Here is a 288,358-nt window from a genome sequence, read left to right as displayed (position 1 = left end):
GCATTCTGAGAGAAATGAAAGAAGCCGGGGTCATTAGAGACAGCTGTAGCCCCTGGGCAGCCCCCTTGGTTCTGGTAAAAAAGAAAGACGGTACTATGAGAATGTGCGTGGACTATAGAAAAGTCAATCGTATCACCCATAAAGACGCATACCCGCTGCCTAGAATAGAGGAGTCTTTGGCAGCACTAAAATCAGCTAATTTCTTCTCTACTTTGGACCTTACTAGCGGGTACTGGCAGGTTCCTGTGGCAGAGGCTGATAAGGAGAAGACTGTCTTCACTACCCCATTGGGATTAAGTGAATTCAACTGTGTGCCATTCGGGCTCTGCAACGCACCCGGGACCTTCCAGAGGCTAATGGAATGCTGTTTAGGGCACTCAAACTTTGAGACGGTCCTACTTTACCTGGACGACGTGATTGTCTATTCGAAGACTTACGAGGACCATCTAAAGCACCTGGCCGAGGTGTTCGAGGCCCTGGCAGGCATTGGCATGAAAGTGAAACCCTCCAAGTGCCATCTGTTAAAGCCGTACCTGGGACACGTGAGTACAGAAGGAGTAGCCCCCGACCCTGACAAAATCACGGCAATAAAGAACTGGCCAAGCCCCTCTAACATAAAAGAAGTGAGGCAGTTCCTCGGGTTGGTAGGCTACTACTGAAGGTTCATCCCCGGGTTCACCAAGATGGCAGCCCCTATGCAGACCTCCTTATAGGACAATCTAAGACCAGAAGCCAAAAGCCACCCTTCAAGTGGGACAAGCCGGAAGAGAAGTCCTTCTGCCAGCTGAAGATGGCCCTCATGGGGAATGAGATCCTGGCCTACCCCGATTATGGCCAGCCTTTTATCCTCCACACAGACGCCAGTAATGTGGGGCTGGGAGCCGTACTGTCACAGAACCAACAGGGCAGAGAAAGAGTGATCGCGAACTCCAGCCGGAAGCTGAGGCCCACCGAGAGAAACCCGGAGAATTACAGCTCCTTTAAGCTGGAGTTCTTGGCAGTGGTGTGGGCCGTAACGGAACGTTTCAAGCATTACCTGGCCTCTGCGAAGTTCACTGTGTACACGGACAACAATCCGTTGACGCATCTGGACAATGCGAGACTTGGTGCCCTAGAGCAGCGGTGGATGGCCCGGCTAGCAAACTATGACTTCACCATCAAGTACCGGGCAGGCCGAGCTAATGCCAATGCAGATGCCCTATCAAGAATACCCCACTTTCCCGATAAGGGAGAAGATCCAGACGAGCTGGAGGAAATAGAGCTCCCTGCATTCCACCGGTATGGGGCCACTCAGTTCTCCCACCGTGTAAGAGACAAAGACTTGACCACCGTCATGTTCAATCCCTTACCTCACCACGGCTGGGCTGAAATGCAAGATAGTGACCCTGCAATTCGCCTGGTGAAGGACCTGTTGACCCAGGCAGACGCTAGCCCTGGCCCGGACGCTCCAGAGGAAGCCAAGCAGTTATGGAAGGAGAAAAGCAAGCTATTCCTCTACGAAGGTAAGCTGTGCAGAAGGCTTGTCAACCACCGGACACACGAGCTGACCTGGCAGGTAGTGGTCCCAAGACAAGATGCAGTAATGGTCCTGGAGGACCCATGACAGAGTGGGACACTTCGGGTGGAAGAAACTGGAGTTCCTACTGAGAGAGCGGTTCTTCTGGGTCGGTATGAGAGGGGCCATAGAGAAGTGGTGCAGGGACTGCGGCCCATGTAACCTCAGAAGGAAGGACCATACCAGCCAGAAGACACCCTTGAGGCCCATCGTCACCAGGCAGCCTCTTGAGCTGGTAGCTCTAGATCATGTGAAATTGGCTCCAAGCCTGTCGGGCTACGTCTATGCCCTGACAATAGTGGACCACTATTCCCGGTTCCTGGTGGTGGTTCCCGTTGAAGACTTGACAGCCCAAACAGTGGCCAGAGCCTTCCAACAACATTTCTGCCGTCCACACGTGTATCCGGAACAGGTCTTGACAGATCAAGGTCCAGTGTTTGAGGCTGAAGTCTTCCAAGAGTTCTGCAACCTCTACGGCTGTAAGAAGATTCGGACAACGCCTTACCACCCACAAACCAACGGGCTGTGTGAGAAAATGAATAATATCGTCATTGAGCTCCTCAAAACGTTGCCCCTGGAAGAACGCAGCCTGTGGCCGGAAAAGCTGCCAGACCTGATAGACTTATACAACCATATCCCGGTGAATGCTACAAATTGCACCCCGGCTTACCTGATGTGAGCAAGACAAGGTAAGCTGCCGGTAGACCTGGATATGGGAGTCCTGACACCCGAAGACACCTCCTCAGACGCGGACTGGGATACAGAACGGCGGCTACAGTACAAGAAGGTACAGGAGAGTGTGGAGAGGAGTCTGGCTCAAGCGAGAGAAAAGCAAGAGAGGCTCTTCAACCAACACACCCCTGCTTGTCCCCTGGAACCTGGTGAGCAGGTCCTGAAGCGGAAGAGAAGGCTTCACAAGCTAGATGACCAGTGGGAGAGCGACCCGTACACAGTACTGCAGTCCGACCACAACAGCCCGAAGGTATGTGTAATTACCAAGGATGGAGGAGAAACCACTAGCACAGTCTCCAGAGACCACGTAAAAAGGTGCCTCGAGCAACTACAGAGTGCAGGAGAAGATCAAGATGAGCTTGAACCCGCAGAGGACAAGGAAGAAATGATCAGCACAGTTCTTGGACAGTTCCCCCGGTCCTGGACTCGGATAAATGATGCAATAGTGGTACCCGTCCTACACTTCCTTCAACCAACCCAGCAGGAGTGACGCACCCCCTGGGCTATGTTGTGTAGCGTTGCGCATGCAGGGAATACCCGGAGCCGGATCTGATAGGGGTAGTAGTCCTCGTGGCGGTGACCCGGTCCGTGCCCAGGGTGTCAAACCAAGTGGCAGAACTTAGAGTAAGATGTTGTAGAGTTCGACTACGCCACCCGTTGAATGCGGTTATGAAACCGCCGCTGCAGGACAGACCGCTGAGGCCGGTGGTACGGTTGTGCAGCGTGGATGGTATAACCCCCAACGGGAGGGGTATGGCCTCAGGGCAGCGGACGTGGATGATGGGGATAGCAGAATTGCACGCAGGTACCAGGAACCACTCAGAGACGGTGCGGTGTAGTTTAGGGTCTTTACTGGTGGCAAAGGTAGACCCTCCCGGGAGTACTGGCTAGCGATCGGGGCCTGGTCAGTCCATGAGCAGATAGGATCTCCCCTGGCCAGGCGGAGTTGTAGGCCTCCCCAACTAATTGTACTCTTCCTGGCTACCTTGCTAGAAGCGGGTAGAAGTAGCCCACGTCCCTGAGTGTACCGTGTGGTGCTCACCCGTATGGCCGGTGACTCGGGGCCTTCTGGTAGCCTCCGCTCCACGCCGGCGGTGCTGGTCCCTTGCTTGTGACCGTGCCTTCGGGTTTCTTGGCCAGAGGACCTGGAATCCCCTGCCGGTCGGTTTCTGCTGCTGGGTATGGATCAGTCCCCACAGCCTCGGACTCTGTGTCCGGTGAGAACTCTTCAGTCAGGATGAGCTCTACAGCTTCCAATCCCTGACCCCTTCTATCACTGCTCCCACAGAGCTCCTGTTCTTACTTTCCCTGTATCTGCTCCACTCCAGACCAGACTGTGTCTCTGTCTGGGACTCCTCTTCTTCTCACTAACCCTGCCTCAGCCCCCAGTTTTTATAGGGGAAGTTCTTCCCCTCCCAGGACTGGGCAGGAGGTGTGGCATGCTTAGGGCACCTGACCAGGAGACCTCCCACCTGCTCTCAGACGTAATATTGCTATTACTGTGGTAATCAGACCCCTGGGGTTCCACATTCCCCCCTAGTAAAATTTAGTACTCCGGGACTAAACATATTTTTGAAAACATAACAGGGTATAAACAGGAACAATACAATAAGGAAAAACACGTTAGGGTGGTCACGGCGTGTCCGCAACCGGGTGCAGTTTTTGAAGCAATAAGGGTGTCCATTTCACCAAAGAACAGGGAGCCGTAACCAGGTAGGGGTCTGTCCTGCCCCGAGTCTTTAACAGTCTTTAGTCCGTTCCTGGGTTATGCTCCAAACATATATACAACAGAGTTCCGGTTACTCCACAAAAGACACCTATAAAATAACTGGAAAACATAATTATTTACAAGCAACAGTAAACAGGTAAATACCAATAAACCAGTCTGAACACTTTAGATCCTCCAACGTACTGGCAACTGGCCTCTAGTGGCCCTAGTAGACCTACGGAGCTTACTGACCGGTCCTGAGCTACAGGGTGTAGGAGCTGTCAAAGGTAAGCTGGGCAGCTGTCTACGGGTTCTTTGGCTCACTAGGGGCACGGCAGGCTCACTATAAGCAGAGGGTCGATTCTCCTGGTCTGCTTGTGTGGGGTCTTCTGCCTCCTGGACCGACTGCTCTTCCAGCTCTACCTGTTTTTCCGTAGGCACTTGGGATGCTGGCTGGAGGAAGGTGAGGACGGGTACCACAACAGCGCCATTTACTTGTGTCCAAGACCGAGGGAAGTCTCCGAGTACAGTACTGACCATTTCTTCCCTTTCCTCTGCGGGTCGAGGGTTTTCTTGATCTTCTTCAGGCTTTCGTAGCTGCTCGGGACACTTCTTCAGGTGATCTCGGGAGACAATGGCTGTGGTTTCTCCTCCATCCTTACTGATTGTGCAGATTTTTGGGTTTTCATGGCTTGATGGCAGTACGGTGTACGGGTCCTTCTCCCACTGGTCGTCCAACTTGTGGAGCCGTCTTTTCCTCTTCAAGACCTGCTCTCCAGGTACCAGGGGAACAGCGGGAGCATGCTGGTTGTAAGTCTTCTCCTGTCTTTCTCTTGCTTGACAGAGACTTCGCTCAACGCTCTCCTGTACTTTCCGGTACTGCTGCTGCCTCTCTGTGTCCCAGTCTGCTTCTGGTGAAGTGTCCTCGGGTGTCAGGACTCCCATATCCAGATCAATAGGCAGCTTATCAGGTCTCGCTCTCATTAGGTAAGCCGGGGTACAGTTGGTAGAACCTACAGGGATGTGGTTGTATAGGTCCACCAGATCAGGCAGCTTCTCAGGCCACAGACTGCGTTCTTCCAGAGGCAACGTTTTCAGAAGGTCCATCACCACCTGGTTCATCTTCTCGCAGAGTCCATTGGTTTGCGGATGATAGGGTGTTGTTCTTATCTTCCGGCAGCCATATAGAGTGCAGAACTCCTGGAAGACTTCCGCTTCAAAGGCAGGTCCCTGGTCCGTCAACACCTGCGCTGGGTATCCGTGTGGACGGCAGAAGTGCTGCTGAAAGGCTCTAGCTGCTGTTTGAGCCGTTAAGTCCTTGACGGGGACTACAACCAAGAACCGGAGTAGTGATCCACGATGGTTAACGCATAGACGTAGCCACTTCTGCTGGGGGTCAGTTTTACATGATCCAAGGCTACCAGTTCCAACGGCTGCCTGGTGACGATGGACTGCAGGGGAGTCTTCTGACTGGCACGGTCCTTCCTTCTTAGGTTGCATGGGTCACAGTCTCTGCACCACCTCTCGATGGTTCCTCTCATGCCTACCCAGTGGAACCGCCCGCGCAGCAGGAACTCCAGCTTCTTCCATCCGAAGTGCCCAGCCCCGTCGTGGTATGCCTCCAGTACCATAGCCGCGTCTCTTCTTGGCACCACTACTTGCCAGATCAGTTCATGCGTCCGGTAGTTAACCATTCTTCGGCACAACTTCCCCTTGTAAAGGAACAGTGGACTCTTCTCAGCCCACAGTTGCTTGGTTTCCTCCGGAGCGTCTGGGTCAAGGCGAGCATCTGGCTGAGTCAGCATCTCCTTCACCAGTCGGACGGCGGGGTCACTGTCTTGCGTTTCCGCCCAGTTGTAATGAGGTAAGGGGTTGAACGTAGTGGATTGCTTACCCCTTACACGGTGGGAATACTGGGTAGTCCCATGACGGTGGAACGCGGGGAGTTCAACTTCTTCCAGTTCCTCTGGATCTTCCCCTACGTTCGGTAGGTTCGGCATTCTGGACAAGGCATCCGCGTTGGTATTGGAGCGTCCTGCCCGGTATTTGATTGTGAACTCATAGTTGGACAGGCGGGCCATCCATCTCTGCTCCAGGGCACCGAGTCTTGCAGTGTCCAGATGTGTCAACGGGTTGTTATCCGTGTACACGGTGAACCGGGAAGAGGCGAGGTAGTGCCTAAAGCGTTCGGTGACTGCCCACACCACTGCCAGGAACTCTAGCTTGAATGAGCTGTAATTCTCGGGGTTTCTTTCGGTGGGTCGCAGTTTTCGGCTGGCGTAAGCACTTACCCGTTCTCTCCCCTGCTGGATCTGGGACAGTACGGCTCCTAGCCCGATGTTACTTGCGTCGGTGTAGAGGATAAAGGGCTGGCTGTAATCAGGGTACGCCAGGATTTCATCCCCCGTGAGGGCCATCTTCAGCTGGCGGAAGGACTCTTCCTCCAGCTTCTCCCATCTGAAGGGCGGCTTCTGGTTCTTGGCCTTCCTGGACTGGCCTATCAGGAGGTCCTGCATAGGAGCTGCCTTTTTGGTGAAACCGGGAATGAACCTTCGGTAGTAGCCTACCAACCCGAGGAACTGCCGCACTTCCTTTACGCTGGAGGGTCTTGGCCATTCCTTAATCGCGGTGATCTTATCAGGGTCGGGAGCCACTCCGTCAGCACTCACCACGTGTCCCAGGTACTGCACTTTTGGTTTTAGCAGGTGACACTTAGACGGTTTCACCTTCAGACCGTAGTTTGCCAGGGCTTCAAACACTTCCAACAGGTGTTTCAGGTGGTCCTCGTAGGTTTTGGAATAAACTATAACATCGTCCAGGTACAGCAGGACCGTCTCAAAGTTCCGGTGTCCCAGACAGCATTCCATCAATCGTTGGAAGGTTCCTGGTGCGTTGCAGAGTCCGAACGGCATGCAGGTAAACTCGCTAAGTCCCATCGGGGTGGTGAATGCGGTCTTCTCCCGGTCCGCCTCTGCTACAGGAACCTGCCAGTACCCGCTAGTGAGATCCAAAGTGGAGAAGAAGTTAGCAGATTTTAAAGCAGCCAAAGACTCCTCTATCCTTGGTAAGGGGTACGCATCTTTGTGTGTGATACGGTTGATTTTCCGGTAGTCTACACACATTCTCATGGTGTTGTCTTTTTTTTTAACCAAGACTAGTGGAGCTGCCCAGGGGCTACAGCTATCCCTGATTACCCCAGCCTCCTTCATGTCTCTAAGCATCCCCTTGGCGTGTTGGTAGTGTGCAGGGGGTACGGGTCGGTATCTCTCCTTTATGGGAGGATGGTCTCCCGTGGGGATGTGGTGTTCTACCCCCTTTACTCGCCCGAAGTCTAACGGGTGTTTACTAAACACTCTCTCGTACTCTTGAACCACCCGATAGACTCCCTGTTTCTGGTGTGAGGGAGTGGAGTCAGTACCCAAATGTAGTTGCTGACACCAGTCTTCCATTTGTTGCTTAGAGCCGTTACCTTCCTCTGGTTGAGATGGAGGCAAGGGTTCCACGGCCTGTACAGAATTCTGGTTTATGGTGAACAATTTGGCTAGCGTGGCATACCGGGGCAGGTGTACTTCTCTCTCCCCGATATTTATCATGCGAACGGGCACCCTCCCATGGCGTACATCGACCACCCCCCGTGCTGTCAAAATGGTGGGCCTACTGTCTGAGTAGACTGGTTCCACCATTGCCTGGTAATCTCTACCTCTCAGACCAATAGCTGCCCGGCACCAAATCATCATTTCACTTTTCGGGGGCATGGCAATAGGGAAAGGGTCACACATTCTCACGCTACCAATCTCACCACCGGAGAGTTCCACCTGTTGCCGTCGCATCAGTGCCCGGATCTCTTTTTGGAGCACTCGCTGCTGGCCGGAACTGGCGTTCTTGGCAACCTGCTGTAAAATGAGAATCACCTCTGCAAGACAATTTTCAATCACATTAGTTCCTAGAGTTATCTTTGGGTGACTCTCGCGCTTGTCAATGTCCACAATGATCAGTCCCTGTGCTGCCAGTTCGACTTTACCGATTTTAATGGTCATCTCTTTAAATCCGATCTGTGGCACGGGCTGACCATTGCTGGCGATGATACTCAAGTCGTCGTCAGGGTAGCGGGTTATATCCGAGTCATTCCAGTACTGCTTGAAGAGCACGTACGGGATGGTGGTGACCTGTGACCCGGTGTCCAGTAGGGCACTCATAGGAATGCCATCCAGTACCACAGGCAAGACTGGACGTCCTCCCACGTATTTGTCACGCCAGTTCGATGGGCCTGGTGATCTTATTCCTAGGGGTTGGCCCTCTACCCCAGGTTGTGCCAGTTTAAAGGACAGTACCTTGCCATATGTCCGGGTTGATTGCAGCGGCGGCAGATGGGTTGTCCGTCCTCGTTGTATCGGTCGCTGGGTCTTCCTCTGGCCGGTGGGGTCCTCCTTGGTCGTCGCCACGGGATATCCTCCGGTCCGGATGCCAGCTGAATCTTCCCTGGAGTAGAAACCTGTAAAGACTGCACAGTTCGGGTTAGCGCAGCAACGCTTTTAGTTAGCTCTTGGACCTGATGGTGCAGGTCTGTATCTGGGTCATTGTTTAAAGACTGCGCATCAGCTCCCACAGGCCCTGCCGACAAGGGCACCGTCTCCTGGTGGTAAGTGGTAGTAGGGCATCTGTGGGTCACAGCGCCACCTGGTGCCGGTTCTCGGAGCACCCGGATGGCTCTGTCCTTGAACTGTGCAAAGTCCAGATGAGGGTCCTGTAAGGCCATTGCCCGCAACTGGGTTCGGTGGGCATTGCAATGTAGACCCTCTATAAATTGTTCAGTCAACAGCTTGTCTTCGTTTCCTACGCCGTCAGGGTCGGCCTGCTTAATGGCTCTCAGGGCCTCTTGTAGGTTTAGTGCATAGTCCCTTATATTCTCATGTGCTCGCTGCTTGCACCCGTAGAATCTAAGCTTGATCTCGGCTGAGGTACGGGTATCAAAGGTGTCCTTCAGCCGGGCTAGTATCTCTGCGACAGTCCTCCTCCTCCCAAGTGGCCAGGACTTTACCTCCCTTTGGGCTGCCCCTGTTAATTGAGCCACCAGGATGCTCACTTTTTGCTCTTCTGTGAGGGGGTACACCTGGAAGAGGCTATCCAGCTTTTCTCTGAAGTCAGTTAGGGTATGTGACTCCCCTGAGTACTGGGGTAGCCAGGCTGCCCCCGGGATATAGGGCATGGTGAAAGGCATGACCGCAGCAGCGGTGGCGCTGGCGGTGGCTGTGGCAGTGAAGCTGTCCTCCGTATCCGACATCCTCCTCCCCCCTAGTGGACCGTGGCCTACCTTGCGATGATCCTCTTCCGTAGGCCGCGGCTCCGCAGTGGATTGTCAGGGTCGAGGACCTTCCGTCGCGCTCCTGTGACGTCGGCGTCTGCTGGGCTCCTTCCAGGACCTTACGCAACGTCCGGACGTGAGGCGGAGCTTCAGTTCTCGCGCGCTTTCGGAGTCCACGCCCCTCTTCTTCCCGCGCGGCGTCCTCAAGATGGCGTCCAATGGCGGGAAAACTCCACGGATGGCGGGAAGAAGGCAGAAGATGGCGTCGGTTGGCGGGAAAACTCCACGGATGGCGGGAAGAAGGCAGAAGATGGCGTCGGATGGCGGGAATCTTCACCACAGGTAAGTTTAACAGTCTTTTTCAGGCACGCAGTACCCGGTGGTTGCGGGCACGAGATCCTGCCGACTACGCCAAAAGTTGACGCACCCCCTGGGCTATGTTGTGTAGCGTTGCGCATGCAGGGAATACCCGGAGCCGGATCTGATAGGGGTAGTAGTCCTCATGGCGGTGACCCGGTCCGTGCCCAGGGTGTCAAACCAAGTGGCAGAACTTAGAGTAAGATGTTGTAGAGTTCGACTACGCCACCCGTTTAATGCGGTTATGAAACCGCCGCTGCAGGACAGACCGCTGAGGCCGGTGGTACGGTTGTGCAGCGTGGATGGTATAACCCCCAACGGGAGGGGTATGGCCTCAGGGCAGCGGAAGTGGATGATGGGGATAGCAGAATTGTACGCAGGTACCAGGAACCACTCAGAGACGGTGCGGTGTAGTTTAGGGTCTTTACTGGTGGCAAAGGTAGACCCTCCCGGGAGTACTGGCTAGCGATCGGGGCCTGGTCAGTCCGTGAGCAGATAGGATCTCCCCTGGCCAGGCGGAGTTGTAGGCCTCCCCAACTAATTGTACTCTTCCTGGCTACCTTGCTAGAAGCGGGTAGAAGTAGCCCACGTCCCTGAGTGTACCGTGTGGTGCTCACCCGTATGGCCGGTGACTCGGGGCCTTCTGGTAGCCTCCGCTCCACGCCGGCGGTGCTGGTCCCTTGCTTGTGACCGTGCCTTCGGGTTTCTTGGCCAGAGGACCTGGAATCCCCTGCCGGTCGGTTTCTGCTGCTGGGTATGGATCAGTCCCCACAGCCTCGGACTCTGTGTCCGGTGAGAACTCTTCAGTCAGGATGAGCTCTACAGCTTCCAATCCCTGACCCCTTCTATCACTGCTCCCACAGAGCTCCTGTTCTTACTTTCCCTGTATCTGCTCCACTCCAGACCAGACTGTGTCTCTGTCTGGGACTCCTCTTCTTCTCACTAACCCTGCCTCAGCCCCCAGTTTTTATAGGGGAAGTTCTTCCCCTCCCAGGACTAGGCAGGAGGTGTGGCATGCTTAGGGCACCTGACCAGGAGACCTCCCACCTGCTCTCAGACGTAATATTGCTATTACTGTGGTAACCAGACCCCTGGGGTTCCACAGGAGCCTACAGGAGAGCAGGAAGAACAAGAGGAACAAGCAGCCGCGGAGGCAGAAGAACCCACGCCAGCAGCCCAGGAGAGTCAACCCTCTGCTGACAGTGAGCCTGCCATGCCTGCGGTAAACCAAAGGACCCGCAGACAGCTGCCTGCACTGCCTGTAAACCCAGCTAGTAGCTGTACCTTAAATGCTAGTGGGGAAAGCCAGGTTAGACCACCACCAGACAGTGGGTTACGCAGGTCAACCCGGAGCACTAGGGGGCAAATACCAGCTCGCTGGAAGATCTAAATGCTGCATATTGCAAATGTTTTATGTTTGTTACCTGGTTACTAATACTGTTTTTCCAGTTTTCCTAGTTCAATGGACTGACAGGTCATGGACACTGAATGGCCGGAAGTGTCTTGTAGATAGTTGCACTTGGTGCCCTCTTGTGAAGCTGGCCACGGAAGAAAAACCTGTCTGGCGTGGCCTCCTTGTGGTCCAAAGTAGTTAGCTTTTACCTTGCCGCCACGCCCAAGGCCAGGAACTTGGGGTTTATAGGGACAGGTCCCCACACCGTGGAAAACTTCACCTTGTTGGGTGATATGGACACCCGGTCACGGAAGCGCCGTGGCCTTAAGGACAAAATGTATCTGTATATATGTTATGTTATAATTTGTACCCTGTGTTTGTGTTTCCTGTTTAGTCCTAAATTTTACTAGGGGGGAATGTGTCACCCCAGGCCTGGATGCCACAAATATTAAAGGCTGTGTCTGAGAGCAGGAGGGAGGTTCCCTGGTTAGGGACAATTAGCATGCAGCACCTCCTGTCCCAGGCCAGTAGGGGGAGCTGGCTGCCCCTATAAAAGCTGGAACTGGGGCAGGGTTAGAGAGACCAGAACCCACTTCTGAAGTGACCAGAAGGGTTCTCAGAGAAGAGGGACAGGTCAGCAGCAGCTGAGGAGTCCGTGAGGCAGAGGAGAAACTGCAAGCCCGGGACAGAGGCGACGAGAGCCGGTCCTGGAAGAGAACCAATCTACCGGACATTGGGGTCCGAGGCTGTCAGGGTTGTAAGCTCAGCAGCAGGAACCAACTCGCGAGGGATTTCAGGTCCCTTGGCCTAAGAAGCCTGAAGGCTCCGCCACACAGAGGGACCAGTACAGCGAGGAGCAAGCAAAAGGTACCCAAGGCCCGAGTCGCAAGCCATACAGGCAAGAAGTACACGGCCAGCTCAGGGACGTGGGCTATTACACCACGAAGAGGGGGATAGTCAGAAAGAGCATAGAGAGAACGGTAGGCCTACACACTCACCCTGACCAGTGGGGCTCGCCCGAATGCTCTCAGACACCCAGGCCCATTCCTAACCGGTACCACTGTTGGGTCATTAATAACATCTGCAATAAAGACCCTGGACTGTTTGAAGCGGACTCTGAACTCTTACTATTGCGGCCTGCACTATCACCCCCAACATCCACCTACACTGCCCTGAGGCTACACTCTTCCCGTGGGGAGTTATCCTACCCCTGTGCTGCACACCAACACCAGCCTCAGCGGTCTGCCTTGCAGCGGCAGTTATCCATGACCGCAATCCATGGGTGGCGTAGTCGGACATTCACAAAACACAGATAAATAGACTGCCACCAATTGGTCTGACCACCCTGAGCCACGGGATCGGGTTACCACTACTACCCCCAGCATCGTACAGAAGCCCGGTTCCGGGTACCCCACGGCCCAGGGTGCGAGTCATTTCCGTCCAGGATTTGGCCCAACACCTGCAGGGATTGTTTCTGGAGGTGGCCGAGCTTCAGCAACACGTGAGTAGCTGTCCTGGAGCGCATTTTGTCGAATCCAAGGTAGGACTGCCTGATGTTTTTTATGGTAAACAGCAAGATTTTTTTTCCTTTAAAAATGCTTGTTTGTTATATTTTCGTTTGAGACCAAGGTCCTCTGGGAATGAATCACAGCGCATTGGTTTTATTATGTCACTTTTGCACAATGAACTACAGGGGTGGGACTTTTCTCTCCAGCCTAATGATCCGTGTTTAAGGTCTGTTGAAGATTTTTTTTTCTGCTATGGGGCTATTATATGACAATCCTGATCGAGTCTCATCTGCTGAATCAGAACTTAGACGTTTGAATCAGGGGTCAGATGATGCTGAAAATTATTGCACACACTTCAGGAGATGGGCTTCAGAAGTTAAGTGGAATGATTCGGTGCTGAGATGTTTATTTCTTGCTGGTATGAGTGAAAGGGTTAAGGATTTGCTAATTGCATTCCCTGCACCTGAGACTCTGCAGGAAGCTATGCAGTTAGCTGTTCGTATAGACAGGAGACTGAGGTGCAGGCTCAATGAGGTAAAGACTGCTGTAATGTCAGGTCCCAGTCCCCAGAAAATCTGCTCTGACGGCGGGGAACCAATGGAGGTTGGGGGGATGTCACTCCGCTCTCATGAAAAAGACCGGAGATTCGCAGAGGGATTGTGTCATTATTGTGGTAAAGCTGACCATTTGATTAAGTATTGTGAGCGTCGTTTAAGTAAAGAAAAACAAAAGGTCAGTTACGCCCATATAGCTTGTTTACGATCTGTAGGAGTATTTCTTTCTGGGAGTACTACTCTGCAGGGAGATTTGATTGAATTTCAGGTATTTGTGGATTGTGGTTCAACACTTAATGTGATTGATAAAGGGTTTTTGGAAAACCTTAAATTGAAATCCAAACCTTTTTCATCACCTATTTCTGTGGTTGCAATTGATAACACTCCTTTGAAATGTATTACTCACAAGACTGCTGCATTTCCTCTCACTATCAATGGAGTTCACCAAGAAATTTTGGACTTGGTTGTTTTGGATAATTTGCCCTCTCCAGTTGTTCTAGGATTGCCTTGGTTAAGACTGCACAATCCTTTATTGGACAGGTCTACTAATGTGATTAAGTCTTGGAGTCTGAAGTGCTATGATAAATGTTGTAATGGCCGCATTGCGGCTGTGGAAAAAGGAGAATTACCGGTACCTATTCAAGATTTTTGGAGGTTTTTTTCGGAGGAGTCGCAAGTTTTACCTCCTCATAGGGATTATGATTGCGCCATTGAGTTTGTTCTGGGTGCTACTCTTCCCAAAAGTCGCTTGTTTAATCTGACTATCCCTGAAAGAAAGGCCTTGGAGGAATACATACAGACTAGCCTGGCTGCTGGTCACATTAGACCTTCTAAGTCGCCTGTGGCAGTTGGATTCTTCTTTGTTGAAAAAAAGGACGGCGGTTTACGTCCATGTCTGGATTTTCGTGAAATTAATAAAATTACCGTACGCAATTCCTACCTATTACCGTTAATTCCTGACTTGTTTAACCAGTTAGTGGGATCCAAGTGGTTCTCCAAAATTGATCTCCGAGGGGCATACAATTTGTTACGTGTGAAGGAGGGTGATGAATGGAAAACTGCTTTTAACACTCCGGTAGGTCATTTTGAGAACCTGGTGATGCCTTTTGGTCTTACCAATGCACCTGCATTTTTTCAGAACCTTATTAATGACATTATGAGACCTTTGATTGGTAAGAATGTGGTTGTGTATTTGGATGACATTTTGATTTATTCACCAGATCTAGAGTCCCATTGGCAGAGTGTACGTGAAGTTTTGCAGTTATTGAGTGATAATTCACTCTTTGCTAAGCTGGAGAAATGTGAGTTCGCTGTGCAGAAAATTAGTTTTTTGGGCTACATTGTCTCTAGCGAGGGCTTTGAGATGGACCCTGTGAAGGTTCAGGCTGTGCAGGAATGGCCTAAGCCTATTGGTTTGAAATCTATACAGAGATTTTTGGGTTTTGCCAATTATTACAGGAAATTCATTAAGAATTTTTCTGTAATTGTTAAACCTCTAACCGATCTCAGCAGGAAAGGTGCGAATACAGCCCAATGGACTACTGAGGCCATTGAAGCGTTTGAGTATCTCAAAGAGAGGTTCAGTTCTGCCCCAATCCTTTTGCAACCTGATGAGACCAAGACTTTTTTGGTCGAGGTCGATGCTTCATCGGTGGGGGTCGGAGCAGTTTTGTCTCAGGAGAACAAGGGTGGAGTACATCCTTGTGCCTTCTTTTCGAAAAAAATTTCGGAAACCGAACTGAATTATGATGTTGGAAATCGGGAGTTGCTGGCTATTAAACTTGCATTTGAACATTGGCGTCATTTTTTGGAAGGCGCAAGATTTCCTATTCAGGTTTTCACAGATCATAAGAATTTGATCTATCTAGATGCTGCCAAGCGCTTGAATGCCCGTCAAGCTAGGTGGGCACTTTTTTTTTCTCGGTTCCATTTTTCTGGTACCTATATCCCCGGTACTAAGAATGTTAAAGCTTCGCAGCTTCTCTCCTACGGTCGGTGCCGAGGAGGAGGAGAGCATTTTACAGAAAGGAGTTGTGGCGGCGGCATTGGACTCCGTTTTGGAGAATGGGATTCTGAAAGCTCAAGATGATGCTCCATCTAACACTCCCCATGGGAGGTTGTTCGTGCCTAGAGCCTTTAGGAGAGATTTGTTTGTGGAGTGTCATGAGTCTCGGTTGGCAGGTCATCCAGGAATTTCGGAAACTAAGAGACTTATCAGTCGCAGTTTTTGCTGGCCTGGATGGCAAAAGGAAATCATCAAGTGGGTGCGTCAATGTACGGTGTGTGCTAGGTCAAAGGCTTCACATACTCCTGCTGCGGGGTTGCTTTGGCCTCTGGAGGTTCCTAGTGCGCCTTGGATGCATCTCACAATGGATTTTATTACTGATCTTCCTGTGTCCGACGGTTTTACTGTCATCTGGGTGGTCTTGGACTGTTTTAGTAAGATGTGTCATTTGGTTCCATTCATTAAATTGCCCTGCGCCAAGACACTCGCTAAGGCGTTTGTTAAGGAGATTGTCAAGCTCCATGGCATTCCCACGGATATTGTTTCTGATAGAGGACCTCAGTTTGTGGCTCGCTTTTGGGGTGCTTTTTGTGACAGGTTGGGAGTCCATTTGTCATTTTCGTCTGGTTATCATCCTGAGTCGAATGGACAGACTGAAAGAAAGAACCAGGATGTTGAACAGTTTTTGCGTTGTTTTGTGGCGGACAATCAAGAGGTGTGGTCTGAGTTTCTGCCTCTCGCAGAATTTGCTCTTAACAATCATACATCTGTGGCACCCCAGGGGTCTGGTTTCCACAGTAATAGCAGTATTACGTCTGTGAGCAGGTGGTTGGTCTCCTGGGCAGGAATCCTAAGCATGCCACACCTCCTGCCCAGTCCTGGGAGGGGAAGAACTTCCCCTACATAAACTGGGGCTGAGGCAGGGTTAGGGAGAGGAGTTCCAGACAGAGACGGAGTCTGGTCTGGACACGCAGAAACAGGGACAGATAGACATCAGGAGCTCTGTAGGAGCCAAGTAGAAGCGCCAGGGGCTGGAGCTGTGCAGAGCTCGCCCTGGGAGAAGGTACTAAAACCGGACACAGGAGTCCGAGGCTGTGGGGACTAAGATATACCCAGCAGCAGAATCCATCCGGCAGGGGATTCCAGGTCCTCTGGCCATAAAAGCCCGGAGGCTCAGTCACAACGAAGGGACCAGCACCGCCATCCCGGAGCGGAGGCTAATAGGAGGCCCCAGGTCACCAGCCATACGGGTGAGCACCACACGGTATACCCAGGGACGTGGGCTACTTGTAACCGCCGAAAGCAGGGTAGCCAGGAAGGGTACAGACTAACGGGAAGGCCTACAACTCCACCTGGCCAGGGGAACTCCAGCTTACTCGCAGACTAACCAGGCCCCAACTACTAGCCAGTACTCCCGGGGGAATTTGCCTTGTACCATCAGTAAAGGCCCTGAACTGTACCCTCGCGTCTCCGTGCTTCCTTGTCGCACCGTTAGTGCTGGGACATCCACACCATCACACCCAACATCACCCACATCCGCTGCCCTGAGGCCATACCTCTCCCGTTGGGGGTTATATCAACATTGCTGCACACCTATACCACCGGCCTCAGCGGTCTGCCCTGCAGCGGCGGTTTCATAACCGCATTCAACGGGTGGCGTAGTCGGACACTAATACCATCATACCAATAACTGCCACTTAGTTTGACCACCCTGGGCGCGGACCGGGTCACCGCCACACGAAGACTACTACCCCCATCGGATCCGGCTCCGGGTATCCCCCGCGCGCACGCGCGCCGCACTACAGCACTGGCCCAGGGGGTGAGTCACATCCTCCTCTGCTGGGTGTTTTCCTTTTTTTTGTTGTACTGGGAGACATCCGTCTCTTGGTTCATTCTCCAAATTGGGGTCGGCGGTGCCGGAGGAGGAGAATTTTTCCGGTGATTTGGAGAGAGTTTGGACTAATGTACATTGTAACCTTCAAGAGGCTAACAAGAAGTGCAAGAAGTATTTTGACAGGAAACGTAAAGAGGTTTTGTTTACTGTGGGTGACATGGTTTGGTTGTCCTCGAAGAACCTGCGGTTGGGAATTCCCTCTAAAAAACTGGGTCCTAAGTTTGTGGGTCCATTTAAAGTGCTTCAGGTTGTTAACCCATCTGCTGTTAGGTTGGATGTCCCTACTTCCTGTAAGATTAATCCTGTGTTTCATGTTTCCTTGTTGAAAAAGGCTGACGTATCTGATAGGGACGCCACTGTCCTGTGGTGGAAGACGGCGAATATGAAATTTCTCGTATCTTGAATTCTAGATGGCATAGAGGGAGATTACAGTATCTTGTCTCCTGGAAGGGTTTCGGTCCCGTAGACAACTCCTGGGTAAGGACGGATGATGTCTCTGCTGCTAGGCTTGTTAAAGCTTTCCACAGGAGGTTTCCGGATAGGCCTTGGCCTGGAGGATCCGGAGGATCCTCATAAAAGAGGGGGTACTGTTAGAACCCTTCTGTTAGTTTTTTCTATCTTGTGGTTTGCGGTCATGTGACCATCTACCTTTATATTCCAGCTCCGCCCTTCTGGCTGTGTTGGACTTCAGTGTTCTACTGTCTCTCTAGCCTGGTGCTTCTGTGCCTTTCTCTGTCAAGTTCGCTCGGTCCTCTTGGACCTCTAGTACTTTTTGTCAGTTGGTCTTTTTGTGTTCTGCAACAACTTCTGTTTGGGAGGTGTCCATTTTTTGTCCCAGTCCTTGGTTCTTTTGGGGACCCCTCCCTTAATTCTATAGGTCTTCTTTCAGACTAGCCGAGGACTAAGGCGGGTCTGTTCACTAGGAACAGGCAGCCCGCTACATTGTAGGGATTCAGCTTAGTCTTACTGTAGGGACAGCTTTCCCCTATCTTTCCTTAGTACTTGTTGCAGATCATAACAATAACTTGTTTATTAGGCAATCTTTATGTTAACGTTTCGGTCCTCATTTGGACCTTCATCAGAACTGATTGCCAAAGGATGTCAGAGTGATAGATTGCTTGTGGTAGCACTAGGTACTGCGATGCATGTCGCCCTGGTATGACCAAATGAGGACCCTTGACTGGAGGGCCTCATTCAAATATTAAGAAAGTGTAGTTGTGGTACTTCTACACTCATAAAGGCTCTGCACACAGTGCAAAGCCAGAAAAAAATTATAAGGAGGGTCATCCCTAGACCCTTGAAGGCAACAACTGGAGAGACAGATTAAAAACACTTTATGTGCTGCTGTCATTTGGTGGAGTGGAAAAGACGGGGCTAATCCAGGCTTTATTCATTTTTTATCAGAATGAGCCTGTCAGTATTTTCTGTTGACAGCCGAAAGCGCCTGTCTGTTATGACCCCCCCCCCTCCCCGACGGCATTAAAACCCGCTCATACAAGATGGTAGCGGCAGGGCAGCACAACACCTCCAAGGCATAGTGGAGGTGTTCAGCTTTTAGACCCAATCGTTGAAGGTCACAGAGGAATTAGGGAGTACCCTGGTTTGGACGGCCAGGTATTGGGGCTCTACCCCAAGAAATTAGAACTAACCACAACTTACACAGTTTTAGGCGCTCCCTAAAAACACACCTTTTTAGGGCGGCATATCATGTTCCCTAATCGAAGTCCTCTTTATATTTTTATAGCACATTCACTATTTCTCCAAACATAAGTATCCACCAAACTCCACCGCACCCAAAAGCACTACAAATACTGGTGACTGATCATGTAGCCTTTATCGATCCCTCATCACCTCAAGATGGCTGGAGAATCATTGTAAATAAGCCCCTGTACTTTGTGTCACCCCCACCTCATTGTAGTTTGTAAGCTCTTATGTGTCACCCTGACCTGGATGCCACAAGTGTAATTAAAACTGTGTCTGAGAGCAAGGGGGAGGTTCTCTAGTCAGGCGAACATTAGCATGCAATGCCTCCTGTCTCAGGCCAGTAGGGGGAGCTGGCTGCCCCTATAAAAGCTGGTACTGAGGGCAGGGTTAGAGAGAACTGGAAAGCCTGTCTCAGCACTGAGACGTGTCCCAGAGTGGAGCAGGGACAGAAAGTTGATTGCACCTAAGAGGAAGTGTGGCAGGAGGAGAGCCACAAGCCAGAGACAAGAGGCGAAGAGAGCCTGTCTTGGCAGAGAAAAGACTTAACTTTACCAGACTTTGGTGTCTGAGGCTGGAAGGATTCCACATCCCCCAGCAGAGAACCAGTCCGCAAGGGACTGTACATTCCTTGGCCTAAGAAGCCTGGAGGCCCTGCCACAACCGAAGGGACCAGTAAAGCCGTACAAGGCTGGGAGCAGAAAGGAACCCACGTCGCAGGCCATACAGGCGAGAATACACGGAAAGCTCGGAAACGTGGGCTGTTACCCTATCAGGAGGAGATAGCCAGAAGGAGCACAGAAAGCACGGTAGGCCTACACCCTCACCCTGACCAGGGCCAATTTCCCCGTTGCTCTCAGACATCCAGGTCTCCTCCTAGCCGGGACTGTTTGTGGGTCAGTTTTCCTGTTTAGTAAAGACCCTGGACTGCAACTTGTTGTCTGTGTGCTCCTTGCTCCTCCAGCACTATCAGCACCGGGACTCTCACTACCATCACTCCCAACATCCACTACACTGCCCTGGGGCCGCACTCTTCCCGTGGGGAGTCACACCATCCCAGCTGCACACCTCATCAGCCCCAGCGGTCTGCCTTGCAGCGGCGGTACCTAATGACCACAAATCCACGGGTGGCGTAGTCGGACATTATCAGCAGAACATAACGGACTACCACTGGCCTGACCACCCTGAGCCACGGAACCGGGTTGCCACTACTACTCCCATCATTTCCCTAATTGCCCAGATCCGAGTGCCCCACGGCCCAGGGGGCGAGTCAGCTTTGGCGTAGTCGGCAGGATTTCGTGCCCGCAACCACCAGGTACTGCGTGCCTGAAAAAGACTTTTGTAACTTACCTGTGGCGAAGTTTCCCGCCGTCCGGAGTCGTTTCCCGCCATCCGGAGCCGATTCCCGCCATCAGACGCCATCTTGGACCGTTTCCCGCCGTCTTCTGCTGTCTTCCCGCCATCCGCAGCTGCTTCCCGCCATCGGACGCCATCTTTAGGACGCCGCGCGGGAAGAAGAGGGGCGTGGACGTCAAAACCGCGCGAGATCCGAAGCTCCGCCCCACGCTCCGACGCTGCGCAAGGTCCTGGAAGGGAGAGAGAGCGACGCTGACGTCATCAGGACGCGACGCCAGGTCCTCGTCCAGAGCAGCAGCAGCGGAGCCGCGGCCTACAGAAGAGGATCGTCGGAAGGTAGGCCACGCTTAACTAGGGGGGAGGAAGATGTCGGACACAGAGGCGCCCACTACCACCAACGCAGCTGCAGCAGCGGTGATGCCCTTTTCCCTGCCCTACATCCCTGGAGCGGCCTGGCTGCCCAAATACTCAGGGGAGCCCCATGCCCTAACTGACTTTAAAGAAAGGCTGTACAGTTTGTTCCAGGTTTACCCCCTGACAGAGGAGCAGAAGGTCAGCATATTGACAGGGCAGTTAACTGGCGCAGCCCAAAGGGAGGTAAAGTCATGGCCCACTGAGGAGAAAAGGACTGTGAAGGGTATTCTGGCCCGGCTGCGGGGTACCTTTGATACACGTACCTCCGCTGAGATTAAAATGAGGTTCTATGGATGTAGGCAGCGGGCACAGGACAGCATCAGAGACTATGCCCTAAATCTGCAGGAAGCCTTGGGGGCTATTCAACAAACTGACCCTGGCAGTGTGCAGGAAACGGATAAACTGCTAACAGAACAATTCATAGAGGGTCTGCTGTCTAGCGCCCACAGGGCCCAACTGCGCCTCATGTTCTTTCAGAACCCCGACCTGACCTTTGCCCAATTTAAGGACAGGGCCATAAGGGTGCTCCGTGAATCTGCAACCAGTGGCGCTATAAACCCCCGGCGCCCTGCTATTACCTACCACCAGGAGGCGGCGCCCTCCTCTATGGACTCCATGGAGGCTGATGCACAGGCCCTGAACCAAGCCCCGTCGAAAGGCCTGCACCACCAAGTCCAGGAGCTGACCAGGAGCGTCGTGGCGTTGACCAGGACCGTCCAGGCGTTGCAAGTGGACCCGTCAAGACCCATCGAGCTGGCTTCAAATCCGGAGGATGTCCCGTGGCGTCGACAGAGGAGGATCCCGTCGTTCCGAGGGAGGCCCACAGACCGCTACGCAGAGGATGGACAGCCCATTTGCCGTCGTTGCAACCAGCCCGGACACATTTCCAGGTACTGTAATTTAAACGGGTCCAACCTGGGGCAGAGGGCCGACCCCCAGGCATAAGATCACCAGGCCCTTATAATTGGCGTGATAAGTACGTTGGGGGGCGTCCGGTTTTACCCGTGGTGCTGGACGGTATCCCCATGAGCGCCTTGCTGGATACTGGGTCGCAAGTAACCACAATCCCTTATGTACTTTTTAAGCAGTATTGGACTGATGCTGATATCACACGGTATCCAGACAGTAACTTGAGCATCATCGCCAGTAATGGCTTACCCGTGCCGCAGATGGGGTTCAAGGAGATGACCATTAAAATTGGTAAAGTTGAACTGCCGGCACAGGGAGTGATTATTGTGGACATTGACCGTCATGAAAGTCACCCTAAAATAACTGTGGGTACTAACATAATTGAAAATTGTCTTTCAGAGGTAATTGTAATTCTACAACAGATGGCGGTGAATGCTAGTTCCAGCCAACAGAGGGTCCTCAACAAGGAGATAAAAGCCCTGATGAGACGGCAGCAGGTAGAACTGTCTGGTGGTGAGATCGGTAGCGTAAGACTCAGTGATCCATTCCCCATTTCCATGCCTCCCAAAAGTGAAATGATGATCTGGTGTCGGACTGCAATCGGGTTGAGAGGTAGAGACTACCAAGCCATGGTAGAACCCGTGTACTCAGACAGCAGGCCCACCATTTTGACAGCCCGGGGGGTGGTTGATGTCCGTCATGGGAGGGTGCCCGTCCGCATCCTCAACATTGGGGAGAGGGAGGTACACTTACCCAGGTACGCTACACTCGCCAAACTGTTTGTTGTCGAACACCAAGCTATCAGGGCCGTGGAACCCTTGCCTCCATCTCTTCAGGCGGAGGGTAATGGCTCCCAGAAACAAAAAGAGGACTGGTGCCAGAAACTCCACGTGGGTGCTGACTCCACTCCCCTGCACCAAAAACAAGGAGTCTACCGGGTGGTACAGGAGTACGAGAGAGTCTTTAGTAAGCACCCGCTAGACTTCGGCAGAGTAAAAGGGATAGAACACCACATCCCCACAGGGAGACACCCACCGATAAAGGAAAGACACAGACCTGTACCCCCTGTACATTATCAGAACGCAAAGGGCATGCTAAGAGAGATGAAAGAAGCTGGGGTCATTAGAGACAGCTGTAGCCCCTGGGCAGCCCCCTTGGTTCTGGTCAAAAAGAAAGACTGCACCATGAGAATGTGCGTGGACTATAGACAAATCAACCGTATCACCCACAAAGACGCATATCCGCTGCCTAGAATAGAAGAGTCTTTAGCCGCACTAAAATCTGCTAACTTCTTTTCTACTTTGGACCTTACTAGCGGGTACTGGCAGGTTCCTGTGGCAGAAGCTGACAAGGAGAAGACCGCCTTCACCACCCCGATGGGACTGAGCGAATTCAACTGCATGCCTTTCGGGCTCTGCAACGCACCAGGGACCTTCCAGCGGCTGATGGAATGCTGTCTAGGGCACCGAAACTTCGAGACGGCCCTCCTCTACCTGGACGACGTGATCGTCTATTCGAAGACCTACGAGGACCATCTCAAGCACCTGGCTGAGGTGTTCGAAGCCCTGGCAGGCTATGGCCTGAAGGTGAAACCATCGAAGTGTCACCTGCTGAAACCAAAGGTCCAGTACCTAGGGCACGTGGTAAGCGCGGAAGGAGTGGCTCCCGACCCTGACAAGGTCACGGCAATCAAGAGCTGGCCAAGCCCCTCGAACATCAAAGAGGTGAGACAGTTTCTCGGGTTGGTAGGCTACTACCGAAGGTTCATCCCCGGGTTCACTAAGATGGCAGCTCCTATGCAGGACCTCCTGATCGGACAGTCTAAGTCCCGAAGTCAAAAGCCACCCTTCAAGTGGGATAAACCGGAAGAGGAGTCCTTCCGCCAGCTAAAGATGGCCCTCACGGGGGGATGAGATCCTGGCCTACCCTGATTACGGCCAGCCTTTCATTCTCCACACAGATGGCAGTAATGTGGGACTGGGAGCCGTACTGTCCCAAAACCAACAGGGCAGAGAACGGGTGATCGCATACGCCAGTCGGAAGCTGAGGCCCACCGAGAGGAACCCGGAGAATTACAGCTCCTTCAAGCTAGAATTCTTGGCGGTGGTGTGGGCCGTGACGGAACGCTTCAAGCATTACCTGGCTTCCGCGAAGTTCACCGTGTACACGGACAACAACCCGTTGACACACCTGGACAATGCAAGACTGGGTGCCCTGGAACAGCGGTGGATGGCCCGTCTCTCCGACTATGACTTCGTGATCAAGTACCGGGCAGGCAAAACCAACGCCAACGCGGACGCCCTATCAAGGATGCCTCACTTACCTGAAGGTGACGAAGACCCAGAAGAGCTGGAGGAGGTAGAACTCCCCGCGTTTCACCGGTATGGAGCCGCTCAACACTCTCACCGCGTGAAGGAGGAGGATCTAACAACTGTGATGATGAATCCCCTACCTCACCACAGCTGGGCCGAGACCCAAGATAGTGACCCTGCAGTCCGCCTGGTGAAAGCTCTGCTGACCCGGGAAGACGCCCGCTTAGATCCAGATGCCCCAGAGGAAGCCAAGCAGCTATGGAAGGAGAAGAGCAAGCTGTTCCTCTACGAAGGCAAGTTGTGCAGAAGGATTGTCAACCACCGGACGCACGAGCTGACCTGGCAAGTCGTGGTCCCAAGGAGGGATGCAGCTATGGTCCTGGGGGCTTACCATGACAGAGCGGGACACTTCGGTTGGAAGAAACTGGAGTTCCTACTAAGAGGAAGATTCTTTTGGGTCGGCATGAGAGGAGCTGTAGAAAAATGGTGCAGAGACTGTGGCCCTTGTCACCTGAGGAGGAAGGACCGCACCAGCCAGAAGACACCCTTGAGGCCCATCGTCACCACGCAGCCTCTTGAGCTGGTAGCTCTGGACCACGTCAAATTGGCTCCAAGCCGGTCTGGATACATCTATGCCCTGACAATCGTGGACCACTATTCCCGTTTTCTAGTGGTGGTCCCGGTAAAGGACTTGACAGCCCAAACAGCAGCCAGAGCCTTCCAACAATACTTCTGCCGTCCTCACGGGTATCCGGAACAGGTCCTGACAGACCAGGGTCCAGCGTTCGAAGCTGAAATCTTCCAGGAGTTCTGCAACCTCTATGGCTGTAAGAAGATTCGGACAACGCCTTACCACCCCCAAACCAACGGGATGTGTGAGAAGATGAACAATATAGTCATTGATCTCCTGAAGACGTTGCCCCTGGAGGAACGCAGCCTGTGGCCAGAAAAATTGCCGGACCTGATAGACATGTACAACAATATCCCGGTGAACGCTACAAACTGCACCCCGGCTTACCTGATGCGAGCTAGGCCAGGTAAGCTGCCCGTAGACCTGGAGATGGGAGTCCTAATACCTGAGGACACCTCCCCGGATGCGGACTGGGATACGGAAAGGCAACTGCAGTACAAGAAGGTACAGGAGAGTGTGGAGAAGAGCCTGGCCCAGGTGAGAGAGAAGCAAGAAAGACTCTTCAATCAACACGCCCCTGCTGGTCCCCTAGAACCTGGTGAGCAAGTCCTAAAGCGAAAAAGAAGGCTACATAAGTTGGACGACCAGTGGGAAAGGGAACCCTACACCGTACTGCAGTCTGACCACGACAACCCAAAGGTGTGCGTAATCACCAAGGACGGAGGAGAAACCACTAGTGTCGTCTCCAGAGACCACCTCAAAAGGTGCCCCGAGCAACTCCGTAGTGCAGAAGAGGATCAGAGTGACCTTGAACCCGCAGAGGACAAGGAAGAAATGATCAGCACCGTTCTCGGAGAGTTCCCTCAGTCCTGGACTCGCATAAATGATGCCATAGTGGTACCCGTCCTGCATTTCCTGCAACCGGCACAGCAGCAACCAACACCAGAGCCGGAAGGTGAAGAGGAGCAAGCAGTTCCAGAGGCAGAAGAGCCTGTACCAGCAGCCCAAGAGAGTCAACCCTCTGCTGACAGTGAGCCTGCCATGCCTGCGGTAAGCCAAAGAACCCGCAGACAGCTGCCTGCCCTACCTGTACACCCAGCTGGTAGCTGTACCCCTAACGCTAGTGGGGAAAGCCAGGTTAAGTCCACCACCAGACAGTGGGTTACGTAGGTCAACCAGGAGCACAAAGGGACAGATACCCGCTCGCTGGAGAATATAGAGTGTACTAAAATTGTAAATAACCCTGTTGCAAAATGTTGAATTGTTTGCCAGAGTTACCTGCATGTTTATTAATAGTGTGTTTCAGTTTCTTGCAGCTACCGTAAGGACTCACAGGTTATGGACTTTTTATAACCAGGACCTTGTATGGACTGCATTCTGAGCCTAGCCCAGGAATGAACTAAGACTGTAAAGGACTTGGGGTAGGACAGACCCCCACCTGGTTAAGGCTCTCCGTTGTGCTGGTGATATGGACACCCGGTCACAGACCACACTGTGACCTAAAGAACTCAATTTGTGCGTCGTCTGTCTATTAATGTTTTATTGTTATGCATATTGTCTTTGTTTATTGTTTAGTCCCGGAGTACTAAATTTCACTAGGGGGGAATGTGTCACCCTGGCCTGGATGCCACAAGTGTAATTAAAGCTGTGTCTGAGAGCAAGGGGGAGGTTCTCTAGTCAGGGGAACATTAGCATGCAATGCCTCCTGTCTCAGGCCAGTAGGGGGAGCTGGCTGCCCCTATAAAAGCTGGTACTGAGGGCAGGGTTAGAGAGAACTGGAAAGCCTGTCTCAGCACTGAGACGTGTCCCAGAGTGGAGCAGGGACAGAAAGTTGATTGCACCTAAGAGGAAGTGTGGCAGGAGGAGAGCCACAAGCCAGAGACATGAGGCGAAGAGAGCCTGTCTTGGCAGAGAAAAGACTTAACTTTACCAGACTTTGGTGTCTGAGGCTGGAAGGATTCCACATCCCCCAGCAGAGAACCAGTCCGCAAGGGACTGTACATTCCTTGGCCTAAGAAGCCTGGAGGCCCTGCCACAACCGAAGGGACCAGTAAAGCCGTACAAGGCTGGGAGCAGAAAGGAACCCACGTCGCAGGCCATACAGGCGAGAATACACGGAAAGCTCGGAAACGTGGGCTGTTACCCTATCAGGAGGAGATAGCCAGAAGGAGCACAGAAAGCACGGTAGGCCTACACCCTCACCCTGACCAGGGCCAATTTCCCCGTTGCTCTCAGACATCCAGGTCTCCTCCTAGCCGGGACTGTTTGTGGGTCAGTTTTCCTGTTTAGTAAAGACCCTGGACTGCAACTTGTTGTCTGTGTGCTCCTTGCTTCTCCAGCACTATCAGCACCGGGACTCTCACTACCATCACTCCCAACATCCACTACACTGCCCTGGGGCCGCACTCTTCCCGTGGGGAGTCACACCATCCCAGCTGCACACCTCATCAGCCCCAGCGGTCTGCCTTGCAGCGGCGGTACCTAATGACCACAAATCCACGGGTGGCGTAGTCGGACATTATCAGCAGAACATAGCAGACTACCATTGGCCTGACCACCCTGAGCCACGGACCAGGCAGCCACTACTACCCCCATCGTTCCCCTAATTGCCCGGATCCGAGTGCCCCACGGCCCAGGGGGCGAGTCACTTACAAGCAGGGTCATCATTATTTTTGCTTTAATTATTGTATTATCTTTGGCTATGTTACTTATGACTGTTGTATATGAACCTCTGAATCGTAAAGCGCTGCGGAATATGTTGGCGCTATATAAATAAAGATTATTATTATATTGCTTGACCATCTTTAAAAACTTTTCCTTCCATGTCAAAAATACCCGGTCATCAGGGCCTGGAAGCTGGGAGGGTGTCATGAGATTGGCCCAGGCCTTTGACAGTGTAACCCTGCCTCTGCTGTACCTGGTGTGCATCTCCTTTGACGCTCCTCCTTGGTTGGGCAAGGCAGCTTGCCCTCTGCCCCTAGCGTTGTCTGATGGGAATTTTTTCAAAATAATTTCCACCATTTTAGTAGACCTCTCCGCCTTAGGAAGGAGAGATGCAAAGTTCTCCTTGTAGTATGGGTTTAGCAGCGGTGAACAACTAGTACTCTTTTTTGGCCGAGATGAATATAATATGAGGGTCACAGGAAAAGCAGCTGTACATAAAGTCTGCCATATGTGCCAAGCTCCATACAGTCAACACTTCCCTGTCTCCACCATGATGACGTCTCTCCATCTCCTCCTCCTCCCTCCCTTCCTCCTCAGCCCATCCACGTTGGAGAGATGGGACAAAGCTTGTGTGGGTACTAGCCTCTGTTTCTCCTCCTCAGCCTCCACCTACTCATTATTACCCAATCCACGCTGAGCAGAGGAGAGGAGTCTGGGCTGGATAGTATCTCCCTGTCTTATGTCGTCCTCTATCTCTACTTGGTCCGCATGCAAAGATTCATATTTAATTGTGAGCAGCGACTGTTTAAGTAGGCACAGAAGCGAGATAGTGGTGCTGATTATGGCATCATCGCCGTTGACCATCTTTGTGGAGTCCTGAAAGTCTTGGAGAACAGCACAAATGTCAGCCATCTATGTCCACTCTTCAGTTGTTATGTGCGTAGGCTGACCAGAATACATACGGGTGTGTTGGAGCTGGTATTCAACAACTGACCTCTGCTGCTCACAAAGCCTTGCCAGCATGTGCAGTGTGGAGTTCCAGCACTAGGTCACGTCACGCACCAGTTGGTGAGCTGGCACTTGCATGCACTGCTGCAGCATTGCCAAAGCAGCGGCAGCTGTAGCTGACTTGTGGAAATGGGCGCTGACGCGGGGTACCTTGACAAGAGGCTCTGGCAAATCTGGGTAGGTTTTCAAAAAGCTTCACAGCCGCCACCAGGTTACGGCCATTATCACACACGACCATCCCTGGTTGTAGGTTCAGCACCGAAAGCCCCAGATCTGTCTGGTCTATTATTCCTTTCAATAACTCTGCCGGAGTGTGCAGTTTGTCTCTTAGACAAATTAGCTTCAGCAGAGCCTATTGCCACTTCGCTGTGGCAGTGCTGTAAAGCTTCCGGCTGATGTGGACGATGTGATCTGAGATGACAAATTAGAGATGGAGGATAAGAAGGAGCAGGAGGGGGTGCAGAAACTGGTGTAGGAAACCCTGATAGAAGTAGGGCCAGCAATCCTTGGTGTCAGGAGCACATATGCCATGCAAGGGTGGGACTCGGCCTCAGCCTCCACAATGTTCACCCAGTGTGCCATCAGGGAAATGTTTTCGTTAAGTGGACAATCCCAGTAAGTACGTTGGTAAGGCCACAGGTGATGTTCCTGGACATGTGCTGGTACAAGGCGGGGCGCCACACCGGGAGAAATATTGACAACTGCAGCCATGAGTTCACGCAAATTCTCAGTGTCCACAAGTCTAAGCAGCAACATTTCCATGGCTAGCAGCCTGGAAATGCGCCCATTTAGCGTTTGGGCCTGTAGGTGTGTGGCCAGGAACTTTCTTTTTCATTCCAAGTCCTGGGGTAGGGACAGCTGAATGCTGTGCTGGGACAAAGATTTTGAAGTGCCTGATGATGGTGTCTCAGAACGTGCAAGGACAAGTGCAGGATGGGAGGCATCTGCGCCAGTGTCATGGACAGGGAATTGGCAAGCATCTAGCCAGGGGAAGAGGCAGTGATGTCACCCACTGCCACGAATTGTGGACCCAGGCGTTCAGCCCACCGAGTCGGGTGCTTAGATGACATGTGCCTGATCATGTTGGTGGTGGTTAAGGTCTTAGTGGTCAGGCCCATGCTGATCTTGGCATGGCACAGGTTGCAAATTATCATTTTTTTTTCTCAGAACTCTCTTTAAAAAAATCCCAGACTGGGGGACACCTAACTCTTTGACGGAGAAATTCACAAGTGTTGGTGCTCTGCGGAACAATTGCCGTCTTCTCCCTCTGATCACCCCACTGCCTCTTCCTGCATGTTTTGTGCTGCTGATCCCTCCCCCTCAGTGCTGCTGGCCTCGCTCTGCTTGCCAGCTTCGCAGGTTTGGTCAGTGACTTTGTCATCCATCACCTCGTCTTCCACCGCCAGAGCCTAGTCCTCCTGACTAGGTGACTTAGAAACAACTTGACTTATCGGCAACTGTGTCTCATAATCATCTACTGTACCTCCTGAGACAAAATTTGCAGTTCCCCACCATCGTCTTCTTGTGTCCGTGGCTGCTCTAAGTTTTGTGCATCACTAAACAGCATTTCCTCCTGTCCCTCTTGGAACATGCAGGGTGAGAGGCCTCAATCAAGAAATGATGATGTAAAGAGCTCCTCAGAGTGTCCTAGTGTGGGATCACTGGTCTCCTGGGACTCAACATAGTGGGAGGAAGGAGGATTAGGGTAAGGATTAAGTGATCCAGACTTTTGGCTGGTGAGACTGGAACATGTGGAAGACTGGGTGGTGCTGGCAAGCATGCTGGAAGCATTATCTGCTATCCAGCCGACCACTTGTTTGCACTGTTATGGCTTCAGAAAGGGTGTCCCGTGCCTCCCTGCAAAGTGGGACAGGAAGCTATGTGTTGTGGATGGGCATGTTGCTTCTGATTCAGCAACAGGCACAGTCGCACCTGCCCCACGTCCTCGCCCTCTGCGTGCACCATCATCAGCACTTCCACTTCCCCGTCCCTTACCGCAAGCCTTATGCATTTTCTAATTGCTAGGTCTCTGTAAACCAAGTTTTCTTGATTAATTTAAACAACATTTTTTTTAATAAAACAAAAAATTGTGGTCACCTGTAGCAGGTCAAGAATTTTGTTTTATTTCAAACCACCGTAATTTCATACAAAGCAGGTGAAACGGTATGGATGACAATAGTCAATTTTTGGAACAAAAATGTGGTCACCTGTAGCAGGCTAAGCATTTTTTTTAAGTTTCAAGCCACCGTAATTTCACACAAAGTAGGTTAAGCTGTATGGATGACAATAGTAAATTTTTGGAACAAAAAAAAAAGAAGGGTGGTCACCTGCAGCAGCTATATATTTAGCAACAGACTGCAAAGCCCTAAGCCCTGCCTACAGGCTGTATTCAGCCACTCTCTTTGCTCCAGCAGTTAAATGCAGAATGTATCGCATAGAAACTGAAAAAGAACCAGATTAGCCCTTAGGAGGACTTTTAGTATGATGGTTCAGCATCAGCACCAGTATCACCACTAAAGCACTCTGGAGCACTCTGATTCATGAAACTGTGCACACACAGGACTGGACAACTGCTCTCTCCCTCCAATCACTGTCCCTGAGCTGTGCAATGGCGTCAGTGTGCCGAGCGTGGCGGCTCCGGCCCATTTATAACCTTTGATGAGGTAATGCGGCCAGCCAATCACAGTAATGCCACTACCAAGATGGCTACAGCATTACAGTGACTGACAGGCATTCCTCACATGTTTATTGGCTGTGTAACAGGAGCCAAACATGCAGGGCGGGGATTCAAAGTTGAAATCCGAGCACCAGCCAATGTTCGGCACGTGCCGAGCACCCAGATATTTGAGTGATATCAGAGTATTACCGAGCACGTTCGCTCATCACTACCACTTATTGATTCCGCATCCTCACTCCATTTATGTTTCACTCACATCATAGCATTTCACACATTCACTCAGTACATAGAGGTTGTATAGATATATAAAAATGTCATTTTCCACAGTTATGTGCTATCCTACTTCTATTTCAGTTTGCCTATTCCAATTCTGACCTCTCCCGAGTGGTGGCATGCTCCCTGGCTTCAGATATGGTGGATCCATGCCTCCTCTAATGCCCTTGGACGGATCAGGTATTCGTGGTTGTCACATGACCGCAGGTCTGAAGCCACCTTGTCACATAATGTTAAGCTCAGCCCACCCGACGCATGCGCCGTTGAATATCCATTTTTTTGGGGGTGAAACGAGCGTTGGGGGAAAGGGACGCAGCCCAAATACTCGTGCCAGATTTCAATGGCAACAACTGTTAGCAGGTACAAAACCTTTGTGGAATATTAATGGGATATTTTATAGTTTACATCAATGTTTTTTCCAGCACTATGATACTTTAGTTTTAACTTGCACTATATTTAAGAGTCAATGATGGACCCCTATAGATTTAATAGTAAAATAATGGAAATAAATTACAGCCAAAACACAGGCAGTAGCACAATGACACTTTATTAGAAATACATGTTGTGAGGAGCTGGCCTTGTTCAAAAGACTATTAGACCAATGCATGTAGAGCGGAATCCATGGCTCTAAGGGATGCAGACCTTTTCCAGCACGGAGCAATGGTTATGTCGATCTTATTGTTGTGTTATATGGGAGATTTGCTTGCTTGTCAATTTGGGGTGCACTGGTCTCTCCTGGACAGTGTTCAGCTTTGGGATTCACTGTTTCCATTCAGTGACAGTAAGCAAAGGAAGAGGTGCAGGCTGGATCTTATACATATGTAATTCCAGACATGAGATTGGTAATCAGGTAAAGGAATCATTCCATTACTCTTTTTAGTGTCTCAGAGACCTCAATTAAGCCATTGTTCATATGAGACTGTATGATGACTCTTGTTGTATGTTAATTTGAAATGCCTGCTGATTACGTATTGCATCAGCCCACTGAAGATTACTAACCTACACAATTTAGGACAAATATGCAGGTTATTTGAACAATCGAACAATGAAGGATCACCTCCCCCCCACCTTCCCCCAGTTCTGTGGAGGAATGTTCTGAATGGGAGCTGTAGGTGTAAAGTCTCTGGCTCCCTCTAGAGAGGCACTCTCGAGAGGAATAGCCCAAGGAACTATGGCTCCATCATGTGGAATACAGGTCTGCTCCTCTGCTCATCACTGAAACCACAAAGACGTTTGGAGAACCCTGGTTGGGACTGGACTATCTTAAGGACTGTTGTTGCCCGCTAGAGCTTGATACACATGCTACGGTCGTGATATCCATTGTCTGGATGTGAGGAACTATCTTAAGGACTGTTGTTGCTGGCTGGAGTGGGATTCACGTGCTACGTGATATCTGTCGTATGGAGGAACGTAGACTGTGACTGCAGACTATACCGGCGGGAGATGCGAATAGCTGTGGGCCAACCAAAAGTTGGGAGACAGTGGGTATCACCTGGTACGGGACAGTGGAACTATCGATCCCGGGTTGGGATCTTGTGGACTGAGGACATTGTATTGTGACCATCTACCCGGTATTGCTGTAAGACCATGGACGTAAGGAATAAAAAACAGTTACATTGTTAACCTGCCTAGGTGATTATTACAACCCACAACCTCAGATTTTAACACATGTATTGTCCCTTATGTGAATATGATTATTGACTTGGTCAGATTGAAGCACTTAGTCACTTTATTGAGTGCATACTTTCAGTTTATGACTATCATAGCAATCTCTACTTATGTTTTGGAAATAATTGCGTAATTCTATATTGATTTTTTGAGTACACCTGTGTAGATTGCAGTAATAAGTCACATCATCTAATATATACCCACTTTTTGACCATTTTGTAATTTTGGCAAACCTTATAGAAGGGGTTCGTAAAACTACTAAATTCAAGGTAAAAAATAATGGAGATTAGATGTGACATATTTATGATATGATACACAGCCACTACACATGTGGAGAATGCCCGTGTATCTAACAAACAGGCAATCCCTGCATGTGTCTAACAGCCGCGACACATGCAGCTGCGGGGACTCGAATATACTTTTCGAGCACGCTGAAGATAAGTACCCGAGCGTCCTCGGATAACCCCTTATCCGAGCACGTTCAAGCATCACTATTAAATTTCTTTCCCCGTTCCATGTATTGATCATCAGTTAAAGGAAAATTTTATTTAGCACTTTATATATTCTATTTTTGTGTTGTGGTTATGACGCATCCCCTGGGCCGTGAGGTACTTGGTGCCGGGCCAGTCATTGCTAGGGGAGATGTCACAGTGGCGGTGGTCCGGTCCGTGACCCAGGGCGATCAATCAAAAGGGGAATATTTACAGGGGAATTACAATTCTTATATACAGTTCGTGAAGTCACCTGTGGTATGCGGCTAAAGGGAGCCGTCGCTGCGGTGCAGAACCTCTGGAGCTGGTGTGAATGCAGCAGAGTTGATTTAGCTCTCCACAGGTAGAGCTTAGCTCCAGGGCAGTGTAGATGTTAAAGATGTTGCTGTGTAGTGCAGGGGGTGATGGCGCAGCAGTAACTTCACAGAGACAGTGGGGTGCAGTCCTCAGAGTTTACTCACAGTTCTCTCTTTGCTCCTGGTTACAACTGCAGATTATAACTTCCCACGTCGTGCTGCATTCACCGGGCAGGGGTTCAGCAAACTCCCAGGTGTTTCAAGAGTGCCTAACAGGACCCCATTCTATATGACCTTCTCAGCCGTCTTTCTGCGCAGGCCCTCACCCTTCTTGCCTTGCGCCTCGCCAAACAATGTCCCAAGCCGGTATCCTCAGATCTTTCTGGGCAACCTGGAGTTCCCTGGATCCTATGTGGTTACCCTTTTGACGACTTGAGTGTGGAGGTGGCAACTGCACCCTAAAAGTACAGAAGCCTCCGATTTCCAGTTGAACTTTGTAATTTTCACTGATTAGGGGCAGGTCCCTTCTGTGGCTTGATCCCTCCACCGCCTGGCAGATTTGGGCGTACGGGTGGCCTCCAGCACTGCCCATACCCCTGGGATCCCTTTCACGTTCCTGGAGCCTTTCTCCTGCTCCTCTTTCCTTCCTCCTCTCCTTCTCAGTCTTGGGCCTCTCTGCTAGGCCCACCTCCCGAGCAGAGCTCCTGCAGAGCTCCTGCTCCCACTACTTCTCATCTCAGACTGCCTTGTCTTTCTAAGATGCTTCCCTCTTTGATATCACTTCTAACAAGTCCTCCCCTGATCTACATCCTCCACCCATACCCACTACATGGTTCCCCCTACTTTGGTCCCCCCCCACACTCCAACCAGGGTCAGGGCTCAGCAGGAAGCACGGCACATCTTGCCCTTCCACCTGGTCTGGAGTAGTGTAATGTTGGATGCAGGTGTTAGGGTCCCGGGCAGCACTCTATCCTTACCTGAGAGTGAGATGCCACACCTCTGGGTGAGATGCAGTACCTCTGTGGCGACTGAACCCGCAGGGGCGCCACAGTTATGTGGAGGTATTTTTAATATATTTAATGAAAAGCATTTGTAGGGGAATTTATGGAAATAGTTTTGATTTTTTTCTCATAATAGATTACAATTGTAAAATGTTTGATGCTTTGAGTCGAGCCCGTCCGAGCGTCCGATCTGCTTGATTCGATTACCGGACACTCAAGTATTTTAGTGCTCGCTCATCACCAGTAATAAATATATAATTGTTGTGACAGGCCTCTGGGATCTCACCCAATCACAAGAACAGTGCTCCTGTGTAAATCGAGCATTAGTGAGCATGTGTGATCACTGCTCCATTCACTGTCCACAGGAGTGTGGTTGCACATGCTCATTACTGCTCCATTCACACATGTAACTTTACTCTTCCCCTGATGTACTCAGGATAATTGGATTCCAGCATCCTGATCCCAAGCAATTATACATTTGTCATCATCCTATGTGTGACATGCAGAAGTAGTTCTGTTGCATCAAAAGCATCAAGCAACTAGAGGGGTTAACACAGTCACAAGGGACAGGGAGTGTTTTAGCAGAGCCCCAGGGGGATTGTGGGGAACTTGTTTATTAGTCTGGCTGAAGCCGAAGAGAAAGGTGGTGTGTTATCTGGATCTGACAGAAGGCAACTGAACAGGATTCAGATCAGGAGAGAAAATAAACACAGGTCAGATAAATTCCCTGAACTAACAGTGCAGAGTATTATGGGGCAGGAAGATAAGGACTGGAAGGAATTGTGTCACAGGGATCATTTCCCTCATAAAATCCTCCCAGCTCCATCTCCATGCAGGATAAAGAATGCTGTGTACTATTGTGTCCTTGTGAAGGAAGAGCCTGTGGTTGTGTATGCATAGAAGTGTTCTGCTAAGAGATCTAATCTGTGCTGAATTATGCTACTGAAGAGACTGACGTTCCTGTGCCTGCTTTATTAAACTGTACTGTAATGAAGATTGCTGCTGTAATATCCCTGAATTGCACTGGCCATTCTTCAGATTAAATTCCACTGCTTGACTGTTGAAAAAGACTCTTGTCAGATATGTCTGGTCAGCAATTGAATCTATCGTGTGCCTGAGAGTTACTGCAGCCTTTGGTCGCCCTGAGTAACGGTTCCCCCAGGATTCCAAAGAATTCATGAAATCCGTCTTGCCCTATCTGAACCTAGCGGTGTGCGTGTAACATTGGTGGCCCATACGGGGAGTCCTGAGCGGGAATTAGCGTGTAGAGGGAGAAGAGGAAAAGTGTCTGGAAAAACACAGCAGCACAGCACCTCAACTCAACTCTGCTACACCAGTTAAAGGGAACCAGCCCTAAAGAAAACTCACTAGCAGCAATGGATGTGGAAATACAAATGGACAGAATTAGTGAGCTGCTTCTTCAGTTAACCTGTGAAGATTTGAGAACAGTAGCAGAACATATAAAGATGTCAGAGGAACATGTGACATGCAGAAGTAGTGCTGTTGCTACAAAAGCATTCAGCAAACTGTTACAAATAACACAAGCACAGGGGACAGGCAGTGTTGTGCTTCAGAAGCATCCAGCAACTAGAAGGGTTAACACTGTCACATGATACAGGGAGTGTTTTAGCAGAGCCCCAGGGGGATTGTGGGGAACTTGTTTATTAGTCTGGCTGAAGCCAAAGATAAAGGTGGTGTGTTATCTGGATCTGACAGAAGGCAAATGAACAGGATTCAGATCAGGAGAAAAACTAAACACAGGTCAGATAAACTCCCTGAACGAACAGTGCAGAGTGTTATCGGGCAGGAAGATATGGACTGGAAGGAATTGTGTCACAGGGATCATTTCCCTCGTCAAACCCCCCCCCCCCCCTCTATCTCCATGCAGGATAAAGAATGCTGTGTACTATTGAGTCCTTGTGAAGAAAAAGCCTGTGGTTGTGTATGCATAGAAGTGTACTGCTAAGAGATCTAATCTGTGCTGAATTATGCTACTGAAGAGACTGACGTTACTGTGCCTCCTTTATTAAACTGTACTGTAATGAAGATTGCTGCTGTAATATCCCTGAATTGCACTGGCCGTGCTTCAGATTCAATTCCACTGTTAAATTGTTGAAAAAGACTCTTGTCAGATGTGTCTGGTCAGCAATTGAATCTATCCTGTGCCTTCCTGTGCCTGAGAGAAGCTGCAGCCTATGGTCGCCCTGAGTAACGGTTCCCCCAGGATTCCAAAGAATTCATGAAACCTGTCTCACCCTATCTGAACCTAGCGGCGTGCGTGTAACATATGGATAGGTCATGAATGTTGTTTATAGGACATCTAGCATCAGACAGATGATATCTGTGTCAGATATATCTGATGTATGGGTATAAATGTAGTTATTTTTATATAATGTCATGACACCTTGACATAATCACTGACCACATATCTAGATAAACCAGATCTGACTTTATTAAATATATTGGCATATATACACAGGTAGACAAATAAAAATTTTCATCTTATGCTGAAAATAGGTAATCGCTTAATCCCCTATTCCTTTCCTGTTAACTTTTTTCAGATGTTTCACGGATCATAGAAGGGCTAGTAATTTGTTTGAGATCGCAAGGAAATCTGCAAAGAGAGAAAAACATTATAGTTGCAAAAGAAGGAGAAAAAAATATTTAATAGACTGTACTACTGCCGATTTATGTGCTAAGTACCTTCATCTATCTATCTATTATCTATCTATCTATCTATCATCTATCTATCTATTATCTATCTATCTATCTATCTATCATCTATCTATTATCTATCTATCTATCTGTCTATCATCTATCTATCTATCTATTATCTATCTATCTATCATCTATCTATTATCTATCTATCTATCTATCATCCATCTATCTATCTATCTATCTATTATCTATCTATCTATTATCTATCTATCTATTATCTATCTATCTATCTATTATCTATCTATTATCTATCATTACTGGACAATCTCTTTAATAAGTTATTTCTAACCTAGGGACCTACACTAAAGAGAGAATGCCTGCAATAAAATGAGACCCCAAAATTAAAAATGGTGTAACTAAAGTTTTTTTATGGGTCTCGGCTCTGAGTCTTCAGGCTCCTGAGAGCTCCTGTTCCCATAGTCAGTGTGATCTCCTGACTTCTCAGGGTTGAGAAGAGGTGCAGCTCGGACCTGTGGGTATTTTAGAGTTTCTGATTTCTTAGAACTTACTTGTTGCCATCAGTCTCTCTTGAGCATCATTTAAGAAATAAAGCTGGAAGCAGAGCCAGGACTATGAGAGCGCTCAACGGACCACAGCCTGGAAGGAAATAAAACCATTACTCCTTACAATCTAAGTTACACCCCGGATTCAGTTCCTTGGCAGTGATGTGCTCATTTTCTGTACATGGTAGGCTTGTACTCCATTTTGTGTTTTGGATGCTGCCCACCCATTTTTTTTTAGCATATCTGTGTCTGGTATTACAGCTCACTGAGGTCCAGTCCTATACAAGTGAACAGGACTGAGCTGTAAGACCAGGCACAGCCAATAGCAAATGTATGGAGCCGTGCTTGGTGAGCAATAAGAGGATCTGAAGGCCTCTAGATTTCAGATTCAGATTACTCTAAGAATAAACCATCCATACTGTGACCCAGGAAAACCCCTTTAGGGGTTGTTTGGAAATTCGATATTGATGGCCTATCCTTAGGATCATTGGGAGTACAACACCTGGCACCCCTAAGTGGTCAATAGTTACGATGTCCCGTCATGGCCATAAAAACACAGCTCCGTACACCGTGTAGTAGCTGATCTGCAGTACCAATGAATGGCTACTACACAGTGCTGTTCCAGCTCCATACTCGTGTTCTTCAGGCCATCATGGGACTTTGTGACCACCAATCGCTGAGGGTGCCAGGTGTTGTACCCCCTTATCCCCAGAATAAGCCATCAATATCAAAATTCTTGACAGCCCGTTTAGGTACTAGAGGTAATATAATCATCCATTCTTCTTCCTTTATTACATACTGTATACAGTCATATTTTGTATGATTATTTGCATATATTTTTTTTACAAAGTACTCACGCAGGGTGGATTGTCCATTTCCTTGTCCATTTCCTTGTCCATTTTCGTCTGGTTTTGTGTCAGTAACAGGTGTCTGATATAAAGCGTTAAATCGAAATAATGTTGAAGAGGCTTTTCCTGAGCTGAGTGAGCCCCCCATTGAGCTGGTGGCACTATTATACCCAATATTAAGAATGACTCTGAATTGGTCGCTGTTACCACTTCCGCTGGTAATTTTCTGGGGGTTGACACTGACTTTTGCGTCAACATTGATGTCAAATTGATATGATTCACTAATGGACAACAAGGAATAGGTAAAAGCAGGAACATTACTTCCAACTGGGGTGAAAGACAAAGACAGATCGGCTTTTGGCTCTTTGATTGCGTTGCTGCAGCTTGGATCGGTGGAACTGATGCACTTGGTTTGGTTCTTCCCTACAACAATGGTGCACCTTATAGTGCTTGAGAGAGATGTACCGGCTGACACAATCTCTGTGTCTCCAATGTGGGTTGACGGGACAGAAATCAAAATTTCTAGATTGCTTTGGACCTGTTCGGCTCCAACTGCAATAGAAATAGAAATAATTTGAACTGAGGAGCAATAACTCCATAAAGCCGATTTCACGTGAAGAACCTCAATCACATGACATTAGGGCTATATCAATAATGGTCCTCCATGTGGAAGTAAGTAGAAACAGGTTAATGCTGGGATGGAATTTTCTCCGAATCTGGCAGCTGTGGTTCTCCTGCCAGTAATCATCAAGGTGCTATAACCCAAGACCCTTGGTGTACAATTACTTCAAAGTGTAAGAAAGGTTGTACATATCATTAAAGGGGTTATCTTTCATGATAAAAAAGATACCTCCATGATCAACTGATCTCCAGGGGGGTAGTTGTTGGACTTTATCTACCTCATTGAAAGCTTTTTGTCTCATCATCCATGTCATTGTTCTCTTACCTAGTGCACAGAGAGTGAGGAAAATCAGGGTTTTCTTTGCATATTCCATTTTTAGCCTTGGTCAGAGTTGATCCGGTGATCTGGTCCAAAATTTCTCAGAGGAGGATCTACTGAAATAAAAGAAGCCAACAGACTATTTACATTTGTTATTTAGTAAGGAAAATTTGGCTCATTTATTAAAACGATGTCCTATACAAACTATTCTGGCATTTCCTTTTTTATTTTCCAAGGGGGTTTCCAAAATAAGAAAAACATCTCTGTTAATTTTAGAATTGGCACCTCGGCTGTCCATAGGATGAGTGTGTAATTGCAGTTCAATAAAAAGGTCTTGGCATTTGTCAGACTGAGGCCTCCTTCACACATCCTTGTGATTCCTGTACAGGAAAAACCAGTACTGGTGAGATCTGTGGTCCGTGTCCATGTGCCATTCGTATGTACGTATGTGACATCCGTGTGACATTCATGTATCCGTGTTACACATCCGTGTGCCATCCGTGTGTCTGTGAGACACGTACCGGCGCCTGGGAAAAGCAGTACAGCTCACACTGATTTCAGGCAGGGGTTGCTGAAGGCAACTATCATCATTGTTGCCTGCTCGCGCTGAGATCAGGGCGAGCAGGAGACAATGATGGGAGTTGTATTCAGCACCCGCTGAGTACATCCTGTGTAAAATGAAGAATTTAATTAAAAAAATGGTGTGGGCTCCCGCGTCATTTTCATAACCAGCAGAGGGAAAAGCGACTGCTGAGGGCTTATATTAATAGCCAGGGAAAGGGGCCATTAGCCAAAGATGTTCCCTGGATATTAATAACAACTCACAGCTGTTTTATTAGCGTTTACTAGCTAGATTACAGGGGGACCCTCCAAAAAAATTGACTTAGGGTCCCCCTATAAATTCTATCCAGCAAAGGCTAAACAGACAGCTGTGGGCTGATATTAATAGCCAGGGAACGGGCGATGGATACTGGGGACATTGGCTTTATTGGATTAGGCATTAAGGTGAGTTTAAGGCTGTGTGCCCACGATGCGTTTTTTAAGCGTTTCCACAGCGGCAAAAACACTGCAGAAACGCTTAAAAATGCATGGTAGAAGGCCTGCCATGTTCCCCAATGATAATCCGCATGTGTTGTGCACATGCTGCAGAAATTTCCGCTGCGGATTATCATTGCGGAAAAAACCACAGCATTACCAATTATTTTGCGTAAGTGCTGCGTCTTCGCCACCATTGACTTGCATTAGAACGCATGCATTCCGCTTCACTAGATAAGGACATGCGGAATACACGCGTTCTAATGTGCGGATGGTACCCAGGTCTAGAGGAGAGGAGACTCTCCTCCAGACCTGGGTACCATAGAAACTGTGAAAAAAAGAATAAAATAAAAAATAAAGATTATATATTTACCTTCTGATGGCCCCCGGTGTACTCCTCTCATGCCGGCAGATCGCGATGGACTGAAGAACCTGCGCTGACATCATAGTCATGTGACGGGTCACGCAACGCTGATGTCGGCAGGTCCTTCAGTGTACAGCTGCCGGCATCCAGGACGAAGCGAAGCAAAACTCCGGGGGCCATCAGAGGGTAACTATATATTTATTTTTTTATTTTTAACCATTCTTTACGGTCACACTATATAAATCCATGCCGATGCATGGATTTATATAGTGTGACCAAGATGACAAGCACTTTCCAAGTGATGCTAAAATCGCTTGTCAACTCGCATGCGGAAATGCAAGTGAAGAACGCTTCACTTCCGCATGTCCCTGGCAGGAAAACGCATGTACAATGCGCATGCGTTTTTTTCTGCCAGGGAGATGCAGAAATGCTCAGGAAAAAATCCTGAGCATTTCTGCATCGTGGGTACATAGCCTAAGTTTGCTTTTTTATTTTTGTTCTTTTACAGGGGACATTGGCTTCAATGGATTAGGCATTAAGGTGAGTATAACTGTGTTTTTTATTTTAAAATAAATCTGTAAAACAAGGTATGGACTTTTATTTCAAATAAAGGATTGTATTCAGGCTGTGTATTTTTTTCCAAACTTGCTATGGGGTTAGTAATGGGGCATCTTATAGACACCTCTTCATTACTAACCCCTGGACTTCATGTGAGCTGCCAATACAAGGCTGACATGTACCCAAACCCTATAATCCCACTTGACACCGCATCAAGGAAAGTGGGAAGTGCCGAGGCTAAGCACCAGAATTGGCACTTATTGATGTGGCATTTCTGAGGCTGCTGAAAGCTGATGTTATTAGTCTCGGAAGGGGCTAGTATCCATGGCCCCTTCCCTGACTGTTAATATCAGCCCACAGCTATCTGTTTAGCCTTTGCTGGTTAGAATTTATAGGGGAACCCGACATCAAGTTTTTTGGGGGGTCCCCCTGTAAACTAGCCAGTAAATGCTAATCAAACAGCTGTGAGCTATTATTAATAGCCAGGGAACATTTCTGACTAATGGCCCTTTCCCTGGCTAGTAATATTAGACTCCAGCAGGCGGATTTCCCTCTAATGGTTATCAATAATCAGTGGGAGCCCACTTCAGTTTTTTATTTAACTCTTCATTTTACACAGGATGTGCTCAGCGGGTGCTGAATACAACTTCCATCATTGTCTCCTGCTTGCGCTGATCTCAGCGCGAGCAGTCGAAAATGATGAGAGCTGCCTTCAGCAGCCAGTGCCTGGGATCAAAGCAAACTGTACCGCTTTTTCCCAGGCGCCGATACATGTCACGCTGATGACACATGGATGACATCTGTGTGTCATCAGTGTGCAGCATGAATTTCATCCGTGCTGTGCATAAAAAATGGACATATCTGTTGTTTTTTTCACACGGACACACGATCTATGTGAAAAACCTGAAATATGCGCACATCCATTCTGCAGAAAATGTAATTAGCATGTACTGGAAGGGTCTAAAGTGACTTAATAAGTGGGGTTAGCTGAGTGCAGAGTGTGGTTGAGCATACGGCTATAGTTGTGCGCTATTACCAAGACAAGACAGGGTTCCCCAGAGTGGCGAGGACCAAAAGAGCCAAAAAAAAGAAATGTTTCAAGTAGTGCAGAGAGGGAAAATGTTAGCTTTATGGAGGTGAGAGCTTTTCTTAGTTTGTTATAAAAAGTTAGGGTGTATGCTTTCAGCCTCCCACCCGTACTTATGCTTAGTACACTTGTTTATGCTGAATACAATTTTCCTTGTATGAGAGTACATGTGAGGTTAGGAAAAGTTGCTTAGTCATGTCAAACCCTAGCAACCTGGAGAGTTAGGGCAGCACGGTGGCTCAGTGGTTAGCTGCATTGTTGGGTTCCTGGGTTCAAATCCCACCAAGGACAACATCAGCAAGGAGTTTGTATGTTCTCCCCGTGTTTGCGTGGGTTTCCTCCGGGTTCTCCGGTTTCCTCCCACACTCCAAAGACATACTGATAGGGAATGTAGATTGTGAGCCCCAATGGGGACAGTGCTCATAATGTCTGTAAATTGTCTGAATTGTAAAGTGCTGTGGAATATGTTGGCGCTATATAAATAAAAAGATTATTATTAAGTGTGTGTTATCTGGTTTGAGACAGGGCATTCAGATTTTGGGGGATGATTTTCAGACTCTCAAAGTCAGTTGCAGGGGACACAGAACAGATACAAGCTACCCTATATGATGTATAAATGGGTAAAGGACACTTTTAAATATGGTGTGTTACAGAGGAGATATTACCTCTGCAATCAACTCTAGGTGGAGTCATGTGGAACAGTGAGAAGAAACTGAACACTGCAGGAACAGTGACAGGCGAGTGTCTGCCACCTGAAATAACGGAAAAGTAAAAGTCTAGGCGAGGAGAGTTGTGACCCAAAAGTGACTATGAAGAGTAAATCACCACAGGGGTCATGGCTTGAGGTGCAAGTATGGTGTGTCTGTGAAAGGGACAAGGAAGGAAGCCATCAAGAGAGTGGGACTTACTGTGAAGATTGTCCTGTATTCTAGTGAGGCTAGAAAAAGGAAGCTTCAGAGACTGTGGGCAAAAATAATCATGATATTAATAATTTTTATTTCTATAGCGCCAACATATTCTACAGCACTTTACATTACAGAGGCGACTTGTACAGACAATAAAGACAAAACAGAGTAAACAAATAATTTAACAGATACCAAGAGCAGTGAGGGCCCTGCTCGCAAGTTTACAATCTATGAGGAAATAGGGGACACAAAAAGGTAAATGGTAAAAAGTGTTTGTATTGTATGGTCCAGCCATCAATATAGTAAATAGGGTATTCTAATAATGCTACATGAGCCGGTCACCAGCCAGTATCTGTATAAGTACACACACAAAGTGGTACTAAGGGCAAGTGTGGCACCCCAGGGGTCTGGTTTCCACAGTAATAGCAGTATTACGTCTGTGAGCAGGTGGGAGGTCTCCTGGGCAGGAATCCTAAGCATGCCACACCTCCTGCCCAGTCCTGGGAGGGGAAGAACTTCCCCTATATAAACTGGGGCTGAGGCAGGGTTAGAGAGAGGAGTTCCAGACAGAGACGGAGTCTGGTCTGGACACGCAGAAACAGGGACAGATAGACATCAGGAGCTCTGTAGGAGCCAAGGAGAAGCGCCAGGGGCTGGAGCTGTGCAGAGCTCGCCCTGGGAGAAGGTACAAAAACCGGACACAGGAGTCCGAGGCTGTGGGGACTAAGATATACCCAGCAGCAGAATCCATCCGGCAGGGGATTCCAGGTCCTCTGGCCATAAAAGCCCGGAGGCTCAGTCACAACGAAGGGACCAGCACCGCCATCCCGGAGCGGAGGCTAACAGGAGGCCCCAGGTCACCAGCCATACGGGTGAGCACCACACGGTATACCCAGGGACGTAGGCTACTTGTAACCGCCGAAAGCAGGGTAGCCAGGAAGGGTACAGACTAACGGGAAGGCCTACAACTCCACCTGGCCAGGGGAACTCCGGCTTACTCGCAGACTAACCAGGCCCCAACTACTAGCCAGTACTCCCGGGGGAATTTGCCTTGTACCATCAGTAAAGACCCTGAACTGTACCCTCGCGTCTCCGTGCTTCCTTGTCGCACCATTAGTGCTGGGACATCCACACCATCACTCCCAACATCAACCTCATCCTCTGCCCTGAGGCCATACCCCTCCCGTTGGGGGTTATACCATCCACGCTGCACATCCGTACCACCGGCCTCAGCGGACTGCCCTGCAGCGGCGGCTTCATAGCCGCATTCAACGGGTGGCGTAGTCGGACACTAATACCATCATACCAATAACTGCCACTTAGTTTGACCACCCTGGGCACGGACCGGGTCACCGCCACACGAAGACTACTACCCCCATCGGATCCGGCTCCGGGTATTCCCCGCGCGCCGCACTACAACACTGGCCCAGGAGGCGCGTCAACTTTGGCGTAGTCGGCAGGATTACGTGCCCGCAACCACCGGGTACTGCGTGCCTGAAAAAAGAGACTTTTATACTTACCTGTGGTGAAGTTTTCCGCCGTCTGGAGTCGTTTCCCGCCATCTGGAGCCGATTCCCGCCATCCGTGGAGTTTTCCCGCCATTGGACGCCATCTTGAGGGCGCCGCGTGGGAAGAAGAGGGGCGTGGACTCCGAAAGCCCGCGAGAACTGAAGCCCCGCCTCACGTCCGGACGTTGCGTAAGGTCCTGGAAGGAGCCCAGCAGACGCCGACGTCACAGGAGCGCGACGGAAGGTCCTCAAACCTGACGATCCACTGCGGAGCTGCGGCCTACGGAAGAGGATCATCGCAAGGTAGGCCACGGTCCACTAGGGGGGAGGAGAATGTCGGATACGGAGGAGAGCTTCACCGCCACAGCCGCCGCCAGCGCCACCGCTGCTGCGGTCATGCCTTTCACCATGCCCTATATCCCGGGCGCAGCCTGGCTACCCCAGTACTCAGGGGAGTCACATACCCTAAATGACTTCAGAGAAAGGCTGGATAGCCTCTTGCAGGTGTATCCCCTCACGGAGGCGCAAAAAGTGAGCATCCTGGTGGCCCAATTAATCGGGGCAGCCCAAAGGGAGGTAAAGTCCTGGCCACCTGGGAGGAAGAGGACTGTCAGAGACATACTAACCCGGCTGAAAGACACATTTGACACCCGCACCTCAGCCGAAATAAAACTAAGATTTTATGGGTGCAAACAACGGGCACATGAGAGTATAAGAGACTATGCTCTAAACCTACAAGAGGTCCTGAGAGCCATTAAGCAGGCAGACCCTGACAGCGTGGGAAATGAAGATAAGCTGTTGACTGAACAATTCATTGAGGGTCTACTGTGCAATGCCCACCGAACCCAGTTGGGGGCAATGGCCTTACAGGACCCTGACCTGGACTTTGCACAGTTCAAGGACAGAGCCATCCGGGTGCTCCGAGAACCAGCACCAGGTGGCGCTGTGACCCACAGGCGCCCTGCTATCACTTATCACCAGGAGACGGCGCCCTTGTCTGCAGGGCCTGTGGGAGCTGATGTGCAGGCTTTAAACAGTGACCCGGCTACAGACCTGCACCATCAGGTCCAAGAGCTAACTAAAAGCGTTGCCGCGCTAACCAGAACTGTGCAGTCTTTACAGGTTTCTACTGCAGGGAAGATCGAGCTGGCATCCGGACCGGAGGACATCCCGTGGCGCCGACCAAGGAGGACCCCACCGGCCAGAGGAAGACCCAGCGATCGATACAACGAGGACGGACGACCTATTTGCCGCCGCTGCAATCAACCCGGACATGTGGCAAGGTACTGTCATTTAAACGGGCACAACCTGGGGGTAGAGGGCCAACCCCCAGGCATAAGACCATCAGGCCCATCAAACTGGCGTGATAAATACGTAGGGGGACGTCCAATCTTGCCTGTGGTACTGGATGGCATTCCTATGAGTGCCCTACTAGACACTGGGTCACAGGTCACCACCATCCCGTACGTGCTCTTCAAGCAGTACTGGAATGACTCGGATATAACCCGCTACCCAGACGACGACTTGAGTATCATCGCCAGCAATGGTCAGCCCGTGCCGCAGGTGGGATTCAAGGAGGTGACCATTAAAATTGGTAAAGTCGAACTAGCGGCACAAGGACTGATTATAGTGGACATCGACCGTCATGAGAGTCACCCTAGAATCACCCTGGGAACCAATGTAATTGAAAATTGTCTTGCAGAGGTTATTCTCATTTTACAGCAGGTGGCCAAGAACGCCAGTTCCGGCCAGCAGCGTGTGCTCCAAAAAGAGATCCGGGCACTGATGAAGCGGCAACAGGTGGAACTATCTGGTGGTGAGATAGGTAGCGTGAGAATGTGTGACCCGTTCCCTATTGCCATGCCCCCAAAAAGTGAGATGATGATTTGGTGCCGGGCAGCTATTGGTCTAAGAGGTAGAGACTACCAAGCAATGGTAGAACCCGTCTACTCAGATAGTAGGCCCACCATTTTGACAGCACGGGGGGTGGTCGATGTATGCCATGGGAGGGTGCCTGTTCGCATCATAAATATCGGTGAGAGAGAAGTACACCTGCCCCGGTATGCCACGCTAGCTAAATTGTTCACCATAAACCAGAATTCTGTACAGGCCGTGGAACCCTTGCCTCCATCTCAACCAGAGGAAGGTAACGGCTCTAAGAAACCAATGGAGGACTGGTGTCAGCAACTACATCTGGGTACTGACTCCACTCCCTCACACCAGAAACAAGGAGTCTATCGGGTGGTTCAAGAGTACGAGAGAGTGTTTAGTAAACACCCGTTAGACTTCGGGCGAGTAAAGGGGGTAGAACACCACATCCCCACGGGAGACCATCCTCCCATAAAGGAGAGATACCGACCCGTACCCCCTGCACACTACCAACACGCCAAGGGGATGCTTAGAGACATGAAGGAGGCTGGGGTAATCAGGGACAGCTGTAGCCCCTGGGCAGCTCCACTAGTCTTAGTGAAAAAGAAGGACAACACTATGAGAATGTGTGTAGACTACAGGAAGGTCAACCGTATCACACACAAAGATGCGTACCCGTTACCAAGGATAGAAGAGTCCTTAGCTGCATTAAAATCTGCTAACTTCTTCTCTACTTTGGATCTCACTAGCGGGTACTGGCAGGTTCCTGTAGCAGAGGCAGACCGGGAGAAGACCGCATTCACCACCCCGATGGGTCTCAGCGAATTTAACTGTATGCCGTTCGGGCTCTGCAACGCACCAGGAACCTTCCAACGGTTGATGGAATGCTGTCTGGGACACCGGAACTTCGAGACGGTCCTGTTATACCTGGACGATGTCATCGTCTATTCCAAGACCTACGAGGACCACCTGAAGCACCTGGCAGAAGTGTTCGAAGCTCTGGCAAACTACGGCCTAAAGGTGAAGCCCTCCAAGTGTCACCTCCTGAAACCAAAGGTGCAATACCTGGGACACGTGGTGAGTGCTGACGGAGTGGCTCCTGACCCTGATAAGATCACCGTGATTAAGGACTGGCCAAGACCCTCCAGCATAAAGGAAGTGCGGCAGTTCCTCGGGTTGGTAGGCTACTACCGAAGATTCATTCCCGGTTTCACCAAAATGGCAGCCCCTATGCAGGACATCCTGATAGGTCAATCTCGGAAAGCCAAAAACCAGAAGCCGCCCTTTAGGTGGGAAAAGCTGGAAGAGGAGTCCTTCTGCCAGCTGAAGATGGCCCTCACGGGGGATGAAATCCTGGCATATCCAGACTACAGCCAGCCCTTTATCCTCCACACGGACGCAAGCAACATCGGGCTAGGAGCCGTGCTGTCCCAGATCCAGCAAGGAAAAGAACGGGTAATCGCTTACGCTAGCCGAAAGCTACGACCCACCGAGAGGAACCCTGAGAATTATAGCTCATTCAAGCTGGAGTTCCTGGCAGTAGTGTGGGCAGTGACCGAACGTTTCAAGCATTACCTTGCCTCCTCCAAATTCATCGTGTACACGGATAACAACCCGTTGACACACCTGGACACTGCAAGGCTCGGTGCTCTGGAACAGAGATGGATGGCTCGCCTGTCCAACTTTGAATTCACCATGAAATACCGGGCAGGACGCTCCAATGCCAACGCGGATGCCCTGTCTAGAATGCCGAACTTACCGGATGTAGGGGAAGATCCAGAAGATCTGGAAGAAGTTGAGCTCCCTGCGTTCCACCGTCATGGGATTACCCTGTATTCCCACCGTGTGAAGGACAGGCGCTCCGTGATGTTCAATCCCTTGCCCCACTACAACTGGGCGGAGACGCAAGACAGTGATCCCGCAGTCCGTCTGGTGAAGGAAATGCTGACCCAAGCCGATGCCAGTCTGGACCCAGAGGAGACTAAGCAACTGTGGAAGGAGAAAAGTAGGCTGTTCCTCTACAGGGAGAAGTTGTGCCGGAGAATGGTTAACTCTCGAACACATGAGTTGACCTGGCAGGTAGTGGTCCCCAGACGAGACGCGGCTATGATTCTGGAGGCGTACCACAACGGAGCAGGACATTTCGGGTGGAAGAAGCTGGAGTTCTTGTTGCGTGAACGGTTCTACTGGGTAGGCATGAGAGGAGCCATCGAGAGGTGGTGCAGAGACTGTGGACCGTGCCACCTAAGAAGGAAGGACCGTGCCAGCCAGAAGACTCCCTTGCAGCCCATCATCACCCGACAGCCACTGGAACTGGTATGATAAAAAAGATACCTCCATGATCAACTGATCTCCAGGGGGGTAGTTGTTGGACTTTATCTACCTCATTGAAAGCTTTTTGTCTCATCATCCATGTCATTGTTCTCTTACCTAGTGCACAGAGAGTGAGGAAAATCAGGGTTTTCTTTGCATATTCCATTTTTAGCCTTGGTCAGAGTTGATCCGGTGATCTGGTCCAAAATTTCTCAGAGGAGGATCTACTGAAATAAAAGAAGCCAACAGACTATTTACATTTGTTATTTAGTAAGGAAAATTTGGCTCATTTATTAAAACGATGTCCTATACAAACTATTCTGGCATTTCCTTTTTTATTTTCCAAGGGGGTTTCCAAAATAAGAAAAACATCTCTGTTAATTTTAGAATTGGCACCTCGGCTGTCCATAGGATGAGTGTGTAATTGCAGTTCAATAAAAAGGTCTTGGCATTTGTCAGACTGAGGCCTCCTTCACACATCCTTGTGATTCCTGTACAGGAAAAACCAGTACTGGTGAGATCTGTGGTCCGTGTCCATGTGCCATTCGTATGTACGTATGTGACATCCGTGTGACATTCATGTATCCGTGTTACACATCCGTGTGCCATCCGTGTGTCTGTGAGACACGTACCGGCGCCTGGGAAAAGCAGTACAGCTCACACTGATTTCAGGCAGGGGTTGCTGAAGGCAACTATCATCATTGTTGCCTGCTCGCGCTGAGATCAGGGCGAGCAGGAGACAATGATGGGAGTTGTATTCAGCACCCGCTGAGTACATCCTGTGTAAAATGAAGAATTTAATTAAAAAAATGGTGTGGGCTCCCGCGTCATTTTCATAACCAGCAGAGGGAAAAGCGACTGCTGAGGGCTTATATTAATAGCCAGGGAAAGGGGCCATTAGCCAAAGATGTTCCCTGGATATTAATAACAACTCACAGCTGTTTTATTAGCGTTTACTAGCTAGATTACAGGGGGACCCTCCAAAAAAATTGACTTAGGGTCCCCCTATAAATTCTATCCAGCAAAGGCTAAACAGACAGCTGTGGGCTGATATTAATAGCCAGGGAACGGGCGATGGATACTGGGGACATTGGCTTTATTGGATTAGGCATTAAGGTGAGTTTAAGGCTGTGTGCCCACGATGCGTTTTTTAAGCGTTTCCACAGCGGCAAAAACACTGCAGAAACGCTTAAAAATGCATGGTAGAAGGCCTGCCATGTTCCCCAATGATAATCCGCATGTGTTGTGCACATGCTGCAGAAATTTCCGCTGCGGATTATCATTGCGGAAAAAACCACAGCATTACCAATTATTTTGCGTAAGTGCTGCGTCTTCGCCACCATTGACTTGCATTAGAACGCATGCATTCCGCTTCACTAGATAAGGACATGCGGAATACACGCGTTCTAATGTGCGGATGGTACCCAGGTCTAGAGGAGAGGAGACTCTCCTCCAGACCTGGGTACCATAGAAACTGTGAAAAAAAGAATAAAATAAAAAATAAAGATTATATATTTACCTTCTGATGGCCCCCGGTGTACTCCTCTCATGCCGGCAGATCGCGATGGACTGAAGAACCTGCGCTGACATCATAGTCATGTGACGGGTCACGCAACGCTGATGTCGGCAGGTCCTTCAGTGTACAGCTGCCGGCATCCAGGACGAAGCGAAGCAAAACTCCGGGGGCCATCAGAGGGTAACTATATATTTATTTTTTTATTTTTAACCATTCTTTACGGTCACACTATATAAATCCATGCCGATGCATGGATTTATATAGTGTGACCAAGATGACAAGCACTTTCCAAGTGATGCTAAAATCGCTTGTCAACTCGCATGCGGAAATGCAAGTGAAGAACGCTTCACTTCCGCATGTCCCTGGCAGGAAAACGCATGTACAATGCGCATGCGTTTTTTTCTGCCAGGGAGATGCAGAAATGCTCAGGAAAAAATCCTGAGCATTTCTGCATCGTGGGTACATAGCCTAAGTTTGCTTTTTTATTTTTGTTCTTTTACAGGGGACATTGGCTTCAATGGATTAGGCATTAAGGTGAGTATAACTGTGTTTTTTATTTTAAAATAAATCTGTAAAACAAGGTATGGACTTTTATTTCAAATAAAGGATTGTATTCAGGCTGTGTATTTTTTTCCAAACTTGCTATGGGGTTAGTAATGGGGCATCTTATAGACACCTCTTCATTACTAACCCCTGGACTTCATGTGAGCTGCCAATACAAGGCTGACATGTACCCAAACCCTATAATCCCACTTGACACCGCATCAAGGAAAGTGGGAAGTGCCGAGGCTAAGCACCAGAATTGGCACTTATTGATGTGGCATTTCTGAGGCTGCTGAAAGCTGATGTTATTAGTCTCGGAAGGGGCTAGTATCCATGGCCCCTTCCCTGACTGTTAATATCAGCCCACAGCTATCTGTTTAGCCTTTGCTGGTTAGAATTTATAGGGGAACCCGACATCAAGTTTTTTGGGGGGTCCCCCTGTAAACTAGCCAGTAAATGCTAATCAAACAGCTGTGAGCTATTATTAATAGCCAGGGAACATTTCTGACTAATGGCCCTTTCCCTGGCTAGTAATATTAGACTCCAGCAGGCGGATTTCCCTCTAATGGTTATCAATAATCAGTGGGAGCCCACTTCAGTTTTTTATTTAACTCTTCATTTTACACAGGATGTGCTCAGCGGGTGCTGAATACAACTTCCATCATTGTCTCCTGCTTGCGCTGATCTCAGCGCGAGCAGTCGAAAATGATGAGAGCTGCCTTCAGCAGCCAGTGCCTGGGATCAAAGCAAACTGTACCGCTTTTTCCCAGGCGCCGATACATGTCACGCTGATGACACATGGATGACATCTGTGTGTCATCAGTGTGCAGCACGAATTTCATCCGTGCTGTGCATAAAAAATGGACATATCTGTTGTTTTTTTCACACGGACACACGATCTATGTGAAAAACCTGAAATATGCGCACATCCATTCTGCAGAAAATGTAATTAGCATGTACTGGAAGGGTCTAAAGTGACTTAATAAGTGGGGTTAGCTGAGTGCAGAGTGTGGTTGAGCATACGGCTATAGTTGTGCGCTATTACCAAGACAAGACAGGGTTCCCCAGAGTGGCGAGGACCAAAAGAGCCAAAAAAAAGAAATGTTTCAAGTAGTGCAGAGAGGGAAAATGTTAGCTTTATGGAGGTGAGAGCTTTTCTTAGTTTGTTATAAAAAGTTAGGGTGTATGCTTTCAGCCTCCCACCCGTACTTATGCTTAGTACACTTGTTTATGCTGAATACAATTTTCCTTGTATGAGAGTACATGTGAGGTTAGGAAAAGTTGCTTAGTCATGTCAAACCCTAGCAACCTGGAGAGTTAGGGCAGCACGGTGGCTCAGTGGTTAGCTGCATTGTTGGGTTCCTGGGTTCAAATCCCACCAAGGACAACATCAGCAAGGAGTTTGTATGTTCTCCCCGTGTTTGCGTGGGTTTCCTCCGGGTTCTCCGGTTTCCTCCCACACTCCAAAGACATACTGATAGGGAATGTAGATTGTGAGCCCCAATGGGGACAGTGCTCATAATGTCTGTAAATTGTCTGAATTGTAAAGTGCTGTGGAATATGTTGGCGCTATATAAATAAAAAGATTATTATTAAGTGTGTGTTATCTGGTTTGAGACAGGGCATTCAGATTTTGGGGGATGATTTTCAGACTCTCAAAGTCAGTTGCAGGGGACACAGAACAGATACAAGCTACCCTATATGATGTATAAATGGGTAAAGGACACTTTTAAATATGGTGTGTTACAGAGGAGATATTACCTCTGCAATCAACTCTAGGTGGAGTCATGTGGAACAGTGAGAAGAAACTGAACACTGCAGGAACAGTGACAGGCGAGTGTCTGCCACCTGAAATAACGGAAAAGTAAAAGTCTAGGCGAGGAGAGTTGTGACCCAAAAGTGACTATGAAGAGTAAATCACCACAGGGGTCATGGCTTGAGGTGCAAGTATGGTGTGTCTGTGAAAGGGACAAGGAAGGAAGCCATCAAGAGAGTGGGACTTACTGTGAAGATTGTCCTGTATTCTAGTGAGGCTAGAAAAAGGAAGCTTCAGAGACTGTGGGCAAAAATAATCATGATATTAATAATTTTTATTTCTATAGCGCCAACATATTCTACAGCACTTTACATTACAGAGGCGACTTGTACAGACAATAAAGACAAAACAGAGTAAACAAATAATTTAACAGATACCAAGAGCAGTGAGGGCCCTGCTCGCAAGTTTACAATCTATGAGGAAATAGGGGACACAAAAAGGTAAATGGTAAAAAGTGTTTGTATTGTATGGTCCAGCCATCAATATAGTAAATAGGGTATTCTAATAATGCTACATGAGCCGGTCACCAGCCAGTATCTGTATAAGTACACACACAAAGTGGTACTAAGGGCAAGTGTGGCACCCCAGGGGTCTGGTTTCCACAGTAATAGCAGTATTACGTCTGTGAGCAGGTGGGAGGTCTCCTGGGCAGGAATCCTAAGCATGCCACACCTCCTGCCCAGTCCTGGGAGGGGAAGAACTTCCCCTATATAAACTGGGGCTGAGGCAGGGTTAGAGAGAGGAGTTCCAGACAGAGACGGAGTCTGGTCTGGACACGCAGAAACAGGGACAGATAGACATCAGGAGCTCTGTAGGAGCCAAGGAGAAGCGCCAGGGGCTGGAGCTGTGCAGAGCTCGCCCTGGGAGAAGGTACAAAAACCGGACACAGGAGTCCGAGGCTGTGGGGACTAAGATATACCCAGCAGCAGAATCCATCCGGCAGGGGATTCCAGGTCCTCTGGCCATAAAAGCCCGGAGGCTCAGTCACAACGAAGGGACCAGCACCGCCATCCCGGAGCGGAGGCTAACAGGAGGCCCCAGGTCACCAGCCATACGGGTGAGCACCACACGGTATACCCAGGGACGTAGGCTACTTGTAACCGCCGAAAGCAGGGTAGCCAGGAAGGGTACAGACTAACGGGAAGGCCTACAACTCCACCTGGCCAGGGGAACTCCGGCTTACTCGCAGACTAACCAGGCCCCAACTACTAGCCAGTACTCCCGGGGGAATTTGCCTTGTACCATCAGTAAAGACCCTGAACTGTACCCTCGCGTCTCCGTGCTTCCTTGTCGCACCATTAGTGCTGGGACATCCACACCATCACTCCCAACATCAACCTCATCCTCTGCCCTGAGGCCATACCCCTCCCGTTGGGGGTTATACCATCCACGCTGCACATCCGTACCACCGGCCTCAGCGGACTGCCCTGCAGCGGCGGCTTCATAGCCGCATTCAACGGGTGGCGTAGTCGGACACTAATACCATCATACCAATAACTGCCACTTAGTTTGACCACCCTGGGCACGGACCGGGTCACCGCCACACGAAGACTACTACCCCCATCGGATCCGGCTCCGGGTATTCCCCGCGCGCCGCACTACAACACTGGCCCAGGAGGCGCGTCAACTTTGGCGTAGTCGGCAGGATTACGTGCCCGCAACCACCGGGTACTGCGTGCCTGAAAAAAGAGACTTTTATACTTACCTGTGGTGAAGTTTTCCGCCGTCTGGAGTCGTTTCCCGCCATCTGGAGCCGATTCCCGCCATCCGTGGAGTTTTCCCGCCATTGGACGCCATCTTGAGGGCGCCGCGTGGGAAGAAGAGGGGCGTGGACTCCGAAAGCCCGCGAGAACTGAAGCCCCGCCTCACGTCCGGACGTTGCGTAAGGTCCTGGAAGGAGCCCAGCAGACGCCGACGTCACAGGAGCGCGACGGAAGGTCCTCAAACCTGACGATCCACTGCGGAGCTGCGGCCTACGGAAGAGGATCATCGCAAGGTAGGCCACGGTCCACTAGGGGGGAGGAGAATGTCGGATACGGAGGAGAGCTTCACCGCCACAGCCGCCGCCAGCGCCACCGCTGCTGCGGTCATGCCTTTCACCATGCCCTATATCCCGGGCGCAGCCTGGCTACCCCAGTACTCAGGGGAGTCACATACCCTAAATGACTTCAGAGAAAGGCTGGATAGCCTCTTGCAGGTGTATCCCCTCACGGAGGCGCAAAAAGTGAGCATCCTGGTGGCCCAATTAATCGGGGCAGCCCAAAGGGAGGTAAAGTCCTGGCCACCTGGGAGGAAGAGGACTGTCAGAGACATACTAACCCGGCTGAAAGACACATTTGACACCCGCACCTCAGCCGAAATAAAACTAAGATTTTATGGGTGCAAACAACGGGCACATGAGAGTATAAGAGACTATGCTCTAAACCTACAAGAGGTCCTGAGAGCCATTAAGCAGGCAGACCCTGACAGCGTGGGAAATGAAGATAAGCTGTTGACTGAACAATTCATTGAGGGTCTACTGTGCAATGCCCACCGAACCCAGTTGGGGGCAATGGCCTTACAGGACCCTGACCTGGACTTTGCACAGTTCAAGGACAGAGCCATCCGGGTGCTCCGAGAACCAGCACCAGGTGGCGCTGTGACCCACAGGCGCCCTGCTATCACTTATCACCAGGAGACGGCGCCCTTGTCTGCAGGGCCTGTGGGAGCTGATGTGCAGGCTTTAAACAGTGACCCGGCTACAGACCTGCACCATCAGGTCCAAGAGCTAACTAAAAGCGTTGCCGCGCTAACCAGAACTGTGCAGTCTTTACAGGTTTCTACTGCAGGGAAGATCGAGCTGGCATCCGGACCGGAGGACATCCCGTGGCGCCGACCAAGGAGGACCCCACCGGCCAGAGGAAGACCCAGCGATCGATACAACGAGGACGGACGACCTATTTGCCGCCGCTGCAATCAACCCGGACATGTGGCAAGGTACTGTCATTTAAACGGGCACAACCTGGGGGTAGAGGGCCAACCCCCAGGCATAAGACCATCAGGCCCATCAAACTGGCGTGATAAATACGTAGGGGGACGTCCAATCTTGCCTGTGGTACTGGATGGCATTCCTATGAGTGCCCTACTAGACACTGGGTCACAGGTCACCACCATCCCGTACGTGCTCTTCAAGCAGTACTGGAATGACTCGGATATAACCCGCTACCCAGACGACGACTTGAGTATCATCGCCAGCAATGGTCAGCCCGTGCCGCAGGTGGGATTCAAGGAGGTGACCATTAAAATTGGTAAAGTCGAACTAGCGGCACAAGGACTGATTATAGTGGACATCGACCGTCATGAGAGTCACCCTAGAATCACCCTGGGAACCAATGTAATTGAAAATTGTCTTGCAGAGGTTATTCTCATTTTACAGCAGGTGGCCAAGAACGCCAGTTCCGGCCAGCAGCGTGTGCTCCAAAAAGAGATCCGGGCACTGATGAAGCGGCAACAGGTGGAACTATCTGGTGGTGAGATAGGTAGCGTGAGAATGTGTGACCCGTTCCCTATTGCCATGCCCCCAAAAAGTGAGATGATGATTTGGTGCCGGGCAGCTATTGGTCTAAGAGGTAGAGACTACCAAGCAATGGTAGAACCCGTCTACTCAGATAGTAGGCCCACCATTTTGACAGCACGGGGGGTGGTCGATGTATGCCATGGGAGGGTGCCTGTTCGCATCATAAATATCGGTGAGAGAGAAGTACACCTGCCCCGGTATGCCACGCTAGCTAAATTGTTCACCATAAACCAGAATTCTGTACAGGCCGTGGAACCCTTGCCTCCATCTCAACCAGAGGAAGGTAACGGCTCTAAGAAACCAATGGAGGACTGGTGTCAGCAACTACATCTGGGTACTGACTCCACTCCCTCACACCAGAAACAAGGAGTCTATCGGGTGGTTCATGAGTACGAGAGAGTGTTTAGTAAACACCCGTTAGACTTCGGGCGAGTAAAGGGGGTAGAACACCACATCCCCACGGGAGACCATCCTCCCATAAAGGAGAGATACCGACCCGTACCCCCTGCACACTACCAACACGCCAAGGGGATGCTTAGAGACATGAAGGAGGCTGGGGTAATCAGGGACAGCTGTAGCCCCTGGGCAGCTCCACTAGTCTTAGTGAAAAAGAAGGACAACACTATGAGAATGTGTGTAGACTACAGGAAGGTCAACCGTATCACACACAAAGATGCGTACCCGTTACCAAGGATAGAAGAGTCCTTAGCTGCATTAAAATCTGCTAACTTCTTCTCTACTTTGGATCTCACTAGCGGGTACTGGCAGGTTCCTGTAGCAGAGGCAGACCGGGAGAAGACCGCATTCACCACCCCGATGGGTCTCAGCGAATTTAACTGTATGCCGTTCGGGCTCTGCAACGCACCAGGAACCTTCCAACGGTTGATGGAATGCTGTCTGGGACACCGGAACTTCGAGACGGTCCTGTTATACCTGGACGATGTCATCGTCTATTCCAAGACCTACGAGGACCACCTGAAGCACCTGGCAGAAGTGTTCGAAGCTCTGGCAAACTACGGCCTAAAGGTGAAGCCCTCCAAGTGTCACCTCCTGAAACCAAAGGTGCAATACCTGGGACACGTGGTGAGTGCTGACGGAGTGGCTCCTGACCCTGATAAGATCACCGTGATTAAGGACTGGCCAAGACCCTCCAGCATAAAGGAAGTGCGGCAGTTCCTCGGGTTGGTAGGCTACTACCGAAGATTCATTCCCGGTTTCACCAAAATGGCAGCCCCTATGCAGGACATCCTGATAGGTCAATCTCGGAAAGCCAAAAACCAGAAGCCGCCCTTTAGGTGGGAAAAGCTGGAAGAGGAGTCCTTCTGCCAGCTGAAGATGGCCCTCACGGGGGATGAAATCCTGGCATATCCAGACTACAGCCAGCCCTTTATCCTCCACACGGACGCAAGCAACATCGGGCTAGGAGCCGTGCTGTCCCAGATCCAGCAAGGAAAAGAACGGGTAATCGCTTACGCTAGCCGAAAGCTACGACCCACCGAGAGGAACCCTGAGAATTATAGCTCATTCAAGCTGGAGTTCCTGGCAGTAGTGTGGGCAGTGACCGAACGTTTCAAGCATTACCTTGCCTCCTCCAAATTCATCGTGTACACGGATAACAACCCGTTGACACACCTGGACACTGCAAGGCTCGGTGCTCTGGAACAGAGATGGATGGCTCGCCTGTCCAACTTTGAATTCACCATGAAATACCGGGCAGGACGCTCCAATGCCAACGCGGATGCCCTGTCTAGAATGCCGAACTTACCGGATGTAGGGGAAGATCCAGAAGATCTGGAAGAAGTTGAGCTCCCTGCGTTCCACCGTCATGGGATTACCCTGTATTCCCACCGTGTGAAGGACAGGCGCTCCGTGATGTTCAATCCCTTGCCCCACTACAACTGGGCGGAGACGCAAGACAGTGATCCCGCAGTCCGTCTGGTGAAGGAAATGCTGACCCAAGCCGATGCCAGTCTGGACCCAGAGGAGACTAAGCAACTGTGGAAGGAGAAAAGTAGGCTGTTCCTCTACAGGGAGAAGTTGTGCCGGAGAATGGTTAACTCTCGAACACATGAGTTGACCTGGCAGGTAGTGGTCCCCAGACGAGACGCGGCTATGATTCTGGAGGCGTACCACAACGGAGCAGGACATTTCGGGTGGAAGAAGCTGGAGTTCTTGTTGCGTGAACGGTTCTACTGGGTAGGCATGAGAGGAGCCATCGAGAGGTGGTGCAGAGACTGTGGACCGTGCCACCTAAGAAGGAAGGACCGTGCCAGCCAGAAGACTCCCTTGCAGCCCATCATCACCCGACAGCCACTGGAACTGGTAGCCCTGGACCATGTGAAACTGGCTCCAAGCAGATCTGGGTATGTCTACGCCCTCACAATCGTAGATCATTACTCCCGGTTCCTGGTGGTGGTCCCGGTCAAGGACTTAACGGCTCAAACAGCAGCTAGAGCCTTCCAGCAGCACTTCTGCCGTCCACACGGGTACCCGGACCAAGTGCTGACAGACCAAGGGCCAGCCTTCGAAGCGGAAGTCTTCCAGGAGTTCTGCAACCTGTATGGCTGCACGAAGATAAGAACAACGCCCTATCACCCACAAACTAATGGACTCTGCGAGAAGATGAACCAGGTGGTGATAGACCTCCTGAAAACATTGCCCCTGGAAGAACGCAGTATGTGGCCTGAGAAGCTGCCTGATCTGGTGGACCTATACAACCACATCCCTGTAGGTTCTACCAACTGTACCCCGGCCTACCTAATGAGAGCGAGACCTGGTAAGCTGCCTATCGACCTGGATATGGGAGTCCTGACGCCCGAGGACACCTCGCCAGAGGCAGACTGGGATACAGGGCGGCAGCAGCAGTATCGGAAAGTGCAGGAGAGCGTGGAGCGAAGTCTGTCTCAAGCTAGAGAAAGGCAAGAGAGGGCTTATAATCAGTATGCTCCCGCTGTTCCCCTGGTACCTGGAGAGCAGGTCTTGAAGAGGAAAAGACGGCTCCACAAGTTGGACGACCAGTGGGAGAAGGACCCGTACACCGTACTGCCATCAAGCCATGAGAGCCCAAAGATTTGCGTGATCAGTAAGGATGGAGGAGAAACCACAGCCGTTGTCTCCAGAGACCACCTGAAGAAATGTCCCGAGCAGCTGCAAAGCCCTGAAGAAGAAGATCAAGAAAACCCTCGACCCGCAGAGGAAAGGGAAGAAATGATCAGGACTGTACTCGGAGACTTCCCCCGGTCTTGGACACAAGTAAACGGTGCTGTCGTGGTACCCGTCCTCACCTTTCTCCAGCCAGCCCCGCAAGTGCCTACAGAAGAACCAGTAGAGCTGGAAGAGCAGCCGGCCCAAGAGGCAGAAGAGTCCATACCAGCAGTACAGGAGGATCAACCCTCTGCTAGTAGTGAGCCTGCCGTGCCCCTAGTGAGCCAAAGAGTGCGCAGAAAGCTGCCCAGCCTGCCCATAACACCTCCTACACCCTGTAGTGCAGGACCAGTTAGTGAGCTCCGTAGGTCCACTAGGGTTACCAGAGGCCAGATGCCCGTACGTTGGAGAATCTAAGTTGGCTAGTTGCTTTAACTATTTTATGTTTACCTGTTTTGTTGTAGCCGTTGCTAATTATGTTTTTCAGTTACAGATTTCTTTATATGGACTGACAGGTTATGGACAGTGAGTAACCGGAACTCTGTTGTAAATATGTTTGGAGCGTGACCCAGGAATGGACTAAAGACTGTTAAAAACTCGGGGCAGGACAGACCCCTACCTGGTTACGGCTCCCTGTTCTTTGGTGAAATGGACACCCTTATTGCTTCCCGGTTACGGACACGCCGTGACCATCTCATGTATTTAATTGTTATTGTTTATACCCTGTTATGTTTAGTCCGGGAGTACTAAATTTCACTAGGGGGGAATGTGGCACCCCAGGGGTCTGGTTTCCACAGTAATAGCAGTATTACGTCTGTGAGCAGGTGGGAGGTCTCCTGGGCAGGAATCCTAAGCATGCCACACCTCCTGCCCAGTCCTGGGAGGGGAAGAACTTCCCCTATATAAACTGGGGCTGAGGCAGGGTTAGAGAGAGGAGTTCCAGACAGAGACGGAGTCTGGTCTGGACACGCAGAAACAGGGACAGATAGACATCAGGAGCTCTGTAGGAGCCAAGGAGAAGCGCCAGGGGCTGGAGCTGTGCAGAGCTCGCCCTGGGAGAAGGTACAAAAACCGGACACAGGAGTCCGAGGCTGTGGGGACTAAGATATACCCAGCAGCAGAATCCATCCGGCAGGGGATTCCAGGTCCTCTGGCCATAAAAGCCCGGAGGCTCAGTCACAACGAAGGGACCAGCACCGCCATCCCTGAGCGGAGGCTAACAGGAGGCCCCAGGTCACCAGCCATACGGGTGAGCACCACACGGTATACCCAGGGACGTGGGCTACTTGTAACCGCCGAAAGCAGGGTAGCCAGGAAGGGTACAGACTAACGGGAAGGCCTACAACTCCACCTGGCCAGGGGAACTCCGGCTTACTCGCAGACTAACCAGGCCCCAACTACTAGCCAGTACTCCCGGGGGAATTTGCCTTGTACCATCAGTAAAGACCCTGAACTGTACCCTCACGTCTCCGTGCTTCCTTGTCGCACCATTAGTGCTGGGACATCCACACCATCACTCCCAACATCAACCTCATCCTCTGCCCTGAGGCCATACCCCTCCCGTTGGGGGTTATACCATCCACGCTGCACATCCGTACCACCGGCCTCAGCGGACTGCCCTGCAGCGGCGGCTTCATAGCCGCATTCAACGGGTGGCGTAGTCGGACACTAATACCATCATACCAATAACTGCCACTTAGTTTGACCACCCTGGGCACGGACCGGGTCACCGCCACACGAAGACTACTACCCCCATCGGATCCGGCTCCGGGTATTCCCCGCGCGCACGCGCGCCGCACTACAGCACTGGCCCAGGGGGCGCGTCACAAGGATGGTTTATAAACAGATGAGAGGAGGAACCAGATATGTGAGAAAATTTTGGAAGGGCAAAACCGGAATTGTTACATAAATGAGGTAAGGCAATAGGCCAGTCTAAAGACGTGCATTTTTAGGGCACGCTTATGACTCGCCCCCTGGGCCGTGGGGTACCCGCAACCGGGCCTTCTTGTGTACGGTGCTGATGAGGGTAGTAGTGGCAACCCGATCCCGTGGCTCAGGGCGGTCAGACCAAATGCTGTGGCAGTCTATTTATAGATTTGTGAATGTCCGACTACGCCACCCGTGGATTGCGGTCAGGGATGACCGCCGCTGCAGGGCAGACCGCTGAGGCTGGTGTTGGGGTGCAGCACATGGATAGGATAACTCCCCACGGGAGGAATGTAGCCTCAGGGCAGTGTAGGAGGATGCTGGGGGTGATGGTGCAGGCGCAGCATAAATCACACTGAGTCCAATGATGCAGTCCAGGGTCTTTTACTCACAGTTGTTATCCAAGTCATTTCTGTCAGCAAGGACTGCCCGAGCCGTGCTGCGTCCACCAGGTGAGGAGCTCGGTCAACCCCCAGACAATTCAGGAGTATGGCACAGGACCCCCTTCTGTCCTTTCTCTGGCCTCTCCTGCCCCACCAGTGACCAAACTTCTGTCCAGCTACCGCGGATCTTTGCGGGCAAACGTTGGTCCCCGTTTCCCGCTATCCTATATGGTGCCTTCCTAGCAGGTTTGGGGGGGGGGTCGCACCAATAGATGATCACGACCTCCGGTTCTTGGCTGAGGGATAATTTACCTCCACCAACTTGGGAATCCGGTACCCTTCCACGGCCTGACCCTTCACCCGATATAACGCGAGTTGCAATGGTTGCTGTCCGTTCTGCTCTTTCTTAGGGTCCCTTCTGCCTTCTTGTTTCTGGAGCCTTTCTACTCCTCTGTCTCTCCTCTTTCCTTCCTTCTCCTTCTCCTCTTCTCCTCTCTGGCCCCGGCCTTCTCTCTAGGCCTGCCTTCTGAGCAGAGCTCCTACAGAGTCTCTGCCCCCTGTCACCTCTCTACTGTACTGAACCGACTGAACGAACTGAACTCTCACTAAAGATGGCTCCCACCTTTTATCTACCTCTGTGTTGAGCTCAGGTGACCTGCACCCAATGAGCTCCAGAAACCGTCCACTTCTGCTCCTACATCACTGGGTTCTCTCCCCCCTCCCCACTCCAGCCAGGGACATGGTCAGTTGTGCCTGCAATTATATGGGAGCACCGTCGAGCTGTCCCCCGGAAATGGGGAGTGTGTAAGTGTATGTATGCAGCTAACTGAGCCCTGGTCCATACTCCATCCTTATCTGGGAGTGAAATATCACACCTCTGGTTGAGGTGCAATACCCCTGCAGCAACCGAACCCTCGGGGCGCTACACTTAAAACTGTGGATACTGGAAATTAATTGAATTTTCCAGGGAAATGCATTCCAAAGAAGTGGCACAGATCGCGAGAAGTCTTGGAGATGGGAGTGGGAGGTTCAGATTATTGAGGATGTCAGTGTTAGGTCATTAGCGGAACGGAGGGCACGGTAGGCTGATGGACTGAGATGAGGAAGGACATGGAGGGTAGTGCAGAACTCTGGAACACTTTGTGGGTGAGAGTGATAAGTTTATATTGGACCCTGTAGAAGATGGGTAACTAGTGCAATGACTGGCACAGGGTAGAGGCATCAGTTTAGCGGCTGGAAAGAAACATGATCCTGGCTCCTGCATTCAGGACGAAGTAGGCAAGGTGAGTTTATAGCAGAGAGTTGCAGGACAAAGACTGCATATAAGTGTTTGCAGAAATGTTGTAACTGTTGTCTCGTGTGCTTCCTTGCCACCTTGTGCACAGCCAGCATGATTAGTGGTTACCATTTCATATATCTGTGGATGCTTTGCAGTTGTTTTAGGACAGGTTGATAATCAGAAAAAAGCGTTCCTAGAACATTTGTTACTGAATATACAGTGGTGGCCAAAAGTATTGGCACCCCTGCAATTCTGTCAGATAATACTCAGTTTCTTCCTTCCTTGTTTTTTCATTGAAGACAAATTAAATGAAGATAATAATACCAAAGAATTTGTGATTGCAATCATTTTCAGGAAGAAACTGAGTATTATCTGACAGAATTGCATTGGTGCCAATACTTTTGGCCACCACTGTATGATGTTTTATTCACACAGAATGATCCATTAATCATGGCATCTATCAAGTAGCTCATACTCACTCCATGTGGCCTCTGCAAGTGACCCTGAGTGGCAAGAAAATCAACTCCTAGATAATTTAAGCCTCAGCTTTCTCTCTGCCCAGTCTCGTTCCAGGCAACCATACTTAACCCTAACTCTCTGAATTAACAGTTGCTCTGTCGTGTTAAAAGTGTGGTTAGCTTGTCTAAACTGGCCACTAAACAATCTCTGATCGACTTTCATGTAACTGATCATTTCTCAGCCACAGTTTTAAGTACCATTTAGACTGGCTGATAATCAGAAACAAGAGTCCCTAGACATGTGCTGCTGAGAATATAAAGTGCTATGAGCACAGAACAATCTATTAAACTTTTGTGGCCTATATCAGGTAGCATAGCTCCTACTCACTTCATGTGGTCTCTGCAAGTGACCCTGAGTGATAAGAAAGCCAGCTCCAAAATAATTCAAGCCTCAGCATTTTCTCTGCCCAGTCTCATTCCAGGCAACTGTAGGGGGTCAGCCCCTGCCTAAAACAATGCTCCTCTCTGATATGTGTGCACTTGGACTAGTCCCTTCCCATCTGCACCTTTCTGTGTGTTGGTTTGAGCAAGAAGCAGGAAGTGTCTGATCCGAAAGTGGGGACAGTGAGAGACTTGTGCCTGTGTCAGGAAGACTGAACAATAACTATGTCTGAACACTGAGAGACTATTAAACAAATTAGGGGCTTTAAGAGAGAAGATAGTGCCTGGTTACCGTAGGATGAGCTAGCAAGACTGTGTCAGAAGGAGCCGGTCGCATAGCACAGCCGAGGTGGTTTTCCACAAGCACCTCTAACCTGGAGTGAGAGAGCAACCAGTGATCCCTCAGTATTGAAAGTGAGACAAGACTTGACCGGACCCGGAAGAAGACAGAACCGTTAACCTGAAGGAAGAGCGCAACATAGCAAACTTGGCTCCACTACATCGGGACTGAACAGAAGCTAGCAGACTTTCTCCTCAGTGCTGCAGAACTGTGTGATACCGGTGTTCAACTGTGTTAGGGTATAGAGTAGGTTTCTCTAGTTAGGGCTCTGTAGCAACGCGGCCCGATTATCCGAAGCCAAGTAGGAATTTAGAAGAGAGTAGTCTGTAGAAATAGTTTATATTTTGTATTGAACTTTGTATTGTCATAGCTGGAGCACAGCTTGTGTGACACGCTCCAGTTATCTCTCTTTGTATCTAAGATTGCTGTTATAATTACAAGAACCGTCTTATTTTCCGGCATAAAATCCTCTGTGTTTTAATAAAGCTGGTGTTTTGTTTTTGCCTCCTCGTCTACTGTACCATATTTGAGTCCTGCCCGGTGGTGTCATTCAGGCACCACTTCACAACAATACTTAACCATAACTGTGACGACACAGCTTCTAATCTTAATCAGCCAGTTGTCTAGATTTGTTAAGACAAGAGAAATACCCTATTGTGTTTGTGTTGACTTGTGAATGTATGTGTATTTCTGTGGCTGGTCAAGAAGGACAGACCAGTATTTGTATAACCCTAATTGTTGTCTCCTCTTGGGTCTGTGAACAATGATGTTTGTTAATATGCTAATTACATATTATACTAAAGCCAGCTGAATGTTGATTTAATGAGCCCACTGCTATACCAACAATGAAAATTGATAAGCTCAAGCAATGAGACCTGAGTGAGCCCTGCACCTTTACCTCTGACCTGTGACTGATGACCTTAGCCACATATGTAAATATAAAAAAGGGTTTTTCTATCCTGCTGCAAAAAGATTTGAAGCAGAGAATTGAAAGAGACTTTACAAGGAGAATCAAAGATCAGACTCTCCTCAGACCATCAGCTTGGTAGCATAAATTTATCCAAACAGACAAAGATTTGGATTCTACATGATTCTGGCCTAAGGGTACAAGGCCCTGACTGGAAAGATACGGATCTGCTCCATTGACCATCAGAGAGCCCATGGATACATTTGGGAAGACCAGGTTGGGATGATAAAGTCAACTGGCCCCATGAAAATGTTGTTTGGGGTTGCCAGGTGGGACCCTCCGGTCGCCTGGAACCCATGGAGACATTCGGAGAAGCCAGATTGGGACCAGCCAGTCATCTGGCCCCATGGAAACTCTCGGAAAGGCCAAGGTGGGATCCTCGGGTCTCCTGGCCTTGTACCTTGATGGACTGCTAGCTTCCTAAGCTTGCCGCTACCTTCTCTCTGTGGGGGCCTGCCAGAAGCAGAGGGCCACGGTTGAAGTAGTTGGCCCTGGAAGTCCCAATGTTGCAGTTGTTCTATCCCAGGTGAGCGGAGGAGGAAGGGTGAGACTGTGTAATTTTGTACCATCTTGGGTATTTGCTGGGACTATTCTATGTGTTTATTGTCTGTTTGGTGGTTCAAAAAAGTATTGCCTCACTGTTTTACCCTCAACCTGTGTTGTCTGAGTAATGTCATGCCCACGGAAGACCCCGGGTCTTCACACTAACTCTCTGAATTAACAGTTTCTCTGTCATCATAGAAGTGCGGTTAGTTTGTCTAAACAACCGCTGATCGACTTGCATGTGACCGATCATTTTATGGTCGCGGTCGACCCCTCTAAATGGGCCATTAGGGACCATGTCTGCTGTTCTGTGTGATTGTATAAGAGACGGAGCCCATTTTATGTGAGAACCTGCTGAGTCTTGTACCTCTCTGCACAAAGTTTCAACCGCCGCACATCGCGCCAGACAGCCGGGTCGCCCCAGGACCCTGCGCGTTATGGAGGGGATTCCTTGAATATCTGCAGCATTTCTAGGAAACATTTGGAGTAAGGTTTAGTGCAGTGACAGTGATTGTTCGGTTGCTTTCTTCCTCTCTGTGGTTAGTAGAGCGACACTGTCAGATAATACAGATCTCACCGGCCTGGAAATCACCCAACCAAGTATTAACCACATGCCTGCTGGAACCAGCAACAATGATGGACCTGAAAATGATGGGGAAGTGGTGCTGTGTAGAGTCACATGTAAGACTTAGACACATGAGAGGTTTGGCTACCCAGCTCAGCAGACTGTATCACAAAGGATAGGATTAGATCAGGGGTGGATTAAGAGTAGCAAGGGCCCCGGGCAGTTAAGAAGGCGCGCCCCCCCCCCACACACACACACACCTGATTCCCCTGTGATAGATCATGTAACATAGTTTGTAAAGCCGAATAAAGACTTGCGTCCATCAAGTTCGACCTGTTAGTTCTGTAAGTTGATCCAGAGGAGGGCAAAAACCCCAAATGATTTGGCCAATCTTCACCTGAGGAAAAATTCCCTCCCGACTCTGAAACCAGCAGTCAGAATAAATCCCTGTATCAACCTACTATTTTATTTTATTTTTAAGTATATGCTGAAATCTGCCTGGTATCTAGAAAAGCATCCAGTCCCCGCTTGAACTGGTGTAGTGAATCCGACATTACCGTCTCCTCACTCAGTGAATTCCATATTCTCACTGCTCTTACCGTAAAGAACCCCTTCCTATGCTGGTGCTGAAACCTTTTCTCTTCCAGTCTTAGTGAGTGCCCTCTTGTTACCGTAATATCCCTCCTTTTGAACAAATCCCGGGCAAGATCTCTATACTGTCCCCTAACATATTTGTACACATTTATTATGTCCCCCCTCAACCTTCTCTTTTCCAGGCTGAATAGTCCTAGTTTTGCCAACCTCTCTGGGTATTGCAGTCCCTCCATTCCCTTTATTAATTTTGTTGCCCTCCTTTGTACCTTTTCAAGCTCATTTATATCCTTTCTATATAGTGGGGCCCATAACTGAGCACAGTATTCCAAGTGTGGTCTGACCAGTGCTTTGTACAGTGGAAGAACAATGTTCTCATCCTTTGCAGCTATACCTCTTCTGATACATCCCATTACCCTGTTTGCCCTTACAGCAGCGGCCTGACTTTGGGCACTCCAATTTAGTTTGCTATCAATCAAGATGCCCAAGTCCTTCTCCATCTCTGAATTCCCCAATGATTTCCCATTCAGTGAGTACTGGTGACTTCCATTTTTCCTTCCCATATGTATGACCTTACATTTCTCCTCGTTAAACCTCATTTGCCATTTAATGCTCCACCTACCCAGCTTATCCAAATCCCTCTGTAGGTCTTCACTATCCTCTTTTGTATTAATTGTTTTACATAACTTTGTGTCATCTGCAAATATTGATATTTTACTATTTATCCCGTTGACTATGTCGTTAATAAAGATATTAAATAACATTGGGCCTAGTACAGACCCCTGTGGTACCCCACTAGTGACGCTTACCCAATCTGAGAATATTCCATTTATAACCACCCTCTGCCTTCTATCCTTTAGCCAGTTAGCTACCCACTTGCAGACATTTAGATAGTTCACGTGAAATTAATTTGGCACAATATTAATTATAATATTTTTTTTAGGCTGTGTGCCCACGATGCGTTTTTTAAGCGTTTCTGCAGCGGCAATTCCGCTGCAGAAACGCTTAAAAAACGCTTGGTAGAAGGTCTGCCATGTTCCCCAATGATAATCCGCATGTGCTGTGTACATGCTGCGGAAATTTCTGCTGCGGATTATCATTGGTGAAAAATCCGCAGCATTACCAATTATTTTGCGGAAGCGCGGCGTTTTCGCCGCCATTGACTTGCATTAGAACGCAAGGAATCCGCATCACTGCATCTGTAGATGCAGAATCCATGCGTTTCAATGTGCGGATGGTACCCGGGTGTGGAGAAGAGGAGACTGTCCTCCGGACCCGGGTACCATAGAACCTGTAAAAAAAGAATAAAATAAAAAATAAATATCATACTTACCTTCTGATGGCCCCCGGTGTCTTTATCCGATGCGTCCTGGCTTGCCGGCTGCTCGCGATGGTCTGAAAAGGACCTGCCGTGACGTCACTTAGTCATGTGACGGGTCACGCGACCGCTGATGTCAGCAGGCCATCAGAAGGTAAGTATATATTTTTATTTTTTACCATTCTTTTACGGTCACACTATATAAATCCATGCTGGTTGCATGGATTTATATAGTGTAACCAAGTTGTCAAGCACTTTTCAAGTGATGCTAAAATCGCTTGGAAAGCGCTTGTCAACCAGCATGCGGAAATGCAAGTGAAGAACGCTTCACATCCGAATGTCCCTGGCAGGAAAACGCATGTACAATCCGCATGTAAAATCCGCATGTACAATCCGCATGCGTTTTTTCTGCCAGGGAGATGCAGAAACGCTAAAAAAAAATTCGAAACATTTCTGTATCGTGGGCACATAGCCTTAAATTAATTGTATGACTCAATATTGAGCACACGTAGCCATCTATACACAGCGGGAGGCTGCACGGTGCCATCTATACACAGCGGGAGGCCGCACGTAGCCATCTATACACAGCGGGAGGCCGCACGTAGCCATCTATACACAGCGGGAGGCCGCACGGCGCCATCTATACACAGCAAGAGGCCGCACGGCGCCATGTATACACAGCGGGAGGCCGCATGGTGCCCCCCCAGAGACAGCAGGAGGCCGCACGGCGCCATCTATACACAGCAGGAGGCCGCACGTAGCCATCTATACACAGCAGGAGGCCGCACGGCGCCATCTATACACAGCGGGAGGCTGCACGGCGCCATCTATACACAGCGGGAGGCCGCACGGAGCCCCCCCCAGAGACAGCAGGAGGCCGCACGTAGCCATCTATACACAGCAGGAGGCCGCACGGCGCCATCTATACACAGCAGGAGGCCGCACATAGCCATCTTTACACAGCAGGAGGACGCACATAGCCATCTATACACAGCGGGAGGCCGCACGGCGCCATCTATACACAGCGGGAGGCCGCACGGAGCCCCCCCACAGACAGCAGGAGGCCGCATGGCGCCATCTATACTCAGCAGGAGGCCGCACGTAGGCATCTATACACAGCAGGAGGCCGCACGGCGCCATCTATACACAGCAGGAGGTCGCACGGCGCCATCTATACACAGCAGGGGGCCGCACGGCACCATCTATACACAGCAGGGGGCCGCAAGGCGCCATCTTTACACAGCAGGAGGACGCACGGCGCCATCTATACACAGCGGGAGGCCGCACGGCGCCATCTATACACAGCGGGAGGCCGCACGGAGCCCCCCCACAGACAGCAGGAGGCCGCACGGCGCCATCTATACTCAGCAGGAGGCGGCACGTAGGCATCTATACACAGCAGGAGGCTGTACGGCGCCATCTATACACAGCAGGAGGTCACACGGCGCCATCTATACACAGCAGGGGGCCGCACGGCACCATCTATACACAGCAGGGGGCCGCAAGGCGCCATCTATACACAGCAGGAGGCCGCACGGCGCCATCTATACACAGCGGGACGCCGCACGGCCCCCTCCCAGAGACAGCAGGAGGCCGCACGGCGCCATCTATACACAGCAGGAGGCCACAGGTAGCCATCTATACACAGCAGGAAGCCGCACGGCGCCATCTATACACAGCAGGAGGCCGCACGGCGCCCCCCCACCAGAGACAGCAGGAGGCCGCACTGCGCCATCTATACTCAGCAGGAGGCCGCAGGTAGCCATCTATACACAGCAGGAGGCCCTCACGGTGCCATCTATACACAGCAGGAGGCCGCACGGCGCCCCCCCACCAGAGACAGCAGGAGGCCGCACGGCGCCATCTATACTCAGCAGGAGGCCGCACAGCACCAGCTATACTCAGCAGGAGGCCGCACGTAGCCATCTATACACAGCAGGGGGCCGCAGGGCGCAATCTATACACAGCGGGGGGCCGCACAGCGCCATCTATACACAGCAGGGGGCCGAACGGCGCCATCTATACACAGCAGGGGGCCGCACGGCGCCATCTATACACAGCGGGGGGCCGCACTGGCGCCATCTATAAACAGCGGGGGGCCGCACGGCGCCATCTATACATAGTGGGAGGCCGCACGGCGCCCCCCCCAGAGACAGCAGGAGGCCGCACGGTGCAATCTATACTCAGCAGGAGGCCGCACGGCGCCATCTATACTCAGCAGGAGGCCGCACGGTGCCATCTATAACAGCGGGGGGCCGCACGGCGCCATCTATACACAGCGGGGGGCCGCACGGCACCATCTATACACAGCGGAGGGCCGCATGGTGCCATCTATACACAACGGGGGGCCGCACGGCGCCATCTATACACAGCGGGGGGCCGCACTGGCGCCATCTATAAACAGCGGGGGGGCGCACGGCGCCATCTATACATAGTGGGAGGCCGCACGGCGCCCCCCCCCAGAGACAGCAGGAGGCTGCACGGCGCCAACTATACTCAGCAGGAGGCCGCACGCAGTCACGCACACACAAACATATACAGATATATACATACACGCATAAACACATTTGAAACACAAAAATACATATAAACAGACATCACACAATGATATCTGCCTACACACACACACACACACATACATAACACACAGACTCACCATCCCCCGGCTCCATTCTTCCTGCCTGCTCTGACTTCTCCGGTGCAGCACTGCAGGCCGGGCGCGCACTGCGTGACGTCACAGCTAGGAGACACGGCCGCGTACAGGGCCGTGTCTCCTAGCAGTGACGCGGCCGGGCCAGCACAGGGAAGTTAACTGCTGCAGTGCTGGCCCGGCCGATGAAGAAGTAGCGGCGGCCGCTGCTGGGGGAGAGGTCCGGGGCCCCCCTTCCCGCCACTGATACCAGTATGTGCCGCGGCGGCCCGCACATATAATGAGGGCAATCCGGCATTAGACACCCCGCCCGGAGCCGCGGGCCCCCTGCAGGCTCGGGGCCCCGGGCGGTAGCCCGGATTGCCCTCATTATAATCCGCCTATGGATTAGATACACCACTAAGCAGACTGTCACATATGAATGATTACATACACAGAAAATAAGATATGAAAGGCTTAGGTACCCAGCTCAGCAGATGGTGTCAGATGTATTAGGATTAGATACATGGCTCAGCAGATAGTATTAGGGATTAGATACATTGCTCAGCAGATAGCATCACACATGACAGGTTTAGATACACAGCTCATCAAACAGTATCTTGTATGATAGAATTAGAAACACTGCATGTTAGACAGTATCACACATGATAGGCTTAGGTACAGAACTCAGCAGGCTGCAAGACATATGATAAGATTAGATACACAGCTCAGCAAACAGTATCACATATGATAAGATATAATAATTCCCCTGCGGACAGTATCACATATTATAGTTTGCTTAGCCATGTATCTAATCCTTTCATATGTGCTACTATCTGCTGAGCTGTGTACCTAAGCCCATCGTGTGTGATACTATCTAACGTACAATGTATCTAATGATATCATATGTGATACTGCCTGCTAAATTGTGTATCTAATCCTTTTATCTATGATACAGGCTGCTGAGCTTCTGTATCTAACTCTATCATATGTGAAACAGGCTGCTGAGCTGCTGTATCTAATCCAATAGTACTGTATGTGATACTGTCTGTCGAACTGTGCCTATCATGTGTTATACTGTTGCCTACACAGTGTATCTAATCCTATCATCTGTAATATAGGCTTCTGAGCTGCTGTATCTAATCCTATTTTATGCAGCCTTATATGATAGGATTAGATACAGCACTTAGCAGACAGTATAATATATGATAGGCTTAGATACGCAGCTCTATAGACTGAATGACAATTTACAGGATTAGATACACCACTAAGCAGACAGTATCAGACATTATATGATTAGATACATCAGCTGAACAGACAGTATCACATATGATGAGAATAGATACACAGCCCAGAAGAGAGTATCACACCTGTTAGGCTTAGATACACTAGATTAGCACATTATTCTACACCATATTATATAATATTTGCATCTGGAAAAGTTACTAGAATAATCCGACACAGAAAAGAGAATATACTGTATATATAGAGGCTTGACTCCTGAGAGATGAGATACATAGAAATGACTGATATATCTAATCGTATCATGTATTAAAATATTGTCATGTTATTTTAGGAATAGCTATTTTAGCGATTGTCTTTTACGATGTCCCTTTAATGTTGTTGCCCTGGTTCTCCCTACTATAGTCTGTGGGAATTATGGAAACATCAATCAGTCCTGTATAATATCAGCGATGGATATACATGAGCCTCTGTCTTAGGAACGTCCTTTTAAAAGGGGTTAAATGTCTAAATTAAAGTTATTAAATTTTGGATTAATCCTGAGAAATAGCGACAAAGGCAAGAAACAGAGAAAAGTATCACAAGTACTAGACTGTAATAATGATGACTAGTGACTGTTACATGATGTATTACCTGGATGTCCGGATGTGACAGTGACTTCTTGGTTTACGGTCCTTCCTTATAAACCTGGTGCTCAGAGTCCTTCCTCCTTACTGTGGATACGTCTCTAGTGTCTGCCCCTCCCCACACTGATTATTGATCAAGATAGGATGTTGAGAGATGGTCATATCAGAAACACAAGAAGCTTGAGAAAATATGTTAGAAATGATCACAAGATGGATATTTCCTCATTTCCTCAGTTATCAGTGTTCTGAATCAGGACAGATACACACATTGGGGCAAACCTGTCAAGAGGCGAGCGCTCCCCAACCCCACCCAATAATTTATCTCCAGCTTTTGAACATAAAAACAGATTACAACCCTCCTTCCCCCCTGATCTTAGTTATGGGCAATATTAAAAATGGTATATTTTTATAATCTAAACCTTGAATATAAATGGGAAATGCACAAAAAAATGGTGAACAGCTCTTTCCCGTAACATTCACACAGAAGGGACGCTGCACTCACTCTGTTTTGAGACTAAAAGGTTCAATCCTCTGGAGCGATTGGGCTTCGTTACTATTTTTTATCCCTTTAGAGTAGATTGGTTCATGCCTTATGTTTTTTTTTTTTTTACTTTCCTCTGGACTAATAGGAAACAATAGTGTTCTAAAATGTATATATACCTCCTCAGGTTACACTTAATGGACATGTCTTTTTTTGTCAACCATGCTATGTAACTGTGCACCAAGGCAATGTTTTATTAGGCTCTAAATCTTGGCTCGGAGGAAGATCTGCCTGGCCTCCGGGAGTGGATAAATGAGACTCAAGTATAGTGTTTTCCTGACGAGAGTCAAAAAGGAACCGCAATGGGGGTGGCAATCAGTCCTTCCTACCACCTAGACTTGATTTATAAATACAATTTGCTCGAAGGCAACTGAAACAAAAATTATCACACTGCATTGAATTATTGTAATAATTGTTATACTGTATCAACATACATATACAACTTCACTTTTATTAATTATCTGCACCTGAATAAAAACAAGCAAAGGATCAGTGCTCCCCACTGACAAACAATACTTTTCTTCTTTAAGGCCAGTTAGACATGGAAGAGGCAGAAAATAACGGAGATTTCATAATAGGTAGATGATCACTTATGACAAGTTTAGCTACACATCCCAGCAGCTAGTATCACACATGAAAGGATAGGATACACGGCTCAGCATACAACAGGATCACATATGAATGGATTGGATACACGGCTCAGCATACAACAGGATCACATATGAATGGATTGGATACACGGCTCAGCATACAACAGGATCACATATGAATGGATTGGATACATGGCTCAGCATACAATAGGATCACATATGAATGGATTGGATACATGGCTCAGCATACAACAGGATCACATATGAATGGATTGGATACACGGCTCAGCATACAACAGGATCACATACGAATGGATAGGATACACGGCTCAGCATACAACAGGATCACATATGAATGGATTGGATACACGGCTCAGCATACAACAGGATCACATATGAATGGATTGGATACATGGCTCAGCAGACCATATCACATATGAATGGATTGGATACACGGCTCAGCATACAACAGGATCACATATGAATGGATTGGATACACGGCTCAGCATACAACAGGATCACATATGAATGGATTGGATACACGGCTCAGCAGACCATATCACATATGAAAGGATTAGTTACACATCTCTGCAACTAGTATGACATATGACAGGATTAGATACATGACTCAGCATACGGTATCACATATGAATAGATTAGATACACATCTCCGCAGCCATTGTATTACATATGATAGGATCAAAAATGCATCTCGGCAGCTAGTTTCACATATGAAAGGATTAGCTACACATATGAACAGTCAGTATCACATGACAGGATCAGATACACATTGCAGCAGCCAGTATTACATATGATAGAATTCCATACGTATCTCAGCAGCCAATATCACATATGATAGGATTAGATACACAACTCAGCAACCAGTATCGTACATGATGAAGCAAACAACATTAGAAATCACAGGATTAGATACAGAAGTTCAATAGAAAGCGTCGCATATGATAGGATTACTGTAGATACACCATCTAATTAGACGAAATCATGCATAGTAGACTTAGATACTCAGCTCAGCAGACAATATCACATATTATAAGATTAGATACATTAGCTCAAAAGTCCAAATGTCTATTTTTTTGTGGAACATAAGGAGCTGTTAGTGCTGGGAAGACAACAAGAGTTACTTAATAATGAGGGATGTTAGGTAATTGTTTCATGCGATTTCCTTGTTGCACAACTTTTATGTAATTCCAATAATCCAAACTGATAAACGACATGTAACGTGCATTGGCGGTATATAGGCTATACAGCAATTATAGAAGAACAATATCACTGACAAACTGTCTGAACTCACTTTTGTAGGCGGTAATCAGTAATAAAAGGAAGCCTTTATTTGCATGTAGGTACAGTATAATTAGGATAATTTGTGTTTTTGTTGCCTTCCGGCAAATTGTATTTATAATTTAAAGGGGTTGTCCATCAGATTGATGACAACTTTTGATCATTGGGGACCCGATCGCTGGGACCTGCACCGATTGGCAGAACGGAGCACTTTTACCCCTTTTAGAATAGAGTAGTGCTCATGATAAACCACCGCTCCCTATGGGGCTGCTAGATGCTACACTCGGCTTTTTCCAGCAGCCCCATAGAGAATGACTTTATAAGTGGTCGAAGGTCTGACCTGCCATTTTGTAATGGGATGAAAATTCCTGTTTTACATATTAATGTGGAACCCAGAGGTCGGACAACCACAGATCAGAAGTTAGCACCTGAGATCGTATGGAAAAGGGGTGTTCAAGGAAGGGCGGTCTTCTTGAAGAAGATGGCCACTAGGCTTGAAGTGGTTTTCCATTCTAGTAAGTTATCACCCATCCTGAGGATAAGAGATAACTTGACGATCCCCTTCAATCACGCAGACCCCAACCAATTCAGAGAGTGGGGATCTGAAATGCCCCTATAGAACATGCGCCATCGCTCCTGTATCCCACTATCTCTAACAGCTTCATAGACGTGTCACCACTACTTCACTTTCATGGAACATTTCGGAGCCAGGTTCTTGAGATCAGTAGGGGGTCCTGGTGGTTAGACCCCTATTGACCTTTCCTGTGAATAAGTAATTGCTTGCTAATATGGTAATAACCCTTTGGTGGTGGATCTGAGCATCAATAGATTTGCACAACTGAAAAAAAAAAGAAATTGGCCAAGACGGTGTCAGATTCTTGTAAAGGATGTAGAAAGTTACAAACTCAGAGGAAATGACAGGATTTCACTGACTCGATTTCAACATTATGCAAATTTGGGACCCTTCTCCTACCCCACAGCAGAGTGCAGTCTCCTAGCCCCACAGCAGAGTACAGTCTCCTAGCCCCACAGCAGAGTACAGTCTCCTAGCCCCACAGCAGAGTACAGTCTCCTAGCCCCACAGCAGAGTACAGTCTCCTAGCCCCACAGCAGAGTACAGTCTCTTAGCCCCACAGCACAGTACAGTCTCCTAGCCCACAGCACAGTACAGTCTCCTAGCCCCACAACAGAGTACAGTCTCCTAGCCCCAGAGCAGAGTACAGTCTCCTAGCCCCACAGCAGAGTACAGTCTCCTAGCCCCACAGCAGGGTACAGTCTCCTAGCCCCAGAGCAGAGTACAGTCTCCTAGCCCCACAGCAGAGTACAGTCTCCTAGCCCCACAGCAGAGTACAGTCTCCTAGCCCCAGAGCAGAGTACAGTCTCCTAGCCCCACAGCAGAGTACAGTCTCCTAGCCCCACAGCAGAGTACAGTCTACTAGCACCACAGCAGAGTACAGTCTCCTAGCCCCACAGCAGAGTACAGTCTTCTAGCCCCACAGCAGAGTACAGTCTCCTAGCCCCACAGCAGAGTACAGTCTTCTAGCCCAAGAGCAGAGTACAGTCTCCTAGCCCCACAGCAGAGTACAGTCTCCTAGTCCCACAGCAGAGTACAGTCTCCTAGCCCCACAACAGCGTACAGTCTCCTAGTCCCACAGCAGAGTACAGTCTCCTAGCCCCACAGCAGAGTACAGTCTCCTAGCCCCACAGCGGAGCACAGTCTCCTAGCCCACAGCAGAGTACAGTCTCCTAGCCCCACAGCAGAGTAGAGTCTCATCGCCCCAGAGCAGAGTAGAGTCTCATCGCCCCACAGCAGAGTAGAGTCTCCTAGCCCCACAGCAGAGTACAGTCTCCTAGCCCCACAGCAGAGTACAGTCTCCTAGCCCCACAGCAGAGTACAGTCTCCTAGCCCCAGAGCAGAGTACAGTCTCCTAGCCCCACAGCAGAGTACAGTCTCCTAGCCTCACAGCAGAGTAGTCTCCTAGCCCCACAGCAGAGTACAGTCTCCTAGCCTCACAGCAGAGCACAGTCTCCTAGCCCCACAGCAGAGTACAATCTCCTAGCCCCACAGAAGAGTACAGTCTCCTAGCCCAACAGCAGAGTACAGTCTCCTATCCCCACAGCAGAGTACAGTCTCCTATCCCACAGCAGAGTACAGTCTCCTAGCCCCACAGCAGAGCACCGTCTCCTAGCCCCACAGCAGAGTACCGTCTCCTAGCCCACAGCAGAGTACAGTTTCCTAGCCCCACAGCAGAGTACAGTCTCCTAGCCCCACAGCAGAGTACAGTCTCCTAGCCCACAGCACAGTACAGTCTCCTAGCCCCACAGCAGAGTACAGTCTCCTAGCCCCACAGCAGAGTACAGTCTCCTAGCCCCACAGCAGAGTAAAGTCTCCTAGCCCCACAGCAGAGCACCGTCTCCTAGCCCCATACAGAGTACAGTCTCCTAGCCCCACAGCAGAGCACCGTCTCCTAGCCCCACAGCAGAGTACAGTCTCCTAGCCCCACAGCAGAGTAAAGTCTCCTAGCCCCACAGCAGAGCACCGTCTCCTAGCCCCACAGCAGAGTACAGTCTCCTAGCCCCACAGCAGAGTACAGTCTTCTAGCCCCACAGCAGAGCACCATCTCCTAGCCCCACAGCAGAGTACAGTCTCCTAGCCCCACAGAAGAACACTGTCTCCTAGTCCCACAGCAGAGTACAGTCTCCTAGCCCCACAGCAGAGTACAGTCTCCTAGTCCCACAGCAGAGTACAGTCTCCTAGCCCCACAACAGCGCACAGTCTCCTAGACCCACAGCAGAGTACAGTCTCCTAGCCCCACAGCAGAGTACAGTCTCCTAGCCCCACAGCAGAGTACAGCCTCCTAGCCCCACAGCAGAGCACAGTCTCCTAGCCCCACAGCAGAGTACAGTCTCCTAGCCCCACAGCAGAGCACAGTCTCCTAGCCCCACAGCAGAGTACAGTCTCCTAGCCCCACAGCAGAGTACAGTCTCCAAGCCCCACAGCAGAGCACAGTCTCCAAGCCCCACAGCAGAGTACAGTCTCCTAGCCCCACAGCAGAGTACAATCTCCTAGCCCCACAGCAGAGTACAGTCTCCTAGCCTCACAGCAGAGTACAGTCTCCTAGCCCCACAGCAGAGTACAGTCTCCTAGCCCCACAGCAGAGTACAGTCTCCTAGCCCCACAGCAGAGCACCGTCTCCTAGCCCCACAGCAGAGTACAGTCCCCTAGCCCCACAGCAGAGCACCGTCTCCTAGCCCCACAGCAGAGAACAGTCTCTTGACCCACAGTAGAGCACAGTCTCCTAGCCCCACAGCAGAGTACAGTCTCCTAGCCCCACAGCAGAGTACAGTCTCCTAGCCCCACAGCAGAGTACAGTCTCCTAGCCCCACAGCAGAGTAGAATCTCCTAGCCCCACAGCAGAGTAGAGTCTCCTAGCCCCACAGCAGAGTAGAGTCTCCTAGCCCCACAGCAGGTACAGTCTCCTAGCCCCACAGCAGAGTACAGTCTCCTAGCCCCACAGCAGAGTACAGTCTCCTAGCCCCACAGCAGAGTACAGTCTCCTAGCCTCACAACAGAGTACAGTCTCCTAGCCCCACAGCAGAGTACAGTCTCCTAGCCTCACAGCAGAGTACAGTCTCCTAGCCTCACAGCAGAGTACAGTCTCCTAGCCCCACAGCAGAGTACAGTCTCCTAGCCGCACAGCAGAGTACAGTCTCCTAGCCGCACAGCAGAGTACAGTCTCCTAGCCCCACAGCAGAGCACCGTCTCCTAGCCCCACAGCAGAGTACCGTCTCCTAGCCCACAGCAGAGTACAGTCTCCTAGCCCCACAGCAGAGTACAGTCTCCTAGCCCCACAGCAGAGCACCGTCTCCTAGCCCCACAGCAGAGTACAGTCTCCTAGCCCCACAGCAGAGTAAAGTCTCCTAGCCCCACAGCAGAGCACCGTCTCCTAGCCCACAGCAGAGTACAGTCTCCTAGCCCCACAGCAGAGTACAGTCTCCTAGCCCCACAGCAGAGTACAGTCTCCGAGCCTCACAGCAGAGTACAGTCTCCTAGCCCCACAGCAGAGCACCGTCTCCTAGCCCACATCAGAGTACAGTCTCCTAGCCCCACAGCAGAGTACAGTCTCCTAGCCCCACAGCAGAGGACAGTCTCCTAGCCCCACAGCAGAGTACAGTCTCCTAGCCCCACAGCAGAGCACCGTCTCCTAGCCCCACAGCAGAGTACAGTCCCCTAGCCCCACAGCAGAGCACCGTCTCCTAGCCCCACAGCAGAGTACAGTCTCTTGACCCACAGTAGAGCACCATCTCCTAGCCCCACAGCAGAGTACAGTCTCCTAGCCCCACAGCAGAGTACAGTCTCCTAGCCCCACAGCAGAGTACAGTCTCCTAGCACCACAGCAGAGTAGAGTCTCCTAGCCCCACAGCAGAGTAGAGTCTCCTAGCCCCACAGCAGAGTAGAGTATCCTAGCCCCACAGCAGAGTAGAGTCTCCTAGCCCCACAGCAGAGTACAGTCTCCTAGCCCCACAGCAGAGAACAGTCTCCTAGCCCCACAGCAGAGTACAGTCTCCTAGCCCCAGAGCAGAGTACAGTCTCCTAGCCCCACAGCAGAGTACAGTCTCCTAGCCCCACAGCAGAGTACAGTCTCCTAGCCGCACAGCAGAGTACAGTCTCCTAGCCGCACAGCAGAGTACAGTCTCCTAGCCGCACAGCAGAGTACAGTCTCCTAGCCCCACAGCAGAGCACAGTCTCCTAGCCCCACAGCAGAGCACCGTCTCCTAGTCCCACAGCAGAGTACAGTCTCCTCTATCCCCAGAGCAGAGTAGAGTCTCCTAGCCCCAGAGCAGAGTACAGTCTCCTAGCCCCAGAGCAGAGTACAGTCTCCTAGCCCCAGAGAAGAGTACCGTCTCCTAGTCCCAGAACAGAGTACAGTCTCCTAGCCCCAGAGCAGAGTACAGTCTCCTAGCCCCACAGCAGAGTGCAGTCTCCTAGCCCCACAACAGAGTGCAGTCTCCTAGCCCCACAGCAGAGTGCAGACTCCTAGCCCCACAGCAGAGTACAGTCTCCTAGCCCCAGAGCAGAGTACAGTCTCCTAGCCCCAGAGTAGAGTATAGTCTCCTACCCCCAGAGCAGCGTACAGTCTCCTAGCCCCAGAGCAGAGTACAGTCTCCTAGCCCCAGAGCAGAGTACAGTCTCCTAGCCCCACAGCAGAGTACAGTCTACTAGCCCCACATCAGAGTACAGTCTCCTAGCCCCACAGCAGAGCATCATTTCCTAGCCTCACAGCAGAGTACAGACTCCTAGCCCCTCAGGAGAGCATTGTTTCCTTGCCTCACTGCAGAGTACAGTCTCCTAGCCCACAGCACAGTACAGTCTCCTAGCCCTACAGCAGAGTACAGTCTCCTAGTCCCACAGCAGAGCATTGTTTCCTTGCCTCACAGCAGAGTACAGTCTCCTAGCCCACAGCACAGTACAGTCTCCTAGCCCCACAGCAGAGTACAGTCTCCTAGCCCCACAGCAGAGTACAGTCTCCTAGCCCCACAGCAGAGTACAGTCTCCTAGCCCCACAGCAGAGGACAGTCTCCTAGCCCCACAGCAGAGTACAGTCTCCTAGCCCCACAGCAGAGCACCGTCTCCTAGCCCCACAGCAGAGTACAGTCCCCTAGCCCCACAGCAGAGCACCGTCTCCTAGCCCCACAGCAGAGTACAGTCTCTTGACCCACAGTAGAGCACCATCTCCTAGCCCCACAGCAGAGTACAGTCTCCTAGCCCCACAGCAGAGTACAGTCTCCTAGCCCCACAGCAGAGTACAGTCTCCTAGCCCCACAGCAGAGTAGAGTCTCCTAGCCCCACAGCAGAGTAGAGTCTCCTAGCCCCACAGCAGAGTAGAGTATCCTAGCCCCACAGCAGAGTAGAGTCTCCTAGCCCCACAGCAGAGTACAGTCTCCTAGCCCCACAGCAGAGAACAGTCTCCTAGCCCCACAGCAGAGTACAGTCTCCTAGCCCCAGAGCAGAGTACAGTCTCCTAGCCCCACAGCAGAGTACAGTCTCCTAGCCCCACAGCAGAGTACAGTCTCCTAGCCGCACAGCAGAGTACAGTCTCCTAGCCGCACAGCAGAGTACAGTCTCCTAGCCGCACAGCAGAGTACAGTCTCCTAGCCCCACAGCAGAGCACAGTCTCCTAGCCCCACAGCAGAGCACCGTCTCCTAGTCCCACAGCAGAGTACAGTCTCCTCTATCCCCAGAGCAGAGTAGAGTCTCCTAGCCCCAGAGCAGAGTACAGTCTCCTAGCCCCAGAGCAGAGTACAGTCTCCTAGCCCCAGAGCAGAGTACCGTCTCCTAGTCCCAGAACAGAGTACAGTCTCCTAGCCCCAGAGCAGAGTACAGTCTCCTAGCCCCACAGCAGAGTGCAGTCTCCTAGCCCCACAGCAGAGTGCAGACTCCTAGCCCCACAGCAGAGTACAGTCTCCTAGCCCCAGAGCAGAGTACAGTCTCCTAGCCCCAGAGCAGAGTACAGTCTCCTAGCCCCACAGCAGAGTGCAGTCTCCTAGCCCCACAGCAGAGTGCAGACTCCTAGCCCCACAGCAGAGTACAGTCTCCTAGCCCCAGAGCAGAGTACAGTCTCCTAGCCCCAGAGCAGAGTATAGTCTCCTACCCCCAGAGCAGCGTACAGTCTCCTAGCCCCAGAGGAGAGTACAGTCTCCTAGCCCCAGAGCAGAGTACAGTCTCCTAGCCCCACAGCAGAGTACAGTCTACTAGCCCCACATCAGAGTACAGTCTCCTAGCCCCACAGCAGAGCATCATTTCCTAGCCTCACAGCAGAGTACAGACTCCTAGCCCCTCAGGAGAGCATTGTTTCCTTGCCTCACTGCAGAGTACAGTCTCCTAGCCCACAGCACAGTACAGTCTCCTAGCCCTACAGCAGAGTACAGTCTCCTAGTCCCACAGCAGAGCATTGTTTCCTTGCCTCACAGCAGAGTACAGTCTCCTAGCCCACAGCACAGTACAGTCTCCTAGCCCCACAGCAGAGTACAGTCTCCTAGCCCCACAGCAGAGTACAGTCTCCTAGCCCCACAGCAGAGTACAGTCTCCTAGCCCCACTGCAGAGTACAGTCTCCTAGCCCACAGCACAGTACAGTCTCCTAGCCCCACAGCAGAGTACAGTCTCCTAGCCCCACAGCAGAACATTGTTTCCTTGCCTCACAGCAGAGTACAGTCTCCTAGCCCCACAGCAGAGTACAGTCTCCTAGCCCCACAACAGAGCACCGTCTCCTAGCCCCAGAGCAGAGTACAGTCTCCTAGCCCCAGAGCAGAGTACCGTCTCCTAGCCCCACAGCAGAGTACAGTCTCCTAGCCCCAAAGCAGAGTACAGTCTCCTAGCCCCACATCAGAGTACAGTCTCCTAGCCCCACATCAGAGTACAGTCTGCTAGCCCCACAGCAGAGTACAGTCTCCTAGCCCCACAGCAGAGCATCGTTTCCTAGCCTCACAGCAGAGTACAGACTCCTAGCCCCTCAGCAGAGCATTGTTTCCTTGCCTCACAGCAGAGTACAGTCTCCTAGCCCCACAGCAGAGTACAGTCTCCTAGCCCCACAGCAGAGTACAGTCTCCTAGCCCCACTGCAGACTACAGTCTCCTAGCCCACAGCACAGTACAGTCTCCTAGCCCCACACAGCAGAGTACAGTCTCCTAGCCCCACAGCAGAACATTGTTTCCTTGCCTCACAGCAGAGTACAGTCTCCTAGCCCCACAGCAGAGTACAGTCTCCTAGCCCCACAGCAGAGTACAGTCTCCTAGCCCCACAGCAGAATACAGTCTCCTAGCCCCACAGCAGAGTACAGTCTCCTAGCCCCACTGCAGAGTACAGTCTCCTAGCCCACAGCACAGTGCAGTCTCCTAGCCCCACAGCAGAGCACCGTCTCCTAGCCCCACAGCAGAGTACAGTCTCCTAGCCCCAGAGCAGAGTACAGTCTCCTAGGCCCAGAGCAGAGTACAATCTCCTAGCCCCAGAGCAGAGTACAGTCTCCTAGCCCCAGAGCAGAGTACAGTCTCCTAGCCCCAGAGCAGAGTACAGTCTCCTAGCCCCACAGCAGAGTACAGTCTCCTAGCCCCACAGCAGAGTGCAGTCTCCTAGCCCCACAGCAGAGTGCAGACTACTAGCCCCACAGCAGAGTGCAGTCTCCTAGCCCCAGAGCAGAGTACAGTCTCCTAGCCCCAGAGCAGAGTACAGTCTCCTACCCAAAGAGCAGAGTACAGTCTCCTAGCCCCAGAGCAGAGTACAGTCTCCTAGCCCCAGAGCAGAGTACCGTCTCCTAGCCCCAGAGCAGAGTACAGTCTACTAGCCCCACAGCAGAGTACAGTCTCCTAGCCCCACAGCAGAGTACAGTCTCCTAGCCCCACATCAGAGTACAGTCTCCTAGCCCCACATCAGAGTACAGTCTCCTAGCCCCACAGCAGAGTACAGTCTCCTAGCCCCACAGCAGAGCATCGTTTCCTAGCCTCACTGCAGAGAACAGACTCCTAGCCCCTCAGCAGAGCATTGTTTCCTTGCCTCACAGCAGAGTACAGTCTCCTAGCCCCACAGCAGAGTACAGTCTCTTAGACCCACAGTAGAGCATTGTGTCCTTGCCTCACAGCAGAGTACAGTCTCCTAGACCACAGCACAGTACAGTCTCCTAGCCCCACAGCAGAGCACAGTCTCCTAGCCCCACAGCAGAGCATTGTTTACTTGCCCCACAGCAGAGTACAGTCTCCTAGCCCCACAGCAGAGTACAGTCTCCTAGCCCCACAGCAGAGTACAGTCTCCTAGCCCCACAGCAGAGTACAGTCTCCTAGCCCCACTGCAGAGTACAGTCTCCTAGCCCCACAGCAGAGTACAGTCTCCTAGCCCCACAGCAGAGCATTGTTTCCTTGCCTCACAGCAGAGTACGGTCTCCTAGCCCCACAGCAGAGTACAGTCTCCTAGCCCCACAGCAGAGTACAGTCTCCTAGCCCCACAGCAGAGTACAGTCTCCTAGCCCCACAGCAGAGTACAGTCTCCTAGCCCCACAGCAGCGTACAGTCTCCTAGCCCCACAGCACAGTGCAGTCTCCTAGAGTCACAGCAGAGTACAGTCTCCTAGCCCCACAGCACAGTGCAGTCTCCTAGCCCCACAGCAGAGTACAGTCTCCTAGCCCCACAGCAGAGTACAGTCTCCTAGCCCCACAGCAGAGCATCGTTTCCTAGCCTCACAGCAGAGTACAGTCTCCTAGCCCCAGAGCAGAGTACAGTCTCCTAGCCCCACAGCAGAGTACAGTCTCCTAGCCCCACTGCAGAGTACAGTCTCCTAGCCCCACAGCAGAGTACAGTCTCCTAGCCCCACAGCAGAGTATTGTTTCCTTGCCTCACAGCAGAGTACAGTCTCCGAGCCCCACAGCAGAGTACAGTCTCCTAGCCCCACAGCAGAGTTCAGTCTCCTAGCCCCACAGCAGAGTGCAGACTCCTAGCCCCACAGCAGAGTACAGTCTCCTAGCCCCAGAGCAGAGTACAGTCTCCTAGCCCCAGAGCAGAGTACAGTCTCCTAGCCCCAGAGCAGAGTACAGTCTCCTAGCCCCACAGCAGAGTACAGTCTCCTAGCCCCAGAGCAGAGTACAGTCTCCTAGCCCCACAGCAGAGTACAGTCTCCTACCCCACAGCAGAGTACAGTCTCCTAGCCCCTCAGCAGAGCATTGTTTCCTTGCCTCACAGCAGAGTACAGTCTCCTAGCCCCACAGCAGAGTACAGTCTCCTAGCCCCACAGCAGAGTACAGTCTCCTAGCCCCACTGCAGAGCACAGTCTCCTAGCCCACGGCACAGTGCAGTCTCCTAGCCCCACAGCAGAGTACAGTCTCCTAGCCCCACAGCAGAGCATTGTTTCCTTGCCTCACAGCAGAGTACAGTCTCCTAGCCCCACAGCAGAGTACAGTCTCCTAGCCCCACAGCAGAGTACAGTCTCCTAGCCTCACAGCAGAGTACAGTCTCCTAGTCCCACTGCTGAGCACAGTCTCCTAGCCCACAGCACAGTGCAGTCTCCTAGCCCCACAGCAGAGTACAGTCTCCTTGCCCCACAGCAGAGCATTGTTTCTTTGCTTCACAGCAGAGTACAGTCTCCTAGCCCCACAGCAGAGTACAGTCTCCTAGCCCCACAGCACAGTTCAGTCTCCTAGCCTCACAGCAGAGTACAGTCTCCTAGCCCCACAGCACAGTGCAGTCTCCTAGCCCCACAGCAGAGTACAGTCTCCTAGCCCCACAGCAGAGTACAGTCTCCTAGCCCCACAGCAGAGCATCGTTTCCTAGCCTCACAGCAGAGTACAGTCTCCTAGCCCCAGAGCAGAGTACAGTCTCCTAGCCCCACAGCAGAGTACAGTCTCCTAGCCCCACTGCAGAGTACAGTCTCCTAGCCCCACAGCAGAGTACAGTCTCCTAGGCCCACAGCTGAGTATTGTTTCCTTGCCTCACAGCAGAGTACAGTCTCCTAGCCCCACAGCAGAGTACAGTCTCCTAGCCCCACAGCAGAGTGCAGTCTCCTAGCCCCACAGCAGAGTGCAGTCTCCTAGCCCCACAGCAGAGTGCAGACTCCTAGCCCCACAGCAGAGTACAGTCTCCTAGCCCCAGAGCAGAGTACAGTCTCCTAGCCCCAGGGCAGAGTACAGTCTCCTAGCCCCAGAGCAGAGTACAGTCTCCTAGCCCCACAACAGAGTACAGTCTCCTAGCCCCAGAGCAGAGTACAGTCTCCTAGCCCCAGAGCAGAGTACAGTCTCCTAGCCCCACAGCACAGTGCAGTCTCCTAGAGTCACAGCAGAGTACAGTCTCCTAGCCCCACAGCACAGTGCAGTCTCCTAGCCCCACAGCAGAGTACAGTCTCCTAGCCCCACAGCAGAGTACAGTCTCCTAGCCCCACAGCAGAGCATCGTTTCCTAGCCTCACAGCAGAGTACAGTCTCCTAGCCCCAGAGCAGAGTACAGTCTCCTAGCCCCACAGCAGAGTACAGTCTCCTAGCCCCACTGCAGAGTACAGTCTCCTAGCCCCACAGCAGAGTACAGTCTCCTAGCCCCACAGCAGAGTATTGTTTCCTTGCCTCACAGCAGAGTACAGTCTCCGAGCCCCACAGCAGAGTACAGTCTCCTAGCCCCACAGCAGAGTTCAGTCTCCTAGCCCCACAGCAGAGTGCAGACTCCTAGCCCCACAGCAGAGTACAGTCTCCTAGCCCCAGAGCAGAGTACAGTCTCCTAGCCCCAGAGCAGAGTACAGTCTCCTAGCCCCAGAGCAGAGTACAGTCTCCTAGCCCCACAGCAGAGTACAGTCTCCTAGCCCCAGAGCAGAGTACAGTCTCCTAGCCCCAGAGCAGAGTACAGTCTCCTACCCCACAGCAGAGTACAGTCTCCTAGCCCCTCAGCAGAGCATTGTTTCCTTGCCTCACAGCAGAGTACAGTCTCCTAGCCCCACAGCAGAGTACAGTCTCCTAGCCCCACAGCAGAGTACAGTCTCCTAGCCCCACTGCAGAGCACAGTCTCCTAGCCCACGGCACAGTGCAGTCTCCTAGCCCCACAGCAGAGTACAGTCTCCTAGCCCCACAGCAGAGCATTGTTTCCTTGCCTCACAGCAGAGTACAGTCTCCTAGCCCCACAGCAGAGTACAGTCTCCTAGCCCCACAGCAGAGTACAGTCTCCTAGCCTCACAGCAGGGTACAGTCTCCTAGTCCCACTGCTGAGCACAGTCTCCTAGCCCCACAGCAGAGTACAGTCTCCTTGCCCCACAGCAGAGCATTGTTTCTTTGCTTCACAGCAGAGTACAGTCTCCTAGCCCCACAGCAGAGTACAGTCTCCTAGCCCCACAGCACAGTTCAGTCTCCTAGCCTCACAGCAGAGTACAGTCTCCTAGCCCCACAGCACAGTGCAGTCTCCTAGCCCCACAGCAGAGTACAGTCTCCTAGCCCCACAGCAGAGTACAGTCTCCTAGCCCCACAGCAGAGCATCGTTTCCTAGCCTCACAGCAGAGTACAGTCTCCTAGCCCCAGAGCAGAGTACAGTCTCCTAGCCCCACAGCAGAGTACAGTCTCCTAGCCCCACTGCAGAGTACAGTCTCCTAGCCCCACAGCAGAGTACAGTCTCCTAGGCCCACAGCTGAGTATTGTTTCCTTGCCTCACAGCAGAGTACAGTCTCCTAGCCCCACAGCAGAGTACAGTCTCCTAGCCCCACAGCAGAGTGCAGTCTCCTAGCCCCACAGCAGAGTGCAGTCTCCTAGCCCCACAGCAGAGTGCAGACTCCTAGCCCCACAGCAGAGTACAGTCTCCTAGCCCCAGAGCAGAGTACAGTCTCCTAGCCCCAGAGCAGAGTACAGTCTCCTAGCCCCACAACAGAGTACAGTCTCCTAGCCCCAGAGCAGAGTACAGTCTCCTAGCCCCAGAGCAGAGTACAGTCTCCTAGCCCCACAGCAGAGTACAGTCTCCTAGCCCCACAGCAGAGCATTGTTTCCTTTCCTCACAGCAGAGTACAGTCTCCTAGCCCCACAGCAGAGTACAGTCTCCTAGCCCCACAGCAGAGTACAGTCTCCTAGCCCCACTGCAGAGCACAGTCTCCTAGCCCACGGCACAGTGCAGTCTCCTAGCCCCACAGCAGAGTACAGTCTCCTAGCCCCACAGCAGAGCATTGTTTCCTTGCCTCACAGAAGAGTACAGTCTCCTAGCCCCACAGCACAGTGCAGTCTCCTAGCCTCACAGCAGAGTACAGTCTCCTAGCCCCAGAGCAGAGTACAGTCTCCTAGCCCCACAGCAGAGTACAGTCTCCTAGCCCCACTGCAGAGTACAGTCTCCTAGCCCCACAGCAGAGTACAGTCTCCTAGGCCCACAGCTGAGTATTGTTTCCTTGCCTCACAGCAGAGTACAGTCTCCTAGCCCCACAGCAGAGTACAGTCTCCTAGCCCCACAGCAGAGTGCAGTCTCCTAGCCCCACAGCAGAGTGCAGTCTCCTAGCCCCACAGCAGAGTGCAGACTCCTAGCCCCACAGCAGAGTACAGTCTCCTAGCCCCAGAGCAGAGTACAGTCTCCTAGCCCCAGAGCAGAGTACAGTCTCCTAGCCCCACAACAGAGTACAGTCTCCTAGCCCCAGAGCAGAGTACAGTCTCCTAGCCCCAGAGCAGAGTACAGTCTCCTAGCCCCACAGCAGAGTACAGTCTCCTAGCCCCACAGCAGAGCATTGTTTCCTTGCCTCACAGCAGAGTACAGTCTCCTAGCCCCACAGCAGAGTACAGTCTCCTAGCCCCACAGCAGAGTACAGTCTCCTAGCCCCACTGCAGAGCACAGTCTCCTAGCCCACGGCACAGTGCAGTCTCCTAGCCCCACAGCAGAGTACAGTCTCCTAGCCCCACAGCAGAGCATTGTTTCCTTGCCTCACAGAAGAGTACAGTCTCCTAGCCCCACAGCACAGTGCAGTCTCCTAGCCTCACAGCAGAGTACAGTCTCCTAGCCCCACAGCAGAGTACAGTCTCCTAGCCCCACAGCAGAGTACAGTCTCCTAGCCCCACAGCAGAGCATCGTTTCCTAGCCTCACAGCAGAGTACAATCTCCTAGCCCCAGAGCAGAGTACAGTCTCCTAGCCCCACAGCAGAGTACAGTCTCCTATCCCCACTGCAGAGTACAGTCTGCTAGCCCCACAGCAGAGTACAGTCTCCTAGCCCCACAGCAGAGCATTGTTTCCTTGCCTCACAGCAGAGTACAGTCTCCTAGCCCCACAGCACAGTACAGTCTCCTAGCCCCACAGCAGAGTGCAGTCTCCTAGCCCCACAGCAGAGTGCAGTCTCCTAGCCCCACAGCAGAGTGCAGACTCCTAGTCCCACAGCAGGGTACAGTCTCCTAGCCCCAGAGCAGAGTACAGTCTCCTAGCCCCAGAGCAGAGTACAGTCTCCTAGCCCCAGAGCAGAGTACAGTCTCCTAGCCCCACAGCAGAGTACAGTCTCCTAGCCCCAGAGCAGAGTACAGTCTCCTAGCCCCAGAGCAGAGTACAGTCTCCTAGCCCCACAGCAGAGTACAGTCTCCTAGCCCCAGAGCAGAGTACAGTCTCCTAGCCCCAGAGCAGAGTAGTCTCCTAGCCCCACAGCAGAGTGCAGTATACTAGCCCCACAGCAGAGTGCAGTCTCCTAGCCCCACAGCAGAGTGCAGACTCCTAGCCCCACAGCAGAGTACAGTTTCCTAGCCCCACAGCAGAGTAAAGTCTCCTAGCCCCACAGCAGAGCACCGTCTCCTAGCCCCATACAGAGTACAGTCTCCTAGCCCCACAGCAGAGCACCGTCTCCTAGCCCCACAGCAGAGTACATTCTCCTAGCCCCACAGCAGAGTAAAGTCTCCTAGCCCCACAGCAGAGCACCGTCTCCTAGCCCCACAGCAGAGAACAGTCTCCTAGCCCCACAGCAGAGTACAGTCTTCTAGCCCCACAGCAGAGCACCATCTCCTAGCCCCACAGCAGAGTACAGTCTCCTAGCCCCACAGAAGAACACTGTCTCCTAGTCCCACAGCAGAGTACAGTCTCCTAGCCCCACAGCAGAGTACAGTCTCCTAGTCCCACAGCAGAGTACAGTCTCCTAGCCCCACAACAGCGCACAGTCTCCTAGACCCACAGCAGAGTACAGTCTCCTAGCCCCACAGCAGAGTACAGTCTCCTAGCCCCACAGCAGAGTACAGCCTCCTAGCCCCACAGCAGAGCACAGTCTCCTAGCCCCACAGCAGAGTACATTCTCCTAGCCCCACAGCAGAGCACAGTCTCCTAGCCCCACAGCAGAGTACAATCTCCTAGCCCCACAGCAGAGTACAGTCTCCAAGCCCCACAGCAGAGCACAGTCTCCTAGCCCCACAGCAGAGTACAGTCTCCTAGCCCCACAGCAGAGTACAATCTCCTAGCCCCACAGCAGAGTACAGTCTCCTAGCCCCACAGCAGAGTACAGTCTCCTAGCCCCACAGCAGAGTACAGTCTCCTAGCCCCACAGCAGAGTACAGTCTCCTAGCCCCACAGCAGAGCACCGTCTCCTAGCCCCACAGCAGAGTACCGTCTCCTAGCCCACAGCAGAGTACAGTCTCCTAGCCCCACAGCAGAGTACAGTCTCCTAGCCCCACAGCAGAGCACCGTCTCCTAGCCCCACAGCAGAGTACAGTCTCCTAGCCCCACAGCAGAGTAAAGTCTCCTAGCCCCACAGCGGAGCACCGTCTCCTAGCCCACAGCTGAGTACAGTCTCCTAGCCCCACAGCAGAGTACAGTCTCCTAGCCCCACAGCAGAGCACCGTCTCCTAGCCCACAGCAGAGTACAGTCTCCTAGCCCTACAGCAGAGTACAGTCTCCTAGCCCCACAGCAGAGTACAGTCTCCTAGCCCCACAGCAGAGTACAGTCTCCTAGCCCCACAGCAGAGCACCGTCTCCTAGCCCCACTGCAGAGTACAGTCCCCTAGCCCCACAGCAGAGCACCGTCTCCTAGCCCCACAGCAGAGAACAGTCTCTTGACCCACAGTAGAGCACAGTCTCCTAGCCCCACAGCAGAGTACAGTCTCCTAGCCCCACAGCAGAGTACAGTCTCCTAGCCCCACAGCAGAGTACAGTCTCCTAGCCCCACAGCAGAGTAGAATCTCCTAGCCCCACAGCAGAGTAGAGTCTCCTAGCCCCACAGCAGAGTAGAGTCTCCTAGCCCCACAGCAGGTACAGTCTCCTAGCCCCACAGCAGAGTACAGTCTCCTAGCCACACAGCAGAGTACAGTCTCCTAGCCCCACAGCAGAATACAGTCTCCTAGCCTCACAACAGAGTACAGTCTCCTAGCCCCACAGCAGAGTACAGTCTCCTAGCCCCACATCAGAGTACAGTCTCCTAGCCGCACAGCAGAGTACAGTCTCCTAGCCGCACAGCAGAGTACAGTCTCCTAGCCGCACAGCAGAGTACAGTCTCCTAGCCCCACAGCAGAGCACCGTCTCCTAGCCCCACAGCAGAGTACCGTCTCCTAGCCCACAGCAGAGTACAGTCTCCTAGCCCCACAGCAGAGTACAGTCTCCTAGCCCCACAGCAGAGCACCGTCTCCTAGCCCCACAGCAGAGTACAGTCTCCTAGCCCCACAGCAGAGTAAAGTCTCCTAGCCCCACAGCAGAGCACCGTCTCCTAGCCCACAGCAGAGTACAGTCTCCTAGCCCCACAGCAGAGTACAGTCTCCTAGCCCCACAGCAGAGTACAGTCTCCTAGCCTCACAACAGAGTACAGTCTCCTAGCCCCACAGCAGAGCACCGTCTCCTAGCCCACAGCAGAGTACAGTCTCCTAGCCCCACAGCAGAGTACAGTCTCCTAGCCCCACAGCAGAGGACAGTCTCCTAGCCCCACAGCAGAGTACAGTCTCCTAGCCCCACAGCAGAGCACCGTCTCCTAGCCCCACAGCAGAGTACAGTCCCCTAGCCCCACAGCAGAGCACCGTCTCCTAGCCCCACAGCAGAGTACAGTCTCTTGACCCACAGTAGAGCACCATCTCCTAGCCCCACAGCAGAGTACAGTCTCCTAGCCCCACAGCAGAGTACAGTCTCCTAGCCCCACAGCAGAGTACAGTCTCCTAGCCCCACAGCAGAGTAGAGTCTCCTAGCCCCACAGCAGAGTAGAGTCTCCTAGCCCCACAGCAGAGTAGAGTATCCTAGCCCCACAGCAGAGTAGAGTCTCCTAGCCCCACAGCAGAGTGCAGTCTCCTAGCCCCACAGCAGAGAACAGTCTCCTAGCCCCACAGCAGAGTACAGTCTCCTAGCCCCACAGCAGAGTACAGTCTCCTAGCCCCAGAGCAGAGTACAGTCTCCTAGCCCCACAGCAGAGTACAGTCTCCTAGCCCCACAGCAGAGTACAGTCTCCTAGCCGCACAGCAGAGTACAGTCTCCTAGCCGCACAGCAGAGTACAGTCTCCTAGCCGCACAGCAGAGTACAGTCTCCTAGCCCCACAGCAGAGCACAGTCTCCTAGCCCCACAGCAGAGCACCGTCTCCTAGTCCCACAGCAGAGTACAGTCTCCTCTATCCCCAGAGCAGAGTACAGTCTCCTAGCCCCAGAGCAGAGTATAGTCTCCTAGCCCCAGAGCAGAGTACAGTCTCCTAGCCCCAGAGCAGAGTACCGTCTCCTAGTCCCAGAACAGAGTACAGTCTCCTAGCCCCAGAGCAGAGTACAGTCTCCAAGCCCCAGAGCAGAGTACAGTCTCCTAGCCCCACAGCAGAGTGCAGTCTCCTAGCCCCACAACAGAGTGCAGTCTCCTAGCCCCACAGCAGAGTGCAGACTCCTAGCCCCACAGCAGAGTACAGTCTCCTAGCCCCAGAGCAGAGTACAGTCTCCTAGCCCCTGAGCAGAGTACAGTCTCCTACCCCCAGAGCAGCGTACAGTCTCCTAGCCCCAGAGCAGAGTACAGTCTCCTAGCCCCAGAGCAGAGTACAGTCTCCTAGCCCCACAGCAGAGTACAGTCTCCTAGCCCCACAGCAGAGTACAGTCTACTAGCCCCACATCAGAGTACAGTCTCCTAGCCCCACAGCAGAGCATCATTTCCTAGCCTCACAGCAGAGTACAGACTCCTAGCCCCTCAGCAGAGCATTGTTTCCTTGCCTCACTGCAGAGTACAGTCTCCTAGCCCACAGCACAGTACAGTCTCCTAGCCCTACAGCAGAGTACAGTCTCCTAGTCCCACAGCAGAGCATTGTTTCCTTGCCTCACAGCAGAGTACAGTCTCCTAGCCCACAGCACAGTACAGTCTCCTAGCCCCACAGCAGAGTACAGTCTCCTAGCCCCACAGCAGAGTACAGTCTCCTAGCCCCACAGCAGAGTACAGTCTCCTAGCCCCACTGCAGAGTACAGTCTCCTAGCCCACAGCACAGTACAGTCTCCTAGCCCCACAGCAGAGTACAGTCTCCTAGCCCCACAGCAGAACATTGTTTCCTTGCCTCACAGCAGAGTACAGTCTCCTAGCCCCACAGCAGAGTACAGTCTCCTAGCCCCACAACACACTGCAGTCTCCTAGCCCCACAGCAGAGCACCGTCTCCTAGCCCCAGAGCAGAGTACAGTCTCCTAGCCCCAGAGCAGAGTACAGTCTCCTAGCCCCAGAGCAGAGTACCGTCTCCTAGCCCCAGAGCAGAGTACAGTCTCCTAGCCCCACAGCAGAGTACAGTCTCCTAGCCCCAAAGCAGAGTACAGTCTCCTAGCCCCACAGCAGAGTACAGTCTCCTAGCCCCACATCAGAGTACAGTCTCCTAGCCCCACAGCAGAGTACAGTCTCCTAGCCCCACAGCAGAGCATCGTTTCCTAGCCTCACAGCAGAGTACAGACTCCTAGCCCCTCAGCAGAGCATTGTTTCCTTGCCTCACAGCAGAGTACAGTCTCCTAGCCCCACAGCAGAGTACAGTCTCCTAGCCCCAGAGCAGAGTACAGTCTCCTAGCCCCACAGCAGAGTACAGTCTCCTAGCCCCACAGCAGAGTACAGTCTCCTAGCCCCACTGCAGAGTACAGTCTCCTAGCCCACAGCACAGTACAGTCTCCTAGCCCCACACAGCAGAGTACAGTCTCCAAGCCCCACAGCAGAACATTGTTTCCTTGCCTCACAGCAGAGTACAGTCTCCTAGCCCCACAGCAGAGTACAGTCTCCTAGACCCACAGCAGAGTACAGTCTCCTAGCCCCACAGCAGAATACAGTCTCCTAGCCCCACAGCAGAGTACAGTCTCCTAGCCCCACTGCAGAGTACAGTCTCCTAGCCCACAGCATAGTGCAGTCTCCTAGCCCCACAGCAGAGCACCGTCTCCTAGCCCCACAGCAGAGTACAGTCTCCTAGCCCCAGAGCAGAGTACAGTCTCCTAGGCCCAGAGCAGAGTACAATCTCCTAGCCCCAGAGCAGAGTACAGTCTCCTAGCCCCAGAGCAGAGTACAGTCTCCTAGCCCCAGAGCAGAGTACAGTCTCCTAGCCCCACAGCAGAGTACAGTCTCCTAGCCCCACAGCAGAGTGCAGTCTCCTAGCCCCACAGCAGAATGCAGACTCCTAGCCCCACAGCAGAGTACAGTCTCCTAGCCCCAGAGCAGAGTACAGTCTCCTAGCCCCAGAGCAGAGTACAGTCTCCTACCCAAAGAGCAGAGTACAGTCTCCTAGCCCCAGAGCAGAGTACAGTCTCCTAGCCCCAGAGCAGAGTACCGTCTCCTAGCCCCAGAGCAGAGTACAGTCTCCTAGCCCCACAGCAGAGTACAGTCTCCTAGCCCCACAGCAGAGTACAGTCTCCTAGCCCCACATCAGAGTACAGTCTCCTAGCCCCACATCAGAGTACAGTCTCCTAGCCCCACAGCAGAGTACAGTCTCCTAGCCCCACAGCAGAGCATCGTTTCCTAGCCTCACAGCAGAGAACAGACTCCTAGCCCCTCAGCAGAGCATTGTTTCCTTGCCTCACAGCAGAGTACAGTCTCCTAGCCCCACAGCAGAGTACAGTCTCTTAGTCCCACAGTAGAGCATTGTGTCCTTGCCTCACAGCAGAGTACAGTCTCCTAGCCCACAGCACAGTACAGTCTCCTAGCCCCACAGCAGAGCACAGTCTCCTAGCCCCACAGCAGAGCATTGTTTACTTGCCCCACAGCAGAGTACAGTCTCCTAGCCCCACAGCAGAGTACAGTCTCCTAGCCCCACAGCAGAGTACAGTCTCCTAGCCCCACTGCAGAGTACAGTCTCCTAGCCCCACAGCAGAGTACAGTCTCCTAGCCCCACAGCAGAGCATTGTTTCCTTGCCTCACAGCAGAGTACGGTCTCCTAGCCCCACAGCAGAGTACAGTCTCCTAGCCCCACAGCAGAGTACAGTCTCCTAGCCCCACAGCAGAGTACAGTCTCCTAGCCCCACAGCAGAGTACAGTCTCCTAGCCCACAGCACAGTACAGTCTCCTAGCCCCACAGCAGAGCACAGTCTCCTAGCCCCACAGCAGAGCATTGTTTACTTGCCCCACAGCAGAGTACAGTCTCCTAGCCCCACAGCAGAGTACAGTCTCCTAGCCCCACAGCAGAGTACAGTCTCCTAGCCCCACTGCAGAGTACAGTCTCCTAGCCCCACAGCAGAGTACAGTCTCCTAGCCCCACAGCAGAGCATTGTTTCCTTGCCTCACAGCAGAGTACAGTCTCCTAGCCCCACAGCACAGTACAGTCTCCTAGCCCCACAGCAGAGTGCAGTCTCCTAGCCCCACAGCAGAGTGCAGTTGTAGCACCCTGAGGATTCGGCTGCTACAGGGGTATTGCACCTCAACCCAGAGGTGTGATATTCCACTCCCGGGTAAGGATGGAGTGTGGATCTGAGCTCGGTAGGCTGCATGCACTACACACATCCCATTTCCGAGGAGCAGACCGACGGTACTCCCACTTAGAAATGTGCAGGTACGACCGAGTCTGTTCCTGGCTGGAGTGGGAGGGGGGTGGTACATCCCAAGTAGTGTAGGGGCAGATAGGGGGAGCAGCCTGGGTAAAGTTAGGAGCTCATTGGGTGCTGGTCACCTGAGCTCACACATAGAGGGTGTATATAAGGTGGGCACCATCAAAGAACAGGGTCAGTCAGTCTTTGCAGAGGAGTCAGTCTGCCACAATCGGTCAGTCTGTCAGAGTCAGGAAGAGGAGCAGAGAAGCCCCAGAGAGAGAGAGAGGAGAAAGCAAGAAAGACCCAGAGGGGGAAACAGAAAAGGAACTCTGAGAACCCAAAGTCCATCAGCGGGTGAAGAGTTGGCAAAAGGGTACCGGATCCCAAGCTGGTGGGGGCCAAAGCACACCCTAGCCAGAGACCGGAGGCCGTGGGCAGCGTCTGCCACGGCCACCCACCACATCCACCCCGAAGGCATACCACGTGGAGGGTCAGGGAACCCAAGGCCAAGGGTGTCCCAACAGAAGGCCCGAGGGAGCTGGACCTGGGTGGATCACTAGTGGGGACGGCCAGAGGAAAGGACAGAAGGAGAGCTCAGGGTCACGCTCCGGACTTGTTTGGGGGTTGGCTGGATCCAGGACCTGGTGGACGCAGCACGGCTCGGGTGGTCACTTGAAGCTGGAGTGACCGGAACATCAGCAGTGAGTAAATACCCTAAACTGCACAACCCGACTCTGTCTTCCTTTCACATCTATGCTGCACCACCACAACCCCCATCCTCTGCACCTGACCCCCTGAGGCTATACCCCACCCGTTGGGGGTTATACCACCAAAAGCTGCACCTACACCATCAGCCTCAGCGGACCCTGCTGCAGCGGCGGCCATAGTGACCGCAATACAACGGGTGGCGTAGTCGACAATAAAGAACTTAATAACATCTGTAGGACTGCCACATACAACTGAGTTTGACACCCTGGGCACGGACCGGGTCACAGCCACTCGGAAGACTACAACTCCCATCTGATCCGGCTCCGGATATTCCCCCTAAAGAATATGGCCCAGGGGGTGCGTCAACTTTGGCGTAGTCGGCAGGATTACGTGCCCGCAACAACCGGGTACTGCGTGCCTGAAGAAAAGAACGAGTTTACCTCAAAAAGAAGTCTCCTGCCGGTTCCGGAGGGTCCCCGCCATCGGACTCCTTCACAGGTCGATTCCCGCCGGTTGTCCGCCATTAACAGCTTTTTCCCGCCATCTGCAGAGTTTCCCGCCACTGGGAGACGATTCCCGCCATTTCCAAAGGTTTCCCGCCTTGGAAGAGCGGACGCCATTATGGGCGTGCCAGTGGATGGCAAGAGGCCACCTCCCATCGTGGGCCAGGACCGAAAATGGCGCCAAAAGTGGAAACCGCCCCCACCAACAGAGACTGTGATGCTAGAGGTGTCTGTCAGCGTGAAAGAACAGCCCCTGGAGCTGACAATCACCAAGTGGCCCCGGGACCGCCCTCGAAGGGGGAGGAGACGAAAGGAGAGAACAAAGATGGGTGTCGCTTGGAGCAGTCTGGAGCGAGCGCACCCGGAGGCAAGAAGCCTGGAGAAGAGTATCGGAGGAGCTTACCCGGAGATGGCGAGAAAGCAGAGCAGCACCGGCCCGCTGGCCAGGAGCCTGCTGGAGACAACAGAAGAGGGAGAGCAGAGCAGCACCGGCCCGTTGGTCAGGAGCCTGCTGGAGACAACTGAAGGAGAGCAGAGCAGCACCGACCCGTTGGTCAGGAGCCTGCTGGAAGCAACGACCCCACTAGGCCTAGTGGAGTTCCTAGCACAGCTCCCCCGAGACCGGGAGTGTGCACAGACCGCTCTGGAGGGCCTCGCAAGGAGGATGGCCCGGGTGCAGCGAGAGACGTTGGCGGAGTGGAGCCGTGAGATGGCCCAGCAGACCGAGACCTGTCAGCGGAGCACGCCACCCAAGATGAGGAGACAGACCGCCTCTGAGGATGGCGCGGGAGGACTGAAGGCCGGAGACGGCGCCGAGAAGGGAGCCGAACGAGTGGAGGCAGGTAAAGGGGACGTCTATACCCCAAACCGGGAAACCGCGTACCTGCCCCAGCTCCCCGTCGCAGAGCCCGAAGTCTATCCTGCCGTGCCCGTCGCTGCAACGTCACCGCCGCAGACTAGGCCTCAAACGGGAGCCGCGACCCCTGTGACGTCACACGCCTCGACCCTGAGCGTGACCAAGCAGGAAGTACCACCAGCCTGGTCGCAAGGCCTAGTACCCCCGGGCGCCGCAATACCAACAGCGCCCCCTACCTCCGCGGAGCCCCCTGTCTGGTCGCAGGGCCAAGTAGCCCAGGGCGCCGCCGTCCTTACGGTGCCCTTCACTTTCCAGGTGCCCCAGGCCTGGCCGCAAGGCCTGGGCAACCCGGGCGCCACCACCACCGTGCCCATAAAACCAAGAGTGCCGCATCTGGGAGAAGATCTGTTTGCCCAGCATACGTGCCCGAACGGGTCTGAAGCCAAAGGTAACCATAAAGAAAGAGCAGGAGGACGCCGTCGTTAAGTACAGCAGAGTAGAAGCTGTATATAGTTGCCCGTCGGGGCACCGTGAACTGAAACTGTTACTGTTGCTAATGTAGTCCCCGTTGGGACCAGCATGTGTGAACTGTTACCCGTAATTCCCTAAATCCCACTGACCGAGGACTGAGAGCGGTCATTCCTCCCCAATACCTGGCCGAGGACTGAGAGCGGCCACTACCCCTGTATATAGTTGCGCGTCCTAAAGCGCCCCCTACCGGTTTTATAGGAAAACCATTTGTCTAGAGAGACTGTCGCACTTTACCCGGTCACAAGTTGCACAGTGACCGGAGGAGGAGCCAGAGGCGACGAGAAAGTTTTATATGAAAAGTTTTATTAATATATATATATATGATGTTTTATATGTTTATGCAAAAATTTGTATGTTTTTGGTGTTTTGTTCTTACAGCCCGAGGACGTGCTGTGATTTACCAGGGGGGAATGTAGCACCCTGAGGATTCGGCTGCTACAGGGGTATTGCACCTCAACCCAGAGGTGTGATATTCCACTCCCGGGTAAGGATGGAGTGTGGATCTGAGCTCGGTAGGCTGCATGCACTACACACATCCCATTTCCGAGGAGCAGACCGACGGTACTCCCACTTAGAAATGTGCAGGTACGACCGAGTCTGTTCCTGGCTGGAGTGGGAGGGGGGTGGTACATCCCAAGTAGTGTAGGGGCAGATAGGGGGAGCAGCCTGGGTAAAGTTAGGAGCTCATTGGGTGCTGGTCGCCTGAGCTCACACATAGAGGGTGTATATAAGGTGGGCACCATCAAAGAACAGGGTCAGTCAGTCTTTGCAGAGGAGTCAGTCTGCCACAATCGGTCAGTCTGTCAGAGTCAGGAAGAGGAGCAGAGAAGCCCCAGAGAGAGAGAGAGGAGAAAGCAAGAAAGACCCAGAGGGGGAAACAGAAAAGGAACTCTGAGAACCCAAAGTCCATCAGCGGGTGAAGAGTTGGCAAAAGGGTACCGGATCCCAAGCTGGTGGGGGCCAAAGCACACCCTAGCCAGAGACCGGAGGCCGTGGGCAGCGTCTGCCACGGCCACCCACCACATCCACCCCGAAGGCATACCACGTGGAGGGTCAGGGAACCCAAGGCCAAGGGTGTCCCAACAGAAGGCCCGAGGGAGCTGGACCTGGGTGGATCACTAGTGGGGACGGCCAGAGGAAAGGACAGAAGGAGAGCTCAGGGTCACGCTCCGGACTTGTTTGGGGGTTGGCTGGATCCAGGACCTGGTGGACGCAGCACGGCTCGGGTGGTCACTTGAAGCTGGAGTGACCGGAACATCAGCAGTGAGTAAATACCCTAAACTGCACAACCCGACTCTGTCTTCCTTTCACATCTATGCTGCACCACCACAACCCCCATCCTCTGCACCTGACCCCCTGAGGCTATACCCCACCCGTTGGGGGTTATACCACCAAAAGCTGCACCTACACCATCAGCCTCAGCGGACCCTGCTGCAGCGGCGGCCATAGTGACCGCAATACAACGGGTGGCGTAGTCGACAATAAAGAACTTAATAACATCTGTAGGACTGCCACATACAACTGAGTTTGACACCCTGGGCACGGACCGGGTCACAGCCACTCGGAAGACTACAACTCCCATCTGATCCGGCTCCGGATATTCCCCCTAAAGAATATGGCCCAGGGGGTGCGTCACAGTCTCCTAGCCCCACAGCAGAGTGCAGACTCCTAGTCCCACAGCAGGGTACAGTCTCCTAGCCCCAGAGCAGAGTACAGTCTCCTAGCCCCAGAGCAGAGTACAGTCTCCTAGCCCCAGAGCAGAGTACAGTCTCCTAGCCCCACAGCAGAGTACAGTCTCCTAGCCCCAGAGCAGAGTACAGTCTCCTAGCCCCAGAGCAGAGTACAGTCTCCTAGCCCCACAGCAGAGTACAGTCTCCTAGCCCCAGAGCAGAGTACAGTCTCCTAGCCCCAGAGCAGAGTACAGTCTCCTAGCCCCAGAGCAGAGTAGTCTCCTAGCCCCACAGCAGAGTGCAGTATACTAGCCCCACAGCAGAGTGCAGTCTCCTAGCCCCACAGCAGAGTGCAGACTCCTAGCCCCACAGCAGAGTACAGTTTCCTAGCCCCAGAGCAGAGTACAGTCTCCTAGCCCCAGAGCAGAGTACAGTCTCCTAGCCCCAGAGCAGAGTACAGTCTCCTAGCCCCACAGCAGAGTACAGTCTCCTAGCCCCAGAGCAGAGTACATTCTCCTAGCCCCACAACAGAGTACAGTCTCCTAGCCCGACAGCAGAGTACAGTCTCCTAGCCCCACAGCAGAGTACAGTCTCCTAGCCCCACAGTAGAGTACAGTCTCCTAGCCCCACAGCAGAGTACAGTCTCCTAGCCCCACAGCAGAGTACAGTCTCCTAGCCCCACAGCAGAGTACAGTCTCCTAGCCCCACAGCAGAGTACAGTCTCCTAGCCCCACAGCAGAGCATCGTTTCCTAGCCTCACAGCAGAGTACAGACTCCTAGACCCTCAGCAGAGTACAGTCTCCTAGTCCCACAGCAGAGCATTGTTTCCTTGCCTCACAGCAGAGTACAGTCTCCTAGCCCACAGCACAGTACAGTCTCCTAGCCCCACAGCAGAGTACAGTCTCCTAGCCCCACATCAGAGTACAGTCTCCTAGCCCCACAGCAGAGTACAGTCTCCTAGCCCCACAGCAGAGCATTGTTTCCTTGCCCCACAGCAGAGTACAGTCTCCTAGCCCCACAGCAGAGTACCGTCTCCTAGCCCCACAGCAGAGTACAGTCTCCTAGCCCCACAGCAGAGTACAGTCTCCTAGCCCCACTGCAGAGTACAGTCTCCTAGCCCACAGCACAGTGCAGTCTCCTAGCCCCACAGCAGAGTACAGTCTCCTAGCCCCACAGCAGAGCATTGTTTCCTTGCCTCACAGAAGAGTACAGTCTCCTAGCCTCACAGCAGAGTACAATCTTCTAGCCCCACAGCAGAGCATCGTTTCCTAGCGTCACAGCAGAGTACAGTCTCCTAGCCCATAGCAGAGTACAATCTCCTAGCCCCACAGCAGAGTACAGTCTCCTAGCCCCACAGAATAGTGCAGTCTCCTAGCCACACAGCAGAGTACAATCTCCTAGCCGCACAGCAGAGTACAGTCTCATAGCCCCAGAGCAGAGTACAGTCTCCTAGCCGCACAGCAGAGTACAGTCTCCTAGCCCCACAGCAGAATACAGTCTCCTAGCCCCACAGCAGAGTACAGTCTCCTAGCCCCAGAGCAGAGTAGAGTCTTCTAGCCCCACAGCAGAGTACAGTCTCCTAGCCCCACAGCAGAGTACAGTCTCCTAGCCCCACAGCAGGGTACAGTCTTCTAGCCCCACAGCAGAGTACAGTCTCCTAGCCCCACAGCAGAGTACAGTCTCCTAGCCCCACAGCAGAGTACAGTCTCCTACCCCCACAGCAGAGTACAGTCTCCTAGCCCCACAGCAGAGTACAGTCTCCTAGCCCCACAGTAGAGTACAGTCTCCCAGCCCCACAGCAGTGTACAGTCCCCTAGCCCCACAACAGAGAACAGTCTCCTAGCCCCACAGCTGAGTACAGTCTCTTAGCCCCACAGCAGAGTACAGTCTCCTAGCCCCACAGCAGAGTACAGTCTCCTAGCCCCACAGCAGAGTACAGTCTCCTAGCCCCACAGCAGAGTACAGTCTCCTAGCCCCACAGCAGAGTACAGTCTCCTAGCCCCACAGCAGAGTACAGTCTCCTAGCCCCACAGCAGAGTACAGTGTCCTAGTCCCACAGCAGAGTACAGTCTCCTAGCCCCACAGCAGAGTACAGTCTCCTAGCCCCACAGCAGAGTACAGTCTCCTAGCCCCATAGCAGAGTACAGTCTCCTACCCCACAGCAGGGTACAGTCTCCTAGCCCCACAGCAGAATACAGTCTCCTAGCCCCACAGCAGAGTACAGTCTCCTAGCCCCACAGCAGAGTAGAGTCTCCTAGCCTCACAGCAGAATACAGTCTCCTAGCCCCACAGCAGAGTACAGTCTCCTAGCCCCACAGCAGAGTACAGTCTCCTAGCCCCACAGCAGAGCATCGTTTCCTAGCCTCACAGCAGAGTACAGACTCCTAGCCCCTCAGCAGAGCATTGTTTCCTTGCCTCACAGCAGAGTACAGTCTCCTAGCCCCACAGCAGAATACAGTCTCCTAGCCCCACAGCAGAGTACAGTCTCCTAGACCCACTGCAGAGTACTGTCTCCTAGCCCACAGCACAGTACAGTCTCCTAGCCCCACAGCAGAACATTGTTTCCTTGCCTCACAGCAGAGTACAGTCTCCTAGCCCCACAGCAGAGTACAGTCTCCTAGCCCCACAGCAGAGTACAGTCTCCTAGCCCCACAGCAGAATACAGTCTCCTAGCCCCACAGCAGAGTTCAGTCTCCTAGCCCCACAGCAGAGTGCAGACTCCTAGCCCCACAGCAGAGTACAGTCTCCTAGCCCCAGAGCAGAGTACAGTCTCCTAGCCCCAGAGCAGAGTACAGTCTCCTACCCCCAGAGCAGAGTACAGTCTCCTAGCCCCAGAGCAGAGTACAGTCTCCTAGCCCCAGAGCAGAGTACCGTCTCCTAGCCCCAGAGCAGAGTACAGTCTCCTAGCCCCACAGCAGAGTACAGTCTCCTAGCCCCACAGCAGAGTACAGTCTCCTAGCCCCACAGCAGAGTACAGTCTCCTAGCCCCACATCAGAGTACAGTCTCCTAGCCCCACATCAGAGTACAGTCTCCTAGCCCCACAGCAGAGTACAGTCTCCTAGCCCCACAGCAGAGCATCGTTTCCTAGCCTCACAGCAGAGTACAGACTCCTAGCCCCTCAGCAGAGCATTGTTTCCTTGCCTCACAGCAGAGTACAGTCTCCTAGCCCCACAGCAGAGTACAGTCTCCTAGTCCCACAGCAGAGCATTGTTTCCTTGCCCCACAGCAGAGTACAGTCTCCTAGCCCCACAGCAGAGTACAGTCTCCTAGTCCCACTGCAGAGCACAGTCTCCTAGCCCACAGCACAGTGCAGTCTCCTAGCCCCACAGCAGAGTACAGTCTCCTAGCCCCACAGCAGAGCATTGTTTCTTTGCTTCACAGCAGAGTACAGTCACCTAGCCCCACAGCAGAGTACAGTCTCCTAGCCCCACAGCACAGTGCAGTCTCCTAGCCTCACAGCAGAGTACAGTCTCCTAGCCCCACAGCACAGTGCAGTCTCCTAGCCCCACAGCAGAGTACAGTCTCCTAGCCCCACAGCAGAGTACAGTCTCCTAGCCCCACAGCAGAGCATCGTTTCCTAGCCTCACAGCAGAGTACAGTCTCCTAGCCCCAGAGCAGAGTACAGTTTCCTAGCCCCACAGCAGAGTACAGTCTCCTAGCCCCACTGCAGAGTACAGTCTCCTAGCCCCAGAGCAGAGTACAGTCTCCTAGCCCCACAGCTGAGTATTGTTTCCTTGCCTCACAGCAGAGTACAGTCTCCTAGCCCCACAACAGAGTACAGTCTCCTAGCCCCACAGCAGAGTGCAGTCTCCTAGCCCCACAGCAGAGTGCAGTCTCCTAGCCCCACAGCAGAGTGCAGACTCCTAGCCCCACAGCAGAGTACAGTCTCCTAGCCCCAGAGCAGAGTACAGTCTCCTAGCCCCAGGGCAGAGTACAGTCTCCTAGCCCCAGAGCAGAGTACAGTCTCCTAGCCCCACAACAGAGTACAGTCTCCTAGCCCCAGAGCAGAGTACAGTCTCCTAGCCCCAGAGCAGAGTACGGTCTCCTAGCCCCACAGCAGAGTACAGTCTCCTAGCCCCACAGCAGAGTACAGTCTCCTAGCCCCACAGCAGAGCATTGTTTCCTTGCCTCACAGCAGAGTACAGTCTCCTAGCCCCACAGCAGAGTACAGTCTCCTAGCCCCACAGCACAGTGCAGTCTCCTAGCCTCACAGCAGAGTACAGTCTCCTAGCCCCACAGCAGAGTACAGTCTCCTAGCCCCACAGCAGAGTACAGTCTCCTAGCCCCACAGCAGAGCATCGTTTCCTAGCCTCACAGCAGAGTACAATCTCCTAGCCCCAGAGCAGAGTACAGTCTCCTAGCCCCACAGCAGAGTACAGTCTCCTATCCCCACTGCAGAGTACAGTCTGCTAGCCCCACAGCAGAGTACAGTCTCCTAGCCCCACAGCAGAGCATTGTTTCCTTGCCTCACAGCAGAGTACAGTCTCCTAGCCCCACAGCACAGTACAGTATCCTAGCCCCACAGCAGAGTGCAGTCTCCTAGCCCCACAGCAGAGTGCAGTCTCCTAGCCCCACAGCAGAATGCAGACTCCTAGTCCCACAGCAGGGTACAGTCTCCTAGCCCCAGAGCAGAGTACAGTCTCCTAGCCCCAGAGCAGAGTACAGTCTCCTAGCCCCAGAGCAGAGTACAGTCTCCTAGCCCCACAGCAGAGTACAGTCTCCTAGCCCCAGAGCAGAGTACAGTCTCCTAGCCCCAGAGCAGAGTACAGTCTCCTAGCCCCACAGCAGAGTACAGTCTCCTAGCCCCACAGCAGAGTACAGTCTCCTAGCCCCAGAGCAGAGTACAGTCTCCTAGCCCCAGAGCAGAGTAGTCTCCTAGCCCCACAGAAGAGTGCAGTATACTAGCCCCACAGCAGAGTGCAGTCTCCTAGCCCCACAGCAGAGTGCAGACTCCTAGCCCCACAGCAGAGTACAGTTTCCTAGCCCCAGAGCAGAGTACAGTCTCCTAGCCCCAGAGCAGAGTACAGTCTCCTAGCCCCAGAGCAGAGTACAGTCTCCTAGCCCCAGAGCAGAGTACAGTCTCCTAGCCCCAGAGCAGAGTACATTCTCCTAGCCCCACAGCAGAGTACAGTCTCCTAGCCTGACAGCAGAGTACAGTCTCCTAGCCCCACAGCAGAGTACAGTCTCCTAGCCCCACAGCAGAGTACAGTCTCCTAGCCCCACAGTAGAGTACAGTCTCCTAGCCCCACAGCAGAGTACAGTCTCCTAGCCCCACAGCAGAGTACAGTCTCCTAGCCCCACAGCAGAGTACAGTCTCCTAGCCCCACAGCAGAGTACAGTCTCCTAGCCCCACAGCAGAGCATCGTTTCCTAGCCTCACAGCAGAGTACAGACTCCTAGCCCCTCAGCAGAGTACAGTCTCCTAGCCCCACAGCAGAGCATCGTTTACTAGCCTCACAGCAGAGTACAGTCTCCTAGCCCACAGCACAGTACAGTCTCCTAGCCACACAGCAGAGTACAGTCTCCTAGCCCCACAGCAGAGTACAGTCTCCTAGCCCCACATCAGAGTACAGTCTCCTAGCCCCACAGCAGAGTACCGTCTCCTAGCCCCACAGCAGAGTACAGTCTCCTAGCCCCACAGCAGAGTACAGTCTCCTAGCCCCACTGCAGAGTACAGTCTCCTAGCCCACAGCACAGTGCAGTCTCCTAGCCCCACAGCAGAGTACAGTCTCCTAGCCCCACAGCAGAGCATTGTTTCCTTGCCTCACAGAAGAGTACAGTCTCCTAGCCTCACAGCAGAGTACAATCTTCTAGCCCCACAGCAGAGCATCGTTTCCTAGCGTCACAGCAGAGTAGTCTCCTAGCCCATAGCAGAGTACAATCTCCTAGCCCCACAGCAGAGTACAGTCTCCTAGCCCCACAGAAGAGTGCAGTCTCCTAGCCACACAGCAGAGTACAATCTCCTAGCCGCACAGCAGAGTACAGTCTCATAGCCCCAGAGCAGAGTACAGTCTCCTAGCCGCACAGCAGAGTACAGTCTCCTAGCCCCACAGCAGAGTACAGTCTCCTAGCCCCACTGCAGAGCACAGTCTCCTAGCCCACGGCACAGTGCAGTCTCCTATCCCCACAGCAGAGTACAGTCTCCTAGCCCCACAGCAGAGCATTGTTTCCTTGCCTCACAGCAGAGTACAGTCTCCTAGCCCCACAGCAGAGTACAGTCTCCTAGCCCCACAGCACAGTGCAGTCTCCTAGCCTCACAGCAGAGTACAGTCTCCTAGCCCCACAGCAGAGTACAGTCTCCTAGCCCCACAGCAGAGTACAGTCTCCTAGCCCCACAGCAGTGCATCGTTTCCTAGCCTCACAGCAGAGTACAATCTCCTAGCCCCAGAGCAGAGTACAGTCTCCTAGCCCCACAGCAGAGTACAGTCTCCTATCCCCACTGCAGAGTACAGTCTGCTAGCCCCACAGCAGAGTACAGTCTCCTAGCCCCACAGCAGAGCATTGTTTCCTTGCCTCACAGCAAAGTACAGTCTCCTAGCCCCACAGCACAGTACAGTCTCCTAGCCCCACAGCAGAGTGCAGTCTCCTAGCCCCACAGCAGAGTGCAGTCTCCTAGCCCCACAGCAGAGTGCAGACTCCTAGTCCCACAGCAGGGTACAGTCTCCTAGCCCCAGAGCAGAGTACAGTCTCCTAGCCCCAGAGCAGAGTACAGTCTCCTAGCCCCAGAGCAGAGTACAGTCTCCTAGCCCCAGAGCAGAGTACAGTCTCCTAGCCCCACAGCAGAGTACAGTCTCCTAGCCCCAGAGCAGAGTACAGTCTCCTAGCCCCAGAGCAGAGTACAGTCTCCTAGCCCCAGAGCAGAGTAGTCTCCTAGCCCCACAGCAGAGTGCAGTATACTAGCCCCACAGCAGAGTGCAGTCTCCTAGCCCCACAGCAGAGTGCAGACTCCTAGCCCCACAGCAGAGTACAGTTTCCTAGCCCCAGAGCAGAGTACAGTCTCCTAGCCCCAGAGCAGAGTACAGTCTCCTAGCCCCAGAGCAGAGTACAGTCTCCTAGCCCCAGAGCAGAGTACAGTCTCCTAGCCCCAGAGCAGAGTACATTCTCCTAGCCCCACAGCAGAGTACAGTCTCCTAGCCCGACAGCAGAGTACAGTCTCCTAGCCCCACAGCAGAGTACAGTCTCCTAGCCCCACAGTAGAGTACAGTCTCCTAGCCCCACAGCAGAGTACAGTCTCCTAGCCCCACAGCAGAGTACAGTCTCCTAGCCCCACAGCAGAGTACAGTCTCCTAGCCCCACAGCAGAGTACAGTCTCCTAGCCCCACAGCAGAGCATCGTTTCCTAGCCTCACAGCAGAGTACAGACTCCTAGCCCCTCAGCAGAGTACAGTCTCCTAGTCCCACAGCAGAGCATTGTTTCCTTGCCTCACAGCAGAGTACAGTCTCCTAGCCCACAGCACAGTACAGTCTCCTAGCCCCACAGCAGAGTGCAGTCTCCTAGCCCCACATCAGAGTACAGTCTCCTAGCCCCACAGCAGAGTACAGTCTCCGAGCCCCACAGCAGAGCATTGTTTCCTTGCCCCACAGCAGAGTACAGTCTCCTAGCCCCACAGCAGAGTACCGTCTCCTAGCCCCACTGCAGAGTACAGTCTCCTAGCCCCACAGCAGAGTACAGTCTCCTAGCCCCACTGCAGAGTACAGTCTCCTAGCCCCACAGCAGAGCATTGTTTCCTTGCCTCACAGAAGAGTACAGTCTCCTAGCCTCACAGCAGAGTACAATCTTCTAGCCCCACAGCAGAGCATCGTTTCCTAGCGTCACAGCAGAGTACAGTCTCCTAGCCCATAGCAGAGTACAATCTCATAGCCCCACAGCAGAGTACAGTCTCCTAGCCCCACAGAAGAGTGCAGTCTCCTAGCCACACAGCAGAGTGCAATCTCCTAGCCGCACAGCAGAGTACAGTCTCATAGCCCCAGAGCAGAGTACAGTCTCCTAGCCGCACAGCAGAGTACAGTCTCCTAGCCCCACAGCAGAATACAGTCTCCTAGCCCCACAGCAGAGTACAGTCTCCTAGCCCCAGAGCAGAGTAGAGTCTTCTAGCCCCACAGCAGAGTACAGTCTCCTAGCCCCACAGCAGAGTACAGTCTCCTAGCCCCACAGCAGGGTACAGTCTTCTAGCCCCACAGCAGAGTACAGTCTCCTAGTCCCACAGCAGAGTACAGTCTCCTACCCCCACAGCAGAGTACAGTCTCCTAGCCCCACAGCAGAGTACAGTCTCCTAGCCCCAGAGCAGAGTACATTCTCCTAGCCTCACAGCAGAATGCAGTCTCCTAGCCCCACAGCAGTGTACAGTCCCCTAGCCCCACAGCAGAGAACAGTCTCCTAGCCCCACAGCTGAGTACAGTCTCTTAGCCCCACAGCAGAGTACAGTCTCCTAGCCCCACAGCAGAGTACAGTCTCCTAGCCCCACAGCAGAGTACAGTCTCCTAGCCCCACAGCAGAGTACAGTCTCCTAGCCCCACAGCAGAGTACAGTCTCCTAGCCCCACAGCAGAGTACAGTCTCCTAGCCCCACAGCAGAGTACAGTCTCCTAGTCCCACAGCAGAGTACAGTCTCCTAGCCCCACAGCAGAGTACAGTCTCCTAGCCCCACAGCAGAGTACAGTCTCCTAGCCCCACAGCAGAGTACAGTCTCCTACCCCACAGCAGGGTACAGTCTCCTAGCCCCACAGCAGAATACAGTCTCCTAGCCCCACAGCAGAGTACAGTCTCCTAGCCCCACAGCAGAGTAGAGTCTCCTAGCCTCACAGCAGAATACAGTCTCCTAGCCCCACAGCAGAGTACAGTCTCCTAGCCCCATAGCAGAGTACAGTCTCCTAGCCCCACAGCAGAGCATCGTTTCCTAGCCTCACAGCAGAGTACAGACTCCTAGCCCTTCAGCAGAGTACAGTCTCCTAGCCCCACAGCAGAGTACAGTCTCCTAGCCCCACTGCAGAGTACTGTCTCCTAGCCCACAGCACAGTACAGTCTCCTAGCCCCACAGCAGAACATTGTTTCCTTGCCTCACAGCAGAGTACAGTCTCCTAGCCCCACAGCAGAGTACAGTCTCCTAGCCCCACAGCAGAGTACAGTCTCCTAGCCCCACAGCAGAATACAGTCTCCTAGCCCCACAGCAGAGTTCAGTCTCCTAGCCCCACAGCAGAGTGCAGACTCCTAGCCCCACAGCAGAGTACAGTCTCCTAGCCCCAGAGCAGAGTACAGTCTCCTAGCCCCAGAGCAGAGTACAGTCTCCTACCCCCAGAGCAGAGTACAGTCTCCTAGCCCCAGAGCAGAGTACAGTCTCCTAGCCCCAGAGCAGAGTACCGTCTCCTAGCCCCTCAGCAGAGTACAGTCTCCTAGCCCCACATCAGAGTACAGTCTCCTAGCCCCACATCAGAGTACAGTCTCCTAGCCCCACAGCAGAGTACAGTCTCCTAGCCCCACAGCAGAGCATCGTTTCCTAGCCTCACAGCAGAGTACAGACTCCTAGCCCCTCAGCAGAGCATTGTTTCCTTGCCTCACCGCAGAGTACAGTCTCCTAGCCCCACAGCAGAGTACAGTCTCCTAGTCCCACAGCAGAGCATTGTTTCCTTGCCCCACAGCAGAGTACAGTCTCCTAGCCCCACAGCAGAGTACAGTCTCCTAGTCCCACTGCAGAGCACAGTCTCCTAGCCCACAGCACAGTGCAGTCTCCTAGCCCCACAGCAGAGTACAGTCTCCTAGCCCCACAGCAGAGAATTGTTTCTTTGCTTCACAGCAGAGTACAGTCTCCTAGCCCCACAGCAGAGTACAGTCTCCTAGCCCCACAGCACAGTGTAGTCTCCTAGCCTCACAGCAGAGTACAGTCTCCTAGCCCCACAGCAGAGTACAGTCTCCTAGCCCCAGAGCAGAGTACATTCTCCTAGCCTCACAGCAGAATGCAGTCTCCTAGCCCCACAGCAGTGTACAGTCCCCTAGCCCCACAGCAGAGAACAGTCTCCTAGCCCCACAGCTGAGTACAGTCTCTTAGCCCCACAGCAGAGTACAGTCTCCTAGCCCCACAGCAGAGTACAGTCTCCTAGCCCCACAGCAGAGTACAGTCTCCTAGCCCCACAGCAGAGTACAGTCTCCTAGCCCCACAGCAGAGTACAGTCTCCTAGCCCCACAGCAGAGTACAGTCTCCTAGCCCCACAGCAGAGTACAGTCTCCTAGTCCCACAGCAGAGTACAGTCTCCTAGCCCCACAGCAGAGTACAGTCTCCTAGCCCCACAGCAGAGTACAGTCTCCTAGCCCCACAGCAGAGTACAGTCTCCTACCCCACAGCAGGGTACAGTCTCCTAGCCCCACAGCAGAATACAGTCTCCTAGCCCCACAGCAGAGTACAGTCTCCTAGCCCCACAGCAGAGTAGAGTCTCCTAGCCTCACAGCAGAATACAGTCTCCTAGCCCCACAGCAGAGTACAGTCTCCTAGCCCCATAGCAGAGTACAGTCTCCTAGCCCCACAGCAGAGCATCGTTTCCTAGCCTCACAGCAGAGTACAGACTCCTAGCCCTTCAGCAGAGTACAGTCTCCTAGCCCCACAGCAGAGTACAGTCTCCTAGCCCCACTGCAGAGTACTGTCTCCTAGCCCACAGCACAGTACAGTCTCCTAGCCCCACAGCAGAACATTGTTTCCTTGCCTCACAGCAGAGTACAGTCTCCTAGCCCCACAGCAGAGTACAGTCTCCTAGCTCCACAGCAGAGTACAGTCTCCTAGCCCCACAGCAGAATACAGTCTCCTAGCCCCACAGCAGAGTTCAGTCTCCTAGCCCCACAGCAGAGTGCAGACTCCTAGCCCCACAGCAGAGTACAGTCTCCGAGCCCCACAGCAGAGCATTGTTTCCTTGCCCCACAGCAGAGTACAGTCTCCTAGCCCCACAGCAGAGTACCGTCTCCTAGCCCCACTGCAGAGTACAGTCTCCTAGCCCCACAGCAGAGTACAGTCTCCTAGCCCCACTGCAGAGTACAGTCTCCTAGCCCCACAGCAGAGCATTGTTTCCTTGCCTCACAGAAGAGTACAGTCTCCTAGCCTCACAGCAGAGTACAATCTTCTAGCCCCACAGCAGAGCATCGTTTCCTAGCGTCACAGCAGAGTACAGTCTCCTAGCCCATAGCAGAGTACAATCTCATAGCCCCACAGCAGAGTACAGTCTCCTAGCCCCACAGAAGAGTGCAGTCTCCTAGCCACACAGCAGAGTGCAATCTCCTAGCCGCACAGCAGAGTACAGTCTCATAGCCCCAGAGCAGAGTACAGTCTCCTAGCCGCACAGCAGAGTACAGTCTCCTAGCCCCACAGCAGAATACAGTCTCCTAGCCCCACAGCAGAGTACAGTCTCCTAGCCCCAGAGCAGAGTAGAGTCTTCTAGCCCCACAGCAGAGTACAGTCTCCTAGCCCCACAGCAGAGTACAGTCTCCTAGCCCCACAGCAGGGTACAGTCTTCTAGCCCCACAGCAGAGTACAGTCTCCTAGTCCCACAGCAGAGTACAGTCTCCTACCCCCACAGCAGAGTACAGTCTCCTAGCCCCACAGCAGAGTACAGTCTCCTAGCCCCAGAGCAGAGTACATTCTCCTAGCCTCACAGCAGAATGCAGTCTCCTAGCCCCACAGCAGTGTACAGTCCCCTAGCCCCACAGCAGAGAACAGTCTCCTAGCCCCACAGCTGAGTACAGTCTCTTAGCCCCACAGCAGAGTACAGTCTCCTAGCCCCACAGCAGAGTACAGTCTCCTAGCCCCACAGCAGAGTACAGTCTCCTAGCCCCACAGCAGAGTACAGTCTCCTAGCCCCACAGCAGAGTACAGTCTCCTAGCCCCACAGCAGAGTACAGTCTCCTAGTCCCACAGCAGAGTACAGTCTCCTAGCCCCACAGCAGAGTACAGTCTCCTAGCCCCACAGCAGAGTACAGTCTCCTAGCCCCACAGCAGAGTACAGTCTCCTACCCCACAGCAGGGTACAGTCTCCTAGCCCCACAGCAGAATACAGTCTCCTAGCCCCACAGCAGAGTACAGTCTCCTAGCCCCACAGCAGAGTAGAGTCTCCTAGCCTCACAGCAGAATACAGTCTCCTAGCCCCACAGCAGAGTACAGTCTCCTAGCCCCATAGCAGAGTACAGTCTCCTAGCCCCACAGCAGAGCATCGTTTCCTAGCCTCACAGCAGAGTACAGACTCCTAGCCCTTCAGCAGAGTACAGTCTCCTAGCCCCACAGCAGAGTACAGTCTCCTAGCCCCACTGCAGAGTACTGTCTCCTAGCCCACAGCACAGTACAGTCTCCTAGCCCCACAGCAGAACATTGTTTCCTTGCCTCACAGCAGAGTACAGTCTCCTAGCCCCACAGCAGAGTACAGTCTCCTAGCCCCACAGCAGAGTACAGTCTCCTAGCCCCACAGCAGAATACAGTCTCCTAGCCCCACAGCAGAGTTCAGTCTCCTAGCCCCACAGCAGAGTGCAGACTCCTAGCCCCACAGCAGAGTACAGTCTCCTAGCCCCAGAGCAGAGTACAGTCTCCTAGCCCCAGAGCAGAGTACAGTCTCCTACCCCCAGAGCAGAGTACAGTCTCCTAGCCCCAGAGCAGAGTACAGTCTCCTAGCCCCAGAGCAGAGTACCGTCTCCTAGCCCCTCAGCAGAGTACAGTCTCCTAGCCCCACATCAGAGTACAGTCTCCTAGCCCCACATCAGAGTACAGTCTCCTAGCCCCACAGCAGAGTACAGTCTCCTAGCCCCACAGCAGAGCATCGTTTCCTAGCCTCACAGCAGAGTACAGACTCCTAGCCCCTCAGCAGAGCATTGTTTCCTTGCCTCACCGCAGAGTACAGTCTCCTAGCCCCACAGCAGAGTACAGTCTCCTAGTCCCACAGCAGAGCATTGTTTCCTTGCCCCACAGCAGAGTACAGTCTCCTAGCCCCACAGCAGAGTACAGTCTCCTAGTCCCACTGCAGAGCACAGTCTCCTAGCCCACAGCACAGTGCAGTCTCCTAGCCCCACAGCAGAGTACAGTCTCCTAGCCCCACAGCAGAGAATTGTTTCTTTGCTTCACAGCAGAGTACAGTCTCCTAGCCCCACAGCAGAGTACAGTCTCCTAGCCCCACAGCACAGTGTAGTCTCCTAGCCTCACAGCAGAGTACAGTCTCCTAGCCCCACAGCAGAGTACAGTCTCCTAGCCCCACAGCAGAGTACAGTCTCCTAGCCCCACAGCAGAATACAGTCTCCTAGCCCCACAGCAGAGTTCAGTCTCCTAGCCCCACAGCAGAGTGCAGACTCCTAGCCCCACAGCAGAGTACAGTCTCCTAGCCCCAGAGCAGAGTACAGTCTCCTAGCCCCAGAGCAGAGTACAGTCTCCTACCCCCAGAGCAGAGTACAGTCTCCTAGCCCCAGAGCAGAGTACAGTCTCCTAGCCCCAGAGCAGAGTACCGTCTCCTAGCCCCTCAGCAGAGTACAGTCTCCTAGCCCCACATCAGAGTACAGTCTCCTAGCCCCACATCAGAGTACAGTCTCCTAGCCCCACAGCAGAGTACAGTCTCCTAGCCCCACAGCAGAGCATCGTTTCCTAGCCTCACAGCAGAGTACAGACTCCTAGCCCCTCAGCAGAGCATTGTTTCCTTGCCTCACCGCAGAGTACAGTCTCCTAGCCCCACAGCAGAGTACAGTCTCCTAGTCCCACAGCAGAGCATTGTTTCCTTGCCCCACAGCAGAGTACAGTCTCCTAGCCCCACAGCAGAGTACAGTCTCCTAGTCCCACTGCAGAGCACAGTCTCCTAGCCCACAGCACAGTGCAGTCTCCTAGCCCCACAGCAGAGTACAGTCTCCTAGCCCCACAGCAGAGAATTGTTTCTTTGCTTCACAGCAGAGTACAGTCTCCTAGCCCCACAGCAGAGTACAGTCTCCTAGCCCCACAGCACAGTGTAGTCTCCTAGCCTCACAGCAGAGTACAGTCTCCTAGCCCCACAGCAGAGTACAGTCTCCTAGCCCCAGAGCAGAGTACATTCTCCTAGCCTCACAGCAGAATGCAGTCTCCTAGCCCCACAGCAGTGTACAGTCCCCTAGCCAGCCCCACAGTAGAGAACAGTCTCCTAGCCCCACAGCTGAGTACAGTCTCTTAGCCCCACAGCAGAGTACAGTCTCCTAGCCCCACAGCAGAGTACAGTCTCCTAGCCCCACAGCAGAGTACAGTCTCCTAGCCCCACAGCAGAGTACAGTCTCCTAGCCCCACAGCAGAGTACAGTCTCCTAGCCCCACAGCAGAGTACAGTCTCCTAGCCCCACAGCAGAGTACAGTCTCCTAGTCCCACAGCAGAGTACAGTCTCCTAGCCCCACAGCAGAGTACAGTCTCCTAGCCCCACAGCAGAGTACAGTCTCCTAGCCCCACAGCAGAGTACAGTCTCCTACCCCACAGCAGGGTACAGTCTCCTAGCCCCACAGCAGAATACAGTCTCCTAGCCCCACAGCAGAGTACAGTCTCCTAGCCTCACAGCAGAGTAGAGTCTCCTAGCCTCACAGCAGAATACAGTCTCCTAGCCCCACAGCAGAGTACAGTCTCCTAGCCCCATAGCAGAGTACAGTCTCCTAGCCCCACAGCAGAGCATCGTTTCCTAGCCTCACAGCAGAGTACAGACTCCTAGCCCTTCAGCAGAGTACAGTCTCCTAGCCCCACAGCAGAGTACAGTCTCCTAGCCCCACTGCAGAGTACTGTCTCCTAGCCCACAGCACAGTACAGTCTCCTAGCCCCACAGCAGAACATTGTTTCCTTGCCTCACAGCAGAGTACAGTCTCCTAGCCCCACAGCAGAGTACAGTCTCCTAGCTCCACAGCAGAGTACAGTCTCCTAGCCCCACAGCAGAATACAGTCTCCTAGCCCCACAGCAGAGTTCAGTCTCCTAGCCCCACAGCAGAGTGCAGACTCCTAGCCCCACAGCAGAGTACAGTCTCCTAGCCCCAGAGCAGAGTACAGTCTCCTAGCCCCAGAGCAGAGTACAGTCTCCTACCCCCAGAGCAGAGTACAGTCTCCTAGCCCCAGAGCAGAGTACAGTCTCCTAGCCCCAGAGCAGAGTACCGTCTCCTAGCCCCTCAGCAGAGTACAGTCTCCTAGCCCCACATCAGAGTACAGTCTCCTAGCCCCACATCAGAGTACAGTCTCCTAGCCCCACAGCAGAGTACAGTCTCCTAGCCCCACAGCAGAGCATCGTTTCCTAGCCTCACAGCAGAGTACAGACTCCTAGCCCCTCAGCAGAGCATTGTTTCCTTGCCTCACAGCAGAGTACAGTCTCCTAGCCCCACAGCAGAGTACAGTCTCCTAGTCCCACAGCAGAGCATTGTTTCCTTGCCCCACAGCAGAGTACAGTCTCCTAGCCCCACAGCAGAGTACAGTCTCCTAGTCCCACTGCAGAGCACAGTCTCCTAGCCCACAGCACAGTGCAGTCTCCTAGCCCCACAGCAGAGTACAGTCTCCTAGCCCCACAGCAGAGAATTGTTTCTTTGCTTCACAGCAGAGTACAGTCTCCTAGCCCCACAGCAGAGTACAGTCTCCTAGCCCCACAGCACAGTGTAGTCTCCTAGCCTCACAGCAGAGTACAGTCTCCTAGCCCCACAGCACAGTGCAGTCTCCTAGCCCCACAGCAGAGTACAGTCTCCTAGCCCCACAGCAGAGTACAGTCTCCTAGGCCCACAGCAGAGCATCGTTTCCTAGCCTCACAGCAGAGTACAGTCTCCTAGCCCCAGAGCAGAGTACAGTCTCCTAGCCCCACAGCAAAGTACAGTCTCCTAGCCCCACTGTAGAGTACAGTCTCCTAGCCCCACAGCAGAGTACAGTCTCCTAGCCCCACAGCTGAGTATTGTTTCCTTGCCTCACAGCAGAGTACAGTCTCCTAGCCCCACAGCAGAGTACAGTCTCCTAGCCCCACAGCAGAGTGCAGTCTCCTAGCCCCACAGCAGAGTGCAGTCTCCTAGCCCCACAGCAGAGTGCAGACTCCTAGCCCCACAGCAGAGTACAGTCTCCTAGCCCCAGAGCAGAGTACAGTCTCCTAGCCCCAGGGCAGAGTACAGTCTCCTAGCCCCAGAGCAGAGTACAGTCTCCTAGCCCCACAACAGAGTACAGTCTCCTAGCCCCAGAGCAGAGTACAGTCTCCTAGCCCCAGAGCAGAGTACAGTCTCCTAGCCCCACAGCAGAGTACAGTCTCCTAGCCCCACAGCAGAGCATTGTTTCCTTGCCTCACAGCAGAGTACAGTCTCCTAGCCCCACAGCAGAGTACAGTCTCCTAGCCCCACGGCAGAGTACAGTCTCCTAGCCCCACTGCAGAGCACAGTCTCCTAGCCCCACAGCAGAGCATTGTTTCCTTGCCTCACAGCAGAGTACAGTCTCCTAGCCCCACAGCAGAGTACAGTCTCCTAGCCCCACAGCACAGTGCAGTCTCCTAGCCTCACAGCAGAGTACAGTCTCCTAGCCCCACAGCAGAGTACAGTCTCCTAGCCCCACAGCAGAGTACAGTCTCCTAGCCCCAAAGCAGAGCATTGTTTCCTTGCCTCACAGCAGAGTACAGTCTCCTAGCCCCACAGCAGAGTACAGTCTCCTAACCCCACAGCACAGTACAGTCTCCTAGCCTCACAGCAGAGTACAGTCTCCTAGCCCCACAGCAGAGTACAGTCTCCTAGCCCCACAGCAGAGTACAGTCTCCTAGCCCCACAGCAGAGCATCGTTTCCTAGCCTCACAGCAGAGTACAATCTCCTAGCCCCAGAGCAGAGTACAGTCTCCTAGCCCCACAGCAGAGTACAGTCTCCTATCCCCACTGCAGAGTACAGTCTGCAAGCCCCACAGCAGAGTACAGTCTCCTAGCCCCACAGCAGAGCATTGTTTCCTTGCCTCACAGAAGAGTACAGTCTCCTAGCCTCACAGCAGAGTACAATCTTCTAGCCCCACAGCAGAGCATCGTTTCCTAGCGTCACAGCAGAGTACAGTCTCCTAGCCCATAGCAGAGTACAATCTCCTAGCCCCACAGCAGAGTACAGTCTCCTAGCCCCACAGAAGAGTGCAGTCTCCTAGCCACACAGCAGAGTGCAATCTCCTAGCCGCACAGCAGAGTACAGTCTCATAGCCCCAGAGCAGAGTACAGTCTCCTAGCCGCACAGCAGAGTACAGTCTACTAGCCCCACAGCAGAATACAGTCTCCTAGCCCCACAGCAGAGTACAGTCTCCTAGCCCCAGAGCAGAGTAGAGTCTTCTAGCCCCACAGCAGAGTACAGTCTCCTAGCCACACAGCAGAGTACAGTCTCCTAGCCCCACAGCAGGGTACAGTCTTCTAGCCCCACAGCAGAGTACAGTCTCCTAGTCCCACAGCAGAGTACAGTCTCCTACCCCCACAGCAGAGTACAGTCTCCTAGCCCCACAGCAGAGTACAGTCTCCTAGCCCCAGAGCAGAGTACATTCTCCTAGCCTCACAGCAGAATGCAGTCTCCTAGCCCCACAGCAGTGTACAGTCCCCTAGCCCCACAACAGAGAACAGTCTCCTAGCCCCACAGCTGAGTACAGTCTCTTAGCCCCACAGCAGAGTACAGTCTCCTAGCCCCACAGCAGAGTACAGTCTCCTAGCCCCACAGCAGAGTACAGTCTCCTAGCCCCACAGCAGAGTACAGTCTCCTAGCCCCACAGCAGAGTACAGTCTCCTAGTCCCACAGCAGAGTACAGTCTCCTAGCCCCACAGCAGAGTACAGTCTCCTAGCCCCACAGCAGAGTACAGTCTCCTAGCCCCACAGCAGAGTACAGTCTCCTACCCCACAGCAGGGTACAGTCTCCTAGCCCCACAGCAGAATACAGTCTCCTAGCCCCACAGCAGAGTACAGTCTCCTAGCCCCACAGCAGAGTAGAGTCTCCTAGCCTCACAGCAGAATACAGTCTCCTAGCCCCACAGCAGAGTACAGTCTCCTAGCCCCACAGCAGAGTACAGTCTCCTAGCCCCACAGCAGAGCATCGTTTCCTAGCCTCACAGCAGAGTACAGACTCCTAGCCCTTCAGCAGAGTACAGTCTCCTAGCCCCACAGCAGAGTACAGTCTCCTAGCCCCACTGCAGAGTACTGTCTCCTAGCCCACAGCAGAGTACAGTCTCCTAGCCCCACAGCAGAACATTGTTTCCTTGCCTCACAGCAGAGTACAGTCTCCTAGCCCCACAGCAGAGTACAGTCTCCTAGCCCCACAGCAGAGTACAGTCTCCTAGCCCCACAGCAGAATACAGTCTCCTAGCCCCACAGCAGAGTTCAGTCTCCTAGCCCCACAGCAGAGTGCAGACTCCTAGCCCCACAGCAGAGTACAGTCTCCTAGCCCCAGAGCAGAGTACAGTCTCCTAGCCCCAGAGCAGAGTACAGTCTCCTACCCCCAGAGCAGAGTACAGTCTCCTAGCCCCAGAGCAGAGTACAGTCTCCTAGCCCCAGAGCAGAGTACCGTCTCCTAGCCCCACAGCAGAGTACAGTCTCCTAGCCCCACATCAGAGTACAGTCTCCTAGCCCCACATCAGAGTACAGTCTCCTAGCCCCACAGCAGAGTACAGTCTCCTAGCCCCACAGCAGAGCATCGTTTCCTAGCCTCACAGCAGAGTACAGACTCCTAGCCCCTCAGCAGAGCATTGTTTCCTTGCCTCACAGCAGAGTACAGTCTCCTAGCCCCACAGCAGAGTACAGTCTCCTAGTCCCACAGCAGAGCATTGTTTCCTTGCCCCACAGCAGAGTACAGTCTCCTAGCCCCACAGCAGAGTACAGTCTCCTAGTCCCACTGCAGAGCACAGTCTGCTAGCCCACAGCACAGTGCAGTCTCCTAGCCCCACAGCAGAGTACAGTCTCCTAGCCCCACAGCAGAGCATTGTTTCTTTGCTTCACAGCAGAGTACAGTCTCCTAGCCCCACAGCAGAGTACAGTCTCCTAGCCCCACAGCACAGTGTAGTCTCCTAGCCTCACAGCAGAGTACAGTCTCCTAGCCCCACAGCACAGTGCAGTCTCCTAGCCCCACAGCAGAGTACAGTCTCCTAGCCCCACAGCAGAGTACAGTCTCCTAGCCCCACAGCAGAGCATCGTTTCCTAGCCTCACAGCAGAGTACAGTCTCCTAGCCCCAGAGCAGAGTACAGTCTCCTAGCCCCACAGCAGAGTACAGTCTCCTAGCCCCACTGCAGAGTACAGTCTCCTAGCCCCACAGCAGAGTACAGTCTCCTAGCCCCACAGCTGAGTATTGTTTCCTTGCCTCACAGCAGAGTACAGTCTCCTAGCCCCACAGCAGAGTACAGTCTCCTAGCCCCACAGCAGAGTGCAGTCTCTTAGCCCCACAGCAGAGTGCAGTCTCCTAGCCCCACAGCAGAGTGCAGACTCCTAGCCCCACAGCAGAGTACAGTCTCCTAGCCCCAGAGCAGAGTACAGTCTCCTAGCCCCAGGGCAGAGTACAGTCTCCTAGCCCCAGAGCAGAGTACAGTCTCCTAGCCCCACAACAGAGTACAGTCTCCTAGCCCCAGAGCAGAGTACAGTCTCCTAGCCCCAGAGCAGAGTACAGTCTCCTAGCCCCACAGCAGAGTACAGTCTCCTAGCCCCACAGCAGAGCATTGTTTCCTTGCCTCACAGCAGAGTACAGTCTCCTAGCCCCACAGCAGAGTACAGTCTCCTAGCCCCACGGCAGAGTACAGTCTCCTAGCCCCACTGCAGAGCACAGTCTCCTAGCCCCACAGCAGAGCATTGTTTCCTTGCCTCACAGCAGAGTACAGTCTCCTAGCCCCACAACAGAGTACATTCTCCTAGCCCCACAGCACAGTGCAGTCTCCTAGCCTCACAGCAGAGTACAGTCTCCTAGCCCCACAGCAGAGTACAGTCTCCTAGCCCCACAGCAGAGTACAGTCTCCTAGCCCCAAAGCAGAGCATTGTTTCCTTGCCTCACAGCAGAGTACAGTCTCCTAGCCCCACAGCAGAGTACAGTCTCCTAGCCCCACAGCACAGTGCAGTCTCCTAGCCTCACAGCAGAGTACAGTCTCCTAGCCCCACAGCAGAGTACAGTCTCCTAGCCCCACAGCAGAGTACAGTCTCCTAGCCCCACAGCAGAGCATCGTTTCGTAGCCTCACAGCAGAGTACAATCTCCTAGCCCCAGAGCAGAGTACAGTCTCCTAGCCCCACAGCAGAGTACAGTCTCCTATCCCCACTGCAGAGTACAGTCTGCTAGCCCCACAGCAGAGTACAGCCTCCTAGCCCCACAGCAGAGCATTGTTTCCTTGCCTCACAGCAGAGTACAGTCTCCTAGCCCCACAGCACAGTACAGTCTCCTAGCCCCACAGCAGAGTGCAGTCTCCTAGCCCCACAGCAGAGTGCAGACTCCTAGTCCCACAGCAGGGTACAGTCTCCTAGCCCCAGAGCAGAGTATAGTCTCCTAGCCCCAGAGCAGAGTACAGTCTCCTAGCCCCAGAGCAGAGTACAGTCTCCTAGCCCCACAGCAGAGTACAGTCTCCTAGCCCCAGAGCAGAGTACAGTCTCCTAGCCCCAGAGCAGAGTACAGTCTCCTAGCCCCACAGCAGAGTACAGTCTCCTAGCCCCAGAGCAGAGTACAGTCTCCTAGCCCCAGAGCAGAGTAGTCTCCTAGCCCCACAGCAGAGTGCAGTATACTAGCCCCACAGCAGAGTGCAGTCTCCTAGCCCCACAGCAGAGTGCAGACTCCTAGCCCCACAGCAAAGTACAGTTTCCTAGCCCCAGAGCAGAGTACAGTCTCCTAGCCCCAGAGCAGAGTACAGTCTCCTAGCCCCAGAGCAGAGTACAGTCTCCTAGCCCCAGAGCAGAGTACAGTCTCCTAGCCCCAGAGCAGAGTACATTCTCCAAGCCCCACAGCAGAGTACAGTCTCCTAGCCCGACAGCAGAGTACAGTCTCCTAGCCCCACAGCAGAGTACAGTCTCCTAGCCCCAGAGTAGAGTACAGTCTCCTAGCCCCACAGCAGAGTACAGTCTCCTAGCCCCACAGCAGAGTACAGTCTCCTAGCCCCACAGCAGAGTACAGTCTCCCAGCCCCACAGCAGAGTACAGTCTCCTAGCCCCACAGCAGAGCATCGTTTCCTAGCCTCACAGCAGAGTACAGACTCCTAGCCCCTCAGCAGAGTACAGTCTCCTAGTCCCACAGCAGAGCATTGTTTCCTTGCCTCACAGCAGAGTACAATCTCCTAGCCCACAGCACAGTACAGTCTCCTAGCCCCACAGCAGAGTACAGTCTCCTAGCCCCACATCAGAGTACAGTCTCCTAGCCCCACAGCAGAGTACAGTCTCCTAGCCCCACAGCAGAGCATTGTTTCCTTGCCCCACAGCAGAGTACAGTCTCCTAGCCCCACAGCAGAGTACAGTCTCCTAGCCCCACTGCAGAGTACAGTCTCCTAGCCTACAGCACAGTGCAGTCTCCTAGCCCCACAGCAGAGTACAGTCTCCTAGCCCCACAGCAGAGCATTGTTTCCTTGCCTCACAGAAGAGTACAGTCTCCTAGCCTCACAGCAGAGTACAATCTTCTAGCCCCACAGCAGAGCATCGTTTCCTAGCGTCACAGCAGAGTACAGTCTCCTAGCCCATAGCAGAGTACAATCTCCTAGCCCCACAGCAGAGTACAGTCTCCTAGCCCCACAGAAGAGTGCAGTCTCCTAGCCACACAGCAGAGTACAATCTCCTAGCCGCACAGCAGAGTACAGTCTCATAGCCCCAGAGCAGAGTACAGTCTCCTAGCCGCACAGCAGAGTACAGTCTCCTAGCCCCACAGCAGAATACAGTCTCCTAGCCCCACAGCAGAGTACAGTCTCCTAGCCCCAGAGCAGAGTAGAGTCTTGTAGCCCCACAGCAGAGTACAGTCTCCTAGCCCCACAGCAGAGTACAGTCTCCTAGCCCCACAGCAGGGTACAGTCTTCTAGCCCCACAGCAGAGTACAGTCTCCTAGCCCCACAGCAGAGTACAGTCTCCTAGCCCCACAGCAGAGTACAGTCTCCTACCCCCACAGCAGAGTACAGTCTCCTAGCCCCACAGCAGAGTACAGTCTCCTAGCCCCAGAGCAGAGTACATTCTCCTAGCCTCACAGCAGAATGCAGTCTCCTAGCCCCACAGCAGTGTACAGTCCCCTAGCCCCACAGCAGAGAACAGTCTCCTAGCCCCACAGCTGAGTACAGTCTCTTAGCCCCACAGCAGAGTACAGTCTCCTAGCCCCACAGCAGAGTACAGTCTCCTAGCCCCACAGCAGAGTACAGTCTCCTAGCCCCACAGCAGAGTACAGTCTCCTAGCCCCACAGCAGAGTACAGTCTCCTAGCCCCACAGCAGAGTACAGTCTCCTAGCCCCACAGCAGAGTACAGTCTCCTAGTCCCACAGCAGAGTACAGTCTCCTAGCCCCACAGCAGAGTACAGTCTCCTAGCCCCACAGCAGAGTACAGTCTCCTAGCCCCACAGCAGAGTACAGTCTCCTACCCCACAGCAGGGTACAGTCTCCTAGCCCCACAGCAGAATACAGTCTCCTAGCCCCACAGCAGAGTACAGTCTCCTAGCCCCACAGCAGAGTAGAGTCTCCTAGCCTCATAGCAGAATACAGTCTCCTAGCCCCACAGCAGAGTACAGTCTCCTAGCCCCACAGCAGAGTACAGTCTCCTAGCCCCACAGCAGAGCATCGTTTCCTAGCCTCACAGCAGAGTACAGACTCCTAGCCCCTCAGCAGAGCATTGTTTCCTTGCCTCACAGCAGAGTACAGTCTCCTAGCCCCACAGCAGAGTACAGTCTCCTAGCCCCACAGCAGAGTACAGTCTCCTAGCCCCACTGCAGAGTACTGTCTCCTAGCCCACAGCACAGTACAGTCTCCTAGCCCCACAGCAGAAGATTGTTTCCTTGCCTCACAGCAGAGTACAGTCTCCTAGCCCCACAGCAGAGTACAGTCTCCTAGCCCCACAGCAGAGTACAGTCTCCTAGCCCCACAGCAGAATATAGTCTCCTAGCCCCACAGCAGAGTTCAGTCTCCTAGCCCCACAGCAGAGTGCAGACTCCTAGCCCCACAGCAGAGTACAGTCTCCTAGCCCCAGAGCAGAGTACAGTCTCCTAGCCCCAGAGCAGAGTACAGTCTCCTACCCCCAGAGCAGAGTACAGTCTCCTAGCCCCAGAGAAGAGTACAGTCTCCTAGCCCCAGAGCAGAGTACCGTCTCCTAGCCCCACAGCAGAGTACAGTCTCCTAGCCCCACAGCAGAGTACAGTCTCCTAGCCCCACAGCAGAGTACAGTCTCCTAGCCCCACATCAGAGTACAGTCTCCTAGCCCCACATCAGAGTACAGTCTCCTAGCCCCACAGTAGAGTACAGTCTCCTAGCCCCACAGCAGAGCATCGTTTCCTAGCCTCACAGCAGAGTACAGACTCCTAGCCCCTCAGCAGAGCATTGTTTCCTTGCCTCACAGCAGAGTACAGTCTCCTAGCCCCACAGCAGAGTACAGTCTCCTAGTCCCACAGCAGAGCATTGTTTCCTTGCCTCACAGCAGAGTACAGTCTCCTAGCCCACAGCACAGTACAGTCTCCTAGCCCCACAGCAGAGCACAGTCTCCTAGCCCAACAGCAGAGCATTGTTTACTTGCCCCACAGCAGAGTACAGTCTCCTAGCCCCACAGCAGAGTACAGTCTCCTAGCCCCACAGCAGAGTACAGTCTCCTAGCCCCACAGCAGAGTACAGTCTCCTAGCCCCACAGCAGAGTACAGTCTCCTAGCCCCACTGCAGAGTACAGTCTCCTAGCCCCACAGCAGAGTACAGTCTCCTAGACCCACAGCAGAGCATTGTATCCTTGCCTCACAGCAGAGTAGTCTCCTAGCCCCACAGCAGAGTACAGTCTCCTAGCCCCAGAGCAGAGTACAGTCTCCTAGCCCCACAGCAGAGTACAGTCTCCTAGCCCCACAGCAGAGCACCGTCTCCTAGCCCCACAGCAGAGTACAGTCTCCTAGCCCCACAGCAGAATGCAGTCTCCTAGCCCCAAAGCAGAGTACAGTCCCCTTGCCCCACAGCAGAGAACAATCTCCTAGCCCCACAGCAGAGTACAGTCTCTTAGCCCCACAGCAGAGTACAGTCTCCTAGCCCCACAGCAGAGTACAGTCTCCTAGCCCCACAGCAGAGTACAGTCTCCTAGCCCCACAGCAGAGTACAGTCTCCTAGCCCAAGAGCAGAGTAGAGTCTCCTAGCCCCAGAGCAGAGTAGAGTCTTCTAGCCCCACAGCATAGTACAGTCTCCTAGCCCCACAGCTGAGTACAGTCTCCTAGCCCCACAGCAGCGTACAGTCTCCTAGCCCCACAGCAGAGTACAGTCTCCTAGCCCCACAGCAGAGTACAGTCTCCTAGCCCCACAGCAGAGTACAGTCTCCTAGCCCCACAGCAGAGTACAGTCTCCTAGCCCCACAGCAGGGTACAGTCTCCTAGCCCCACAGCAGAGCACCGTCTCCTAGCCCCACAGCAGAGTAGAGTCTCCTAGCCTCACAGCAGAATACAGTCTCCTAGCCCCACAGCAGAGTACAGTCTCCTAGCCCCACAGCAGAGTACAGTCTCCTAGCCCCACAGCAGATTACAGTCTCCTAGCCACAGAGCAGAGTAGAGTCTCCTAGCCCCACAGCAGAGTAGAGTCTCCTAGCCCCACAGCAGTGTACAGTCTCCTAGCCCCACAGCAGGCTACAGTCTTCTAGCCCCACAGCAGAGTACAGTTTCCTAGCCCCACAGCAGAGTACAGTCTCCTAGCCCCACTGCAGAGTACCGTCTCCTAGCCCCACAGCAGAGTACAGTCTCCTAGCCCCACAGCAGAGTACAGTCTCCTAGCCCCACAGCAGAGTACAGTCTCCTAGCCTCACAGCAGAATACAGTCTCCTAGCCCCACAGCAGAGTACAGTCTCCTAGCCCCACAGCAGAGTACAGTCTCCTAGCCCCACAGCAGAGTACAGTCTCCTAGCCCCACAGCAGAGTACAGTCTCCTAGTCCCACAGCAGAGTACAGTCTCCTAGCCCCACAGCAGAATACAGTCTCCTAGCCCCACAGCAGAGTAGAGTCTCCTAGCCCCACAGCAGAGTGCAGTCTCCTAGCCCCACAGCAGAGTACAGTCTCCTAGCCCCACAGCAGAGTACAGTCTCCTAGCCCCACAGCAGAGTACAGTCTCCTAGCCCCACAGCAGAGTACAGTCTCCTAGTCCCACAGCAGAGTACAGTCTCCTAGCCTCACAGCAGAGTACAGTCTCCTAGCCCCACAGTAGAGTACAGTCTCCTAGCCCCACAGCAGAGTACAGTCTCCTAGCCTCACAGCAGAATACAGTCTCCTAGCCCCACAGCAAAATACAGTCTCCTAGCCCCATAGCAGAGCACCGTCTCCTAGCCCCACAGCAGAGTACAGTCTCCTAGCCCCACAGCAGAATACAGTCTCCTAGCCCCACAGAAGAGTACAGTCTCCTATCCCCACAGCAGAATACAGTATCCTAGCCCCACAGCAAAGTACAGTCTCCTAGCCCCACAGCAGAGCACCGTCTCCTAGCCCCACAGCAGAGTACAGTCTCCTAGCCCCAGAGCAGAGTACAGTCTCCTAGCCTCACAGCAGAATACAGTCTCCTAGCCCCACAGCAGAGTACAGTCTCCTAGCCCCACAGCAGAGTACAGTCTCCTAGCCCCACAGCAGAGTACAGTCTCCTAGCCCCACAGCAGAGTACAGTCTCCTAGTCCCACAGCAGAGTACAGTCTCCTAGCCCCACAGCAGAGTAGAGTCTCCTAGCTCCACAGCAGAGTGCAGTCTCCTAGCCCCACAGCAGAGTACAGTCTCCTAGCCCCACAGCAGAGTACAGTCTCCTAGCCCCACAGCAGAGTACAGTCTCCTAGCCCCACAGCAGAGTACAGTCTCCTAGTCCCACAGCAGAGTACAGTCTCCTAGCCTCACAGCAGAGTACAGTCTCCTAGCCCCACAGTAGAGTACAGTCTCCTAGCCCCACAGCAGAGTACAGTCTCCTAGCCTCACAGCAGAATACAGTCTCATAGCCCCACAGCAAAGTACAGTCTCCTAGCCCCACAGCAGAGCACCGTCTCCTAGCCCCACAGCAGAGCACCGTCTCCTAGCCCCACAGCAGAGTACAGTCTCCTAGCCCCACAGCAGAATACAGTCTCCTAGCCCCACAGCAGAGTACAGTCTCCTAGCCCCACAGCAGAATACAGTATCCTAGCCCCACAGCAAAGTACAGTCTCCTAGCCCCACAGCAGAGCACCGTCTCCTAGCCCCACAGCAGAGTACAGTCTCCTAGCCCCACAGCAGAGTACAGTCTCCTAGCCCCACAGCAGAGTACAGTCTCCTAGCCCCACAGCAGAGTACAGTCTCCTAGTCCCACAGCAGAGTACAGTCTCCTAGCCCCACAGCAGAATACAGTCTCCTAGCCCCACAGCAGAGTAGAGTCTCCTAGCCCCACAGCAGAGTGCAGTCTCCTAGCCCCACAGCAGAGTACAGTCTCCTAGCCCCACAGCAGAGCACAGTCTCCTAGCCCCACAGCAGAGTACAGTCTCCTAGCCCCACAGCAGAGTACAGTCTCCTAGTCCCACAGCAGAGTACAGTCTCCTAGCCTCACAGCAGAGTACAGTCTCCTAGCCCCACAGCAGAGTACAGTCTCCTAGCCTCACAGCAGAATACAGTCTCCTAGCCCCACAGCAAAGTACAGTCTCCTAGCCCCACAGCAGAGCACCGTCTCCTAGCCCCACAGCAGAGTACAGTCTCCTAGCCCCACAGCAGAATACAGTCTCCTAGCCCCACAGCAGAGTACAGTCTCCTAGCCCCACAGCAGAATACAGTATCCTAGCCCCACAGCAAAGTACAGTCTCCTAGCCCCACAGCAGAGCACCGTCTCCTAGCCCCACAGCAGAGTACAGTCTCCTATCCCCACAGCAGAGTACAGTCTCCTAGCCCCAGAGCAGAGTACAGTCTCCTAGCCTCACAGCAGAATACAGTCTCCTAGCCCCACAGCAGAGTACAGTCTCCTAGCCCCACAGCAGAGTACAGTCTCCTAGCCCCACAGCAGAGTACAGTCTCCTAGTCCCACAGCAGAGTACAGTCTCCTAGCCCCACAGCAGAATACAGTCTCCTAGCCCCACAGCAGAGTAGAGTCTCCTAGCCCCACAGCAGAGTGCAGTCTCCTAGCCCCACAGCAGAGTACAGTCTCCTAGCCCCACAGCAGAGTACAGTCTCCTAGCCCCACAGCAGAGTACAGTCTCCTAGCCCCACAGCAGAGTACAGTGTCCTAGTCCCACAGCAGAGTACAGTCTCCTAGCCTCACAGCAGAGTACAGTCTCCTAGCCCCACAGTAGAGTACAGTCTCCTAGCCCCACAGCAGAGTACAGTCTCCTAGCCTCACAGCAGAATACAGTCTCCTAGCCCCACAGCAAAGTACAATCTCCTAGCCCCACAGCAGAGCACCGTCTCCTAGCCCCACAGCAGAGTACAGTCTCCTAGCCCCACAGCAGAATACAGTCTCCTAGCCCCACAGCAGAGTACAGTCTCCTAGCCCCACAGCAGAATACAGTCTCCTAGCCCCACAGCAGAGTACCGTCTCCTAGCCCCACAGCAGAATACAGTCTCCTAGCCCCACAGCAGAGTAGAGTCTCCTAGCCCCACAGCAGAGTGCAGTCTCCTAGCCCCACAGCAGAGTACAGTCTCCTAGCCCCACAGCAGAGTACAGTCTCCTAGCCCCACAGCAGAGTACAGTCTCCTAGCCCCACAGCAGAGTACAGTGTCCTAGTCCCACATCAGAGTACAGTCTCCTAGCCTCACAGCAGAGTACAGTCTCCTAGCCCCACAGTAGAGTACAGTCTCCTAGCCCCACAGCAGAGTACAGTCTCCTAGCCTTACAGCAGAATACAGTCTCCTAGCCCCACAGCAAAGTACAATCTCCTAGCCCCACAGCAGAGCACCGTCTCCTAGCCCCACAGCAGAGTACAGTCTCCTAGCCCCACAGCAGAATACAGTCTCCTAGCCCCACAGCAGAGTACAGTCTCCTAGCCCCACAGCAGAATACAGTATCCTAGCCCCACAGCAAAGTACAGTCTCCTAGCCCCACAGCAGAGCACCGTCTCCTAGCCCCACAGCAGAGTACAGTCTCCTAGCCCCACAGCAGAGTACAGTCTCCTAGCCCCACAGCAGAGTACAGTCTCCTAGCCCCACAGCAGAGCACCGTCTCCTAGCCCCATAGCAGGGTACAGTCTCCTAGCCCCGCAGCCCTTTTCTAGCCCCGCTGCCCCTTCACTCTTACAATTATTAGTGGTCACAGCATTTGGCACCGAAGTCTATGGTGAACCTAAAATTTTTGGACAACCCCTTTAATTCTAGATCTATGTAGAGGAGGATTTGGAGATCACCGTCAGAAAAACACAGAGTGGGGACAATTGTACAGATCAAACTTTTATTGACAACCTTTCAATATGGCTTTTTGGTAAATTCACATGAAAGACTGTACATGCACCACCGAGGGTAACGTCAATGACCGATCTCAGCAGGTTCGCAGACAGGATGGTTTCTGCATATTCTGTACACAGTTCATGTGTCTGGATACACAGTGGTGACAATGGGGCTGTAAGACGAGGCAGTAATGATCTGTAGAGGGAGAAACTCATCAGACACATTTGGTATATAATATATATAGTCACAGAGATATGTGGCGCCCCTGAGGGTTCGACCGCCACAGGGATGCTGCACTTCTTTAATGGAGTGTAGTTTTCCTCCTCTGAGGTAAGAACAGTGTGATAGTCGTGACCCAACCTTTGCATCCAGCACCACATTTCTCCACCAGAGGGAGCTAGTATGCACTAGGTGCTGCTCCCCTGGTTACAGGGAGACTGGGGAACCAAGAGTTAGGGGAACCAGTTAGTGGGTGAGGGTGGAGGACCTACAAGTTAGTTACACTTTAAATTTCATATTTAATAAAAAGCCATCTTGGGTCTTGGTCTTTTGATCGTCTTTAGCCTAGCCCTTTGACTGTCTTTATGCTGTCAATTGCTGAATGAACTGTGGCCTCCCACCCTAACGCGGATCCTGTGTGGGCCCGTATCGGAGGGAGACACAGCCCTCATGCCCCAGCCTTGGGACGAGGGGTAGGTTGTAGACAAGGAAAGTCTCGACCCGGTCAAGGACCAGGACCAAGAAGGCCTGGAGCTTAAGAGTGTAGCTCCACAGCAAATGGATCCCAGGCAGGATGCAGACGGAGCGGTGTACGCCACCTGTCCTCGCCGACCTGATATATTCAGAGGGACTCCGGCTGCAAGAGGGGTACCGGCCCCCGACACCCGACCTTGCTACTCCATGTTCCGGTTGGGAAAGCCCGGTAGGCCCTGATGATCCCAACGGGTATCGGAAGGAGAGGAGCTGCCACCCGTGCCCTTGTTCTGAGAGGAGCTCAGAGGGAGACCCGGCCTATTCGCACACACACGGACAGGAAAGGATTCGGTCTGTAGTTCAGGAACACTCTGGTGTAGGGTCCCGACTGAATGCTGGACTTACTCGGAGGTTGTTGGACCCCCGTCCCTGGTGACCGCAGGACTCCGCGAGGAGCAGGGAGTTGCCTTCCTTCTGCCATCTCTAAAGTGAGTAAAGCCTTGGAAGTTCACCTCTATGGCCTCCGGACTGTTTATTCTGCGCCACACCGCGCGACGCGGCATCCGTTCTCCTCTACTACTACCCCCTTCATCCTGTCTCTCTGCCCTGAGGCCCTGCTCCGCCTGTGGGGAGTAGTAATAACTTTGGCCGCTATATCACCATGCCTCAGTGGACTGCAGCGGCGCTGGTGGCCTTCACCAGGTGCCACAGGTGGCGTAGTCGTAAATCAGCCACTCAACCTGGATAAGCCAGTACCATCCTTTTTAATGTGACGGCCCTGAGCACGGGTCGGGTCCAGGCCACGGCTGCACCCCATCTCTTCATCACAGGACCCGACTCCGAGTCCCCCATCTCCAAGGGTAAAGAAAAGGGCTTTTGTGAGTACGAGGCGTCACAGATAGATCTCAGACATGTTGTTACTATGGAGGACAAGTTCTCTGCGGTCTTCTTTATTTAATTGTCCCAACCACCCAGTCCAGACCATTCGTGGTCCCTGCTGCTGCATTAGTTAGTTAGGCACTGTATAGGGCTATTATGTGATTACTATATAATACTATTATTAAAAAAACAAATAAAAGCAAAGCAGAAACTGGAGGCAGCACAGCAAAAGAGTGTACAAAACTATCTATTTATTTATAAGCCCATAGTGGCGACGTTTCGATTCCAAAGATGTGAACCTTTTTCATGCAGAATGTTCACACATTGGAACCGAAACGTCGCCACTATGGGCTTATAAATAAATAGATTTGTACACTTCTTTACTGTGCTGCCTTCAGTTTTGGCTTTTTATCTGGATGGTTTGGTATGTACCAGATAGGCTTTGCACTATTATTTCTGAAAGGTGCTGCTCTATTTTTTCTATATAATAATATTATTTGATACAATATGGTGGTATTATATAGGCACTCCATGGTGCTGCTATTTGGCCTCTGCACGGCACTATTTTTGGTCACTCCATAATCTCATTTGATTCTCAGTGGTGGTATTATTTAGATATTTGGGCTCTGTATGTTCTGTGTATTATACGGTGTGGTGATGTAATATAGACGCTAGATAATGGTTTGCTGGGCTCTATATTGCACTAGTATGTAGTGACTATATATGATATTGAGATATTGAGTCGTGTTATTATTTGGTACCCAAGATTGATTATGTGAGCTCTGTATTGCGCTATGATGTGGTCACTATATATGATACTATGTGGGGGTATTATTTAGGCTGTCTGTAGTGCTGTTATTTGGGTTCTATACACACTAATATGTAGTCACTGTATATGATACCGTGTGGCGGTATTATTTAGACTGCATAGTGCTGTTATTTGAGCTCTAAACTGCACTATTATGTAATCACTGTATAGTATACTGTGTGGCGGTATTATTTAGGTACTCTGTAGTGCTATTATTTGTGCTCAGTACTGCACTATTATGTGATCGCTGTATAGTATACTGTGTGGTGGTATTATTTATGCACTCTATAGTGCTATTATTTGGGTTCGGTACTGCACGATTATGTGATCGCTGTATAGTTGACGGTATTATTTATGCACTCTATAGTGCTATTATTTGTGCGCGGTACTGCGCTATTATGTGATCGCTGTATAGTTGACGGTATTATTTATGCACTCTATAGTGCTGTTATTTGTGCTCGGTACTGCGCTATTATGTGATCGCTGTATAGTTGACGGTATTATTTATGCACTCTATAGTGCTATTATTTGTGCTCGGTACTGTGCTATTATGTGATCGCTGTATAGTGTACTGTGTGGTGGTATTATTTATGCCCTCTATAGTGCTATTATTTGAGTTCTGTACTGCACGATTATGTGATCGCTGTATAGTTGACTGTTGACGGTATTATTTATGCACTCTATAGTGCTATTATTTGTGCTCGGTACTGTGCTATTATGTGATCGCTGTATAGTGTACTGTGTGGTGGTATTATTTATGCCCTCTATAGTGCTATTATTTGAGTTCTGTACTGCACGATTATGTAATCGCTGTATAGTTGACTGTTGGCGTTATTATTTAGGCCCTCTATAGTGCTATTATTTGCGCTCGGTACTGCGCTATTATGTGATCGCTGTATAGGACACTGTGTGGCTGTATTTTTTAGGTTTTTCTGAGCTCTGTATTGCACTAATATGTGGTCACCTCATCATAAGAATATTTGGTAGTGTTATTTAGGAGAATGATCCTGCTATTTATGGACACTTTATACCTAACAACCTCTGAATGCTTCTGGTATATTGTGACATGAAAAGTGATTTTTGTGGGTCCCCCATAGTGATCATAAAAACTTACAGAAAAAGCTGTTAATAATGAATCAGATGAAGAGACAAATGGCAAAAAGCATCAGCAGGACGGTTCCATTCAGAGGACCTGTGGAGAAGAAATAACTTTATAGTCTACAGTCTGCCAGCTTCTCGCATCATTTCAGCTTTGCTCGCAGCTTCGGGTTTGGGTCTTCCAGTGGAGTGGTCTTGAGTTCTCCACCTAGCCATGCTGTAGATACAAATGAGCCAGGTACCGAGGGGGATAACAGTGCCCTGGACTGCCCCCTTCCAATCATGCCAGTGGAAATAATTCTGAATAATTGTCTACCTCCATATGGCACGTGGTAATATAGAACGTCGCCACCTAGTCACATAAATGCAGCAAGTTCAGAACCGTGTGGATGAGACTTTGTAATTGTAGGAAAATAAATATGAATTGAAAATCACAATATTTTATGAATATTCCTACAGAAAAAAGGAAGTATTTTATTCACGACTCTGTGAGATTGTAGACAGGATCCGAGAATGTGGAGATATCATTGTAATCACTAATTACTTGTGAACACGTCTGGAATCTCTAATGATTTATCTTATCAGTTCTGTATCCCGGATACAATAACATAGATATCGATTCCTTCCTGCTTTAAAAAAAAGTACCTGCAACCTTACTGCTTTTGGCTCATATCGCAAGGAGGCTTGTTTGTATGTATATATTTTTTAAATTGCATTTCTAAAATGTTATAATTTATTGAGGTGTCCAAACATCTGCTTGTATTATTTAAAAAAAAAAAAGTATTTCTAAAAAAATCTAAATTTTAAGGTGCCCAAAAGCCATATCTCCTGACTCCCCCCATACACATACAAGTTTGGCTCACGTAGTGATCCTCATTTATTGAGAAGAGTTGACACTTGATCATATATATTAGCTGGTTGCCCATTCCTGGTCAAACCGGTAGCTTTGGTCAACTATCATATTTGAGGGTCTTTAGACTCAAGACCACCAGGCACCCTCCACCCAAGCATTCCCACAAGGCTATGACGTAAACGGGATTATATTATTTCCATATCTGTACTTATTGGTGATGTGCATATGTGCAATACGTGTCAAGGGTAAATGCATTTTTTCATAGAAAAAAAATAATTTTAGGCCAGTGTTACTTTTTTAAAGGGTTTTGTAAGCTTGGTTAGTCTATTCTTGTTCAAAGAGTCTTGATTTTAGAGAATCTTGATGATCATTATCTCAGCGATCTACTGTTATCTAAGAGAGAAGCATTTAGGTAGAGTTCAATCTCCCTGCAGTGCCTCCGCAGGGGAGATTAGGTATTACATGATGCTCATTGAAATCAATGTGCAGGCTCTGTAACACATGGACAGGTTGGGTCCTCCAGGCAGTGGACATATCTTTTGTGGGCGTTTTTTCTTAATTGATTTGGGGGTGAGTTGAAAGGATATCTCCCCAATTAGCTCTACTTGAGTTTATATAGGCTAAATATTTTTTTTTACTTACATAGACCAGACCGTCCATTTACAGGGGAGGTGCTTGGGGGCGATGTAGGTGTGTACGTAGTTTGCACATTCATGAAAACATTCGTAGAGTTGGCGCTCTTTTCGATGCCTTGAAAGCTTTCAAACATGAAGTCGAGATAAATTGTTGAATTTCTCACCCCAGGAAAATATTTGGGCACAACGACTAATGTGTTCTCCATAGAGATTGTCAGCAGTAGTGCCCCACCGGTGACATTTGTTGTGTAGGTGAAAGTTTTTTCATAGTTTACAACAGCAACCAATGTTACATGCAGTTCTGGCCCCTTGTTCTGTGATTTGCAGAGGACGCTCGTTTCGGAGGATTTGTCGCAGTTCTTGATCTCATCAACTATAATGGTGAAGAGGCATGGGTCCTCTCCAGACATGGTCAGATCTGAGGACACAATCTCTGCGCTCCCGTTCTCAGATGGAAGTATGGAGACCAAAGCGGTCAGATTGACAAAAATGGCCTCATTGGAGACAGGTAACTCGCTTTTTCCAGGTTTATTTGAAAACTTGGGATCCAACGGGTCATTTTTGATTAACTTACTGGACACAGACTGAGCTGTTGGGAAAAATGGAACATCTGTGAGATCAATAAAGTATCATTGTCATCTTTATCTACATAGCATCACACTAATAACGAATTGACCATAGAGTGATCCACTCAGGGTAGACCTTTGACCAATGGCCAAGAAACTTGTAGAAAGAGCCTTTTCCAAAAGCCATACCATTGACAAAATATTGGAGCATCTTTCCTCTAAAGGGTTGGTACAATACCAAGCTGTAAGTTTTTACTTATTGATAGGTTAAGGGGTAATTTATTGATCACTTGGAGGTCCGACTATTATCTATCTTGAGATGAGCGCCCCATCTGAGTTGAGCATAGGTTGAGTATACGCATCTCCACTCCATTAATTCTCCAGGGCTCCGTTCTCAGAATCGGTGAAAGTCTCGGCATTCGGACTCCCAGTGATCAATAAGTTACCCCTTAACCGATTGTGACATGCAGAAGTAGTGCTGTTGCTTTAAAAGCATTCAGCAACTATTAGAAGTAACACAAGCAAAGGAGACAGGAAGTGTTGTGCTCCAGAAGCATCCAGCAACTAGAGGGGTTAGCACAGTCACAGGAGACAGGGAGTGTTTTAGCAGAGCCTCAGGGGGATTGTGGGGAAGTTGTTTACTGTCTGGCCGGAGCCGAAGAGAAAGGTGGCTTATGATCTGTATCTCACAGAAGGCAAGGGAACAGAATTCAAGTCAGGAGGGAAGCTAAACAAAGGTCAGTTAGACTCCCTGAGCTAACAGTGTGGAGTATTATTGGACAGGAAGATAAGGACTGGAAGGAAGCCTGTCATAGAGATTATCCTGCATGGAGATGGAGGGGGGAAAGGGTGTGATGAGGGAGATAAAGAATGCTGTGTATTATTGAGTCTTTGTGAAGGAAAAGCCTGTGGTTGTGTATGCATTAAAACTGTGCTGTACTGTGCTACCGGATAATAGACTGTGTACTGCTGTGCTGCAAAGGAGACTGTACTGTTTTACTGGAGCCTGTTGCTCAAAGAGACATTTGCATTGGACTGGCCGTGCCTAATTAAATGTTACTGTTCTACCATTTATGAAGACTCTTGTCAGATGTGTCTGGTCAGCAACTGAATCTATTGTGTGCCTGAGAGAAGATGCAGCCTATGGTCACCCTGAGTAACGGTTCCCCCAGGAGTCCAACGAATTCATGTAACCGGTCTCGCCCCTATCTGAACTTAGGTGGCGTGCATGTATCACAATCAATACAAGATAATTTATTAACCTGGTATGAAACCTTCAAAGTATTGAATCACCATCAGGAGAGTGGGGACAAATTTTAATTTCTCTGATAAAATACCCGTAAACATAATTTTTTTATTCCAGAAACTCCTTCATTCTGTGCAGATGTACTAATACATCTTTATAGTGATGTGAGCACATTTTTTAAAGGCAATCTGTCAACAGGTTTCTGCTAACTCATATGAGAGAAGCATGATATAGGGGCAAAGACCCTGATTCCAGCAAAGTTACCTGGCTGCTTGCTGTAGCTTTAATAAAATCACAGTTTTTTCTTTTGAAGATCTAGCAGTTCTCTGAATGCTGAGCCCTTTATAACCCCGCCCACACCACTGATTGGCAGCTTTCTGTGTACACTGTGCATAGGCAGAAAGCTGCCAATCAGTGTCAGGTTATACAGAGATCATGAATATGGAGGACTACATGGAAGCAGGTTTACTAGTCTCCAAGTGATAATATTCTGCTCATAAAACAGTGATTTTATCAAAACTGCAGAAAGCAATCCAGTAAGTGACTCGACACTGGAATCAGTATCTCTGCCCCTAGATTATGCTGCTCTCAGATTTGGTGACAGATTCCCTTTAATTCAGAACTCCACACCTGTAACAATAATTAACGTTCAAAGAGATTAGTAATAGGCAGGTCCCGAGACAACCTTGTTAAAACAAGCGGAGTAGTATCTGTCGGTACAAGAAGTTGATGCCAAAAAGAAACTAAGCAAACAGGATATGGTGGCAAAGAGAAACCAAGGGCAAACAATGATGTAGCTGGAGTATTGTGTATTGTGGCAAAGCTGGCGGATTACTGTAACAGGGTCACACTCGGGTGAAGCAACACATTAAGTGCTCATCGTGGTGCGTGGAATAGAAAATAAAAGCTGTCACTCAATATGACCACAGGTAAGCGCCGTACATAGAAATCACAGGGGCCCACAGCAAAAGTCCTAATTAGACCCCCCCCCACCCCCCTAACAAAAAAATTTGGAGGAGAAATCAGGGTCATACCTCCAAACTTTTAAAAACAGGGTGATGGGCATGTATTGTGGTACATACACAGTAATTATGCCCCTTAGTTTTATCACTTACTGTGATAATATTTTCATGGTCCCCATAGAGTATGATGTCCCCAAAAATGTCCTTCCACCACACAGTATGATACAAGCATAGTGAATTCCTTCACAGTACCCCCAGATGCACAGTATGATGATCCCACTATGACTCCAGCAAAGTATGGTGCCTCCACAGTGACCCCCCCACACATTATGATGCAGCCACAATGCCTCCCACATGGTTATATGGCTCACACACGGTATGATTACCAGACAGCCCTGCACACACAGCGTGATGACCCCGAAAGCCTTCCACACACATTATGATGACCCCGAAAGCCCTCCACACACAATATGATGCTGCCACAATGCCTCCCACACGGTTATATGGCTCCCACACAGTATGATCACCCGACAGCCCTCCACACACAGTGTGATGACCCCGACAGCCCTCCACACACAGTGTGATGACCCCGAAAGCCTTCCACACACATTATGATGATCCCGACAGCCCTCCGTGCACAGTATGATGAATCTGACAGACTTCCACGCACAGTATGATGACCCCAACAGCCATCCACACACAGTATGATGACCCCGACAGCCCTCCACACACAGTATGATGACCTCGACAGCCGTCCACACACAGTATGATGACCTCGACATCCCTCCACACACAGTATGATTACCCGACAGCCCTCCACGTACAGTATGATTTACGCGACCACCCTCCACACAAAGTATGATGACCCGACAGCCCTTCACACACAGTATGATGACCCCGACAGCCCTCCACACACAGTATGATGACCCCGACAGCCCTCCACACACAGTATGATGACCCCGACAGCCCTCCACACACAGTTTGATGACCCCGACAGATTTCCACACACGGTATGATGACCCAGCAGCCCTGCACACACAGTACGATGGCCCCGAAAGCCCTCCACACACAGTATGATGACCCGACAGCCCTCCGTGCACAGTATGATAAACCTGACAGACTTCCACGCACAGTATGATGATCCCAACAGCCCTCCACACACAGTATGATGACCCTGACAGCCCTCCACACACAGTATGATGACCCGACAGCCCTCCACACACAGTATGATGACCCGACAGTCCTCCACACACAGTATGATGGCCCCGACAGTCCTCCACACACAGTATGATGGCCCCGACAGTCCTCCACACACAGTATGATGACCTGACAGCCCTCCACGCACAGTATGATGGCTCCCACGACCTAGCCCTTCACAAAGCATCATGTTCCCCAAAAGTACTGACATTTAAAATGCTAAATAACTAATATTGACCTTGCCACATTCCTCTGATGCGCTTTTCCACTCTGTTCAGAGTTTAGACTGAGGCTCCGCACAGCAGGTGCGATATAGTGAAATCATCGCACCTGCTGCACCAAGTCTCAGACGCACAGGCTGAATGGTGGAATGGTTAGGGGAGGGGAGGTGGCAAGTGCCGCTTGGCCGCTATTGATGGTACACACCGGTCGCAGATCTGTATTTGTTCATTTAGATTTATCTTTTTCATTTACTATTTGTCCAGCTTGACTTTGATTAGTATCATCAGCCTTGAATTATTCTGCTAAAACTTGTAATCAAGGTTTATTATTACTACTGCACTTTGTCTAAGCTTTGGCCTCTCAATGTTGCCGTTGGCACTTATTCATCTACCGTTTTTGATCTTACAGCAGCACAGTCGCCCATCTTTTGGTATTTATTTATGTATTTTTGGTTGAATTTTTTAACTATTTATTTTGTTGTTATTATTGACACTTTATTATTTACAATGCATTATTATTAATTATATTACTAATCATCAACTATATCTTTGTGTGCTTTTAAGCCTGATTGCATTTTTAGTCTTTCTGTTGATGTTTTAGAGTTATCTGTGGTTAATCATAACTCATCCCTAGGTATTGTTTTTTTCTTGTTCCGCTGCCTAATTTTAATCATATCTTTGTGTGCGTTGCTTTTAAGTCTTTTTTTTTTTGTAATGGACATTGCACAATTTTCATTGATTATGTCCCTTTTTTTGGGTGACAGGGTAATTAAAGGTTTTGTTTCCATTTTGTATACCATGGCAATATCTTGTCAAATTGTTTTGCTTTTTTTTTTTTTATTTGCGGGTATTCCTTTCTCTTACAGTAAATGTTGGCACATAAATGTCTTGCCAAGAAGAGCATAGCCTGAGCTTTAAGTCATTTGTTTGTAAAGGGATTAAATGTAACTCTATTGTATAGAGCTGGTCGTCAACAATAACAAAAAAGAACTTCCCAAACAATTCTTAGGATGCTTTTACACTGTTGGTTGAGCGCTTTTAACAACCTTTGCTCCGTTGCGTCTCTTTAGTGTCCAAACTGGGAGATAAAATGTTACCCAGTCTAGATCTACGGACACATACCTGATCCCTGGCTCCAAAAAATGTATATAATGAGTCATCTTGAAACTAAACCAAACAGGGAAAATAGCGCTGATTCTTGGACTCTGCCTCAAAGTGAAGACAAGGGTGTATGTTCCCTGGATCTGTATTCATTCTTACAACGCGTTTCGAAGTCCAGTTGACTCCTTCAACCTGACTTCGAAACACATTATATGAATATATAAAAATCCAGAGAACATACACCCTTTTCTCCACTCTGAGGCAGAGTCCAGGAATCAGCGCTATTTTCCCTGTTTGGTTTGAATACGGACCAGCGTGTGGATCAGCGGTCGGAGCAGCAGCCCTTCATTCTTACAAATACGGAGTTGTGCCAGGTCACAGCCCAGGCAAGTGAGCATATACAATCGTTTGCTCACTGTGTCCTATATTGAGGGTAACACACTTGGAGCGCCTTTTCTCTTGTCCTTGAAACTAAATAGGGATATATTTTTGTATTATTATTACCGCTCACTGTATAGTCTGTTGTGTACAGGGTTAAAAAAAAAGCGACGACCAGGTTAGAAACAGATGTATTCCCCCTAGAACAGAAATATTATTTACGATCTTTAGAATTTACAATCTTTTTGGCCCTATTTAAAGAGGATCGTTCACCTGATCAATTCAGCTAAATACATTGTAAGAATCCTTGAGTTCCCCTGATTCTGACATTTTTTTCTGTTTTGCATTACGTCCCTCGATTACAGAGATATTCACATTTCTTGCTTTTTGAGCACAGTATGTGAAATTTCTGCTTGTAGTGCAACTAGGCGTTTCCTTAGAATTTTGTCTGGGGGTGTTCACTTTCACCCCTCCCTTCCAGACCAATCAGCATCTGATCTAACAGTCTGAGATTACTACTTAGTACTGGTATTAGCAGTGTCTGGGAGGCAGGCAGTAAGAGCACGACCACACAGAAGACTATGGAGAAACACCCAGTTGATATGCCAGAAGAGAATTCACATACTGCGTTCCAAAAACAACAAATCTGAATATCTCTGCAATGGAGCAATGTAATGCAAAATGGAAAAAAGTAGCAGAATCAGGGGAGCTCAGAGATTTTTCAAAGGTATATAATTAAATTTTTGAGCAAGTGATAGGTCCTAAAAGCACCCATGAGACTTCATTATGGTTCAACGTTCCTCCTGGTAGTGGGGTTCAGTTAAACATTTTGTCTTCGATTGAATGAACTTCCCAACTGGCAGATTTATGACTATGCAGTAAATCTGTGGAGACAGTTGTTAGCATGTAAAGTAGTATTGCCTAACACTGGTTTTCTGTACAGTTTAGTTACAATGTTATGATTAATGGTATTTCCTATCAGAAAAAGTCCAGGAAAGAAATCTGATTTTTGTTGTACGCTCTCTTTTAGTAGAAATTATCCTCATTTTTATTCAAATTCAGCAAAATCCCTGGTATCTCCCCTAAGTGGACATTCCAGATAGTAAATCATCAGTGTACCTACCATACCACTAAATATGGCAATGGTACAGATTATTGATTGTTCTTCCCAAATGGCCATATGCAGCTTTGCCAAGGATGGGGAAAAGTAAATAATCGATGCACTTATTGTGCCACCAAATATGTAGATGGTACGAATTATTGATTGTATGCATGAAACGTTCTTCTCAATTGGCTATATACAGATTTGCCAAGGACGGTGAAAAGCAAAAGCCCATAGGGCATCCCTTTATCTGAAAATAAAACCTGCAACCAATCAGTTTCCAAACCATTGCTCCAGTCTTTCCTTACCGAGTGCACAGAGGGCCAGTACCATGATGGCTTCCAGTCTACAACTCATCATTCCATCCTTTGTCTGGGATCACTTCTTGAAGAACGTCTGAACAGCAAGGTGATGTAAATGAAATCAGCTCCTAGTCCTTCACAACTTTATATCAAGGACGGTCCGGTTCATATCAATGCTGATTACACTTATGTTTAACCGATAACTTCTGTTTGCCAAATATTATTTCTCCAGGAAACAGGAGCTTAATAAAATATCCTGTACTGATTTTTAACTTATAGTTTGATGAGCGGTAAAAAATTATATTGTGGTATCGTGTTAGCCAGAAAAATCGATTTTCATAATGACTAAAAGATCACACTCATACAGTAACTGAATAACACTGCCATACAATGATCATATAATACCTCCGCGCAGTGACTGAATGAACAATAGTGCCATATATTGGCTAAATCGCACCACTATATTTGATTCTGATTGTATCCTATCAGTTGTGTCTAACCCTTGGGTATTCTGTAGACCAGTTCCCAGCAGGCTTCTCTGTTTTCATGGCTTCTTTCAATTGCTTGATGTTTATTACCACATCATTCTTGATGGTATCCATCAGACCTTCAGTCTTCCGTTTCCTTTTACCACTGACCGCTCCGAGTAGCAGATCTCTTTCTACTGAATTTGCCCTCATCATGTGTCCAAAGTAGGTTAGTTTCTGTCTGGTGATCTCGCCTTCTGGGGACATCTCTGGGTTTATACGATCAAGAACATCTTTGTTGGTGATCCTCACTGCCTGTGGAATTTGTGAAAGTTTTCTCCAACACTACAGCTCATAGACATCAATTTTTTTTCTGTCTGCTTTCTTGAGCGTCCACATCTCACAGCCATATGTTATAAATGGGAAGTCTTTGATGGTGATTGAGACGTCCTTGCGCTTCCATACCTGGTCCATGCTCACCATGACTGCTCACCCCAGTGCTATCTTACACTTGATCTTTGCTGTTATACTGCCATTATGGTTCTAGGAGTGTGACGCCCTGCAGCTGCAGGCTGTCACAGAACTCCTGGGTGTTGCACAGACGGATTCTCCCCAGTGGCCTCAATACATGCAGACACCTCCACCCAAGTCCACTAGATGGAGCCCTGTTAGGTATATATATACTGGGGGGTGGAGTTCAGGAAGTCAGTCAGTGGGAAGCAGTGAATGTGACACAATGCTGCAGCACCAGACAAGCTGAAGTCTGTGTGGCTGAAAGCCAGGCTAGGCCCAGGCTGCGGGCTAGCCTGGCCAGTGAGGCCCAGAGTGGGCCAGAAGGAGAAGAGCCATCTGGGACAGAGGGACCATAGAAGGTTCGTCCCAGACACAAGCCGGGCACCGGGCCCGTGCCTATTGGGATCTCTATGCCCAGTAGGGAATCCGGCATACTGAGGAGGATTTCATATCCCTCGGTCCACCCATGAATACCGCACATTTAGAGGACTAGGAGCCACGAAGGCCCCAGCATCCAGGGATAGTGGTAACCAGTGGGAAAGCCCTCGCCGCCAAGCATACAGGTGAGAGAAACATCAAGGAAGCTAGACACTGCAGGTCAGAAGCTCCAGAGAGAGAGGCAGGAAGATACAGGCAAGGAGGCCTTACACCCGCTCACTGGGGAGCAAGTCCAGAAGTGCACACCACCTACAAGTACCCCGGACCGTACCTGACTACCATCATCAGTAAAGGTACTGAAGCGAACCCCTGTGTGCGTGTCTGTTCTTCCTCTGACCCGGCTGGGTCCCCTCTCTCCTGCATCCCTTCACACCATCCCTGCCACGGGGGCCCGCTCCACCTGTGGGGAGCAGAAACACCTCAGCTGCCATCCCAACACCCCCCGGAGGTCTGAAGCAGCGCTGGTAATCATTACCAGGTACCACAGGTGGCGTCACAAACTATTTATTTTATTTTTATCCAAGTTTCAATCCCCTTTTTCAAGTGTGACCCCAGGGTACGGACCCGGGAGTCGACCACCGCGACATCCCCAAATCAGGCAAAGGCCCGGGTTCGAGTCGTCCCCATCCCCTGGGCGCGTCAGGAGGACCCAAGAAAAACAAAGCTGTTGACCACCTCTATTTCTCCATCGTTGATCTTCATATGGACTTCCTCATTGGTGGTGGTCATGATTTTGGTCTTTTTAATGTTCAGGTAAAGTCCCATCTTCTCACTTTTTACTTTCAACTTCAAGACCAGCTTTTCCAAGTCCTTGTTACTTTCTACCAGCAGGATTATAGGAGTTGCATATTTCAGATTGCTGAGTATTTTTGTGCCTGTTTTTACCCCAACACTCGAATCATCAAAGTCCAGCTTCCTCATGATTACTTCTGTATAGAGTTTGAAAAGAAAACAAGGGAAGACACATCCTTGTCTTGTGTCCATTTCTACACATAACACTGTATAGAGACTGGAAAATACTACCATACAATTACTAAATAATACATCAGTACAGTAACAGAATATAATTACCATACAATGTTTAAGTAATAACCATAAACAGAGCCTGCATAATACCAATATGTGGAGAATGATTAATATTGCCATATTATTAAATAACACCTCTACATGGAGAGCGAATAATTCTACCATAAGGCGACAGAATAATATCAATAATACCACTATATAGAGACTGAATAATACTGCCATAAAATGATAAACTAATACCTATACATTGTGACTGAATAATACTACCACTGTATAGTGCCGCTGTATAGACACTGAATAAGTTCAACATACAAGGAATGAATATTACAACCATACAGTAATTTTATGATACTACCATACAATAAGTGAATAATACCACTGTACAGTGACTTAGTAAAACCACTATGAAATGTCAAAATAATATTACCATACATTGACTAAATAATTCCCTCACACTGTGCCAGAATAATACCATCATAATATTGCCTGAATAACACCACCATACAGTGACTGAATATAATACTACAATACAATACCTGAATAATACCGCCTGAATAACACCACCATACAGTGACTGAATAATACTACAATACAATGCCTGAATAATACCGCCATACAGTGACTGGATAATACTACAATACAATGCCTGAATAATACCGCTTAAATAACACCACCATACAGTGACTGAATAATATTACAATACCTGAATAATACCGCCTGAATAACACCACCATACAGTGACTGATTATTACACGTATATAGTTAATAATAATTCCCTCACACTGTGCCAGAATAATACCATCATAATATTGCCTGAATAACACCACCATACAGTCACTGAATATAATACTACAATACAATGCCTGAATAATACTGCCTGAATAACACCACCATACAGTGACTGGATAATACTACAATAGAATTAGTGAATAATACCGCCTAAATAACACCACCGTACAGTGACTGAATAATACTACAATACAATACCTGAATAATACCGCCTGAATAACACCACCATACGGTGACTGAATAATACTACAATACATTGCCTGAATAATACCGCCATACAGTGACTGGATAATACTACAATACAATGAGTGAATAATACCGCCTGAATAACACCACCATACAGTGACTGATTATTACGCGTACATAGTGAATAATACAGCCATACAGTCATTAAATATTACTAACATACAGCGATTAACGTGGTTGTCTCAGCCTCTTTAATAGGCAAAATTGGAAACTGCTTGTAAAATAAGCACGTTTTCCATTTTCCTCTTATTAAAAATCCTCTCTGTTCTCAAGACCGGAGCAATTTTGAATCCGATAATTTACTGCTCGTTGCTTACAGTCTATAGGCGGTGGTCGGTCTCCTAGGCAAGGAGCGCGGCTACACGGCTTGCAAATGCAGCTCTGAAGCCGATGAGACCCACCAATCCATACAGCCTCACTCAAAGATCATTCTGTTCAGACCAGCGGCACTACCATGTCTTTGGTGCAAACTGTCAATCATCAGGAGCACACCGCTCCCGGGAAGAAGAAAGCTGGAGAGGCAGAGGAGCGCTGTGCTCCTGATGATCGAAGATGAAGATAACTTTATAAGTAATATCATCGTATGGACTGAGTGCGCAGCGCCCCATGTCTCATTACATCCACAACAAGTGTTCCCGTAGCAATAAGTCAAGTTGTCCCCAAATAAAGGGAGGGGTTATTTCAATAAACAATTTTGAATTGCATCTTGAACCAGTTTGCACTCCAGAACCAAGCAGGAAGCGGGGGACAAATGCCGCGTGCGGTTGCAGGCGACGCCATCGACATTTCAGTGAATAAACAGAGTATAAAACAATCGTTCCAAACAATTTTTCTTTAGTTTTGTTGCACTGTGTCTAGTAACTGAGACTGTATCTGTTATCAGAAGCTTTACAGATGAATACACTGATAACTCCAAAAGCCTCGAGCCCTCGTAGGTAAATCAGCTCGGAATTTCCTGGTTGCACAATATTTGTTCACTATCCCTCATTAAACTATTCTAATACTAATAAAGGTGATAAAAGAGAACTCGCGAAGAAATGGAGAGGAGTTAGAGAATACGGTATGAGTCACTGAACGAGCATTTATTCACAATAGTGGCTCAGACAACTGGGCGCAGTGGGAGACGGTCCACCAGCAATTGCCTGTATATTGATTGGAACAGGCGGACGACAAGCGTATGATTCTAAAAGAACAGTTTTATAAGGAGGAAGAAACAACGGGTCGTTTATTAGCCGAATTGGCAATGACACAACGAGATAATTAATTTATATATTAAGTTAAGAGACATGGAGGGAAATGTACAGTATGTACTGAATATACCAAAATACAGCGGATTCTACTTAGACTTTAGTCTAACTTTTACTCATGCATGGTTAATTACTCCCAGGAGGAGCTAGTGGAATATTTAGTTGGGATTCAGCTTCCTTCCTTGAGATATAAGGATAAGGATTTTCTAGACTTTACTGAGGAGAAAATTCAACAAGTGATGGGGAAAATAATGACAAAGTCCCGGGGCCAGACGGTCTTTGAGGTGGAAATATCGCAGCATTACTCGGACATGTTAAACGTTAAACAAGGTCTTCTTGTCCGATGAGCTGCCAAAATCTCTGTGCGAGGCAATAATTGTGGTGTTGCCTAAAGAGGGAAAGGATAAAGAACTACCTGGATCATATAAACCCATTTCACTGTTATAGACATGGATCATATAGACCCATTCACTGTTATAGACCTGGATCATATAGACCCATTCACTGTTGACTTCTGATGTCAAAGTCCTGGTCAAAATCCTCCCAACTTTCTTGAGCATGGTCATCACCTCGGTAATACACCCCAACCAGGTGGGTTTTATGCCCTCAAAATCAACTTCCATTAATCTATTAATTTACAAGGGCCAGCAACAGACTCTAGTCATAAAGCTGTCCTTTCGCTAGATGCCATAAAGGCCTTTGACAGTGTGGGATGGCCATACAAAAAGCAAACGATGAACAATAATTAAAAAAAAAAAAACAATGGGAGGGAAAAATAGAAAAACCTAAAGCTTGCAGTGTCACTGGTATTGGCATCCTTTACATTAATTTACTATGGAAACACATTTTGACTCGCTTGTGGTAAGTCACAAAAGAGATTCACCTGTGGTTCATTGTCTGTGCCTATGTGACATGAATTAGACAATGAATGATGACTAGTGTTTTAAAAAGCCACATGGTAGGCCCTGTTCCTTTGTCACAATGGTGAAGACAAAGGAGCTGTCTGAGGGCATCAGAACTGCTGTTATTAGCAAACACAAGACTACCAAAGGGTATAAGGCCATCTCTAAATACCTTGGTATGCCAGTATCAACAGTGCGCAATGTAATTAAGAAGTTTGACATGCGCGTTCTGTGAAGACACGCTGCATGTCCGTCTCCGCGGGTGAGCCGCAGGAGCACGGAGACGCACAGTGGGCATGGGATTTATACAAATCCCATCCACTATGCTGTAACATATGGCCGCTGTGGATTGCACACAGTGCAAGTGCGCTGCGTCCAATCTGCAGCGTTTACTGACTGTGTGCACGCACCTTAATTATTCCTTTGCTCAATCAGCACTAAAAAACCAACAGGAAATGGAAAGTGTGCCTGAACCTATGCAAATTGATGTCATCCGAAAACCTTTCACTGCAGTAGAGAAGGAGAGGTGACATACAGAAAATGCATGCTTCTATTGTGGACAGACTCTGGACATTTTGCCATTAACTGTCCTAATTAAAGGACTATAGCTTTCACAAATGCCAAAACTACAAATGATTTGGACCTTTCCAAAAGGCTAGATCCGGTTATGCAGACCATCTCATCTGTAATGCAGGTCAGACCTCATCTGGAATACTGTGTCCAGATCTGGGCATCACATCTTACAAGAGACATTGACAAAGAGCTACCAGGATGGTGACCGGTCTGCAAACAATGTCCTATGAGGACTGGTTACAGGATTTGGGAATGTTTAGCTGGCAAAAGAGAAGACTGAGAGGAGACTTAATAGCTGTCTACAAATATCTGAAGGGCTGTCACACTGTAGAGGGATCATCCTTATTCTCATTTGCACAAAGAAAGACTAGAAGCAATGGGATGAAACTGAATCAAAGAAGATACAGATTAGATGTTAGAATTTTTTTTTGATAGTGAGGGTGATTAACAAGTATAACAGGCTGCCACGAGAGGTGGTGAGTTCTTCTTCATTGGAAGTCTTCACAAAGAGGCTGGAGAGATATGTGTCTGAGATGGTTTAGTGAATCCTGCATTGAGCAGGTGGTTGGACATGATAACCCTGGAGGTCCCTTCTAACTCTAACATTCTATGATTCCCCCACAAGACCCAGTACACTTACCTTAGGGATGAGGGGGACTTAAATGCTAAAGACCTAGTCTGCCGACATTCTCCCTCAACCCCTTCAAAGGAGAACATGACCAGAACATATGGATCAAATCAGCTCCCTCTTCCTCACAACGGGGACAACCATCATCAGTTCTAAAACCCATCCGGCATGATGCTTTTGGGGTTCTGTCTACTCTATGACTCAAAAACAATTGTGACCTCCTCTGGGCCTTATTTACCTGACTCGTTGATTCCAAGACATCCTCCCATTCTTCCATGCCTATGTGGCCCACGTCCCTTTCCCACCTTATTTTGACTTCAGCCATAAGTTCCTTTAAGGCTATGTGCCCACGATGCAGAAATGATTCCTGAGCGTTTCTGCATCTCTCCTGGCAGAAAAAACGCATGCGGATTGTACATGCGGATTGTACATGCGTTTTTCCTGCCAGGGACAAGATGTGAAGCGTTCTTCACATGCATTTCCACATGCGGGTTGACAAGCTCTTTCCAAGCGATTTTAGCATCACTTGGAAAGAGCTTGTCAACTTGGTCACACTATATAAATCCATGCAAAAGGTAAATATAACATATATTTTTTATTTTATTATTTTTTTTACAGGTTCTATGGTACCCGGGTCCGGAGGAGAGTCTCCTCTCCTCCACACCCGGGTACCATCCGCACATTGAACGCATGGATTCCGCATCTACATATACAGTGATGCGGAATCCATGCGCTTTAATGCAAGTCAATGGCGGCGAAAACGCCGAGCTTCCGCAAAATAATTGGTAGTGTTGCATTTTTTTCCGCAATGATAATCCGCAGCAGAAATTTCCGCAGCATGTGCACAGCACATGCGGATTATCATTGGGGAACATGGCAGACCTTCTACCATGCATTTTTTAAGCGTTTCTGCAGCGTTTTTGCCGCTGCGGAAACGCTTAAAAAAATGCATCGTGGGCACACAGCCTAAGAGTCTTTTTATATATCAAGGAGATAATACCCTTAGTGGTTTTAGCCCACACCATATAGGCTAATATCCCACTGTCTGAAATAGAGAGATCAGAAAAGTTTTGCTGTGCTCTTACTGAATGTCTAAATTGTAAGTATCTGAAGAATTCAGAGTCACTCAAGTTGAATTCCTATTTTAAAGGGAACCTGTCACTGGGTTTTTCCCATAAAACATATGGCCACCACCTTTCAGCCCCACGTGACATTTTATTATATCTACACACTGTGTGGTCCGGTCCGATGGGCGTTGCTGGTCTTTATCCGACGCCTCCTCTTTTCTTGTGATGCCATCCTCCTTTTCTGATTCGTGTGGATGACGCGTCCTACGTCATCCACACAGTGTCCCCCATCGCGCTCCTGCGCATGCGTACTTCTCTCTGTCCTGCCGAGGGCAGAGCAAAGTACTGTCCTGCGCATACGCGGGGAAAGGCCAAAGAGCGCCGGCGCATGCACAGGACAGTACTTTGCAGGAGTGAGTATAATAAAAGGTATTTTTTTTGCTCTGCAGGGCGAATTGGAGTCATACTGTATACAGTACTGCTCACCATTTTTGGCACCGCTTCATTTTTTTCATAGACTGTACTATATCTTCAGAAACAAATGGAAATGTACAAAAGTTATATCCTCAGGATTTTTAAATTAGTGGTCCAAAGTAATACAACAATAAAACATTGTTCTTCAACTTCCATATTGGAATTTCAAAGAAAAAACAGAATAAGCAGCATGTGCAGCAAGGCACCCCTAATTAATACTTGGTTGCACACCCTTTGGCATTGATGACGGCATCCAAACATTTCTTGTAGCCATCTCTAAGCTTCTTGCACTTCTCAGTTGGAATTTTCTCTCACTCTTTCTTTGCAGTTTGTTCAAGCTCTTGAATGTTTGCAGGGTTCTTTTTCCCAATGGCAGATTACAGCTCATCCCAAGGATTTTTAATGGGATCGAGGTCAGGACTCATTGCTGGCCATCTTAAAACAGTTCATTTTTTCTTTTTCAACCATTCCTGTGTAGCTTTAGATGTGTGCTTTAGGTCATTCTCTTGCTGGAGGATCCATGATCTCCAACTCAAACCAAGTTTTCTTACACTGGGTAGGACATTTCGCTCTAAAATCTCTTGATAATTCTCTGATTTCATGATTCCTGTGATACGGTCAAGGCCTCTAGTACCAGACGCAGCAAAGCAACTCCACAGCATTATGTATCCTCCACCATGCTTAACTGTTGGTAAGGTGTTCTTTTCTTTATAAGCTTCATTGCATCATCGGTAAACAAACTGTTGCCTTGCATTGCCAAAAAGCTCTATTTTTGTTTCAGCTGTCCACAGAACATTTTCACAGAAGGATTGTGGTTTGTCAAGGTACTCTTTGGCAAAGATCAGTCATTCTTTTTTATGTCTTTACCTCAGCAATGGTTTCTTCCTAGGCCTTAGCCCATAGAGCTCTGCTTGGTTTAGAGTGAGGCGTATGGTGCTTGTTGAAACCATGAATCCAGACTGTTCCAGGTTAGCCTTCAGATCTTTGGATTTTTAGCGTAGTGTTTTTTCCACCATTCGCACCAATCTTCGAAGACATCTATTGTCAATTTTCCTCTTTCCTCCATGTCCAGGAAGGTTCTAGTGTCTCCGCAAGAGAAATTCTGCCAGTGCAATGTATAGGCTGCGGTGAATCCGCATGGTTCAATGAACACATGCGGATTCACCTGCGTGCAGCGCTTTGCACGCAGCATAAAGTATGCTGCGTTCAAAGCGCTGAAAGGACGCATCGTTTGCACATACCCATGGGGTAGCTTCCAAATACTCGCAGTCTTATCTTTCTTCGTTCAGTGAGTCTCTGATCAATTCGGATGCTCAAATGAATAAAGATCTGTAAATTATCAGGGCTATTTTGACCCTTGCAAGTTCATCCTTTACTAGTTATGATAATTCGTCGATATTGACTCCTCTGGGCGGCTAAATTCCATGTGGTGTCTGCCACCCAGCGGCGGGATTCTGAGGTGTATTCTGCTACAGAGCGCCGCCCTTGATGTAAATTATGCAACTTGGTTTCAGCTGTAGCACGACGATGAAGGAACCTAAGTCATGGAGGAGGTCACAGTTCTTTTCCACATAAGGTGAGGCCCATACAAGAGCCTCATCAGTCAGGAGATTAACCCCTTAACCCCCGAGGGTGGTTTGCACGTTAATGACCAGGCCAATTTTTCAATTCTGACCACTGTCACTTTATGAGGTAATTACTCTGGAACGCTTCAACGGATCCCCCTGATTCTGAGAATGTTTTTTTCGGGACATATTGTACTTCATGATTGTGGTAAAATTTCTTCGATATCACTTGCGTTTATTTGTGAAGAATACGGAAATTTGGCGAAAATTTTGAAAATTTTGCAATTTTCAAAATTTTAATTTTTATGCCCTTAAATCAGAGAGATATGTCACACAAAAGAGTTAATAAATAACATTTCCCACATGTCTACTTTACATCAGCACAATTTTGGAACCAAAATTTTTTTTGTTAGGGAGCTATAAGGGTTAAAAGTTGACCAGCGATTTCTCATTTTTCCAACAAAATTTACAAAACCATTTTTTTAGGGACCACATAACATTTGAAGTCACTTTGAGAGGTCTTTATGACAGAAAATACCCAAAAGTGACACCATTATAAAAACTGCACCCCTCAAGGTGCTCAAAACCACATTCAAGAACTTTATTAACCCTTCAGGTGCTTCACAGGAATTTTTGGAATGTGGAAGAAAAAAATGAACATTTAACTTTTTTCACAAAAATGTTACTTTAGACCAGGGGTCTCAAACACGCAGCCCGCGGGCCGCATGTGGCCCCTGAGGCTGCTTTATGCGGCCCGCAGGCACAGACCCCTTGACGATCCCGACCTGGTCCAGGAGGAGCCGCCGACAGCAGCGCTGAATTGACACACAGAGACTGTCTCCCAGCACTGCATTTCCAATGCCAACCGCTGGCCAATCAGAGGCCAGCAGCTGATATCTGCGTGTCGGCGCAGCGAGTATGACGTCATTGCAGATGTCAGCTGCTGGCCTCTGATTGGCCGGCGGCTGACATTGAAAATGCTGTGCTGGGAGACAGTCTCTGTGCGGCAATGCAGTGCTGCTGTCGGCGGCTCCTCCTGGACCAGGTCGGGATCGTCAAGGGGTCTGTGCCTGCGGGCCACATCTGCAGGAAGGCCGCCGAGGGAACGGAGGACAGGTGAGAATCATCTTTTTTTTTTTCTATTTTTGTGTGTGAAGAACAGCACAGGGGGCACAGAGCCACAACATGGGGACCTGGATGGGGCACATAGCCACAAGAGGGGACCTGGATGGGGCACATAGCCACAGGATGGGGACCTGGATGGGGCACATAGCCACAGGATGGGGACCTGGATGGGGCACATAGCCACAAGAGGGGACCTGGATGGGGCACATAGCCACAAGAGGGGACCTGGATGGGGCACATAGCCACAAGAGGGGACCTGGATGGGGCACATAGCCACAAGAGGGGACCTGGATGGGGCACATAGCCACAAGAGGGGACCTGGATGGGGCACATAGCCACAAGAGGGGACCTGGATGGGGCACATAGCCACAGGATGGGGACCTGGATGGGGCACATAGCCACAGGATGGGGACCTGGATGGGGCACATAGCCACAAGAGGGGACCTGGATGGGGCACATAGCCACAAGAGGGGACCTGGATGGGGCACATAGCCACAAGAGGGGACCTGGATGGGGCACATAGCCACAAGAGGGGACCTGGATGGGGCACATAGCCACAAGAGGGGACCTGGATGGGGCACATAGCCACAGGATGGGGACCAGAGCCACAACATGGGGACCTGGATGGGGCACAGAGCCACAAGATGGGGACCTGGATGGGGCACATAGCCACAAGATGGGGACCTGGATGGGGAACATTGCCACAGGATGGGGACCTGGATGAGGCACATTAGTACAAGATGGGCGCCAGGATGGGGAACGTTGCCACAGGATGGGGACCTGGATGGGGCACATAGCCACAAGATGGGGACCTGGATGGGGCACAGAGCCACAAGATGGGGACCTGGATGGGGCACAGAGCCACAAGATGGGGACCAGAGACACAAGATGGGGACCTGGATGGGGAACATTGCCACAGGATGGGGACCTGGATGGGGCACATAGCCCCAAGATGGGGACCTGGATGAGGCACATTAGTACAAGATGGGCGCCAGGATGGGGAACATTGCCACAGGATGGGGACCTGGATGGGGAACATTGCCACAGGATGGGGACCTGGATGGGGCACATAGCCCCAAGATGGGGACCTGGATGAGGCACATTAGTACAAGATGGGCACCAGGATGGGGAATGTTGCCACAAGATGTGGACCTGGATGGGGCACATAGCCTCAAGATGTGGACCTGGATGGGGCACATAGCCACAAGATGGGGACCTGGATGGGGCACAGAGCCACAAGATGGGGACCAGAGCCACAACATGGGGACCTGGATGGGGCACATAGCCACAAGATGGGGACCTGGATGGGGCACATAGCCACAAGATGGGGACCTGGATGGGGCACATAGCCACAAGATGGGAACCTGGATGGGGAACATTGCCACAGGATGGGGACCTGGATGAGGCACATTAGTACAAGATGGGCGCCAGGATGGGGAACGTTGCCACAGGATGGGGACCTGGATGGGGCACAGAGCCACAAGATGGGGACCTGGATGGGGCACAGAGCCACAAGATGGGGACCTGGATGGGGCACAGAGCCACAAGATGGGGACCAGAGCCACAAGATGGGGACCTGGATGGGGAACATTGCCACAGGATGGGGACCTGGATGGAGCACATAGCCCCAAGATGGGGACCTGGATGAGGCACATTAGTACAAGATGGGCGCCAGGATAGGGAACGTTGCCACAGGATGGGGACCTGGATGGGGCACATAGCCACAGGATGGGGACCTGGATGGGGCACATTAGTACAAGATGGGGACTTGGATGGGGAACATTACTACAAGATGTTTTCGATTATTACTATATGATGCTAATTGTAAGACAGTATTACTGTATGTGGCCAATTGGGGGAAATAAAATTGTAAAAAAAATAAAAAATAAAATAAAGCATGAAAAAATATTGGGCACTAAAAATGCTGTTTTATATGTAAACTAAAGTAAACACAAAAAAGTGCACGTTTATTATCGCCACATCCATAACGACCCAAGCCATAAAAAAATAAACACGGCAAAAATGTTCAAAAGGTGTATACAAAAAAAATGGTATCACTAAAAATGTCACATTGAACAAAGAATGCGGCCCCCCAAATTCAAATTTTTTCCATGTGCGGCCCATATACCCAGCCGAGTTTGAGACCCCTGCTTTAGACCCAATTTTTTTTATTTTCACAGGGGTAACAAGAAAAAATGGACCCCAAAATTTGTTGTGCAATTTCCCCTGGGCACGGAGATACCCCATATGTGGGGAAAAAACACTGTTTGAGCGCACGGCAGGGCTCGGAAGGGAAGGAGCGCCATTTGACATTTTGATTGTAAAATTTGCTTGAATAATTAGCGGACGCCATGTTGGGTTTGGAGAGCCCCTGTGTGCCCAAACATTGGAGCTCCCCCACAAGTGACCCCATTTTGGAAACTAGACCCCCCAAGGCACCTATCTAGATACATAGTGAGCACTTGGAACCCCCAGGTGCTTCACAAATTGATTCGTAAAAATGAAAAAGTGAAAAAAAAAACACTTTTTCATTTATATGAATCAATTTGTGAAGCACCTGGGGGTTCCAAGTGCTCACTATGCATCTAGATAGGTGCCTTGGGGGGTCTAGTTTCCAAAATTGGGTCACTTGTGGGGGAGCTCCAATGTGTGGGCACACAGGGACTCTCCAAATGCAGCATGGTATCCGCTAACAAATTGTCGGCTCAAATTGTTAGCGGACACCATGTTACGTTTGGAGAGCCCCTGTGTGCCCAAACATTAGAGCTCCCCCACAAGTGACCCCATTTTGGAAACTAGACCCCCCAAGGCACCTATCGAGATGCATAGTGAGCACTTGGAACCCCCAGGTGCTTCACAAATTGATTCGTAAAAATGAAAAAAAAAAAATTTTTTCACTGTTTAATTTTTCCGAATCAATTTGTGAAGCACCTAGGGGTTCCAAGTGCTCACTATGCATCTAGATAGGTGCCTTGGGGGGTCTAGTTTCCAAAATGGGGTCACTTGTGGGGGAGCTTCAATGTTTGGGCACACAGGGAGTCTCCAAATGCAACATGGTGTCCGCTAACAAATTGAATGGAAAATCGGCTCAAATTGTTAGCGGACACCATGTTGCGTTTGGAGAGCCCCTGTGTGCCCAAACATTGGAGCTCCCCCACAAGTGACCCCATTTTGGAAACTATACCCCCCAAGGCACCTATCTAGATGCATAGTGAGCACTTGGAACCCCCAGGTGCTTCACAAATTGATTCGTAAAAATGAAAAAGTGAAAAAAAAAACACTTTTTCATTTTTATGAATCAATTTGTGAAGCACATGGGGGTTCCAAGTGCTCACTATGCATCTAGATAGGTGCCTTGGGGGGTCTAGTTTCCAAAATGTGGTCACTTGTGGGGGAGCTCCAATGTTTGGGCACACAGGGACTCTCCAAATGCAACATGGTATCCGCTAACAAATTGTCGGCTCAAATTGTTAGCGGACACCATGTTGCGTTTGGAGAGCCCCTGTGTGCCCAAACATTGGAGCTCCCCCACAAGTGACCTCATTTTGGAATCTAGTTCCCCCAAGGCACCTATCTAGATGCATAGTGAGCACTTGGAACCCCCAGGTGCTTCACAAATTGATTAGTAAAAATGAAAAAACATTCTTTTTTTCACTGTTTCATTTTTCCGAATCAATTTGTGAAGCACTTGGGGGTTCCAAGTGCTCACTATGCATCTAGATAGGTGCCTTGGGGCGTCTAGTTTCCAAAATGGGGTCACCTGTGGGGGAGCTCCAATGTTTGGGCACACAGGGAGTCTCCAAATGCAACATGGTGTCCGCTAACAAATTGAATGGAAAATCGTCTCAAATTGTTAGCGGACACCATGTTGCGTTTGGAGAGCCCCTGTGTGCCAAAACATTGGAGCTCCCCCACAAGTGACCCCATTTTGGATCTTGACCCCCCAAGGCACCTATCTAGATGCATAGTGAGCACTTGGAACCCCCAGGTGCTTCACAAATTGATTCGGAAAAATGAAAAAGTGAAAAAACAAACACTTTTTCATTTGTATGAATCAATTTGTGAAGCACCTGGGGGTTCCAAGTGCTCACTATGCATCTAGATAGGTGCCTTGGGGGGTCTAGTTTCCAAATGGGGTCACTTATGGGGGAGCTCCAATGTTTGGGCACACAGGGACTCTTCAAATGCAACATGGTATCCGCTAACAAATTGTCGGCTCAAATTGTTAGCGGACACCATGTTGCATTTGGAGAGCCCCTGTGTGCCCAAACATTGGAGCTCCCCCATAAGTGACCCCATTTTGGAAACTAGACCCCCCAAGGCACCTATCTAGATGCATAGTGAGCACTTGGAACCCCCAGGTGCTTCACAAATTGATTCATAAAAATGAAAAAGTGTTTTTTTTTTCACTTTTTCATTTTTACGAATCAATTTGTGAAGCACCTGGGGGTTCCGAGTGCTCACTATGCATCTAGATAGGTGCCTTGGGGGGTCTAGTTTCCAAAATGGGGTCACTTGTGGGGGAGCTCCAATGTTTAGGCACACAGGGGCTCTCCAAACGCAACATGGCGTCCGCTAACAATTTGAGCCGATTTTCCATTCAATTTGTTAGCGGACACCATGTCGCGTTTGGAGAGCCCCTGATGTGCCTAAACAGTGGAGCTCCCCCACAAGTGACCCCATTTTGGAAACTATACCCCTCAAGGATTTTATTAAGGTGTATAGTGAACATTTTGAACCCAGAGGTACGACACAGAATTTGATAACATTAGGTCATCATATTGAATAAGTTGTCATTAGTCTTGAGCGCAAGTGCTCGCTACTTGAGTTTGCATCGGGTACTCAGGTATGCACCATGTACAGCGTGTGCTCGAGTGACATGCTCGAGTCCCTGCTCCGCATGTTTCACGGTTATTAGACACCCAAAAAAAACATGCAGGGATCGCTCGTGCATGGCAGGCAATCCCCGCAAAGTTTTTTTGGCCGCGAAGCATATGGGGCAGAGACTCGAGCATGTCACTCAAATACCCACAATACTCAATGCATACCAGAGCACCCGATGCAAACTCAAGTAGCGAGCACTTGCGCTCAACACTAGTCGCCATATCGTCATCTTTTTTTCTTACTTTTGAAAAAAATCCCAACCCCATCACAACCCTAACCCAAACCCAGCCCTAACCCTAGCCCAACCCTAACCCGAGAGTTTATTTTTTACGCCGTTCCTCGTGCGGTATAAGTGATTAGACGACTTTATTCTTCGGGTCGGTGTGATTACAGCAATACCAGAATCATATGGGGTTTTTATGACTGACAGCTGTCACACACTAAAAGACGCATTTTTTGTAAAATCTGTTTTTTGCATCGCCATATTTTGAGAGCTATAATTTTTCCAGATTTTGGCAGACAGTCATGTGACGGCTCGTTTTTTGCGGGATGAGTTGACGTTGTTATTGGTGCCATTTTCAGGCACGTGACATTTTTTGATCGCTTTCTATTCCGATTTTTGGGAGGCAGAATAAACAAAAACCAACAATTCAGGAATTGTTTTTTTTTTTTTTTTTTATTCTGTTCCGCGTGTGGTAAAATTGATAAGGCAGTTTTATTCTTCGGGTCAGTACGTTTACAGCGGTACTACATTTATATTGTTTTTCTATGTTTTGCACTTTTACATAATAAAAGCAATTTTATAGAAAAAATTATTTTTTAGCATAGCTTTATTCTGAGAGCTATAACTTTTTTATTTTTCGGCTGATGGAGCTGTATGGCAGCTTGTTTTTTGCGGGACGAGATGACGTTTTCAGCGGTACCATTTTTATTTATATTTGTCTTTTTGATCGCGTGTTATTCCATTTTTTGTTTGGCAGTATGGTGATAAAGCATTGTTTTTTGCTTGGTTTTTTATTTATTTTTTTTACCGTGTTCACTGAAGGGGTTAACTAGTGGGACAGTTTTATAGGTCAGGTTGTTCCGGACGCGGTGATACCAAATATGTGTACTTTTATTGTTTTTTTTTTTTTTTATAATAATATTTATTGATGGGTACATTATATTTTTATTTTTGGTGGATTAATTTTTTTATTTTTTTTTTTATATTTTTGCCAATTTTTTTTTTTTTTTACTTTCTGATAATTTTTATACTATATTACTTTGTCCCACTATGGGACTTTCACTTTTTTTTCTCTGATCTCCTGCATGGCACAGGAATGCAGCACCATCCCTGTGCCATGCAGGCTGTCAGCGCTGGACAGGGAGAAGATTGTTTGGAGATGCACTGCGCATGTCCAAAAAATCTTCCTGCTGTCTGGTGACCCGGATGTTGTCATGACGACATCGGGTCGTCATGGCAACATCCTGGAAGCCACGGCACACAGCGCTGGAAGCCGGAAGAGGAGGTGAGTATCTGCGATCACCACCCCTTGCCACCGCAATGCTGCGATCGACTCCAGGTGGGCATGCACGCCATCGCCGCAGCACTAGCTCTCCTGCGCGTTCTCTGACACACATCTAGCTGAAGTGTACTGCAGCACACAAACTTGTCAGGCCTGTGCGCTGCAATACACACTGCCAGCGGCCGGTGTCAGCGTACATGCGACTGGGCGCATGGCAGCGACGTCATGCGCCCCCGTCGCTAGGACGCTGGAGTCAGCTGCCGGCTACAGGAGAGGACGCAGCTCTGGAGAGGAAGGAAGGTGAGTAGGAGTGTTTATTATGTGTTTGTTTTTGTATGCGATGAACAGCGGCACCAGCAGGATGGGGGGGGAGGCAGGATTGGGGGGACGAAAGGCAACATATATACAGTGGTGGCCAAAAGTATTGGCACCCCTGCAATTCTGTCAGATAATACTCAGTTTCTTCCCGAAAATGATTGCAATCACAAATTCTTTGGTATTATTATCTTCATTTAATTAGTCTTCAATGAAAAAACACAAAAAGAATTGTCCTAAAGCCAAATTGGATTCAATCCACACCAAACCTAAAAAAGGGGGTGGACAAAAGTATTGGCACTGTTTGAAAAATCATGTGATGCTTCTCTAATTCGTGTAATTAACAGCACCTGTAACTTACTTGTGGCACCTAACAGGTGTTGGCAATAACTAAATCACACTTGCAGCCAGTTAACATGGATTAAAGTTGACTCAACCTCTGTCCTGTGTCCTTGTGTGTACCACATTGAGCATGGAGAAAAGAAAGAACACCAAAGAACTGTCTGAGAACTTGAGAAACCAAATTGTGAGGAAGCATGAACAATCTCAAGGCTACAAGTCCATCTCCAAAGACCTGAATGTTCCTGTGTCTTCCGTGCGCAGTGTCATCAAGAAGTTTAAAGCCCATGGCACTGTGGCTAACCTCCCTAGATGTGGACGGAAAAGAAAAATTGACGAGAGATTTCAACGCAAGATTGTGCGGATGGTGGATAAAGAACCTCGACTAACATCCAAACAAGTTCAAGCTGCCCTGCAGTCCGAGGGTACAACAGTGTCAACCCGTACTATCCGTCGGCGTCTGAATGAAAAGGGACTGTATGGTAGGATACCCAGGAAGACGCCACTTCTTACCCTGAGACATAAAAAAGCCAGGCTGGAGTTTGCCAAAACTTACCTGAGAAAGCCTAAAACGTTTTGGAAGAATGTTCTCTGGTCAGATGAAACAAAAGTAGAGCTTTTTGGGAAAAAGCATCAACATAGAGTGTACAGGAAAAAAAAAGAGGCATTCAAAGAAAAGAACACGGTCCCTACAGTCAAACATGGCGGAGGTTCCCTGATGTTTTGGGGTTGCTTTGCTGCCTCTGGCACTGGACTTCTTGTCCGTGTGCATGGCATTATGAAGTCTGAAGACTACCAACAAATTTTGCAGCATAATGTAGGGCCCAGTGTGAGAAAGCGGGGTCTCCCTCAGAGGTCATGGGTCTTCCAGCAGGACAATGACCCAAAACACACTTCCAAAAGCACTATAAAATGGTTTGAGAGAAAGCACTGGAGACTTCTAAGGTGGCCAGCAATGAGTCCAGACCTGAATCCCATAGAACACCTGTGGAGAGATCTCAAAATGGCAGTTTGGAGAAGGCACCCTTCAAATATCAGGGACCTGGAGCAGTTTGCCAAAGAAGAATGGTCTACAATTCCAGCAGAGCATTGTAAGAAACTCATTGATGGCTACCGGAAGCGGTTGTTCGCAGTTATTTTGGCTAAAGGTTGTGCAACCAAGTATTAGGCTGAGGGTGCCAATACTTTTGTCCGGCCCATTTTTGGAGTTTTGTGTGAAATGATCAATGATTTGATTTTTGTTTCATTCTCTTTTGTGTTTTTTCCTTGCAAGCAAATTAAATGAAGATAATAATACCAAAGAATTTGTGATTGCAATCATTTTCAGGAAGAGACTGAGTATTATCTGACAGAATTGCAGGGGTGCCAATACTTTTGGTCACCACTGTACATGGATTGGGGGGGTGGAAGGCAGCATATATACATGGATTGGGGGGACGAAAGGCAACATATATACATGGATTGGGGGGGTGGAAGGCAGCATATATACATGGATTGGGGGGACGAAAGGCAACATATAGACATGGATTGGGGGGGTGGAAGGCAGCATATATACATGGATTGGGGGGTGGAAGGCAGCATATATACATGGATTGAGGGGGGGAGGCAGCATATATACATTGATTGAGGGGGGGAGGCAGCATATATACATGGATTGGGGGAGGACAGCCTATATACATGGATTGGGGGAGGGCAGCATATATACATGTGTGGCGCCCCTGCGGGTTCAGTCACCACAGAGGTACTGCATCTCACCCAGAGGTGTGGTATCTCACTCTCATGGTAAGGAAGGAGTATTGCCCGGGACCCTAACACCTGCATCTGACGCGCCCCCTGGGCCAGTGCTGTTTGGGGATTACCCGGAGCCGGATCTGATGGGGGTTGTAGTCTCCGAGTGGCGGCGACCCGGTCCGTGCCCAGGGTGTCAAACTCAGTGTGTGGCAGTCTTTACAGATGTTATTAGTTGTTCTTAGTGTCGACTACGCCACCCGTTGATTTGCGGTCAAAAGGCCGCCGCTGCAGCAGGGTCCGCTGAGGCTGGTGGTATATGTGCAGCTGTGGTAGTATAACCCCCAACGGGAGGGGTATAGCCTCAGGGGGTCAGGTGTAGAGGATGGTGGTAGTGGTGGTGCAGTGTGGATGGTAAGAAGACTCAGAGTCGGGCTGTGCAGTTCAGGGTTTTTACTTACTGCTGTTCTGTTGGTCACTCTGGCCTTGAGTGACCGCCCGAGCCGTGCTGCGTCCACCAGGTCCTGGACTCGGCCAACCCCCAAGCAATTCTGGAGCGTGGTCCTGAGCTCCCTTTCTGACTGTCCTCTCTACTGGCCGTTCCCACCAGGGGTCCACTTATGTCCGGCTCCCTCGGGTCTCCTGTTGGGTGAACCTTCTTTGGCTTCCCTGACCCTATGCTCGGTGTGCCTTCTTAGTGGACTTGGTGAGGGGCTGCTCCACATGTAATGTCGCAGCCTCCGGTTCTTAGTTGAGGGTAGTTTCTCTCCTCCACTAATTTGGGATCCGGTTCCCTTGCGTGCCAACCCTTCACCCTTCTGGTTGTATACTGGGTTCTTGGGGTTCCTTCTTCTCCCCCTCTGGGTCCTTCTCTTCTCCTCTCTCTCTTCTCTCTGCAGGCGCTCCTGGACCTCTCTCAGGACTGACTGACCCTCTACAGAAGACTGACCCTGATCTAAGATGGTGCCCACCTTATATACTCCCTCTATGTGTGAGCTCAGGTGACCAGCACCCAATGAGCTCCTAGCCTTACCCAGACTGCTCCCCCTATCTGCCCCTACACTACTGGGATGTTCCACCCCCCTCCCACTCCAGCCAGGGACAGACACTGTCGTACCTGCACATATACTGGTGGGAGTACCGTCGGTCTGTCCCCCGGAAATGGGATGTATGTAGTGTATGCAGCTATCTGAGCTCAGTCCCACACTCCATCCTTACCCGGGAGTGGAATACCACACCTCTGGCTTGAGGTGTAATACCCCTGTAGCAGCCGAGCCCTCAGGGTGCTACATTCCCCCCTGGTAAATCACAGCACGTCCTCGGGCTGTAAGAGAATAAAACATCCATAAACATACAATTTTTTTCATAACAACATAAACATATAAAACATTATATATATATTTCTGCAGCATAAAACTTTTTCATAATAAACATTCTTGTAAACTTTCTTGTTCCTCCGGCCACGGTGCAACTTGTGACCGGGTAAAGTGCGACAGTCTCTTGTAGAATAACACAGCTTTCCTATAAAACCAGTAGGGGGCGCCTTAAAAAGCGCAACTATATACAAGGGGAAATATGGCCGCTCTCAGTCCTCGGCCAGGTATTAGGAAAGGAATGACCGCTCTAAGTCCTCGGTCAGTGGGAATAGGGACTCACGGGTTTCAGTTCAATTTGCTGGTCCCAACGGGGACTATATTTTAACTAGCAGCAGTAACAGTTCTTATACCCTGACGGGTAACTATGTACAGTCTCTTTACCGTACTTTAATGACGGCGTACTCCTGCTCCTCCTTCAGACCGTAGCTCCTCCTCCGTCAGCCGGTGTACATGGAGGGCGTAGGGTCCTTTGGCACACTTGTGCCGGGTGAACGTGACCTCGTCCCCTACATATAGGTCACGACCTCTGTGTCCCTCCGGCAGATGGGACTCCACGTCTCTTCTGGTCACAAAGACGTCGCCGGGGGTGTGGTGATCCCTGGTGAAGCCCCACCCGTGCTGCAATTGAAACTTAATCACAGTCCCGGTGGTACGGGGACCATGAGCTGCACGGGGGTCTCTCCTGGTCCTGCTCTTCTGCCCTGCGCTCTGTTCCTGCAGCCGCTGCTCACGGACCCGCCTCTCCCTCCGTTCTTGCTCGAAGACTGCCAACTGCTGGCGGCAGCACTCCACACGCTCCGCTGCGGCTGCCCGAGTTTCCTGAGTGAACCCCATGAGGTCTCCTCCGGTGGGGTCCCACTCGAACTGCGCTTCTTCCAGCGGGAGCGGGGTCCTCTTAACGGGCTTTGGAGCCGGAATCAGGGGCTCGCACAGGGGCCTTGCTTTTTGGAGTTCCAGTTGGTAGTACTCCAGTGGCCATCTAAAGGGCAGCCCATCCGGGCACGTATGCTGGGCAAATAGGTCTTCACCCAGGTGTGGCGCTGTGGATGTTGAGGGCGCGGTGGTGGTAGCGGCGCCCGGGTTCGCCAGGCCTTGCGACCAGGCCTGGGGTACCCTGAACGTAAAGGGCACCGTGAAGACGGCGGCGCCCGGGGTTACTTGGCCCAGCGACCAGGCCGGTGGCTCAGTGGAGGTAGAGGGCGCTGTTGGTACTGCGGCGCCCGGGGGTACTAGACCTTGCGACCAGGCCGGTGGTGTTTCCTGCTTTGCCGCGCTCAGGGTTGAGGCGCGTGACATCACAGGGGTCGCGGCCGCGGCTTCTGCTTGAGGCCTTGTCTGGAGCGGTGACGATGCAGCGACGGGCACGGCAGGGGGAATTTCGGGCTCTGCGACGGGGAGCTGGGACAGGCACGCGGTTTCTCGGCTCGGGGTAGTGACGTCCCCTTTACCTGCCTCCATCTGTTCAGCTCCCTCTTCGGCGCCGTCTCCGGCCTTCACTCCTCCTGCACCATCCTCAGAGGCGGTCTGTCTCCTCGTCTCGGGTGGCGTGCTTCGCTGGCGGGTTCTTGCCTGCAGGGCCATCTCTCGGCTCCACTCCGTCAGCGTCTCTCGCTGCACCTGGGCCATCCTCCATGCGAGGCGCTCCAGCGCGGTCTGTGCACACTCCTGGTCTCGGGGGAGCTGTGCCAGGATCTCCACTAAGCCTAGTGGGGTTGTTGCTTGCAGCAGGCTCCTGACCACAGGGTCGGTGCTGCCTGACTCTCCTTCCATCTCCGGGTACGACTTCTCCGGAGTCCTCTCCAGACTTCTTGTCTCCGGGTGCGCTCTCTCCAGACTCCTCCAGGCTGCACCCATCTTCGCTCTCTTGTTCTGTCTCCGCCCACATTGAAGGTGGTCCCGGGGCAACTTTGTGATTGTCAGTTCCAGGGGCAGTTCTCTCACGCTGATGGACATCTCTAGCATCACAGTCTCCATTGGTGGGGGCGGTTTCCGCTTTTGGCGCCATTCCTTGACCTGGCCCACGATGGGAGGTGACCTCTTGCCACCCTCTGGCACGCCCATAATGGCGTCCGCTCTTCCAAGGCGGGAAATCTTCTGGAAATGGCGGGAATCGTCTCCCAGTGGCGGGAAACTCCGTGGATGGCGGGAAAAAGCTGCAGATGGCGGGCAACCGGCGGGAAACGATCCGTGATGGCGTCCCATGGCGGGGACCCTCTGGAACCGGCGGGAGACTTCTTCTTGAGGTAAATTTGAACTTTTCTTCAGGCACGCAGTACCCGGTGGCTGCGGGCACGAAATCCTGCCGACTACGCCAAAGTTGACGCGCCCCCTGGGCCAGTGCTGTTTGGGGATTACCCGGAGCCGGATCTGATGGGGGTTGTAGTCTCCGAGTGGCAGCGACCCGGTCCGTGCCCAGGGTGTCAAACTCAGTGTGTGGCAGTCTTTACAGATGTTATTAGTTGTTCTTAGTGTCGACTACGCCACCCGTTGATTTGCGGTCAAAAGGCCGCCGCTGCAGCAGGGTCCGCTGAGGCTGGTGGTATATGTGCAGCTGTGGTAGTATAACCCCCAACGGGAGGGGTATAGCCTCAGGGGGTCAGGTGTAGAGGATGGTGGTAGTGGTGGTGCAGTGTGGATGGTAAGAAGACTCAGAGTCGGGCTGTGCAGTTCAGGGTTTTTACTTACTGCTGTTCTGTTGGTCACTCTGGCCTTGAGTGACCGCCCGAGCCGTGCTGCGTCCACCAGGTCCTGGACTCGGCCAACCCCCAAGCAATTCTGGAGCGTGGTCCTGAGCTCCCTTTCTGACTGTCCTCTCTACTGGCCGTTCCCACCAGGGGTCCACTTATGTCCGGCTCCCTCGGGTCTCCTGTTGGGTGAACCTTCTTTGGCTTCCCTGACCCTATGCTCGGTGTGCCTTCTTAGTGGACTTGGTGAGGGGCTGCTCCACATGTAATGTCGCAGCCTCCGGTTCTTAGTTGAGGGTAGTTTCTCTCCTCCACTAATTTGGGATCCGGTTCCCTTGCGTGCCAACCCTTCACCCTTCTGGTTGTATACTGGGTTCTTGGGGTTCCTTCTTCTCCCCCTCTGGGTCCTTCTCTTCTCCTCTCTCTCTTCTCTCTGCAGGCGCTCCTGCACCTCTCTCAGGACTGACTGACCCTCTACAGAAGACTGACCCTGATCTAAGATGGTGCCCACCTTATATACTCCCTCTATGTGTGAGCTCAGGTGACCAGCACCCAATGAGCTCCTAGCCTTACCCAGACTGCTCCCCCTATCTGCCCCTACACTACTGGGATGTTCCACCCCCCTCCCACTCCAGCCAGGGACAGACACTGTCGTACCTGCACATATACTGGTGGGAGTACCGTCGGTCTGTCCCCCGGAAATGGGATGTATGTAGTGTATGCAGCTATCTGAGCTCAGTCCCACACTCCATCCTTACCCGGGAGTGGAATACCACACCTCTGGCTTGAGGTGTAATACCCCTGTAGCAGCCGAGCCCTCAGGGTGCTACACATCCAACACTACACTACTCCAGACCAGCAGGACGGGCAAGTGACGCACCCAGGGGATGAGGACGACTCGGCGCCCGGGCCTTGTTGTTGGTTTTGGGGGATGCCACGGTTGCCGGCTCCCGGGGCTCGTGACGCCACCTGTGCTGCTACAGTCCTCTGAGGCCGGTGGTCAGGCAGCTTAGTTGGTGCCTCTCCCCACAGGTGGAGCGGGGCCTCAGGGCAGCCTCAGGGCAGCGTAGAAGAAGGGATGCAGGACAGAGGGGACCCAGCCAGGTCAGAGGAAGAACAGGCACACTCTCAACAGTTCACTTCAGTACCTTTACTGGTGGTGTTTCAGGCACGATCCAGGGCACTGTAGGGTGAAGGGTGCATATCGGGACTCTCCCCAGTGAGCGGGTGTGGGGCCTCCTGTTTCTTGCCTTTTCCTGATAAGTTTATGACCTGCCTGAAGCTAGGCCTAACTTGGTCTCTGTCTTGCACCGGCTGACCAGGTGGTAGGGCCTTCTGTTGGAGATCACACTCCCTGGTCTCTTGGGCCTCAGTGACTCCTGACCCTGGTATGACAGTCAGCTTTTGGTGTTCCTGGGACATTTAGTTCGCCAGAGGTTCCGGTAGTTTCTGCTGGTCGTAGAGATCCCTGCAGACACGGACCCGGTGTCCGGTATATGAACTTGGGGTGAGCTGGCTAAGCTCCTCTGCCCCCTATGTAGCTCGCTTACTCCACTTGCCTTCGGTCGCGCTCGGAGCCCTCACTAGGCTTTACACTGGCAGTAGGCCTCGCTACTCTTCACCGCTCTTACGGCGTCGGCACGCCTTGGGCTCACTAACTGAGCTCTCTGAGTCTGTACTGACCTGACAACCTCTCTGGCTGCAGCAGACTGTAGACTGCATACTCCAGGCTGTAGATTCCAGACTAGACTCTCTCCCAGACTGAACTGCCTAGCTCCACCTTCCCTTTTTATATCCCTATCCGGGCTCCCTCTGGTGGTCTGAGGTGGAAGATGGAGGTGTGTGAATGCTACGAGGGCCTCTTGTGGAGGAATCCGTCCATGCACCCCTGTAGGATCTGTGGCACAAATGCGCAGCAGGGCGCCATATTCCCCCCTAGCAAAGCTCAGTACTCCCGGACTGAAGTACTTTTTATAACAACAATACAATAACTCTTCCCTTAATGGGAGGCACTTAGCTTGAACGTTGCATATAAAACATTATAAATAATAAATAGATATGTACATTTCAATAAGCAACCGCAGAATTCAAGTCTCTTCCTGTGAGATTCCCCGACAGGATGTCCATCTCACAGGTCAGAGTACTTAGTAGCTTGAGGGACCTGTCCAAAGCTAACCCTCCATGTAGGCCCTGGGGTGGCTGCAGGGCATGGTGATCCTGAGTTGGACCTCCGTTAGTGCCACACCAGACAGGTTTTTCTTCTGAGGTAACCTAAAGGGGCACTCCAGGGAGTGCAATTATTTACAGCAACAGTTTTTGGGCTGCACATAGTCCTCAGCCACAAAGTTCTTTATGTACCCTGACGGGTAACTTAAGGCAGCAAGGGAAAGTGTCCATTTCACTTAGATTGTCCATTATAAGGCAAAACACAAGTTAATAAATACATATACAGGAAAATGCACAATATAATACCCCAAGGGCAACTATCTACACTGTCAGAGTTTCTTTCCTTACTCTCTGTATCTGACAGGGGTCTGACCTCGTGTGCTCCGTCTCGACCTACGTGGTACTGAGATGCGTGAGGTACTAGTTTTTGCACTACCTCCCATTTTGTCAGTTCTAAGTGTTGGAGAACTGCAGGGTTGCCTTAACCTCTCTACGGGACTGGCAAGTATACCATTGGCTGGGCCTTCTTGCTCTTCTCCAACCGGGGATCCTTCTTCCGGGGATTCTTCTTGAGCAGGCTCTTCTGAAGCACTTACAGGCTCTACTTGCTGTGGAGGGTCTTCTGGCTGTTGAAAGAAGTGGATCACAGGTATTATTACTGCTCCTCCTAGTTGAGGCCAATCTGCCGGGAAATCTCCTAAGTCAGTATGGAGTACTGCTTCTTTAGGCTCCTCTGGTACGGTGAGAGGCACTTCTTCTTGGGGCTTTAGCAGGTCTGGACACAACTTCAGATGGTCTCTAGATACCGTTGCAGTCGTTATTCCTCCGTCTTTGCTAATCAAACAGGTCTTGCCAGTACCCACTAGTGAGGTCAAGGGTGGAGAAGTAATTTGCCGACTTCAAGGCAGCCAGGGATTCCTCTATACGTGGTAAAGGGTATGCTTCTTTATGTGTAATGCGATTTATTTGTCTGTAATCTACACACATTCTCATGCTTCCGTCCTTTTTCCTGACTAGAACTAGGGGAGCTGCCCAGGGACTACAACTATCACTTACTACCTCTGCCTTCTTCATGTCGTGCAACATCTCCTTCGCCTTCTGGTAGTGTGCTGGTGGTATAGGTGTGTAACATTCTTTGATGGGTGGATGGTCACCTGTGGGGATATGGTGTTGAACCCCCTTAATCCTCCCAAAGTCAAGTGGGTGCTTACTGAATATCTGCTCGTATTCCTGAACCACCCGGTGTACACCGTGCTTCTGATGGGCAGGAGTGGTGTCTGTCCCAACATGGAGCTGTTGACACCAATCCTCCACCTGGGTTGCCGGGTCATTATCCTCTACTTCATCTGGTGAGGTTAAGGACTCCGCCGTGTGTATGGAGTTGTTATTTACTGTGTACAGTTTGGCAACAGTGGCGTAGCGTGGTAATCTAACCTCGTCCTCCCCATAGTTTAGGAGGCGTATGGGCACCCTCCCATTGCATACATCCACTACCCCTCTGGCAGTTAAGAGTGTAGATCTATGCTCGGAGCTAAGGGGCTCTACTACAGCCTGGTAGCTCCGTCCTTTGAGACCTCTTGCTGCTCTACACCAAATCAGCATTTCACTCATCGGGCAAATCACAATGGGCACCGGGTCTGTCACCCGTAGATTACCAATTTCACCGCCTGTTAGCTTTACCTGTTGCTGGTACATAAGGGCTCGGATCTCTTTCTGCAGCGCCCTTCTCTGCCCTCGTCTGGCAGTGTCAGCTATCTGTTGGAGCAAGAACAACACTTCTCCCAGTTACTAACAATATTTGTGCCCAGTACCATATACAAATCTGTATCATCAGGATTAGTCTCTACTACAATTAGTCCCTGGTCCTTCAGTTCCACTCTTCCCACCTTTACTGCCACATCCTTAACCCCGACTAGGTTAAGGGGGAGGCCGTTTGAGGCATACACGGAAAGATTTGGATCTGGTGGGTGAAGTTCATCTACGGACCAGAACCTTTTGTAGAGGACATCAGGCAGGATGGTTACCTGAGATCCTGTGTCCAGCAGAGCAGGTGTCGCGAGGCCGTCCAGCGCGATGGACAGAAGAGGTCTTCCTCTCACGAACCTGCGGTACCAGCTTGATGGGCCTGAGGGGTCTACTCCTGGGTGTCAGCCCTCCCCTGGGTTTGCTCGTTTAAAGGACAGCTCTTGACAGCGTGACCTGTCTTGTGGCAGCGGTGGCAGACAGGGTCCCTCGGCGGGCGGATTTGGTCGCTGGTCCTCCCAGGGGGTGGCGTTGTCCTCTTCCTCCTTCTCATCCAGGGAACATCCTCAGGGCTGTCGGCTAGCAGGATCCTTCCTTCCTCCTCGGGCTCCGTCCGCAGCTGCAGGGCACTCAGTACAGTAGTCAGGGTTTTGCTGAACTGACGCACTTCAGAGCGCAGGCTGTCCAGCTCACTAGGGGACGTTGCTTGCACCTTGGCTTCAGCAGCCACCGGGGAAAAGGTGGACGCTGCAAGCACTGGGGTGGCCCCACCTTGGTAACATTGGATAGCAGTTGTTTCCGGGGGCTGCAGTCCTTTTATAGCCATGTCCTTAACGGTGTCAAAGGTGGCATCTGGATGGTTCAGGGACCACCACTGCACAGTCCTGCTCTCCTCTTGAGACCTCAGTCCCCGGATAAACTGTTCCTTCAGCATTTTATTTTCATTATCGATGCTGGTTGGACTAACCTGTTTCAGAGCTCGCAGGGCCCCTTGTAAACGCCAGGCATAGTCCCGAACACTGTCCTCCGGTTGCTGAGAGCAGTTGTAGAACCTCATCCGGAGGTCTGTCTCAGTACGATTCTCAAAGACAGTCTGTAACTTTTTAAAGATTGGGGACACTGACTCCTGGTTTGCGGCCGACCAGGTTTCTACTTCTCGCTCCGCAGCACCAGTCAATTGTCCCAATACAACAGCGGCTCTTTGCTTGCCTGTCATAGAGTACATGTCCAGTATACCGCATATTTTCCTTTTGAATCCAGACAGGGTATCTGGTTTGCCGCTGTACTGGGGGAGCCACTTCGCTCCAGAGATGTACGGTAGGGCCATGGGTATGACAGGGGTTACAAGCCCTGCTGGTGGAGCGGCTGCTTCGGCCTGCTCGGCGCCGAGTGCGGGTTGAAGATCAGTGCGGTTAACCGGTACTCTGGCATTGTGCTGTTCTTCGGACATTCTAGCGCCCCCCTAGCGAACCGTGGCCTACCTTCTTTTTCTTTTCTTCCGGTAGGCCGCAGCTCCTCAGGTGACGGTCTTCTTCAGGACCTTGCGTCGCTTGCGTCCTACGTCAGAGCGCTCACCGGGGCTACTTCCAGGACCTGGCGCTTCCTGGTTTGACCTTGAGGTGTGGGGCGTGTCCGGGGCTTCGCGCGCTTCAGCAGGTATGCCTCTCAGTTTCCCAAGGTTACGCCCTTCTTCCCGCTCGGCGGCATAACAATGGCGGCGATCTTCGCCACAGTTAAATACACAGTTTTTGATTAAAGGTGCACAGTACCCGGTGGCAACGGGCACAACACTCCGTCATTGCAGCGGGCACGGAATCCTGTTCGTGACGCCAGGAAGAGATGACGCGCCCAGGGGATGGGGACGACTCGACGGCCAGGCCTTGTTGTTGGTTTTGGGGGATGCCGCGGTGTCCAGCTCCCAGGGCCATACCCTGGGGTCAATCTTAAAAAGGGAAGGAATGATGGGGGAAAGGTGTATGGGATAGGGAAAGTTCGTGACACCACCTGTGGTGTCTGGTGAGGATCACCAGCGCTGCTACAGTCCTCTGAGGCCGGTGGTCAGGCAGCTTAGTTGGTGCCTCTCCCCCCAGGTAGAACGGGGCCTCAGGGCAGCGTAGAAGAAGGGATGCAGGACAGAGGGGACCCAGCCAGGTCAGAGGAAGAATAGGCACACTCACAACAGTTCACTTCATTACCTTTACTGGTGGTGTTTCAGGCACGATCCAGGGCACTGTAGGGTGAAGGGTGCATATTGGGACTCTCCCCAGTGAGCGGATGTGGGGCCTCCCGTTTCTTGCCTTTTCCTGATAAGTTTATGACCTGCCTGAAGCTAGGCCTAACTTGGTAGTAGGGCCTTCTGTTGGAGATCACACTCCCTGGTTTCTTGTGCCTCAGTGACTCCTGACCCTGGTATGACAGTCAGCTTTTGGTGTTCCTGGGACATATAGTTCGCCAGGGGTTCCGGTAGTTTCTGCTGGTCGTAGAGATCCCTGCAGACACGGACCCGGTGTCCGGTATATGAACTTGGGGTGAGCTGGCTAAGCTCCTCTGCCCCCTATGTAGCTCGCTTACTCCACTTGCCTTCGACCGTGCTCGGAGCCCTCACTAGGCTTTACACTGGCAGTAGGCCTCGCTACTCTTCACCGCTCTTACGGCGTCAGCACGCCTTGGGCTCACTAACTGAGCTCTCTGAGTCTGTACTGACCTGACAACCTCTCTGGCTGCAACAGACTGTAGACTGCATACTCCAGGCTGTAGATTCCAGACTAGACTCTCTCCCACACTGAACTGCCTAGCTCCACCTTCTCTTTTTATATCCCTATCCGGGCTCCCTCTGGTGGTCTGAGGTGGAAGGTGGTGGTGTGTGAATGCTACGAGGGCCTCTTGTGGAGGAATCCGTCCATGCACCCCAGTAGGATCTGAGGCACCAATGCGCAGCTGGGCACCACACAAGATGCGTCGCTCTCCTGCTGTGCCCTGTCCCTGGTTGGAGTGGGGGGAACCAAAGTAGGGGGAACCATGTAGTGGGTGTGGGTGGAGGAAGAAGTTCAGGGGAGCTCAGTAAGAAGTGATATAAAAAGGGATGGAACCATCTAGAAGGGTTCCAGTCAGAGGAAGAGTTGGGAGCAGGAGCTCTGCTCAGGGAAGTGCGGGCCTGAGTGAGGAGGCCCAGGAGAAGGAGAGGAGGATGGAACGGGAGCAGAGAGAAGGCTCCAGGAGTGAAGAAAGGATCCCAGGGGGTACGGGCAGTGTTGGAGGCCACCCGTACGCCCGAATCTGCCAGGCGGTGTAGGGATCGGGTCGCAGAGGGGACCGGCCCCTAACTAGTGAGAATTGCAATATTCAACTAGGTAACCGGAGGGTGCAGCATTTCAGGTTCTGCAGCCAAAAGCCATATCTATCTCACCGAAAAGGTGGCCATAGAGGACCCAGGGGACAGAGAAGACGTCGCCCGACAAGGTCCGCGGTCACTGGATTGGGACACTGGGTGTGAGGTGTAGGGAGACGGCCAGAAGGAACACACAGAAGGGGGTCCTGTTACGTACTCCGGAGGTACCTGAGGGTTTGCTGAACCCCTCCCTCAGTAAGCACAGGATGACGTGGGAAGTTATAATCTGCAATTGTAACCAGGAGCAAAGTGAGAACTGTGAGTAAATCCGGAAGACTGCACCCCACTGTCTCTGTGAATTATTACTGCTGCGCCATCACCCCCTGCACTACACTGCACAGCAACATCTATAACAACACCATTTCCTGCCTTGGAGCTAAGCTCTACCTGTGGAGAGCTGAACCAACTCTGCTGCATTAACAACAGCTCCAGAGGACCTGCTCCGCAGCGGCGGCTGCCTTTAGCCGCATACCACAGGTGGCGTCACGAACTGTATATAAGAACTTTAATTCCCCTGTAAATACCCCTTTTATCTCCCGCCCTGGGTCACGGACCGGGTCACCGCCACTGTGACATCTCCCCTAGCCTAGCAACAACCGGCCCGGCACCGAGTACCCCACGGCCCAGGGGGCGCGTCACATGGATTGGGGAAGGGCAGCATATATACATGGATTATAGGGGGGGAATCAGCATATATACTTGGATTGGGGGGGAGGCAGCATATATACCTGGATTGGGGGGCTGTAGGCAGCATATATACATGGATTGGGGGGAGGCAGCATATATACATGGATTGGGGGGGAAAGGAGCACATATACATGGACTGGGGGGGGCGAAAGGCAGCATATATACATGGATTGGGGGGAGGCAGCATATATACATGGACTGGGGGTGGAAGGCAGCATATATAAATGGATTGGGGGAGAAGGCAGCATATATGCATGGACTGGGGGGAAGGAAGCATATATACATGGATTGGGGGGAGGGCAGCATATATACATGGACCGGGGGGGGCGGAAGGCAGCATACATACATGGACTGGGGGGGCGGAAGGCAGCATATATACATGGACTGGGGGGGCGGAAGGCAGCATATATACATGGATTGGGGGGGCGGAAGGCAGCATATATACATGGATTGGGGGCAGCATATATACATGGACTGGGGGCGGAAGGCAGCATATATACATGGATTGGGGGAGGCAACACAAATACATGGACTGGGGGGGAGGTAGCATATATACATGGACTGGTGGGGGCGGAAGGCAGCATTTATACATTGACTGGGGGGGCGGAAAGCAGCATATATATATGGACTGGGGGGGCTGAAGGCAGCATATATACATGGACTGGGGGGGCGGAAGGCAGCATATATACATGGATTAAGGGGGAAAAGCAGCATTTATACATTGACTGGGGGGGCGGAAGGCAGCATATATATATGGACTGGGGGGGCTGAAGGCAGCATATATACATGGACTGGGGGGGCGGAAGGCAGCATATATACATGGATTAAGGGGGAAAGGCAGCATATATACATGGATTGGGGGAGAAGGCAGCAGATATACATGGACTGGGGGGAAGGCAGCATATATACATGGATTGGGGGGAAGGCAGCATATATACATGGACTGGGGGGGTGGAAGGTAGGATATATACATGGACTGGGGAGGCGGAAGTCAGCATATATTCATGGACTGGGGGGCGGAAGGCAGCATATATACATGGATTGGGGGAGGGCAGCATATATACATGGATTGGGGGGAAGGAAGCATATATACATGGACTGGGGGGGCGGAAGGCAGCATATATACATGGATTTGGGGGGGGCAGCATATATACATGGATTGGGGGGGAAAGCAGCACATATACTTGGACTGGGGGGGAGGCAGCATATATACATGGATGGGGTGGCAAAAGGCAGTATATATACATGGATTGGGGGGAGGCAGCATATATACATGGACTGGGGGTGGAAGGCAGCATACATAAATGGATTGGGGGAGGGCAGCATATATGCATGGATTGGGGGAAGGAAGCATATATACATGGATTGGGAGAGGGCAGCATATATACATGGATTGGGGGGAAGGCAGAATATATATGTGGCACCCTGCTGTTCACAGGTACCACAGGACCCAAAAGGGTGCATGGATGGACTTCTCCACAAGTGGCCCTCATTACAAACAAACACCTCCACCCTTCCACCTCATACCACCAGAGGGAGCCCGATAGAGATATATATATATGGAGGGTGGAGCCAGGCAGTTCAGTTTAGTCAGAGAGTGTGCTGCCACTGAGAGCAGTGAAGACGCAGCACATCTGCTGCTATATTGAGGGCCCCGAGTGTGGCTGGAGGCAAAGAGGAGAGGAGAGAGGAGTTGAGGGGGCGGAGGAGCATCATAGGCTCACCCCAAGACACAAACCAGACACCGGGTCCGCGCCTACAGGGTCCTTTATACCCAGTAGGGATAACCGGCAAACCAGGAGGATTACAAGTCCCTGGTCGACCTGAAGCTAAACCCTTGACAGGACTAGGAACCATGAAGGCCCCGGCATCCAGGGATAGTGGTTGCCAGAAAAAGGTCCTACTACCAAGCGACAGGTGAAGGAACAGCATGACACAGAAGCTAGGCCCAGTTGCAGGCTGGCCAGGAGCTTAGAGAGAGGGAGACACGGACCAGGAGGCCTTATACCCGCTCACTGGGGAGAAGTCCTGAAGTGCACTCTTCCTACTGAGTACCCTGGACCGTACCTGACATCCGCACCAGTAAAGGTACTGAAGTGAATCCCCTGTCTCTGTCAGATACTCCTACTGCGCCATCTCTCCTGCACTGCAAGCCCCAGCATCACCACCATTTTCACCTACACTGCACTGGGGGCCCGCTCCGCCTGTGGGGAGCAGAAACATCCCAGCTGACATCCCATCACCCCCCGGAGGTCTGCAGCAGCGCCGGCAACCATTACCGGAAACCACAGGTGGCGTCACGAGACAAACTGTACAATAAAACCCCTTTTTAAAGAGAGACCCAGAGTACGGGCCCGGGAGCCGACTACCGTGACCTCCTAAACAAGGTAAAGGGCCCGGGTACCGAGTCCCCTATATCCCCCTGGGTGACACATCTCTCTTTCCTGGCGTCACGAACAGGATTTCGTGCCCATTGCCACCGGGTACTGTGTGCCGTAATTGAACTGTGTTTAAACTGTGGTGAACATAGCCGCCATTACCGCGTCGCCACGCGGGAAGAAGAGGGGCGTAACCGCGGGAATCGGAGAGGCGTGACTGCTGGAAGCACGCGAAGCTCAAGCCCCGCCTCGCGCTCTGACGCAGCACCAGGAAGCGTCAGGTCCTGGAAGGAGACCGTCGTCTGGGGAGCTGCGGCCTACCCAATTAAAGAAACAGGAGGTAGGGGGGCGCAACTATGGCCGACGACCAGCAATACGTTGGAACACCGGTTTACCCTCCTGATGCTCAACTCGCGCCCGGCGCAGCTCAGGCCGGAGCAGCCGCCCCACCAGCAGGGGTCGTGGCCCCAGTCATACCCACGGCCCTGCCGTATATCCCCGGAGCGAAATGGCTTGCCCAGTATGATGGCAAACCAGACACCCTGTCTGGATTCAAAAGGAAAATATGCGGTGTACTGGATATGTACTCAATGACTGGTAAACAGAGAGCCGTTGTTGTGCTGGGACAATTGACAATTGCGGGAAGTTGAAACCTGGCCAGCCGCAGACCAGGAATCAGTATCCATTATCTTTAAGAGACTGCAAACTGTGTTTGAAAACCGCACTGAGACAGATCTCCGGATGAAGTTCAACCACTGTACCCAGAAACCTGAGGACAGTATCCGGGACTATGCCTGGCACTTACAGGAAGCCCTGCGGGCCCTGAAACAGGTTAGTCCAGCCAGCATACATGGTGAGGACAAAATGCTGACAGAACAGTTCATCCGGGGGTTGAGGTCCCAGGAGGAGAGCAGAATCGTACAGTGGTGGGCCTTAGATCATCCAAATGCCACCTTTGACGCCCTGAAGGACATGGCTATTAAGGGTCTGCAGCCCCTGGAACCATCAGATACTGCTATCCAGCGTTACCAGGGTGGGGCCACCCCAGTGCCCGCAGCACCCACTGCTCCTTCATTAACGGCTGAAACAAAAATGCAAACAGTGCTGACTAGCCCAAGGGATGGGGATGACTCGGTTACCCGGGCCTTTAGCCTTGGGGATGTCGCGGTGGTCGGCTCCCGGGCCCGTGCCCTGGGGTCACTCTTTAAAAGCGTTAATGTTTATTAATTTTAAGAAAGTTTGTGACGCCACCTGTGGCTTCTGGTGAGGATCACCAGCGCTGCGCAGTCCACTGAGGTCGATGATAAGGCAGCTCGATGGTATAGCTCTGCACAGGTGGAGCTAGGCCTCAGGGCAGTGTATGACGGGGAATGCAGGACAGGCGAGACCCAGCCGGGCCAGAGCAAGAACAGGGTCAGACACGATAGTCACTTCAGTACCTTTTACTGATGGCAATTCAGGCACGTCCTGGAGCACTGTAGGGTGAAGGGTGCATGTCAGGATCCTCCCCAATGAGCGGGCTTTGGGCCTCCTGCTTCTTGCCTCTGCGTAGTAAGTTTCTGACCTGCCTGGAGCTAGGCCCAACTTTGTCTCTCTCCTGCGCTGGCTGACCTTGTGGTAGGGCCTTCTCTTGGAGTACACGCTCCTCAGCTTGCGGGGCCTATGTGTCTCCCGGCTCTGTTACGTATCAGCACTTTAGCGATCCTGGGACTTGTAGTTCTCCAGGGATTCCGGTTATATCTTACTGGGTCATAGAGATCCCGGTAAGCTTCGGACCCGGTGTCCGGTAAATTCTTCGGGGTGAGCTAGTTAAGCTCCTCTGCCCCCTATGTACTTACTCTCCACTCGCCTTCGGCCTACTCGGGCCCTCACTAGGCTACTCACACTAATGGCAGCTTGCCGCGCTTCACCGATCTTATGGCGCCGGCACACCTAAAGCTCACCTCTCTGAGCTACCCGGAGTCTTGATCTGAATAAGCTCCACTGCAGGATAGCAATTGCAGGAGCTGGAACAGGCTTTTGTCCTCTGGGGTAACTCTTCTCAGACTGCACTGGACTCACTGCTACACCAGACTCTGACTCTAACTAGACTCTGACCGCTGCCTGGCTCCACCTTCCCTATTTATCTATCCCTAACGGGCTCCCTCTGGTGGTCTGAGGTGGAAGGTGGAGATGTGTGAATGGCTATAGGGGCCTCTTGTGGAGGAATCCATCAATACACCCTTCTAGGATCTGTGATACCAAGCGCAGCTGGGCGTCACAGTGCCCCCTAGTGAGCTGGACAGCCTGCGCTCTGAAGTGCATCAGCTAAGTAAAACCCTGGCCACTGTCCTGAGCACCCTGCAGCTACAGACGGAGCCTGAGCCGGAAGGAAGGATCCTACTCGCCGACAGTCCTGAGGATGTCCCCTGGATGAGGAGAAGAAAGAGGACAACGCCACCCCGTAGGAGGACAACACCACCCCGTGGGTGGATCAACGACAAACGTCGCCCTCCAGGAGAATTCATCTGCTACCGTTGCCACAAGGCCGGCAATACCGTGCGGAACTGTCCTTTAAACGGGCAAACCCTGGGGCCAAGGGGTCGACACCCAGGAGTAAATCAACCAGGCCCATCAAGCTGGCACGACCGGTTTGTAGGAGGAAGACCTTTCCTGTCCATCGTGCTGGACGGCATAGCAACACCTGCATTACTGGACACCGGCTCACAGGTAACCATCATACCTGATATCCTCTACAAAAGGTACTGGTCCATAGATGAACTCCACCCGAACCTCTCTGTGTATGCCTCTAACGGCCTTCCTCTTAACCTAGTAGGGGTTAAAGACGTGACAGTGAAGGTGGAGAGAGTGGAACTAAAGGACCAAGGACTAATTGTTATAGAATCTAACCCTGGTGATACCAATCCGTATATGATACTTGGTACAAATATTGTTGGTAACTGGGAGAAGTGTTGTTTTTACTTCAACAGATTGCTGACACTGCCAAACCAGGGCAGAGGAAGGTGCTCTAGAAAGAAATTCGAGCCCTCCTGTACCAGCAACAGGTAAAGCTAACAGGTGGTGAGATTGGTAATGTACGGGTGACAGACCCGATACCCATTGTGATTCCCCCAATGAGTGAAATGCTGATTTGGTGTAGGGCAGCAATAGGTCTCAAGGGACAGAACTACCAGGCGGTAGTGGAGCCTATTAGCTCAGAGCACAGACCTACACTCCTAACTGCTAGAGGGGTAGTTGATGTACGCAATGGGAGGGTACCTGTACGTCTCCTAAATTGTGGGGAGGAGGAAGTCAAATTGCCAAGATACGCCACTGTTGCCAGATTGTAAACTGTGAATAATGATGCCATACACACAGTGGTATCCTTGACCCCACCAGATACAGTGGAGGACAATGACTCCGAAGCTCAGCTGGAGGATTGGTGTCAACAGCTCCATGTTGGGACTGACGCCACTCCTGTCCATCAGAAACACGATGTTTACAGAGTGGTTCAGGAATATGAACAAGTGTTTAGTAAGCACCCACTTGATTTTGGAAGGGTTAAAGGGGTACAACACCACATACCCACCGGTAACCATCCACCCATTAAAGAGCGTTACAGACCCATACCACCAGCACATTACCAAAAAGCCAAGGAAATGTTGCATGACATAAAAAAGGCAGGGGTCGTAAGGGATAGCTGTATTCCCTGGGCAGCTCCCCTGGTCCTGGTCAGAAAGAAGGACTGTAGCATGAGGATGTGTGTAGATTATAGACAAATTAATCGAATAACACATCAAGATGCATACCCTTTGCCCCGTATAGAGGAATCCCTGGCTGCACTAAAATCTGCCAATTACTTCTCTACATTGGATCTCACTAGCGGGTACTGGCAAGTCTCTGTTGCTGAGGAAGACCGGGAGAAGACAGCCTTCACCACCCCGATGGGACTGTGCGAATTCAACAGCATGCCGTTTGGACTCTGCAACGCACCCGGATCGTTCCAGAGGTTGATGGAGTGTTGCTTGGGACACCGGAACTTTGAGACAGTGCTGCTGTACCTGGATGACATTATCGTGTACTCAAGGACGTATAAAGACCATCTGAAGCACCTGGCGAAGGTATTTGAAGCATTGTCCCGGTATGGGATGAAACTAAAACCTTCCAAGTACCACCTGCTCAAACAGAATGTTCAGTACCTGGAACACGTAGTCAGCTCAGAGGGAGTAGCACCAGACCCGGAGAAGGTCACTGCCATCCAGAAGTGGCCTGAACTGAGAAACATCAAAGAAGTACGGCAATTCCTGGGACTGGTCGGGTACTACAGGAGTCATAAAGGACTATACCAAAAAGGTAGCACCACTACAAGATCTCCTGGTAGGACAGTCCAAAAGAGGAAAAAGTCCCCCATTCCAGTGGGGCAAAGAGCAGACTGAGTCTTTTGCATCAAAGAAGGAAGTCCTAACCGGTGAAGAAATCCTGGCTTACCCTGACTACAGCCAGCCTTTCCTGTTGTACACCGACGCCAGCAACGAGAACTGGGAGCTGTGTGTTATGATCTGCAACAAGTACTAAGGAAAGATAGGGGAAAGCTGTCCCTACAGTAAGACTAAGCTGAATCCCTACGATGTAGCGGACTGCCTGTTCCTAGTGAACAGACCAGCCTTCGTCCTCGGCTAGTCTGAACGAAGACCTATAGAATAAAGGGAGGGGTCCCTGAAAGAACTAAGGACTGGGACAAAAATGGGACACCTCCTAAACAGAAATTGTTGTAGAACACAAAAGACAAAGTGACAAAAAGTACTAGAGGTCCCAGAGGACCAAGCAAACTGACAGAGATAGGCACCGAAGCACCAGGCTAGCAAAAGAGTCAAACAACACTGAAGTCCAGCAAAGCCAGAAGGGCGGAGCTGGAATATATAGGCAGATGGTCACGTGACCGCAAAACACAAGATAGAAAAAACTAACAGGAGGGTTCTAACAGTACCCCTCTTTTATGAGGATCCTCCGGATCCTCCAGGCCCTGGCCTATCCGGAAACCTCCTGTGGAAAGCTTTAACAAGCCTAGGAGCAGAGACATCATATGACCCCTGATTCAAACGTCTAAGTTCTGATTCAGCAGATGAGATTCGATCAGGATCGTCATATAGTAGCCCCATAGCAGAAAAAAATTCTTCCACAGAACTTAAACACGGATCATTAGGCTGGAGAGAAAAGGCCCAACCCTGTGGTTCTTTGCGCAAAAGTGACATAATAAAACCAATGCGCTGTGATTCATTCCCAGAGGATCTTGGTCTCAAACGAAAATATAACAAACAAGCATTTTTAAAGGAAAAAAAATCTTGCTGTTTACCATAAAAAACATCAGGCAGTCCTACCTTGGGTTCGACAAAATGCGCTCCAGGACATCTACTCATGTGGCGCCCTGCTGCGCATTGGTGCTACAGATCCTAGAGGGGTGCATGGACGGATTCCTCCACAAGAGGCCCTCTTAGCATTCACACACCTCCACCTTCCACCTCAGACCACCAGAGGGAGCCCGGATAGGGATATAAAAAGGGAAGGTGGAGCTAGGCAGTTCAGTCTGGGTGAGAGTCTAGTCTGGAATCTACAGCCTGGAGTATGCAGTCTACAGTCTGCTGCAGCCAGAGAGGTATTCAGGTCAGTACAGACTCAGAGAGCTCAGTTAGTGAGCCCAAGGCGTGCCGACGCCGTAAGAGTGGTGAAGAGTAGCGAGGCCTACTGCCAGTGTGAAGCCTAGTGAGGGCCCCGAGCACGGCCAAAGGCAAGTTGAGTAAGCGAGCTACATAGGGGGCAGAGGAGCTTAGCCAGCTCACCCCAAGTTCATATAACGGACACCGGGTTCGTGTCTGCAGGGATCTCTACGACCAGCAGAAACTACCGGAACCCCTGGTGAACTATATGTCCCAGGAACACCAAAAGCTGACTGTCATACCAGGGTCAGGAGTCACTGAGGCCCAAGAGACCAGGGAGTGTGATCTCCAACAGAAGGCCCTACCACCAGGTCAGCCGATGCAAGACAGAGACCAAGTTAGGCCTAGCTTCAGGCAGGTCATAAACTTATCAGGAAAAGGCAAGAAACAGGAGGCCCCACACCCGCTCACTGGGGAGAGTCCCGATATGCACCTTCACCCTACAGTGGCCTGGATCGTGCCTGAAACACCACCAGTAAAGGTAGTGAAGTGAACTGTTGTGAGTGTGCCTATTCTTCCTCTGACCCGGCTGGGTCCCCTCTGTCCTGCATCCCTTCTACGCTGCCCTGAGGCCCCACTCCACCTGTTGGGAGTCGCACCAACTAAGCTGCCTGACCACCGGCCTCAGAGGACTTTAGCAGCGCTGGTGATCCTCACCAGACACCACAGGTGGAGTTACGGACTTTCCCTATCCCATACACCTTTCCCCCATCATTCCTTCCCTTTTTAAGAGTGACCCCAGGGTACGGCCCGGGAACCGGCCACCGTGGCATCCCCCAAAACCAACAACAAGGCCTGGGCGCCGAGTCGTCCCCATCCCCTGGGCGCGTCACTCACGTGTTGCTGAAGCTCGGCCACCTCCAGAGACAATCCCTGCAGGCATTGAACCAAATCCTGGACGGAAACCATACTGATCCCCGAATTTCTTCCCTTAAGTTTTTTGGGCTGGACTTACTGTTTTGATCTGCAACAAGTACTAAGGAAAGATAGGGGAAAGCTGTCCCTACAGTAAGACTAATCTGAATCCCTACGATGTAGCGGGCTGCCTGTTCCTAGTGAACAGACCCGCCTTCGTCCTTGGCTAGTCTGAACGAAGACCTATAGAATAAAGGGAGGGGTCCCTAAAAGAACTAAGGACTGGGACAAAAATGGGACACCTCCTAAACAGAAATTGTTGTAGAAGAAGACAAACTTACAAAACGTACTAGAGGTCCCAGAGGACCAAGCAAACTGACAGAGATAGGCACCGAAGCACCAGGCTAGCAAAACAGTCAAACAACACTGAAGTGCAGCAAAGCCAGAAGGGCGGAGCTGGAATATATAGGCAGATGGTCACGTGACCGCAAAACACAAGATAGAAAAAACTAACAGGAGGGTTCTAACACTGTGTTGTACCAGAAGCAAAATGGCAGAGAAAAGGTAATTGCGTATGCCAGTAGGAAGCTTCGCCCTACTGAGAGGAACCCTGAGAATTACAGTTCCTTCAAGCTGGAGTTCCTGGCCTTGGTCTGGGCTATCACCGAAAGATTCAAGCATTACCTAGCCTCAACTAAATTCACAGCCTTTACCGACAATAATCGCTTGACACACCTGGAGACAGCCAGGTTGGGAGCCATGGAACAGCGTTGGGTGGCTAGGTTGTCGAATTATCAATTCACAATCAAGTACCAGGCAGGTCACAAGAACACCAATGCCGATGTCCTGTCAAGGATGCCCCACCAGTCAGACACCGAGGATGAAGTGGATAACCTAGAAGAAGTTGAATTACCTGCCTTCCACAGAAGCGGAGTGGTCCACGAGCAACACGCCTCCAGAAGATGTCATGGTAGGACGCCAAACCCTCTACCTCATCACAGCTGGAAGGAGACCCAGGACAGTGACCCGGTTGTCAGCCTCATCAAAAGACTGATAACCCAAGAAGGTTCTCACCTGGAGAAGGATGCTCCCCCACAAGTTAAAAACCTGTGGAATGAGAGAAGCCAGCTGTTCATCTACAGAGAGAAGCTGTGCAGAAGGTATGTCAATCCCAAGACCATGTATTGGTGAGGCAGATTGTTGTACCAAGGATGGATATCCAGATGGTGTTAGAGGCCTACCACGACCAAGCAGGTCACTTTGGCTGGAAGAAGCTGGAAACCTTGTTGAAGGACCGATTCTATTGGGTTGGAATGCGGAGTTCCATAGAGAGGTGGTGCCGGAATTGTGGGCCCTGTAGCCTTAGAAGAAAAGACTACGGCAGCCAGAAAACACCCTTGCAGTCCATCAAAACAACCCAACCCCTGGAGATTGTCGCTCTAGATCACGTCAAACTGTCACCCAGCAGATCAGGCTACTCCTATGCCCTGACCATGGTGGATCACTATTCCCGGTTCCTGGTGGTAGCCCCTGTCAAGGACCTGACAGCAGAAACTGCGGCAAGAACGTTCCAAGTCTACTTCTGCAGGCCCCATGGATATCCGGAAAAGGTGCTCACAGATCAAGGTCCTGCTTTCAAAGCTGAGCTATTCAAGGAATTCTGCCACCTGTATGGATGCAAGAAGATCCGAACAACGCCATATCATCCGCAAACCAACGGCATGTGCGAGAAAATGAACAACATCGTTATAGACCTGTTGAAAACCCTACCCTTGGAAGAAAGGAACCAGTGGCCAGAAAAGCTACCTGACCTAGTGGACCTGTATAACCACATACCCATGAGTTCTACAAACTGTACCCCAGCGTACCTCATGAGAGCAAGACCTGGAAAATTGCCCATGGACCTGGAGCACGGAGTGGTAGAACCTGCTGCAGGTACGTCCACTGAAGATTGGGACACAAGTCGGCAAGAGCAGTACAGGAAGGTACAGGCCTGTGTCGAAGACAGACTAAACAAGTTGAGGGAAAGACAGGTAAAGCAGTATAAAAAACATGCACCAGCAGAACCCTTGGCACCTGGAGAGATAGTGCTAAAGCGGAAAAGAAGAGGTCACAAGCTCGATGACCAGTGGGAAAGAGAGCCCTACACTGTGCTAAACTCCAGATTTGACAACAGTAAAACCTGCCTGATTAGTAAGGATGGAGGTAAGACAACCGCAACAGTCTCAAGAAACCAGGAGGCCTTATACCCGCTCACTGGGGAGAAGTCCTGAAGTGCACCCTTCCTACTGAGTACCCTGGACCGTACCTGACATCCGCACCAGTAAAGGTACTGAAGTGAATCCCCTGTCTCTGTCAGTTACTCCTGCTGCGCCATCTCTCCTGCACTGCAAGCCCCAGCATCACCACCATTTGCACCTACACTGCCCCGGGGGCCCGCTCCGCCTGTGGGGAGCAGAAACATCCCAGCTGCCATCCCATCACCCCCCGGAGGTCTGCAGCAGCGCCGGTAACCATTAACGGAAACCACAGGTGGCGTCACGAGACAAACTATACACTAAAACCCCTTTTTAAAGAGAGACCGAGAGTACGGGCCCGGGAGCCGACTGCCGTGACCTCCTAAACAAGGAAAAGGGCCCGGGTACCGAGTCTCCTATATCCCCCTGGGTGACACATATACATGGATTGGGGGAGGCAGCACATATACATGGACTGGGGGGGAGGCAGCATATATACATGGATTGGAGGAGGGCAGCATATATACATGGATTGGGGGAGGTGGAAGTCAGCATATATACATGGATTGGGGGGGAAGGCAGCATATATCCATGGATTGGGGGGAAGGCAGCATATATACATGGATTGGGGAGGGCAGCATATATACATGGATTGGGGGGGAGGCAGCATATATACAAGGATTGTGGAGGGAAGCATATATACATGGATTGGGGGGGAGGCAGCATATATACATGGATTGGGGAGGGCAGCATATATACATGGATTGGGGGGGAGGCAGCATATATACATGGATTGAGGGAGAAAGGCAGTATATACACATGAATTGAGGGGGGCAGCATATATACATGGATTGGGGGGGCAGCATATATACATGGATTGGGGGGGGCGGAAGGCAGCATATGTACATGGATTGGGGGAGGCAGCATATATACATGGATTGAGGGGGGAAAGGCAGCATATATACATGGATTGGGGGTGGAAGGCAGCATATATACATGGATTGAGGGGGGCAAGGCAGCATACATACATGGATTGCGGGGAAGCAGCACATATACATGGACTGGGGGGGAGGCAGCATATATACATGGATGGGGGGGCGGAAGGCAGCATATATACATGGACTGGTGGGGGTAGAAGGCAGCATATATACATGGATTGGGGGGGAGGCAGCATATATACATGGACTGGGGGCGGGCGGAAGGCAGTATATATACATGGATTGGGGGGGAGGCAGCACCTATACATGGACTGGGGGGAGGCAGCATATATACATGGATGGGGGGGCGGAAGGCAGCATATATACATGGACTGGTGGGGGCGGAAGGCAGCATATACACTTGGATTGGGGGGGAGGCAGCATATATACATAGACTGGGGGCGGCAGAAGGCAGTATATATACATGGATTGGGGGGGAGGCAGCACCTATACATGGACTGGGGGGGAGGCAGCATATATACATGGATGGGGGGGCGGAAGGCAGCATATATACATGGATGGGGGGCGGAAGGCAGCATATATTCATGGACTGGGGGGGCAGAAGGCAGCATATATACATGGATTGGTGGGGGGAAGTCAGCATATATACATGGATTAAGGGGAGGAAAGGCAGCATATATACATGGATTGGGGGGAAAGCAGCATATATACATGGATTGAGGAGGGCAGCATATATACATCGATTGGAGGGGCAGGCTGCATATATACATGGATTGGGGGGGCAGTATATATACATGGATTGAGGGAGGGAAGGCAACATATATACATGGATTGAGGGGGTAAGGAAGCATATATACATGGATTGATGGGGAGGGCAGCATATATACATAGATTGGGGGAAGGCAGCATTTATACATGGAATGGGGTGGAAGGCAGCATATATACATGGATTGAGGGGGGAAGGCATCACATACACATGGATTGGGGGGGGCGGAAGGCAGCATATACACATGGATTGGAGGAGGGCAGCATATATACATGGATTGGGGGAGGGCAGCATATATACATGGATTGGGGAGGCAGCATATACACATGAATTGAGGGGTGGCAGCATATACACATGGATTGGGGGCGGAAGGCAGCATATATACATGGATTGAGGGGGGAAGGAAGCATATATACATAGATTGGGGGGGGGAGGCAGCATATACACATAGATTGGTGGGGGGAGGCAGCATATATACATGGATTTGTGGGGGAGAGGCAGCATATACACATAGATTGGTGGGGGGAGGCAGCATATATACATGGATTGAGGGGGGGAGGCAGCATATATGTGGCGCCCCTGCAGATCCAGTTGCCACAGAGGTACTGCATCTCACCCAGAGGTGTGGTACCCCACTCTCGGGTAAGGAAGGAGTACTACCCGGGACCCACACACCCACATCCAATACACTCCACTTCAATAGGGAAGGGCAAGATTGCTCCTAAGGAAGAGCACAGTCCCTGGTTCCTAGCTGAAGGGTGGAACTAGGTAGAGGAGGTGGTTTGGAGGAAGCAGTTCAATGGAGCACAGAGCATAGCAGTATAAAAGAGATGGTAGAAGGTTCTAGAGAGAGTTCAGTCAGAGTGAGAGTTCAGAGCAGGAGCTCAGGAGGAGCTCTGCTCAAGGGAGTTGAGAGAGGAGTTGGGCCCAGTGAGAGAGGCCCAGGAGAAGGAAAGAAAGAAGAGAGGAGCAGTGAGAAGGGCTCCAAGAGAAAGACAGAGGGGATCCCAGGGGCACGGTGAGTGCGGATGCCACCTGTGCGCCCGAATCCACGCTGACATGGAGGGATCAGGCCGCAGAAGGGGACCGGCCCCAAAACTAGTGGAGAACAACCAGGCTCAGCTAGACAACCGGCGGCTGCTGCATTTTCAAGGTGTTGCAGCCAAAATCCACAATTACATCACCGAAAAGGTGGCCGCATAGCATCCAGGGGACTGAGAGCACGTCGCCCAACAAGGTCCAAGGCCACTGGCTTGGGACACTGATTGTGAGGCGCAGGGCAGGAGGGCGAGAGCCAGCGCAGTGAGACGGCCAGGAAAGGTACATAGAACGGGGTCCCGTGCAAGTGCTCCTGAGATACCTGAGGGTTTGCTGGACCCCTACCCCGGAGGACACAGGACGACATGGGCGGTTACACACCGGTAACTGTAACCTGAAGTCTTGAACAACTGTGAGTAAAACCTGAAGACTGCACCCCACTGTGTCCTTTAATAATTGCTGCACCATTACCAGCCCTGCACTACACAGCACCAGCAACATCTACCAACACAATTCATCATATAATGCCCTGGAGCTTAGCCCTGCCCGTGGAGAGCTGAACCAACTCTGCGGCGTCACCATCAGCTCCAGTGGACCTACACCTCTGTGAATACAACACCAGTGGGAGAAGCTGTGCAGCAAGAGTGCAGCTGTACAGAGACCTGCAGTCTCGGTGACAGGCTGTGCAAGGAGCGACAACATACAGTAAGTGTGGCGCCCCTGCGGGTTCAGTCGCCACAGAGGTACTGCATCTCATCCAGAGGTGTGGTATCTCACTCTCAGGTAAGGAAGGAGTACTGCTCGGGACCCTAACACCTGCATCCAACACTACACTGCTCCAGACCAGCAGGAAGGGTAAGATGCGTTGCTTCCTGCTGAGTCCTGTCCCTGGTTGGAGTGGGGGGAACCAAAGTAGGGGGAACCATGTAGTGGGTGTGGGTGGAGGAAGTAAATCAGGGGAGCATTGAAAGAAGTGATATAAATAGAGAAGCCATCTTGAAAGGACAAAGCAGTCTGAGAGGAGAAGTAGAGGGAGCAAGTACTCGGTAGGAGCTCTGCTCAGAAGGAGGAGGGCCTAGCCAGAGAGGCCCAAGACTGAAGAGAGGAGCAGGAGAAAGGCTCCAGGAACATGGAAGGGACCCCAGGGGTACGGGTAGTGCTGGAGGCCACCCGTACGCCCGAATCTGCCAGGAGGTGGAGGGGTCAGGTCGCACAGAGGGGATCAGTCCCTAAACTAGCAGAGTTGTTTAAGCCTCAACTAGGAAACCGGAGGCTGCAGTATTTCAGGTACTGCAGCCGCAAGCCACATCTAATCACCAGAAAGGTGGCCATAGAGGACCCATGGGACAGAGAAGTCGTCGCCTGGCAAGGTCCGCGGCCACTGGCCTGAGACACTGGGTGTGAGGTGCAGGGAGATGGCCAGAAGGAACACACAGAAGGGGGTCCCGTTACATACTCCGGAGAGACCTGGGAGTTTGCTGAACCCCTCCCTGAGTAAGCACAGAACGACGTGGGAAGTTACTCTAGTACTGGTAACTGGAAGTCTAAGAAACCGTGAGTAAAGCCTGAGGACTGCACCTCACTGTCTCTGTGATCATTATCTGCGCAATCCTCTGCACTACACCATAACAGCAACATCTACACTGCCCTGGAGCTAAGCTCTACCTGTGGAGAGCTAAACCAACTCTGCTGCATTCACACCAGCTTCAGAGGACCTGCATCGCAGCGGCGGCTCCATATAGCCCGGCACCGGGTACCCCACGGCCCAGGGGGCGGGTCAACTTTGGCGTCACGAACAGGATATGAACCCACCCGTTATCACCGGGTATTGTGCGCCTAGAGACTGTGTTCTATACTGAATGTGGCACCCGCCCCAGAAGAACGGGCGCCATTATGTGCTAGACCAAAGACAACAAGAAACCACCTCCCATCATGGGCCGGGTTCCAGAATGGCGCCAAAAGAGAGGCCTGCCCCGAGCAGCAGTGACCATGTACAGTACAGACCAAAAGTTTGGACACACCTTCTCATTTAAAGATTTTTCTGTATTTTCATGACTATGAAAATTGTACATTCACACTGAAGGCATCAAAACTATGAATTAACACATGTGGAATTATATACTTAACAAAAAAGTGTGAAACAACTGAAAATATGTCTTATATTCTAGGTTCTTCAAAGTAGCCACCTTTTGCTTTGATGACTGCTTTGCACACTCTTGGCATTCTCTTGATGAGCTTCAAGAGATTGTCACCGGAAATGGTTTTCACTTCACAGGTGTGCCCTGTCAGGTTTAATAAGTGGGATTTCTTGCATTATAAATGGGGTTGGGACCATCAGTTGTGTTGTGCAAAAGTCTGGTGGATACACAGCTGATAGTCCTACTGAATAGACTGTTAGAATTTGTATTATTGCAAGAAAAAATCAGCTAAGTAAAGAAAAACGAGTGGCCATCATTATTTTAAGAAATGAAGGTCAGTCAGTCCGAAAAATTGGGAAAACTTTGAAAGCGTCCCCAAGTGCAGTTGCAAAAACCATCAAGCGCTACAAAGAAACTGGCTCATATGAGGACTGCCCAAGGAAAGGAAGACCAAGAGTCACTTCTGCTTCTGAGGATAAGTTTATCCGAGTCACCAGCCTCAGAAATCGCAGGTTAACAGCAGCTCAGATTAGAGACCAGGTCAATGCCACACAGAGTTCTAGCAGCAGACACATCTCTTCAACAATTGTTAAGAGGAGACTTTGTGCAGCAGGTCTTTATGGTAAAATAGCTGCTAGGAAACCACTGCTAAGGACAGGCAACAAGCAGAAGAGACTTGTTTAGGCTAAAGAACACAAGGAATGGACATTAGACCAGTGGAAATCTGTGCTTTGGTCTGATGAGTCCAAGTTTGAGATCTTTGGTTCCAACCACCGTGTCTTTGTGCGAAACAGAAAAGGTGAACGGATGGACCCTACATGCCTGGTTCCCACCGTGAAGCATGGAGGAGGAGGTGTGATGGTGTGGGGGTGCTTTGCTGGTGACTCTATTTGGGATTTATTCAAAATTGAAGGCATACTGAACCAGCATGACTACCACAGCATCTTGCAGCGGCATGCTATTCCATCCGGTTTGCGTTTAGTTGCACCATCATTTATTTTTCAACAGGACAATGACCCCAAACACACCTCCAGGCTGTGTAAGGGCTATTTGACCAAGAAGGAAATTGATGGGGTGCTACCCCAGATGACCTGGCCTCCACAGTCACCAGACCTGAACCCAATCGAGATGGTTTGGGGTGAGCTGGACCGCAGAGTGAAGGCAAAAGGGCCAACAAGTGATAAGCATCTCTGGGAACTCCTTCAAGATTGTTGGAAGACCATTTCCGGTGACTACCTCTTGATGCTCATCAAGAGAATGCCAAGAGTGTGCAAAGCAGTCATTAAAGCAAAAGGTGGCTACTTTGAAGAACCTAGAATCTAAAACATATTTTCAGTTGTTTCACACTTTTTTGTTAAGTATATAATTCCACATGTGTTAATTCATAGTTTTGATGCATTCAGTGTGAATGTACAATTTTCATAATCATGAAAATACAGAAAAACCTTTCAATGAGAAGGTGTGTCCAAACTTTTGGTCTGTACTGTATGTGGATGTGTCCATAAAGCTGGGGGGGCTGCCCCAAGGTGTGTCTGACAGCAAGCTGCCATGGAACCGCCCCCGAAAGGGGAGAGGAGAGGAGAAAACTGGGAGACAGGGTGGGGTCTCCAGCAATCTAGACAGACCGCACCTGGCAGGCGATATGGAGGAGAGTCAGGAGCAAGCTCCCGTCCAAGGCCTGCAGCGATCAACAACGCTTCTCACCCTGGAAGAGGCAATGGCAGAGCTATCCCTGGAAGATACCGAGTTCTTCCAGGCTGAAATCCAGGAGCTAGGCCGGAGGATGGATAGGGCCCAGCAGGATGCCATCGCCGGCTGGAAGAAGGAGCTGCTGGAGAAGCTTGTGATCCGGCCGCAGCCAGCGCTGCACTTCACCAGCAGCGTCCCAGCCCCGGAGGAGCCTGAACAGAGCCAGGAGGCAAAGGACGGCACAAGCGCGGCCGCGGGAGCACGTAATAAGAGACTCCCTGTCCTGGGCGCTGAGAGTGCTGACCTGCTCCTGGGCTCCCTGGCAGAACCTCCGATCCCGGGCGCCTGCTCTGCCAATCTGCTCCTGGGTCCCTTGGCAGAACCTCCCATTCTGGGCGCCTGCTCCACCGACCTACTCCTGGGTCCCCTGGCGGAACCTCTGATCCCGGGCGCCTGCTCTGCCGATCTGCTCCCCGGTCTCCTGGTGGAATCTCCCGTCCCAGGCGCCTGCTTCGCCGACCTGCTCCTGGGCCCCCTACCGGAGCCACCAGCCCCCGCACCCGAGTGGGTATATGGAAGCCCCGCCTACGACTGGTCTGCCAATTATGAAGACCAGCAAGGACCCCCTTTGACACCTGCACCCCTGGTTACCTGCCAGGAGGGAGAGGAGTTCCAGTGGGACAACTGGGAGGGAGACCTCATGGGGTTCCCGTGGGAGACGCAGACCCAGGCCCTCCGGAGGGAGGAGTACTGTAGACGGGAGCTCCTGCAGATGGAGAAGGAGCGTCATGACCGGCAGGTGCGGTGGGAACAAATGGAGGCCCGGAACATGGTGGCCAAAATCTGGGCCCGCAAAGCCAGGTCCACTACGTCAAGTCCCCGTCTGGAGGGGATAGTCGTAAAATTTGATCTGGATGGTGGGTGGGGCTTTGTGAGAGAGCCGCAAACTGATCGGGACGTGTTCGTCAACTGGCGGGAGGTAGAGCCCCACCTCCAACAGGGGCACGCCGGCCGAGACCTTTATCCCGGTGACTATGTCACATTTACCCACCACAAGGGCGAGCGCGGGTGGTATGCCCTCCAGGTATACCGAGTGGCGAAGGGGAGGAGAGACATGCCCCCGCAGTACGAGGCTGAAGACCCGGCTGGGTCAGCCTGTAGAAACCAGGAGTTTCCCCCGGAGGGAGCCCCACTGTTAAACTGTCTGTTTTACAGAAACTGTCTATAGTTACCTGGAAAGGGTACAGCAGTGACACTGCAAGTTTAAAAAGTTGAAAAGTTTGTGTTTGCATAAATACCCGGTAAAGGTAAAAGGACTGTCAGGTTATGGACAGTGAATAACCAAAACTTTCCGTTGTACATAGTTGCACTTCTTAAAGTGCCCCTTATTGGTTTTATACATACAAAGCTGACCTCAGAACAAAAACCCGTTTGGCGTGGCCGAAGATGTGGTCCAGCACCGGAATCATCCATGCCCTGCAGCCACGCCCAGGGCCTACGTTGAGGGTTTTCGGGCGGGTCCCTCATGTTCACCAAGTAGCACCTTGTTAAAGAGAATGGACACCCGTACTGTAACCTGCTACAAATGTTTTATGTAAAAAGGAACATGGTATTAAAAGTGCTTTTATGATGTTTGATAAAACAAATGTAACGTTCAAGAAATGTGCCTCCCATAAAGGGAAGAACTGTTATGTTTATAATCTTATATGCGAATGCATTCAAAAATTTTGCATGTCTTTAAAATATGTTTTGCTCTGTTCCAGCCCGTGGACGTGCTGTGATGCACCCCCTTGGCCGTGGGGTACCCAGTGCTGGGCCGGTAGATCCTGGGGGATATGTCACAGTGGCGGTGACCCCGTCCGTGACCCAGGGTGGTCAATAAAAGGGGATTATTTACAGGGGATTTATATACAAAGTTCGTGACGCCACCTGTGGTATGCGGCTATGTGGAGCCGCCGCTGCTGTGCAGAACCTCTGGAGCGGTTGTTAGTGCAGCAGGGTTGGTGTGGCTCTCCACAGGTAGAGCTTAGCTCCAGGGCAGTGTAGATGTTGTAGGTTGTGCTGGGCGTTGTAGTGCAGGGTTTGATGGCGCAGCAATAATCACTGAGACAATGAAGTGCAGTCCTCAGGGTCTTTACTCACGGTTATTGCAGTCAGTGTTACAGGCACCAATGTAACTTCCCTCGTCATGCTGCGCTTACTCAGGGAGGGGTTCAGTCCACCCTCAGATATCTCCGGAGTACTTAACAGGACCCCCTTCTATGTCCTCTCTCTGGCCGTCTCCCTGCACCTCATGCCTAGTGTCCCAATCCGGTACCTGCGGGCCTTGTCGGGCGACGTCTGTTCTGTCCCCTGGGTCCTCTATAGCTACCTTCTTGGTGAGACTGATATGGACTGTTGGCTGCAGGACTTGAAATACTACAGCCTCCGGTTTCTAGTTAAGACATAAAGTGCTCTGCTAGTTGAGGGACCGGTCCCCTTTGTGAGGCCTGACCCCTCCACCTCCTGGTAGATTCAGGGGTACGGGTGGCCTCCAGCACTGCCCGTACCCTGGGGTCCCTTCTTCCGTTCCTGGAGCCCTTCCTGCCTCCTCTCCTCTCACTGTAGACTGTTCTCACTGTTCTGATCTGATCTGAACTCACTAAACAAGATGGCTTCTCTATTTATACCTTCCTTCCATGTGCTCCCCTAAGCTACTTCCTCCACCCACACCCACTACATAGTCCGTCCCCACAGCTAGGGACCCGGGACTGTGCTCTTCCTTAGGAGCAATCTCGCCCTACCCCCACTGTGGGTATGTGTTGGATGCAGGTGTTAGGGTCCCGAGCTGTACTCCTTCCTTACCTGAGAGTGAGATATCACACCTCTGGGTGAGATGCAGTACCTCTGTGGCGACCGAACCCTCAGGGGCGCCACAGCTGTGTTTTACTATATGGCGCCCCTGAGGGTTCGGTCGCCACAGAGGTACTGCATCTCACCCAGATGTGTGGTATCTCACTCTCAGGTAAGGAAGGAGTACGGCCCGGGACCCTAACACCTGCATCCAACACATTCCACTTCAGTGGGGGCAGGGCGATATTGCTCCTAAGGGAGAGCACAATCCCTGGTCCCTAGCTGAAGAGTGGAACCATGTAGTGGGTGTGGGTGGAGGATGTAGTTCAGGGGAGCACAGGAAAGGAAGTGATATAAAAGAGGGAACCATCTTGGGTCAAGCAGAGAAGACAGTTCAGTTAGTGAGAAGTAGAGGGAGCAGGAGCTCTGCAGGAGCTCTGCTCAGGAGGAGGGCCTAGCAGAAAGACCCAAGACTGAGAAGGAGAGGAGCAGAAGGAAGGCTCCAGGAACGAGGAAGGGACCCCAGGGGTACGGGCAGTGCTGGAGGCCACCCGTACGCCCGAATCTACCAGGAGGTGGATGGATCAGGCCGCACAAAGGGGACCGGTCTCAAACTAGAAACCGGAGGCTGCAGTATTTCAAGTCCTGCAGCCAACAGTCCATATCAGTCTCACCAAGAAGGTAGCCATAGAGGATCCAGGGGACGGAACAGATGTCGACCGACAAGGCCCGCGGTTACTGGTTTGGGACACTAGGTGTGAGGTGCAGGGAGACGGCCAGAGAGGGAGAACACACAGAAGAGTCACCGCCACTGTGACATCTCTCCTAGCAACAACCGGCCCGGCATCGAGTACCCTACGGCCCAAGGGGCGCGTCAGAAGGAGGAGCTGCTGGGGAAGATCGTGACCCGGCAGCAGCCAGCGCTGCAGTCCACCAGCAGCGCCCCAGCCCCGGAGGAGCCTGAACAGAGCCATGAGGCAGAGGAAGGCACTGTGGGAGCAGGTAAGAGGAGACTCCCTGTCCCGGGCGCTGAGAGTGCTGACCTGCTCCTGGGCCCCCTGGCAGAGCCTCCAATCCCGGGCACGCTGCTCCGCCGACCTACTCCTAGGCCCCCTACCGGAGCCACCTGCCCCCGCACCTGAGTGGGTGTACGGAAGCCCCGTCTACGACTGGTCCGCCAAATTTGAAGACCAGCAGGGACTCCCCCTGACGCCCACACCTGCACCCCCGGTTACCTGCCTAGGAGGAGAGGAGTTTCGGTGGGACAACCGGGATGGGGACCTCATGGGGTTCCCGTGGGAGACCCAGACCCAGGCCCTCAGGAGGGAGGAGTACTGCAGACGGGAGCTCCTGCAGTTGGAGAAGGAGCGTCATGACCGGCAGGTGTGGTGGGAGCACATGGAGGCCCGGAACATGGCAGCCAAAACCCGGGCCCACAAGGCGAGATCAACCACACCTAGTCCCCGTCTGGAGGGGATAGTGGTGAAGTTCGACCTGGACGCTGGGTGGGGCTTTGTCAGAGAGCCGCAGACGGATCGGGACGTCTTTGTAAATCGGCGGGACGTCGAGCCCCATCTCCAACATGGGCATCCCGGCCGAGACCTCTAGCCCGGTGACCGTGTCACCTTTACCCACAAGGGAGAGCGCGGGTGGTATGCCCTCCAGGTATACAGAGTGGTGAAGGAGAGAAAGGACATGCCCCCACAGTACGAGGCTGATGATCTGGCTGGGTCAGCCTGCAGAAACCAAGAGTTCCACCAGAGGGAGCCCCACTGTTGAACAATTTGTTTAAAAGGACTGTATATAGTTACCCGGAAGGGTACAGCAGAGACACTGCAAGTTTAAAAAATTTATTTGTTTTTATGTCCATAAAGTAAGGGTATAGAGACATTAAGGTTATGGACGGTGAATAACTGAGAAACTTTACTGTAAATAGTTGCACTTCTTAAAGTGCCCCTTATTGGTTTTATACAACAAGACTGACCTCAGAACAAAAACCCGTTTGGCGTGGCCAAAGACGTGGTCCAACACCTGGATCATCTATGCCCTGTAGCCACGCCCAGGGTCTACGTTGAGGGTTTGCGGACGAGTCCCTCATGTTGTTCATGTTGCACCTTATCCACTGAGATGGACACCTGGTTACAGATCTGTTTGCTGAACTTACTTGAAGAGTGATAAAAATGTTTTATATGTGAAGAATGTTATTGAAAATGCTTTCATAATGTTTGATATGCTAAGGAAACCTGTAACGTTTAAGAAAATGTGCCTCCCATAAAGGGAAGAAAAGTTTTGGTTATCATATTCTATGTGGATGCATTCTAAACTGTGTTTTTACTCTGTTCCAGCCCGCGGACGTGCTGTGTTTTACCAGGGGGGTATGTGGCGCCCCTGTGGGTTCAGTCACAACAGAGGTACTGCATCTCACCCAGAGGTGTGGTATCTCACACTCAGGTAAGGAAGGAGTACTGCCCTGGACCCTAACACCTGCATCCAACACTACACTACTCCAGACCAGCAGGAAGGGCAAGATGCGTTGCTTCCTGCTGAGTCCTGTCCCTGGTTGGAGTGTGGGGAACCAAAGTAATGGGAACCATGTAGTGGGTGTGGGTGGAGGAAGTAAATCAGGGGAGTATTGAAAGAAGTGATATAAATAGAGAAGCCATCTTGAAAGGACAGAGCAGTCTGAGAGGAGAAGTAGAGGGAGCAGGAGCTCTGTAGGAGCTCTGCTCAGGAGGAGGAGGGCCTAGCCAGAGAGGCCCAATACTGAAGAGAGGAGCAGGAGAAAGGCTCCATGAACGTGGAAGGGACCCCAGAGGTACGGGTAGTGCTGGAGGCCACCCGTACGCCCGAATCTGCCAGGAGGTGGAGGGGTCAGGTCGCACAGAGGGGACCGGTCCCTAAACTAGCAGAGTTCTTTAAGCCTCAACTAGGAAACCGGAGGCTGCAGTATTTCAGGTACTTCAGCCGCAAGCCACATCTAATCACCAGAAAGGTGGCCATAGAGGACCCAGGGGACAGAGAAGACGTCGCCCGGCAAGGTCCGCGGCCACTGGCCTGAGACACTGGGTGTGAGGTGCAGGGAGACGACCAGAAGGAACACACATAAAGAATCCCCGTTACGTACTCCAGAGAGACCTGGGAGTTTGCTGAACCCCTCCCTGAGTAAGCACAGAACGCCGTGGGAAGTTACTCTAGTACTGGTAACTGGAAGTCTAAGAAACCGTGAGTAAAGCCTGAGAACTGCACCTTACTGTCTCTGTGATCATTATCTGCACCATCCTCTGCACTACACCATAACAGCAACATCTACACTGCCCTGGATCTAAGCTCTACCCGTGGAGCGCTAAACCAACTCTGCTGCATTCACACCAGCTCCAGAGGACCTGCTCCGCAGCGGCGGCTCCATATAGCCGCATACCACAGGTGGCGTCACGAACATTATATAAAAACTATAAATCCCCTGTAAATAACCCCTTTTATTGACCGCCCTAGGTCACGGACCGGGTCACCGCCACTGTGACATCTCCCCTAGCAACGACCGGCCCGGCACCGAGTACCCCACGGCCCAGGGGGCGCGTCATAAGCATCTGGAGCGGTGAGTCCTACCCCAGCAAGGGTGAACTAGGGGGGGAGAAAGATGCCCAACTTAGGCGAAGCTCCAACAGCTGGTGCTGCCGCAGCCCACATAGTGCCACAGTCTATGCCATGCATCCCAGGAGCGGCCTGGTTACCACAATACTCTGGAAAGAGGGGGTGGTATGCGCTTGATGTGCGGAAGGCAAGCGCGGAGGACATGCCCCTGACTTCTGGTGTCGCTGACACTGGCCGTCCACAAGCAGCTTCTGCTCCGGCTGCAGCCAAGTACCCCGGAGACAGAGTAGCCTACACCCGTTACCGTGGAGAACATGGGTGGCACGCCCTCCATGTTCACAGGGTGGTGGAGGAGGAGAGCATGCCCCTGCCATACTATAATACTGCCCCTATGTACAAGAATATAGCTACTATAATACTGCCCCCTATGTACAAGAATATAGCTACTATAATACTGCCCCCTGTGTACAAGAATATAACTACTATAATACTGTCCCCTATATACAAGAATATAACTGCTATATTACTGCCCATATGTACATGTGGCTGTGCATTATTCTATGTTTACAGATAATCTTCTTGTTATAAGAAGTAATGATGAGTCATTCTGGATGTTTCCGCTCTTTCCTCTGTTTTTTGGTTTATACCCATGTATAGCCGGGCTGGCATCCCCCAGAGATGAGGGATATAACATGTGGAGTCTGCCTGTTGCAGATAAAGCTTCACTTCCTCATCTCCTTCTGATTAGAGTGAAAGAAGTGGACAGACTGACACTGAGGCCCCCTCATATGCAGACAGACTGGCACACAGGAGGTACAGACACTGAGACTGGCACACAGGAGGTACAGACACAGAGACTGGCATACAGGAAGTACAGACACAGTGACTGGGACACAGGGGGTACAGACACAGAGACTGGCACACAGGAAGTACAGGCACAGAGACTGGCACATAGCAGGTACAGACACAGAGACTAGCACACAGGAGGTACAGACACAGAGACTGGCACACAGGAGGTACAGACACAGACTGGCACACAGCAAGTACAGACACAGAGACTGGCACAAAGAAAGTACAGACACAGAGACTGACACACAGAAGGTACAGACACAGAGACTGGCAGACAGATGTAGAAAGTAATGTCCAAATAGGTAGAAAAGAGACAAAGGCTCAGGTGGCATAAATACAGTGGCTGGCACACAAGTATTGTGAACTATAGTTAGTAGAGAATTAGTAGCTGGTACATAAGTGCTATAAAGAGACTAACAGACAGGTGGTAAAGCCACAGTGACCGGCGCACAGGTGGTATAGACACAGTGACCGGCACACAGGTGGTATAGACACAGTGACTGGCACACAGGTGGTATAGACACAGTGACTGGCACACAGGTGGTATAGACACAGTGACTGGCACACAGGTGGTATAGACACAGTGACCGGCACACAGGTGGTATAGACACAATGACCGGCACACAGGTGGTATAGACACAGTGACCGGCACACAGGTGGTATAGACACAGTGACTGGCACACAGGTGGTATAGACACAGTGACTGGCACACAGGTGGTATAGACACAGTGACTGGCTGTTGGGTTCTAAAACAAAGTGATGGATGATAATAAACAGAAAAATTGAAGAACAGACGGGAAAGATGAACCGGGACGGGATGGATTTTCGGGTCATTTTGGCACTGGTCCTTGTGGTGCCCTGCATCATGGAAGGTGAGGTGGACGGCGCGGTATATATACATTGATAATGGCTGCTCTGAGCAGAGTATAATGACAAATTCTGTAACTTTCTAAGCCTCAATACGTTCAAGATCTCTGCTTGTTGTCAGGGAATAATTCAGCCATTCCCATTTCTTTAGGTTGCCTGCTTTCTTCGTCTCCTTACCTCTCTCTGTCTTTCCTGATTGGACATAAGACCCCCACCCTGCAGTGTCTCCTCTGCCTGGACATGAAAGCTTATCCTCAGCAAAATTTCACCTTCACCCTCACGAGGAATGGAAAACTCGCCCGCTTCAGCCAGATATCGGCTCAGAGGATACTGTACCCATTGGAAAACAAGAAGAACCACACTGGCCTGTGGAGATGTAAGGTGCGGGAGTTCCCCAAACTCAGGGAGGAGTATTACCTGGGACCCCCCGCACCTGCACAGGAAGAAGAGAAGAAGGAAGACGCAGGTAGGTAGGGGGTGGCATAGACTGGTGGGCACTGGGCAAGAATGTGGGACTGGTATAGGAGGTATGAGCTCATCTATTCTCACATATCCCTCCTTTCTCTCCCGCAGAGCTTACACTCTATTTTCCTAGTAATCTTTTGTCCCAGTGCTGCCCCCTAAGTCTCAGGCCTGTATTACAGTCATCATTTACAAATTGTTTCTTTGCTCATATGTAAGACGAAATCTCGGTCCCTCCCTCCGCGGTGTCCACCACAATCCTGCTGACCATCGCGACTGCGGCGCTTCTACTTCTCATCCTCGTGATATCGGTCACATCGGGCATCTGTATAAGGAAGCGAAGCAGGTAGGGGGTGACATCAATAAGTCTGAAATACAGAGAGTCGTGTGTCTCTCTAGATCTCTGCTTGCTGCATTTAAGTAAACAAAAATATGTCCCCTGAAGTGGACAACTCCTTAAAAATTTATTGAACTGTTTCTTTAACAGATACCCATCCCATTTCTGACGTTTTCTTAGCTTTGTCTGACTTCCCTTAACAAAGAGCAGATGTGTCTGGAGTTTTTCTGGCAATTCCCTATGGGAAAAAAAGTATGTAAATGAGCTCTCTGCAAGAAAGAAGGAAATTGATCAATGATATCATTCTGACTGCATGCAGCCACCACTAGGGGGGAGCTCATGATAGTTTCATGCATACAGCCAGTTTCATACATTCTTCTGGCCACATTCCGACTAGAAGTGAGCAGCCTCATACAATTCACTTGTATTGAGCGAGGCTGCGCACGTCTAGTCGGAATGTGGCCAAAAGTATGCATATCTGGGGTCACGTGACCGCCTGCTCCCGACGTAGGCACCAATGAATCCTGACAGCACGATGTGAGGATTCACACAGGGACTGCAGACTTTCATGCCAAACCTGAACAACCACTTTAAGGGTATGTTTAGTATTTGCAGGAGACTTTTCTTCTACAAAAACCAGAGCGTTGTTAGGAAAAGTGCTGCATAAAATATGATCAATTTTGCGGCATTTTGTGATGCAATTTTATGCAATTTTTCCCCATCCATTTAAATGGGTGAAAAATGCTGCAAAAACACAGAAAGAATTTACATACTGCAGATTTCAGAGAAAAAAAATATGAAATGGTTCAAATCTGCAAAAGCCAAAATGCAGCATGTGAACAGGCCTTAAAAGGATTGGTTGCCAGTGTACCCGCACAGCAGCTCTCATCATCCCCCCCACCATGAGACTGAGGGTAGTAGATGGGTTACCATGGAGGAAAGCAGGAGGGATCTACTGAAGGCTTCCATCACTGCCATCTCAGTCCTCCTTTGAAGCAAAGCCTGGAATTGTAAATTTTTCACTTTAAACTTGAGTATTGCAATATATAGAAGAAACAATGGAGCGGGCAGCACCTGTATACTGATTGATTGCTAACCACAGAGTCACCCGGCAAATTTGGCTCATAAAAAAAGCACTGTATGGGAAAAGGGACCCATGCGTATCGCTCCTGAGGAAGCCAACTCTTGTGGCGATACACGCGGAGTCCTCTTTCATATGACATATGGGTCGAGAAGCTTGAAAAATAAACATCCGGTATTGCTGCATTGGTCTGTAAAAGTTGAAACCTAACAAAGAAATTATTTATACCATACGTTAAACGCCAGAGAGAAAAAAAACAACAATAAAACAAAAAGTCGGAATTGCCATTTTTATTTTTTTCAAAATTCTGAATTTTTTTAAAGTGGCGAAAAAAAATAATGTGTGTGTATATAAATATATATATCTATATGTATTTTTATCCACCCTTTCACACCATTTGGATTTTTTTCCGTTTTTTTAGCACATAATTTTAACCATATAACTAGTAAGGACCGTCCCGCAAAAAAAAACAAACAAGCCCTCGTGTTGATGGATAAATAAAGTTATGGCTTTTGGAAGAAGGGGGAGAAAAGAAAAAAACAAATCGAGAGAGCAAAAATGAAAAAGTGCAAGTGCACAAAAGGGGTTAATAAATATTATTTTTCCGATACTGAAACCATCATTTTATGAATTTTTTTACATTTTTTTTTTTTTTTATTTCTTTTAGAAGACGAAAATCCGTTCCCCATCAACATCACAAAGGTAAGACTGAAATATTTCCTATAAGGGGTTCACTTAGTTTCTGTGACTATGTTTCGCCTTACATGATGTCTTCTCTGGTTATAGCTTAAGATACATTCACAATTCTGCTGGTTTCCTGTTGTATCAGAGCAGTGCATTGTGGGTGCTCAAATAACAGTCACATGTCAGGTTGGGAGCCAAACTGCTGACTGTTTCCAAGAGCAAAGTAGCAGAATAAATGGAACAGGTAGACTTTTTGGATCTTTAAGTATGTGAACCCTCCATTTTTTTCTTTGTACAGACGGAGTGAGAGGAGACAACTTCCCGCTCACAGAAAATCTTGGCCCCGACCTAAGTATTCCTAAAGTGGAGACAGTGAGTATCAACTGCTCCAGCATCGCCCCCTTCTGGAGATACAGGGAATGACATACTGATATTTAATTGTGCTAATTTTTCTAGGACACAGAAGTTTCTTATGTGGAGCTGGAAATCATCTGGGATCCTTCTAGAAAAGCTTCCAGGAGTCTTAATACGATATATGCAAATATCATGTGACAGCAAAAGGAATGGCGGTAAACGTGGAGAACTCCTGGGAGGAAGGAGTTTTCAGGATTTCCTTTTTATCATGTTGAAGACCCTACAATCATCCTCTGCCGGAGAGAGTTTCCTATTGGCATATCCGATCCTTATGTTTCCTGTGGGGATCAGCGATGCACTCGATGCATGTATGACGCTTATCTCCAGTTTTAGAAAAATATCAAACAAGTTCATGGGGAATCTCAATCTTGCTTTCTAAGTTGTTTTTTTTGATTGTGTAATGCTGCTGTAATCGCCCTTTCCAAAATGTACAGCCACATTGCTTACCTTATCACCTTCAGCTAATGGAGTGAGCGCAGCTCCGGAGTATAATACAGGATGTAACTCAGGATCAGTACTGTATGTACACAGTGACTGCACCAGCAGAATAGTGAGTGCAGCTCTGGAGAATAATACAGGATGTAACTCAGGATCAGTACAGGATCAGTAATGTAATGTATGTACACAGTGACTGCACCAGCAGAATAGTGAGTGCAGCTCTGGAGTATAATACAGGATGTAACTCAGGATCAGTACTGTAATGTATGTACACAGTGACTGCACCAGCAGAATAGTGAGTGCAGCTCTGGAGAATAATACAGGATGTAACTCAGGTTCAGTAATCTATGGTGTAAGAATAAAAGGCACAAAGGGGAAAAAAAAAAAAAGTGAATAAATATACCCTATTTCCACTTGCAAATTCTTTAAATATCTTCCACTTGCATGCAAATTCTTGAAATATCTAAGGGAAGCACCTTGAAACATGAATTTTTTGCAGCTTGTGATCTACACCGTCTATACACACCATTATAAAACAAGGAGAGGCTAAGTAGCTATTTTTCTTATCTTGAGACTATGACTAACAGTATGCATACTGTCAAAAATATTAAGGATTTGTCTCTCCCCCTGAAACTTCTCACTCCCCCTCCTATATACTGTTTGTCAGAGTAGCAGAGCTGACAATCTACAGAGCTGTCTGTATGCAAATTAGCGCACACACACAGGAGAAATGCCTAGTAGGCAAATGCTAACACAAAGGGAACTGCTAACCCAATTAACATGCGAGTATTTTCCAGTGGCACAGGCTTGCGATAAATCTACACCTAGGTGAGAGAGAAATAGTCCCGGGCTTCAAAAGAATTCAACAGAAAGCTACAGTCTGTCCAGCACCGACGCGAAGTAGGGAATATCTAGAGTTCTATACCTCAGATAATGGGGCCCATATTTTTAGTGTCAGGGTCAGCTAAGGAACAATATACATAATCTTCCATGGCTGTGAGCCCGTCCGATGAGCGATAATGCAAAAAGTATAGAATAACAGACCGCAGCTATGTCAGTTGTGGTCTCTAAAGAAAGGTAAATTCATAATGGAAAATATGGCATCACTTGCAAGCTTCTGTGATCAACCAGTGATACGTTATCCCAGAAGTTAGAGATTCTAATAAAAATATGAAGGCTGGAGCGCAGCCCACATGAGCTCATCACAGGGGGTGTGTGGGCAGGTCTCCCCCTTTGACATAAAAGACCCAGCCGAAGGTGGGTCAGGACTCCTGTTGGAAGTACATCTCGATATGTAACACAGGTCACTTTTGCTGAACGGTCATAGGAGTGCTTCCCTCTAACTATACGGAATCATCTCTGCGATCTTTATAGCAAGTTCTTCTCTCAACCTATGTTGTGTAACTGTATATTCTGTACTATGTCACCTTTTGTATATTTTTCATGAACACTGCCTCCCTTTTGGATTAAATATAAAATTTAATAGTCTTGTTTCTTTTGTTCTGTAATCGTTCCCTCCCCCGAAGCCATACGCTGCCAGAAAGCAGACGTCCAACCAGGCCTGTATTGTAGCTCAAATTTGGTCGGTGGTGGCAGTGAACAAGTGGGTTATCGTGAAGCTGGCAGTGACCGTACTGGGGCGTATACACATTCCATGCGTTGGAATACGGAGGTGTGTACGCCATACGTGCACTTGCTGATACCCATGTAGCAAGTAATCGGGATCGTGTGCGCACTAACTCCTGCTCAATCCTGAATGATGGCAGCGGTGGGATATTGCGTGATCTCCCTGGTGTCGTCACTGTGAATCCCTGACACTATTTGTACTTTCCTTATTACGATTTAGATTAAAATCATAACTACTTCCTCCTTGATGGCCGTTACCATCAGCAGATGTGGAACTGTGATGGGGACAGCTGTTGCCCCAACCCTTGCCAACATCCATTTGGCTTGATGAGATTGGGAAAGTTTTTTTTTTTTTTGCTGATCACATGTCCAAAGATAAATAAAATGACCCCAGACATTCATTTTAAGATGTATTAATAGTTTGGAGAGACACTTCTAAAGTCCACCGTAAACCGTTTATTGGACATGAGAAGTGCCCACACCAAAAGTGCCATTAGACTTTCCCAAAAAAAGGAAAATTCTTATTTTTACAAAAGATTTGTTCAACTTTTGAGTCTCTTAAAAAGAAGATCATTGGAACTAAAAAGGTCACTGGAGAGAAATGACTCTGGAAAGTGCAATTAAAGAGGCAGATATTGTTGCCTTTAGAACCAACAGACGAGATCTACCAACTCCAAAACCCAAAAGGTGACAACGTCAAGCAAGACCTCACTCCAGGCAGAAGAGTAAAATTTCAGGTGAGGTGCACGCCACTTGTCAGATGTTGGTGTGCTACTTAATGAATCAGGAGCTTTTGACTCCTACACGCTCCCTTATCAAGACCGTGAGAAAAATCACCAATCTTGATGAATCAGAGTCCGTGACTTTGCCTTGTACATTAATTTTCTGTAAGCATACACCAACTACTATGAAGTGATATTTCACGCCATCCGTTCCCCAGTATGTTAGAAGAAATGTATCAGACAGGTCATTGTCTTGAAGCAGTTTATTTATAAATTCAAAAGTGTTAAAAAACAAAAAAAAAAAAAAAATCAGTTTCCAGCATATTAGATGAGAGAACAGAGGTTGACAAGGTACAAGTTCTCCAACTGACTGTTAAAGGGACAGAAAATGCATTTAACAAGTGAAACACATCAATCACTTGCTCAAACCACAGGGGTAAACTCTTCCCAATACCTCCATCCAAGCAAAAAATAGCACCAAAAGGCAAAAATCGGCAGATCGCCAGCCAAGATCCGACAGGCGGGATGTGCTGCTGACAATCACAATTGTTACATTCAAGATGAAGAAGTGTCAAGACAAGTGGTGAACGACAGTCAGAATAGGTGCATCGCCCCCTAGTGGTCAACTGGCTGATTGCTGCACAACGTGCATTGCTTTAGAGTAGTGTTCTTAAACCTGTGACTACAGCTGCAGGAAAAAAAAAACAAAAAAAAAAAAAAACAATTAAGGATGGAAGAGATGGTATTAAGCAAAATAAAAAAAAAAAAAAAAAAAAAGTTTAGGAATAGTTAGGGGCATGATGTAAAGTTAATTTTTTTTGCACCACCTCAAAAGAAAAAAATAAATAAATATATCCACCACGATGTTTAGGGGGCAAATATACATTGAATCATACTATGGGTAGTTGATCGAATATAAAGGACACAGGAGTACTACTTTGCACCAGAAAAAAAGAAAAACTAATTCCCTTTATATAAACCATAGTATTACTACAATGCTATGTAAACTGCTTTAAGGTGTTCCCATCTGAAAAAAAAAAAATAATAAATCTAAAGAGCAAAAATTCTAGAAAAAAAGTGAATTAAACACTGAAAAAAGTCTAATTTAACTATGAAATGGAAACCTAGAAACCCACAAACAGGGACAGACTCATTGCTGAGAATGTGCTTAACAACCCTGGACAATGTACTGAAAAAAAACAGACATTGTGGCAATTAAACCATATTCTCCTCCATCACAGCTGGGACTATTAATCAGATTTGTTTTAGACCTTAGAAATACCAACAGTTCTAACCATAGAGTATATTGCATTCTTCAGGTGCTTGTAAGCACCATCTAGTGGTCATATAAGACATTACAGCGATGTAGGCTTGAGCTAGATACTGGTAGAGGAAAAAAAAAATAAAAAAAAAATTGTTTCATCCAAAAACCAGGCCCTGAAAAAGCCTCCAATGTTCTGATATGGGTGTATTTTTTGCTGGAATGTTTATTTATGAACTATATAAGCCACTAAAGAGTCGACATCCCACAATAACCGGATTCAGCAATTCCAGGCGGGCATGTCCATGTCCTGTCATCTATAGGAAGAAATGAAAAAAAAAAAATCTATATAAATTCCAGATAACTACAGGCAGCCTTGGACTGTTCCTAGATATGTAGAAGCACACAGTGCTACAGGCGGCGCGCGTCGGTGTAATATGTATGAGACCAGTAAACCAGAGACGGATATGTTTGCTGTATGACGATATAAGAGGGGAGGCTGCCCCCTATATGACCAGCGGGCTGACGACTCAGAGTTCCAGCTTGCGGTTTATCAGTATAGAGCAGGCGGTCAGACATCCTCCGATCTTCGACACTTCTGTGCAAGATGCTGGGACTAGTGTATAATCTGTCAACTTCTGAAAAACCTAGAAGAAAATATATATATTTTACACCAGACCTGCATTAGTAATCTGATTTCTTTAATTTGGCAAGTGATAAAATGATGTCTGATGCCACCACTAGGTGGAGCTCACAGCATACATCTCCCATTGATCCCAATTCTGTCTGTTGTGTGACGGGAGCTCCCCCTAGTGGAAGCAGAAGGCATCACATGTGTGTTTTTAATACAAAGCTCTAAATATCAAGGACAATAAGCTTGTATTATGAGCCCAAAATTTAGAACTCCCCTAAAAAAAAAAAAAATTGTAACACTCTTTGGGAGACACACACCGACATTACAAATCACAGTAGTGCACATGGAGAACTAGGGGTTTCAAAGCAAAAGGTAGAAATGTGGGTCTTTTCAGGTTCTGATTGACAGTACAGCGCCTTTTACTATTAAAAACAGGGACAGGACCAACCAATCTGAAAAGACCACCCGTCACCAGTGGACGCACAGAAGTGGCATTTATTGTATCTACCCCCTGGGAAGGGACCATCACCTGAACACTGTTGGGATATTCCTCCGCGCTGCGATGAACCAAGACGTTGGATTTGGGACCCACGCGAGCATAGATGCAGTTGGCGGCAGCATCGTCGGGCACAGTCAGCGTCTCGTAGTGATGATCCGTCAGCTGCTCCATCATCTGATAAAGAGAGAAGGTCGAGTTTACATTTTTCTTCAATTTATACAGAAAGCCGGGAGGTGAGCCGATACTTCTACAAGGAGAACGCCGACTGTTTCCACCTGCCAACAATCCAGACTTGCCTTCAGAGCTCTTCTCGCCGTGTTGCTGCTGCCGATCACCAGGGTGTCGGGGCCGGCCATACTGCAGAAGCTCTTTAGATGCAATTCTCCTGTAACTGGTACGATGGAAACTGCATAATCCTAGGAGAAAAACAGAGTCCAGACATCTTTAGAGGGTTCTACAGGTTCTTAATGAACACTGAAAGTTTAGTTGGAGATCTCAGCTGTTTCCTCCAGGAAGCGTGCAGAATGGACAGGCCTGAGAGCCAACATGAAGACAGCAAACCTAAATGTGTAAGGCAATGTGTAACTGCGTACAGATCTGCCATTTTGGTTGGCTAGGACCTTTGCAGGTCAATCCAGTACTTACTGGCCATACGCATTAGATTAACCCGGGTGACTGGCAAGCCATCTGATGTGTACAGAGGTGCCCAGACTCCATCCCCCCCATGACAAAGTGTCAATGGTAGAGAATATCAGGCTGATTGATTTCAACATGCCCCATCTTTTTCATTCTAATGGAAGATAAGCTGCCGCCAGAGGTGTTTGGCAGCTGTTAATTCCTTCCTTTAATTCAGGACCTTTGCACAGTGGGCTGAAGCGAGCCTGCATATGTATGGAGGTGAGGACAGCCATCGGTCAGGGAAGTGACAATTCACATTAAACAGTACAGGTGTCAGGGGGAATCGAAGCATCAATATAGGAGTGGTACCAGACAGACATTAACATTTGGTTTACTACCTGATAGGTCTTTGCCACCATCTCAGCGCCTTGGAGATTGGTCCACTTTGACAAACCCACAAAGATTTCTGTACCTGCAAGAAAAAAAGTTAGAATAAAAATAAATCAAACCAAAGATCGCATGAAACCAAGCAATACCAGACCTGGCCAGTTGTGTGGCGCCATTTCTGGCAACAAACCGTAAACTTTTTTTTCTTTTTAACCAAGTTCACTTCTAGAAGACCAATTTTAGATGCAGTTTCACATTTAAGTGATTCATATACTATTGTTCAGCTCCATTGCACACAATTTTTTTTCTGTATACAGCCCCTATACAGACCTATGTGTCTCCTGGTTACAGACTACAAACTTTTGGCATCTCCACAGTATTGAACAGGTAGAAACGCAGCATCCTAGGTGCCATGACTTTTCAATACTTCTATGCATAGTTGTCCCCCCCCCCCCCCCACAGCAACATTTCTAGACATTTTTCTTGTAAGTGTTTTCTACACCCCCACCATCTTATCACCCGACCTTAAAGGGTCTCATGCTGCATCCGTCCACCCCAACCTTCTTCCTCCCGAGGATCCTCAGAGAATCTCTCACCTGTAAAAAGGATGTCGCTGGCATCCAACGTGGCACTTTCATCTGTAAGTTCGTAAACTCGAAATTTCAACTCTTCGAACAACTTGTACAAACCTTCTGTCTGAGGGGGAAGACCGAGAAGAGCAAAGGGTGAGGAGGGACGAACAAGCAGATGGTAGATTATGAAACCAAGATGGGCTGCATACATAATCACACCCAGACCTCACCTCCTTTCTCCTGGCAGGGTTTACCGGACGGGTGATTAAAGCCGTATCTGCTATTACCACTGCCATGTCACCGATTAGTTGCCCTCGGGGTAGCTCTTCATTTGGAGGAAGCTCCATCACCTGGAGCCCTAGTTTCTGTCTTAAGATGCCCGAGAAGACTCCACTTTCCCTCTGCGCCCTTGCCAGGTCCACCTTCCCGTCCGCCTCCTGCGCCAGAGAGGAGGGCACCCCTCTGACTACAGCATGGGTGTATCTACCAGTCATTTTTAGATTTTTTTTTAAGCCCCAAGTAGGGGATTGCCAAAAGACCTCTCCTTCAGCCCTTTCTTCTGTGGTTGCCGTTGGTTTTCCTCCCTCGGTCTCCTGCGTGGATGAGTTCCTCTCGTCCTCTTGTTTCCTTCCTGACTTCACATCCTACAAGAAGGAATGACAGCAATGACCAGAAACGTATACATTGACACAAACACCCAGCGGTCTCCAGGCGGAGGACAATAAACAGAATGCATGGTCCGAGCAGCCGAACGGCTAAATTTGGTACCAAAACTTAAGAGGTGATAAAAGCCTCTGGGGAACAGCAAAGCCCCCGGGACATTCCAGCGCCATGATAGAAGCAGCTATAGATGACAGACCGGACCTTGGATCCGAGCAAGTGGCAAATATTAGAAATACCAGACCTCTCGGCCTTGTTGTGCCCGGGCACCACCCTGAGGAGCCAGTGAGTGTTCCTCTAATGGCCAAGTCATCTCTGCCACCCCAAGCTTATGCTGAACCTGCTCCGGACCCCCCTTCTGAACTTCGTTGGGTTAAGTAAACCATTGTATACTCTTTTGGACTCTTAACCCATTGACCGCTGATAGGGTTACATGAAATACCCTTCCAACAAGTCATGGCACCTAATTAACCTGCAAGATGTATTGGGGTACACACAATGTAACCCTTGGCCATCACAGTGCACCTCCCAGAACTACAAAGGATAATCAAGGCCATACAACGTGGCAAGCCAAGGGTTACAGGATTATTACAGACTTCTAAAACAGCTGCCGCGTCTTCCGGAGGCTCATAATGACAATATAACAATAGATACGGGTGGTCCCACCACAGTTATTGCAAGTCTCGGACCCACTGGATCACAAGGATATTAGGGATTGCATCGGGCTGGTCTTATTTTTAACCCCTTATGGGGTACATAAGTGAATTTTAAAGGGGATGGCGAGAAAGAAGGGAGGGGTGGGAGAAAGCATGCATTGAACATGAAGTCACAGGATAGAGACCCCACCAGACACAAGATGGTCACCTCCAGCAGAGACTGCAGGGACCGAGGGGATGGGAGCAGGACAGGGACTGTGTGCAGGGGGTGACAGGCAGCAGGGCTGAGGGGCTGTGACAGCAGGGAGGAGGGGGGACAGGGTGAGGTGCAGCAGGGCCAGAGTACAGGGAGGGAAGGGGCACTCACCACAGGGAGGACAAGAGTCCAAACACGTGACAAGTCCTTGTCCCCAAACCGCAGAAAGCTGGTGGTCACCCAGCCCAGATCGTCCCTGCTGCTCCCCCTTTATCCCTCCCCTGTCTCTCCATCCCTCCCTTCAGCAGCTCTGGCTCCCTCCTCCTCCTCCTCCCAGAGCAGCACTCACTGGAAATAGGAGGGAAATCAGCACAGACTCCAATGTGTCTCACATGTAGCCTGGGGCAAGGGCTGCGGTCACACCGGGCCCTGGTGCCAGAGAAGAACCAAAGGGCGAAGAGACCAATGCTAGTAAAGACCCACCATAGTTGAGGGTCCCTTCGGGAATTTTGCATTGGGGCCCACGAGCTTTAAGTTACACACACAGTACACCTGTATGCACACCCCTCTCAGCACACCCCATTTATCCCCCTCCTTTCCCTATACACATACAATGCTTAACCCTTTCACAACCTTGGGTTTTGTCATTTTTGCTTTTTCGTTTTTTGTTCACAGAGCCATAGCTTTTTTATTGTTTGGTCAATATGGCCATGTGAGGGCTTATTTTTTGCAGGATGAGTTGTAGTTTTCAACGCCATTACTAGTTTTAGCATATCATGTACGGGAAAAAAAATCCAAGTGCGGTAAAATTGCAAAAAAAGTGCAATACCACAGTTTATTTATTTATTTTTTTACCACATTCACTGAATGCTAAAACTGACCTGCCATTCTTATTCTACAGGTCATTACGAGTTCATAGACACCAAAAATGTATAGGTTCTTTTATACTTAAGTGGTGAAAAAAAAATTCCAAGATTTGGTAAAAAAAAAAAAAAAAAAAATAGCACCATTTTCCAAGACCTGTAGCATCTCCATTTTTCAGGATCTGGGGCTGGGTGAGGGCTTCTTTTTTGCACGCCGGGCTGACGTTTTTATTGATAACATTTTGGGGTAGATCCGATGTTTTGATCGCCCGTTATTGCAATTTTGTGGCAACAAAATGGGGGGGGGGGGGGAATCACAGCTGATTGTTAGGTAAAACATTTCCCTACCTGTTTTTAAACAAACAAAAAGAATCAGCTGTGATCCTCTGCTGTAATGTCTGTATACTTCCCCCCCGCCCAGGAGCTGTGGTATGATCAGACCATGTCCCTGCACAGTCAGACACAGCAGGGGCACATTTAGAAGATTATCTCAGCACAGGAACATTTTATTTAAAACACATCCATTGTTCATTGACTAAAATGAACTTCCATTCATGGGAAAACCACTTTAAGTACCAAGTCTTTCCCCTTTCAGTGTGAACTGCCCCTACATTCAGTACCATCTATGGCTCCTAACTACTTTGTGACATAAGCCCATGCCATATTTCTTATTTTTGCGCTCTCAAACCCCAGTATTCATTATTATACCACATATACAGCACATCTCAACAAGTAATGCTCATCATCCACATTAGGCCTCAGTTTCACAGCCATTGTGACCCACCAAACAATCCCCCTCTGCTCAGGTCCTACCCAGCAAACACAAAGCCCTTACCATTCACAGAGCTCCACACAGGAGCAACTCTGCTCATTAACTTTATAACCTACTTGGTCTGTAATTAGGGAGGGGGTGATTATAATTAACCCCTCAATTACTAAACACATCTGCATTAGTCTATGGTTAATTCTTGCTCAATAGGAGCTGCATGAGCGGAGCAGGTTGCTGGGTTTTACATCATCTGAAAGTACAGTATATGTTAGGCTACTTTATTCAAGATGCCCCACAACTTTCCTTCTTGCTCAGGGTTTTCTGTAAGGACGCTGCATGGCCATACACATCCCCAAGGGTCTTCTCTATGGTCATTTTTCATTTTTGCACTTTTTTTTTTTTTTTTTTTCCCCACTTTCAAAGAGCCATAACTTTTAGCTTTTTTTTTTGCATAACCATTTTACGGCTTTATTTTTTTTTTGTGGCATGAGTTGCGGTGTTGAATGACACCAACCACTTTGCCATATAACATGTTGAAAAATTAGAAAAAAGTTGTGTGGAGAAATGGTAAAGACCCCCTACAATTCAACCATTGTTTTATTTTAATTTTACTTTTATTGCATTCGTTGTGTAGTAAAAATGATATACTTCTCCGGGTTATTGCGATGATGGAGATACCAAACTTGTACAATTTTTACATATTTTTTTTCCTAATTTTTAATGTCTAAAAGAATTCAGATCTTTTTGTGGAAAAATAAAATTTCTATGTGCCTCTATTTTCTGAGAGCTGTAACTTTTTTTTTATTTTTTCAGTGAAGTTGTATGAGGTCTTGATTATTGCATGATAAGTTTACGTTTTTTCATTGGTACCGTCTTCGGGTACATGTCGTTTTGATCCATTTTTATTGCATTTTCTCTAGGCAGTTCGAGCCACTAAAAATAAAAGGCAATTCTGGCATAATTTTTTTTTTGACAGATTATATTATTTAATATTTGGTAGATTGGTCTTTTATGGGCATGATGGTACCAAATGTTTATCTATTTTTTTTAATTATTTCTTTGTTTTATAGATGGGAAAGAGGGGTTGATTTCAACTTTTATATTTAATATTTTTGAAAAATGTACTGATTAATATTCAAATGATCATTTAATCCCTTGAACATGTGATCATTTGATCGCTTATACTATAAACCAAAATACTATAGTGCTGTAGTATATAGAGAAAATGACAGTCCCCACGGGCTGGTCTTCATAGAGGGAGCCAAGATGGCAGTTCTGGGGGCTTTCAGCAGGCCCCCGACAGCCATAACAATCAATTGGCGCCGGTACTTGTGCAAACAACTATTTAATTGCTGCTTTCAGTGATTGACAATATCATTTAAATGGTTAAAAAGCAGTGATCAGAGCAAGCTGGTGCACAGGAGCCAAAGGGACCCTATAAGCCCCCCTTATCTTCAGTTCCTGGGCTCCGTCTGCAACCCCTGTAGCCACCTATAGACGTACTTGGGACATTTACTGTATCGCTGCGTTTCATTCAGAGCTGTATTCCATCAGATTATGGAGCTATTCTGTCCTAGAAACATTGTAGGCCTCATTGACCAAAACTATGTTGCCCATAGCAACCAATCAGAGCTCAGCTTTCATTTTTAAAATAGCTCTGTTAAAATGAAAGCTGCGCTGTGATTGGTTGCTATGGGCAGCAGACAGATGCCCTTTTTTAATAAATTTGCCCCAATAATTGCCTCTAGCGGAGAAGAGTCCCATATATAAGGGACACCTGAACCCTTCATTACACAAAATATCCAACAGAAAACTTGTAATACGCCGTCCATAGACCTATCCGTATACTCCCATAGTGGTGTGTACACATGATGCCTTATTATCTGTATATACCAGATGATTTCCCGTGACCTTTATAAAAGGGAGGCTGCACTTTCCATTATAATGTTTTTTTTTTCCTTTGTGGTTGTATATTAATAAACAAGGGAAATGCTTCTAAATGGGGTCAGTCTATGAAATATCATTAGATTTTATAGTCATATTTTACAGCTTTGCTCCATATGTCTTATGCCTCCGTGTGTCAGAATATTCTCATATATACTATATATAATGTATATGTAATGTGTATTATAATATATTATATACGGTATATATGTGTGTGCATTATATATGTATGTATGTGAATATATATATACCGTATATATATATATATATATATATATATATATATATATATATATATATGTGTGTGTGTATATATATAATTAGAGGAACAGAAGCTGTACTGTGCGGATGACTCCATATATAGAGAATAATGCACAATGTGATGAAGGGGAATCCTATGAACGGTTATTTATATATCAGAGGTGCAGGAATCCCAGTATTAGCGCTCGATCAGATGAGTGTATAATCTGTCAGTGTGCTGAGCATACGCGGAATGCGTAGCATACGGAGAGCACACTGACCAACGCAAGTGTTCACATACATTTTTTTTTACACATGGACCAATGGTCTGCGTTGTAAAAAATCGCAGTCTACATGACTTTGATCTTCGACTCACCCAATATAATGCCAAATCTATGCAAAATCGTCTGTTTTTCATCCATATTGTCATCATTACGCAATCCATATGGCTGTTTTTTACCTTTGTGCGGCTTATGACTTTTACATAAACAATTTAAGAAATAATATAAAACCAAATACAAAACTGGATGCCGTACGGATGAAAAACAGACAATCCCTAAATTCGGGATTAAAAAAACGGGTTACCAACCATATGAAACGGGTTACCAACCATATGAAACAGGTTACCAACCATATGTCATGCATTTTGCACAGACCCGTTACAATTATTAACATGGGAAACTGTATTTGGCCTTTTATTATTTATTAAATTACTCAGTAAAAACAGGATATGGATGTAAAAAAAACATACAGATGTGAAAAATGGACATATGGATGACAATATGAATGAAAAATTGCTTATTTTGTTTATTTTTTCTGGAGGAAAAATGGTCGGCTTTGCATACGCCCGTCTGAACCTGGCCTATAGGAGTGGCACCTTTCTCCAGTATTACTCACTATGGATTATTACAAACTAGTGATCAACCCCATTTTCCATTTTTGCGCTTTTGTCTTTTTCCTCCCCTTCTTCCAAGAGCCATAATTTTTCAGGTCAGTAGGATTACAGCAATTTCAGACTTGTACAGGTTTTATTTTTATTATTCTGGTGGCTTTTAATAATCATGGACTTTGTAAAAAAAAATGTAATAAAATTTGCTTTTGTTACAATTTTCCGAGATCCATAACTTTTTTTATTTTTCCTTTGATTGAGCGCTGCCAGGGCCTTACCTTAGGGGTTATATAACTATACATTTCCATAGATTGGACTTTTACAGATGTAGTGATTCTGAATATGTTTATTTTTTATTTTAGTAATTTTTTTTATTTTGTAACTGGAAAAACGGATGTGATTTGAAATTTTTATATTTGTAAAAACTTTTCTACTTATTTGCACCCAGTGGAGATTTGACTCTGCAATCGTTTGTACGTTTTAATGCAATACTATGGTATTATTTTTATTTATTTTGCTCACTTATATAATTAATTCCACAGCGCTTTACAGACATTATCGGCACTGTCCCCATTGGGACTCACAATTTAAATTCTCTATCAAAACTTTTTAATGTCCATAGAAAAACCCTTTTAATATCCCAGAGTGTGGGAGTAAACCAGAGAACCTGGAGGAAACCCACACAAACACGGGGAGAACATACAATCTCCTTGCAGATGTTGTCCTTGGTGGGATTTCAACCCAGGACCCCAGTGTTGCAAGTCTGCAGTGCTAACCACTGAGCCACCATGCTGAGTATAGTACAAATCAAAGCTCATGGATATACTTAAAGGGATTGTCCAGATTTATCACGAAAGTCTGCAGTCACTCTGCGCTCTGTGAGGATTCTCCAGTGCTGGCAGTGAGAACGAGCAGTCATATAGAGGCTATGTGCACACTAAGCGATTTTAATGTGTTTTTGCATCGTATTTTCGCTGCGAAAACGCATTAAAATCGCTTGTAATAGGTCTGCCATTTACTGCAATGCAAATCCGCATGTGCTGTGCACATCATGCGGAAATGTCCGCAACGAATTCGCATTGCGGTAAAATCCACAGCAAGACCAATTCTAGGGCGATTTCACTGCGAAATCGCCGCCATTGACTTGACTGAATATGGTGAATTGGACATCAAGTAAATAACAGTGTAGGGGAGTCAAAATGATTTTGCATCGTGTAATGCTTCATTACCCCTGCGGGGGAGCTGCAGAGGGAGGGAACACTTTGCTGTCAGGTTTTTCTTCAGATTGCAATTGATCGATGGGGTTCTAAACAGTAGGACACCCTGTACTTGGCTTATTATCGGAAAAGGGGAGCAGAAATGCTTAATAATAACTTCATCTTTAAGTACTAGAACTTCTGAAAATAAGACGTGACTATCACCCTTCCTTCCTATCTCATATCCGCGCCATTATCTCCCGACACAGGCATCCTATTCTTGGTGTAAATAGTATTCGTCTGGCCAATGGCAGGAGGCCATGTTGATGTATATAGAGTGGCAGCTTCTTGTGGGATTCCTTGCAGACGTCTCTGCTAATGCTTGGAAATGGCCTCATATATTGAATTTGCCTTGATGTTATTATGTGTGACATGTACATTAGGCAAGAGACTGGTAGGATTTTTTTTCTCTGTGATCCATTAATTCTGCATTACTCTATATGTACTAATGTATATTCTTGTTTCTTGTCCTTAAGGGATGTCCTCTAACTTGTGAGTGCTCGGAAGTCCCTACATGTCCCCCAGGAGCTGCTCCGGTGCTGGACTCTTGCGGTTGCAGGTGCACAGTTTGTGTCCGAGGCCTTGGCTCTGAATGTGATGGGCTTAGACCGTGTGATGCTACTAGAAATCTGATCTGCGACTATCAGGAAGACCCAAGCGTACGGAAAGGAGTCTGCAAGGGTTTGTCATATTATCTTCTTCTACCACATTCAATGAGTTGGTCACCTCAACAATTAGGCTAGACGATGCTGTTCTGCAGCTTTAAGTGAAGTGCCCCCATATCAGAGATGAGTGTGGTCCTAGAGGTGCATTGAACTGTTTGGCCACACCAAGGGTGCACTAAGCGCCTGTGCTTGGTTTGAACAGTCATTTTGTGCTGACAGAATGTCTTTTAAATAAATAAGCCTATTAACTATATAATGAATAGTTTTGAAACTTTTTAATATATATTGGCCCTGATTCATTAATTGTGTTTTTGTTAGTGGACTTTGCTCCAGATGCATCAAAATTCACGCACAATGTTTGATAAATTTGGCACAAATTAAGATACTTTTTTTTCCTGTTTTGCAGTCATTTTGTGCCCTTAAGAGTGAAAAGTTGTATAATCCCTTCGATAAGTTTTAAAAAGTTGCCCATCAATTTTCAATTAGGCAAATTAAAAATTAGAATTTTTTACCATTGGGGCAAAATTTTCACAAATGATGAATTAGCTGAGAACATCTGGATAATAAAATCTACGTCCACATTGTCGGGTCAACCCAAAATATGGTCAGGACTGAAATAACTAGTGTAAAAATGTTGCAAAAAGCCATCATAAATTAAAAATGACTAAAAGATGAACTTTCACAAAAAAAAAAAAAGCAAAATAAATAATAAAAAATTTCTCCCTTTGTGTTCGGTTCTTCCCCAGAAAACTGCTTCAGGAAACTCTCTGATTTTTTTGGGGAAGTTTTTTCTTTTCCTAAAGTGGTTTTGAAAAGTTTAGGGAAATTTTTTTTTCTTAAGTGTTTTCCTATTTATTTTTAGCAGTCTCTAAAGAGTAAAGCGACTGTAGACTTGTAACTTAAAACTGGACATCCCCTCTTAGATTTGACAGTGTTTAGTTTGGAGCAGATTCCATCAGATGTGACATGTGCTTTTTTTTTCTTTTTTTTACCTTCAGGGGTTAAAGAAAAAAAAAAAGCTCAAAAAACTTATTTTATGAACAGCAAAGTGGAACTGACCGATAATTTGTTTTTCACCCCTTTTTTAGTCCATCATGGGCGACAATCTTGTCTCCACAACAGCAATGAGATTCTCCATGGACAAGAGTTTGAGCTGGACTGTGAAAGTTACTGCAAATGTGAGAATGGAAATATCCGCTGTGTCCCTCTGTGCCCCCCACTGGAGAAACCCACCAACCCCAACTGCAAAGAAATGCGATTAGTGACTGGTAAGGGCATATATGGCATATAGACGGGTATAGGAGGCATATAGGGGCGGCAGGACTATGTTTACAAAAGTTCAAAACATATTTGTTCCAGAAACAGCGCCCCTCTTACTCATAGGCTGTGTCGGGTATTGCAACTTATATCAGTTCACTCTAAAATAGATGAGCTGCAATACCAGACTTAGTCTATAAGCAAGCGTGGCGTTGTTTCTTCTTTCTCCTTTTGCATAACCCATGTAATCTCCTTTCCCATGCTCTCTGCTTTTATGCCATGGGATTCTAAAAATTTGTTAAATCTTTTTTTTCCAAAAACTGCTGCACCTGTGCATAGGTTGTATATGGAATATCAGGTCAGCCCTATTCACTTCAATGGGGACGAGCTGTGGTATGCTTGTGAAGAACTAGAGTTCAGCTTCAATCCATAAAATTTAAATCCTTTATTTCATGATTAAAAGTGAACATGGTATCAATGAAATATGCCTAGACATAGTCATGATTGGGGATGAGGGTGCAAGGAGGTGAAACCGGACGCGTTTCGAACGACTGCTGCGTTCTTAAACTCGGCTTTGGATTTACATTTTATGGATTGAAGCTGGATTCACCTTCTTCACAATCATAACCAACGTCAGGCAGAAACGAGACTCTGGGCTTCTCCACACCAGAAACTTGTATTAGTTTCCATCAAGGGTGAGCTGAATTCTCCTGTTTATGAGCTGTGGTACCAGACACAACCCATTGACAGGTTTGGTCCCATTTTTAGAAGAAAGCCGCCATGTTTTTCTGAATCCTGTGCAACCCTTTGTGACGATCTTATGATCAGGGGGTTTGTTTGGGTTCTCCACATTTCATACTTCGGCCATTGTAAGGACGTTCATTAACATACGGACTGTTCTCATAGTTCCAGGTCAGTGCTGTGCCCAGTGGAGATGTCTGGAGGAGTCAAGTGGGCTTGAAGACTCAACTGAACCCAGTAATGTCTACCCAACTCTAGAAGATAAGTCTACGGATGAGGAGGCAAATATCAGGACCAGAAGAGACGCCGCTGATTCAGGTGGTGAGATAGATCTGAGTGCGGAGCTTAATACGGGGGTCGGAATAGATATGTGGGTGGTGGTGGCAGAGGAGACACGCGATGGTGCAAGAACGTCCGAGTGACAAGTGACCGCCCATAAGATCAATGGCGCTATATAAATAAATAATAAGATGGATGGCGTAAGGAATCGGTTCTATGAATTAGTTAGTACATCTGTGCTCCCTAAATATCCATCTTACCCCAAACTTTTGAAAAGGAGGTCAGCAAAGTGCCCTCCAAGTATGTACAAGTCCCTGTAAGTCTTCTAGGAGTTACTTGATTGGGCAGTCTTATGCTATAAATGCAAAACCTTTTCTATGGCCCATGGCTTTAAAAGTATCCGAGACAGACCTGTATTTCTAATCCTGGACAACTTTTATAAAAAAAATTGGACCCCCTTAAAGGCATTTTATTTTTATTAGATGGATGTATTTTTGGCTAAAAATAATTTTTGCAAATGGGAACAATTAAAAAATGTTGCACCATTTTCCTCCTATAGACTCTGTGTCACACTGTCTATTGTTGGCTGCAGAATGAGTTAACTGAGAATCTATTAGTGAGCTCATTCTGACAGAAGTGTTTATACCTCTCATCTTCCTTCTGATCACAGCTGATTTCTGACCACGTGAAAGTTGAGCTGAACCATTAGGTCCTAAATTGGCTGAGAGGAGCTCAGAAGAACAAAGATAAGGGTTATAAACTTTCCTGTTAGAAGAAGTTCACTGACAGATCCTTGGTTACCTCATTCTCCATCCAGCAATAAGCAAAGGTTATGCAACATCTCATATTCATTATGTTCCGCAGATCCAGAACAGGATGAGGAACCGCCGGAAGAACCTCTCCACTGCCAACCAGATACTGAGTGGACACCATGTTCCCGCACATGTGGATTTGGGAACTCGGTGCGAATAATCTACGAGAAGGAAACTTGTATCCCTAAAGCTGAGAAGAGGATCTGTATGATCAGACCCTGCAAGGGCCAATACCCCAGCGCCAACTACACGGTAAGAATAGAAGAGGGTCACAAGAAAACTTGGGGCAAGTGCCGGGGCCCAATGTGTGAAGCGAAAAGCCATTCGGCCTAGACTCTATGTATGCACTGCATGTGCGGAGGGGGCTCCGGAGTGTAGCCCTCTCCATAAGGGGAGGGTGCCGGCAGTATTATACAGCTGGCACCTGAGTCTAACTGCTTTGATTGTAGGAAGATCCTGTTTTCAATTGTGACAGTGGCATTTAAGAGATTGGCATTGGGATAATATTTGCGGGGGGAGGTGGGGCAACAAAATTATTGGGAGTTAATGGCGTTTTAATGGCAAACAGGGGCCTACCGAAGGCTCCAGTGACTGCATACCTGTGACTGGGCTTCATAGGAGAAAGGTAGTTGTACAATAAACTGCAATTATTACAATATTATTATGTATTGTATATGTGATTTAAAGTTCCCTTAGGGGACCAAGAAGATGAAAAGTTAAATATAAAAGTTCATATATTTTCCTGGAATGTGTGTATATATATATATATATATATATATATATATATATATATATACACATGGTGTCTGAACTAATAAAATATAATATTTTTCATATACGGTGAATGCCAAAACATTGAAAATGCAGAATTGCTGTTTTTTGATGCCACTTTTCCTCCTCGCCGGAAAAAATTGAATAAAAAGAAATCGGACCCCAAAAATAGTAATGATAATAACTGTAGCTCGTACCACAAATAGAAAAACAAGTCCTGATGCAAATAGAAAAAGTTGGAGAAAAAATTGAAAGCGAAGAGGGGCTACCGAGACTGTAAGCCAAAGACTCGCATAACCCCGGGGCCGGCCCCCGCTCAGTGATATCAGACACATCTGCTATGTGGCCGAGCTTTAGGCTGTGAATTATACTGGTTTCTATTATTTCTATCCTCTTGTTTTTCCGGCAGGTCCTGAAGGCAAACAACGTCTGCAGCCATGTCATGCGCTGGTCCCACCCGTCACATCTCCGTTTCCGTGACTGTCTGTCAAGCCGCCCCTTACTTCCCAAATTCTGTGGCCTTTGCTCAGATGGACGTTTGTGCACACCTTCACTGAGCGAGACGCGCCCGGTGTTATTTCGGTGTTCCCAACTCAACCGGAAGGTCACCCGCCAGGTTATGTGGGTGCAGAGGTGTCAGTGTGGTGGCAAAAGAGGAAAGAAAGGGAAGAAGGACAAGGATGGAATAAAGCCAAGTGGAGCGATGACAAACGAGGTGGTGGGAGACGATTAGATCAATGCCAGGAAGGAGCCGCGAAGCTAAAAGGGTCGTTCCTCGTTCCTACAAATTAACACTGATGGTTCAGTAAAAGGAGTCAGTGTCAGCGGGGGTCCGACCTATTCACACACACGCTCTACAGAATCACTTGTATGTTCTTCATCCGTCAGTGAATGAAATAAAATGCTATCACATGTCTCTGCCGTCAGCTTTACTAATTATTGCACCTAATGAAATGCAGATGACGGGAGGGGGGTGGAATTAAGAATGGAAATCATTGTAAAAAGTCTCCCAGGATGTAGCGATCGTGCATTGTTTGTATAGCACCAACACAGTCTACGGCGATGTATTCATTCATATGGGTCCATGTCCACAGACCGGCTCAGCTTCTCTGATCTCGGGTACATAGATAGACATTAGAATCAAGGAGTGAAAAAAAAAGAAGCAGATGTCAACCTGGTAGGATTGATATCCAGGGCGCAAGATTTACACTGGTTCACATGCTGCGGCTGGGTTGTGTTTTTCTTTTCCCCCGTAATTGCAGCCAAAACAGTTTTGCCACGATTTTCCCAAATGTAGCGGCTCTACCATGATTGCAAAAAAAAAAAAGTTACGCACCTTTGTGAATGCAGCTTGTGTGGGTGAAGTGTGACTGCAACGTGCAAGCAGGCATCAGGTGGTTAGAGGCGCTGCTGATGTTCTGTCAGCTGCTTACCAGGTATCGTGCATGCTTCCTACTCTTAAAAATAGGATGGTGCAGGATGCCTGCTGGCCTTTCAGGACACTGGCTGTGCACGATACATGCTGGCAGTCCACAATACTTGCTGGTTGTGCGCGATACCTGCTGGCCTTGCACAATACTTGCAGGTTGTGCACGATACTTGCTGGTTGTCCACAATACTTGCTGGCCTTGCACGATACCAGCTGGCCGTGCACGATACCTGCTGGCTGTCCACAATACTTGCTGGCCTTGCACGATACCTGCTGGCCGTGCACGATACCTGCTGGTTGTGCACGATGCTTGTTGGCCTGGCACGATGCCTGTTGGCCGTGCACAATACTTGCCGGTTGTGCACGATGCCTGTTGGCTCGGCACGATGCCTGTTGGCTGTGTACAATACCTGCTGGCCGTCCACAATACCTGCTGGTTGTGCACGATGCCTGTTGGCTGTGTACAATACCTGCTGACCTTGCTCAACGCCTGTTGGCCGTGTACAACACCTGCTGGACTGGCATATTACATGCTGGTTGTGCCCAATACCTGTTGGCCCCGCACGACGCCTGCTTGCCCGACATGATGCCTGTTGGCATGGAACGACGACTGTTGGCCTGGCACAATACTTGCTGGTTGTGCACGATACCTGTTGGCCGTTCAGGATACCTGGTAAGCAGCAGTCAGATGCCATGTCAGCAGCACCTCTCACCAGTGCAGAAGTAAGAGGCACCTTCATTTCCAAGACCATACACCGTATGAAAGCAGAGCCTGCAGTTGTTATGTGGCCCTCGGATTTTGCTCTTTTGCCCATTTTAATTTTTTTTTTCAAAGGAATGTGATCTGTAAGGTTGTTCCAACGAAAAAAAAGTGGTAAATGCACTAGATAGAGTGCTGGTGTCAAGAAGCTCCTGAAAGGGACTTCATTTATATCATTGCCAAGGAGCCATCCTCTATTCACCTCATTGCCCAATGTCCTAAAATCCTCCCCAATTTCTTAAGAAAAAAAAAATGAATAGATAAGAAGCAGAATCACCGGACAAAGAGTCAGTGTGAGACGGCATCCCTGCCCCCTCCGCGCTTCTTATAATGGGAGGTCCCATTCCTTGTGATAATCACGAGGATGTCCACACACAGTTATTGTGAGTCACTGAGGAGCGATGTGCGGCCTGAACACAGCGGCTTATTATCCTTCCAGAGTATCACAGGCCATCTGTCATAAAGCCCCCAACCCTCCTAGTGCTCCATCTCCATGGGGTATCAGGTACTGTCAGAGATTAGACATGGGTCATGTTCTCCATTGAAGCTAGAAAATTCTTAAAAGGGTTCATTGGAATTTAGTAAAATGTCCGAGCAGATGTTCCGACTTATTAATATATGTCTAAAAGTTAGTTCCTAGGTGTTACTCTTGGGGAAGATGCGGTGCGGGGCAGGAAGAAGAGCAATGTCCATAGTCCTGTGCCTGGTCCATACATGATCATCCATGGTTGGGATGTTACAGAACTTTCTAGAGAGGTTTCTGACATATCCCGCTCATACATATGACCCTCATGGTCCTCAAGGACCAGCTCCACCTTTCAGATGTAATAAAACATCCCTAGGAGAGAGACCAACATTCATCTTGAAGGTCTCCATGGGTGGCACTAGAGTTCTAGTCCTCTTCCTTTGAAGAGACAATTTGCATCTTGAAGGTCTAAAATTTGGGGCTTGATTCATAATTTACAGGTTTATCTTCTATCACCTTTGTTTGTCTCCTGCTATTCAGTGCCATTTTCTGCATCAAATTCTTCAATACGGATCACGAAATTTTGCAAAATCGAAAATGCTCTTTATTTTTGGCTTTGATTTTTTTAGCATGAAAAGTCACATGTTCTGATGCAAAAATTGCCTCCCCCCTCCCCCAAGAAAAAAAAAATTCAGCCAGGGAAAAGATTACTCTGAGGGGAGAGAATGGAGTATATTTCTTCAAAAATGTGCCAAGTTTTTTGTTTTTTTTAAAGTATGAATCAGTCAAAACTATCTAGAAACCTCAAACTCATCCTACAATAACAAACATTAAGAACCCATGTTTGAGGTTAAAAAATTGCTAAATAAAAAAAACAAGAATAAAATGGGCAAAAAAACCCCATAAAAAGAAAAAAAAAAAAGAATAAAAAGAGCAAAAAACATAAAAAAGTAAGCAAAAAAAAAAAAAAGGCCCAAATGCAATACTGAATTGGGCCTCTGATCATATAATGCTCAGGGTTGAAGAATATGAAGGTTGAAGATGTGGATTGAAGAATATGATGGTTGATGGGCTTCTCCACCATAGGACCTTGTGGTGGGCCCATAATTATAGGTCACTTAGGACCAAGCCCCATCTCAATTTCACCTTTGAAGAAGCTTGAAGGTCAATCCCAAGTTCCTGATGATGACTTTCTGGTAGATCCAAAAGAATTTTACTCCGACCACCATGGAAATCCTTTGGGATTGCAAACCTAAAAAAAATGATATGACTGGAGGTGTCAGGATTGTGCCAGACTATTGGAAGTATTTTTTAATTTGCAGATTATTGAGGAGAACAGTAAGAGCAGCGGCCAGACGCACACAATGGGCAGCCCAGTTCACTGTGCAGGTCGCTCAGCTCCCATTCACTTCAGTAGAATCTTTCGGCGACAGAGTTGTACTGTTAATGGCTCTTTTTCACTGTTTACATCAGGTCGCCAGGGCAACCTTTTTAAATTTTAATGGTGGAATATCTCTTTAAGAAACCACCACCACCAGATCCTCGTCACCTCTATGTTCCATGATTCTGGCGTAGAACCAGGGAAATAAATGAAATTATAGTTAATTAGAAGAAGGAGGTTTGTAATAAAGGAGAAGGAAACAGATATAAAGGGACGGCCATGGGATACAGGCGGCACACAAGGAAGGGATCAACCATGAAGATCTTCATTGTCGCAATGACCTTAGCTTCCCTCATACAAAGTGGTAAGAATAGAATGGTATATATTGAACTTTAGCGGGAGGACGTTTTAGAAGGACTGTGATATGGACTTGATCATGGAGCCCTATATTTACTGCAACAATCACCTTGTATGTTCAGATCTTATTCAATTGGGGAAAAAAAAAATAGCTCTGTATCTTCAGTAAATACAGACAAGGGCAATATGGCCACGAGATGTTCCCCACCAGCTATGCTTGGCTTTAAGAGCCTGTTATAATAATAATGCTGCAATACCAGACACAACCTATGGACAAGAGTGGCGCCATATCAGAAAATGACAGCAGAGCCTTTTCTCAGATCTCACACAATCCCTCTAAGCTTGAGACACACATAGACTTGTGACGTCTCATCTCATAGGAATGAATGGAATCCAGTTCTGAATTACGGTCCAATAGTTGCTGCAGCTCGGGTATCGTGATTAGTCGTAACCTAGAAAAGACTGTGGCATTCCATGATATGAAGTAATAAAAGCTGCGGCCCCCTCCTTCCCATACTATACGTCTGCCTGTATCTACAGTGTAGGTATCTCAGGACCTGGAGACACAAGGGTCGGCCTAAGTGCACATTTAGGAGTATCAGGAACTCTGTAAAGTGGACCTGTCACTTCTATCAATATGTCATTTTTTTTTACCTGGTGTAAACGCCGCTGTTCTCCTGAATCCAGAGATGTTTTTCTTTTGTTCCTGCGCCTCTCCGTTCCTGAGATATGTCCTCTTCTTCCATGTATATAAATCTAGTTTTGTTAGCCAAGTGGGTGTGGTCCTCAACTGGGTCTTCTTATGGACTATGCCTAGTTGGCTAAAAATATTACATTTATATTCCTGGAATAATGAGGAACGGAGAGACGCAGGAACAAAAGAAAAACATCGCCGGATTCAGGAGAACAGCGGCATTTACACCGGGAAAATAATACACATTTATGGCAAGTAGCAGATTTGTTTTAAAAGCGGCAGTGTCACTAAAATTACCATTGGTCAAATGCTCTTTTAGGTCACATAGACGTAATAGGGCTATTGTATCATCCCTTATTGTGAACGGTGGATCCTGTGTCCTCTACTGTACATAGAGGTGTTATCAGTCATTGTACAGGAGGAGAAGGTGAGCTGTGATATCATATATTGTGAATGGTGGATCCTGTGTTATCTACTGTATATAGAGGTATTATCAGTCATTGTACAGGAGGAGGAGGAGGAGGTGAGCTGTGACATCACCTATTGTGAATGGTGGATCCTGTGTTATCTATTGTATATAGAGGTGTTATCAGTCATTGTACAGGAGGAGGAGGTGAGCTGTGACATCACCTATTGTGAATGGTGGATCATGTGTCCTCTACTGTATATAGAGGTGTTATCAGTCATTGTACAGGAGGAGGAGGTGAGCTGTGATATCACCTATTGTGAATGGTGGATCCTGTGTTATCTACTGTATATAGAGGTGTTATCAGTCATTGTACAGGAGGAGAAGGTGAGCTGTGACGTCTACTCTATATAGTAGATTATAATCCTATCTGTGATAAGTAGACTGCAGCACAGTACAAGTCTGGTATAAGGCCTGGTGGTTTGTGTAAAAAATGTAAAGATTTGAATATATTTTTTTTAGATAATTGAAAAGTAAAATAGAAAAAAAAAAACACCTTAAAAAAATACATTTTACATTATAAACCACAAGTCATTTTCTGACGACACAGTCTCTTTAAGGGGTTAATGGTTAACTCCACTTTTCTGGAAGCGACTCTGAAAATAGAAACCTGATTACACGCGGTTATGCAATGGACGTCTCACTTTGCAAAACATTCATTAAAGCCCAAGCAGAGTTGTGCGCGGCTAGCAGACATAACCGCGACACCGAGGAGTAACGCTGCGCTTAACCCTACAGGGCACGGACTGCGATGCTACACCTGCCTCTTTCCAACCCTTTCCCCAATGGACTGTATTAAATTCCCAGTGAAATGTCCTCCCAAAGAGAGATGCCTGTACTCCACAGCCTCCGGCAAAACAAGTAAGTGCAGCCCCCTGGTGGTCACTGTGGGCATTACAGCTAAGGTGTTTGTTTTTTTGACAGGTGCCAGTCTCCTCTTTACATTTACCAAGCCTGGTGTATAGAGCCCCCTTGTGGTGAGTGTGGCAATTGCAGTATGGAAACCTCTGTACAGTGACACTCCCTTTTCTCCCACAGAAAACTTTCCATTTATCTTGCATGAGATGAGCTGCGCTGTGACCAGTCTGTGTGGGATCAGTGGTGAGAAGAGCACCCTGGGAGTCAACGTGACCTATCACAATACCTGCTGCGACACCGACCTCTGCAACTCTGGCCAGGGGTCCAGATCATCCCCAAGCATCGCCCTCATACCGGCACTACTACTGCTCCTCCTGTCATACCACTAACGTGAGGGTCCGAGCACTGACCTGCACCCACTATTCTATTATATACCCAATATATTTATATAATTACTGCTCCATACAGAGAATAAGAAGTCATTAGGAATAGAAAATGTGACAAGTATGCTGACGATCAATAAACAGGAGGTTACTCCAGAAAAAGTCCTCTTAAATTTGAGCATTGTTTTTATTTAATGAGCTAACGTTCTGGTTAATTATTATTATTTTTTTTTTAAAACGACCACCAACCGCCACTAGAGGGAGCTGTCTGCAAATGGATGTATACAGCTATGAGGTATATGGAAAGAGCTCCTCCTAGTGGCAGCAGCCAGTAGCTGCTAGGACAATGTCACAATAAGCAGTTCTGCCGCCTGCATTATGAAATGTGATCCCTGTAAGTGCCCCGGGGGGGGGGTGCAAGGAGATGCCTAGGCAAAGAAAAGACTATCTATGCAATAACAGCATTACACGACAAACTCAACTCTGCTACAGCTGTGTAATTTTGTATATTGCAGCAAGTGTATAAAAATATATATATTATATTATATATTACACAAACATACAGTATATTTGTACATATATGCATGTTGGTATAATTTGTATACACACCTCACTAGACTGTATCTCCGGTATACGGAGCGCACAGCGACATGTTCACAGGGTTCTGCTAGATGGAGATGGAGAACCTCAAAGCCTCCCGTGCCGGAGAGTAACGCCACCCAAAAGCCATAATCGCCCTATTATCATCTCGCATCCTTTGGCTAGACATGCTCCCATTTCTTGAGATCCAACAAGTTCACAACCCAATTATAGGTGAAGTCTCCCAGGATCACTGAATACTAGCATTTACTTACAGGGACATGCAAAAGTATTCACACCCCCTTGGCTTTTTACCTATTTTGTTACATTACAACCTGTGGTTAAATATTTTTGTGATCTGATTTGTGTGTGATGCATCAGCACTAAATAGTTTAAGTTGGTGAAGTGAGAAAAATATAGGGATAAATTAAACTTATGGGCTCAAATAATAATAAAAAAAAAATAATAATAATCGTGATGTGCTTATGTATTCACCCCTTTTGCCTTGAAGCCTCTAGAAAATTCTGGTGCCAGAAATTCCCTTCGTAAGTCACACGTTTAGTGACAGGACGTTCCCCTGTGTGTAATCTAAGTGTCACATGTCTGTCAGTATATACACTTTACTTTTTCTGAAAGGACACGGAGGCTGCAACACCACGAAGACCAAGGAGATCTCCAAACACCACGAAGACCAAGGAGATCTGCAAACACCACGAAGACCAAGGAGATCTCCAAACACCACGAAGACCAAGGAGATCTCCAAACAGCACGAAGACCAAGGAGATCTCCAAAACACCATGAAGACCAAGGAGATCTCCAAACACCATGAAGACCAAGAAGATCTCCAAACAAGTCAGGGACAACGTTGTGGAGAAGCACAAGTCAGGGCTGGGTTATAAAAAAATATCCCAATCTGTGATGATCCCCGGAGCACCATCAAATCCCTTATTATCAAATGGAAAGAACATGGTACCACAACAAACCAGCCAAAAGAGGGCGCCCACCAAAACTCTCAGCCGGGCAAGGAGGGCATTAATCAGAGAGGCAGCACAGAGACCAAAAAGGTAACGATGATGGAGCTGCAGAGTCCCCAAGCACAGACTGGAGTATCTGTCCATACGACCACAATAAGCCGTACATAGAGGTGGCCTTTATGGAAGAGTGGGCAGGAAAAAGCCTTTACTTACACAAAAAAAATTGTAAGGCTTGTTTTGAGTTTTCCAAAAAATATGTGGGAGACTCCTCAAATGTATGGAGGAAGGTGCTGTGGTCAGATGTGACCAAAATTGAACTTTTTCACCACGAAGGTAAAAGGTATGTCTGGCGCCAAACTAACATAGCTCATAACACCATCCACACAGTGAAACATGGTGGTGGCAGCATCATCATGCTGTGGGGATGTTTTTCGGCAGCAGAGAGGGAAAATGGTCCAAGTTGAGGGGAAGATGGATGGTGCTAAACACAGGGATATTCTTGAGCAAACCTTTTTCAGTCTGTCAGTGATTTGAGACTGTGATGGAGGTTTCTCCTTCCAACAAGACAATGACCCGAAGAATACTGCTAAAGCAACACTCGAGTAATTTTTGGGGAAACGTGTAAATGTTTTGGTGTGGTCTAGTCACAGCCCAGATCTTAATCCAACAGAGAATCTGTGGTCAGACTTAAAGATTGCTGTTCAAAATAAAAAGAAAACCAAATCTCCACAGTTGTAGGCATGTTTTTTTACATGAAGTGATGCAAACCCTCAAAAAAATTTTTTAAATAAAATAATAAAAAAAAAAAAATAGTGAAACTTCAGGTTGTGAGGCAGCAAAACACAAAAAATGCCAAGGGGAGGAATACTTTCACAAGCAACGGTATGTTGTCTATGACTTTTGTTGTGCTTTGCATAAGTCTTCACCCCCTCCCTCCATTCCCATAAAATCCTCCAGCTGTATGGTGAAGTGGATATTGCTGAGACTCTTTTCTGCTGTAGGCCTCATTCAGACGTTCACTTTTTTTTTTACGGTCATAGCACGGACCCATGATAGTTTATGCAGATGCTCACGTCTATTTTTTTTTTTTTAAAAACTGTACAGTAAAAAAACAAACAAAAAAAACACCACATTTTTTAATCCAAGTGATGAATGAAAAATCATCCGTGTAAGTCTATGGGGCCATAGAAATTACAGGACAGCAAAAAAACAGATGACTACCACTCCTGTCTAGTATTATCATATTATCTAGTATCATATTAAAGTAAATCAATCCAAGCTGCAATACCAGACTAAGCCTGTAGACAAGAGTGGCGCTGTATTGGAGAAAAAAAAAATGTTTCCCCTCTAATCTAACTCAACCACCATTACCTCTCTGGCCTTTGTATAGAAAGTAGACAAGGGTTTGTTTTTTGTTCCTAACAGACATAGAGACCACTCCAAGATAAGGTTTTCAGGTTTGGTTTTTAATATAAATGTGAATATTCAGGCTGTTTTTTTTGTAATAATATTAAATATACAACTTCTATTTTGGGTTTATAAAGTTAGAATGAGTCCTAGCCAAACTATTGCAATAAACAAAAAAGTTAGACTCTAGGGGGGCGACATTGTCATCTGCTGATCAAAACTAAAAAGGTCAGCGTCTGCTATTAGAGGGGTAGGTAAGGGGGTCATGTGTGTTAATCAAATAACAAAAAGGCATCTTAACATTAGAAATATACAACAAAAAAAAAGTCTATAAATGGCAGGTTTTGTGCCTAGATCCTTGAGGGCCCCTGTGAAGTCACATAGGGACATAAGTGGAAGTGCGGTGAACTGGAAAAAGAGGTCCTCCACCTATCATCAAACCCTTCTGGATTCAGATATGCGATTACAGAACTACATGGAATTCTTAATATCGTAAGAAATATACTCCTCACAGACCCGTTATATTCAAGGGTCCCGTCATCTAAAAGGTAGTCCTCCATTTCGGATAAATAACTTTTTGTTACAAGGTTCCTCTGATAAGCTAATCACAGAGCTTTCCACTGCCGGCACCACCAGTGATCACCGGTGATCGCTGCTGGAACCTGGCAGTAAGTGTTCCATTTACCTACAGCACTACCGCAGGAGAAATGAAGTATTACACCATTCCTATTAAAATCAATGGGCAGTCACTAGACATGTCAACTCCTCCACACTTCTGGAATTTGCCTTTGCTCCGATTGATAGACGAGTGGCTTTAAATGTCCCACACACCCTCTATTTAATGGAGTTGACCCATAAAGATCATATATTTATCATCTTTTCTACAGATGGGTAAAAAGTCACTCCTTGGGCTCAAATTTCTGGGATCCCCTAACGAACACACGGATTGAGGGGGTGGGGTCACAAAATCCATTGTGTGAATGGAGCCAAAGTGGGTATGTGCAACTAATCGGAGTGGTGGTCACACATGCTCACAAGCTCCATTCACAAAATGGACTTTGGGCTCCTTGGGGGTGGACGGGATCCTCAGCAGCCAGACCCACAAAGATCATACATATCTGTTTATGGGACAACCCTTTTAAGCAGGTATTTAAAAAAAAAAAAAAAAGGGGGGGGGAAATTTTATATCAGTAAATATACATTTGGGGTCCCCTATGTAATACTGGTCCCTCGTCCTCATCATATTTACAGCCGGAGGGTATAAATCAGGCACTTGTGGTGGATGTGACCGACCTCCGTATATAATCCAATAGTCCTTATAAAGTTTTTTTTTTTTGCCTATATGGACTGCTGTACATTATGGAAAGCTCTTCCAGGAAGAGGTAGCAAGAATTGTATATTTTGATTGTCTCAGCCCATCTAGTGGAACATTGGCATCGATTAGAAAAAAAAACCATCATACATAATATTGTTGGACCACAAACTGTAAAAAAAAAAAAGAAAAAAAAAGAAAGAAAAATTAGCTGTAAAGAGAGGACCTGTCACTTGGCCAAAAGTGAGCAGATTTTGCTCTTGTTTTATTCCCTCTGGCTCTCCTGATTAGTCCATTTTTACTTATTTTTTTAAATCCGCTATACAGTTCCAGAATTATGGGCATCTTATCTGGTGATACTTTTCATTGATCTTTACTAAGGAGGCGTGGCTCATTTAGGGTACGCCTCCAAGGATCCTGTGAGTCATTAGTACTAGAAAAAGGTCCATACAAAAAAAAACAAACCGTAATACTCAGGGGAGCAGCGTAAATAAAAAGGAAGCAAAATCTGCCCACTTTAGACTTGGTGACAGGTCTTCTTTAAGGCACAGCAGAAACATCTCCTTTCTCTACATGGTATAAGAGGCACAAGCAATTTACCCTATACACTGCCACCTAGAGGCAGACTATAGGAACTACACTGGTCCTGACCTATTTTAATAGTGCCTCCAGTTAGATGAGGAGGTGCTTAGATTTATTAAGTGGCGGTCGGACAGGCCAATCAATGCTCTGTCCTCCTTAAAGGAACATAAGCTATTTTTTGTATTTTCTTTTTATGACAAGGAGTTTAAATAGGAGGAGTTCCTCTTTCTCTTGAAGAGCGGTCTTGTTACTTGAGGGGTCTAGCCACCTGGGCATATGCAAGTTCAATTTCAACTTTGGCCGGGCACGTGCTAACAAATTCTTCCCGCTTGTAGGCATTTGTCAGGTAGCGATGGATTCCACTGAACTCTTCTGGGACCTTAAAGCCTCGATACTTCTCACAGACCACCTGCAGAAAAAGAGGGGCGAGACGTGAGATTTCTGGGAGCCGCAGGGAGCGGGCGAGAGGTGCCATGTCAGGGACACGCAGACAGGGAGCGGGCGAGAGGTGCCATGTCAGAGACCCAGCAGGCAGGGAGAGGGCGAGAGGTGCCATGTCAGGGACGCCGCAGGCAGGGAGTGGGTGAGAGATGCCATGTCAGGGACGCCGCAGGCAGGGAGCGGGCGAGAGGCGCCATGTCAGGGGTCCAGCAGGCAGGGAGCGAGGGAGCAGGCGAGAGGCGCCATGTCAGTGAGCCGCACACAGGGAGGGGGCGAGAGGCGCCATTTCAGGGACCCGCACACAGGGAGGGGGCGAGAGGCGCCATGTCAGGGCCCAGCAGGCAGGGAGCGGGCGACAGGCGCCATGTCAGGGGCCCAAGCAGGCAGGGAGCGGGCGAGAGGTGCCATTTCAGGGACCCAGCGGGCAGGGAGGGGGCGAGAGGTGCCATTTCAGGGACCCAGCAGGCAGGGAGGGGGCGAGAGGTGCCATTTGAGGGATTAGAAAGACATATTTCATATCAACTGGCAAAAAAGGGAGGAGGGGGATGGAGCTGCATTTTTTTTTTTTTTATCTCCAATACTGCACACAATGAGGGTTGCAGGAGCCGCATCATATTTTAGTCAGTGCTCACAGATGTTTTTATTCTTACCATTTTTGTCGGCTTTCAGCTCTATTCTTCACTGACTGTACTTTAGCTATCTGGTAGTCTAAGCTAAAAAAGGGAATCTGAGACGCACCACCTCTCTATTCTGAATACCGCTGCCCTCCCGCGCCACCATGCTTTATCCTGCAGCTCTGCTTCCCCGGGTCCATATCACAGAACATCCTGGAAGCCTCTGGGCGCCTCTCACCTGTACTATGTGCAGCTTAGGGAGGAGGTTGCAGTCTGCTAGCGTCAGCTCGTCTCCATCCAGAAACTTGCGGCGAGACACGGTCTCGTCCTCGGCGCAGTTCTCATCGATTTCTTCCGGGAGGGGAGTGTTCAGGTAGGAGTCCAGAATCTGCAGAGCCTTCAGGAGGCCTTTCTCCAGAGCTGGGGGAACAGAAGAGCCGGGTTACACCAGGACAGTATACAGATAAGTGCCGACATACGGAAGGAGCCGAGAGTATACAGCAAAGTCAGTCACTTACTGACACCTAGGACACTATACAGTCAGTAACTAGTCTGAAGAAGTCTCCTTTCTCATCTAAAGCTCAGGTTGCTGCTCTGTCCCTCATGCTTTACACTGCAGCTCTGCTGATTTTTCATCAAGACTTGCAGGCCAAAGCCTTGTGTCTCTTCTTGATGCTTCTGCAACTGAGGAAACTCCCTGGAGCGAGATATGACCTCATGTACAACCCAAACCGCGGAAATCATGTGCAGTCAGCAAGTGCTGGCGGAGGGAGGAAGCTGTGGCTGTGACTGATAGCGACGGGGCCTCCAGACGACAAGCCAAAAAGCGAAGCTTTCCCCTTCCCGGACTGCTGAGGACTACTACTGCATCAGGCCATAGAAGGAGAGGTGGCGCCATAGGAAAAATACTCTCCTGTCTATATAAGGAGACCATGAATGATGGATCTCATCTCTAACATGGCTGCATAAGGGATGGGGAAGCAGCCAGGCAGCCGCCGGACAAGACGGGAACAGGACTCTACCGCGCTGTAGATGTTTGTATGTATGCAGGCATGTATACACACATACATATATTTTTTCTTGTGCTTGCGAACACAGGGGTAATACATACAATTGATCAGTAAAGTATATAGACCTTTTAAATACAGCCTTAAAATGAAGTTTTAACTCTTTTAGTCTTATGAACCTTTAATATCTTTATAGCTGTATTGTCCTTTAATTGCAAGAAGAAGTAAAGACATTTTTTTCCAGGTTCTTATATTTTGAACAAGATGGAGGCGGTAAAGTCACGATGGGGGCAGGCTTTGCAGCGCTGAGAATCTCTCCCCCCCATGTGCTCACCCACCTATCCACTCTCTCTCTCCCCTATCTGCTGTCTTCTCCTCTCATGTGATCTCTTCTTTGACCTGTCTACCCCATGTGCTCTCCCCCTTGTCTGTTGTCTCTCTCCTTCCTGTGCTGTGTTCTCCCCTCATGTGCTGTCCCGTTTGAGCTGTCTCCCCCCTGTGCTGTCTCTCTTCCCCACTGTGCTCTGTCTGTCTCCCCCATCTGCTGTCTTCTCCTGTCTGTGCTCTCTTTGACCTGTGTGCCCCATGTGCTCTCCCCCTTGTCTGCTCTCTCTCTCCACCCTTGTGCTGTCTTCTCCCCTCATGTGGTCTCTCGTTTGAGCTGTCTCCCCCCTGTGTGTCCTCTTTCCTATGTGCACTCACCCCTCCCCCAGTATTAAAATGAAAGCAAAGTAAGTAAAGGTAACATTTTATTAACATGGAAAAATTTATGACAAAGGTGCTTTTTAGGTCCGTGACACACTGTAACATGTTTTTTTTTAGGTCCGTCACACGCTGTTTATTTTTTTCTTCTTTTATTTATAATTTTCACCTATTCATTTCATTCTAATTTTTACTGATGTATTTGATTCTTATGTTCACCGACTGAGGCTGCCGGTGTGTCACTGCATCTGTCAAACACTGGCGTTGTGTGACGCAGTTCAAAAATTAACTGCGCATGCACTCCGCGTTTTCGCGCATGAGCAGTTAATGTGCCCGGCTTCCTCTGCCTGTAGACAAGTCGCGCATCTGCCGCCGGGATGAGCCGAATGATTCACTGCGCCTGCACGGAATACGCACAGGCGCAGTAAATCAAACCGCCGCCATCTTTTTGCAGGCAGATAGAGGCGTCACATTAAAACTGCACATGCGCTCCTCCTGTACAAAGATGGCGGCGGTCAGTGAATCATTCGGCTGTTCCCGACGGCGGCGTGTTCGCGACGGTGTTCCGCTGGTGGTACCGCGCAAGAGGCTGATACCACCAGAAGTTTCCAATATGGCAGTTAACGAACTTCTGCCGCTTGGAATTCTGGGATCCGGACACATCTGGACGGAACCAGATGTGAAGACATTACAAGGTAAGTATATATTAAGATCAGGTGGGAAAAAAAAATACTAAAAATAAAGAATGACTGACTGTTGGGAGTTTATTTTTATTATTCTGGATTTTTTCTTCTTAAATATTTGTATTAATGTTTATAAGTATGCTGTAAATTGCACACACACACACACACACACACACACTGCTCAAAAAATAAAAGGAACACTTAAACAGAATATAACTCCAAGTAAATCAAACTTCTGTGAAATCAAACTGTCCACTTAGGAAGCAACACTGATTGACAATCAATTTCACATGCTGTTGTGCAAATGGAATAGACAATAGATGGAAATTATTGGCAATTATATAGACACCCTCAATAAAGGAGTGATTCTGCAGGTGGGGACCACAGACCACATCTCAGTACCAATGCTTTCTGGCTGATGTTTTGGTCACTTTTGAATGTTGGTTGTGCCTTCACACTCGTGGTAACATGAGACAGACTCTACAACCCACAGAAGTTGTTCAGGTAGTGCAGGTCATCCAGGATGGCACATCAGTGTGAGCTGTGGCAAGAAGGTTTGCTTTGTCTGTCAGCGTAGTGTCCAGAGGCTGGAGGCACTACCAGGAGACAGGTCAATACACCAGGAGACGTGGAGGGGGCCGTAGGAGGGCAACAACCCAGCAGCAGGACCACTACCTCCGTCTTTGTGCAAGGAGGAACATGAGGAGCACTGGCGCCCTGTGCTCTTCACAGATGAAAGCAGGTTCACACTGAGCACATGTGACAGAGTATGGAGACGCCGTGGAGAGCGATCTGCTGCCTGCAACATCCTTCAGCATGACCGGTTTGGCAGTGGGTCAGTAATGGTGTGGGGTGGCATTTCTTTGGAGGGCCGCACAGCCCTCCATGTGCTCGCCAGAGGAAGCCTGACTGTCATTAGGTACCGAGATGAGATCCTCAGACCCCTTGTGAGACCATATGCTGGTGCGGTTGGCCCTGGGTTCCTCCTAATACAGGACAATGCCAGACCTCATGTGGCTGGAGTGTGTCAGCAGTTCCTGCAAGATGAAGGCATTGAAGCGATGGACTGGCCCGCCCATTCCCCAGACCTGAATCCGATTGACCACATCTGGGACATCATGTCTCGCTCCATCCACCAACATCACGTTGCACCACAGACTGTCCAGGAGTTGGCGGATGCTTTAGTCCAGGTCTGGGAGGAGATCCCACAGGAGACCATCCGCAACCTCATCAGGAGCATGGCCAGGCGTTGTAGGGAGGTCATACAAGCACGTGGAGGCCACACACAATACTGAGCCTCATTTTGACTTGTTTTAAGGACATTACATCAAACTTGGATCAGCCTGTAGTGTGTTTTTCCACTTTAATGTTGGGGGTGACTCCAAATCCAGGCCTCCATTGGTTAATAAATGTGATTTCCATTGATGATTTTTGTGTGATTTTGTCGTCAGCACATTCAACTTTGTACAGAACAAAGTATTCAATGAGAATATTTCATTCATTCAGATCTAGGATGTGTTATTTCAGTGTTCCCTTTATTTTTTTATATACAGGGTGGTCCAAAAGTAGGTGGACAGAAAGTGTAATAAGGTTATGAAGGTTATGGAACAGTCACAGGAGATAAGTATCTCGAAATTCTAATGAATCAAGTTGTTCTCCAGTTACAGTAACAGCCTAATTCAAATGACCTTTATTTCCAACAAGATGGAGCCCCTCCACATTATTCAAGAGTAGCCCGCGAGTATCTTGATGAAACATTTCCTAATAAATGGATTGGCTGAAGAGGCCCACTTGATTGGCCGGCACGTTCACCAGACTTGACCCCAATGGATTTTTTCTTTTGGGGAGTACTCAAGGACAAAGTTTATAGTCGAAAACCAAAAAGGGTCAGTGATTTGAAAAATTACATAAGAGATGCATTTCAAGAAATTCAAGAAATTAATACCCAAAGAGACTTGTGCAAAAAAGTTTGTCAAAGCGTAAGAGGCGACTTCAAAGCTGTGCAAATTGTAATTGAAAACAGTTTGAGCACCTGCGTTGATAAAATTTAAGGGCTTTTGTATTATTGTTCAGAATAAAATGTAATTGTCAATGTTATGCTTGTGTTAGTAAATATAATTTTATATATAAATCAAAATAAATGTTATTATTTTCTGTCCACCTACTTTTGGACCACCCTGTATATTATATATATTATGCAAACAGCCTGTGGTGCAACGTGACGTTGGTGGATGGAGCGAGACATGATGTCCCAGATGTGCTCAGTCGGATTCAGGTCTGGGGAACGGGCGGCCAGTTCATAGCTTCAATACCTTCATCTTGCAGGAACTGCTGACACACTCCAGCCACATGAGGTCTGGCATTGTCCTGCATTAGGAGGAACCCGGGGCCAACCGCACCAGCATATGGTCTCACAAGGGGTCTGAGGATCTCATCTCGGTGCCTAATGGCAGTAAGGCTACCTCTGGCGAGCGCATGGAGGGCTGGGTGGCCCTCCAAAGAAATGCCACCCCACACCATTACTGACCCACTGCCAAACCGGTCATGCTGAAGAATGTTGCAGGCAGCAGATCGCTCTCCACGGCGTCTCCATACTCTGTCACATGTGCTCAGTGTGAACCTGCTTTCATCTTTGAAGAGCACAGGGCGCCAGTGCTCCTCATGTTCCTCCTTGCACAAAGGCGGAGGTAGTGGTCCTGCTGCTGGTTTGTTGCCCTCCTACAGCCCCCTCCACGTCTCCTGGTGTACTGGCCTGTCTCCTGGTAGTGCCTCCAGCCTCTGGACACTACGCTGACAGACACAGCAAACCTTCTTGCCACAGCTCGCATTGATGTGGCATCCTGGATGAGCTGCACTACCTGAACAACTTCTGTGGGTTGTAGAGTCCGTCTCATGCTACCACGAGTGTGAAAGCACAACCAACATTCAAAAGAGACCAAAACATCAGCCAGAAAGCATTGGTACTGAGATGTGGTCTGTGGTCCCCACCTGCAGAACCACTCCTTTATTGAATGTGTATTGATAATTGCCAATAATTTCCATCTATTGTCTATTCCATTTGCACAACAGCATGTGAAATTGATTGTCAATCAGTGTTGCTTCCTAAGTGGACAGTTTGATTTCACAGAAGTTTGATTTACTTGGAGTTATATTCGGTTGTTTAAGTGTTCCCTTTATTTTTTTGAGCAGTGTGTATTACACACACAAATATATAATTAAATAAAATAAGATATACAAGCATAATAAAATATATAAGGAAAATATGCAAAAGTAAATATAAAATAGCAGCATAATAAAATATTTAAGAAAAAAGAAAATCCAGAATAGTAAAAATAAACTCCCACCAGTCATTTTTGTTATTTTTTTTCCACTTGATTCAAACTATAAGAACATAGAAAAAAATATAATTTTACTTATTATTCCTGCAATTAAAAAAAGGACAATACAGTTATTAAAAAGAAAAAAAATGAAAAAAAGGTTCATATGCCTAATTTCATGGTAATGTGGTTTAGTCCCACCACTGCAGGATGTATGGAGACGGAATGCATCCAGCCGAACCCCATTGCCCCCTCTCCGGGGATGGAGCTGCCGCCATGGTATGTGCACCCTCCATTTAGGATTCGCCCCTGTATTACAGGCTTTTGGGTGCAGGTTACCAGCGCCCGGGTCTTCCGGCATTTTGCACTTACTTTGGTTCTGACTCGGGTTGGGATTCTTGATGTAGGCGGAGAATTTGGCAAAAACATCAAGTCCAGCGGTGTTGGATTCTGGGTTTTTGGCAGCCAACTTTGGGTATCTGATGAAGAGACGTACAGTAGGTCAGACAGATTCCAACCTCACGGCTGAGTAGACATGCCCTAGTTCTCTTCTGTACTCTATTATGTCCTGTCCACTCAACCGGATTCATAATTGATCAGTAATGGCCAAAGTTTCCTCACTAGTTCTGTTTAAGATTTAGGGCACCTTCCTTGGCAGTGCTGTGCCCAATCAGCTGGTGACCCCCTGACTCCTAGCACCCAGGGTGCACCACTTACCAGCCCCACCTAAGCTCCTGCTGTACTTTGCTGAGTTACTTCGCAAAAACTAAATTTTTCTATTTTTTTCAAATTCGGCAAAAAAAAGTGCACTGTGCAGTTTTTTTTGTAAGGCACAAGGATGGCCGCCCTTTACCAAAGGTTAGGAAGAGCCAGTCTTACGCCCGGACTACTACCACAGTACAGCAGCAAGAGCCAAAGTAGTTTATTGCCGTCTGCAAGCTTGCGATTGCTTATGAGTAGTATTGGGGAAACATGCAAACACCCCCTGTGTCTACACCACTGTGTATTACTGTACTGATAATCCAACCCCGGCCACAGCAAGAAGAGACACCTCGACCCTTCGCAAAACATCCTGTATTATACTCCAGAGCTGCACTCACTATTCTGCTGGTGCAGTCACTGTGTACATACATTACATTACTGATCCTGTACTGATCCTGAGTTACATCCTGTATTATACCCCAGAGCTGCACTCACTATTCTGCTCGTGCAGTCACTGTGTACATACATTACATTACTGATCCTGAGTTACATCCTGTATTATACTCCAGAGCTGCACTCACTATTCTGCTGGTGCAGTCACTGTGTACATACATTACATTACTGATCCTGAGTTACATCCTGTATTATACTCCAGAGCTGCACTCACTATTCTGCTGGTTGTTACTGAAAACAGTCAAGAGTGCGTCAGTCAGCCAGGTTGCTAACAGCTGAGCTCCTGTAATTCAGGGGACAGTTTTCTCTGTACAGAGCTCATTTTAAAGACTAAACTTTGAAGCTCTGTACAGATGACACTGAACCTGTAGGTAATTCTGGGGAATTTCTTTATGAATGCAGCTCGGGGATACAATCTTGTCTAAGAGTGCAGATTTATTGTAGCTGTAATACAGAAGATGAAGGTGAACGTAGGCTTATCCCGACAACTTTCACAAGTGGGCATCTGGTGGAGGCGGAGTGTTGTGGTGCAGGTTAGCGCTTTTGTAGCCAAGCCACACCCAGTCTCCGCCCACTCTACCTCTGTCCCCGCCTCCCCAAGGCGCCAGGGCTTAAGATCTGTGAGATTTGCCAAGATTTTCTTGGTAGGCCTCTCCTTTTTACGGCTGGGTTGGCAAGTATGGAAAATTACAGAAAACTTAAGGAAATCATTTACGCCATATGACTTAAAAATTCACCATTCAGATTCTGTCCACAATATGGCGGCAATCGCCCAACGCTAGAGGTTAATGGGGCAGAAGTATGTACACGTCTAAAAGAACATTTAACCTTTTGTGACCCATACACATACTTTGGGGGAGTCAGGGTCTCCTCCAGGAATTCCTCTATCTTGTTGGTGTCTGTTCGGACCTCTCCTTGGAACAACAGGAAAGGCGGCTGAGCTCCGGGTGCGATATTCTTCAGGATGTCTGGCTTCCTAAGAAATAAAAAGGGCAAATTAGTATTATAATCGCACTCGTACAACGCTCTCAGTATATCACCGCATACTTCGTACAGGCCGTGAAACCTGTAAAACCGGATCTCGGAGCGTCAAGGTAGAATTTATAGAACAGGTTGTGAAGGTAACTGACAAAACGAAGAAGGAGTAGCACAATATACCGTAATGGCGGATAGATGAGGGGACGGTCCAACCTCTGGGCCCCCACCTAGCAGGATAAGGGGCTCCCCGATTTTTTCTCCTTCTGCATACTTAACAATATACCTTTTACCCACACAGTGAGTTTTGGACATTATTCTGCAGTTCTGTTCTTGGACTGTCCCAGCAAAATACAGACTGTTGACAAGTGCGGGTTCTGTAACAGATCGGAATGATGGAATTCATACATGTGATAGTCATCTCTCCATTTACTATGCAAGAATGGAAAGGTGCCTCCCCCATTCTCCCATAGAGGAGCCACCTGCGAGACCTGATGTAATCTTCCTCAGATAGAGGAGCCACCTGCGAGACCTGAAGTAATCTCCCATTGATAGAGGAGCCACCTGCGAGACCTGATGTAATCTCCCTCAGATAGAAGGAGCCACCTGAGAGACCTTTCCCATTCTCCCATAGAAAGAGGGGCCACCAGTGAGACCTGCCCCATTCTCCCATAGAAAGAGGGGCCACCAGTGAGACCTGCCCCATTCTCCCATAGATAGAGGGGCCACCAGTGAGACCTTCCCCATTCTCCCATCGATAGAGGGGCCACCTGCAAGACCTGAAGTAATCTCCCATAGATAGAGGAGCCACCTGCGAGACCTGATGTAATCTCCCTCAGATAGAAGGAGCCACCTGAGAGACCTTCCCCATTCTCCCATAGAAAGAGGGGCCACCAGTGAGACCTGCCCCATTCTCCCACGGATAGAGGGGCCACCTGTGAGACCTTCCCCATTATCCCATAGAAAGAGGGGCCACCTGTGAGACCAGCCCCATTCTCCCACGGATAGAGGGGCCACTTGTGAGACCTGCCCCATTCTCCCATGGATAGAGGGGCCACCTGTGAGACCTGCCCCATTCTCCCATAGATAGAAGAGCCACCTGTGAGACCTGCCCCATTCTCCCATAGATAGAGGGGCCACCTGTGAGACCTGCCCCATTCTCCCATAGATAGAGGGGCCACCTGTGAGACCTGCCCCATTCTCCCATGGATAGAGGGGCCAACTGTGAGACCTTCCCCGACTCCCCATACATAGGAGGTGCCGCCTTCGTGACCTCCCCCTTTCTCCTATAAAAAAAAAAAAAAAGAGGAACCACCTGAGAGACGTTCTCTATTCTCTCATAGATAGAGGTGCTACCTGTGAGACCTTCCATATTCGCCCATAGAGGGGCCACCTGAAAAACCTGCCCCATTCTCCCATGGATAGAGGGGCCACTTGTGAGACCTGCCCCATTCTCCCATGGATAGAGGGGCCACCTGTGAGACCTGCCCCATTCTCCCATGGATAGAGTGGCCACCTGTGAGACCTGCCCCATTCTTCCATAGATAGAGGAGCCACCTGCGAGACCTTCCCAATTCTCCTATAGACAGAGTAGAGGTGCCATCTGCGAGACCTTCCCCGACTCCCCATACATAGAGGTGCTGCCTTCATGACTTTCCCCGTTCTCCCATAGATAGAGGTGCCACCTGCGAGACCTGCCCCATTCTCCCATAGATAGAGGTGCCACCTGCGAGACCTTCCCCGACTCCCCATACATAGAGGTGCTGCCTTCATGACTTTCCCCGTTCTCCCATAGATAGAGGTGCCACCTGCGAGACCTTCCCTGACTCCCCATACATAGAGGTGCTGCCTTCATGACTTTTCCCGTTCGCCTATAGATAGAGGTGCCATCTGCGAGACCTTCCCCGACTCCCCATACATAGAGGTGCCTTCGTGACCTTCCCCTTTCTCCTATAAAAAGAGGACCCACCTGAAAGACGTTCTCTATTCTCTCATGGATAGAGGTGCTACCCGTGAGAACTTCCATATTCGCCCATAGAGGGGCCACCTGAAAGACCTGCCCCATTCTCCTATAGATAGAGGGGCCACCTGAGAGACCTGCCCCATTCTCCTATAGATAGAGGGGCCACCTGAGAGACCTGCCCCATTCTCCTATAGATAGAGTGGCCACCTGAAAGACCTGCCCCATTCTCCTATAGATAGAGGGGCCACCTGAGAGACCTGCCCCATTCTCCTATAGATAGAGGGGCCACCTGAGAGACCTTCCCCGACTCCCCATACACATTTATGATCCCAGCAACACTGATGTCATCTCTCTCAGGGAACACAGGACTGTGAAAAACCTGTAAGACAACCCACTTTCCATTTATATGCGGCAGAAGGACCTACAGGCCCTCTAAGGGTGAGCGACTGCTGCGCCCTATAGCCAAGTCAGCATTTATACCAAAACATCTTTATTATTAATTAAAAAAAACCAAAAACAATAATTAATCCTCACAATTAATAACAAATGACCAATAGTTTTATGTATACAGCTCCTATGCAGACCTATGTGTCACCTAGGTTACAGACTATAAACCTCTGGAGGTCAGTCATGTTACTCCATCGCTTCCGCTTCCTGCTAATCTACAGACATTGCAAAAAGGAGCCAACACACGGGAACAGGACAAAACTAGCCAGCAATCATGGAGTCAACATAGATCGGCATAGGAGCTGTATACATAAAACAAATGGATAGATAGATTTTTTTAAATGTGACTATTAATAAAGTTCATATATATTTTTATAAAGAGTTTTTTGTTGCAAAACTCTACACACTCCATGATAAAGGTCTTTAATTGTTTTAGGTATACAGCCCCTATGCAGACCTATGTGCCTCTGGTGTTCTCCTGTAGCCACGCATTAGCTCCTTTTCTCCCGGTCCTTTCTTCTACCATCTGTAGAGGGGGCAGTTGCAGGGGCGTAACCCGACTACGGGAGGTTTTTGGTTGTAGTCTGTAACCAAGGTGACACAGAGGTCTGCATAAGAGCTGTATACGTAAAACGATAGTCTGTACAGAAATGAAAAGTTTCTGCAAAGCTTGTTTTAGGACGCATTGGGAGCAAGACACACGTGGTTGCAAAAGTGTACACACCCTTTAAACTTTTCACAACTAAACTTCTATTTCTTCACCGATTTTGCAAACTGGGAGTGGAAAGGAAAACAGCAGCGGTGCCAAAAGGTTTCCGATGATTGAATGAATGGCTTTGGCTGATGGCAGGCGGCCACTGTCTAATCGGGATGAGGGCAGAGACAGGGGTGACTCACGGCAGCGTCTCATCACACAGCACAGCTCCGGGATCTGGGCTGTTCACTGCCCTCATTTCTACTGTTATTGCTTTTAGACACGTTGACAGCTCATAAAAGTGCAGAGCTGCAATGTATTGTAAAGGTCAGCCTCTCCCCTCTCCAAAATGGCTGATAACAGGGAACAATAGATTGTATGCAAAAATATGGAGAAAAAAAAAATAATAGTAATATAGGAGGAACAGTACCAGGAGGGACAGTTGAGGCCATCCTGATAGAGCCTGAGGAAGGCCTTGAGTGGAGGTAGAAACGCGTCACTCTTGCATCAATAAAGCCTATGCGTTCATTAACTCTCCTCTCTATGCAACTTGCAATAACCATGTAACCTGGCTTACATAAGTGCAGCTCTTACTAGCGCATCTCGGTTATTTCGTAAGCCTCCACAGTTCCTCCTGGCACTGTTCCTCTTCTAGTGGGAGTTCGGTTGCCGGCAATTGGCACTGGAAGAGCAGCAGAACCTCTTTGTGGATACCTGGTGCATGTTTGGTGTTGCGCCCGCAGCACAACCACCTGAGGCGAGCAGTAAATTTACCTCCGCCCCTCATCTTATCCCTGTAGTATCGCACCTGGAAGCAGTCTGATCTCTTATTGCAAAACAAAATTTGGTGGGGGCTCCCATCCCGCCTGTGCAACTTGACGGTCACACGTGAACCCGTATTGGTGCCATACTGCGAAGGTGCCATTTCAACTGGTTCATCGGAGCTGGGCACAGCCATGTCAGTGATTCCCTTAGTTTTCAATGGCCGACTCTCTACTTCCTGGTTAGATAGGATTGCCGAACGGTCATCGGTGACCTCTGTATTCCCGGCAATAGAGTTGGGACCTCATCCGGCATCCAGTCTGGTGCTCCACAATGGTTGGATCAGGGCAGTGTTTACATCTATGGCCGGGATCATGCGCTTACAAGGCCGTGTAATGTCATGAGGTCGCAGAGTGTAATAAAGTATAAGAGCCGCCAAGGAGGCCGACTGCGGAAGTGAGAACTACCCTCATCTAGGTGCCAGCGAGGATCGAATAAGACGTCAGACCAGAGCAGCGCAAATCTTTTTTGCTAGGCTCTACCAGCCAATTATTTCTGCCATGCACAACCAGATCGGAAGGTCTGGCCAGGGTAGTAAGGGTGAATGGTTGTGCCCACTTACGTCCCTAAAAGTTCTTGATTAGGTACCAACAGTTCCTCACCTTTTCATATCAATAGTGGTGACATTGAACGTGACTCCTTTCAACCAAAGGACCATGAAGAGACGCTGGGAAAAGGGACAATTTCCAATTGTCTGTCCATCAGAGCCCGCCTGAATAGGGAAAAAAAGAGAAATTTGGAATTTAGAAGAAGTCGAAACATGGAGCTCTCTGCTCTACATTACACATTAACAATAACCCTGTTGTGCAAGAGATGAACAGAGAAAGCGAGGGAGGAGGGGGAACAGAGGAACCGAGCAAATAATGAGGAGAAATAATGAAAAATGAGGAATGTGCTGCCGAGAAGTGCAAAGGAGTGCTAAGGTGCCAGGAGGTGTCCATGGAGGAGGGTGACGTGGAGGAGGAGGCGAGACCCAGTCCTGTCTCCACTACTTGGCATGGCCAACCTAGAGAATTCCTGAGTTTTAAAGGGTCACACCCAAATCTTACCAACCTGGGAAGGAGCGGACAATGTGGTTACGACAAGCAAAAGCAGAAGCCGCAGGGCTGGATAAAGCACAGCAAGCAGAGATGGGAAGGCGTTAATTCAGGAAATCAGAGCAGTAAGTTCTGGGCAGAAGATGGTGCAGAAAGCCAAAGATGAAGGAAAGTGTGATCATGATGGGTGCGGAGTCAAGGTCCACACTGCGGGCAAACAGGATGGAAAATAAAACCGTGTAAGAGTGTAAAAAAGGTTTAAAATGAGACTGATGGAAAGTCTACTTAATTCGTAATTGATTTGCAAAGCAGCACCAGAAAGATGAACAAGTCTGCCTATGCTACATCTATATATGGACTGACACATTAGTAAAATAATTTATACCCATCACCAAGACATCACATACATCCATACAGTCCCCATCGCTGCTGAATGGACTAGATGACTTCTCCAAACACTGGACCACCAATGGGCAGACAAACACATGGCCTGATACAGCACTACGAGGATCCACAGCGCTAGGAAAGGGGTCAGATTCAGCGGTGGTGGTGGAGGTGTTATAAAATAAAGGGTCTGGACAGCTCTATTGGGGTAAAGCAGAAACCTCTTATTGGCATAAAACACACCAAGAAAGGTGACGGTCATGGGATTAGCAGACAGGGTGTACAGTCATGGTCCATTTAATTAAAAGTTGCAGTGCCCGCCAGCTTTCATATAGATTCTTAATGACAGGACGATTCTGAAGTTAGTTTTAATTGCTCAAACAAAAAAAAATTAAGAAAAAAAGCTGATCTGCAGCACCTGGGAGCGGCCACTACACAGTGTGCAGAGCTGCTGTATTGCGCTCTGGCCGCCGATGGAGCTGAAAACGGCTGATCATGGGGGCCGGGTGTCTGACCTCTGTCGATAAGATATTTATGACAGATATAGTCAATATCAGAAATCTGGAAATTCCTTTAAGAAAGAAAAATTGCATGTAAAAATCTATTCCATTGCACAGTAGAAATATTTGACGTGTCCGGTCAATAATCTCCTGGAGAGGAATGCAGCTATTTTCAGCCGCCACACCCGTGTTAAATTACTGGATTAGGTTCAGTAACTCAATATGCAAGGGTGACCTAATGGGACCAAGCCCGTGTCGGGATTACATCTGACCCTATATACAAATCTGAGCCAGGGGGACGAAATGGGAGAGTTAACGATGTTAATCCAGTAATAGAGCCATAAAGAAGCCCATACACCTTTAATAGCTGTCAGCTCATTTGTCTGAGAACTATTGTTCCTGACCCCCATGCACACTCGATTCATCCGAGCGTGCATATATTCTCAATGTAGAGAGGGGAATAAGCCGCTGCCAGATTCCCATGGCGGTGGCTATTCTTCCCCAAGAATAAAAGGATTGGGCAATGGAATTCAGTATGCCTGATCCTTTTTTCCACCCATCCCGGCATCATCTGTCAGGAGAAAAGTTGTGAGTCCCTCACAAAAATCGGTGAAAGGAACCTCAAGTACAATTCATGATTACAGAGGTGTGGCATTGGATGTCTGCCACGTAATATTTTACTAACTGACACACATAATGTGCTTTTAGGAGAATGCAGAGCCATCTAGATGGTATTATGGCTCCAGGGCATAGAAACCGAAAAATGCCTTATTAACTGTTTAATAGGCAAAAATAAGTAATCTACGTACAAAAATAGCTGTGAGCAAGAAAGTACACACGCCACACCCAGACCCTACAAAGAGATGAGGTCACTGAGTAAATCTGAAATAGGGTGGTGTCCCACCAAATCACCCGGTTCCTCCCATAAGAAAGGGCAAGTCCGTGCTGAAAGTTGTTCTTATAAGGGGCTGGATTACTTATAAGTGTGAGCTCCCCCTCCCACAAGACGAGAACGATTATTACACCTTTCCTGTCAAAAGCTGGAATCCCGGCCAAAGGCACCTCCTTGAATGGAGAGGAAAGTACGTACATAAGACCTTCACTTCTGATACAGCAGAGAATATCAGGGATGTGACATCATTATGGGTATGGTCACACCAGTCCCACGATGGAGATCGAATCTTAAAATTTAACAAATGAAAGCTAGATGTATCAAAGTAAATTTCTCATTGGCTGCCAAGGTCAACAACGGCGTCTTCATCTGAGAGAAGAGGCGCAAGGGAAGTAGAGGCGCAAGGGAAGTAGAGGCGCAAGGGAAGTAGAGGCGCAAGGGAAGTAGAGGCGCAAGGGAAGTAGAGGCGCAAGGGAAGTAGAGGCGCAAGGGAAGTAGAGGCGCAAGGGAAGTAGAGGCGCAAGGGAAGTAGAGGCGCAAGGGAAGTAGAGGCGCTAATGGGACATATGCCTGTGAGCATGTGCAGTAGGATGCTCCGCTGTTGTGACCTGGAGACATCTTAACAGCATGTGGTATAGGTAAAGATATCTCCAGGTCAAAGTAGCGGAGCTTCCTACTGCACATGCTCACAGGCATCAGTCCCATTAGCATTCTAGAACAGCTTTCTGTCAGTGTAACAAGACTGGCCATTTTTTTTCCATACTGACATTTTCTCTCAATTTGTTTTCCATCGCTGGAGAACCTCTTTTAAAAAGGAACAGCAAACAGTCTGATGGTTCTTGAGAACAGCATCTGTTTGCTAATCTCTGCCAAAACCACAGAGCGATAAGACATGGGAATCAGTCAGACTGAAACTACCAGAGATGCTTTCATGAAGTGAGGTTTCACCGTGGGCCATGAAAAGTGCTCCGCTGTTCTCCAAGAGAGCCACTCGCTGACTCCTTATCTCTAAGTAAAAAAAGAAAAAAGGATTGGGAGATCGAATTCCGACTGCCCATCGTTATCTCCCCTCACATAATCTGTCAAGGGAGAGGGGAATGGAAGCGAATCTCAGCCCAGGTTCAGCCGACCTACCTGTTGAGTAATGGGAGGGATGACAATCAGTCATGGCCAATTTGAGGACCAGATTGTCAGAGTTCTCTGGTAATATTAATTCTACAGACTAATACAAGACAGGTCTGGTTTTTATAATACATGTGGAACTGATCAATGACTTCTACATCTGGCCAACCGTACACAACGATGGACAGCCAGTTGCGCAAAGGGGGGGAGGGGGTGGGAGAATAGTAAAATCCTTGTGTTACGCTCGAGCAATAGACAATCAGGTTTAGGAAATGGACAGCAGACAGGAAGACCTGCACCATAATAAAATAGTAATAATTTTTTATTTTTATAGCGCCAACATATTCCGCTTTACACTTTACAAATTTTAGGGCGGACTTATACAGACAATACAGAATAAGCATATCTCATATCGAAAGGAGTGAGGGCCCTGCTCGCAAGCTTAAAGTCTATGAGGAAATGGGGGGAGACACAAAAGGTAGAATGTACATATATTGTATAATGCAGCCTTGATATACTATATAGGATAAATAATACATGGACTGGTCGCCTGCCAGTATGTGTGCCGTCCTGACCGAGGCTATTATGTGCATGATTGGTATGAACCTGAAAATGAAGAAGATTTTAATATGGGGGAAAACTGGGACGGACAGATAGTGTGTGGAGGCGATATGCCAGTCTAAAGAAATGGGTTTGTAGGATCCGCTTGAAACTGTGGGTATTGGGAATTAATCGAACTGTCCTGGGTAGTGCATTCCAAAGAACTGGCGTAGCACGTGAGAAATCTTGGAGACACAGGAGTGGGAAGTTCGGATTATGGAGGATTTTAGTTTTAAGTCACTGGCAGAACGGAGGGCACGGGGAGGATGGTAGACTGAGACAAGGGAGGAGATGTAGGGGGGGGTACTGAAGCATGGAGTGCTTTGTGGGTAAGCGTGATAAGTTTAAATTGAACTCTATATTGGATGGGTAACCAATGCAATGACTGGCACAGGGAAGAGGCATCGGTGTAGCGGTTGGCGAGGAATATGATCCTGGCTGCTGCGTTAAGGACGGATTGGAGAGGGGAGAGTTTAGTAAGAGGGAGAGCGATAAGTAGAGAGTTGCAGTAGTCCAGACGGGAATGCATAAGAGCTACAGTAAGAGTTTTTGCCAAGTCAAAGGTGAGAAAAGTCCTGATTCTTGAGATGTTTTTGAGGTGTAGATGACATGAATGAGCGAGTGATTTGATGTGAGGAGTGAAGGAAAGATCCGAGTCAAAAATGACCCCAAGACAGCGGGCTTGTTGCTGGGGAGTAATGGTTGAGCTACAAATGGAAATGGCAATATCGGGCACAGGTAAGTTAGTGGAGGGAGGAAATACGAGTAGTTCAGTTTTTGACAGATTCAGTTTTAGGCAGAGGGAGGACATAATGTTAGACACAGCAGAAAGACAATCACTGGTCTTTTGTAGTAATGCAGGGGTGATGTCCGGAGCAGAGGTGTATAATTGGGTGTCATCAGCATAGAGATGGTACTGAAAACCAAATCTGCTGATTGTTTGTCCAATAGGAGCGGTGTATAAGGAGAAAAGAAGGGGGCCTAGGACTGGTCCTTGAGGAACCCCGACAGTAAGAGGAAGTAGGGAGGAGGAGGAGCCGGCAAAAGACACAGAGAAGGAGCGGTCAGAGAGATAAGAGGAGAACCAGGAGAGAACCGTGTCCTTGAGGCCAATAGTGCGGAGCATAGTGAGGAGGAGCTGGTGATCCACAGTGTCGAATGCTGCAGAGAGATCCAGGAGAATCAGCAGGGAGCAGTGACCATTAGATTTAGCTGTTAGTAGATCATTAGAGACTTTAGTGAGGGCAGTTTCAGTAGAATGTAAAGAGCGGAAACTAGATTGTAAAGGGTCAAGAAGAGAGTTGTCTGAGAGCTAGCGGATTAGAGGAGTTTAGAGATAAAGGGAAGATTGGAAACAGGTCTGTAGTTGGCCGTGCAGTTCTGGTCAAGGGATGTTTTTTTAAGTAATGGATGTATGCTGGCGTGTTTAAAAGAAGAGGGAAAGATACCAGATGAGAGGGAGAGGTTGAAAATTTTAGTTAGGTGAATGGTGACAGGTGGAGCAAGGGACTGAAGGAGATGTGAGGGAATAGGGTCACTGGTGCAGATGGTAGGGCGAGAAGATGCAAGGAGCCTGATCACTTCATCTTCCGTGACTGGTTCAAAGTCAGAAAGTGAGCAAGATACAATATGGCAGGGGAGAGCATGCATAACATTTGGTGATTGGGAGAAAATTTCCTGTCGGATATGGTCAATTTTTTTTTTTAAATAATTGGCCAGATCATCAGCGCTGAGGTTGGTGATTGGGGCCTGTGCTGTTTGATTGAGGAGAGAATGAAACGTGTCAAAGAGTCGTTTAGGATTATTGGAAAGTGAGATTATGAGGTTGTTAATTAGGTTTGTTTGGAGAGGTGAAGGGCAGAGTTATATGTTTTCAGCATAAATTTATAATGGAGGAAATCTTCGGGCAGATAAGATTTTCTCCACAGCCTTTCAGCGCACCTGGAACACCACTGGAGAAGACGTGTTTGAGGTGTGTGCCAGAGTTGTCGCCGTCTATGCCGAATTGTTCTTTGTGTAAGAGGTGCGGCTTCATCCAGGGCACATTGCAATGTTTCGTTATAAAGCTTCAGTGCAGAGTCAGGACATGAGAGGGAGGAGATTGGGGCCAATGATGATTGCAACTTTTTCATAAATTTCTGGGTGTTAATCGCACATATATTTCTATAAGTGTGGAAAGTGGGGGGGTCTTGAGTAGAGTCACAGTTCTTGACAGAGAATGAAAGAAGATTATGGTCAGACAGAGGAAGGGGAGAGTTAGTAAAGTCATGTACTGAGCAAAGCCGGGAGAAGATCAGGTCCAATGTGTTCCCGTCCTCATGTGTAGGAGAATTAGCAAGCAGTGAAAGGCCGAAGGAGGAGGTTAGTGATAAAAGGTGAGCGGCAGATGGGGAAAGGGGATCGCCAATTGGGATGTTAAAATCTCCCATGATTATCGTGGGGATGTCGCAGGATAGAAAATTTGGAAGCCAGGCAACAAAGTGATCAAGAAACTGACGGGAGGGACCTGGAGGGCGATAGACAACGGCCACTCGCAGGGAGAAGGGCCGGTAGAGTCTGACTGTGTGGGCCTCAAAAGAAGGGAAGACAAGGGAGGGTACAGGGGGGATAACCTGAAAAGTACATTTTGTTGAAAGAAGCAGTCCAACCCCTCCATCTGATCTGTTGTCAGGTCTCAGAATATGAGAGAAGTGTAGGCCACCATAGGAGAGAGCTGCAGCGGCGGTGGTGTCCGACTGCTGGATCCAGGTTTCAGTGAGAGCCAGAAGGTTGAGGGAATTAGAGAGGAAAAAGTCATGGATGTAAGAGAGTTTATTACATGCTGAGAGTGCATTCCAAAGGGCACAGTTGAATGAGACAGAAGATATGCAGGGAATATTAATGAGATTAGCAGGGTTTCTGAATGTAACAGGGAAAGAGTTGGTGTTATTATTACTGGAGGGTCCTGGATTAGAAGAAATATCACCTGCGACTAAGAGAAGGAAGATACAGAGAGTGAGCAAATGGTTGAGTGATTTGTGAGAGCGTTTCCTGTGTTGTATGGTGGGAGTGAATGGATCTGTGTGGTATAACATTGCGAAGAGAGCATGACAGCTGTACATAGGAGAAGAGAGGAGTGAGGGGTTAATATGGATGAAGTCTGCAGAATTTGTGGGAGAACGGTGAATGTGGATGATTGTAGCAGCCAGAATGTAAATGGCACAAATACAAATGGTGAATACTGTTTGCAAAACAGATGACCTGGAAGCAAGTTTGTTTAATTGTCTTGCATGTCTTACCTGTCTCCTGCCCTGTCCAACTGCCATATCTAACTGCCGAGACACTTTGATAAATTATGGCACTTCGATAAAAGTATGCGTAAATGCTATATGCATAAATGCCCCCGCACCACATCATAATATAATATAATAACAGAACTAATCGTGGCAGATTCTGAGAGGTCAAAAGGGATGTCCTGGAATCCTGGCCAGATCCAAGTGGGAGTGAACATGAGCCGATCATTATTTTATTAGGTGCCAAAAAGAAGGCAAATTAATGGGGATGAACTCTAATACCAGGCAAACCATAAAGACAGATGGGTGCATTTCTGGGAAAACCTTTCAGGATGCTCGGTCATAAGAAAAGGCCTCAGATGCCCCCATCCCAGTTGTCAACTCCAAAGTCAACTTGCTAAAATATGTGAATTCTGGCCTCAATTTCACATTAAACTCACAAACATGAGAACTTACCGGCCACCCAATGTTCATACAGTTCCATATTATAGACCCACTGACACTACTGTGTGCAACCGCCAACGTACAGTACGTCCCCAACACCCCTGAGGACAATACCACTGAATATCAAGGAGCATGCTTATTTTTTGTATATTTAATCCATTAGAAACTCATTATACCGCCACAGGAAAGTTAAGACTCACAAAAAAGGTACAGGACAGGAGCACAGATTTCGAGAGGAGCCATATTACAGACCCATAATATGACCATGATATGACCATGTGTATGTTCTGCTGGATGAGGATTTTTTCTTAAGGCTTTGCTCACATGTTGCAGCCAAAAAAGTACAATTGTCGAAGGCATCATGCAAGAAGAGGTTATTGAGGTGGGCTCAGCTGGGGGTCAGCAAGCCAAGACATCCACTGGGCAGGTATAGGCTGTAAACGAGCATTGCTCTTACCACAATGGCTCCACACTGAAAATTTTTGGAATTCCAAAAATTGGAAAAAAAAAAATTGCGGCTATAGTTTTATAGTTTCAGGGAAAATAAAGTGACTTGCGATTCTTCAGGATATTAAGGATAATTGGCAAGGAAGATATCGGAAATTAAATCTAAACCTGGCTCGGATTGGAGCAGATGAGCGGCCCTTCCCTGATGTGATAATATTGACTAACCGATGATAATGTTCAGTAAACATTCGAGCAGGGCAGAAGGCGACAGCCTGTTACTGTGTCAACACAGGGAGCGTTATGTTGCCCAGGGGCCTCTACCTATACCAGACACACCGCAGGTCACAAGTGGAGAGCTCCAGTTCTCAAAAAGCTGACAAAAAGGAATGTAAAAGAAAAAAAGATCCCCACGCCCATCTTAAACACAAGTGCACCATGGCCTCCTTGAAGTGTCCTCAAATGAGATCACCCAGACTGACACCATTACCCAGTCTCCATTATTTTTTTTCCCCTCTAATTTAACTAGTCTGCTCGCAGGCCTCCCCCAGACCAACGGGCGCCACGCAGGCCTCCCCCAGACCAACGGGCGCCACGCAGGCCTCCCCCAGACCAACGGGTGCCGCCAAAAATGGTTTTCAAAAAGCTTTCCAGATTACACATTCCAAGATCTGATCCATTTAATTCCCTTTAGATATGCGGACCCATTACACAGTGCCCCATTGCCACGTGTGCCACCATGTGGTGCCTCTACAAGAGGAGGTTCTACTTTTCCCGGGAGACAACATCCACAATATGGCATGTCTAAAAGAACACTATAGGCCCACAGAAAACTGCGTGCGTCATATTACGGATCCCGATCTTGTCGAACACAGAACCGCATCAGTGAACAGTTTACCCCCCACACAAAAAACTATTTGCTTGTTGATCCAACCAAACAGCTGACAATCTCCTCCAACCTTTGGATGTGAAATATGACAAAATTGCTCTACGACATACTGTAAAGTCCAGACAGCGCTACTTAGAAAACAACCCTTATGATATTTTACTGAATTATACAGGCGCTTACACACGGTTGGATGCAAAAATGTCAGTCATTGGAAAAATGGCACCTATGAACAAAGAGACTGGATGAATTTTACAAACACGTTTCCAGAAACATCACATTCTACAACGATTTTTCACACTTTTTAGTTAAGGTACCAGCGGCCACAACCACCAAACATGAGCCGTTGAGTCAAAGGGAGTTTCTACATATCCACTGAAGAAAAGAGGTTATTATAGTTCATCAGATGGCAGCAGTTACTGAAAATGCTGGTATTAAAGGGGGCGTCTGGTCTAGAAAACCATATTCCCATTTCCTATAAGTGAAATCTGAGACAACAGAGGTGGGACCTCTAGATTCTCATCTCTTGGTAACAGTGAAGAACTGCTATAAAGAGCGTCTCCCGCCCTGGAGGACCTGTCCTGCAACAACCCATTGATATGAATGGGTATTGTGTAATGCTTTATTTCTCCTCTGGTGGTGCTGTAGGGAAATTGAAAAACTTACCACCAGGTTTTCCCACAGATCAATGCTGATCACTTTGTAATCAGATTATAATCAAGAAGTCCTTCTAACAAATTGGGACTATCCAAGGTCAAGAACCACGTAGAAGTGAACTCGTCAGACATATCCTGCTGCCAGACTCCATCAGACTCCAACATTACAAACATCCATGTTTTACACTGAAAAGTTGCTCTGTTTCAGAGAAAACATAATTAAAAACAGAAGCCAAGAACGGTGGTCGGTCCCTGCAGACTTCTCACCACCCAGTTTGATCGACAGGACTCTTGCTATACACAAAAAAGGGAGAGACTTGTCAATCATGCAGAGGTTGGGAAGCAAGACCTGGTCCCCGTGACTTGTCCTCTCGGTCACATTGTTGGGCAGCATGTGTGGTGCCCCTGAGGGTTCAGTCGCCACAGAGGTACTGCACCTCACCCAGAGGTGTGGTGTCTCCTTCTCTCAGGTAAGGAGGGAGTGCTGCCCGGGACCCCAACACCTGCATCCAACACTACACTACTCCAGGCCAGCTGGAGGGGCAACATGCAGAGCGCAGCTGCTGAGCCCTGACCCTGGCTGGAGTGGGGGGAACCCAGAGGTAGGGGGAACCAGTAGTGGGTGTGGGTGGAGGAAGCAGTTTAAGGGAGCACCATGTTAGTAGATATAAAATGGGAAGCCATCTTAGGGTGGCAGTTTAGTTGAGTAGTGAGAGGACAGTTCAGAAGAACAGTCTGGGAGTAGAGTCTCAGTAGGAGCTCTGCTCCACCACTAGGGCCTAGTGTCAGAGGCCCAGGAGGGGAGCAGGGAGTAGGCTCCGTTCTAAGAAGGGATCCTAGGGGGTACGGCAAATGCAGGACGGCACCCGTACGCCCCGCATCTGTCAGAAGACAGAGGGATCGTAGGCCGCAAGAAGGGGACCGGCCCCTGGTCCAGTCGTGTACTTCAAGTCCCAGCTGGAAAAACCGGAGGCTCCTGGCTTATATAGTCAGTTGCCGAAGCCTCGTTCTAATCCCAGTGAGGGTCAAGCAGGTCCGGGAACTCCGACAGACAGGAGGGACTTCAGAGCACCCGAGCAGGATTCAGAGTGGGGAAGCGCAGGGCAGGAGGGAGAAAGACCCAGCGTGAAGACGGTCTAGCTAGGAACACAAAAAAGTGGGGTTCTGTCAGGTACGCCTAACCTGCCTGAGGAAGTGCTGAACCCCCGCCTGGTGAACGCAGCGCGACGTGGGAGGCTGACACCCGTACAGTGCACCAGTGGAACTGTCATAAGAACTGTGAGTAAAAACTCGGATGACTGCACCGCACTGCCTCCGTCCATTCTTTAATCTGCGCCATCGTTCCCTCTCTGCACTACAACGCCCAGAGCAACCACCATTTTCCTACACTGCCCTGGAGCTAGCTCTACCTGTGGAGAGCCACACCATCCCTGCTGCCGTAACACCAGCTCCAGAGGACTGCTCCGCAGCGGCGGCTCCCTTTAGCCGCAATCCACAGGTGGCGTCACGAACAATCCCAAAAACCCCATATAAAAGTACCCCCCTTTGCACTGACAGCCCTGGGTCACGGACCAGAGCAGCCACCGTGATACTCCCCTACCGGCATATGCAGGGGCCCGGCTGCCGAGTACCCCACGGCCCTGGGGGCGCGTCACATGAATCGGATACATGCTCCCTCATTGCAAATTTCCACGTTGTACTCTGCAGGATTGACTGGTTTCTATATACACAGGGAGAGACCTATCAACCTAGTTGGGCGGGGAAAAGTCTGTGGGGATCGACCCTCATTCTTGGCTCCTGCCTTCAACTGTTTCCTCTGAAACTCTGCAGCTTTTTAGAGTAAGACACAAAGATTTGTAAATCAGAAAGGCCGTCTCCAATTCATGCTGCCTGCAGTCCAGGTAGTATGAATCACATGAGAGGGGCCCGTTAACGTACCGTGGTGGTCGCCAACAGCATAAACTGATGTTCTTGAGGTAAAGATGCCCATACACTTTAGGGTCTTAAGCCGTGGAACTCTATACACCAACCTTATGGGGTTTGCTTACGACCGCGTATTACAAAGTTATAGTTCTTAAGAGTAAAAAGATACCTGATTTTGAGTATGCTTAAGGGGTTTTCTACCCGAAACGCGTAAGCATTATGGGCTCTCTTATATAAGTAAAGGCTAAATTTTAACTATTTTCTTTTGGTGCTGGAGAACATCCCCGTTTGGAACAAAAAAAATATTTGACCGATCTAAGATGTTACAGGAACCCAAGGCAGAAATGATGAGGGCGTGTGTAAGCCCTTTTGATTGAGCAAGTAATACTTTGAACATGGGATTAAATACAGGGATAGAACTACCCATGAGTGGAGGTACAGTCATTACACAGGCATTTATGACAAAGGGATGCCGCTTCTTAATCAAGAAAGAAAAGTGCACAATGATAACGTCACAGAAACGTTATGAGTCAGTCTGTGCTGTAATAATTCACTTTAGTGGAGAAATCACGGTGCCTAGGCCCAGCTTGCGGAAATGACAAATCCTTGATGGTATGAAATAAAGGTTTTTTATTAACCAACGCATTTTTGGTGCCGGACTGGCACCTTTTTCAGGGTAAAAAACGAAGTGAACTGTAATAATAACACACTCAGGAGTTTCACGGTAGAGTCTCTAAGGACAACTCCAGAGTACCATCTCAGTAAACTTGGGGTCAACTAAGGCATTCTGAGATAAAGGCTTGGAAGGGAGAAAGTGGTCCAGACATCCATCAACTAGGTGGCAGCCTATATTCTATACATCCGATATTCTGCCCGGGAGAATGAAAATGTCTTAAATTTAGCTCACATATTTGGCATTCACGGACTGAGAATGGACAGATGTCCGGACCAGCCGTGAGTTTCCTGAGCCAAAACTCAACAGCCTCATAAGAGGCTGTGGAATTCAGGTTGAAGACCCGGAGCCGGTCCGGACATCGCAGAGATGTGGAAACCACTGAGACAAGGAAACCAAGTATAGAAGCCGGTGGAGATCGCAGTGGTCAGACCACCACAGATCTGAGATAGTCATCCATCTTGTGAAATATCCCTTAAAGATTAAGGCTGAAGCCTGGCTCTATTTTTTCAATGTGTCATCTCTTTTACGATGATTCACAATGTCTGGAAATTCAATTTGATTCTTCAGATTGGACTACACAAGCGAGTCTCTAATAAGGTATGTCTGACCATGCGTAGTATCAGTACCATTTTTGTGGGAAAAGGCTGTAAGAGTTGTCAACATGATCTGCCGATTGTCAGGGGCCCTAGGAACTGGGCGGTGGCAATCACCTGATCTTGTTGTGGGAAACCACTAGTCAGCTAGAAAATGTAGGAATGGCGGACATTCAGAGGAATGTCTGTCCATACATGGATGACTCGATCACAACAGTGCAAGAGCCGCTTTAAGAGAGCAGCTCTTGCTCTTGGAGGTGTTACCTAGGGGAAGACCCCTCGTATCATATCCATATTCCCCAACATGGCATTCATGAGATAACCCAGATTAGAGGTTTCACCAATTTGGAGTACAAATCTTAAGTAGAGGAGTCAATTAACGCATCTAAAAAAAATATGAGCATTTTAAATATGATTTATGCACAGAAACCTTTTTGAAATGCAATCTGTGCCTAAAACCTCCCCTAAAAAAAACTATGAACTTTTCCCAACGGTACAACAGTGAAGGAGCTGCAGTTCTGTCCTGATGGTGGGGTGAGGTCTCTCGAAAGGCTTCTTCAAGGCTTCTATCACTCTAAGATACAATAGTAAAGTATTTTAACAAATGCCTAGGAGCATAGGTCATGGTATTGGTACAAAACATTAGTCGTACCTAACCAGCACCATGTATATAATGTCCACCGCACTATATGGGACCCACATGCAGTATGGTCGTAACTGTATGATCAGTGTCTCCAGCTCCTCCGCACTGTCTGTTGGAGTACATGGCTGCCAAACAGACGGCCATATTAGAAATTGGGCAGGAGAAGGTCTCCGTTTGCAGCTCCGCATTTTGGATGGGTGCCAGAGCTTCCTTTATGTTGCATGCACAATTTGGGTCATAAAATGGACCATAACAGGGGATGATGTGATTTTTTTTTTCACAGGCAGACCATCCTTCTAAGTGGGCGGAGGAGGGGATCCAACAATGTGCTTTAGCACACCGGCTATAATCTAACCGCATGCTCAACCATGCATGGTCCATGGCATACACACTGATTATATGCTCGTCTGAACAAGGCCTTAAGATGTCAGAGGTTCAGGTTGCTATTCCTTCCCAAAATGGATGGTTACCGACTACATAATTGGAGCAAACCTTTACTTTTTGTGGTCTTTAAATAGTGTGCAAATAGATTAAAAAGTTGGTAGGTGATATTTTCAAAATAATTGACAAAGTACCATGCCCACCTGGTTGGCATTTCTTCTTCCATTACCCCAAGATCACACCACTTATGTGGCCACAAATAGGGCAATGGAAAAGAGACATCTGTCCGTGACCTCCGAAAAAAAAAAAAAAAAAAAAACAACACTTCCCACTCTTCCATGACTACATGCCAGACAACTGGGAAGGTGGAGGTGATGTAGGTGAAAATCAGGGAGTGTGGCTTCAAAGATATCAAAAATGGAGCAGAACTTCTAAAAATAATTATTCCATTTTATCTAAACCGCTACAACCTTCTGTGCTGTATCATATCATTACATATGTCGGAGGTCTCTTTTTCTGCTACAGATCTCTAAATCTCTAGCTTCCATTCTCCCTAGAGCTAGATGTTACATTTCTGTCTGCCTGCAGCCACCACTAGGGGGAGCTCACAAAAGAAACTGAACTCAAATCTGTTTTCAAAAAGCTCCCCCTAGTGGAGGCTTTAGGAGCAACAAATAGAACAAGGGAATGAGGATTCTATGTAGAAATAAATCGGGTAGTTTGCAATTATTTTCGTGGAAGAGAAATGGAAAATGTAACAAATAAGGCCTCTACCATCAGCAGAGACTAAAATCATTGTATGCAGCCATAGCATGCAGAGCAGGGGGTGCTGAGGCCGGAGTACGGACCGCGGCCTTGGTATGCGAGCACAGGATGTTTATAGATAGATCACACTTCCTGTAGGATTCGGGCAGCTGTTCTCAGGAAGTGGCCCCATTATCTCACCCCCCTCCACAACTGTCTTGCACCATTACTCCCCTAACTTATAAACTATGTGTCATTCAAGAACAATCTGCTTCCTTCCCAGAGAACAGACCCATAAAAGAGCAGAATTATGTATTTATTTTTACTATCAACCAGGCAGGGCTGGAGAGAGATTAAACTTTTTGGAATGTTTAGTTCTTACTGAATAGTCAACCCCCCCCCAAAAAAAAATTATATATATATATATATAGCGCCGGCTCCTGGAGCATTCAGACAGGCTCCTGTAATGTCCGTCCGTGCTGTAGGGCTTGTAAGTTAATATTTGCTGAAGGGGTGTTTTCCCAATACAATACTGCAGGTTCTGTGTGCACCGTATTGCAAAACCGTCTCATGTCCATAGGATGTCATGACATGCTGGGAGTTGTAGTTTTCAAAATAAAAGTTGGAAACCACATAACTAATAACTACTACCCTCATTGCTGACTGTTTCCCATAAGGTTCAGCTTTGGAGAAGTCTGAAAGTGATTCTCTGCTGCAAAATATCAAAGTCGCATAATGATAATAATAATAATATTATTAATAATAATCTTTTTATATTGTGCCAACATATTCCGCAGCGCTTTACAATTCTAGCTATTTGTTTTTTTCTCAGACATCGGCATTGTCCCCATTGGGGCTCACAATATGAATTCCCTATCAGTAGGTCTTTGGAGAGTGGGAGGAAACCGGAGAACCCGGAGGAAACCCACACAAACATGGGGAGAACATACAAACTCCTTGCAGAGGTTGCCCTTGGTGGGATTTGAACCCAGGACCCCAGCGCTGCAAGACTGCAGTGCTACCCACTGAGCCATGATGAGCTTTAGAATTTTTTTTTTTTTAAGAAAATTGTTTTCAATTTTTTATTTTTTATGTCAATCCGATTACATCAACATGTAAAGTACCTTTAAATGGAATTGCCCTTAAAGAAGTCATTAAAAATGACTAATTAAACTAGTTCATGTCTAGAACACCAGTCTTCAAACCCCCCATATATCTGAATATCTGCTCAGATTCAGCTTCCAGTTCTTTAATATAGGAATACGAGATAAGCGGCTCAGCGATTTACAAGTCTCTGCACAATCAGTAGTTTTAACTTTCACTTTTTTTCCCCCTTTAACACTGCAGGGCAATTAAAAAGAGTAATCCTTTGTTTTTTTCTGTAAAATCAATAGTACACATGAAACTAAACTTTGCAATAGCTTATTAGAGAAATCTGCTTCTTTCTCCTCCTGGACTGATCATTCATTCTCAAAATCATCAATTCTCGGGTAAAATGTGTCTTTAGTGAATACAAAGTATGCCATTACTGAGATAGAAGATGACAGTTGGTGCTCATAATGTTCTATGGAACTAGCAGTAGAATATGTGTGTTCCACTAGCTCCTCCCCTCTCCATAGAATGCTAAAAGCACCAACTGTCATCTATTTCAGAAATGGGAAAATGTCTTCACTGAACACAGGTTTTGCTCATTAATTGAGATTGAAGGATCAGTCAAGGAGGAAAAATAAGCCAATTCCTCTGATCAGATATTAAAAAGTTGCGCTTTTTTAGGTGTACTAATGATTTATGAAATAAAAATTAAAACAATGGGTACTCTTTCTCTCCCTTTGGAGGACAGTACATTACATAGCCAGAGAAAAGGGTTCTGAACTCAATTAACTAATTAATGGTGGTCCCAAATATGCGATATTTAAAAATACCCTCATAAATGAGAATTACTGCGCACATTTCATCATGGATTGTCCAATACACATAAATAAGTCGTAAAGTTAATTTTTTTTTTTTAGAAATACATAAACACAAGTGTGAAAGGAGCCTTACATGTCCGGGACCTCCACTGGCAGAAGGGAACACAGTATCACACGGTGGCTTTACCTCCACTCATCACTGTATGTCTCGGATATTGCATGTGCAATTCGGTCCTTTAACCCCAGAGAGGCTCTCCAAGTATTGGAAAACTACAACTCCAAGCAAGTCCTGTTTGGTTATTACTTGTCTGTTTTTTGCGGACTAAGATTTTATCCATAACTTCCAAAAGACATTGTCCAACATTGGGCCTCAAGAAGCTAGTGCAACTGAGAGTGGAGAAGTCCCTGTCCGTTCCACCACCTCAATAGTCAAAGTGATGTCCACCACCTCTGGGCTGTACAGGCCACATAAGCAGACGGCTTACCATGCAAATTTTTTTCCATGGACGAGCGATTAGCAATATCCAGAAAGGATAAAGCGTAAAGCTGGGCAGATTCGAGGCCGGCCATAGGGACACCACCATATACATGGGTTCAAGGCATTGCGTTTTCCAACGGGGAGAGAGGAGAAAGTCTATGTCGGACTCAACTGCACCTTATATTCCCCACCCATGAAGACAAAAGGATCAGCCACTGATATTCTAACGGTGAGACCCTATACACAGCAGATGGTCGACCTATCCAATCGAAACTTGGAGGTTGGGCTGATCATCTAATATGCATGGGTGCCCTTAAAGCCCCAGCTCCTTATCAGAAGGTACGAGATAAAAATATCAGATAAGCCAACATGTTGTCTCAAACTGTGGCCAATGATTTTTGCAAGACTATAACTCCCAGCAAATTAGGAGTTGTAGCTTGGACGAGTTGAAGAGCACGACTTCAGAAGATGCGGTAGATAACCAACATCTAGCTTCCAGTTGGAAAAATCTGTCCATTCTTGGACTCTCTAAACCATAAAGACCATCCTTCTCCTAAAAAAAATGGAAACTCTCTAGTAAGATCATCAATGGGAAGTGAGTCATACAAGGCTGGAGTCTCGGCTGAATCATACGGGGTTGGACTCTCAACATATGGCCTTGTATGAACCACCGATTCTCAGCAGGGTTGGAATTCGAGTACTGTTAACGAAGGCCTAAGGGAAATTCTCCTATCCAGGAGCATAGCCATAGGACGGAATAGCAAAACTTGGAACATAGCCCCTCTCTAATGATCATCAGCCGTGATCATAGACTCCACGGACTCCTCTCATTCCTGCCATTACTGAAACTCCTCTGAAGAACATCTCCTTCAGCAGCTTGACCGCATATCACCTGCTACATCTGCTATCTTGGCATATACACAACCATGACCCCTTTCACATGGCTACCTTCTTTTAACAAAGAAGTCTATACTCAGGTCGAGTTTTTGGAGAATTAACACAAGTGTTTGTGGTGCGGTCCTGTGGTCCCTTCAATACACTGTCAATCTTCTGATTTGCCACCTTTTTTGGAGCAACCAATAGCCAGTAAGTCTTTAACTACCACCTGGATCCATTTCGACTGTGTCTACCAGTGCCACCCGTTTTGCCCCCACCACATCAGTGGGTTCCAGATGTTACCAATACTTGGTTATCTTATAACGCAAGAGATTTTTTTTTCCCCTAAACAACATCTCAGCCCCTTTTAGTTAAATGGGAATGATCTGCAATACCGAACACAGCCTACATAGAAGAGTGGCGCTGTTCCTTATGTGTAAATTATTATTATTTTTTTTTTTTTTTTCGAAAGAGGAGTCATAATAGCTTTCTATCCAATATTTATGCCCTTTCTGGACAGTTATATTGTCTTTCGCTGCAAATTTCATGAAATTTTTGCACAAACCATGACCCTACACCTGGAAATCTAGCCATGCCAGCAGCTTAGTGTACGAGACCATTCGACCTGACCCGCTGGCCTGTACAGGACAGAAAAAAAAGGTGCACTCAGCTTTTTCATTATTTACCACCATCTCCCATCCCCCTCTACTAACAACCCGAACCTGTTCCTCTACGGACAGCTCCTATAATCACCGTGCACTGGATCCGCAGGGACAGACCGCGCCACATACTGATTTTTTATTATTATTATTTTTTTTTTTTACCTGTTTTTGGTTATATTTTACATAAAAGAGAAACTATTTGCATGCCAGTTTGCATTTTACTGGTGCTATAGACGCGCACGAGAATTATATATGTTATATAAAAGGGATTTTTGGCACCCCTCAGCACCAAGCAAAAACCGTACTAAAAAAAAACAAACACTCACTTATGGTTTTAGTTTAGATTACTGAAAACCATAGAAAAAAAAAAAAAGTTTCAACCACAACACCTGCATTCACCCCCGACTCAAGGGGAAGCGAGCTGCCAGAGCTAGGGTTGCAAATTTAGGCTAGGTTCACACGTTGCCTCCTTAGAAACCTGTGCTTAAACTCTGCACCAAACTGAAATCTGCAGCGTTTCTGCATCAAAAATCTGAAGATATTTCATGCGGAAAATGTACCGAAAACAACCCAATAAAACCAGGTGGAGGACAGAGACAGAAAAAGGCCCCTGTGCAAGAACAGTATATGGTATAGTTCTGTCTATGAGAGAAGCTGCTTGCTGATTTGGAGGTGGTAGTGGCCCCCTTACATCTTGGGCCCCTGTACGGCTGCACCAATGATATGTCCACCCCTGTATGAAACAATGGCAGGTCAGCAGTTTAGCCAGTGGATCTAGGATGCTCATGGTTAAAAATCTGCACCAAAAATGCACATTTCCGCAACAGAAATTTGACATCCTGACGATTCAAAAAAAAAAAGCAACAAAAGCCAATTTTTGCCACCCAAAAAATAGAGCATGTGGATGAGATTGATCTAATACTCATCAACTTTGCTACGGTTTTTACGTGCATAAAATTTGCACCAAATATGCAACATGTGAACCCAGCCTTAATTTTTGCCCTGGGCGAAGGAAAGCCTAGCAAAGGGTTTTAGTGCAAAGTTTGGGTCAAAAGAATTAAAAAGCGACATGTGGGCCATAAGGACAGAAAGTCGCAGCAGGTGCCTGTATCCTCCACCATTTATTTGGGTGTGAAATGAGGGTCACCTAGCACAGAGATTGGCGGGCCCGAGCATGTGCTCAGATTTGGGGGAGGCCCTATAGCTATACTGTAGTAATCAGCATGTCGGATTATATGCCCCCCACCAAAACCAACGAACGAAAACATAAAACCACCTGGCGCCAAATACTAAGTAGCTGCCAAAGCTAATGGCCCCATGAGAACATCTCGTAGGGAGCGTCACTCCCACACTGGATATACAACGAAGATAAATTATCTGTAATATTCAGGGATCACATTTCCACCCTATAAAAAGAAAACATTTTTGAAGAATTGTCTTCTTCCAAAAAGTCCTTAAAACTTGTAATTTTTGGAAAAGCTGTGACCGGTAAGGGTTGCCACCATTACAGCAAGAAATCATCCAGCTTTCCTAGAGAAAACCAGACGCTCGCGAGAACGATGATCGATCGAAAAGTTGGGTCCCAGCCATATTTGTAGCCCTAATCGTAGCGATCGTAGCCCAGTTTTCCCCGACTTACCACCTGTTGCAAAACAAACTTGAAAGTTTCATCAGATACAATGAAACCAGATGATTCTGCTTGTCCTCACCTTCACAAAGAGCTCCACATCAGCCTGCTCTGACATCTTGCCAAAATCTTCGAAGATTTCTGCTTTCGGATTTGTGCACAAGTCCACGGATAAATAAAAGTTTGGAGGCTTTTTTTTGCAGCAGAGAGAGTGCAATGTGAATGGGTGCTGGCTGGTGCTTTAGAGAGGGGTGGGGTGGGAAGTGGCTGCAGGAGGGCTGTCTCTGAGCTTCAGGCAGGAAGAGACAGCAGCAGAGCAGGGGGTGGCAGACTGCGGATTGGAGAGAGCAGAGAAGTGGGGTGGTGGCAGGAGTGAGGCAGCTCAGCTCTGAGACAGGAGGGGAGGCACACACTTTGGGCTGGGGGTTACGCACTCACTTTTTGTACAACAGTTACAACTTTTTGCATCCGTTCTTCTGCGGCTTAGGCTGTGTTCACACACGTTGTGTTTTTTTTTCTGCTGCAACTCTGCTGCTAACTTTTCTCTGGCAGGAAAACAGCTGCGTTAAAAACTCAGGTTTTGATGCATTTTTTTTTTTTATGCATTTTTGCGACCGCCCATTACTTCCTATGGGTGAAAAAACGCTGCAAATACGCTGAAAGAAGTGACATGTTCTATTTTCCAAATACGCAGCAAACAAAAAGCAACATGTGTGAACAGAGAATTCTGGTTTCTCATAGACTTTGCTGGTACTGCAAGATGCAGCTGAAAAGTTGCATAAAAATCTGCTGCAAAATACGCAGCAAAACACAACGTGTGTGAACATAGCCTTAGAATATTAGGAGTTTGTGTAGTTTGCATGGTTAGAAATCCTTTATGCATTTTGTTAAAAATTTTGTTGAACTATTAACCCTTTTTTTTTTTTTTTAACTGTATGGATTTTTTTTCCCTCTATGTGGACAAAATTGTATATTTATTTTTTTTTGCCGCTGTTTTTGGTTGCCGTGTAATCGAGCAGAATTTTTATTTATTTTTTTAGTTTTTCTCCCTAAATAACCCTGTTGAATGAATCCTCTAGGATATTATGGTTGAGCAAATCAATTTGGTTCAGCAGCCAGGACGGGATTCTGCAGCCGCTGGAGGGACCTCTTATTTGACGGCATTACCGGCTCTTCCTTTGATTGGCCGGGCCTTCCATGACGGTGTGTGTGCGTCATGCTGCATTGATAACATTGCGCCAGGCCGGCTAATCGAAAAAAAAGCCGGGGCTTCCAGCAGGTAGGAGGCGGTTAGCAGGTCTCCCGGACACAGAATCCTGTCCTGGCGCCTGGACCTGGGGTTTTTGATTCTATAAGGCTATGTTCACACGTTGCATTTTTTTGCTGTGTTTTTTTTTTTTATGCAAATTTTCAGCTGCCTTTTACAGTACCAGCAACGTCTGAGATTTCAGAAATCTCATGCACACACATTGTTTTTCTTTTTCCCTGACTGTTTTGTCAAACTGCTGCATTGGCAAAATGCAGCATGTCACTTCTTGCAGCGTTTTTGGCAGCATTTATCACTCATAGAAAGCAATGGGTAAGTGCAAAAACGCAGCAAAAATGCAGGTATCAGGTTTTGCTGCGTTTTTAGTGCCAAAACCTGAGGAAATTGAATCATATATTTTTTTTTAATGCACTAAACTTTATCAGCATGCAGAAGAAACAAATGTACACTGGCAAAAACTCAGCAAAACCTGCTTTTTTGACCCTGCTTCTTTACTGCCAAGAGAGCAGGTTTTTTAGGACTGTCCCGAATAGGGTCACCATGACGTGGTGGGATGGCTTTTGCATTCTTTTCATCAAAATTCTGTTAACTAAGTTACCTATATTATTTTCATGCACTATTGCTGTTTATTTATTTACTGCAGGGTATTTGCTTATTATGTTTCTGCATTTGTTTTTTTCTGTTTAGTGGCCAGTGTGAACATGCTCTTACATACTGCATGCACACCAACTTATATCCCAGTTCATTTCTTTAGGGTTTTTTTCTGGAGAAAAAAAATGCAACGTGTGAATATAGCCCTAGGGTTCGTACAGATGACCATAGTTTGGGTCCGAGTGCAATCCATCAAAACATCGGATCGCACTCGGACCAATGTTATTCTATGGGGCTGTGCACATGTCTGATTTTTTCCTTGGACAAAGTGGTCCACGGTAAAAAATCACAGCATGCCTCCAATAATCAGATCATACTCGGCCATTCAAGTCTATGGCTGCGTGAAAAACATCGGACTGCACTCGGATGACATCCGAGTGCAGTCTTATATTCACGGACTGACAGAATAGAGAAGATGGAGATATTTTTTTTAAATTTCTCCACATCTGAGAAAATCACATCAAACTCTGATCAGGGTGTGATTTGTATAATCTGTTTGATTTTCTCGGAGATAAAAACAGACATGTGACCTGAGCTGTATGGAAACAAAAATGTATTTATGGGAAAAAAATAAAATAATTTTTTGTTAAATCATGGCAAAAAAAAGATGCATTTTTTCCACAATTTTGGGAAATTGTGACAATTTTTTTTAGCACAGTTGCATTGTATGAACCCACCCTTAGATACACAAGGTGCATTTTTTCAGCCATAGTAAAGAATTGTTTTGTTTTAAATGGATACTGTTCCACAAATGAGTGCGATCCCGTAATTTTCTTTTGATGCGTGTTGATGCCTTTAAGATCTCCCATAGACTTCTACAGGACCCTAATGCATCTCAGGAGGCTTCTGGGTTCACCTAGTATATTTTCGGACAGATCCCGTGTCCTGCAGCGCCATTCTCCCCCATAGAAGTCCATGGAGAGTGAAGAATTCTCTGATTCTCCCTGCAGAGCTGTGCTGTGTGGTCTCTGTACGGTGAGAGGATTGACTCCGCATCGTCCGCCAGTGTTCACACCTCATTCCCCCAGTCATGATGGAAATCCGTCCCAGTATAACAGGCCGCAGTTTTGTGAATACTGGTGAAGCTCAGGAATGGCGGCTTCTTGTGCGAGGAGGAGACTGGCAGAATTTACTAGTAAAATAATGGAGGGGGACAATCCCATCTGTCAGATCACACGCCAAGGAATCAGGAGCCGAGCCGGGTAATAATCAGGGAGCAGGCACCGCTCCAGGAGGACGGGCGCAGCAGCACGTGCAGGATATGTACGCTACACTTCATCTATAGTTGTTATATATCTCATCATAATACACCTCAGCTGCTGCAGAACCTCATACTACACACCTCAGCTGCTGCAGAACCTCATAATACACCTCAGCTGCTGCAGAACCTCATAATACACACATCAGCTCCTGCAGAACCTCATAATACACCTCAGCTGCTGCAGAACCTCATAATACACCTCAGCTGCTGCAGAACCTCATACTACACACCTCAGCTGCTGCAGGACCTCATAATACACCTCAGCTGCTGCAGAACCTCATAATACACACATCAGCTCCTGCAGAACCTCATAATACATCTCAGCTGCTGCAGAACCTCATAATACACACATCAGCTCCTGCAGAACCTCATACTACACACCTCAGCTGCTGCAGAACCAAATAATACACCTCAGCTGCTGCAAAACCTCATAATACACACCTCAGCTGCTGCAGAACCTCATAATGCACACCTCATCTGCTGCAGAACCTCATAATACACACCTCATCTGCTGCAGAACCTCATACTACACACCCAGCTGCTGCAGAACCTCATACTACACACCTCATCTGCTGCAGAACCTCATAATACACACCTCAGCTGCTGCAGAACCTCATAATACACACATCAGCTCCTGCAGAACCTCGTACTACACACCTCAGCTGCTGCAGAACCTCATAATACCCTCCTCAGCTGCTGCAGAACCAAATAATACACACCTCAGCTGCTGCAGAACCTCATACTACACATCTCAGCTGCTGCAGAACCTCATACTACACACCTCAGCTGCTGCAGAACCTCCTGCTACACACCTCAGCTGCTGCAGAACCTCCTAATACTCACCTCAGCTGCTGCAGAACCTCATAATACACACCTCAGCTCCTGCAAAACCTCATAATACACAACTCAGCTACTGCAGAACCTCATAATACACACCTCAGCTGCTGCAAAACCTCATAATACACACCTCAGCTGCTGCAGAACCTCATAATGCACACCTCACCTGCTGCAGAACCTCATAATACACACCTCATCTGCTGCAGAACCTCATACTACACACCCAGCTGCTGCAGAACCTCATACTACACACCTCATCTGCTGCAGAACCTCATAATACACACCTCATCTGCTGCAGAACCTCATACTACACACCTCAGCTGCTGCAAAACCTCATAATACACACCTCATCTCCTGCAAAACCTCATAATACACACCTCAGCTGCTGCAGAACCTCATAATACACACCCAGCTGCTGCAGAACCTCATACTACACACCTCATCTGCTGCAGAACCTCATAATACACACCTCATCTGCTGCAGAACCTCATAATACATACCCAGCTGCTGCAGAACCTCATACTACACACCCAGCTGCTGCAGAACCTCATACTACACACCTCAGCTGCTGCAGATCCTCATAATACTGTTCTCAGCTGCTGCAGAACCTCATAATGCACACCTCACCTGCTGCAGAACCTCATAATGCAGACCTCAGCTGCTGCAGAACCTCATACTACACACTTCAGCTACTGCAGAACCTCATAATGCAGACCTCAGCAGCTGCAGAACTTCATTATACACCTCAGCTGCTGCAGAACCTTATAATACACACCACAGCTGCTGCAGCTCATAGTAAACACCTCAGCTGCTGCAGAACATCATAACTCATATATTTATCGGCCTACATGGATTCAGTTGACGCTTACATTCATGGATTTCTCTACTACTGCTGAGCACCATTGACTTTAAGAACAGAAAATAATCAGCTATCACTTCAAAGTGCGTCCAAGTCCCTACAAGAAGCGGGAGGAAGGAAGACGGGGAGGGGTGAAGTATAAGGACGGATATTAGAAAAAATATCCCCGACATGTGAGTGCTGGGGGGGGTGCGCGTCCTCCCTGCTCGAGTTTAGGCCTGGAGACTATTTACCTCATACACAGACAGCTCCAGGGCTCTTGTGGAACTACAAGCCCCAGAAGGAGAAGTTCCCAGAAGAGGGAATGCGCAGACCTGATTCAGCATCAATGAATCTTTTACCTCATGTGGGCGGCCGCCATCTAAATGTTAGTAATAATACATAATGTATCAGCTGAGTGTAATGGTTGTCACAATGTGGGGCCTAGCGAAGCCCAGGCCTGTGAGGCCCACGAGGCGGTTACTTCACGTCATACCGGGCACAGACCCGTATATCACCGATGTAGGCCGCCGGGCACAGACCTGTATATCACCGATGTAGGCCGCCGGGCACAGACCTGTATATCACCGATGTAGGCCGCCGGGCACAGACCCGTATATCACCGATGTAGGCTGCCGGGCACAGACCTGTATACCACTGATGTAGGCCGCCGGGCACAGACCTGTATATCACCGATGTAGGCCGCCGGGCACAGACCCGTATATCACCGATGTAGGCCGCCGGGCACAGACCTGTATATCACTGATGTAGGCCGCCGGGCACAAACCTGTATATCACCGATGTAGGCCGCTGGGCACAGACCTGTATATCACTGATGTAGGCCGCCGGGCACAGACCTGTATATCACTGATGTAGGCCGCCAGGCACAGATCCGTATATCACTGATGTAGGCCGCCGGGCACAGACCTGTATATCACCGATGTAGGCGGCTGGGCACAGACCTGTATATCACGGATGTAGGCCGCCAGGCACAGACCCGTATATCACTGATGTAGGCCACCAGGCACAGACCCGTATATCACCAATGTAGGCCGCCGGGCACAGACCTGTATATCACCGATGTAGGCCGCCAGGCACAGACCTGTATATCACTGATGTAGGCCGCCGGGCACAGACCCGTATATCACTGATGTAGGCCGCCAGACACAGACCCGTATATCACTGATGTAGGACGCCAGGCCCAGACCCGTATATCACTGATGTAGGCCGCCGGGCACAGACCTGTATATCACCGATGTAGGCTGCCAGGCACAGACCTATATATCACTAATGTAGGCCGCCGGGCACAGACCCGTATATCACTGATGTAGGCCGCCGGGCACAGACCCGTATATCACTGATGTAGGCCGCCGGGCACAGACCTGTATATCACCGATGTAGGCCGCCAGGCACAGACCTGTATATCACTGATGTAGGCCGCGGGCACAGACCTGTATATCACTGATGTAGGCCGCCGGGCACAGACCTGTATATCACCGATGTAGGCCGCCGGGCACAGACCTGTATATCACTGATGTAGACCGCCAGGCACAGACCCGTATATCACCGATGTAGGCCGCCGGGCACAGACCTGTATATCACCGATGTAGGCCGCCGGGCACAGACCTGTATATCACGGATGTAGGCCGCCAGGCACAGACCTGTATATCACCGATGTAGACCACCAGGCACAGACCTGTATATCACCGATGTAGGCCACCGGGCACAGACCTGTATATCACCGGTGTAGGCCGCCGGACACAGACCCATACATCACTAATGTAGGCCGCTGGGCACCGACCTGTATATCACCGATGTAGGCTGCCGGGCATAGACCCGTATACCACCAGTGTAGGCCGCCGGGCACAGACCCATATACCACCAGTGTAGGCCACCGGGCACAGACCTGTATATCGCTGATGTAGGCCGCCAGGCACAGACCCGTATATCACCGATGTAGGCCGCCGGGCACAGACCTGTATATCACCGATGTAGGCCGCCAGGCACAGACCTGTATATCACTGATGTAGGCCGCCGGTCACAGACCCGTATATCACTGATGTAGGCCGCCGGGCACAGACCCGTATATCACTGATGTAGGCCGCCGGGCACAGACCTGTATATCACCGATGTAGGCCGCCAGGCACAGACCCGTATATCACTGATGTAGGCCGCCGGGCACAGACCTGTATATCACTGATGTAGGCCGCCGGGCACAGACCTGTATATCACCGATGTAGGCCGCCGGGCACAGACCTGTATATCACTGATGTAGACCGCCAGGCACAGACCCGTATATCACCGATGTAGGCCGCCGGGCACAGACCTGTATATCACGGATGTAGGCCGCCGGGCACAGACCTGTATATCACGGATGTAGGCCGCCAGGCACAGACCTGTATATCACCGATGTAGACCACCAGGCACAGACCTGTATATCACCTATGTAGGCCGCCGGGCACAGACCTGTATATCACCGGTGTAGGCCGCCGGACACAGACCCGTACATCACTAATGTAGGCCGCTGGGCACCGACCTGTATATCACCGATGTAGGCTGCCGGGCATAGACCCGTATACCACCAGTGTAGGCCGCCGGGTACAGACCCGTATACCACCAGTGTAGGCCACCGGGCACAGACCTGTATATCACCGGTGTAGACCGCCGGGCACAGACCTGTATATCACCGATGTAGGCTGCCGGGCATAGACCCGTATATCACTGATGTAGACCGCCGGGCACAGACCTGTATATCACCGATGTAGACCGCCGGGCACAGACCCGTATACCACCAGTGTAGGCCGCCGGGCACAGACCTGTATATCACAGGTGTAGACCGCCGGGCACAGACCTGTATATCACCGATGTAGGCTGCCAGGCATAGACCCGTATATCACTGATGTAGGCCGCCGGGCACAGACCTGTATATCACCGATGTAGGCCGCCGGGCACAGACCTGTATATCACCGATGTAGGCCGCCGGGCACGGACCTGTATATCACCGATGTAGACCGCCGGGCACAGACCTGTATATCACCGATGTAGACCGCCGGGCACAGACCTGTATATCACCGATGTAGACCGTCGGGCACAGACCTGTATATCACCGATGTAGACCGTCGGGCACAGACCTGTATATCACCGATGTAGACCGCCGGGCACAGACCTGTATATCACCGATGTAGACCGTCGGGCACAGACCTGTATATCACCGATGTAGACCGTCGGGCACAGACCTGTATATCACCGATGTAGACCGCCGGGCACAGACCTGTATATCACCTATGTAGGCCGCCAGGCACAGACCTGTATATCACTGATGTAGGCCGCCGGGCACAGACCCGTATATCACTGATGTAGGCCGCCGGGCACAGACCCGTATATCACTGATGTAGGCCGCCGGGCACAGACCTGTATATCACCGATGTAGGCTGCCAGGCACAGACCCGTATATCACTGATGTAGGCCGCCCGGCACAGACCTGTATATCACCGATGTAGGCCGCCGGGCACAGACCTGTATATCACTGATGTAGACCGCCAGGCACAGACCCGTATATCACCGATGTAGGCCGCCGGGCACAGACCTGTATATCACGGATGTAGGCCGCCGGGCACAGACCTGTATATCACGGATGTAGGCCGCCAGGCACAGACCTGTATATCACCGATGTAGACCACCAGGCACAGACCTGTATATCACCTATGTAGGCCGCCGGGCACAGACCTGTATATCACCGGTGTAGGCCGCCGGACACAGACCCGTACATCACTAATGTAGGCCGCTGGGCACCGACCTGTATATCACCGATGTAGGCTGCCGGGCATAGACCCGTATACCACCAGTGTAGGCCGCCGGGTACAGACCCGTATACCACCAGTGTAGGCCACCGGGCACAGACCTGTATATCACCGGTGTAGACCGCCGGGCACAGACCTGTATATCACCGATGTAGGCTGCCGGGCATAGACCCGTATATCACTGATGTAGACCGCCGGGCACAGACCTGTATATCACCGATGTAGACCGCCGGGCACAGACCCGTATACCACCAGTGTAGGCCGCCGGGCACAGACCTGTATATCACAGGTGTAGACCGCCGGGCACAGACCTGTATATCACCGATGTAGGCTGCCGGGCATAGACCCGTATATCACTGATGTAGACCGCCGGGCACAGACCTGTATATCACCGATGTAGACCGCCGGGCACGGACCTGTATATCACCGATGTAGACCGCCGGGCACAGACCTGTATATCACCGATGTAGACCGCCGGGCACAGACCTGTATATCACCGATGTAGACCGTCGGGCACAGACTTGTATATCACCGATGTAGACCGCCGGGCACAGACCTGTATATCACTGATGTAGACTGCCGGGCACAGACCTGTATATCACCGATGTAGGCTGCCCGGCCTTCCTGTTATGTGACACACGGTACCAGATTTAGCCCCCGCTGACTGACTGTAGGTAAGGCCCCATTCAGACGTCCATTTTTTTTTTTTGCATGTGAGAAAAATTGTTCGGTTTCTTATCAGTGAGCCGGATCCGAGTTTCATCCATTTTCGGTCTGTGTGAGAGGTTTTTACCATCATGGAGGCTTGTGTTTTCCCATAAAGTACGGACAGCACTTGCATAAAGCACAGATGCACTTTTTTATTAACTCAATGACTTTGCATTGGCTTGATTAAACCGTGACTTGGATAAAAAATGGACCTGTCTGTTTTTGTTTTTTTTTGCAGTCTGGAAAAAACTTCATGGATATGTGAACGGCCACATAGACTACAATAGGTGCGTGTTCTATCCGTGAAGATCATGGTTAATTTGCGTACATGAAAAAAGCGTCCCTTGCCCCTTGTGTATACTTACATGCAAACCTGGGAGGCCCGATAAAGAAAGTTAAAATTGGGGTCTTCATGGGCCATCGGCTGCCACTATACAACCCATTAGGCTCTCACAATTACGTTGTGATGGTTCATTTGGGGGTGACAGAGGGAACTCACTGTTTTCCCCCCTTAGATGCTTTGGAGATGCTTAGAGAGCTCCAATCGCAGCCGTTACCGGCAGGTGTCTGCTGCGCAAAACAGCCGGCATCCACCGTACATATACGGTAGATGTACAGAGAAGTGGGTAGATACCAGGCAGGTCCATATAGAGGTCATGTTGCCTGCTGCTATTGGCGGTTCGCCACTGGCTTGAAGAATGTTATAACTCCCCAATGTCACAGGGTTACCACAACGGTGTGGAGCCAGAAGAGCGCAGGGTCTGAGGGCTCCTACTCCGGCTCTGAGAAGAAGCACTTCTCCTTCATTTTAAGACATGTTTTATTTCTTGTGGCAGAACAGGGGTTAAACAATCATGTTGGAAATCTTGGTGCTCACAACTGAGCTCGGTTAGCCACTACTTTTCCCTTTATAATCTGGGCTCTAATTTTAGTCCATGTCAGAGCTAGCTTTTGCTGCATGGCTAAAGGAGAAAGAGGAGTTATTATGAGAAGGAGAGTTGGATGGATTATCAGAGACTATTGTGTGGTTTGTGCACATGTTAATTCTTTATCCTTCTCCATTTTGGTTTATTCCCCTACCTTCACACCCTGGTGTTTCCCTCTGTTATATGTGAGTGAATATTTTGTGTGCCTGGAATTTTCTGTTTACCCCTGTCTGTGTAGCCTTGTTTGTTGGGTGGGTGTTCTACGGTGCACAGTAACACCCCCTTCCCTGGGTTGTGGAGGAGAACAGACGGAAGGCTAACTCAGGAGTTAGGGCGAGGGCGGAGGCCCTGGCATCCTCACCTTCAGAGGTATCCTGGGGAATAGGGCAAGCTAGGGCTCCCCCTAGTGTTAGGAACAGGGTAGGAGCCCCTGTTCCCTTGTCATCAACCAACTGTGCGGTGACACCCAATGATTGTCTGCAGCGTTTATGCCAGTAAAAATGACGCAAAACAAAACAGCAATATTGTTTTTCCTAATAATGCTTCATGTAGAGCAGAGATGTCAAACTCAAATATAGAGAGGGACAAAATAAAAAGCTTGGACAGAGTCGCGGGCTAAACTTCATATCTATTAACTGCCCTCCACACAATATAATGGGCCCCACATCATCCTCCATACAGTATAATGGCCCCACATCATCCTCCATACAGTATAATGGCCCCACATAGTTCTCCATACAGTATAATGACCCCACATCGTCCCCCATACAGTATAATGCATCCACATAGTCCTTTATACAGTATAATGGCCCCACATAGTCCTCTATACAGAATAATGGGCACCACATGGTCCTCTATACAGTATAATGGGCCCACATAGTCCTCCAAAAAGTATAATGGGCCCACATAGTCCTTCATACAGTATAATGGGCACCACATAGTCCTCCATACAGTATAATGGTCCCACATAGTCCTTCATACACTACAATGGGCCCCACATAATCTTCCCTACAGTATAATGGCCCACATAGTCCTCCATACAGTATAATGGCCCCACATAGTCCTCCATACAGTATAATGACCCCACATAGTCCTCCATACAGTATAATGGCCCCACATAGTCCTCCATACACTACAATGGGCCCCACATAGTCTTCCATATAGTATAATGGCTCCACATAGGCCTCCATACAGTATAGTGGCCCCGCATACTCCTCCATACAGTATAATGGCCCAACATAGTCCTCCATACAATATAATGGCCTTACATTGTCCTCCATACAGTATAATGGGCCCCACATAGTCCTCCATACAGTATAATGGCCACACACAGTCCTCCATACAGTATAATGGGCCCCACATAGTCCTCCATACAGTATAATGGGCCCTACATAGTATTCCATATAGTATAATGGGCCCCACATAGTCCTGCATACAGTATAATAGGCCCCACATAGTCCTCCATACAGTATAATGGCCTCACATAGTCCTCCATACAGTATAATGGCCCCACATAGTACTCCATACAGTATAATGGCCCACATAGTCCTTCATACAGAATAATGGGTCCTACATAGTCCTTCATACAGCATAATGGGCTCCACATAGTCCTCCATACAGTATAATGGGCCCATATAGTCCTCCATACAGTATAATGGGCCCCACATAGTCCTCCATACAGAATGATGTATCCCAACATAGCCCTCCATACAGTATAATGGGCCCCACATAGTCCTCCATACAGTAAAATGGGCCCCACATAGTCCTACATACAGAATAATGGGCCCCACATAGTCCTCCATACAGAATAATGGGCCCCACATAGTCCTTCATACAGTATAATGGGCCCCACATAGTCCTTCATACAGTATAATGGGCCCCACATAGTCCTCCATACAGTATAATGGCCCCACATAGTCCTTCATACAGAATAATGGGTCCTACATAGTCCTTCATACAGTATAATGGGCCCCACATAGTCCTCCATACAGAATAATGGGCCCCACATAGTCCTCCATACAGTATAATGGCCCCACATAGTCCTTCATACAGAATAATGGGTCCTACATAGTCCTTCATACAGTATAATGGGCCCACATAGTCCTCCATACAGTATAATGGGCCCCACATAGTCCACCATACAGTATAATGTATCCCCACATAGTCCTCCATACAATATAATGGGCCCCACATAGTCCTCCATACAGTATAATGGGCCCCACATAGTCCTCCATACAGAATAATGTATCCCCACATAGTCCTCCATACAGAATAATGGGCACCACATAGTCCTCCATGCAGAATAATGGGCACCACATAGTCCTTCATACAGTATAATGGGCCCCACATAGTCCTCCATACAGTATAAGGGGCCCTACATAGTCCTCCATACAGTATAATGGGCCCCACATAGTCCTCCATACAGTATAAGGGGCCCTACATAGTCCTCCATACAGAATAATGGGCCCCACATAGTCCTTCATACAGTATAATGGGCACCACATAGTCCTCCATACAGAATAATGTATCCCCACATAGTCCTCCATACAGAATAATGGGCACCACATAGTCCTCCATACAGAATAATGGGCACCACATAGTCCTCCATACAGTATAAGGGGCCCTACATAGTCCTCCATACAGTATAATGGCCCCTCATAGTCCTCCATACAGAATAATGGGCACCACATAGTCCTCCATACAGTATAGTGGCCCCACATAGTCCTCCATACATTATAATGGGCCCCACATAGTCCTCCATACAGAATAATGGGCACCACATAGTCCTCCATACAGAATAATGGGCCCCACATAGTCCTCCATACAGTATAATGGCCCCACATAATCCTCCATACAGTATAGTGGCCTCACATAGTCCTCCATACATTATAATGGGCCCCACATAGTCCTCCATACAGAATAATGGGTACCACATAGTCCTCCATACAGTATAATGGGCCCCACATAGTCCTCCATACTGTATAATGGGCCCCACATAGTCCTCCATGCAATATAATGGACCCCACATAGTCCTCCATACAGAATAATGGGCACCACATAGTCCTCCATACAGTATAATGGGCCCCACATAGTGCTCCATACAGTATAATGGGCCCCACATAGTCCTCCATACAGTATAATGGCCCCACATAGTCCTCCATACAGTATAATGGCCCCACATAGTCCTCCATACAGTATAATGGGCCCCACATAGTCCTCCATACAGTATAATGGCCCCACATAGTCCTCCACACAGTATAATGGGCCCCACATAGTCCTCCATACAATATAATGGGCCCCACATAGTCCTCCATAATGGGGGGTTGGTGCCAGCGTCGTGGGCGGGCAAATATAATCACCCCGCGGGCCTGAGTTTGCCATGTGTGGTGTAGAGGTAACCCTAAATGTTATTCCCCATGAAATGCATGGATATTTTCCACATTGTCCTCATCTGCACACACAGCGCGGTACATTTATCAGTGAAAATCAATGTTCTGTAGGTTACACTGACCAGATAAAGTCTGAAGTCTATCCGAGGGGTCACTAACTATTCCTGTGCAGGTTTGTAGGTTGTTCATGTCCTGTGTTCTGAAAGTTTCTAATATTAATATATGAATGGATTTATCTGCCAAATGTCCAATCACAGCTCAAATTTCAGTTCTTAAAAATTATATTCTTCCTAGATGTATATTGTCGGATAGGTCTTGAACATACAAGCACTTTTTGCAATTTTACTGTTTATTAAAATTTGCAACTGTACTTGAGATATTAACACTTTTCTTTTGTTTACAGCTCGTTGCCTAGGAGACCGACCACCGTTGTTGTCTAGCCTACAAGCATTGCATTGAAGCTGGCTGGGATTAGGAGGTAACAGAGAGCTCCAGCGATCACGTCTAACTACTTAGCCGTGTTTATGAGCTCATTAGAAAAGAGTTTGTAAGCACTGTGCTTGTTCTGCCACTGATGCTAAACTGTAGTGGTGGTCGGTCTCCAAGGCAACAAGCTGTAAACAAATGAAAAGTGTCAATATCTCAAGAGCGACTGAAAATTTTGACAAACGGTAAATTGCAAAAGTGCTTGTTTTCACAAGGTCTATCCAACAGTACCCATTAATAAAGAAAATTATCCTTATCGTAGTTTGCTATGGTCTTTGGTAAAACCTGTTATGGAGCCTGGATTTTTATGGGAGGTTTAGTAGCGAAGTCCCATCCTTTCCTTCTAGATCTGGTTTTGTCACAGTCGCCCATGATTCAGCCAAATAACAGCTATGTAATGTGTATGGCCATGTGTAAAGTCTCTGTGGGTCAAGGAAAGTTTTCCATTTTTCAATGTCTGATTGCGTTTTGGAATTTACCTCTTAGGGGTCCCTTGGGAAATGTTGCCCCTGGGCAACTGCCTAGTTTGCCAGACCTGAAAACTGTCACTGCACACAAGGTTGTCCAGTTCAGATCCCCCTATCTACTCCCTTTAGGACATTATTATCCTATAGTTGATAGTCCGGATGGGAATGGTGACAATCTCCGTACAGCGCTGTGGAATATGTTGGCTCTATATAAATATTGGAGTAAATGTATCAGTATTATAAAGGCGTAGCTGGTCCTTAATCTTGTATGTTGAAGCCACCACCCTCTTTCATCTTTGGACCTTGGCCTTTGACTATATTATGTCATACTTGGTAACTTTCTGAATAGTTTTTGCCATTACCATGGCTCCCAATTAAGGTCACAACCATATTTCTCACTCGGATTTTGCTGCTTCTTGAATGCTGGTTCTCAGGTTGACGACGAGGCATCTCGGCGGTATTTTCTGTGTGGCGGGTATTATGTTGGCACTATGCTTCCTCCTGTGACTCATATGTACAGTTTATCATCACTCAAAGTCTTTCTCATTTTAATGTCAATTTCATGCAAAACCAATTAACCGTAGAAGAAAAGTGGAGTTCTTAGAAAATAAATCTATGTACAGAAGGAGAGCCTCCCATGTCCTTGACCTATAACCAGTTCCATATAGCGGTTTAATAGGACCACTGATATGGCGGCACTTTGATCCAGGCATTGATAATGTAGCTGATACTGTTGTATTGATAACACATGACGCTATCATTTGGAAGGTCTGTATTTGCGTACTGTATGGCGGTATTTTTTTTTTTTTTTGCTTAGACTCTCGTGAGTATTTATTAAAGGAGTTGTCCAGTCTAAAAAAAATAAAATATTCATAATTTAGCTTTATAGAATAAGAGTAGATCAGGGGGCACTATTTTCTGGGTTAGCCTCTCTATTCTGATTTTCGGTGTGACCCGAGTAGTGTCTAAAGGGGGCTGGCTGACGGCTCATCTCAATAGCTAAACCAGCCCCCCTTATCTGTCACAGAAAAGTTTATTCTAGACAGAAAAAGTTATTGCAATGAGTAGTCAGCTGGTAGGATCTAGTAGGATCCCGCACACGCTCGGTTTACCTTGCTTTCTGTAAGTTTCTGTGATTTTTAACCCAGTACACATTACTGGAGCGCACGCTGGTGATGGCCGCTCCTTCCTCTATCACTAAACACTGATTATAGTGTGGACGTTTGGCACACTCATCGCAGAGCAGCTGTACCAGCAGCTGACGTCTCCTGCCCGCTCCTTATATATGGCTATTAATAGGCACATCCTTCAGGTGAACGTCACATCAAACAAACATCATAGCTAAATTTCATAGGTAGGGAGAAAGGACACTTTAGTGGTCCCCTTCAGCTGTCTGCATGATACAAGACAAAGTTTCAACTTAGATTCACCACCTCAGCAGTACACTGTCCCGTGGATATACTTTTATTATGAAAATGAGCACTAGTGGGCCTACAACCTTCATCTAAAAATGACCCAGCCTTGTCCAAAAATAATTGCCTCATCATAACTATGACAATGGTCACCTATCAGTACTACACTACAGTTCACTTTCTCCTTTTGTCTCCACCCGGTTCAGACCACTATGTCGGCTTCTTCCAACCATAATTCTTCTCTGCAGAGTTTCCTGCCCTGATAACTTTGATTTTTCAATATCCTCCTCGTCCTCTACACAAACTTGTGATTGTAAAGTGTCAAAGAAAAATAGTGCTGCTGTGGAGCCCAAGGGATGGGGACTACTCAGCGCCAGGGCCTTGATGCCTGGTCTTGGGGGTTGTCGCGGTGGTCGGCTCCCGGGCCCGTACCCTGGGGTCTCTCTTAAAAAAGGGAAATGACATGTCAAAGTTCGTGACTCCACCTGAGTCCGCTGAGGCCGGTGTTGTGGCAGCTTAGATGGTATCGCTCCCCACAGGTGGAGCAGGGCCTCAGGGCAGCGTTGGAGGGGGGATGCAGGACAGAGGGGACCCAGCCGGGTCAGAGCAAGAATGGGAGCACACAAGAAAGTCACTTCTGTACCTTTACTGGAATTAGTTCAGGGACACCCCGGAGCACTGTAGGGTGAGGGGTGCAGGTCCGGATTCTCCCCAGTGAGCGGGTGTACCGCCTCCTGTTTCTTGCCTCTCTGTAGTAAGTTTCTGACCTGCCTGGAGCTAGGCCTAACTTGGTTTCTGTCCAGCACCGGCTGACCTTGTTGTAGGGCCTTCTTTTGGAGAGCAATCTCCCAGCTTGTGGGGCCTGCGTGACTCCTGGCTCTGTTACGTATCAGCTCTTGGGTGATCCTGGGACTTGAAGTCTTCCAGGGGTCTCCGGTTGTCTCTACAGGGGGGTATACAGCCCTGTAGACGCGGACCCGGTGTTCAGTAGATGCTTTCTGGGGTGAGCTGGTAAAGCCCCCCAATGCTATTCACTCCTCTAGCCTTCGGCCTACTCGGGTCCTCACTAGGCTATACACACTGGCAGTTAGCTGGCTGCCTCTTCTGCCGCTCTCTGAGCGTCGGCAACGCTCCTGGCTCACTAACCTGAGCTGCTTGAGTCTAGATTAGCAGGAGCCTCGTGCTCCGCTGCTGAACCTTTAGCTGTGTTCTCTAGACTGCAAACTGAAACTAGACTGAGCTCCACTGCAGACTGACCTGTTTCTGTGTCTCACTCTGCAGGAACTACTAGACTCTCTTGCCTAGCTCCACCCTCCATGTTTATATCCCTATCCGGGCTCCCTCTGGTGGTCTGAGGTAGGGTGGAGGTGTGTGTATGCTGTGAGCGGCCTCTTGTTGAGAAATCCTTTAATGCACCCCTCTAGGATCTGTGGCACTATTGCGCAGCAGGGCGCCACACTGCCTTTATCCAATATGACGTGCCCCCTTGGGCCGTGGGGTACTCGGATGCCGGGCCGGTCGGTTCTATTGGGGTAGTCACGGTGGCAGTGACCCGGTCCGTGGCCCTGGGCGGTCAACTGAAAAAGTCAATTGGAGAATAACGTTTTTGGGATAAAGATTCGTGACGCCACCCGTGGTATGCGGCTATAGATGGCCGCCGCTGCTGTTCAGATCCACTGGGGCTGTTGGTGACGCAGCAGAGATGGTTCAGCTCTCCACGGGTAGAGCTAAGCTCCAGGGCAGTATATAGGAGATTTAAGATGTTGGTGTTGTGCAAGGCAGGTGACGCAGCAATTAAGTAAAGGACACAGCGGGGTGCAGTCTTCAAGTGTTTACTCACAGTTCTTATGGAGTTCCAGGTTACAACTGCTAGATTATAACGGCCCTCGTCGTCCTGTGTCCTCCGGGGAAGTGATCCAGCCAACTCTCAGATAACTTGGATGCACTTGAATGGACCCCCTTTTTGTGTACCTTCCCGGGTCGTCTCTCTGCCCTGGCTCTCGCCCTCCTGCCCTGCACCTCACACACAGTGTCCCGAGCCAGTGGCCGCGGGTCTTGTTGGGCGACGTCCTGTCTGTCCCTTTTGTCCTATATGGCCACCTTTTCAGCGATTGTGTGTGGTTTTTGGCTACAGCACTTGAAGATACCGCAACCTCCGGTTTGCTAGCTGAGTCTTGCAGTCCTCCACTAGTCTTGGGCCGGTCCCCTACTGCGGCCTGATGCCTTCACGGTCAGCGTGAACTCGGGCGCACAGGTGGACTCCGCACTCTCCGTGCCCCTAGGATCCTTTTTCTCTCTGGAGCCTTTCTCACTGCTCCGGTGTTCTCTCCTCACTCTTCTACTGGGCCTCTCTGACTGGGCCCCCACTAAGTCTGGACCCTATTCCTCACAGTTCTCACTTACTGAACTCCTGCTCTTAGGACCAGAACCCTTCTAGATGTTTCTCCCCTTCTTTTATACTCTTTCTTCAGTGCTCCCCTAAACTTCTTCCTCCACCCATCCCCTCTACTTAGTTCCACCTTCCAAACAGGGACCGGGTCTGTGCTCTTAGGAGCAATCTGGACCTTCGCTACTGGAGTGGTGTGGTGTTGGATGTGAGTGGTTGGGTCCCAGGTAGTGCTCCCTCCTTACCTGAGAGTGGGGTACCACACCTCTGGCTGCGATGAAGTACCTCGGTGGCCACTGGACCCACAGGGGCGCCACAAATACAGAAATAGTTCTCCCACCACCCAGTAATAGTGCTCTTGTTTGTGCCCTTTTTTTGCCCCACACACCATTATAGGGCCCTTCACGTATGACAAACAGTGAATCCACACAGTGCTACAGCCCCACAAAGAGTAATGATGCCCCCTTAGTGCCTAATACATAGCAATGATGACCCCTTAGTGTCTAATACATAGTAATGATGCCCCCTTAGTGTCTAATACATAGTAATGATGCCCCTTAGTGTCTAACACACAGTAATGATGCCCCTTTAGTGTCTAACACACAGTAATGATGCCCCCTTAGTGTCTAACACACAGTAATGATGCCCCCTTAGTGTTTAACACATAGTAATGATGACTCCTTAGTGTCTAATACATAGTAATGATGACCCCTTAGTGTCTAATACATAGTAATGATGCCCCTTAGTGTCTAACACACAGTAATGATGACCCCTTAGTGTCTAATACATAGTAATGATGCCCCCTTAGTGTCTAACACACAGTAATGATGCCCCCTTAGTGTTTAACACATAGTAATGATGACCCCTTAGTGTTTAACACACAGTAATGATGCCCCTTTAGTGTCTAACACACAGTAATGATGCCCCTTTAGTGTCTAACACACAGTAATGATGCCCCCTTAGTGTCTAACACACAGTAATGATGCCCCTTTAGTGTCTAACACACAGTAATGATACCCCCTTAGTGTCTAACACACAGTAATGATGCCCCTTTAGTGTCTAACACACAGTAATGATACCCCCTTAGTGTCTAACACACAGTAATGATGCTCCCTTAGTGTCTAACACACAGTAATGATGCCCCCTTAGTGTCTAACACACAGTAATGATGCCCCCTTAGTGTCTAATACATAGTAATGATGCCCCCTTAGTGTTTAACACACAGTAATGATGCCCCCTTAGTGTCTAACGCACAGTAATGATGCCCCCTTAGTGTCTAACACACAGTAATGATGCCACCTTAGTATCTAACACACAGTAATGATGCCCCCTTAGTGTCTAACACACAGTAATGATGCCCCTTAGTGTCTAATACATAGTAATGATGCCCCCTTAGTATCTAACACACAGTAATGATGCCCCCTTAGTGTCTAGCACACAGTAATGATGCCCCCCTAGTGTCTAATACATAGTAATGATGCCCCTTAGTGTCTAACACACAGTAATGATGCCCCTTAGTGTCTAATACATAGTAATGATGCCCCCTTAGTGTCTAACACACAGTAATGATGCCACCTTAGTGTCTAACACACAGTAATGATGCCCCCTTAGTGTCTAACACACAGTAATGATGCCCCCCTAGTGTCTAATACATAGTAATGATGCCCCTTAGTGTTTAACACACAGAAATGATGCCCCTTAGTGTCTAATACATAGTAATGATGCCCCCTTAGTGTTTAACACACGGTAATGATGCCCCCTTAGTGTCTAACGCACAGTAATGATGCCCCCTTAGTGTCTAACAGACAGTAATGATGCCCCCTTAGTATCTAACACACAGTAATGATGCCCCCTTAGTGTTTAACACACAGTAATGATGCCCCCTTAGTGTCTAACACACAGTAATGATGCCCCCTTAGTGTCTAACACACAGTAATGATGCCCCCTTAGTGTCTAACACACAGTAATGATGCCCCCTTAGTGTCTAACACACAGTAATGATGCCCCCTTAGTGTCTAATACATAGTAATGATGCCCCCTTAGTGTTTAACACACAGTAATGATGCCCCCTTAGTGTCTAACGCACAGTAATGATGCCCCCTTAGTGTCTAACACACAGTAATGATGCCACCTTAGTATCTAACACACAGTAATGATGCCCCCTTAGTGTCTAACACACAGTAATGATGCCCCTTAGTGTCTAATACATAGTAATGATGCCCCCTTAGTGTTTAACACACAGTAATGATGCCCCCTTAGTGTCTAACGCAGTAATGATGCCCCCTTAGTGTCTAACAGACAGTAATGATACCCCCTTAGTATCTAACACACAGTAATGATGCCCCCTTAGTGTCTAGCACACAGTAATGATGCCCCCCTAGTGTCTAATACATAGTAATGATGCCCCTTAGTGTCTAACACACAGTAATGATGCCCCTTAGTGTCTAATACATAGTAATGATGCCCCCTTAGTGTCTAACACACAGTAATGATGCCCCCTTAGTGTCTAACACACAGTAATGATGCCCCCTTAGTGTCTAACACACAGTAATGATGCCCCCCTAGTGTCTAATACATAGTAATGATGCCCCTTAGTGTTTAACACACAGTAATGATGCCCCTTAGTGTCTAATACATAGTAATGATGCCCCCTTAGTGTTTAACACACGGTAATGATGCCCCCTTAGTGTCTAACACACAGTAATGATGCCCCCTTAGTGTCTAACAGACAGTAATGATGCCCCCTTAGTATCTAACACACAGTAATGATGCCCCCTTAGTGTTTAACACACAGTAATGATGCCCCCTTAGTGTCTAACACACAGTAATGATGCCCCCTTAGTGTCTAACACACAGTAATGATGCCCCCTTAGTGTCTAACACACAGTAATGATGCCCCCTTAGTGTCTAACACACAGTAATGATGCCCCCTTAGTGTCTAACACACAGTAATGATGACCCCTTAGTGTCTAATACATAGTAATGATGCCCCCTTAGTGTTTAACACACAGTAATGATGCCCCCTTAGTGTCTAACGCACAGTAATGATGCCCCCTTAGTGTCTAACACACAGTAATGATGCCACCTTAGTATCTAACACACAGTAATGATGCCCCCTTAGTGTCTAACACACAGTAATGATGCCCCCTTAGTGTCTAACGCACAGTAATGATGCCCCCTTAGTGTCTAACACACAGTAATGATGCCACCTTAGTATCTAACACACAGTAATGATGCCCCCTTAGTGTCTAACACACAGTAATGATGCCCCTTAGTGTCTAATACATAGTAATGATGCCTCCTTAGTGTTTAACACACAGTAATGATGCCCCCTTAGTGTCTAACGCAGTAATGATGCCCCCTTAGTGTCTAACAGACAGTAATGATACCCCCTTAGTATCTAACACACAGTAATGATGCCCCCTTAGTGTCTAGCACACAGTAATGATGCCCCCCTAGTGTCTAATACATAGTAATGATGCCCCTTAGTGTCTAACACACAGTAATGATGCCCCTTAGTGTCTAATACATAGTAATGATGCCCCCTTAGTGTCTAACACACAGTAATGATGCCCCCTTAGTGTCTAACACACAGTAATGATGCCCCCCTAGTGTCTAATACATAGTAATGATGCCCCTTAGTGTTTAACACACAGTAATGATGCCCCTTAGTGTCTAATACATAGTAATGATGCCCCTTAGTGTCTAACACACAGTAATGATGCCCCTTAGTGTTTAATACATAGTAATGATGCCCCCTTAGTGTTTAACACACGGTAATGATGCCCCCTTAGTGTCTAACGCACAGTAATGATGCCCCCTTAGTATCTAACACACAGTAATGATGCCCCCTTAGTGTTTAACACACAGTAATGATGCCCCCTTAGTATCTAACACACAGTAATGATGCCCCCTTAGTGTTTAACACACAGTAATGATGCCCCCCTAGTGTCTAATACATAGTAATGATGCCCCTTAGTGTCTAACACACAGTAATGATGCCCCTTAGTGTCTAATACATAGTAATGATGCCCCCTTAGTGTCTAACACACAGTAATGATGCCCCCTTAGTGTTTAACACACAGTAATGATGCCCCCTTAGTGTCTAACGCACAGTAATGATGCCCCCTTAGTGTCTAACGCACAGTAATGATGCCCCCTTAGTGTCTATTACACAGTAATGATGCCCCCTTAGTGTCTAATACATAGTAATGATGCCCCCTTAGTGTCTAAAAGACAGTAATGATGCCCCCTTAGTATCTAACACACAGTAATGATGCCCCCTTAGTGTCTATTACATAGTAATGATGCCCCTTAGTGTCTAACACACAGTAATGATGCCCCCTTAGTGTCTAATACATAGTAATGATGCCCCCTTAGTGTCTAACAGACAGTAATGATGCCCCCTTAGTATGTAACACACAGTAATGATGCCCCCTTAGTGTCTAATACATAGTAATTATGCCCCCTTAGTGTTTAACACACAGTAATGATGCCCCCTTAGTGTCTAACAGACAGTAATGATGCCCCCTTAGTATCTAACACACAGTAATGATGCCCCCTTAGTATCTAACACACAGTAATGATGCCCCCTTAGTGTCTAACACACAGTAATGATGCCCCCTTAGTGTCTAATACATAGTAATTATGCCCCCTCAGTATCTAACACACAGTAATGATGCCCCCTTAGTGTCTAATACATAGTAATGATGCCCCCTTAGTGTCTAACGCACAGTAATGATGCCCCCTT

General features: G+C 49.3%; 7 protein-coding genes across 15 annotated transcripts; 3 read left to right on the top strand and 4 right to left on the bottom strand.

Moving 5' to 3' along the window:
• Positions 1 to 36,839: 36,839 nt before the first annotated feature.
• LOC141155097 (uncharacterized) lies at positions 36,840 to 73,094 on the bottom strand. 2 transcript variants are annotated; one of them, XM_073641743.1, is made up of 7 exons: positions 72,948 to 73,094; positions 49,175 to 49,284; positions 43,371 to 43,422; positions 39,425 to 39,534; positions 38,488 to 39,030; positions 37,637 to 37,724; positions 36,840 to 37,023 (listed from the first exon to the last, which is right to left on the bottom strand). In XM_073641743.1, the coding sequence occupies exons 4-6, from the start codon at positions 39,471 to 39,473 to the stop codon at positions 37,663 to 37,665; spliced, it is 654 nt and encodes a 217-aa protein (XP_073497844.1). In that variant the 5' UTR covers positions 39,474 to 39,534; positions 43,371 to 43,422; positions 49,175 to 49,284; positions 72,948 to 73,094; the 3' UTR covers positions 36,840 to 37,023; positions 37,637 to 37,662. The 2 variants fall into 2 exon arrangements, with proteins under 2 accessions (XP_073497844.1, XP_073497845.1); XM_073641744.1 differs by lacking the exon at positions 72,948 to 73,094 and adding an exon at positions 53,121 to 53,147.
• A 55,335-nt stretch (positions 73,095 to 128,429) lies between these two features.
• LOC141155096 (uncharacterized) lies at positions 128,430 to 140,646 on the bottom strand. Its single transcript, XM_073641742.1, has 4 exons — positions 140,490 to 140,646; positions 133,416 to 133,997; positions 131,937 to 132,014; positions 128,430 to 128,637 (listed from the first exon to the last, which is right to left on the bottom strand). The coding sequence occupies exons 1-3, from the start codon at positions 140,539 to 140,541 to the stop codon at positions 131,959 to 131,961; spliced, it is 690 nt and encodes a 229-aa protein (XP_073497843.1). The 5' UTR covers positions 140,542 to 140,646; the 3' UTR covers positions 128,430 to 128,637; positions 131,937 to 131,958.
• Positions 136,010 to 203,128, top strand: LOC141155095 (uncharacterized). 3 transcript variants are annotated; one of them, XM_073641740.1, is made up of 6 exons: positions 136,010 to 136,149; positions 198,381 to 198,695; positions 198,911 to 199,037; positions 200,777 to 200,811; positions 201,092 to 201,165; positions 201,250 to 203,128. In XM_073641740.1, the coding sequence occupies exons 1-6, from the start codon at positions 136,140 to 136,142 to the stop codon at positions 201,343 to 201,345; spliced, it is 657 nt and encodes a 218-aa protein (XP_073497841.1). In that variant the 5' UTR covers positions 136,010 to 136,139; the 3' UTR covers positions 201,346 to 203,128. The 3 variants fall into 3 exon arrangements, with proteins under 3 accessions (XP_073497841.1, XP_073497842.1, XP_073497840.1); XM_073641741.1 differs by lacking the exon at positions 136,010 to 136,149 and adding an exon at positions 196,373 to 196,517; XM_073641739.1 differs by lacking the exon at positions 136,010 to 136,149 and adding an exon at positions 197,097 to 198,234.
• Positions 203,129 to 204,284: 1,156 nt separating this feature from the next.
• On the bottom strand, positions 204,285 to 209,806 carry DDAH2 (DDAH family member 2, ADMA-independent). Of its 4 annotated transcripts, none has more exons than XM_073641738.1 (7): positions 209,489 to 209,622; positions 208,195 to 208,608; positions 207,989 to 208,088; positions 207,404 to 207,477; positions 206,684 to 206,803; positions 206,418 to 206,561; positions 204,285 to 205,901 (listed from the first exon to the last, which is right to left on the bottom strand). In XM_073641738.1, the coding sequence occupies exons 2-7, from the start codon at positions 208,456 to 208,458 to the stop codon at positions 205,785 to 205,787; spliced, it is 819 nt and encodes a 272-aa protein (XP_073497839.1). In that variant the 5' UTR covers positions 208,459 to 208,608; positions 209,489 to 209,622; the 3' UTR covers positions 204,285 to 205,784. The 4 variants fall into 4 exon arrangements, with proteins under 4 accessions (XP_073497839.1, XP_073497838.1, XP_073497836.1 ...); XM_073641737.1 differs by having other exon boundaries at positions 209,471 to 209,572; XM_073641735.1 differs by lacking the exon at positions 209,489 to 209,622 and adding an exon at positions 209,648 to 209,806 and having other exon boundaries at positions 204,286 to 205,901.
• Positions 209,807 to 215,680: 5,874 nt separating this feature from the next.
• On the top strand, positions 215,681 to 220,863 carry LOC141153293 (CCN family member 5-like). 2 transcript variants are annotated; one of them, XM_073638006.1, is made up of 6 exons: positions 215,681 to 215,831; positions 215,914 to 216,118; positions 217,191 to 217,370; positions 218,266 to 218,421; positions 219,244 to 219,443; positions 220,372 to 220,863. In XM_073638006.1, exons 1-6 carry the CDS (start codon positions 215,766 to 215,768, stop codon positions 220,693 to 220,695), a joined length of 1,131 nt encoding a protein of 376 aa, XP_073494107.1. In that variant the 5' UTR covers positions 215,681 to 215,765; the 3' UTR covers positions 220,696 to 220,863. The 2 variants fall into 2 exon arrangements, with proteins under 2 accessions (XP_073494107.1, XP_073494108.1); XM_073638007.1 differs by having other exon boundaries at positions 218,266 to 218,418; positions 220,372 to 220,860.
• A 3,343-nt stretch (positions 220,864 to 224,206) lies between these two features.
• Positions 224,207 to 226,929, top strand: LOC141155093 (ly6/PLAUR domain-containing protein 2-like). The gene is made up of 3 exons (XM_073641733.1): positions 224,207 to 224,362; positions 226,254 to 226,376; positions 226,554 to 226,929. Exons 1-3 carry the CDS (start codon positions 224,278 to 224,280, stop codon positions 226,760 to 226,762), a joined length of 417 nt encoding a protein of 138 aa, XP_073497834.1. The 5' UTR covers positions 224,207 to 224,277; the 3' UTR covers positions 226,763 to 226,929.
• Positions 226,930 to 229,754: 2,825 nt separating this feature from the next.
• On the bottom strand, positions 229,755 to 265,466 carry CLIC1 (chloride intracellular channel 1). Of its 2 annotated transcripts, none has more exons than XM_073641731.1 (6): positions 265,263 to 265,466; positions 245,033 to 245,142; positions 240,380 to 240,505; positions 238,747 to 238,853; positions 232,904 to 233,085; positions 229,755 to 232,019 (listed from the first exon to the last, which is right to left on the bottom strand). In XM_073641731.1, the coding sequence occupies exons 1-6, from the start codon at positions 265,296 to 265,298 to the stop codon at positions 231,858 to 231,860; spliced, it is 723 nt and encodes a 240-aa protein (XP_073497832.1). In that variant the 5' UTR covers positions 265,299 to 265,466; the 3' UTR covers positions 229,755 to 231,857. The 2 variants fall into 2 exon arrangements, with proteins under 2 accessions (XP_073497832.1, XP_073497833.1); XM_073641732.1 differs by lacking the exon at positions 265,263 to 265,466 and adding an exon at positions 265,193 to 265,217.
• Positions 265,467 to 288,358: the final 22,892 nt, after the last annotated feature.

This window comes from Phyllobates terribilis, unplaced genomic scaffold (genome assembly GCF_046119375.1).
Source record: "Phyllobates terribilis strain yellow unplaced genomic scaffold, ASM4611937v1 Scaffold_7__3_contigs__length_470593459, whole genome shotgun sequence".
In the NCBI taxonomy this organism is placed as follows: Eukaryota; Metazoa; Chordata; class Amphibia; order Anura; family Dendrobatidae; genus Phyllobates; species Phyllobates terribilis.
The sequence above is the reverse complement of the archived record's forward strand: the minus strand, read 5'-3'. Positions and strand labels throughout refer to the sequence as shown.

Coding starts and splice junctions, on each gene's coding strand:
- LOC141155097 (XM_073641743.1), bottom strand. CDS start 39,473: ATGGAATATGCAAAGAAAACCCTGATTTTCCTCACTCTCTGTGCACTA. Junction 39,031..39,424: donor CCTCACTCTCTGTGCACTAG/GTAAGAGAACAA, acceptor TTTCTATTGCAG/TTGGAGCCGAACAGGTCCAA. Junction 37,725..38,487: donor AAATGGACAATCCACCCTGC/GTGAGTACTTTG, acceptor ATTTCCTTCCAG/GCTGTGGTCCGTTGAGCGCT.
- LOC141155096 (XM_073641742.1), bottom strand. CDS start 140,541: ATGATGAGTTGTAGACTGGAAGCCATCATGGTACTGGCCCTCTGTGCA. Junction 133,998..140,489: donor ACTGGCCCTCTGTGCACTCG/GTAAGGAAAGAC, acceptor TTTTCCCAACAG/CTCAGTCTGTGTCCAGTAAG. Junction 132,015..133,415: donor AAATGGACGGTCTGGTCTAT/GTAAGTAAAAAA, acceptor TCTTCTCCACAG/GTCCTCTGAATGGAACCGTC.
- LOC141155095 (XM_073641739.1), top strand. CDS start 198,126: ATGATAATAAACAGAAAAATTGAAGAACAGACGGGAAAGATGAACCGG. Junction 198,235..198,380: donor GGTGCCCTGCATCATGGAAG/GTGAGGTGGACG, acceptor CCATTTCTTTAG/GTTGCCTGCTTTCTTCGTCT. Junction 199,038..200,776: donor TGTATAAGGAAGCGAAGCAG/GTAGGGGGTGAC, acceptor TATTTCTTTTAG/AAGACGAAAATCCGTTCCCC.
- DDAH2 (XM_073641734.1), bottom strand. CDS start 208,937: ATGACTTGGCCATTAGAGGAACACTCACTGGCTCCTCAGGGTGGTGCC. Junction 206,562..206,683: donor CGGCGAGAAGAGCTCTGAAG/GCAAGTCTGGAT, acceptor TCTCTTTATCAG/ATGATGGAGCAGCTGACGGA. Junction 205,902..206,417: donor AATATCCCAACAGTGTTCAG/GTGATGGTCCCT, acceptor ATTTTCTTCTAG/GTTTTTCAGAAGTTGACAGA.
- LOC141153293 (XM_073638006.1), top strand. CDS start 215,766: ATGGCCTCATATATTGAATTTGCCTTGATGTTATTATGTGTGACATGT. Junction 215,832..215,913: donor GTACATTAGGCAAGAGACTG/GTAGGATTTTTT, acceptor CTTGTCCTTAAG/GGATGTCCTCTAACTTGTGA. Junction 219,444..220,371: donor ACCCCAGCGCCAACTACACG/GTAAGAATAGAA, acceptor TTTTTCCGGCAG/GTCCTGAAGGCAAACAACGT.
- LOC141155093 (XM_073641733.1), top strand. CDS start 224,278: ATGGGATACAGGCGGCACACAAGGAAGGGATCAACCATGAAGATCTTC. Junction 224,363..226,253: donor AGCTTCCCTCATACAAAGTG/GTAAGAATAGAA, acceptor TTAACCCTACAG/GGCACGGACTGCGATGCTAC. Junction 226,377..226,553: donor CACAGCCTCCGGCAAAACAA/GTAAGTGCAGCC, acceptor TTTCTCCCACAG/AAAACTTTCCATTTATCTTG.
- CLIC1 (XM_073641731.1), bottom strand. CDS start 265,298: ATGTCAGAGCAGGCTGATGTGGAGCTCTTTGTGAAG. Junction 240,506..245,032: donor ACCACTATTGATATGAAAAG/GTGAGGAACTGT, acceptor TTTATTTCTTAG/GAAGCCAGACATCCTGAAGA. Junction 238,854..240,379: donor GAGACCCTGACTCCCCCAAA/GTATGTGTATGG, acceptor TCTCTTCATCAG/ATACCCAAAGTTGGCTGCCA.